The 288,358-nt window shown below is 38.6% G+C and overlaps 8 protein-coding genes across 15 annotated transcripts; 4 read left to right on the top strand and 4 right to left on the bottom strand.

The window, feature by feature from the left end:
- Positions 1-49,863: 49,863 nt before the first annotated feature.
- lmo1 (LIM domain only 1) lies at positions 49,864-74,526 on the top strand. The gene is made up of 4 exons (XM_067496426.1): positions 49,864-50,701; positions 66,134-66,347; positions 72,559-72,684; positions 74,015-74,526. The coding sequence occupies exons 1-4, from the start codon at positions 50,680-50,682 to the stop codon at positions 74,118-74,120; spliced, it is 468 nt and encodes a 155-aa protein (XP_067352527.1). The 5' UTR covers positions 49,864-50,679; the 3' UTR covers positions 74,121-74,526.
- Positions 74,527-106,455: 31,929 nt separating this feature from the next.
- Positions 106,456-111,257, top strand: ric3a (RIC3 acetylcholine receptor chaperone a). The gene is made up of 6 exons (XM_067493707.1): positions 106,456-106,573; positions 108,299-108,516; positions 108,800-108,875; positions 109,158-109,254; positions 109,681-109,838; positions 110,345-111,257. Exons 1-6 carry the CDS (start codon positions 106,456-106,458, stop codon positions 111,097-111,099), a joined length of 1,422 nt encoding a protein of 473 aa, XP_067349808.1. The 3' UTR covers positions 111,100-111,257.
- A 1,122-nt stretch (positions 111,258-112,379) lies between these two features.
- On the bottom strand, positions 112,380-152,943 carry tub (TUB bipartite transcription factor). 5 transcript variants are annotated; one of them, XM_067496424.1, is made up of 12 exons: positions 152,621-152,943; positions 124,956-125,007; positions 123,065-123,209; positions 122,147-122,284; positions 120,965-121,120; positions 119,737-119,858; positions 118,708-118,899; positions 118,370-118,482; positions 116,909-117,023; positions 116,011-116,109; positions 115,736-115,907; positions 112,380-114,173 (listed from the first exon to the last, which is right to left on the bottom strand). In XM_067496424.1, exons 1-12 carry the CDS (start codon positions 152,674-152,676, stop codon positions 114,040-114,042), a joined length of 1,494 nt encoding a protein of 497 aa, XP_067352525.1. In that variant the 5' UTR covers positions 152,677-152,943; the 3' UTR covers positions 112,380-114,039. The 5 variants fall into 5 exon arrangements, with proteins under 5 accessions (XP_067352525.1, XP_067352522.1, XP_067352523.1 ...); XM_067496421.1 differs by having other exon boundaries at positions 123,065-123,227; positions 152,621-152,942; XM_067496422.1 differs by having other exon boundaries at positions 120,965-121,117; positions 123,065-123,227; positions 152,621-152,940.
- A 1,619-nt stretch (positions 152,944-154,562) lies between these two features.
- Positions 154,563-182,307, bottom strand: rras2 (RAS related 2). The gene is made up of 6 exons (XM_067496419.1): positions 181,805-182,307; positions 160,944-161,031; positions 160,578-160,680; positions 158,470-158,578; positions 157,086-157,204; positions 154,563-156,582 (listed from the first exon to the last, which is right to left on the bottom strand). Exons 1-6 carry the CDS (start codon positions 181,904-181,906, stop codon positions 156,495-156,497), a joined length of 609 nt encoding a protein of 202 aa, XP_067352520.1. The 5' UTR covers positions 181,907-182,307; the 3' UTR covers positions 154,563-156,494.
- Positions 182,308-184,337: 2,030 nt separating this feature from the next.
- copb1 (COPI coat complex subunit beta 1) lies at positions 184,338-194,909 on the bottom strand. 2 transcript variants are annotated; one of them, XM_067496417.1, is made up of 22 exons: positions 194,760-194,909; positions 192,044-192,196; positions 190,989-191,218; positions 190,520-190,689; positions 190,320-190,434; positions 190,135-190,227; positions 189,897-190,034; positions 189,682-189,801; positions 189,012-189,119; positions 188,763-188,909; positions 188,517-188,662; positions 187,819-187,915; positions 187,559-187,719; positions 187,328-187,448; positions 187,001-187,228; positions 186,409-186,588; positions 185,904-186,048; positions 185,674-185,793; positions 185,423-185,568; positions 185,124-185,213; positions 184,881-185,036; positions 184,338-184,598 (listed from the first exon to the last, which is right to left on the bottom strand). In XM_067496417.1, exons 2-22 carry the CDS (start codon positions 192,132-192,134, stop codon positions 184,539-184,541), a joined length of 2,862 nt encoding a protein of 953 aa, XP_067352518.1. In that variant the 5' UTR covers positions 192,135-192,196; positions 194,760-194,909; the 3' UTR covers positions 184,338-184,538. The 2 variants fall into 2 exon arrangements, with proteins under 2 accessions (XP_067352518.1, XP_067352519.1); XM_067496418.1 differs by lacking the exon at positions 194,760-194,909 and having other exon boundaries at positions 190,989-191,244; positions 192,044-192,175.
- Positions 194,910-198,909: 4,000 nt separating this feature from the next.
- Positions 198,910-239,431, top strand: pde3b (phosphodiesterase 3B). Its single transcript, XM_067496412.1, has 16 exons — positions 198,910-199,942; positions 226,527-226,577; positions 227,580-227,828; positions 228,139-228,290; positions 229,498-229,598; positions 229,709-229,928; positions 230,037-230,128; positions 230,609-230,772; positions 231,261-231,395; positions 231,589-231,700; positions 231,902-232,015; positions 232,775-232,974; positions 234,342-234,545; positions 234,736-234,897; positions 235,952-236,210; positions 236,312-239,431. Exons 1-16 carry the CDS (start codon positions 199,055-199,057, stop codon positions 236,533-236,535), a joined length of 3,327 nt encoding a protein of 1,108 aa, XP_067352513.1. The 5' UTR covers positions 198,910-199,054; the 3' UTR covers positions 236,536-239,431.
- An 800-nt stretch (positions 239,432-240,231) lies between these two features.
- On the bottom strand, positions 240,232-244,984 carry cyp2r1 (cytochrome P450, family 2, subfamily R, polypeptide 1). Its single transcript, XM_067496413.1, has 5 exons — positions 244,613-244,984; positions 242,653-242,794; positions 241,887-242,519; positions 241,382-241,711; positions 240,232-241,155 (listed from the first exon to the last, which is right to left on the bottom strand). The coding sequence occupies exons 1-5, from the start codon at positions 244,847-244,849 to the stop codon at positions 240,938-240,940; spliced, it is 1,560 nt and encodes a 519-aa protein (XP_067352514.1). The 5' UTR covers positions 244,850-244,984; the 3' UTR covers positions 240,232-240,937.
- Positions 244,985-247,297: 2,313 nt separating this feature from the next.
- On the top strand, positions 247,298-254,761 carry calca (calcitonin/calcitonin-related polypeptide, alpha). Of its 3 annotated transcripts, none has more exons than XM_067496415.1 (5): positions 247,298-251,351; positions 251,834-251,916; positions 252,149-252,283; positions 253,537-253,695; positions 254,270-254,761. In XM_067496415.1, the coding sequence occupies exons 2-5, from the start codon at positions 251,846-251,848 to the stop codon at positions 254,274-254,276; spliced, it is 372 nt and encodes a 123-aa protein (XP_067352516.1). In that variant the 5' UTR covers positions 247,298-251,351; positions 251,834-251,845; the 3' UTR covers positions 254,277-254,761. The 3 variants fall into 3 exon arrangements, with proteins under 3 accessions (XP_067352516.1, XP_067352517.1, XP_067352515.1); XM_067496416.1 differs by having other exon boundaries at positions 253,537-253,718; XM_067496414.1 differs by lacking the exons at positions 253,537-253,695; positions 254,270-254,761 and adding an exon at positions 252,914-253,522.
- Positions 254,762-288,358: the final 33,597 nt, after the last annotated feature.

The following is a 288,358-nucleotide window of genomic DNA, read 5'->3' as shown; positions in this document are numbered from 1 at the left end:
ATCTAACCCATGTGCTTCTGTTTACTAAAGCTGGAAGCAAGTTCTTGAATCTGGGAGCAAAGTAATCTTTCTGGTCCCGCTCATGTAACACTTTGGCACTATTCATTGAAACTCTGGATCTGTCACACCAACGAATGTGGATTATATGCACAGATCTAACTGTAATTAGGTTCAGGTAATAAAAGGTTAAGGTTAGGAAAGACTGTGCTTTTAGTCAAATATAAAAAAAACTGACTGTGTCTGAAGCAATTGTGGATTTTTTCTGCAACTGCAAAGTTTTCTGTGTAAACCAGGCTGCAGAGGTGTCATCCTGGGAGCTGTGTTGCAGAGAGCAATATTTTGGGGAGGGTCTCCCAAGACAAACTGGAGTCAGACCAAGTGTGATTTCACAATAGCCTGAAATGCACGGGCAACTTTGAAACTATACTTACTTACCTGGAAGCAGGAAATTGGGTCACCCTTACTACAGAAAGTCCTGGGGGGAGAGCTTGGCCAACGAGGAGGTGCTGGAGTTGTAGCGGAGTTCATTAAAAGAAGAGGTGGATCTACAGTTGTGGGCCCCCTCATTAAAATGAATGAGGGGGCCACAACGTCTCTTTATCAACAATAACATTTGACCCTTATTTTTTTCATTAATTACTGTACATATTTTGATGGTGTTCAGTATTGTTTGCAAAACATTGTTTTCTTAGTGGAGTACTTTCACTTTTGTACTCCTAATTAAGTGAAAGATTTGAAATTGTACTTATGGTGGAGAATTTTTTTAGGCCAAGACTTTTAGTTGAGTATTGAGTTTATGTATTACCACCCTGCTCAAAATGGCAATGCTGACCCTTGTCCTCCATGACATTATTAAAGCCACCGACATTAATCTTGTGGCTGATTGCTGTATAGGTTTTTAAACATAAAACACGTAACTTGGTTACTTATACACAATTCATACACAGCTGTGTGACCAAATGAGAGACGGGGACCAAAAAAACAAACACCAGGTAAATGATACTGTATGCCAGCAAGCATCAGACCCCAGTAGAGTCCCCTCTAAAGAGTGTGTGAAGACATCTTTCAGTATCCCATTTTTTTTGTGCAAAGTCAGCAGAGGCATTTTTATTTTATTTATATTCTATTGGTACAGTAGCATTCAGTGACAGAGACAGACTTTTAAGAGTAGCGAAATTTAATTTCAAAAGCTTTCCTTCTCCGTTCTGGCAACCCTCCAGCTGTTGGTGCCCTAGGCGAATACCTAACTCGCCTACACCTGAAAATAGCCCTACCTTAATGATGTGCTGTGATTGCAAAGCTTTTTACAGCACAGTTTTCTCTCTCTTTGGTCGGAAACCCTGTTTAAATTATATATTCTAATTTTCGGCATTGCTAATTTATTTATTAAATTGTTGTCTTCTATACAGATTACCACGCAATTGCTAGCAATAATTTCCTTTAGGACCTAGTTTCCTTACATGTTGAAAATGTCAGCACTGTATTTTAGTGCCTTATTATCTAATGACATTACAGGTAGCAATACTGGTGATCTGTGGTTTTTCATGTATTTTACTATTTCCATTGCTTCTTTCTATATTCTAGGTTCATAAATTATGATTATAATCATAATTACATTCTATATCTTTGACTCAGCTTAATATGATTACTTTCACACTCGCACCCAGTGTAAGTCAATGGTAACACCCTATCTCACATTATGTATGCTGCTTTTGCTTCGCGGGTGTTGCTTATGTTTGGTTGAGAAACCCATTATTAATCCAGTTAACCATCATGACAATTACGTTTTAGTCTTGTCGTTTTATGATGATGAACTCACTTCATGAAACAGGCTCGAGGTCTATTACTATCAGTGTTCAAAGAAGCAGTCCCAGAATGACAACACACTCACACATGCTACATTGTATCTCCTCCAAAACACATCATGGCTTCTAATGTGTCAGGTTTGTGGTGCAGCAATTTCACAACCAAATAGCTCGCAGGAGTGATAAGAGTTTCATTATTGCATGAACGAATCAAAGACAAGCAGCATCATTCATAAAACAGATTTCAATATTTCACCTGTTTAATTTAGGTGTTCAACAAAGCGACGGAGAGATGGAAGACAGAGCAAGAAATAATGGATAAGGTGGGTATAGGTACAAAAAGAAAGCAGCACTCCAAAGGATATTAGTTATTCTAGTTGTGTGCTAAAGTCTGCGCAGTGTTGTGTAATTTTGAAAAATAAAATCTAATCAAAACAACATGAGAATAGAATAAAAGATCTGCCTTAGGGCTTAATCTTGCTGAAAACAGTCTGATATTTCTGTTATTTTAGATTTGACAGCAACCACAATGGCCTAAAATTGCCTAAGCTAAACTCATATCCAATGTTATCTCTAGTTTTGTAAGACTAGAGAAGAACTGATCCACAATCACAGAGCAATTTTGCTACTTGTCTTCTTTCAAGGGCCTATTGTTTTTTTTTTTTTAACTCACATTGCCCTTAAATAAACTTTTTGCATGTGCATAATGTTAGTGTGTTTTTGTTGACAATGTGTCAAGAGAGGTGCTAATTCAACTTCATAATCATTTTAATTAGTAGTTTGTGTTGTTGTACCAAATTGCCTAATATTATGCAGGTGTTGCCATTGTGTCCAACCCCTGTGCAGTATAAAACACCCAAATCACTGTCCTGATAACAGCTGCCCTGTGTTTCAGTTACCTATTAAGCCATGGCCGTGAACACACAAACAGCAGTTAAGTGCATAATCAACTGATATAACAAGGCCAAAACACCCAAATTAAACATTTTATTTCCTCTTTTCGCCTGCTCTTTTCCCACTCATCACTCAGCCTTGTGCACACAAAAGGCACAAAGCACCAAGACTTAGCAGAGAGTGGGCACCGAAAGAAGTTCGACTGATGAAATTACAAATAAACTGAGGAAGGCTGCATTTGGATGATTGCAAACAAAAAGCAATTTTTGGTTAGGTCAGGGGCAGCACAGTGGGTGACTCAGTGGTTAAGCAGAGCAAAAACATCCTGCTTTCAAATGTGGCTGGATTAAGAGACCTGGATACAATGTTAGAAGATGGCAACCCATTCATTCCAATGAAAGCTGTTTACCAAAAAGCATGTCCCTCAAAAACATTATATATATCTAAACACACACTTTAAACCTGATGTTGGGGTGTTGTAATATTTAATTTAAAAATCGATGTAGCTAGTGTAAACTAATATTACATTTAAATTCATGAAATTAAATAATGAAGGGTACGTTACCAAGCCACAACATTAACACTAAGTGCCTTAATAATGTTTTGAAAGCCGAGTGAGCTTGGCCACTCTCAGCAGTCTGCGGCTACACAGCCCCATAAACAACGAGAGGTCGTACATTGTGTGCAGAGGTGTTAGAACTACACAAACTAAATATTCAAGTGCAAGTATGGACCTTAAATAATTGTTAACTTGAAGTACCACTTCAAGTCTTTTAATCAAGTAAAAGTACTGCGCATATTACCTACTGTACATTTTACTTAAAGTAGAAAAGTAGAAGAACCCCACTAAGAAAATGATGTACAGTTATTATTAAAACAACAGGGGAAACAGTCACTGACTGCTTTTACATGCACTTAGTAACCAGCTTACTCAGAGAAATCAGTTGCTCTGGTAATTGAGAACAGCGTTTACATGCACTTAAGTTACCTGGTTACAGCTTTTTTGTTTTGACCAGAGTAGATCTCGCCTGAATGACAGAGCTCAGGTACAATTTTGTGTGTTTCAAAAGTAAATCTGGGATTTGCTAGACTGTCTAAAAACAATTTGCACAGCTTCATAAAAATCAATTTCTGTCAGAACTTCTGTCTTCTGTCATATATCAAACCCTGAGATGCACACATACAAGTCTATTAACAAAGTTGGCCATTGTACCTACAGTATGCTTAAGAAATAAAGATATACTGTATATTATTAGCTGAGCTGTGTAGCATCGGCAGCTGTTGTTTGCCAACTGTTTGAGCTTGTTTGGTCATTTTACCCTTTGTTCCTATTGCATGGTGATTTCACAGTATAGCTCTTAGTACATAGTCACCAAACCCTGAAGGGAGTGTGATATAGCCATGATACACATGCCATAGGCACTGATCCACTCCTATACCATCACAGATGCCGGCTTTGGCATCCTCTGCTTTTAACACTCTGCATGGTCTTTTTCATCACTGACACAGAGAGCCTGATGTCCCTTTTTCCTGAAAACAAGCATGGACTATCTGACTACAGAACACATTTCCACTGTCATCCAGTTCATCTGAAATGAGCTCAGGTCCAGAAAACTCAGTGGCCTTTCTGCACAGAATCGATGTATGGCCTTTTCTTTGTGTGGCAGGTTGTGTTTCTCAATGCAGTGATGTAGGATTTTCCCATGTACTCCTGAACAATTGTGACTAAATTTGTTACAGTAGCACGATGGCTTCTCAAGCAATGTTACCTGGTGGCTTAAAGATACCTCAAGTTTGGCACAAAGTGATGAGCCAAAAACATTTTCTTTAGTTTATGCTCCATTTAAACTTGATTATGATACCCTGTTATTAACTAACCTGCAATGTTGCATTAATAATTTATATATATTTAACCTAACTTCTTTTCCATGTCCTGCTTTTGTGTACTACAAACTCTAAATTTGCTTCGATTTAATATAAATAAAAAACTGTTGTCAGTGAAAACACTGAAAAATGTTTGTCAGAGTTTTCTTTTACCAAGGACGGGGCATCACCAGCATGCACTACAGAAAGGATGCAAGCTGGTGCAGTATGATGCTTTGGGCAATGTTCTGCTGGGAAATCTTGGGTTTTGCAGTTCATGTGGATTTAATTTGACACGTGCCACCAACATCGGTGCTTAAGCACACCCCTTCTCAACTCAATTCAACTTTATTTATAGAGCATTTTACCACAACCGCAGCTGACCAAAGTTCTGTACATAGATAGTCCAATAGTCCAATAATATAACACTTTTTAGCAATCCCTAAAACAACGGAAAAAAAAACCCCAGTAAAACAAAAGAACAGGCGCATAGTCTCATTCTAGGTCAAACACCAAATTGGGTTTTCAGATGAGTCTTAAAAATGGGCAATGATGGGGCCTGTGTAATGTGCATAGTTTAGGCGCAGAAAGGGCAAAGGCTATATCCCTTCTGAGCTGCCTCCAAAGATTAGCTTATCAGTTGAACTGGGGCACTGGGAAGGAGCGTAGCGAAAAAGCAGCTCAGCGAGGTAAGACGGGACGAGACCATTTAAAGATTTAAAAACAAATAAAAGGATCTTAAAATGAACTCTAAGATGCACGGACAGCCGGGGGAGAGACACCTTAATAGGAGTTATGTGCTCCCTCTTTCACGCTCCAAGCAGTATGTAACAAGAAGTAACAAGTAACAGTACTCTCTGATGACAGTGGCTTCTTTAAGCAGGATAATACACCCAACTGTTCTGGTAAAATTCTCACCAATCCACTGCACCGGTAAGCTGATAAGAGACACTGGATCCTAATAGCAGTGGGGACACCTCTGACTAACCAAGAATTTTAAAACTAGACACTTCATACTTAAACACAGTTTCCACCAAGGGTCACAGAATTCTACAGATGAATATGGAGGTAAAATAGCTTGGCACAACAAAGTGAAATTCTGGTAAAAGTCTAGTTACTGTGTACTGTGTTGTTGCCAAGGTCATTCATAAATATTAAACATGTGTAAAATCAGCCGCTCAACGTTCAAGACAGCAGATGAAGCTGTACTGCCTACAGTTCTTCCCTTTGAGGCAGCTAGTTAGTGTCCTAGTCATTGGTAATAGATCCATCACTATTTGGAAAAAAGGAAATTGCAACACATTTCAATAAAAGTAATTGGTCCTCATGCAGACAAAAACCAGCCACACATTTGCTGTCACTATGTATACGATGCAAATGTAATTACCTTGCCTGTGAAGCCCCACTCCCTCGCTCCCTCCTGCACTCTTGTATGATTATGTTTTTCTGCCTGTGGTTATCTGTGAGGAGTGTGCTGCTGCGCTGATTAACAAATAACTCTGTGATGAGCCCCACAATGTCCAGTTAGGTGCAAGCTAGATAGTGTGTATGTTGACAGAGAGTTGAAGCTTTCTGGGAATAGAAAAACTGCTAATCAAGTCATTTCATTTTAGAGCTATAACATTATACATTTTATGCCATATTTCCTTCTCAATACGGTCTAATACCAAACATCCACTTTCACATCATTTCAACATTAGGATCAACCTTCACTGGTGGAGGCTGCACAGTGTGACTCTTATAACATAATTAGTCCATCTCTCTGGGAGGCATTTTCCAGCTTTACCTATATGCCAAAGTAAAGTGCAGTCACTTTGATGATAAAAGGGATAAAAAGGCAGTGATAAGGTGGAATGTTGAGCAGAGCGAGGCCACTGTGAGCCAGCCAGCGGCGGTCTAATTGAATGAAGGAACCCTGTTGCATGAGGCGTTCTTCCCTGAGAGACATTATGAAAACCGCCCACGCTGCTTTCAGTTGATTCAATTAATTTATTTTTCTGTTAAACTGATGGAAATATTGCCTCTTTTCCAATAAAAGCCTGACAGCTTTAGCGGTGTGACATGGCTTGAAGTCTACAGCTCTAAGGAATTAATTGTGAATGCATTTTGCTCCTGTCACCAGTCCTGCCCTCAACCTGATCCCAAAAGGATGACCAAAAATCACCCTGTCTTCGTTGCGGCCCAGGCCGGGCTCAGCCTGTGGTCGAGTGATCTCATTCAGTGTTCTAATTCCCCTCTTCCATGTTTGGTGCTGTGGCTTTTGTTTTGACCACGCTGAGAGTGAGCCTTAACTGATCGCCATGCCTCAATGCAGCTGAGGAAAAACATTGGTTCAAACAATAGGCAGAGGATCAGAGAGGTGGGAGAGTGAATAATGTGTCAGGTGCTCTGAATGAATTAAAGTGCAGAGCAGGGCTGTGGAAATACCTCTGTGTGAGGCCCTAATCAGTTGCAAACAAGGGAGGGAGAGAAGGGGGGGGAAAAGCTTTCATTCCTGTAACTAATCATTTGCGGTTTCCCAATGCAGTCAGCCAACGCCAAAGGCAGAGACTAATAAACTGGGAGGCTGTGTAGATTTATAAATGATTAATTAAGGGGCCTCCCATGGGGACTACAGCAGCTATAAGCAAAAATATTAATTAGTTGAGATGAGACTTAAACTAACAGGAAAACATTCCAGCTATGTTGGAAAGCACAGGGCGTGGGCAGCTTGTTTGACTCTGGGCTGACAAAGAGGGCCCTCACCACTGCACTACTGTGAGGTGAGGGAGGGGGCTGTGTTGAATTTGGCTGGAGGATAATGAAGAGTTACATAGAGTGTCAGACAGAGACACACACAGGTCCTTAGTATTGAGTTGTAAGGAGAGATGACTGAGTGACTGAGAGGGTTAGAATTGGGTCTGAAATGAGTTCTCGACTGCCTCAAGTACCTCTGCACCCCACCCCCTCTCACAGCTACATTACCATCTCTGGTTGCCTCTCTTCATGCCTGCCCTTCAGGGAGGTCTCTAAAGCCTCTCTCCTCAGCTTCTTTTCATGAATGTCAAGATGCTGAGTTTAAAGTCCTGCAGATTAAAAGGGAAGTGTTGAGTTTATTCGGCATCTAATGAAAGAACTAGGTAATTTCATGCAGAAGATGTCAATGTCACAATGCTTTCCAACTTCCAGAGAACAGGCCTCTTATTTCTTGCTATCCTCTGGGAAGGCAGCAGCTGATTTCACCAGTTTTGAGTACTGCAGCATCACACGGCATGACGCTACATAGATGACATGACCTATCTAAAAGGCTGAGCCATCCAAACGGGTTGGTGTAGGTGTGATATGGTAGAGTGCAGATTACCAAGGTTTTCTGGCGCTAAGACGATTCATGGCATGTGTCTGACGCTTGATCTGATCCAGTTCTCTGTCATCTATGGAGTCAGACACCAACTGCTAGAGAGCTGCAAAGTCAACAATAATCTTGTCTCCTGTTTCATGTTTGCTGATAAATAATAAGTCCTGCTTGTTTCTTGGTAATACCCACATCAAAACAGAGGGAAAAGCCGCTTCACAAGAAAGATGTAACTGACAAATTAACATCAGGAAAAAAAACGCACACGTTTATTTCACAAATACCACTAACCAAACATTAATTTCTGTCAGAAATCCAATATTTTACCATTTGAAATCTCACATCAAGATTCTGACATAAGCCCCCCCACCCCCTCTGCCTCTGCATACTTACACATACCGGACGCATAAGACAAATCACAGAAAAATAGCTTGAAATGGTAATCATACTTCTACCAATGAAAGCCTTTTTTCCCCCCTAATTTCTGAAATTGCAAAGTAAAAACAAGAAAATAAAATGAAATCAACACAGCACTGGGCAGCCAGCATGAAATACAATTACGGAAATATGAATTCATTTGTAAAGGTTGTGTGTCCTTTTCAAAGGTCTTGGTGACAACAGCAAAAACCACTGAAAGAACAAACCGCCTGTGCCAATTCAAATGTTATCGCAGTAAAAACTGGATCAGACCTGTGGGACAAATAATCTAAGCAATACACTATGACACCTGAAATAATCAGTATCTTCTAGAGAATGTTAGACTTTGCATCTGGATGAGATTAACAATCACCCGACTATACTGTGGATGAATCGAACGTAATCCATCCACAGAAAAGCTGAGGAGAAAACAGCCCTGCAGTGAGTACATCAAAAATCCTCCATATGTCAATCCTGACTTCAGTTTCGTGTGCAGGTTAAAAAGAACTGGCCTCGACTGTTTTCATGTTTTCAGCCAGGAATCAGATGAAAAGAGCCTGAGATGAAAAATTAGGGCCAAGTAGACACTTGAAGAGAGAAGCAGACATTCCTTTAAGCCATCATAATTGACTCACTGGAGGGCCAGGCTCTGGTGGCGGTGAGGTGCTTCAGAAGTCAATGTTCCCAGAAATCTAGTGTCAAGGGTGAATACATGTTTTTAGATTTCATAAATAAATATTTCATTCAACTGTCAATGGCATGTATGTGGTGGAAGAGAGCCCTTTCATGTCACTCTGGTTTTTGGATGGGTCGGCGGTACGTGTGCAGGAAAATTGAGGCTACTAAAGGCTACCAGCAAGAGTGAGCCAGAAAGGGTCCCATTTGGATGATAGGCAAAGAGTAGAATTTTTTTTCCCTCCTGAGATGATTGCTGAGGTTGTCCAGCAGAATTCGAGTGACGTTTGACAACAATTAGTGGTGCAGCTTTGAGCTGTGACAGGCAGGCCTACAGTATGTGCAACTTAAAGCAGACTCTGGCCCTCAACTTCACAGAGGATCAGACCACCACACATATCAGGCCCATCACAACTTCAGATGAGAGTGATACTGCAAGGCGAAATCTTTTGTAAGAGTCAAGAGCACAGATATTCAGGTCCAGTATCAAACAATGTCGTCCAAAAGCAGGACAATATTGTTAGAGTCTTCTGAAATTTTTGCAAAATGATTAATGTCACTATTTTCTAATTACACAAACCCCAACCTCCTTTGATTGTAGATTTTAAGTTTTCGTAACAACATCCTGTTTTTGCTAGAGTCTTTGACAGTAACTGTATAAACCATACAGTGTAAACTTATGTTTTTAGGGATTTTCACAAACTCATCCCAAGTGAAATGAGCATTTGTTTACAGCTAAATGACACAAACCTCTAACAGTCCTTGTAATTATGATGGGAGCAAAAAGGAAGTGATGTTGTTGATATGGAATAAAGTCCATGTAGGGAGAAGGGTGGGGTTAACTGATAGGAGACAGACCACTGTTACTTATCAGTCCGTCCAGGAATTCGAGCTGTTGTGATCACAACAATTAAGTCAACCAGTCCCCTGTGAACTCTGTGCGGCCTCGCAATTTAAAACATTATAAAAACATCACAGCATGCGTAACAATTTTAAATCAAAATCAGACATTTTAGGCCACAGCAATAACACAAAGGTCTGCACAATCCTGGAGGGACTGACGTATGGTCATATTTTCCTTGATGCCTGGATCAGACTAAAGAGTATGAGTCTGACAACTGCCTGATTGGAAAGACATAGGTACTTAAAATAAAAACAAATAGTGGACAATGAGCAACACCTAGTTGATACAGCTCACAATGCCCTGACAAAAAGACTAGAAGAATTTATTTTCAACTTCCATGACATTTTGGGGCCCACTAAGAACAGAGCCCTGTAAGCAGGATAAGGTGAAAGAAGACTGGAGCTGTGAAATATAGGTTTGAAAAGTGTGAAACAGAGACAGCAGAGTAACAAAAAGATAAAAACAATCCAGTGAGTAGCTGATAGAATCAAGCTAGCAAATCACCTATTACAATGCCATCGAGTGTTGCCAGATGGGAAATGAAGAAATATCATACTGCTTTAAAATGATGGTATTTTGACTCAAACTATCATATTTACTAAAACAACTTGAAAAATAACTGTGTCACTGTGTGAATAAGTGTAATGTCCGACACCAATTCAATGCTGCAGGCTTTAGCCCCGTTCCCAGTAACAGGTTGAAGCCATCCCTTAAATATAAGCTGCTGTGCACGGCAGGGTTGCTTTGTTTTCTTACCGGTGACTCTTTTTCTTTTAGTACTTTTTTGAAAGGAGCTGAGCGCTGCTGATGTGACTGGCAGTGAGGAGGAGCCAGCCAGGTATGAGCTGATCAGGTATGAGCAGGCATCACTCTCGGGTGATGTCTGAGTGAAAAATGTCTTTTTCCTTTGCTGTTGTTTGTTTTTTTGGGTGCAGGGAAAGGCCAGAACTATTGTACATTTGGCATTTTTTTAAACTATTTATCCTATAGGAGCTAAAACTATAGTATAAATATTAGAATTATTGTATATCTTGCAACACTGATCCCATCTAAAGAATAGAGAATGCTTGTGTAGATAGACAGAATTCATGACACCAAAATCATCTAATCTGATTTAGTGGCCATTGTGTCAGACCATTGTACGTTGTCTGGATCTGGCATAAGATGTTTTCTTGCCTAAACCCTAATGATAGCTTTGTGTTTCTGATTTATATTTCAACAATTATTTAGTAGGCACATGGAAAAGAGGTACAGGTCTTTTCATTTGATGATTTGTAACATTTTTCATGACAATGTAGTCTCAATATGGCAGCATTATACCTGTTATTTTCTTTTGACTTTTGCTGTGGAGAACTGGGTTGTTCACACTGATAATGTGGAAAAAATGACAGACTTTCATTTTACTGTTGAAACAATTAAGTAAAATTACAGTAAATAAATTAGTGCTGTATAGAATAATGCTAATAATAACTTTTAAATCTATCAACTGTCACAAATAAGTTTTTTCAACGAGATGGCCAAAAGTAAGTGGGCAATGGAACATTTCATTGAGCCTTAATGAGTTTGGAACGTGGCTGGAGAGACTGACTCCCATTCAGCGTTTTACTTGACAGACGAAAAAAAATAAATACATTTTTGTATGGGGTCATTTATAAGACTCATCCTTTGCACAAACAAAACATTCTGATTTGTATACCAAACACCATCTAAGAGAACTACAGCCTACATATGGGGTCCCATGAGATGTCCAACAATAGAAATTCAATACATATATGCATAAGGCATCAAGCTGGCTAAGTATAACCAGAAGATACACATAAACAAAAACATCTACATTCATATACCAACTAATGTACAGTACAATTCACCCCAAAGATGTTAGATGGAGTTGAGGTTAAAGGTTTGTGCAGGCTGATCAGGTTTCTCCACAGTGAGCTCAGAAAACCTTTTCTTTAGGCGTTGAAGCTATGACACCATTGAAACAGATAAAAAAAAAAAACCCTTCTCAACATGCTGTCACAAACTTGGAAGCTCTCTGGTGTCCAAAAATAAAGCAATACACAATATATGTAGCATTAATATTTTTCTTATTTGGAAATATGAACTAAATCCAAGCCTTGAAAAAAAGACAGCCCCAGATGAAAAGTACACAAACACTGTAAACAACAAGTAGATGTCAACTGATATGCAAAACTAACAGTTACTGTTTTAAATAATCTGTCATAATGTCTTAAAGAATCATGAGGCAATTCAGCGAAAACAGTCGGTATCTGCAGCACATCTTGTGTTTACTGTACATCTAATATTTGTAAGTTCAAAAGGTCGTTCAAAACTCTCCTGTATTTAAAAATCGCACAAAAGTGTGATTGTAATGTAAGTGAGGCTGTAGTGTAAATGTTTGTGTCTTGAGTAAACTGTAGGCAAATGCAATGACTTCAGGAGCTAAAAGCTAAAAACAAATTTAGGCAATAATTGAAATGTAGCATAAAATTCCCCCTGCAAATAACCATGAGCCATTACAGTACGTGAATACATTTGCTCCCCCTTCACTAAGAAACCAATCCTCAGACACAAACACAGTATGCATGCGTGAACACGGACACACAGACCTGCACATACACAAACACACATACACAAGGTGGGAGAGACCTTTGAAGGTTTCACAATAGCACATTTATCCGCAAAATTAAAAATGGTGATTGATCCGTGGAATATTAACGGTCAACAATGTTTTTCATTAAGTTGTGAAGGGGAGCAAGGGGAGGCATTCTTTGAGAAGAAAGAGAACAGGAAGGGAAAAGAGCAAAAGCTTTATTTAATGTTGAACCTCTACTGTAAAAAGGCCCGAAGAGAAATGTAAATACTAGACTCCAATAACACGACAGCACACTAATCATATTTACAAACTATATTAAATCTGCCCATTGTGTTTGCCTAGCTGAGGATTGGCTACCATGTAATTGTCATTGTAACCAGTGTTGGCTTATGGGAAAATTTAACTGCAGTGATATAAGGTGACTGGTAGGATTATTATTACTTTATTATGACCCAGTATATGTTTATTAAAACAATTTGTCATGCAGAACAGGAGTGGGGAATGGAAACATTAAATCCTGCTCCACTCTGGCTGCAAAAATGAGTTACAATAAAATTAATGGTGGGGAGGACTGGGCTGACACCAGAGTGGTACGTAATAACCCGCAGCTTCGTTTCATTTGCCGATCATTTCCTGTTGGGCCCTCACCATTAAACATACATGCTGGGAATTACTGAAACAGCCCTGCGACAGACATTGTAGCGCAGTGTATGTGTCTCTGTTTGCATATGTGTCTATCTGTTTGACTGTGTATGTTCTAGCGCCTACATATTAGCGGTTGTGTGTTTTGGCTGGAAATGCTGCTTTTATGTGGCTGGGCATTTGATATTAAACACACAGGCGTCATGGCAAAAGCCACGATGTGTTTGTATTTGTGGTTGTGGCATTATGAGATGAGAGATATTAGGACAGGGAGGCAGTAATGCTTGGATCTGAAGTCTTAGGAGGAGGAGGTGTCATGTAACTCAGTGCCTGGGAGGGGTAATATTAGTCTGTCAGCTCTAACTAAAATGATTTTGAGGCTATAGCTACAGGGATGCAGCAAAAGTTTCGTCAAGGAGTTAAGTTCATTTACACTCAACAAAGCCCTTCATTACCCTTGGAGTTTGGTGTTTTCAATGGTAATGTGTAGACCATCTTAGCTAGCACAAGAAAATAACTTTGCAGATTTACCATTTGTATTAGTCACCCTGTATCTCACGCTTAGCAAAAAAACTGGGGAGTAACCTCAGCTGGTTTCAGCATTCTTGCCAATGAAATTAGGAGTTACTCCTTACAACAAGTCTTTAGTGGTACAGATAAGATTTCATCTTATCTACATTTACAGTAAAGGGAAAAAGTTTGTTCATATTTTACTCATATAATGTAAAAAGAACATATAACATATACTGTATGTTCATATATGACTCTGAGCATCCTAAAAGGTTCTGACACACACAAGTTCAATAACGTGTAGTTTTTGCTTAGTACATATGAACTGTATGCAGTATTTAAACAGTACTGTATATTAGTATACTACCTAAATAGCCAGTAAACTAACTGTAGGGCTGGACATGAATATTTGGTTATATGGATATTTGTTCATTGGGTAGATATTTGGCTTTCAATTGTGATATTCAGATATTTGTTGTTTTTTCTAATGTAAAACTGAAACACAGAGGACATACTGTCCCTGAACACATTTCAAGTGGATCATAATCTGGACAGAGGCTCACACTACACAGTGTTCTTTGTTAAAAGGAAATATAACAGAGAGGAAATATTCATCGCAACTACCATTCAGGACTGAAGGAACACAGAAATATCCAACGAGCTGTTTGATTAGCTTAGCAATGAGCTTCTGTCACACACCAGTTGCACTGACAGGTCTAAACAATATGTTTATGTCTCAAAGACAAATGTTCACCCTATAAGTAAACTATTCCCACCGCATGCACAATAAAAAAGCACTTAGTGCGATGAGTGAGTCGTGGAGTTCACAGTTCTCCTTCCCTCCTACACTAAAGCACACGTGATACTGCGTGTACTTCGGTCATACAGGCCCACTCAGGTACTGGACATAATGGCACACAGACCTGTGGCAGTAAACAGAGAGAATATTTACGGACTATTGGTACCAAGGTTCTAGAGCCCAAATATTGTATAGGAAACACCCCTCTGGTGCAGTTGGTGTAATAAAAATAAATGCACTTACATGCACACATGCACATGCAGACATCTTTGGGCATCAATCAAAATGTGGCTTCAGAACAAAGCGTACACTTATTTTGTGAAAGTTGCATTGTTGTCTGGGAGGTGTCTCAGCACCACCAAAAAAACAATTTAAAGTTCTTGCAGCTGTGAGCAGCTCTTCCTTTTACTCACATTTTTCATTGTGGGAGATTAATGTCCATCAACATCAAAGGTTCATTAGTATGCATACCCACTGGTTTGAGTACACTTTATTTTGTCACTTTTGCCAGTGTGAACATATTACATACTCAAAACTTGCTTAGAGTTGTATGGATTTAGGACACGGCTGTATTCAGGAGATAGGGAGAAATGTCAAACTACTATCCACATCACATGCTCTCATAAGCCAGGACAGCAAGATACTGTAATTAATAAGTGAGCCAGTTGAACCTCAAACTATGTAGAAAAACATGATGGAAATGCATTTTATGTCATTAAGGTCTGTTTTGCGTATTCATTGATCAACATTGAAGTCTTCCTAATACAGAACGAATTCTGTTATTTCTATCATCAAATGGTATGGTTACACAATTGCTCACTCACTATTCTGTATATGTGGATAAAAGTTAATTGTGAAATGCAACCAATCAGTATTACGAGTAAGGGCATTGACATGATGACATATGCCTGCACAGTTTTTTTATAGTAAATGTGTCGTTACCTTTGCCAACAAACACATAATGTGACTATGGTTTGAGCCTAGTGTAATATTGCGTGAGTTAAATCGTTTTGGTTTTTCAGTGATCTTACAGTGCAGTTTATTATTACAGTAGCACTGACCTTTATATGTTTTCTCTCATTCCCTCTCAGGAATTTCATAGTTATATGAAGAAAAGAATTGGTCAGAGTAATTAGATAGGATCCATCCGATGCCATTCAAAATAGCCAAACTCTCTAGTCCATGAATCTTGTGTTTGTAAATTTACTGAACACTAGTTATGCCAACAAAGCCGGAGTTTTCTAAGAGATGTTTCCTCAGTAAACCGAATATACACAAATAAACCATCGCTACCCTCTAAATCCTCAATAATTAAAAAATAAGCTTGTGCTCACCATTACATGACTGTGTGTACTGCATTGGGCTCCAAAACTTTTAACTTCTCATGAAGAGGAGGAAAATGGAACCCTTTGAGTTTGCAGTGTAAATCCTTTCATCATAAAATGTTTGACAGAATAATACAAGTTATACAATAATACAAGACTTATTTTAGGGGTCACATGTTTAGTTTCACATTTTATTCATTGGAAAAAAAAGAATCACACATACTTTACTTACCATGCATCCATTTTTCAAACCACAGAAAGTTTTTGTTTGAGCAAATAAGATTTGAGAGTTGGCTACCAAAAAACAAATTAAAATGGAACATATTGCTAAAATCATATAGGATTTAAAATGTTACAAGCATTGTCGGGCAGTAAATTACTTTTCCCAACAATAATTATATCTTGCAGAGTATCAATGCAATGCAATGTGTGTGAGAAAAACTGAAGTGCGTTGGAAAAAATAACTAGCATTTACAGTGAGAGTTGATTCTCAGTGAGATCTGCAGTAGTAGCAACCCTTTAACATCATAGTCAGTCTTTTGTTTCATAGTTAAAATAAACAATTTAATTTCATCCATTTTTAAAAAGGTGTGTAACGTATTACCAAAAGGATAAAGTCAAAAAAGGCAAAAAAAGATCCACATCCTTATTCTTTGGGAATGGGAATTTGTCAGGAGAAATGAGCACCTTTACATTCTCTGACGAAGACAATGAGTTCACTCTAGCAAAAAATGGCACTTTTCTCTTCACTTCTCTTCAATCCCCTCAATAAACTTAAATAATTATTATTTAAATAAAGCTTTTACTTTTAGGTTGTTTCTGGATGATTACAGTAGGTATGTCTCACCTGCAAAATGTATCATTTTGGAGTTGCTGAATTATGGTTAAAATTATGGTTGCCTTTATACAGTATAACTGTATAACTTCCCCCAAACATGCACTTGTAGCACATTGTACAATGTTATAATGATGGTATTCTTAAAACACATCATGAAAACTCTACTGACAATAAATGATTCACATGATAAATGATTCACTTGACTGAGTAGTGCATAATCTGAAAGCTGAAATTATACTTTGTTACTCGGGCAATGCCATTTTAGACAAAATTACTGTCAAAAAAGAGGTGGTAATCAAATGGACAATTATTTTTTAAGTGAGGTCAGAGTGCTTATTCCTCATTTCCTAATGTCTACTGCCCACCCTTCAACAGTTCACTGCATACAAAGCCTCTTATGACCACATTAATGCAACTAATTACCATGTCAATCACAAGTAATGCTTATTAATTGCCCCTCAGAAAGTGGCTATTTCAAACAGTGAGCAGTGCCTTTAAAAGCCCAGTGAAAGGCTGACTGTAGGGTAGGTTATGAGAGAGAGCCATGTTTCAGCCCTACTGCTGGCATTAGTCAATCTGCTGTCCAGATGTCTTCCACAGGTGACAGCTGCAATAGCCTAACAAGCAAATTAATCACGGAGCTTTTGTGGCGCTTCATTTTAGGGAAACTCATTTCGTTTCATAAAAGGCTTCAACGCCTGTGAAAAATGACAAATTGCGGCCATGGAGTGATGTGGAGGACCAAGCAGCCGGCTCTCATTTCTGTACTATGCCTGCAAGGTACTGAAGAACAGAGAGGGAGAGAGACAGAGCAAGGGGAGAACTGGGCCAGAACCAGCGACATAGTAATGAAGCCCAGCTCTGCCCCTGTGGGCTCAAGTTCTGACGAGCCTCACAGGTGGCTTGGTCAGATTAAAACCCAGCTTGGTTATGAGGACTCGGCTTTGAACGAGGGGGATACACTCTCTGGTCTGTCAGTCATTGTCCTGAAATTGCAACATGGAGAACATTTTGAAAAGCTTGCCCAACAGGGTTTGGTGGCAGTGAGTTTCCTTTGATTTAAACCCAGATGGCATGTTGTACTTTAATGCTTTTTTCTTAGTTTATATGAGATGTTTTATCCCACAGTTCAGTGGTTGTTTTGGTATTTAGTCTGCGTAATAGCCAATAAAGAAGCAAAAGAGCAGAGTATGTGTTATTTTAGAACAGACGGCCCAGCCTGTATGTTTGACATAGCATTGGCAATGGACGTGTAAATTCTGATGAGAGAAACAGCAGCATCAGTCATTTGAGTGCTCAGAAAGTGTTTATGTTGAGCGAAAAAAAGCAGTGTAGAAACCCCAGAAACAGTAACTCTTCTTAGTTTGGAGCACAGGAGGAAATAGTGTGACACTGTTAAAGAGCCACAACAATGAGGCTGGGGGTAGAGACCTTAGACAGACAGAAGACGTTTGGCTTCCTGTTGCTTATCAAAAGTCAATGCTGCAGGGTTTCTTTTAGAACTATGACCATGCTCGTGTTTAAAGTGGCTGTTGTGCCTAAACATAATCAAATCAAGTCGTAAGCATAAGATCAGCTTTGGAGGAACCTGGCAAATCGTGTTGTTCTGCTGATGGTGGCGACAGTTCACACCTGTTGTTCTGGAGGTAATTGCAAACTATGTATCTTGAAGCACTTGTTAAGTCTGTGCGGGTTTTCAATTCAACCCATTTAGCTGCACAAACTAATTTACCACAGGGCAAGCCTAAAGTTTACTGCAGTATTTATTTAGAGGAACAGCTGCAACTGTGGGACTATTTTCATAAGACAGAACATCAAGAAGAATGTCACATAACAACTTAAAGGTATTTCAAACAAAAGTATGTAAAATTGAAAACTTACAATGGCCACACAGAACCAGCAAATTAAACTTTTTGGATTTAAAACCTTCAGAAAGCCATTAATACAAAAAGGAGATAAATCCTTGAAAGCTGTCCAACAAAAACTGTAATTATCATTGTCAGTAGAAAAGAAAAGAGCACAGGGAGGCAAGAGGATTACACTCCTTCACAACAGAGGAATGTTCTGTGTTTATTTCTCTTCATTTGTTGAAAGAAATTCTGGGGTGACAGATGTCAGCAACACTTTATAATTTAGCATAATTATCGTGTTCATTGTATTCTACTGGTGCATGTTGTATTCCACCTTTTATTCTTACTTCAGCTCGCTCTGATTGCGGAGGAATTTATAGTTCCCATCTTGAATGTTTGACCATGGTTCATAGAGTTTTACTTAATAGATGAACAAAAGCAGATTCCTTGGCAATACAAAGAATTTTTCATAAATGAAATGTTTTCGTTTTGTTTATCTTGTCGATGTCTTCAGCAAACTTCAATTTCAAACATCAACTTATACCTTGCTTTTTTGGAGACTTTTGACAACATTTCACAAGGATTCTTCAGTGAGGATGCTTATATCTGTAAGTAGTACATCAGCGTTTAATAAAAACTTTTCAGTTTTCTCGTAAGAACTTTACAGTTACCATTTTCTCTGCTTAAGAGTTATTACCTGTAAACCTTAACAGTTCAATATATGTACAAGAAGCTTGATTTTAAAATTGAGTAATCCATAAGCAGTAACAGCCATTTCCCAAAAGAGAGAGCTTGCATAGCCAGTAAGTCACAGCTAGATGTTGCTTTGCAGGATGTGTATTGCCATGGGGACCCCAGACCCTGACGCGCAAATGTAGTGCTTGCCCAGAGACCAAGATATGGCCAACCTCTGACTCTACAATGTGGTCCCATTGGCAGATATGGTCTTATCAAGACAGGCTGTAGCATACATCTTCTAACAGCCAAACGCAGATATAGGAAAGGGGCCCCTAAATAGTGTGATAGGTGAAATTTTTAGCACAACTGACAGCGGTGTATGACCCAATAAATTTAGTCCAAATCAAACAGCTGTGGAAACAGCTGCAAGTAGGTGTTTGGTGGAATTATTGCTTAAAAGAATGAGTACTATGAGACCAAATTAACTTCCTTTAATTACTGACATACTGTACAGAATCATGCATGATATATTATGGACTTGTATAAGGTAACTTTGAAGTCATTGTCTGATATTTGTGCTGATAGTTAGAAGACAACATCTGTACATTTTCAAATGTGACTGGTCAAACTACAGCCAGGGGGACATTAACTTAGTTAACTTAGTTATGCATACAGACTGGAATTTATCCACGATCTCCACGAATTTATCCACGATCTCCTCCACATAACATTTCTACAGTTCTTTTTCTGTCTGTATTCAACAAATGACATACAAAACAATTTATATTTCATAAGTTAGTGAACTTTAAATGATTTTCCTACTTTTGGGATAGAACTACAGGTAGCTTTGTGCCAATGTTTCCAGTCTTTGTTCTAAACCAAGTTAACTGGCTTATAGCAGTAGCTTCGTACCAACATATCATAGTCTATCGAGTCATATTAAACCTGCCATCGAATTGGTAATAGATAAGCAAGTAATTGTTTACATTAAAAATTCAACATTCATTTTCCTGTAAGTTGGAAAAAGATGTTAATTTCTCTCTTATAATAATTATTATACTAAGAAAAGACTGGTTCACTTAATAGGTGCTGCTTTAGTGTATGTAGCTAAACACGGGAAACGTGGTTTAATGTGTGTGATTATGTGTGAGTGAGGGGCGGAGTGAGAAAGAACAGGAAGTGGACTACTGTCAGTGAGAAGATATGGCAATATACACAGAAATACACACTCGATCATACACACACACAAACACACACACATATACACTCGGACACTCAACACTCCCCTCCCCTGAGGGCCTAGACGCTAATTAGCTCCTAAAGCATTTATTTATCACAGATAAACTGTCAAACAATCTCACTGGCACATCCCCAATGGAAATAAGAACTACTCATTAGTTTGTTCAATTAAGCTTTCTTTTCCCACATCAGCCTGCCCTCCCCACATCACCAATGTGACGAGAATACACTTTTTGGTTCAGCAAAAGTTGCTCTCCTCAAGCAGATGCCCGCAGTAAATGTGACCGGCTTCAACATCTCTTTTTTGTGAATGTGACACAAACTGGATTTACTGAAACCTATAAATATGTGCATGGAAACATAAATAAAGTATTAGAAATCATAAAACACCACAGGGAGATTGGATCACAATTCAAAGTTTACTGTAACAACACACATCGTATCAGCAATCTGTTTGTGCTGTTGAACTCACTTAACATTGCAAACTTTTCCACACGAAGGCCTATTCTGGATTATTTTGAGCTGGAGGAACTAAATTCATATTGCTGACTCTGCTGCATTTCATTTATGCAGCATGACAAGTAGCTGGGACCAAGTGGATCCAACTTGGTATCCTGACAACTTGTTGTCAATAGCCAATTATTCAGTGTGCTGCAATAGTACATTTGAGCTTCCATCTGTACAGTATTTGCAAAAACGTGTTTTTATTTCAGGATAGAAGGATTGTGTTTGATCTACAGGCTGAGATACTGTGAGGAGCTTGTACTTTTTGATTCAATATAGATAGTCGTTCAATACAACTAAATAAGGTACAGACAGAATACTAGTATTTAATGTTTGTGTTTAATGATTCTATATAAAGGATTCCTAGAGAAGCAAGTTAGCGCAATAAGGATGGGCCAATGTTTATTGCCTTGAAAATAATGTTTCTTGTTGTAAAACTGCAACTAATTAGGGGATTTAATCATAAAATCATTAAAACATTAGTATACAAGGCCAAAAACTAATATTTAAGGGTCATGACCTTTGGGCTCTCATGCGTCAAAGCACTACAAATTCCATAATGAAAATCATGGACTCAGAACGCAGGTCATTAAACTGTTTCTCACAGCTTCCACAAATGCAAGTTAATACTCTAACAGGCAAAAAAACAACAATATGTAAACAAGGCCCAGAAACGGCATCATCTTCTCTGAGCCTGGAAATCATACTGTAGATGCTGCATGTCTGCAGTCCAGACATGTCACTTGAAATTAAATTTTTCGCCTCAAAAATGCACCAAATGTTAAGACAAATGAGGCCCAGATCTGCTGAGGCGGTTCATAAATTGGTACTCTTTACAATCCTAAAATACTTTTCAAATGCTTTGTAAATGACTGCATTTTTTTCCTTCTGTGTGATAAACTCTACCTTTTCTTGCTCTGTATTTTTTCATTCAATAATTAAAAGGAAGTGAAATTTATGAACTCTTCGTATTCAAGAGTCAGAGACATAATAGCAACACTGACGTTACAATAACAATTCGTGAGGTCAAACCATCATCACATGTAAAGGTTACAGATATTCCCACTGATTCCAGTTTCCCCTCATACACCAAAATACTCAGTAGCACAACAGTCATCAACATTGCATGGAGGAAAACTTCTCTGGCCTGCTGATGAATGCGCTGAACTTGGAAAGGGATTTTACTTTCCTCAGGCCTGAGTTTCTATCCCCTCAAGACAGTATTGCCGAGACACCACAAAGGCAATATTTGGCCCATTCCATCACTCTAATTCACTCCCTGCACATCCATATTTCATTCGGCCTCGGCTTTAATGAAAGTCATGGCAACTTCACCACCACTGGAGTCTCTAAGCGTACACATTGAAAAGAAAAAAAACATAAATAAGGACACTGGCCTTCATACAAAACAATGGAAAAGGGAACGAGACCCCAAAGTTGAGTGGAGAAAGGGGAGGGGGAATTTAGCTGTATTGAAGCTGGGGAGGCTTTTTGCCTCATAGAGCCTGGCTATCTCCTGTCCTCACTCCCCACATTTTTACCATCCAACACCCCACTCTCTCCACTGCACAGACAAGTGCCTGTTTATCCCTATGCCCTTCAGAAGACATTAGTACAGGTCTCATGTGCAATCCTGTTATCTTTCACTGGCCTGAATATACTCAGATTTTAAGTAGGGTTTGCTGTGTAGAGTTGGACGTCTATATCCTCAGGAAACAAACATGACATCCCCACTAAAAGGCTGCTGGGACATTGGGCTGGGGGCGCAGCTGTTACCTGCATATGTATTGCGTTTACACAGCCCTCTCCTACTGGATACACTGCTGCTTTAGCAAGATGACAGGAGTGTCATTTCTGACCTAGCTCTTTTAGGGTAACATAAGAGTAAAACTTGAGTATAAAACAGATACTTTTTATAGGGCTTCAATTTAAACCTACTTAATAAAATAACATCAATGTAAAAAGGACAATGTACCATTTCATAAAAAATATTGTGCACAGATTTTGTTATCATGTGATAGAACCAGACTTGCCTTTTCCAATCTTGGAGCCAAGCTAAGATAACCATCTTCTGATGTCGACTCATATTTGACATATTAAGTATGGTATGGTATGGTATGGTATGAGTCTTATAATCTTTCTTTGAAAATGAAATAAATAAAAAATAAATAAACATATTTCACAAAATGTCAACCTTCGAGGAAAACCACAAAATCATTAGCCTTTTGGAGAAATCATCACAGCTGCCCGAACAACACAAACATGTACGTACCGTAGAGGCTTTTAAAGCAGTGAATTGAACTCGCTACAGTAATTTACTACAGGTATGGTTTAAATTAAGTTGTATTAATAGAAGTTTTTGAAAAGCACGCACCACTTCCTGGTGTCCACGTCCTGCTGTCTAACCTCTGCTCTCCTGCATGATACTTGCAGGTGGCAACACTCGCTCATTGGATATGCACCATCCCAACTGTGGAGATTAACCAATTAACACAGCCAGTCACCAGATTAATGAAAGCTCTAAATTATGCCATCATTACTCAATTCATTATTTCTAAATAATTACAGCAAACGCACAGGATGAGACAAATGCAGCTGTTGTATTTTAGTCTCTGTCTGGTTGTTTTTATGACAAAAACAAGCAGACAGCCAGTCCCTTCAGAAGTGCTCAGAACCTTTCACTCTGAACAATTTATTTGGTTGACGACGCAATTTTAAATACGTAAAATTGCCAGTTTTGCCAACCACTTCACGCTCAAGAACCTATAATGACAAAGTAAAAAACATGTTATCAGTGAAATTTGTAAAGAAAATAGCAAAATGGAAAAAACAACCAGACTTATCATCCATACAAGAAGGGCATTGTCAGGGAGTTGAGCAAAAACAAATTGTCACTCTAATAGGATATAGTCCTCTGCAGAAACGGGAGAAGCTACCACCTTAGCACGATCCAGAGTGGTATGGAGACTGGTCAGAATTGAGATGAGATGAAGGCAGCCAAATACAGAAAGGTCCTTGAAAAAAAGGTTAAAGATTTTATGCAACCTGAAACTCAGATGACAGTTTACCTGACAAAGCTGTCAGGAAGAAAGGAAAAAATGCAAGAGCACTCAAAGTATCTAAAATGATCACACAGTTGAGTCAACAAAAGTTCAACCTGCATAATGGGGAGATTTATTGCGAGACTGTTATTTTAGTACCTAATAAATTGAGTGTGGACCACAGCATGCATGTTGAAAATTAACTGAATGTTATATTTTTATGCTTCTTTAGTTCTGCGAATGTTTGAATTAAAAACATTTCTCTGTAGTTTGTGGATTAAATAAAAGGCTGTAGAAAATATCCTTTACCTGCATTTGTTGAAATACTGTATCAACAAGGTTTCAAGTCAATGATCTAAAAAAACTACAGATGATTCTATTATCCTATTACAGCCACTCGGAATGGTATGATGCAGAGCAAGATAAAGAACAGGCTGAGACCATCAGAGGACATTAAATGGGGCCAGCGCTCGCTCTGCTATTACACAGATCACGCAAAATAGGGGAGGCAGGGCTCCTACAGTATCACGCATGGAGCCACACAAAGCCTGCAAAATTACACAAATAAAGTGCTACTAAACTCATACGCTGCTGTGTGCATAATACAACTGTGCTTAAATCAAACAAGCAAATTCTGAGTAAGGATAAATTATTTTCTGGAAACGTAAACAAAAACAACTGACAGACTAGACATGAAGGTTATCATGTATCCTATATGCTTTAAAGAGGGTTTTTAATAATTACAGTATCTATGAGAAATAGGATTATTTCATTTACATAAATATCATCATCATTCAGAGTGGAAGTGAATCCAAACGTGCATAGCTACTGTACACACCATAAAATCTGCATAAAAATGCCGAATATTTAGTTTTTATTTATTATAGTTTACTCAATCCACACACTACTAGTCCTAAACACAAGTGGAGAGTAGTCTCATGCAGGTGAAGACTGACATGTAATGACAAAGTGTTTCCATTTGACTTGTGGATGTAAAAGGGAAAATCACAAATGAAAATGAGGGGGGGAAAGCACACTGCAAATATCCCCTGAAGCTGCCTCTTTAAAGAAGCAGGCTCAGCATAAGGTATTCACTTTGCAGATAAAGGCGTTCTTTCCACTCATAATCAACATACACAGTAATGCATCATTTTCTACCAGATAGCAAGAAAAGAATTAGCTCAAATTATTTTAAGTTTTTGTTAATTACTTTTGGAGCCTGAAGCTGTTCACTGCAGCAGATCATGCCTCAGAACTGCCAGAAAGTTTACAGTTGCTCAGTCACATTAGCTGACTTCTAATTCAAGCACTTATCACCCAACTCTAAAACAGTGCTTTATGGAGCATCCCGGTCTTTATCTGCATGTACACCTCCAATGTGATCACATGGCTAAATGATATTTCTGCTAACACTCATCCCTTAAATTAAAAAAATCAGTGGGCATGCATTTCTATGGGCATAATCTAATACTCCTGATTTCAATGGGGTATTTATAGAGGGTTTTATAACTCTAATTATCTTTGCCCATTACAGTATATCAACTTTTATCAGTCTATTGTATTGCCAGTATGCATTAACTGGACAGATGCCTCTCTGGCACAAAATATGTATTTCAAATTAGATAACACAGAGGATACATTTTAACTGGGTTCAGTGTTTTATGCATACATGAACACAGTATACTGATTTTTGAGAAGAATGTGACAAATATTGTTTTTGTGGAGCAAACTGTTTTGTTTGACTCAATCACTGTGAGCCAGAGCAGCATGAGGGTGGCCTTACTGTCAAAAAGTGACACCCAGGTTTTAACCTCCATCTGTGACTCAGGGGTTACATTTGCATATAAACACAAAGTACAGCAGATTAATGACACTAATTCTGTTAGCATGGTAATACACATAAGCCACCCATATAAAAAGACAGGTATGTAGAGACAGGATTTGGTGAAAATATAAGATTGCAAGGCATCAGCATACTTTATCATTGCGTGTATGATTACACAGGGCTTTATGTGTGTAATCATATATTATTACCATTATGTGTCACACAATATCAAGCTTCCATCAGGTGTTGAGAAACACTGAAAACATCCGTGTGTCTCCTTATACCTACATTATAGTGCGTAAACAATAGATATGGTTTATAATGCTAAATAGCTGGGGGTTCCCTGTTTCAGGGTTACTGTGTATATTTAAGGTTTATTTAAGATGGGAACTGATCTGAAATGTTTCCTTTGAGTATGCCCTGAAAGATGGGCCTCCACACCACAGCAGCCAGTAACTCAGCTCCTGACAAAGCTGTTAATGTTCTGCAAAGAATGTGCAAATTGCAGAAACGAGTCCAAGTGTGGGCAGAAAACACTTCTGGTACTTAGAACCAGTGATGGAACAAATTTGGTCAAATTGGTAAAGTGCCCAAAGGGAGGAGGGAGATGTTCCACGGAAAAACCAATTCCAAGCTTGGGTGAGCTCAGGATTGTTTGGAAACTCTCCAATCTGGCGGGCTGCATTGAATTGGGTGTCAGGCAGAGACTGTTAAATAAGATTAGAATAAGGACCAAGAGAGCAGTACAGGTACCTCACAGGATGGCTATTTAATGTCGAACCACAGTTACTCCTTTAACAGCCATACCTCAGCTGGAGCAGTATTGGAAAAACGTTACATGAGGTGAGATGTAAACTCACCGGACAGTCGCAAGAAACATGAGAGGTTGTAGTGCATTATGAGCTCTGTTTGGAACAAGTCCTGTTTCCTCCTTTGATTTATTCCTCTTAGCGCCAATTAGGCTTGGCTCACTCCTGGAGGAGTTGAAAAGCTGACGATTGATATGTCATGGGATGGCATGATCAAAGCAGAAAGAGAAACACAGGGAGAAAAGGAATCCCATTCAGTTTCATATTTATTAGGCCTTCAAGAGACTTGTATTACAGCTTGTAAACCCAGCCACTTCCAAAAAATGCAGCTTAAATCATAAAAAAAAGCAAAATGGAAACCTTAGAATGAAATGAACAGACACATTAACATCTTTTGATGAGCACTGCAGCGGGCTAATGTGACAGAGAGATCTTCAGGCCTCCAAATACTGACTGATCTCTGGCTCCCTTCCATTTGGTTCAGTTCATCAAGGGCAATGAATCATTGTGAGAGGAACATTTAAAATGGGTGTCTGTGTTTTACAATGAATGCATATAGACATCATTGGCATAATGGTGAATAAGGGAGGGTTTTCTCTAATCACATGTTTTGTGTCTGAGTGACTAGAATGCATGACGTGATGCTTAAGGATGAAACCAGATACATTTATTGGGATATTTAGCACAAATTCTGGAACTGAATTACATGGAACAACTGTACCGACATGACTATTGGACCCTTGTAAACAAGATCTAAACAAACTTCATGTGTTAAAACATACACATATTCAGATCAAGACTGTTGAAAGAATGTTGGACAAATAAGACCAAAGCAGCAGTTTTTGGTGTGACTGAGAAACGTTGTTTGCTGATGATCAAACTCTGCATTCCAGCATCACAACATTATCTCGTCTGGGAAACATAGTGGTGACAGACAGTTGGGCCGTCTGTGCTGCTCTGTTCTGAGGGAGGCAGTTCATGCAAGGACGCCAACCAACATCCCTGAGTTGAAGCTGTTCTTTAAGGAGGAATGCACTAAAATCCCTGTAAGTACGGGGCTGATAAACAGTTACTGAAAACATTTAGCTGAAGTTATGCTGCAACAGGGGGTCACAGCAGCCACACAAGTTCACATATGTTTGCCACACACAAATATTTGACATTGGATCATTTTCCAAAACAAATCAATAAAATAATAATGAGACAAATACATTTTTGTCTTATCTACCTATTTATCCATCTTTCTGTCACACCAATATTACCAAAAAAGTACAATTTTGAGGACTTCACTTGAGTATTTCCATGTTATGTCACTGTTGCTTTTACTCATTACAATTTACAGGAAAATATTTTACTTTTTATTACAGCTTTTACAGCAGTAGACGTTTTTCCTGTGTTTGGCGCAGAGCAGACAGAATAATTCAGAACAATAAAGTTTAAAAAAACAAACACAGAAACACTCCATAGAGTTCAGGGTGAATCGCAACGCTGGGTAATAATTCTTTGTAGGGTTGTTACTACAAGTACTACCGTAAAAGTGACCCCTTTTACATTGTAGTACTAAAAATGTGACCCCTTATACAGTACATGACACACAATAATAAACTATTGTTTACTTTTATATTGCCGTATTTCAAATGTACATTTTACAAATTTTCCTAATGACATGTTGGTAGAACCTAATAAAAAACTGAAGCTGCAAAACCACATTTAATCAAAGCTACCGTATAAATGGCTCTAGGAATATGTGAAGTGCACAGACTCCTTATTCGGTCACAGGTCTAGATGGGACCTTACTGTACCTCACGCTCTTTCATCAGATATGAGTAACTGGTAAAAGTGTTCAAAGAACAAATACCATTTTGGTTCATGTGAAGTGAGTTCATTACTGAATACAAATATGTGGAATTAACAGGCACCTTTCTTCCTTTAATCCTCAACTTGGTGCTGTTTGACTGAGACAGATGGGGAAGGTAAATCAAGGCAGCTGAGTGGAGAGCACTGCTGACAGCACATTAGAGCCTCTCTCAATGAACTGTCACAAGTGCACAGTGAAAGTAAAGTTTGATCATACGTGGCTGCTGTCCTGTCAGACATCCTTAAAAGCAAATGGGGCCTAAGTGCTGCAGAGCTCTGAATGAGCCTGAGATGACAGTTGTAGCCGGTGCAAAGAGAGGGCATCGGCACTCCATCCTCCATCCTGCAAAAGGACAATGAGGTGAGGAGGACTCAGGCACCATTTCTCGCCCCGCAGCCTCACCCTCGCGGTAAAAGCATCTGACAAAGTGTCAGTCTTCCACATCATCATTCGCGTCATTAAGGGCCCAGACTAAACTTTTATGCAGCTTGTGCAAAAAGGTCAACCTCTAATGTTATCTGCCTATAGAGAGGCAAAGCTTTTTTCCCCCCAAGTTACTTCCTTACTGCCTCAGCAATAACCACTAAAGTATATGTATACATATACAACTGGAAAGCATTTTGATAATCGAAATATTAGTAAAAAGGGTGATAACACACGGTGAATTTATTGTGCTGTACACTCATATGTAACAGCTTTACAAACATTTTAAAATAAACATATTGTTCCCTTATTTTTATATTAAAAGATTAGAAGAACTCATCTGTTTATTTTAGTCTTAATTGTTGGTTCCTTTAAGTTTACGTGTACAAGCACGATTAGTATGATGTGTTTCAGTGTTTACAGTGTACAATTTTAAGGATTTTGATGAATTGATATGAGTTCCACATTTATGCTTTGCTGCACAAAATATAACCAAAGAAATAGATTTGTGCTACCTCAGTGACATGAAAATGTCAGATATCCAACCTTCTCTTCTTTCACTTGCCTTTGTTTGTGGACACATTGAAAAACTTAACACTGTACCTCCAAAGAAAACGTAGCATTAGCCACCTTATGCTCTGTTGGTGGATTTAGGCACATTGCTCGATGTACGTCACGTGTTTTGGAAGCATCCCAAGCCCAATATGCAATAAGGGTAGGCCTTACATTTTTGTTGTTCAACAGTTGCTTCTGTGCAGTGTTGCTAGTGTTTCTATTTTTTCCCCTTTATCAATTTTGGCCATAACCCCCCAGGCCTAATCCATAAATTTTTTGCTTTTATTGTTTGTCGGTCAATATGATGCCATTACACCACTATTACTGTCAATTTCACAAGATGATTAAAAGGGTTTTAGTGAACATCATGATAAGAGTTCTATGTGCAGACTTGGAAAATAATAAATTAATTGTGTACAGCAAAGTAGTTGGATCTAAAAAGTAAATATAAGATGGCAACAGGAATGACCTGCAAATCTGTTGTTTGACATTTGGGTGATAGATTGCTAAGCTTATTTTAACAGCTGATTGGATAACTCTCCATGCCCTAAAAGGACAATATTGTAGGGCTAAAAAGGTCAAAAAAGGTCTTTTCATCATACTTTTTTTCATATTGGTCAGTATCAATAATTATAACAATATAGTTTAAGTTGTTACATTATTACTTTCTGAATTAAAGAATTTCGTTTCTGTTGTTGGTCTAGCATCTGTCATATTCTTGTTCTTGAGTGGTTAAGTCAGTGTTTGAACAACTTTGATGTGCTTCTTGGTTCAGGTCTGTTGATTTAGGTGTCTGACTTCGTACTCGCTAATCATAGATGTTTGATTTAAATCTGGTTTGTTGCCAAATCATTTCCAAATGACAGAGGAAATTCTTTTTGCTTAAGCTTGGCGTTCCACCCTGCTTGTTCTAGTCTGGTTTGCCTACATTAATAACATGTATGCAAACACAACACATAGCCATATAGTAAATACCCCATTATGACATGTTTTTAAACATGGAGTGGAATATTTGACAATATATGACACCTAATATGAACATACAGAACATTTTTCATAGTGGCCCTAATCCCCCTACATAGATACAAATACCTATTTAATAAAACAGTGTCCTCAGTCCAACAATGCTGAGCGGTTGTGCTACCAAACTTAGGGAATGCTAAATTAATTCATCCTTCCATCCATTTTCTGTAACCACTTATTCTGTTTGGGTCATGGGGGGCTGGAATCCATCCCAGCTCTCATAGTGTGAGAGGCAGGGTACACCATGGACAGGTCACCAGTCTATCTCAGGGCCAACACAGAGAGACACTCACAGACAGACACCAATTCACACTCACATTCACACCTACAGGCCATTTTAGAGTCACCAATTAACCTTTGGAGTGTGGGAGGAACCAACGCAAGCACTGGGAGAACAACCAACCTTCACATAGAAAGACCACAGCCGGCCAGAGATTCGAACCAGGAACCCGTGAGCTGTGAGGCTGCAGCGCTAACCACTTCATTACTGTGCTGCTCCCAAATCAATTCGATCACATCAAATTAAATCTGATGACAGATGCAGATTTTCATGTAAAATATGGGTCTAAAGTTTGTCAATGACTTTTATTGGAATCAACTTGCAATCACAACTTGCATTTTTGCCAAAATGCAACTCTTTTTAAGTTTCTGGAGTGTGTTTTGTGATTGTTGTTTTTACTTACCATTCCACAGAGCATTTGCAGAGTGTAGATAAATTGCTGATTAAGCTGATCAAATAAAACTTGATTGCATCGTTTGAAAAACCTAATCTGTAATAACCAAGGCTTAGTTTGTCTAATTGTAAAGCATACCACCTTAAATTAAAGAAAACACAATGGGGCAGTTACTGTAGGAGTAGGTAGAGACGCCAGGCTGACATATTTTAATGAATAACTTACAGGCCCTTGGACCAGTGGGTAGACCCTCGTTTACCTCAACCCAAACCTGCACTCCAACACCGTATGCTACTTCATTCTTCCATTAGAGTGTGTGTTGAGGCCTGTACCCACTGTTTGGCCTGGCACAGAGGTACTTCTAGCTGTAGGAATTTGGTCTCCCACATATTCTAAAACCCACTTTCACTTGTTTCCCAGTGGGCTAGCATACCTTATCTGTGATGCAAAAGAACACTTTCATAAGTGCCCTGCTGTAGAGGAAAAACACACAAACAAAGAAATTTTCAGACATAAATTGAACTTTGTTGTTCTCAACCAATTTGTTTGGTAGGTAGTAGTGGGCAAATGGCAATGGCATGTTTTACACACGTAAAAAATTCACAAGATGGGTGAGTAAAACGTACAGCGAATGTGGGATCATACTTATGACATTAAAAATGTAGACATTTCTAGAGGTCTTTTAGAGCCCCAGTGTGAGTGCATTTCTTTTGCACTGATGTTTTCAGTGTTGACCATTTAACGTCAAAGTCCTTCAGGGAGTTTTTCTTTAACAAAGAGGATGACCCATTTCAAAAACATTGAACAAAGGACAATGGTAGAGTAGAAATGGTCCGTTAGTCCATCTCATTCTAGCTCAATGCTTTTAACATCACTATTCCTTAGACAGACATCACCCCACATCTAAAAGTGGGTCTGAACCAAGAGAAACAACCATTAAGAGCAATTCCTAAATGCATGAAAATAGCGTCTGACAGGTCCTCTCTCTGTGACAGATGCCATTACAACCTGTAAAATGTGATACTGGCACTTTAAGGTTATATCATTTTACCCTTCAACTCTGCCAGCCCATCTGCTAAGGGCAGGGTCCTTTATTTTAGGTCATATAGTCAATGTGCTCAACATATGTTCACCTGTGTTTATTATGACTATATTTTACATCAGTTTAGAAGCGAGGTATTAAGGAATATTATTAGACTGGGGGTCTGTTTGGACAGCTTGATGTGTGCTACATTATTTTTCCATTCACAGCATAAGGTTATTATCCTCTAGCAGCAGCACAAAATTTGTTTCTGAGAGTTGTATTGTTTCTAAAGCTTTGAATCAAGACTTTCAACTCTCCCAAACAAGAACCTATAAAAAAGAAAAAGAAAAAAAAATGAAATTTTCAACGTCACCACAGTTCAGATGACAATTATGACAGCCCAGGTTTAATCATAGAATCGGGTAGTTCATTTTCTCAATGTCAACATGAAACCTTGTCAAAAAATGAATTCTGTCTTTCTCTCGGGAGATAAGCAGGCTCCAGTGCACCAGGCTCATTCAGAGGAAAAAAACTTGCAGGTCACAAGGCAGCGACTTGCATGTTTTCTTATTTTTTTTTTCACCCTCTCGCTCTATCCTCCCCCTCTCCTTTTTTCTGAAAACCACCCAAGAAGAGATTAATCATGAAGGGAAAACTCAACTTCACCCTCTAGCTGCAGGTCACAGTTCTTATTTCGTGTGGAATTGGCTTTCGGAAAGCAGAAGGCCTGCCCGGGGGGCAGGGACCTGATATGAGAGGAATTTGAGAATGAAGCAGAGGGGATTGATTAGCCCACTTCATATCCCACACTCCGTAAGCACAGTCCAGCTGCAATCTAACACACCGCTGAGCTGAATAGACAAGAGAAATTGGATTCCTTCCTAATATTTAACCTTCAAGTCAGCTCTAACAGCTGTTGATGGGTTGCTCTCCCAGGTAGTTACAAGAGGACTTTTTACATGTTACACAGAGAGGGAACAGCAAAGTGGGTGTGTGCAATGTGAAGACTTTTCTGTAGGTTATTCAATTACAATGGTGCAAAGAGCAGTTAGGTTATTGAAGCACATCATCTGCATGCAACTGCACTGAGGGATTTAATTTTACACCTCTACTTGTCTGAACAGGCTGTGTAAGTGTGTGTGGGTGCACACATATACACCACTTACATACACGTGTCAAATGTGCACACATAGATATGCACAAACAAGAGTACACGTGTATACACAGAGAGCAATTAATGCCACAAAGGTTGACTGTGCAGCTAATGGATGGATCATATACTGCCATAATGACTTACTTTGATGTTGTCAAAGTAGGCGTATTTTAGACTCGAGAGCAAAAGGCACTTGAAAGTATCCTGTAATGCTCCCATTCTTTTTATCTCTTTTCACAAGCACATGTTACAACAAAGACTGATAGCATCAATTCCTTACCCTTAGATCTCAAGAGTGGCTACCATTTAGTTTTCTACCTTGCTGTGCTTAACTCCAGACCAGTGTATAACAATGTGAAGAGTTGAATCATACGTGGTGACTCTGTGACCATAGTACATGCCGATGACTCTTTAGCAGTTTCATTTATCGGCCTTTTTGACCATATCCACCCAGCATCTCTTGTGCCAGCCTTTGGGAAGTGTTGATAAGCGAGCAGGATGTCATCAGGCTCTTTTCTCAAGTCATTAAGCCTTACAGTTTATTCCAAGCAAATTGTTGCCCATTTGAATGAGCACATTAGCAAATGTCTTATGATAATTAAGTGCTTGAGTTGCAGAATTGCAGAATCGGATTCATTAGTGGAGTCACACATTTTTTATTAGCACCTCATTTTGTTCCAGGGCTGCAGAAATGCTCGACGACATACAGCTTTACCCCGCTTCTCAACGAGGACTAGAAACGTAAGTACTAAACTTCTATGATTGGAGAAGGCACATTGTAAAACTTCACATCATGAATTTGAAAAAAGTACATTTAAAGTAAATTTAGCTGTTTTTTATGTTCCCCATAAGAATTTAGGTCAATTAGCTCAAGTATATTTCAGGACTGGGAAAGCAATCCAATAAAGTTGTCTGGTACAAATCTATAGATAAATGATGCCTCACATTCAATTACAGTGAGGATTTTATCTTTACTTTTCAATGATTTTTGTCAATTAGTGAACAAAGTGTTTCTTAATTCATCAAGGACTCTGGCCTTGTATTAGTCAGTGTGTAAACATTTATTAGATTAGCAAAGACAGGGAGAGAGAAGAGAAAGCACAATCAGTAACACGGATGTTTTTGTTTTTTGGCTAAAACAAATCCACTATGCTACTGAAGATTGGTTTCTAGTTAAGAATGATCTCTGCTTGTAAACTGTTTCATAGCAGCGCAAAAAAAAAAAAGAAAAAAAAAAAGATAAACAATCCCTTATTCCTTGAGTTTTGACACATTGGCTGTCAAGCAAATACACAGCACACTAAACCAATCCGCTAGGGAGTCCATGCAGGGACCATGAAAAGATACTCACAACACAAATTAATTGGAGGAAAAAGAATAACTAATTCTGACATTCCCCGAAGAGGGTCTTTCATCTTATAAACAGTGGCTGCAAACTTGAGCATTTTTGCTTAAGTAACACAACGCTGCAGATGATAGGATTTGTTTGGCTCAGCCCCAAGGGCCCAGCATGACAAAGAACACTTGTTTAGCAACTGCATAACTGGGTCCCAACATGGGCCTGTAACTGTGCCCAACCTCACCTAGAAACCTGCTCCATTTGCATTCTCCCTCTCCAGACACCAGGCGACAGGGTCTAAGGGGATACAGCGTCCCAGAGATGGCATTGGAAGCTCACACATAAATTAGTCTTTATTCCTCCGTCTCCCCTCCCTCTATTCTTCCAGTACTGCTCCTCCCCTTTCCCCTCTTACTCGTCCCATGGCTTCATCACATCACAGTTCATACAAAGGAGAGGGAGTGAAATCCAACTTTAAAGTTTCTCCATCTAATTACAATCAGTATTTACTTTCCCGGGGCTGCTGTAAGCCTGTGTATTGGCTTTTTTAGTCTTGAAACAAATGTTTAATTCAGCACTGAACATGTTCTTTGAAACACTAAAACAACAGTGTTAAATAAAGTTTATGGCAAATCTGAAACAGCACTGTTGAATGCCATATTTTAGTGGACAAAACGCAATCAAATGAAAACTCAACTTGTTACATCAAATGCAGAGGACGGCATATTTAAACTGTTTTGGTACAGAATTTAAACAGTTTTAGTACAGAACTTTTGGTTCAGTGTGGATATGTAGCAAATTAAGTTGCAGTACTTTAGGTACAATACTAGCAGGTCTGGTTTCTGGGTAGAAGTTTTTTTTCCCTTAAAATTTGCGTGAATATATTGACATACCAGACCACAACCCTTAAGCTGTGTCTCAATGAGCTCATCTTTTGAGGGGAACAGTCTCCACAGTCTTTGAAGACATGTGGATTTCACAGACCGCATAGACCACAAAAGACAAACTGAAAGAGAGCAGTCTGTTACTACCATGTGTTCCTGGTTGTAAGCCAACATCACTAATGCCATGTAACACAGTTTCACAGAAACCTGAGGTTTTAAGCTCCCTTGAGTTTTTAACATGTGTACTATTAGTTGTATCTTATCAAGCTCTAAGGTCACCATATTTTCTGCAGCGTGCAAAGAATCTTGGGATAAGTCAGGTCACCTGGGGTGCCAGGGGAAAGAAGGTCTCATTGTCAGCCTCATTGTAGTCGTGGAAATGGGACAGCCTTGTTGTGACGGTGTGATGCACTTGATCTTTGAATGCAGCTTTCCAAAGTCCCTGATTTGATAAACAGTTTTTCTTCAGTTAAGCCTTGGTCAGCAAACGTCCCACCCAATACAAAGAAGAAGTTAGAGGAGCCTCCCTGATCATTAGGATCTCCTGTTTAAGAACAGTTCGTCTTCCCAGTAAAATACACCGGTAGACAAAAAAAGATGGATAAGACAAAAGACGTGTGCCTACTCGGTTCAGTGGTGAGTGGGTATGTTTCTGGTGACACATCAAACTTGTTAACTCGTTTTATATGACGCCATGCAAGCAGGAATGACAGTGCTGCAAGGAAAAAAACTCTGCAACCTTCATCATTTAAATTGCTTTTGCTTGGTAATTTAGAACAGGCCAATACAATAACTGTTTTCATTGCAGTAGATCTACAACGCCATTCCAATGTTGAGAACAAGGTTGAAGGGAATTGAGCACCGGCATGAATTTCATTATATATTATGTGCATTTTAATTAGAAAGTCATACCAGCACTTTACAGACATGGAAACGCTGCTATCCACTACTGGTCCAAAGCCTAAATTAAATGGAGCTCGGAACTGCCTATTAATGTGAATAGTCTTAAGTTTACGAGTCTGTTACACACTTGAAACTTGACAAGGTGTGTCTGGTGTCTCGCTCAGTGTGAGCTGGAAGAGGCGGTGTGACCCTGCACAGGATAAGCAGGTTAGAAATTGGATGAATGCACACTGATTAGCGAATATTCAAAATGATAACCAATTATCCTACTAACATATTACTCGCACTTTTTTGATAATACTTAAGGACCATTAGAGGGGCACTGGGCACCCACTCTAGGCATCATGTTAACAGTACACCTACAGAAGTATGATAAATTAGGAGAAATAACTGAATCAATGAGTACAAAACAAATGCAGAGGCGTCTATGCAGGACACAAGGGGTCACTGAATGGCTAAATGAGTAATGGAACAATGTGATTCATGTGCTATGACTTGGACAGTCACTATATCTCAATCCAGTTGAACTATCCCAGCTAAACAACGTGAGGTGAAAACAACAGATGTTGGAGCAACAACAATAAGCAAACATCTGTAATTCATAAGGGTTAGAGAGAAGTTAACTCTAGAACAAACTGACAGCTGGGGCATTTTGTTTCGCAGAAGTGTTTGCTAGGATTGAGCCAAATGATTTTTAAAAAAGTGATAATTACTGCAATATTACTGTTAAATATAATTGTATTTTTCGATATCAACCACTAGTAAAGTGTTACGAATGAAGCATCCACAAAAAGAGGAACACCACCATCTCATTCAAATGCCACCCCCACCCAAAACCCCAAGCCTTTCCAGACAGTCACACTCTTCATTGGCACATCATGTGCTATTGCTGCAAATGCGATCATTAATTTACCCTTCCCAGAGAAACTTCATATACCCATGACACATTTTTTTCTTTGTCTAATTAAATATAATTTTGAAGCTCTTTAAATCCAACTTCATCCAAATGCACAATCTAATTTTTCATTTGCTTTTGTACATGATATAAGACATCAAGTCAATAATTTATTAAATTACTTTTCCCATTCATTTTCTTCTATCTATAATTGATCTCTCCAGTTGAAATTCTGTTGTTCCTCTTACTCAGCCAGTCTGCGGAGAGACTGCGTGACATCACTGTGAACAGGGCCTGTACCTCCCCACACCCTCACTGGAAACCACACACACGCGCACGCACACACACCCTCTGCAGCAGCTCGGATCATCCTTACAGTGTTTATGTAATGCAGCACTTTCTAACCTCTGTGAATGTTAAAAGCTTGGTTCTCTCTCTTAATCTAAGAACATTACTTATGGACATTTTGTGATTTAGCCTTTTCTTTGTAAATATAATGACTATTATTTCTAATATTTACTTATGTAAAATAACATTGTTAATAGATATTATAGAAGACAAAGCACAAACATATGTTAAAACAATAGGCCTGTGGCGCCTGTTGTTGGTTTGCAGTGTATTAACATTATTATAGAGCAGAGTCGATACACTGGACCACATGTTTTTACTTTCACGCATTAACAACAAGCATAGGCCCAGTTGTTTAATAGCTACTTACTGCTGGCTGGAGTTTTATCAGGAATGCTAACATGATATATAAACTGTGAGGTCAGGGCTAATCACTGCAGTTTCAGTAAATTCAACACAGTTTCAAAGAGTTTCTCAAGAAGAAATGAAGAACCCTACCTTTATGACCATAAGATGTGTTTGGCTTGGTCTAAAGAGTGTTACGTTGCACACATTGCAGATGATCTGGAGCCCATCACCATCAAGCAGGTGCTTTATCTGGGAGTGGTGCTGAATTTTACTACAATAAATGCCAGACGGTCTAAATCCAGATGCACAACAATGACAGCTTTGATTCTCATGCATTTTTTAGATTTATTGGCAGCAGCTCAGTCAGTGGTTCTCTTGGGGCTCCTGCATATGAAATGCATGCGGATATGTTTTGAGCATCTGGACGTGGACCCCAAATGTCACACGCATCACAACTTAGCCATTATCACAGTAGTCCGTTAACTCTGCTCCACTGGTGAAATCCTTAAGTACCCACCTTTGCATTAGTGTTCACAGTCAGGCTTCTCATGGATTTGCATGACAGTTGTTTCGTTTGCAAAAAGGTTCTTAAAATTTATGAATGATGTAACTTATGATATATTTTCAGGAGATGGAAGCTAACATAAGTTTGAGTTTTGATTGAGCATCATATGCTTTTGGCTGGCAGGAATATTCTGAGATGCAGGGAAAGTTATAATAATCACAACCTTGCCAGAGAAAAATGTCTTTGTCAACAAACAGTTCAATCTGAAGGCTGCTAAGCTGCCCTCTGTTTTCCTTTTTAGTCTGTGGACAGAGGGTGAGGTGTGGTAGGCATAGATGATGACATCTGGTTAAGCTTTACACTATGGAAGTCAGCAGTGTCTTGCAGGGATATTCTTCGCCTCTCAGTCCCTACTGTGCTACGTTTTGTTGGTGGACCTGGTACTTTTCTTTGAGCTGCTCAGGGTCAGTCAAGCTAGGACCTAGTGTTTTGCCTTTTATTCTCCATCAGAAGTGGGTGTTCGAAAGGCACATGTTAAAATGTAACCTGGTCATGTTGATATTATGTTATGCTGGTGTTACAGCAAGAGAACTGAGCATCATGGTGATTTGTTGAGCAAGTGCTGTATATTCAAACTTCTGGCATGGACATCTTCTCTGCAGCTACAGTAAGTGCATTTTGTCTGCAGTCAGACAAATCTACAGCATGCACATATAAAGACTGCACCTGCAGTTGGCAAAAGCTAAAAAAAAGCCACAAAAGCTAATAATGCCATGTTACAATCTTTACAATAGTTATATGCTGTATTTAGCATGTGTGGTAATGTTTTACCATTCTACATTCACACTATTGTCTTTAAAATGTTACCGTAGCCATCCAGTTGACGGTGCCAGTTTTTAAAAGGGGACAGAGAAAGTGATTGGCTTGGGGGCATAAGAGAGGTTGAAGTTGCATGAATTCAACAGCCACAGACCACAACTTTTAGGAGAAAAATACTAGGCCTGTGTGGCAACTATAGATAATAGATACTGTAAAAGTCTGTCTGTCCACTCTAGGGCAGCATGATTATGGATAAAAATATATCGCAATTTTCTAGCTATGAGAACTGAGATCAGAATTTTCTCTCCTAATTCTTATGCAATATGTTTATATATTTGTCTAATTAGGGCTGCACATTATATTGTTTCAGAATTGTCACTGCGATGTGCAAACACAATGTTAAATAAGGCAAATGAACTCAAACAAATCATGCTACAGCTTTATTGATGGTTGATATAAAAGGAAAACTCTATGCTAAATGGATGAGCGCCACTGATGGCATTTCACATGGCTTTTAACATTCATGCTGAAACCTAAGGTAACAACTTTATACAGCACACCACCTCTCAACTATGAAATAACAAACCTGGGTTCCTACTCAAACCTACTCAATTACAAATTCTTGGAGTGCTTGATTTTGAAATACATTACATTTACACATCAGGACCTTTGTATGATTAACATGGAGCAGCCGTCCTCTACAACAAAAGGATCTTTTGTGCTCTCAAAACTAAACACTGCAGAGATGAAGCAAACAGTGCCTTAAGAGGACAGATGTTACATCTTTCAAAAATATCACATATCACAATGTAGGTAGGTAGTTAGGACTCGTTAAGTTAGTCTAAAAGAATTTTATATAATGTTGTTTTAACCCTTAAACCAAGAGATGGGAAGAAAATACAAAGATTTGAATTATCATGTAACAATGATACTGCTAAAGCTGCTAAAACTAAATAACAATAAACACAATTAATCATTGTTTTGTCACATTTCCATTTGTTCTATTACCTTCAAAATGTTGTGGTGCACAGTGCAGTGTATATAATAATTGCTGCACAGTTTTTACCAGAATTCTTCAATAGTTCTGGTGATGACAAGAGAACAAGGGCAAGCAGAGGGGACTGACAAGAACAGTCTTGAAAAATTGGTCTACAATTGAATGTTTACATAATTTGATTTGGTTTCATTTTGGTTCATTTTAAAATTCAAGAGCTTTGCTGAAACAATTTCCTTTCCCTAATTACAATTTCCTTGTAGAGTGGCATTTTCAATGTAATCTCTAGATCTTTGGAAATGTGTTTTTGTTTTAATATTTCTGCCTTCATCACAGTAGTTAGTGAGAAGAAATTAGTTTCAAAATATGAGTGCAAATTATCAGGGGTTTTGACCTGTATGGCTCAATCATTATTTTGTGTCCAAGAAAAGCGGAACATTTTAAACACTAGAGGAACGTCAGCGAAAGAAAGATTATTTCAACCTCCTCGAAATGCATTTTTACTTTTTAAATGAGCTGCGGGGACATCAAACATTCTTGCAACATTCATGCAAAGCTTTCAGGGCGAAGACAGACAAAAGTATTTGATGCCATCTGAAGCTCACCAGTGCTGAGGATCACAATACAGCTAGTTGACACACTGGTGATTATTCATGGCACTCACACTTATTATCCTGAAGAGACTGAACAATGGGTTTCTGTTGTGGGAGGCGAACAGTTAGAAGTTCTAACCTCTGGCAAAACAATGGTCCTTTGCATTTTTCTCAGCAGTGCAACAACAGAGGGCTGAAGGGATGCAGACATCTCCATCTCCCCTGGGTTTAATCTGACTTAGATAAATATTTGCAATGCGCTGTGAACGTCACACAAACACATTGTGATGCTCTTACGAGGGTTGCTGTGATTGCTTTACTTCACGGAGTTGTGACGTTAACTTAAAATAGTCCCTGTTTGCTCTAATATCTACAACCAGGCATGATACACAGCTGAAAGTGGAATGAAAGTCAATGTTAAAATCAATACAAAATAATGACAAGGCATCTTGAATAATTTCTTTTTTTAATTCAATAGCAATATGTGAAGAGAATTTGCTTTGTATGTTAGACCTTTAGTTCCTTAAAAAGATGAAACAAACATACAAAAAAAAAAAAAGCAACAAACATGTGGGCTGAGTATTGGTAGTGACACAGATGATATTGCTTTGTCTTTGAAGGGCTCCAGTAAAGCGTTTTTCTGAATTTCTGCTTACCCTACAGCACACTGGCCCATGTAGCTTGTGTTTTACCAACACACACATCCATCACTGAGTCAAGAATCATATCAATACTTGCCCATTTCCCCATTTGGGGAGAGCTGAGAGATCAATTCATTTAAAAGGAACCACGGCCAGACATCCGTTTTAGAGATTAGAGCATATATTGGCTAGTCATCTGATGGAGGGTTGAAGGTTCATTAAGTCAATGGAATCCTTAATCAATAGGCAAACTATACATCCAGGCTTTTATGGCAGAATTTCTACTGCAAATGTTGCTACACTGTTATGGCACAAAACACACTTTTTTATGATGTTGATATTGTATTTCTTAACTTTTGCATTTGTTGTCCTTCGTAGACAGTCAGCTAGTCTGACCAAAAATGTGTGAGGGGATTTTTAAAAGGCCAGTGCTGTATTTTGATTATTAGTGAAATGCAGTTTTGGAGAAAAACATTTAAACCCATTTCATAACCATAAGACTTGGAGACAATAATAATGGAAGGAATATTATTCCATTCTCAATGTAAAGCAACCGGTAATCTTTGATAGTGAAAGACAAAGGATGAAGACAGATGTCAAGCATCAACTGCATGCTGACACATCCTTACAGTATTGTCCAAAGACAATGGGTGAAACCTCACCAGACTCCTCAATCGCTGGGTTTATGTAAATCATGCAAGTCAAGTTCCTCCCTACAGTCCAGTGCATCCATCTCAAACTAAATCATGGGGCATACTCTTGCCATGATTCTAAAGTGTCCACTTGTGTCCACCTGAATTACTGTTTGTGTGTTATGCAGGGGAAGAACCAGCATGTAATGAGAAGTGGTTGTGCCCTCTGATTGATTGTTAAGTGTTGTCCAGAAGCCCATCGCCAGGCTCCACTTAACGGCCTGCACAGCAGAAAGCAATCAGTGCCTGTTACTAAGGGTCTCGTGGGGACGGACCTGGTCATGATTGATCTTCAGTGGATCTCTGAAGATGTCTCAGGGAACTGGGTTTCACCAGAGTCATGTTCAGGTCAGAGCGTGTCCTCAGACTTAAATGTGTGGTATCACATCAAGTGAAAACTTTGCTTAGCGCAACACAACCAAGCTGAAACTTTTGTTTTTTCTATATTGATTTAAACTTTCTTTGTTTGGAGAATATGAGTCGTCTTGGTCTGATCAAGAGTTGAACTTTTGGACATTTTAATGGCCATGGCAAATTGTGGGCATTTTACATACAGATAATAACTGCAAATTACTGCATGAAACAGGAGTATTATTGCCAAATAGTAAATCCCACTGGATATTGTGCAAATCTCTAGGCTGCAAATCACTACTGCACCTGAAGCCACGTGCACATAAACATATGCTTCAAGTACCAGGCAGCACAACTGTCTGCTCTCCAGTGGTGTGTCAATGTGTTCAGTGACCACAACGCCTGGTGTTAGTCTCATTACAGCGGGATCAAAGGGACATGAGCTTCATAGCGGTGGGGACTCTCTTCAGCCCCCTGAGAAGCAACTCCTCCTCTAATCTCAAAGGTCACACTTAGTCATTCAAATATAAAACAGCATCACATCACTCGTACCCACGTGACCTGCTGGAGTCTTTTCAATCCAATGTTCAATGGAAAGATAAACAAGCAAAGTAAGAATTATATTGGCCCATTGATCTTTCAGCAAATATTAGCCTCTATAGTGCCCAAAATTATGTTAAAGACCAATTTGATGTAGACTAGTACTGTATGTTTTTTAATTTTGTCCTTTCAGCTTATCCCGTGAGTTCAGGGTCGCTGCAGTGGATCAACCCCCCCAATTCCTACTGGGCTTGGACCAGCACTGCACAGCTGGGGAAGGGAAAGGGCTGTTAGGGCCTCAGTGTCTTGCCCAGGGACACTTCAACGTATAGCTGGGACTGGGGATCGAACCACTGACCCTGTGGTCTGTGGATAACTGCCTGACCAACTGAGCTACAGCCGGGGTTATAATGTTTATAATTAATTGCCCACACCACACACAAAAAAGAATCATTTAAAAGCTGGAAAGCCTTGAAAAGTATAAATTATAACAAAATAATAAATAATTGAAATGAAATGGACATTTTTTTACCTATATAAAACTGTATTTCCCCAGTGAAACAACACTGGGGGCTAGGTACGCTAAGGAAGTCTGAGATGCAACAAATTTATGCCCTGAATGTCTGCCCATTTTTCTGTTATTTAGGATTTCCATGTTCCATATGGTCTCTTTCGTACACATTATGGGTTTAAATTGTCACTTTATTGATATACAGTGTAAACATATTGTGCAGGGTACTACTGTAGTCAAAAACACAAACACCACTGTAAACAATGCAATTAAAATTACACTAGTGATATTTTTGTTACGGAATTTAGTTTTTATTCTTTAAATGACACAGTGACTGGACAATGACGGTGGCAGCTAATAACACTGCAGTGCCAACAGCAGTTCCTCGGGATCTGAGCAGCTGTTCTGCAGTCTATATTGGCCTGTTCTTCAAGTAGAGAAAAAAAGAGCAACCTAGATGAGAATTTTGTGCTTCAGTGGCTATTGAAAGATGAGGCAATAAACGGCTAAACTTGAGTAATCACACACTCCCTGAGGAATTTCTCAAATGGGGATGGTCAAAAACCTTGAAATTTGAGCCCCTCGCACGCGGCCTGGGCTTTAACATTTGATGAGATTCATTATTGTAGGGAGCTGAATACAAGTGTCTTCTGATTACAGGGCCCACCATTAAAAGTTCCCACCAGTGTGCATTTCCATGGTAGAACGTCAATGGGATTAAAATCTCAATTCACTCCAGTCAATTCTCCAGTAACAAGATTTCATTAAAAGCAGGCAGGGAGGAAAATGGACTCGAAAGCACTGAAACAGCTGGACTATAAATTATAAAAATGTGCTTTCTGCTAAGTGAACACACCTTCAGCTTGCAGATGCATTATTATTTAATGTTCAGAGGAGCTGGTTTTATGTAAATGGGAGTCTTCTATTCTCTTCAGTCCCCTTCTCAATGCCACGTACTTCCAAACCAAGCAACGGGAGAGATTATGCAAACCAATTAACATATGAAAATAACATATTAATATACTGTCTCTGAACTGTATCCAATCAGTTCCTTTTCACTGGCGTGTGTACAAAACAATTAAAATTAAATTTATACTGCTCTTCCTTAACATATTCTGCAGCAAATGGAATCAGTGAGTAAATGCTGACAAAAGTTTTACAGGCCTGCGTTCTTCCTTAAAGGCACACTGACTTTAAGAATATTTATAAGAAGCCATGCTAATAAATTCCAGTCTTTGTTTCTCCCTAATGATGTGTGCATCTGAGACAAAGCAGTGAAATCCATAGCGGTAGCCAGGTGCTAATGAATGGCTTACATTATGCTGTCCACTAATTACTACTGCACCATAAATAAAACACAAGACAATCAATTAGTGGTAGACGTGTGTTTGTTAGTCATGGGCAGCAAGTTCCTCCAGGCCAAAGCTTTAAACCAGACCTGCCTCTTCGGGGATTTTGAAATGAATAGGATGAGTTCAGATAAATAATAATTTGAAAGTTCTTGAATGCACTTCAAACAATCTACTTCTATTCACACAGATTAGACGTAAATTAATATCTACGCAGTTTCAACCAGAAGGGGAGTAAAACTTTGAAATGCACATGGAGCAGAAAGTCCTTTCCACTGAATTAGACAAAAGAAATCCAACAGGCGGCTATCATCTCTCTGCCTTTTAATGGAGCTTTGCAAAAAGGCTTTCTCCTCCACTTCATACAAAGCTCCTCCAGTTTCCCAGACACCAACTGGCTGACGTATCACACTTGATTTGAACCAGAGCAGGGGAAATCAGAGTGCATTAACACTGCATGTAGAAGGCACTAACTGAATGATCCTAGCATTATGCGGCCTGTGGCCTGGCCTATCTGCGTAGTTTGATGCATAATTTGAGCATTAATGTAATTTACATTTTAACACAGTCCAAACATAAACTGATTAGTTGATAGTTATCTCCTAATGTGGCAAGAGGACCCACATGTCACTTACATGCAGGCAGAGGAACAGGATTACACATGACAAGCTTGGCCTTGCAGAAACACAGACAAAACAACAATGCTTGTCAGAAGAACAGGCACCAGAGAGAGGTAAAACGCACATATGCACACAAACACTCGCTAAGTGTAACACCAAACCTTGTGAGGTAAATGGTTGTTGTTCAGGTTTGCCAGTGTAGCAATTCTGTCTAACACAATCCATCTTTCTTTTTTATTTTCAAGGACCTTTAAACATATCATAGCAATATACTGTGAGGGAGAACCGTGACAAGGAATCAGGAGGACATAACAACGGATTCTCAGCTGTGTTGGCAATCTCAACAAATGTGTCTTTGTGTAAAGATTAAAGAGCAGATGACTTGCCAGGAATGACAGTCTAAAATTCAAATTTAAAAACATATTCAAAGAATTTCTGTGCCATTAAATGTCTTTTGAGTCATCGCTGCAGAGTTCCTTCATTTTCATAGGACAAATTAGTGCGCACACAGATGACAGAAGTGCTTTTAAAAAAAGTGCAACAGAGTTGCAGTCCCATGATGCAACACTCCCAGTGGTTACATCTGCTCCATTCTTTCATCTTTCTCCATTGTTAGGTGGAAGCTGTCACATTAGGAGGAGAATCGTGGCTTCTTCCCACCCCCAAGTACCCCTTTTTCCCATTCCAGCAGTTGGCAGGGTGGCAGGCCCATACAAAGGAGCATGCACCAGGAGCACAGAGGGGAGCACCGTTAGAGGAAAAACAGTTTGGGAATTAAGGTCATTAATTTTCCACTTTCAAGGGCTGCCACACAGACTGAGATAAAGTCAGCATAAATATTCCGCCGAAGTTTCCCCTGTTTTTCTCCTCTCCCCATTTTCATCGGCAGCCCATTTATCTCCATGCTGTCAATTAGAGGCAAAAGCAAAGAACTAATTAGGAACTGTGCAATTTTAATTAGCTGTTTTGATAATTAAACTAATTGGTTCCCTTGTGTTTCTGCAATGTGTGCTGAGAACTTTTTTGATATCTGGGCAGCAGATTTCCCATCCGCTGGTTAATTAGTCACTTTTGCATTAAAAAGGAGCCTTCCTTAATAGCCTTAATTTGCAGTTGAAAAGAGAATCTACCATCAATAATATGTGTAATTGGTAACCGTTTGATTGTAATTTAGAGGCACGGCCGGACATCTCGGCATGTCTAATTCCTAATGACTAGGATTAAAGTTGGATTAACTGTTTGGGAAAAGGATTCACTCTCCCCTCTTCCCTACCCACTAAATGACACCTTGTCTACCTTTGATTGGTCATGAAATTCAAATTGACAAGGTGAACAGCAGGGCTTATGCTATTACTATTACTTTCTATATGGTGAGCTTGACAGGTTGCATCAAAAAGATTCCAGTAATTCCTGTTTTCCACCTACTGTCTCAGCAGCTCCACAAAGAGCAGAGTAAAACGTGGCTGCAAATTATTATTTGAAGTGTTTAACCTCTGCTATCAAACCCATTTGTGTACAAGTCTGAGGGGAAAACATAGCCAAGATCAGCCACTAGGAGGAGCACAACCTCAGATGTCAGAGCAACAAAGTGGAGTAGGTCTCAAAAGAAACACATTCATGTAGTCAGCACTGCTATTCTCTGTGAATATAAAATTTCACTTCAAAACACGATGTACATTCATGAACAGTAGGTGAATGTCTGATTGTAGGTTGAAGGCCCAAACACGATGCAAAGATGGCGACATTACTATAAATAGTTTTGTACAATTACCTACCAAGCCAATTTTTGCTGCTGCAGCAGAAACAACAGGGGAAATCACAGTGATGTTTACAGGTGTCAGCATAATGTTAGAATCCATTTAAATACTGCTCAAAGCTGGAAAACCTGGACTAAAAGCATATCATTCAGCATCTTAACTATTAGGCACCATCTTTATACTTTTACAGCACTGAGCCCCGTCAGTGGTCTGATTAAAAAGCACCATTCATCCCACTTAGCCAGAATACAATTAAGGGACAGGGCTTTAAAAGCCCAGCCCTGAAGCCTCTCCCCATCCCATATAAAAGGACCACTCTCCACTGAGCCTTGCCTGTAAATATCATGTTTGATATGAGGTTTTAATCTGCTTAGCCATTCTGAACTATAGAATGGGCTCATCCTCTCTCTGAAACCTCTGTCCAATGGTTGTGTGCTTGAGGACGAAAAGGAACACAACACTAGTGTGCTATCTGATTAGGTGGGGTTAATTACAGAGCACTGTTTTGTAGTGGCTGCATTTGAGTGCCGCCCATAAATAGATGGGCATGGCTAATGCATGCTCAGAAATGAATTTTAATTAACTGTGTATCAGAGGAGCCCACTCAGGGGTTCGTTTCTAGTATGTACTGACCCTGCTGCTGGATGTGGAGTGGGAATGGGTCCGCACCCAAGACACCGTGGGAGGGGAAGAATAGTACACCATGGTCTACATGAGCCATGTATCATAGACACTCAGTTCTGGGTTTTACACAGAGGGGATGTGGGCAATTTACACTGATAAGAACTACCTTGATTAAGAGTGTCCTGACCATGCCTTCACATTATGAGACTGTTAGACACAAGTTGTACCGAGATACTTGGTCTCATGCAGCTACTTCACCTGTCCAAATGAGGATGAAATACCACTGGCACTAACTTCTCTACATGATTGTAAATAACATCTCAACTCCGAATCCTGCTGTACCAGATTTCACAACTCCATTTATGATAACACATGATAACACACCCTGGCAGACACACTGCTTTTGTTCTTGTTGTTGTTTTTTTTTCCTTTTTTTTTTGGACATTCAAATGTCAAATGGCTGTTTAAAGTCAAGCCCCAATGATACTGAACCATTATAACCCCTTTCCTTTTCAGTTTTCTGTGTTATTGTATTAATTATGTGTCACTCACTTTGCTAGAGGTCAGCAAACATACATTTTCGGTCATAAGTCATCAATCTATGTGACCGTGGTGATGAAAAGTCAAGCATGTCAGCCAGGAAGCTGGACAGAGAGGGATCAGCCCATTGATTTCAGGGCCAACCCAATCTCACCACAGCTTGCTGCCCTGAGATCTGAAATTATCCCTGTGGGCTATGTACAGTGAGCTTTATATTTTAGATTTGTGCTGCATTATCACATCAGCAGGACTTATAAAAAAGTTATTTCAAATGCAAGGCAGGATAATTAACAAATAGCGAAGCATGTCTATCAGTTTACTGTGCTGTAATAACATAATCTATAAAACCAGTGCGAGGTAGGTGGACTCAAAAAGAATGCACGTGTGTGTTTCTCTGTGTGTGTGTGTGTGTGTGTGTCTGTGTGTGGTTATTTGTACCTAAATTAGCTCAAATGTTTTATTCCCTTGCACTCTGCAGTTTACAGATATTATTCTAATTACAAAAACAAATCTTCACGTGAGGATCCATTGCACAAAGTCTTAGCTATCTATGGCCTAACAAAGATCTTAGGAAGCCCTTGATGTGGAATTGTTTGAGCATACCTATGATTATAATTATAAAATAGCTAATGATAATGTCTTAGAGTAGATTTGCAATAGCTGGTGCAAAATGTAACAGAAGGCAAGGACAGACTGAGCAAGCTCACACCACAGACAGCCTGCTGGCTGCTGACGAACCAGCATTATTGTAGCTATACTCCACTCCACTCTCCTAAATGGCTAATCTTTGTTGGATCTCACCCTTAATTGGTTAACAGTCTCCGCAGGGCAAGTGAAAGTGGTGCTATTTAAGGCTCCACCATGAAACAGCAACACTTTCATCTTGGCAATAACAGGCAACAATTATATTACCAGATTCGAAACTGAACCTTCTATCTACCCACTAATCAAAAACGCAGCCCATCTGTTGTGCTGTCTCTTTTGAAACGACTGTTTATCTGCAGCCTGTATGATAACTGAGTCAGGACACTAATTAACTGCTAAATAGACCACAATTAGATGTTATTTCTATTAAATTCAGCAGAAAGAAGTGAGGAGGAAAAAAAACAATAAGCACATTTAATGTTTACTCCAACTGTACCAGCCACGGATGGAGCTGCATCACTCTCCCTCAGTGTCTCTCTCTCTCCCTCCCTCGCTCTGACATATGCGCGCGCCCGTGCGTGCGCACACGCATCCATACAACCTTACGTGCATGCGCACTCTCTCCAACACGCACATTGAGACTGGCAGGCAGACCAGTCTTTCACTCTCTCTCTCTCTCTCTCTCTCACTCACACACACACACACACACTTTCCCTTAGCTGTGCTTTTGTGTTTTGTCAGAATTAATGAGAAAAGTTCCCTTGCCCTAGGGGTAATTAGTGTCCTTGGAGTTAAATAAGCTAATACTTAGACACCTCTGGCACAAGCAATTATGTTTGTGTATTGAATAATTGATTCAAAGAGGGGGGAAGGGCTGCTAATCAGATCTGAGCATAATGAATTGATTTAATTAACAGGGGAATCCGAGGGTCTCTGGAAACTGCGCGCATTTATTCAGTAGCAGCAGAGGCGAGCGCGGCACATGAACTGGGAGCGAGGCGGTGTGAGTTTGCTTTTAGCAGTTGTCAGATTTGCAATTGGATTTGTTTGAATATAGTTGCTGTTTCGGAGCAAATGAGAGCGAGCAAGGGCGAATATTAAGAGCGAGGAGAGCTCAGCCGTTCAGTCTTAGCGTCTGATCCGTCCGTGTGTGCACAGTTCCAGATAGGCGACACTAGATTTATATCGCTTTTCATTGTTTTGCCTTTTTTTTGATTCGCATGGAATTTATCAAGAGCAACCAGCGCTGTTTGATCGCTATTTATTTGCATTTCAGTTCAGTCCGGATAGGGGGATCTCGCCGCGTACATCGCGTAGTCCGTATATGAATTATTATTGATAGGAGGAGGAAAAAAAACGTGCAGACGGCAATTCATCTTTCCAGGGTTTTGCTCTATTGAGGCGTAGTCTAGTCAACCGCGCGTTTCAAAGCCATTTCCAGGGGAAGCTCTGAGCAGACCGAGCGGTGCATCCTGCTGGAGCCGAGGACGGATCGCCCGGGGAAGGACTCCTCGTTCCTCAGGACGATGGTGTTGGACAAGGAAGAGGGTGAGTAACATCGCCAGCCGTAGGATGCTTTAACCCGGGGAGTAACACGGCAAACTACTGACGTTTTACACGTTAAGTGTTTCCCGGACCCGGGGCTCCCGCAGCCTCCGCTTTATACTGGCTTTTTCAACCCCATTTAGTCACGACGGGCTCCGTGTTTTCGCGAAGAAACGTGAATGCTGTGGGGCGTCTGTGTCGTTAAGGTGGGGTGCACTGACACAAATAGCCCTCCACAGCCGACCAGCAGTTTAGTTTGGAGGAGTTGCATGGCTTTTTTCTAGAACAGATTGGTCTATGGCGTTTCGATGTGTAGCCCAGAGTTTGAGGTTACTCCACAGACGCTGCAATGCATGTGGCTCCTCTTTTCTTTCCTCCTCAAAGTGCTTTTTGCGTCTGTGAAGTTAGCGAGGCAGCCTTTGACATCAGCACGGGATGGGAGATGACAGCAGAGTGCTTTTAACTTGATTGCAAATTATGGATAGCGCACCGTCCGCTCACTTTCCTTCCAAATAGGCCTACTTGCATTACTTATCTATTCCAATGTATTTAGGTTAATGGGTGAGGCAATCTAATTAATTTTAATTTAAATCAAACTCTGTTCTAATGACGTCCCATTTTGGATCAAAGTGATATTCAGATGCGCTGCGGATTTATCACGTTCAGGTCTCAATGCTGCTCAGTGCCTTTCAATACTTCCATGGAACACCATAATATTGAAATGCATGCTATGTGTAGCATAAAAGGCTCTGCGTGCTCTTAAAGGAACTTACTTTGATGTTTTTCTCTCCTATGACACTTCTTTGAGCGTGTTTTGCTGACCACATGGACCAGCTGATAACGAACACAATGAAAACCTCCACTAACCAACATTTTCGTGCTCTTTCACCAAGCACAATATTGCACATCCAAGTTTATTCTGATGCTTCTCCTCCTCTAAAATTAATGGATTCATTTGTAACCCATTATTTATGTTTGAAAATGGATATTTCATATCTCTTAGCAGAGCATCCTTTCACTTACACATCAAAAAACCAATAAAAGGTTTGCGGCAGGGACATAAATTGGTCTGTCTGGCTGAATCCATGTTGTGCTACTAATGTACCCAAATTAACTCAACTGTAAATTGTCTCCTTTGGATGTCTGTCTAGCTACAAGTTCCCTATATGATTCATGATTCAGATTGCTTTTAACAGTTATTGGCTAAGCAATATGGTAAATGTACAAGGTGATGCAAATGGCATTAGTGGGAAAGGATGCACAGGAGCATGTAATGCAGTCAATACTACATTAACTACTGATGCCCAATTACAGAACCAGGGAGAGTGGCTTTTAGGAGCATTAGGACTTGCAGAAAAGCTGAGATCACCTGCTGCTCATTGCCTAAAAGCTTCACCCTTTATTTGCTGGGCCGACCAGCAGCTCCAAGCATTTTGGCCAGGTTGTCAACAGAGCTGCTTGGACCTGGTCTCTTTCATTGTGGTGCCTCTTAGCGTTTATTGGCTCTAAAGTTATAGGCTTGTCAATTCAACCTTCTTGTCTAATGTATCCACTTAGTGCCTGCACAAATAAATGTGTGCGCATGTGGAGAGAGAGGTGGGGATTGGTGTTTAGGGTGGCCACATGAGTGTATGTGTATGATTAGCGTCTGTTTCTGTTGATTGATTCACTATTACGCCTGTGGGCGCGCGCGTGTATGTGTTCGCGCATGCTGTTTAAGTGTTCATACTTCAGCCCTTATGTGGTCTATAAAACAGAGCATCAGTGTGTCTGGTCTTATTTTGCAATCCTAGTTGGCAGTAAGTAATGCTGCAGCTTGTTTGACAGACTGATCATGAACTCTGACTTTTCTCAGAAAAGTCTGCAACAATTTGTGCTACAAAAGCAATAACAAGAAATGAATCCCTGTGCCTGCTTATCTTAGCTCCATTGAGAAAATCTGCCCGTTACAAATCATTTCCCACGGTATCAGTTTATTAAGAATCAGAAATGTAATGTCAAATTTCAGACGGACCGCTGTCAGTTACAGATTTCAGCCTATATTACAAGGATAATACATCATATATTTATGTTGTACTGATTGCATAACATGAACTAATCCCTGTAATATTAGATGATGCATCAATTACGTTACGATTCGCTATGTGGTAAAGTACAAGTCTGAAAGCATGGAGAAGGACTTGTAAATGCATGTACTGCTCTACGAAATGACCTATAGTTAGTAAATGAAAAGCAGTACATGCATCAAAATATTCTGTGTCAACATTTTATTTCACCCTTCGAGTTGAAGGTTCCAATTTGTGTCTAATTTAAGAGGAAAGAGCAACTCAGCCATTTTCTTCATACCAACTGCAGGAGAAGAAAGTGGCTCCATACTGAAGGCATATTTTGCTGAACATTAACACAACTCCAGTAAACTCTTTACAGACCCCGAGCAGAAGAATAATCCCCCAGCTACTGATAAAATTCTGGTTACCTTTCCTTGTTAATTTATGACCCTGTTATCATCCTGTACATTCATAAAGTATGTGATTGAAAAGCAACGCTTCAGATGAATACAGACTGGTGATCTGTCGGCTGCTGTAATAAAACTTGGGCTTCAGGCTCCGATTTTTATTTTGAAATAATAAGAATTGCTTCATTCTTTACCGGTGTTACCATGGTAATACTGTCTTGTAGCGATGTTATATTGATTTAGAAAGTGGACAGTAATATTTCTTTTCTGTTATTTGGTTTCTGAGGGTTGATTTCTAATTTCCAGTTGGAGATTACTTTTATATGTTCCTTAAGTCTTTTCACTTTTCCAAAGGAATGCAATTTGCTCCCCTGTATTTGCTATTTTCTCAGCTTATTGGTTTGCTCTTACTTCAAAATTAAACTTGCCCATTTCAAATATTGAAATTACGTCTGGTTTTGTGCTCTGGGCCCTGAACAAAATTACAAAAGCATTGCTACGTCACCACCTTTTTTTTTTGCTTTCTTTCTTTTTAAAAAAATCTTTATTTCAGGCACTTGTACATTTCCAATTTTGTCTTAACACAGATGGTCGTGAGGCATTTGTGTTTTAAATAGTTTCATAACTTATGCATGAAAACATCCATGTGCATACAAATAACAAAACAGTTTTAGTATCCATCTGTCTGATAGACATAATAATCGCATTTTCATTTCTGCATTGACATGTAATGCAGCATGCACCCTCCATTTTTTTGTCCATCTATATTATACCAAAGCTGTTCCCATTATTCGTTTTAGCTAAGCTCAGGGAAAAAATGAACACACAATCACATTTATGCCATTTTCATCTGTGAGTGTTTAATTCCATCTAATCTGTTTCTGATCTTACAAACGCAGAATTCTCAGCAGAGACAATTTCGTCTGTTACCACTAAACCTCTAGATCCCTATCAGGGCTGATCATTTCACATCTATGAGAGCGGGAGATGTGTATCATTTTCTATAATCTTAGTGGAATTCAAAGGGACCGAATTGAGACTTAAGAGACACGTGTTAGGGAGTGCGCCCACCTGCCTTCGATGCAAATGGCTGCACTCATCAGTGTGGCGCACAAACTCAATTATTCACTCTTGAGCTGTAAGAGCATCCTTTTTATTATTGCTAGAAGCCACATGCCTCCCATGTTATCATACAAATTTCTCACAAGAAGATCTGGCTACCACTTGCACAACGGCAAACAGGTGACCCCTGTTGTGTTATCCAAAGTCTGACCTTCTGTTGTTATTCACTCCAAGTGATTTTTTTCCACATCAAGACGGATTTCTGATATGTTGTTGAATTGTATGTGAGAGCAGTGAAGGTTGCTGAGGTGGAAGTGCCACAATGAAAATTACACGAACAAATAGGCTCCAAGAGCATATACCCAACAGTCAAATGTTACAATGAAACGTTTTATAAAATCCACAAACATGCTGACAAGTTGAGATGAATTGTTATTTTAAACCACCTTGGAGAAACCTACCGCATCTGCGACAAAGGCAGACATGCACAAAAAAGTTACTGTTCTCATACATAATCTTTCAAACATATATACAGTCTATAAATGATCCATTTGAACCTGTTGGAAGTAAGTGTCATTTCAACTTCTCACTGCAAAGTGACTCACTCAAGCTGCTACTGACGACAATCATGATGATGTAAAAAGAAATATACAGCGATGCCGTTACAAACGTGAACACATCTTGCTACATCTCATCAGTTATTTTCCCCCAACTTAAAGTTATTTATTTAGTTGTTTACCTATTGTGCACTCTCTGTATGACTTGTTTGGCATTTTGACACACTCAGTAAATCTTATTCTTTGCTCTCCTGAAAATGATTTCCCTTTTATTCTGACATCTTAAGCTTAGTAAAGGAAGACAGGACAGACGACAAGAGGAATGACTTACAGCAAAGTTCCTGAGATGAGCAGATGTCAAAATATAGTGTCGCCAGCTCTGTGGCAGCTGAGTGCAAGTACTAAGATGTGTAGATGGCCGTGTTACTGGAAAAACAAAAAACTTGTATTGTACTTGCAGTAATAAAATAAGTCACCTGTTACAGTCTACAGCAGCGTAAGTCTCAGTGGAAATCCTAACCGTAACACTGCAATATCCACTTGAGATATGTAAAGACATCAATTTATAATAATGTAGATATAATGACATTGTGAGCAATATATCTCAAGTTTGGTAACATGCTACGCAAAACCCTCATGCTTTTTGTTGCAATGCAGGACTGGCATAAATAAAATATTTAAAGGGATTTTAGACCCAGAATAAACGTGAATGTTTATTTGATTACGATAGTACATTATTCATGTGTACACTGATATTTTACACTGATATATTGCACTTATATGCTTTCATGCGTCTTTAAACAAACAGGTCTAATATTCATTCAATATTAAATAGGTCTTGTTTAATCCCAGCTAAAGTACTCCCCTGATGCATTTTTGTTTAAATGAATGACATAGGGCTGTACATATATATATATACATGTTTATAGTAAACCTTGCCGGATACTGGATTTTTAAAATCAATACAATATTGATGTTTTGTGGCTTTTAAAAATCCAATAAGTGATATCAACTGATAGTGATGCTTAAAAAAAAACTAACACATAACATAAAACCTTTGCTTTTTTATTGATATCAAGATACATATTGAGGTCAACACTTTGAAGCCGAAAAATAAACTCTCCAGTGGACAAAATATGTATTGAGGACAATATTTCTAAAGTATATCAAATGTACTTTGGGATGTTTGCAAATCTGCAAATGCTAACAAGAAACTGGTCAAGCTATGGTGTTAATATTGGTGTTGTTAAAATCTGGTATGGGGAAGGAAGCCCCAGGAAAAGTGTGTGTGTGTGTGTGTGTGTGTGTGTGTGTTAGGGCTTGCCATTTCAGACAAAAAAGTATATCTTAATATTCTACATTATTTTGTGATAAGGACATGAATGATGGAATGAAAATTGTAAATTTAACAATGTCCTTTTGGCCACAACTCACATCAGCATACTGTCCTGACAGCTCAACAGAAATACAGAAATAGTAATCCTACAAGCAAAGCTTGATTTGTGGTTAAGCATCAAATCTATGTTGTAGGCACAGGTACTGCATAGTTGCGTAATCTGTGCCATAGACTGACATGCACCCCCTCAACAATACTACACATCACCGCAATGGTCATTGGTCCAATTGGTCCTTCAGCTTCAATCAGTCCATACAGACCCTCTCCTCTCACACCTTTTCTGGGTTGCAATAATGTCAGTAATACAACATTTAACAGCTCAAACTTCAACATGCTCCACTCAGTTTCATTCACCGTTGTTTGGCGCACACCAACAAAAAAGAAAAAAAATCAGCATAGTGCCAATGAAACCCAACACAAAGTAAAAAAAACCTTACTGCCAACTAGCGGTGTACTTGCAGACTAACACAGACACACCAACACACATATAAATGCTGATAATGACATAGGCCACTTGTATAGCCTACACAGAAATATAAATATAGCTGGAATTTTAACCCTGTTGGAAATTTTTTCAATGATGACACAATTACAACCAAGTAGGCAAACTCCAGTCACTGGTTATGCAATGGACTGTGATGCTAATGTATGAGCCTGTCACTCAGCTACTGCACGTCTGCTGCTGAGCCATGATACTCTTTATGCACTGTAGCTGGCAAGGGTTTTTGGGGGATAATATTTCCACAACAGCATGTTATACAGTATCTACAATCACATTTTGTGATTATTCACCTGAATTTATCCTTGTTAGCACTTCTGACTCACACTGGGTCTTTGTCTAAGCAAACAGCCTCCAACAGTTTGTTACAGTGTTTACTTCTATTGTACGGAACATCACTGGCAAACAAGCTGACAATACACAGGCCCTACCATTCTGAATTAAAGGAACTTTGGTGGTTGGTGTAACATCTGCCCTGTTCTCCGCAAACAACCTCCAATTGTTGCTTGAGGTGGTGGAACAACTTCGATGCGTTTGCCACTCTGACACAACTTGCAAACAGATGTTTAATTCATATGTTAACTTTTGTAGCTAAACAATTACCAAATGACACAAGAACCCATTTAAAAAAAAAAAAAAAAAAGGCCTCTTCCTCAGACACTTCTAGCTATGGCTGCTTTAACAGATGTTAAACACATCCATATTCAGATCATACTTACGAGCAAGCTCAACCTTCTGCCATGTTTGTTGTGTCAGTTGGCGCACATGAGATGCCATGCTGTTGTGTATGCTAACACAACCATTGCCAATTTCACGAGATAAATTCTTGTAATGGGATAGAATTATACTAGTATTTTGTAGATAATACAATAGGGCAAAGCTTTACTGTGTGAGGAAATTCATATATAAAAATACTTTTATTGAATGTGCCTATTTAAAGACAAAAACACTGATCGCAGTGTTTTGTCAAATTGATAAAATATCTGAGAACAGTAGTCACCAGGATACACCCATGTTCTAATAAAGCAGCAAGTGGCCGATCGGTCTGATTAACACTGGACCTTGATAAACAGCGGCAAATGGACACTTAAAGGATTATAACTCTGTTTTTTGTATTAATATAGCTCTAGAATTCAGCTTTCTGAACAGCCTGTAGTATCTTTTTAATAGTCCACATATCTCAGTGCCAACAGGAAGGCTTGCACATGCTTTATTTCCCATTTGCCAAAGCCATGGTCATTGAGTATTTTTATTTGTTGTTGGGGCCCTGCCTGCGTGAGAGTGTGCTTTTGGCGAGGTCACCGTTTGTTGGTCAGTCAAACTTATTTTGTTCCTATGGAGTGTAAGAAGGAGCACAGCCTCTAGGGGCTGCTAGTGGGTTTTTAAACTTTAAGTCTGGTGTCACTGTAAATCCTGTTCCCTTTGCTGTTTTCAGTTTCTGCACGCCGAGTGTCAAAAGTTACTTTTGACCTTAAATGAGAACTCAACTCAATTATTCTTCTTTAATCGCAGACATGTTATGAGTCTGCTTTCTCACAACTCACCCATCTGCGTTCTCCTCAAACTACAGTCAGATGAACACGTGTAACTACACGCGCATTTTACAGCATTTAACCCATGAGCTGTTTTAATCTTGCTTTTTGTAGGTCTAACTCACAGCTTCTCACAGTTTCTATGCCACATGTTATGCATTTCTTATGCATTTCTAAGACATAAAATGACCTTTAGTTGCCTACAAAATGTCACAAATTTAGGGCAAACAACCAAATTAAAGCAACCAAAGGAAAGAACGGCAGAGGCTTCACACTTTTAAGATACCACAGCTAGTCTGTTAGTAAATAGAAAAAGCCTGAGGTGCCTCCTTTCAAATGAGAACCAACTTGCTGAGAATAATCTCTTACTGGATGACCTTCAGTAAATCAAATCTTAAATAGCTAATTAAAGTCTGTGATTCAGGGGCGTAGTTATTTGCCTGTTAAACCTAGTAGATTAGGTTCTGGATATTGAAGTTGCTGATTTAATTAGTGTTTAACTATGAAGTCCGCAACTAAAAATTCTGAGGTAAATGACAGCCACCAACACTCCACACACATTCTCACTGAACTCAACGCCAACTTAAACTGGTTTCCCAGGCCCCAGCCCCCCCTCCACCCCCCATTCTAATCACATCTCTTTTCATTATATTTTATTTCTTTTCATTTTGACCAGTTGTCTCCAGCTGAATTGCCACTTGATTTTTAGTCAGTAACGAGAATTACGCCTTGAGGAAACAGGGCCAGTTTTTATATAATGAGGTAATATAAAAGGAATTTATTAAAAGAAAACCATCTTTGCAATCAAACGCGGCCTTGTCATGTGAAATGTTACTCACATGGGCTTTAGAACAGGATGCATGAGAGTTTAGTATATCATCCCACATGACATCACACCCACTCTTCATGAAGACCTCTTCCCTAACTGTGCAACCAACCAATCTCCCTCATTATTTACCCCATCAGGTGTGGGAATAGGTGCTTGAATGACATTAGAGGCCTGTGCTGCCAAATAACTGCCCCCTGTGGGGAATTTGCATTATTCAAGATTAAAGAGCCTCACACAGTGCACCACAGTATGGTGTTCCTTCTTCCCCTCCATTTTCAACACACTGAGGGACCTGAATGGCACACCTGTCTCCTGGCATATCCTCTGAAATAATAAGTGTGCAGTAATTGCTGGGGAGTGGTGAGGATTTTGTGCATCACTTCCTGACCCCATGAGTGACACAAACTTTAGAGGGGCTACATTTATTCCTCTCCAAATGCATTTTTAATGTGGACTAAAAAGTGTTTGTGCATTATTCTGTTCCGGATAGTGGAAAGTGGCTGTGACAGGTCTAATGGTTAGAGGTTTTTTTCCCTTTTTGCCAGGAATCATGAAGTGGCAGATAAGATTGCCTCTTCTATTACTGTTTCAAAGTATATAGTTTGAGAATAGATGGATTTTCCCTTTATTCACACTTAAATGCGGACTCTTGAAAAAAAAAAAGTCAATTTGCTCCCCTTAAAGCCACCTCCTTTAGGAGGACTAAAGGTGAAGATACATGCTTCTAAAATGGTGAAATGGCAGGTTTTGAGAACTAAAAACTTCACACCACCAACAAAGTGCAACAAAATGCTCACATTTGATTGGCTACATGCAAGACCAAATCATTCTCTTGGCCTGTCAACACTCTGACAATCTTTAACACTCTCATGGGTTCATTTGGGCTAACGCTGTGTAATAAAACCTTGAATGTTTGTCTCTTCTCCACCTTTCATTCATCTTATTCCCTCATGCTTATTTTCTTGCTCCATCGTTCACTCTTTCACTCTCTTCCTACTGTTAACAGTTTACCTTGCAGAGCTCTAATCTCACCCTTCTACTGAGCAACCAAATGTTGGAACAAGTCACCTTCTGTAATAATTTGGAATCTCTGCCAGTTTCATGTCTTTAGAAAAAGCAGCAATGGATTTAATTAGAAAGCTGTTGCATATCTCTGTGATACATTTCTTTTAATTAACCCCATGTGAATAAATTAAAAATAATAAGGGGCTGAAAAGTGTGGAAAAAAAACACCCTAATGAAGTTTTCTGTTAATTGGGATGGAGTCTGCAGCCAAACCACAGTGAGTAGTGAGCACCAGGAGCTAACAATGCCTTCTGTGAGCCTCAGAAAAAGGCCCAGGGCCTTCGTGCTGACTTCAAGTGTAAGAAATGCACCTCTGACGTGATGGAAATGACCGTGGGCTGGGAGAAAAGGCAGTCCTGTTCCAGGCTGCTCTGCTGAGACTCCCCATGCCGCGCTTGAAGCTGGGCCAGTGTTATTGCAGCCCTAATGCGGCTGACTCATTTGGAGCGGATCAGGAGTAATTATGGTAGGGAAAGTGGCTGCCGACCGTGAGGGTCAGGACACTTGTAACATGTGAAAAGAGCAATTATTCCAGGAGACAAAACCCTCCCTTATCCTGGGCACTGCCAGGGTCAATGCAAGGGACGGCTGGGCTCCGTTTCACCGGGGCTTATTAGCCGCACCAAGCTGCAAAGTTTGAGAGAGTGCATCTTGTTAATGAACAGTCCCCTCCTCATTCACACTAGCCCGGTCTGCTTTCTCTCCCACTTACTGTGGGTGTTAATTATGTCATAATCATAGCATGCATACAGTCCCAGAAATCACCTCACAAACCCCAGCATTCATACACAACCATCTGGAAATGTAGCACGCCTTACAGTAACATAGAGGGCTCTTACAACAAACTATAAGGGAAAAAAAGTCAGGATGAAATGTAATATTTACTTGGGCCTTGTAAGGAACCACCTAATTTGAGACAGTGTGTCAGTTTGTGCATCTTTTCTTCTGCTCCAGCTAAGGATAAGAATGTGAATCTTAGTGAGTCAGTGGTCTTTACTTTCCTTATCAGTCAGAATACGCTCATCAGTCTGCTTTCAACGGGTATTCCAGCTGATATTATTACCAGATGTCTTGTATTTTGTCTTGGCAATAGAGAAACATGTCTATGGGCTCAATTACAGCAATGACGGAAGCTGAATGAAAGGGACTGATTAATGCACACAATGGCAAGACATCTGCATGAGATCCCTTTTAACCTTAGTGGCAGACACCTTGGCCCAGAGACAACTTGTATTTGGGATTGCATTGGCCACAGTACTTACAGTGGCAGCGTAAAAGCGTAGGGTTTAAATCAACCAGTGTAGCGTTTAAACTAGAGACTCAGAGAGTTTGTGTAATACAGTACCAACATGCTACTTTTCATTTACTCACCTTAATATTGTTGTGTTTTCAATAGAATACAGTATAATACCACTTCTAAGATTTGTTGAAATAATTTAGCCAGGGATGCAAGATTGATGATAGTGATGACTTGGTAGATTTATGCTGTTGATATATTCATTGCATGCCGTTAATGTCTTGAATTAAGAGATGATGTTGATAATGATGATGCTGATAATGACCAATGCACTTATTCATTTAGTAATGCAGTATCTAATTTCTCTGAGCATTCAAGTCTGTGTTTTCCCCCGGACTGGTGGCTAACACTCTTATGTGTGGTTGTATTACAGGGGCCCATAAGAACAGACCCACCCTGATCTGCTTCCATCTTTCCATGAGTTTTTCTCATCAAGATCCTTTACCTCCTAGTGAACCAGCAAAATCTGCATCACACCATGGCGTCAGTGCTTTTCATTGATCAAAAGACATTTAACAAAACACAGAATAAGATGTATCTGTACCTTCTGCCATTAACGCTGAGTGCCTTTGAGAGCGGATGCTCCACTGGGATTGTGTGTATTAGTGTAGAGAATGATAAGCAATTTGATCTGTAGATACATCAATTTGCTGATGAATTGATTTAAGGTGACCTCCTGTCCAAATAAATACTTTTTTAAAAGTAATAAATGAATAACAAAATGTGTTAGCAGCTGTTATGACTAAGATTATCGAATAATCACTTTAGTCACATATCAAACATTTTTTGGTTCCAGTTTCTCAAACGTGAGCATTTGCTAATTTAACAGTTGATCAGATAAAGAAATTATCTAAATAGTTACAGCGCTTGGGCTATGGATAATGTGGCTTTTTTTTAATGACAGAAAAAAACTATTGAATAATTCAGAAATAAAACAAGTTTTAACAAAAGGTTTAGTTTCAGCCCCATATAAAAAAGTTGAAACATTAGAAGTAGTGTAGAATTCACCTAGTCACAACAATATCATGATCACTGCTAATTTTCTTTATGTTTACACGAAATGACATATACATGGCTGATGATACATCCAGGACTCATAGGAAACCTCCATACATCACTGTACACAGCATAATATCAAAGCACCTTGATATTATAAATATTTTAGTAATAATAACGGGAAAAGGGAATTTGGGGCAAATCATCTTTCTCTTCACACATTCCTGTCCAGACTGAGGAAATGTGGTTCTTGCCATGTCTATGTGATAATTGTGTTTTTCCACTTTCAGATATTTCCTTGAGTGCTCCAAACAGCATTTTTTTTCTTTTAAAACCTTAAATATATCAAAAAAGTTAGCAGACTGATGTGATTTTTTTGATAGCGGCAAAGACGGAAGTCTAAATGGGCTAACATAGAAATTGGATGCTATCTCTATAATGGAAAATACATGCTCTGACAGACTGCTTGGACTGAGAAAAACTAACTGTACATAGTCTTGAAAGATACAATCTTTAAGAAAGTAGATGGATGGAAGAAGAGCAAGATGACAGGGCCTTTACACACAGCACTAATGGCAAATTAAATTCCTTCTCAGGAAATATATTTGGCAGGGCAAGTGCACTGTCTCCACTTTGAGAGGTAAAATGCATCCCTTGTTGGAGAATGCATCGTGATGTGGAGAGGCATGCTTTTGGTGACATCAAATGACACTGGAAGGTCAGTGGCACTTGTATCTGTTAAATGGATTGGATTAAGTGGAGGCTGCCTCCTAGTCTGCTGCTTCCTTTCATAATGCAGCTTTTCTTTCTGGGAGGTGGTAAGCATGGGAGGTTCTGTTCTACACCACAGTTTCTCAGAGCTCTGGGAGTGGTGACAGGTGCAAGAAAATGTCCCGTGGCATTAAGAGAATTGAAAAGACATTTACTTTACACACTCATTTTTTTCTGTCACTGCTCTTTGTTTAGTAGGTTTGAGCTAGTGCTTGCTACACAACTATTAAAGCTGTTTTCCAGAGGCTGCTTTGGTAGAAGACATCAAACCCATGTTTCCTTTCTGCAATGGCTTCAAGAAAATGGCATCAGTTGTATTTCCTGGCAGGCGCTGAGACAACTCTCTTGCAGTCATGCCTGAAGGAGTAGGACATATGCATGAAGACACGGATGTCAGGCTAACTGCAAACACAGAACCTGGGTCGCAAAAAGACACAGAGTGGTGTCACTTTGATGATGCCGAACAAGATTTTTAACAAAGTGTGCATCGAAGAGAGGAAGCGGGCGGCATGCAGTAACTGTAGGATAGGTTAAGCTTTGGCCTTTTCAAATGTGATGTAAAACACACGTGATATGTTTGAGGAGTGCATGGCGGGTGGTGGTCTCAACCAATTACGAGCAGTTCTCCGGAGGTGGAGGAACGACCTTTTTGTATAATTAGTTCTCTTATTTAAAGCAAAGATTTTGAGTAGAATAACTAATTAGGTGTCATAAAAGGCAAATTAAAGATTTTTGTGATCCCCAAGGGAATTTCAGCAACTCCTTTCTTTTTCTTTGCACGAGCGCTGAAGCACACACTCATAGACATGTACACAGAGACACACACACACACACACAGGCATTTTCTCTCTCCTCATTAGGACTGTTTTTAGTTCTGTAGAAGACTGTCAGGCGAGCACTGTTGGCATACCTGCAGAGAGCTCCCCTAACAAGCCATGAAATGCAGGTAGAAGAGTCCGCCCTTATCCAGTGTGGCTTGAATTTGAAGCTTTTTAGCTTCATTTACACGGAACATTGGTATTTATAGCAGGTTTTGTGATCCTAATGTGCCAGATTCAAGAGGCCTGTTTTGTGAAGAGAGAGGGAGGTGAAGGAGCTGGAGGGCAGGTGGAACACTAATTGATGTCTCCCATCACCTGCACTGGACCAATTAGCCTCTTCATTCCACGTCTGATAAAGAAACAAGATGGCTCAACACCACCAGAGCACTTACTGACATATAAACTAAAGCCATAAATTTGACTAACAAGCTCTCCTGTTTGTTTCACCTCTTTTTTAAAAGAGCAAATGCTAATTATATTACATCCATAGCATTATCGATCTCTGGATGGCCAAAAATTACATAGCAAATCTGGATTCGATAAGGTACTTCGTGGGTCCATTTACGTGTGCAGATGTGTGTGTGTGTGTGTGTGTGTGTGTGTGTGTGTGAGAGAGAGTGCGTGTGCATGCAACCATGTGAGACAGAAAATACGCTTTTCCACTGGAAAGAAGTCCTTTGAAAAGTGGCATAAGGTTTTTGTGAAAGAGAACAAACTTGACAGGCTTAGCTGAGAAAAATAGTGCACAGAGTGAAGCAGTCCCTTGTTACCAGCTGAGTTTGTGTTTATCACTGAACAAACCAGAGAAGTTACAATCAAATAGCAGGTCTAACTACAGAATGACCCCATTCACACTTAACAGTACACTGCTGCAATTGTGCATGCTTCTATAGAAAATAAAAACTGGATTTTGTCTGGACAAAATGTGCCTGTGCACATCTTTAAAGTGCAACAGAAAGCAGTGACATTTCATACATAACTCGGTATAACATGTATTTAAAATGGACCTTTATACTGTTGATACTCACACATACAAAATGCTGCCCTAACCCCCTGTGATGCAGAGTGTCCAGTCTTTTTTTAAGGGAGAGAGAGAAATGTGTTTTGAAAGTAGAGTGGCAAGTGGCGTCCACTGTGTGTTCTTTTGGATGGATCAATAGCTCAGTGTGTGAGAGAGTGTCTTAAGAGCTGTTGTCTTGTGCTTTCAGCTGTGGCAGACCTGTTAGTGCTACGGAGGGGAGCTACGCGCCCCTGCCTCTGTACCACCAGTGGCCTGAGGGGGGCTTTTAGTCCAAACAGAAAATGTCAACCACACATAGACTATTAGTGTTTAGTGCAGTTATTAAATGGACTTTATTTGTCCTTTAGGAGGCTAAAAGGTGCACTTAAAGGGGACCTGCGTGACAGCAGGGCAATTTGCGAGTTTGATAACTTAGGCTCGCTCGTTGCAGACACATGAGTACAGATAAGTGTAAAAGGGGGAAAGGCTGTAATGCTCTGAGTAGGGAACACTGTGTGTGTGCTTGTGGTTTGTGTGCTCACAAGCATGTGTATGCATCTGTGTGGGTCCCTGTGTGTTTATGTATGAAACACAGCGAGTGAGTGTATGCTAAAAGGCACTTAGGCCATAACATATCTCACCAGGGTTTGGTAGCAACGTTTTTGTGGTCAGAGGCTTTTTAAAAGGTTAATGTTAATCTATACCAAACAAAGCCCATGAGGAGCTTTTACAGCTGTGGACAGTTGAGTGAAATGGGCTTTGATGAAATGGTAGGTAACTGACATACTGCACAGCCTGCTGTAAATACCACAGTAAGCAAAATAAGCATCCTGTCTTTTATCCTCAGTGTACACAACACATGGCCATTCCTCTGATGCCTGTTGCAAGTGATCATGTAACTTTTGTACTACAGCATGTTTTTAGGGAACAAGTAAGTCAGGGCTTTGTAGTCCAATATGACCTGTGTGCCTATCTACATGGAAGAATGTTTTCTTTAATGCATATGAAGCAGGCAGACAGTGCGCCGTAGCGGAGCGCAAGGCCAGGCTTAGGCGCCTCGAGAAGCAGCTGGCTTATCAAAAAGCGAATATGAAAAGTCACTTGTGTTCCTGGGCCGTAAATCACACATGGCTGTTTGTTTCCTTATCACTACAGGTGTGCCGATGCTCTCCGTCCAGCCCAAAGGGAAACAGAAGGGGTGTGCCGGCTGCAATCGCAAGATTAAAGACCGCTACCTGCTCAAGGCCCTGGACAAATACTGGCATGAGGACTGTCTCAAATGTGCTTGCTGTGACTGCCGCCTGGGGGAGGTGGGCTCCACCCTCTATACTAAAGCCAACCTCATCCTCTGTCGCAGGGACTACCTGAGGCAAGAAAGACACACAATCACCTTTCTCCACTCACAACAAACACAGAAGCCATGCCGTTCAAGAGCTGTGTGACATAAAAGAATTACCTTCACCTACAGTGTTTCTCAGTGCGTTTTTCCTGTGACAGTTCAAATCAATCTAAATCATGAAAATTTAGATTCTCATTACATCAAAGCAAAACCAAATATGTAGTCTGATGTCATATTGTTGTAAGCATCCAAACAGCATAAGGTAATGTTACATTAGGATACTCAAATGTAAGCACAGACAAACAGGACATTTGGGGCCTATTTTGAACCAGCGCATCTCCTTATTTGTTAACTGCAAAATATAAAAATTAAAGAATTAAAAAAATAAATAAATAAATAAATAATAATGCTGTCATGACATTTCTGTATCACTGCATCCAGACTACAAAATGCTTGTGTTAGGCAGTGTTATGTGTTGTTTTCATAGTAAATATAATAACATCTGTGTTTCAATATAAAAATGCAAAACATTCACAGTATAATAGTAACATGTTTTACATGATATTGTTGTGACCAGTATTATTAATTCTCTTCCACCACTTTTTCATAAAACTATCAATGTTCATCTTTCTTTACAATTACATGAGCACAGAGGACTTCCGACATGGAATTGTAGGCTGGGAGAAACCTCCAGGCAGGCTTGTTTCTAACCCCCCCTCCCTTCAGATGCCCCTGCCATCTGCTTTTTAAATTAAACATGACCATTTCCTGGCCGTTAAGTCACATTCGCAATGAGATCCTAGCATTTATCTGAGAGGGAATCCCCCTGGGGCTGACTTAGGGATGCCACTGCCCTAGGCCCCTCCCCCAAAACACCCTGTCCTACATTCCCTCCCCCCTTTCTGAAAAGAGCAGCATAATTTCAAATCACTAATAAAAATCCAGAGGAAAGAGAACCTTAATCAACTTGGTTTCCATCTTTGTTCAGTCATGGATCTCCATGACATTTCACTTTCATCTCAGCTCTTCCTATGACCTGGAGGTAGCCTTCAGCCCACTTGAGAGGTGCTTAGGGATGTTACACTGAGATAGGCCATTACCATCCATCAGTTCCCACCCACAGTTAATGCTTTTAAGATGCAGTGAGATGTCCACTAAGACCTGATGTTGCCCCCAGAAGGGGCAGATGGTGCAGATGAGGTAATAATAAATGGGCAAATGACCAAGAGAAGGCAAAAATGATGAAGCTCAGTGTTTCACTTGGTAAAATACATCTGCTGAAAGGACAGCAACCCCAACCCCCAAGCCATAAGTGCCTAACTGGCACAGTGAAAAAGGAAGGAAAAGCTTTCTCGCACATTAGACCAGCAAGATGTAGAGGTCAGAGTAGGGATGAAAAAGCAGAATGACATTGAAATCAAGAGTTAGGAATACTAAGATAAGAATAAAAAGGAAAGAGGAGGAGAGAGCTTTCAGTGCTCCTCTGTTGCCCTGGATTGCCTAATGAAATCCATCCCACTCGCCCGCTCTTCAGTCTGCGACAAATGCAGAACACTTAATGGCTAGAGATGCTTGAGATGAATTCTATTATGGAACAAATTAAAAACCTTGCCTTGCGTGGAGAGTAGAGGCAGTTTGAGAGACCAGAGTATTTGAAAGTAGGTGATGCAGTCTCCATCCTGCACCAATTTCCTTTTCATTCCTTCTTAGCTGTGTAGTAAGACGAAGGCTCCCCTCACCTGCAGTGATGAAGTTAAATCTGTGCGCACTGAATTAGCCTCCTGCACTTCATTAAAGACAAGCGGGTGGATCAAACACACTTTGGTTATTTCCCAGGGTTTGGAACCCTGCCATGTTCACATTAATAATTATAGGAGCTCCATCTGCGATTGTCCTTCAGTGGCATTAGCAACTTATTGAATGCACTCGTGCTTTCCTGAATCTTACACTTCAACACACATGGACACTAAAATGCACACATTCCTTGAACGTTGTCCTCACCTGCCCCCCAAACCATTGCACCAACAAAAAGTTAAGTTTCTAATCTTCCTCATGTTCACTTCCCTGTATCATCAGGGTTTTTTTTTGGCAACTTGGCTACATTGTTTCATTATAAATGAGAATAATAGATTAATTAGACATTTCCTTTATGTCTCAGGCTCAGGATCGTAAGACATCACCAGAGGGTTGACAATTTAGTCATGGTGTGATCATCAGGACATGAAGCCTGAAATCATTTAATCTTCTATTTCATTATTAGAGAGGACATAATAGTCATCCACTTATCAAAATGGGGTATAATTAACTGTAAGAGGAAAACGTTTTCAAGATAATGAACATTATAAGTTATCCCCAAACCGGTGAAATGGCAGGGGAAAGATGAAAGCTCCCATCTGGATGTGACTGTTTTTCAAATCTTTCCTCTTCTTACTACTTTAGTAGGTAAAACAATTGCTCTCCTCATATAACAGTTGCTCTTCTTCTCTGGGCAAGATAGATCTGAACTGAAAGGTTTACGCTTTCAAAATGACACAACTGCTGGGGAAGGTCAGAACATGCAATGCATGCATTAACAGCTTTCCCTTTTATGAAATCTGACAAACCCTGTGCAGGCAGGGAAGTCTCAAAGAGCTCAGAGAACAGGTAGAAAACTTCAAGAGCCACAGCCCAATCTGAGGGAAGCAATTCAGAGAGGCAGATGATGCACTGTAGGAGCTTTAAGGGTTTGAAGTTAGCAAAGCAGGAAGTTGAAAGAACTAAAGAAGGCCCTCTTTTCTCTAAAGACCCATTGTAATAACTCAATAACAGAGAAAGGAGAGCAGGGCTTCTTTACATTCCCGCCGTCCAACTCTGCTCCCAACAACTCACATCAGCAAAGCTAAATTTGAAGGAGTATAGGGGATGGGTGTTCTCCTGCACTAAGGACTGTAGGAAGCAGGGATTAGACAGGGGGAAATGTCATATAATGCATATTAGCTGTCATGAGAAAGAGTATTATTTCCAGACTTCATAATATGCAACAAAAAAGTTATGGTACTTTGTTTGGGAAGTATGCAACATGTATATTAGATCCAAGCTGCAGTAATGATCAATACTGATTCCACTGCTAAAGCTAATAATCTGAGGAATGAGGGACTCTGCAATTCATTACAATAATGAATTAAAAACAAATACTATTCATAGAATGTCAACATTTATATGAGCAGGGCTAAAGTAAACAATACTGTAAATAAGGCCTTTGCCAGGTGATCAATTAGTTGAGCAACACAAACTTAAAACGCTACAGGACTGATGAGATTATTGTTAAAAAGTTATTTTTCAAGCTAAATAATGTCTAACTTCACCTTCTGACATAGTTTTCATGTGTGGGTACTATTGGGTACGATTTCTCACAGAACCTTTGAGGTCTTTGGCTATTTAGCCATCCCACATTATGTAAAGTGACATTAGCTCTATAGAAATTTAATCAGAGTATTGTCACACTTCAGAATAAGATAAAGGTGATAAATGACCTGGTCAATCCATTCATGCCCTGGCACCTAATTTGGTTTAAAAGACTTGAATGGATCTAAATGTACCTAATCTGTTTCACTTTATGTCCTATAACTATTCATTTTTGTGGTAATACGTTGCATTCGCTTAGCTGATATGAAATATTTTGAACCTTTTATTTCCCTCAATCATTTTTTGGTGTTAAACATTCATTGCTTACTATACCTAGTGCCTCTTCAGCTGTAACTCATGAGACTGCCGCAATGGCGTGGAGCTCTGATTGCTTTTAGCTTCATAGTAGCAGGAAGAGAAGAGTGTAATGTGTTCAAACAAGAAACAAGAAGAAATTTTTGCTCATATTAGAACTCTGGTCACTTGTTTGCATAGCTAGTCAAAAGTACTATCAAGTATCTAAACCTACATGCCTTAGTGTGCAGTGTGTTTTACTTTCCATTACCACCTGCACATCTCTTGAACATACTCAAGAAATCTTTAAGGGGATCTATGACTCTTATTAGGTCAGTTATTGCGGATGCCAAATTTGAATTGTGGTTTTGAAACTTAGAGGTTAGTAACGAGATACTAACGGCTTTATGTCACACATTTGTGGTCTCCGATCAATCCCATACTCATATAACCCTTAGATCTCAGGAGATATAATTTGATGCATGAAATTGGTCAATTTCTCTCAAAAAATATATTTTTCTGCAGCTGAAGCAAGTATAGGAAAGGTTCTAGTATATTTAGTATTTAGCAATAAATTGTATTTTATAATATTATATAGTTTTATAATATTAAAAAGAAACCTACATTTCTCCCAGGCAGGTGAAGTTAAAATACTGCCTGCCTAGCAGAAAACGGTATAGTCGGAGAGTTGATACACGTAATTGAAAGGTAAAAACTACACAGATTTACACACTCTTTTGACTGAACGTAGAACTCGTTGACAGCAGGCTGGGCTTCCCTACCAAGCGTTTTCACAACCTCTACAGCGTGTGTATCAGTTGAGCACAATGTCCACACCCCAGCAGGGTGTAATGGAGATGGGTTAGAATAATCCTACACGCTGTTACAGGTGTGTGCATGTCAGCTCCTCTAAGTGACCCAGGCTTTCTTGCCTCTCTAGCCTTGGTTCCCTGAGGAAGTGAAAACGACATCACTGTGTGATCCCTCGATGTAGCAGAGCTCAGGTCGGGTGAAACATGCAGCATTACCTGACACTTGAGTGTTACAATGACACAGGAGGTGTGACGCCGTGGATTATACTGAATGGGGACAACTATTTAGAGAATAGTAGGCACGAAATAGCTGTTGCTAATAGCAGTTTTCTGTGAAAACCTGTATTTTGTGCACAGAAGCCAATCGCTTAAGATATACTGTAAATGTTAGAATATAAACGTAGGGCCAGTTTTTTTGGCGCTATTTAATCCATGTTTGGATCCATGCTGAATTTTTGAGAGCTGTTTTTAAATAAGCACAAATTTCAAATGTGTTTCTGTGGAGAAAAAAAACAAAACGAAAAAAAAAAAAAACAACTTCTTCGTGTTACAGAGTGCCCTGTGGGTGGCAGATGTCTACTGTATGAGAACATTCAGTTTTTACTGAAACAGTAACCAGCTGTAACAATGTCTCTGCTTAACACCCTGTGAATCCCTCTCATAGAACATAACAGCCGTTCTCCCTCTGTGTCTGCCTCTCCTGCTCCTCTGGGGCAGTGGCCCCTAATTAGAAGCAGGGCTGCTGGATAGACGTTTTCTTTAACAAGGTGAAAGCAACTGAATGGGACTAGCATAAACGAGGCAGAATATCAACACTGTGACTCCTCTGTCTGAGCCCTACAAGTTTAAGGGAAAGTGTTTAACATACTGTTGGAATGGCAATCTGCTGTTGCCTTATCCCCTCTTGCAAAGCTGTGAAACGGTGCTTTTCCTGCTGCAGAATATATAAATGTATCTGTGCTTCAGAATCTCCAAATTAAACATAGGGGCAGGCATTTGGAAAATGAAAATGTAAATCTGACTGTGAAAAGCATTTGAGGTTCCTTTGCTTTGAAGAGTGAGGAGATCTACAGCAGTGGCTCCTTGCCTTGTTTGTGACCTTTATCATTTGGCTCCTAGTTAATAAGCCTAAACAAGCAGCAGAGAGGTTTGAGCAGAGACTCTGTTCACTGTGAAACATTTAGCTAACTCTTCAAGGCTACATCTCTCATCACTGTCTTAGGCTCCTCTCTAAATGAAAAAGGAAGATGCAAGAAAAGGAGGAAGGGATGGAGTGTGAATCCATGTAACAGAAATCTTTTTGAACTTGTGACTAAATTATAGAACGTAGCCTCTTGTGTAAAACTCCAACTGGCTTTCGTTGGAGATAAACTCATTAGATATTTTTGTTTTGAAAACTTTCAAGAGCTCAAATGGTTTGCCTCAGATCTGTTTTCATTGCTATTGCTTTTGCAATGTGCAAGAGGGAAATTCTTTGAAGATTAAAATTATGTGATTATTTTAATTAGATCATTAGCAAAGAATTAAGATCTATGTTTCTAACTCTCATTAACAAAATTACCAAGTGTGTGCCAAGAATGATTTTTGCGTTACATTCAATGTATTTCCATTTTGACTCATTTCTGATGCCTTTCTATGGCACTATATTTTTTGCTATTGTTCTTGCTGTCAGTACGTTTTTGTTTGCTCTTTTATTGCATCAAGGTAAAGGGAAGGGGGGTTAATCTCAGTCTTTGCTCTCGGTCTTTCAGGCTCTTTGGAACAACAGGGAACTGTGCAGCCTGCAGTAAACTGATCCCAGCCTTTGAAATGGTGATGAGAGCCAGAGATAATGTTTACCATTTGGACTGTTTTGCCTGTCAGCTTTGTAACCAGAGGTAAGAATGGGGATCATAACTGCACAACAACATTGCCTTAAAAAAACAGGATGTTAAAATGGCTAATAGCTTTAATATTAAATGTTGAAAAGGTGCAACAAATTTCTGTCTAAATACATTACTGCTGACCACAGTTGTAATGTCTGACAAATGTGGATATATTGCTGTGTTGTAAAAACAAAAGTTCCTGTTTTACATTTATACTTCCATGCCAATTATTTTTAAGTGTGACACATTGTCAACAGTTTACCTTTGTTTGTGGCTGAATCTGTAAATCTTTTAGTTCAGAGTCATGTAAAATCAGATCTCATTCTTAGGTGTTGTGTTGCTTCAGATGAGAGAAAGGATCTACACAGATGTGAAGTGTTGTTTCCTTAGTGATGCAAACTATTTCACAATTGGAGTGAACACAAAGCCTATGGTATGATGTATATGAAAGATGACATACCCAAATATTGCTTTTTTCCCCCATTAATACGTTGTCAGTAATGGCACCACTCCAGGAGCAGAACGTCCTTTGCATGCTTGTCAGGGGTGCTGTGACCCTGTTCCTCCACACAGCACAAGCCCATTAACCTTCTGCAGGCCAGATTCAGTTACCATAGTGAACACCTGCTGTAAGGGAATTATGACTGCAGCCTCTCTTCTCAGCTGGCAGACATGAAGCCAGGCCTCATCTGGCACAGAATTGCCATGGCCGTGACTGTTTTACCAGCCTGGCACATTACTAAAGCCCAGCTATGCTCTGCTATATTCTTATCGTCACTCCCCTTCAGTCACATTATGGAGCCGTTTCCACTGTGTCACACAAACAAACAGCTACACAGAGAAGAACATCAGTAGGACAGACTGCTATGTGTTATTTTCCCTCTTCAGTTGACTCTGAGACTTTAGGAGGGAAAACATTTTCGAGCACTGGAACCAAAGTGGTGTGTGAATAGCTAACCCTGTGGCAGAGTTTCCCTGGAAACTCTTGTGGCGCCAGCGCCTTTTTGCCAGGCCGAGGAGAGTTAACCTGCCTTTGATTGAGCACCAGTGCTTTCTTTGAAATGACAGGGTTCTAATCTGCTTTTATTCAAAGTCACACATTTATGATTATTATCAAAACAGGCTTTGAATCAGACAAGACACAGTGTCAATATGCATCAGGTAAAACATTTGAGCCAAACGTATGCAATTAAAAAAATTCTTAAGTACAATGTTTTCACTGCCAGATGAGACAAAAGTGGAGTCAGACAGTCTACACACACACACTAGTTTGCCTAAATGACACCAGTAATCCTCATTGTGTTTTAACAACATTTTTGCCTTTGTTTTTCTCTGCCAACAGGTTTTGTGTGGGGGACAAATTTTTCCTAAAAAACAACATGATTTTGTGTCAAATGGACTATGAGGAGGGCCAGGTGAACGGGAGCTTCGAGACACAGGTTCAATAGTTGGAACCTTGCGGCAGCAACAATTGGCTCCACACTTTACACATAAGATGGATGTTCTGCTGCACTTGGAAAAAAGACAAGCGTCTGTCTGCTTGCCTGCAATACTTTTTAAGACCCCTTTATCGGTCCCTAAGGACTCTATTGTAAATGTTCAACTTTTTGCCCCTCCCACGCCCCAACACTGAGCAGTTACAAATTTTGATGTACAGTTGTGCCTGCTTAGCTGAGCACTGTATTGCTTGTATGTTTTGTGAAATTTGTTTCAGGTTTGTTTTCTTTTATTTTAGAAATGGTTCACTGGAGGGTATGTACAGTCTGTTTTCTCTGTATATATAAACTGGAACATTTATTTTATGAAATGTAATGCAATTTTATTACTAGTGTGAATTAAAGATTCTTAAATGTTGATAGTGAGTTTTTTCTCTTGTACTAAGACCAAAGTTGTTGGAGAAGGTTGGCCCATGTGTTGATATGTAATCATGTCTCCAAACACTGCAATGCTATAAAAAGCCTTGCAAGAGAAACATATATTTGAAGTTCTTCTTTAAAACATGATGCAACACAAGAAGTTTTATTACATTTTACAGAGTTCTAATGGAATTAGAAATGCTGTTTAAAATGAACTAATTAAGATTTTATTTGGAATAAAAGAATGCTTCTCCAAACTGTGTTGTTGTGAACGTGCAGGTGTCATGAAAGGGAGTAAGTTAAGCTGAGCTGCTCTCTGTGATTCATGCTTCACTAACTGTCATCTGATTATGAGGGTGAATTGGCCTGGAAATGAAATGCAACAGCAAATAAATTAGACAGAAAATAAATGCTCATTGAGCTTGAGCCCATTCAAACTCATCAGCAACAGAGGTGCAGAGCTGTATTAAAAAGTACATTTCCCAGAAGACCCTGTTAATGGATCTGTGTGGTGGTGTCTGTTTATCCGATGAGGTTATATCTGATACACACAGCAAGAAAAAAATAACTTACAAAATCTGATGGAGCTCTCAAATATTCAGCTGATCCTTCAGTGATTACTCATGTCTATGGCTTTGCTTATTACATGTAGTTGTATAAATTAATCATGTAAGCATTTTATTCTATTGCTGACAAGTCAACCTCTAAGTTAGAAAAAATAACAATGGGTCAGAACTTGCTGCAAATAACATGACGTGGGTGATATGGCAGCACAGTGTGCACCTTTTAATTCTTTTGTGAATTTTGTGATTCCTCAAGTATATTTACATATTAACAAGACCGGTTTTACATTTCATTACTACATTATTTACATTTACAATTATTCTGCTGGTAACCAGACCAACAGAATTGCCCAAGCCCTCCCAAGGCGAAATCTTCAAATCGCTTGTTTTGTCTGCCCAGCAGCCCAAAAATGAGCTATTCACCTTATATACAGTATGTGTGTAAACATAGGAAAGCATATAAACATCACATAGGAAAAGCAGCTGAATGTATATATTTAGTATATGATTAGTACATTGTAAGGATAGTTTCTGATTAATTAAATAAATTTAAGCTCTACTTCATATTGTGTCTTTTAGAGCCAGTTTGGGTCAATTCAAAATAATACTGGCAAACATTAATTCGTATATCAGCTGAGCCACATTTAAACTGCTGTGTGTCTTAATCATCCATTTAAAATATAATGTTGGCCAGAAGTATTAAACACTAAAGAATTTCTGTTCTGTTGCTTCCACTAGTTCCTGACCTGGCGTTAAATGTGTGTTGTCCAGTTTACTCAGTCATCAGGTGTGTGGCCCTCCCAGACTGTCAAAGACTGGAAATCTGTGATAGTTAGTGGAAAGTCTTTATGTGTCAACTGTCCAGTCTTTAAAAGTCCTGGCTAGTCTTTAGGCGTTTCCTCAGTTTAAGCCAACTTCAGTATCGTATCATCTTTCAATATTAAGCACAGTATCTTTCTTCCTTTCAGATTTCAAACCCGGCGTGACATTCCATAGACGCTTTTCCAACCAGCAGGACACAGAACAGCAATATAATTTGCTAACACGTAAATCAAGTGTGCAAAGAGCATTAATTAGAAATTCATTAAAAATTCAGACTCACTGGCAGGTGTGCAAATAAAGGATTAGGTAGACATCAATTATACCACATAAGAGCACATTTTAATTGCAATTCCTGGATTGATTTACAGGAGGAAACAATCAAGCTCTGTGCAATGTGGCTGATTGCTCATTTTCTGGAAAAATAATGAAGAAAACACCTCACCAGGAAACACTGTCCCCAGCTGTAAAGTCACACACACATACAGATTCAGAGTTGTGCGTCACAGATAGAATCAGGCTTACATACACTGTATAATGAGTGTGCATGCCCACAGTGCACGTTTTAATACTAATCGTGTAATAAAACACATGCACACACAGCTACTCATAAGTCACATACACACTCACCAAGAAGTACAAAACCTGAAACGCACACAGGCGTGCTTACACACATAAATACGAGAGCACTGCAGCCTGCCATACCCATCTGCTTGTGTTGGTGGAGAAGTTCTTAAGCACCAAATGTTGCGCTGTTATGACTCAAGTTTGTGAATTCTCCAACCTCCTCTGTGTTCCTGATTACTGCATTATGGCATCTGCTTAATTAGCTTGGCTTGTGTCATATGTTGCACACGAGGGGGTGTTAAAAAGTGCCCTTCCCTCTTGCTCATTATGTGCCTCAATTCAAGTGATGTATAATCTCTCCTGACAGACATTCGTATTGACACAGGGACAGCTGTCAGCAGAGCATGGACATAAAGGGTGCACGTGGAATAAAAACCACGAGCAGGACAGATAAGTGCAAGAAGCCACCAAAATACTTAGGTGAAACTAGTGTTTCGTATTGCATCCATCAACACTGCAACAGTTCTAATTATACAGAATTTAATTTTATGGATGAGAGTTTTTTGGGAGAATGAATTGATACTAGGCTATGCATTTTGATTACTTCAGGTAATATTCAAAGTATTCTCCTGTCAGTGTGTTTTCTAAATTGATTTTGTCCAACTCTTGGCAAAGAATCAACCTCATTATTGCCATGCGGAAAATTCTAATCATTATCTACATAACATTTGTGGACAATCACTTCCACCCTACAATATGGTACTTCTTTAATATGGGAAGAGTTTGTAGATTGTAAACATCTCTTCTTTTCAAGTCATAGTCCAGAAAACTTGACAGTAATAGAACAGAATTACAGTAACTAAAGAGCCCCAAGGGGGGGTTATGGGCTTTAATTTAGAGATCAAAGCTTTTACTGTCATCATTAGATGTTTCTGGAAAGATGTTGGAAAGTACAGTATAGCTGAGGTAAGTAAAATAAAATGCTTATAGCCAATACACTATAGTGAAGTCATGTTTAAGGTTAGGCCGCCGTTTAACACTTGGGGAGACCCAATGCTATTATTTTCCACTTTAGTACAGTACAAACTGTGTCCTGAACTGGCAGCGAACATTTTCACCAGACAGAATTCAACACCCGTATTCACATAACTCCTGTGATACTAAGCTGTGTGGCAAGATAAACAAATGTCAGCCTGTAATGTAAAAACTATTGTGTGGTTGCACTAGAGAAAAAAAAATAAATCAGGGTAAACCCTGTATAAATAAGTAAATAAGATTCAGCATTTGGGAAACAAATGACTGTACAAAATGTCATAACTTCATCTTAAATTTTATCAAATAAATATTTGGACCATCTCTATCTATCTCACTATTGTAGCTAAAACACCCAAAATAAGAAACAACCATAGAACATAGTGGAAGTTGGAAGTAATGAGTTTTGGAATGTAATTGTCCTAACCAGCAGGCTATTTGTCCTTCACCACTGCATGGAAAATAACTACAGCAGGGAGAATTTCATTGTCTGGAATTATTTAGAAGAATCTCAAATATACTGCAATCACTTAGCAGGTGTGGTATAAGTGTGATTTGGCCTCTGACTGTTAGAAATAAAAAAGCACCTGATCACGTAAAAAGTTAAGTTGATGTCAATTAAATCTTTTCTGTATGTTCTGTATATTCATTATATGACAAGTTGAATATATATGAATATATATTTACTTGACAAACTACTGTAAATGTTTTACTTACCTTCAAACAGAAAATTGTGACTTTACAGCTTCAACATCAAATCTGCAGGATTTTTATTGTGGTTAATACACAAAATTAAAAATAAATAAATAAAAGAGCAGAGATGCTAACTGTGGTCAAGTGACTATTATTCCCCTTGAAAATAAACTGATTTTCACACCCACTCAAAAACTCCAACATATGTTCCATTGATGCCTAATGGGCTTGCCTGTGCTATGCGCAAGAGACTGGAGAGGGCAATTAGTTGCATGTGGCTTTGATTAGTACTGATTCCGCAACAGTGCTGGAAGGAATATAGAAAAACAAAATACTAAATTACTGTCTAAGCTATTTTTGACAGAATGTAATAAAAATGGGGAAACTATTTAACTTCATGGTATTAACAGGTAAATGTGAACACTTTAACTATATGATGATGCCCATGGCTAAGATTATGCATATTCTACCTACAAACAGCCTGTGCCAAGCAATGCATATAAAACTGAAATAAATGGCTACAGATGCATGAACTTGCCCTGAAAGAGGTTTGCTTACTCTGTGATCTCATTCTTAAATGAAACCAATTTGCCTAGAAATTGGTTCTAAGGGCTAATGCTGAATTCTGTACATCAGCTACACCACACACACACACACACACACACACACACACACACACACACACACACACACACACACACACACACACACACACAAACACACACTTCGCTTTTACAAACGCACTTTCACAGTCACACTGCTTCCACCCCTTCCCTCACTGCAAATCATGTTTGACTTTGAAGTGCTAATTTTGGAAGTTTAGCCAATTTTTATTTGCTGCTTTGAAATGTATCCCCTAAGCTGCTGCACCAGCAATGAAATATACAGACCTTTACAATGAGGGATAAGTGACCAAAATGAGAAGCGCCTGGTTTTCTTCCTAACATTATATAACTGTGAATAATCCCCACATAGTATTTTCTCCTGTGCCATCACTGCCTCAATTTATATTCACAAATATTATGCAGACATTTTACTTTTTGCTCACTCTTCAATCTCTACCTAAAGTTGGAGCTAATTTAAGATATCTAGAGTACAATGCTGCAGATAAAAACCCTAAAGCATTTTTCACACATTATTGCTGTTTTATCATTGGGAAGTAAAAGTAAAAAGGAAGTATAAAATGGTAATCTGGGTATATAATTTCACTTTGGTAATGTTTCTGGTTTCCTGATGACTGTTTGATAACAGGGACATTTAATCAGTACCTTTCTTAGCAGGTGAGGACCAAGTGCAGGACATAGTGTAGCACTTTAGTAACATCTAAACCCTGACAATAAACCACAGTTTGATCAAGGAACATGTGGACATATGGACGGTTGTATCTGGATCACAGTCAAACACAAGGTAAATGGCTGCTTATAGAAGCGCTTTACAATGTTGCGTCTCATTCACCTATTCACACACACACACACACACACACACACACACACACACACACACACACACACAGTGCAAGGTGCTCACCTGAACCACCAGGAGCATCTTCCGTTTAGGACACTTTGATACGTAGCCAGGAGTGACCGGGAATCAAACCACTGACCCTGTGGTTCTTGAACGACTGCCTTACCAACTGAGCTACAGCTGCCCAGTAAATAAACACATAATTCAGATATGTGAACATTAAAATGACATTTCAGTTATAGCTATTGAGCTTTGTTCATTTTTGTCCGTGACAGCATTTACCATTGCTATGGATGCAAGGATGACCTCAATCACAATCCTTTTTTTAACTGCTTTCAGTGGGAGCCAAAGCATTATATAGTAAAAGTTGTTGATCAGATTGGCTCCTCACAAGGCAGCCCGGTTAATAATATGGCAAGCAAAGAGCTTGAGGGAGAGAAGATTTGGAATGTGGGCCCCTCTACTTTGCAGAGCTGCTCTGCTTTAACACTGTCCTGGAGTTGGCAATAAATTGCTTTGGTAATCAGCTTTTTGAAAAGCTTATTTACTGCTTGTTTTGTGTTTATTGTAGTTCTCAGAATGAAATATAAAATTGGATTTTATTACATGTGCAATTTTCTCCTCTTGTAAGGAACAGAGGGAGAGGCAGCACACACCACCTCGTTGAGTATAGATGATCCAGAGAGGATGTATATTGTATATTATTGTTGATGATCAGTGTCTGTCTCTGATGCAGTCTCCTTATGCTTTCAGAGACACACACTATGTTGATGGCTTTCATTACATGTATTAAAAACAAAAAATACCAGCTACACAGTGGTTGCTGTTGTGTGTGTGTGTGTATGTATGTATGTATATATATATATATATGAGTTAGTGACAGACAGTGCTACAGTACTGAATGAATCAATTGTGAGCAAAGTAACTGCTTATTCATTGTACAACTGCAATATAAGATTTTCTACAACAATACTGTTCTTGTGTTTTCAGTATCATAGCCAGTATCAGTGTCAAGTTTCCAGTTTTTACAGAACCATGAATATGTACAATGAAATCAGTCTATAAGATCTGAGATATGAAATCTTAATGCTTATGTGGAGCCTGCGATAATACATCAGGTAGCTAGTAACTTCATCATAAACTTAAAGTATTACAGGTAATGTATTTACAACATCACTTATATTGAACACAATTTGAATAAAAATACAGAGAAACTGTATATCATTTTATGGTATGATAAATGTAATTAAAATCCACACTTTGTAGATTAAGGAATAATACCTTTTACATTGTAGTACAATTAACACCTTTTTTGCCAAAATTTCTCTCTCTCTCTCTCTCTCTCTATATATAGATATATATATATCTATATATATATATAGATATATATATCTATATATATATAATATTATACACAAACACAGTCTCTGGACAATGTACGGAGTGGCAGCAAATTGGAGTCGTCAAAACTTGAAAGTTGCCAAAAAATACACACATACAGCATATTAAAAAAAAAATGCCTAAATGCTTTGTTCTTATGCATCATAGAAATAATCACAGAATAACATGAAAGTCTAGACTTTCCACTAAAGACATTTACAAGTTTAAAGTCAGTAATTAACAGTAATGTTAAATTAATAAGCTAGCTTGCAGTGCATCTCTCTCTAGTCCGTCATGGTAATACTGTATAATAAGGTTGAGCCAATGGACAATGTCATTGTCCATCAGTAATGGCTGACAGACATCATGATGATGAGCCAGCATTGTGATTTACCCTGAATTTGTTCAACACAAACAAGGGTGATTTATGAACGGCTTTGCAAACGGCAGTAACCAGATGCTGTTTGCAATCGGCAATCGGCAGCTGGATTGCCGTTTATTTCTTGGCGTTTACATGTAGAGTACACTGTCCTGTGTCCACTGGTGGGGGCTTTGCTGCCATGGAAGATAATGTTTATAAAGTATCTACACCAGGAAATAAACGGCAGTCAGCAAGGAGTCGGCAGCAGGTGAACACATGAATATAGGACTGGGCTGCCTCATCCAGCCACCCAAACCCACCACTCTACCAATGTTATCTTCCATCAACATGGCTCATAAGAGACATCACTCAACTCTGGTTCATTGTTTCTCTAACAAAGAAGAAAACATTAATTTTGTGTTATTAGCTTGCAATTCTTCAGGCTATGACAAATGATCTTCACCCTGTTTTGATTGGGAACAGTAGTTCAAATTCAGTACATTTTGTCCAGCATAACTTCTAAAGCTAAACCTATTCATATTCAGCAATTATTCTAGTGGCACACAGTTACAATGAAATCCAAATGAGATCTCTGTAGCACTGACATACTTTCTACTAGCAGGTACAGGATGCCTCATATATGATTAATTAATTGCGGCAGCCTGCCATCTGTGTTTTAACTGATTAAAAAGCTCACAAAGTGGGATGCACCTTTTGATGTGAACCTTTGGGGAACTGGCTCTGTCTTTGTATTTCTACCTTGATTAAGAACAATACACCAGCACTTCCTCCAATCCTCATTTTCAAAGTCTCTTTAATTTGGGAGGAAAGGACACAAAGACATTTGGGGTACTTTAAAATGGTGCCCATTTCCAGTAGTCAAGTGGCTGTCTCTCCCTTTCCCTCTTTTTGTGTATTTTATAAAGTGAATGTTTCACACAGGGCTGGGCTGGTGAGCAAGCATTGAGCTTTCAGATAAAAATTGATTCCAGTAAATTCTCACCTGAGATCCATCATGGTGAAAGGCTTTAAAAGGTCACACATGTAATAAGTTCCTATGGTCTCAGTCCCTCCAATAATAGGCCTTTAGTCTGCCATGGAAGGCTGGTATATAGAAATAATTGAGTAATCTGTGGACCATTCAATTCAATCGTGGGACTCAGTGACAGTGCAAGGCCTGCTGGGCTGCGAAGAGTGTGTTCTGGAGAGTCTTTCTGCTGGCAGGAAAATAGTTTGTCCCCTAAAGCCATACACCTCCATCTTTGTAACGGCACAGTGGATCACTGACATTTCGGAGGTTCTTCCAGGCCTAAACTGTATAGGATTGTGTCAGCATTTCAAGTCAGAAAAAGGAAAGAATATGACACAACAAACCTGTGCCTCAGAGCACCACTTGAAAGCTCTCTTGGTATGGTAAAGTAGAATGTATCTACAATATATTGTCATTAATATCTGACGTTCCAAGCAGAATTACTAAATGTTAAGCTAAGTAGAAACTTTTCCAACCATGGCTCTGTAGGGTTTTAGGTTAGTTTTTGCTAATACACAGCTTAAAAAGACATGCTCATTAACTAAGCTCCAAACTTGCTGTCTGGCTTTCTATTGACAATGGCATATTTGCAGTTCACTAAACATATGATAAAAGTGACCGATTTACTACTAGTCCATAGTTACACACATACCTCAACAAAAGCAGGGTCCTTGTTTCTGCAATCACTGACTTTGCCATCTGAACTGACAGCTATAGCTAGTGGATATTTTCAGCCATAAGTAGCTTTTTAGCTAGTGTTAGTTCTATTTTATTTTATAGGCACCAGATGGTTACATACTATAGGCTTCATGATGCCATGCTAACTGACTCAGGTCAAAGCTGTATGTCACAGGCCAAAAAAAAAAAAAAGAGTCATCTTCACCAGTCAATTGTCCATGACAAGAATGAAGAAAGACAGGAATGAAGAAACTGCACTTATCTGCTATTTAAAGAGAATTTAAGACCACTAGCAATGTAGAGCTGGAAAGAAGAAAAAGGATCAGACCCTGTTTAGTCACTTATCTTACGTAGAAGCAAGACAGAGCATAGATTTAGACTTTTCTGTTTTTTGAACAATTGCCACTTTTAAGATTCAAGAGACAAGACTTTGAGAATGAGGACTAACCAAAAATGTTGGCAAGTGTTCCCCAATTTTAGACACGGCTGTGCATGATCAATATTAAACTTCTTTAAGTGTCATTGAGAGTAGGACATAGGTCACTGACACTGACTGTATCCAGATCCTGCTCCCATGGTTCTAATTTTATTCCAAAACCATGTAGTATTAAAATGGTATCATTTTAAACCTTGGAAGTAACACTTGGTTAATACTGTAAAGGGTGTTACCTGTATATGCTCATGTGTACAGCTAATAATAGAGCAGACTAGTGACTAAGTCACTGTTTAATCCGTTCCTTACACTGTACCAGAAATGGTCGACCCAGATCACAATACAGGTGACGAGTGAGGGGAATGGCAGTTTAGTGAAATAAAATGGGAGTGAATGGAGAATCAAGCAGGTTATCAGGAGGAGCAGGTTCACGCTACAGAGGAGACCGGAGGAACTGGCAATGTATGGTGGATCTGGAGGGGAGAGAAGACGCAAGTACAGGTGTGGAAACAGGGAATTTAAAACAGGAACAAAATGCTTACTTGGAATGGCGAGGGCGGATCATCTGCAGCGTGGTAGGGAAGGAGGGCAGGAAAAGGGGAAAGAACTAAAGGCGGCTGTGAAAACAAGACTAACAAATCACAGGGAACAGCACTGGGTAACCAACAAATAAACAAATAAAAGTGTCCACAAGGGAGCAATCTACATATAAGGAAACACCAGATAAAAAAATAAGTAACAAATAAACAATAGCATCAATTGAAAGCGTCCAGATGGAAGAAGTCCGTGCAACAAAGATGATCTGGAGGCTTGCGCAACATCCTCTTCTAAAATAGTAATCCAACAAAACAGGTAACAGTCACTCACTGCTCGGAGCAGAGAATCAGAGCCTGCGGTCCAGCAAACAACTGCCGGGAGCAGCAGACTACACTGTATTCAGTGTAAGAGAAATAGTGTAGTGCATCTATTATTTCAATAATAAAGTATTCGATCGATTATTCCACAATGATGAAATGAGTAAAGAGAAGTAATGAAGTAATGACATGAAATACTTTTGCTCAATTAAAGAGCAATAGAAACAAAAATAAATAAATAACAACTAACTGGTTTTATTAGTGTATTATGTTTGCAAAAAGAATAATCTTCAAAGTAACTACAGCCCTCAGATTATTGTAGTAGGATAGGAAAAATTTTTCTGACTGAATTTTGGGAGTAAAAGTAAGCGCAAACAAAAATACTGTAAAATTAAAAGTACCTGAATTCCTGATGCCGATACCAGTATCAAGCATCATTTTTTAAGATAACTGACAGCAAGCTTAACTCTGCTAAAGTCTTAAGATCCAGTTACTAACAGTCATTCTCATTTTCCTCAAAATTATTTTAACCCATTTGATATTTCCAACTTACATCAGTGACAGTTAAGGGGGGTTTACAGTAACTAGATCATTACCCAAATTTAGCCTTTTGTTTTACAGCACTTCCATTTACTTCTATATTCCTCTGTAGACTCTGCAGTCTGTCTTGTCGGCGCCTCCCCAACCAGGATTTCATCTTACATCTGTAAAATGTACATCTTTTAAAAAATGTTTTTATTTTTTTTCAGCAAATGTTGCTCCATTTAAAAAAGCCCTGGTCACTGCCACATGTGTTTTAGCAGAACAGCCCTTGTGGGATTTGCGAATTTGTCTACCTCATTAGTTCTAGTCATAAGGTGTATGTTTCTTTCAGACTGTCAGAGACAGTGGAAACTGTTTTTAAAGTGTTAACAGCCCATTCTTTAAAAGGTAGTTAGTCTTCAGGTGTGTCCTCGCTTTTTGGATCAGCAGTGTCTGCCAGTGTAACATGTGTGTGCGTAAAAAGTGCACCACTTCTGACAATCTGGAGATGCATGTATAGCTCCTGTTGCAGTTCAACCTGAAGTCACAGAAACTGAGCTACTCCCTTCATATGTTTGATCAACGTGAGACAGTGTCTGAACCATAATGTTTAAAATAAAAGTCTAACCAGTACAGAAATACCGGCTGGCATTTGGCGAAGACTCACTCAACCCAATGTAACCCACATGAAGATGCTCAGGGTTTCACAAACTGCAGCTTTTTTATTTATTTTTTTTTACTGTGGTTATTTTCTTTATGAAAACTTAGTCATAATATGTCCACATTAGTTTAGATTAGAGTGTTTAGATTACGTGATCTTGTTGCTGACACTATGGAGTTTGTGATGATGGTTAATCTGGTTTTCCAGAGCTCCCCCAGATGACATCACCCGAACTCCTAATGATGACAAACTTCAGATTTTCAGATAGAAGCAGAGAAAATTTTATATATAGGGAAGTCAGAGTTAACAGCATTAATGTACATTAACATCCTAAACTAAAGCAATCAATTTGAAATTTGGTAAAGTCGCCTTTAAAGTTTTAATTTTTTTCCAGCTTGAAGAGATCTAAATTTGGGAGACTTTCTCTTGCCTGTCTCTTCTCTTTGCCCCATCGCTCTTTATTCTCTCTCTCGTTTGTAATCCACACAATCACTCAAACATGTAGAGCATTGTGTGACAGTAATTATCATCCATGCAAAACACAGTGAGCGGTAAACGGGACTAAACAAAGCCTTTATGCAAAAAATTTGCATTGATAAATTCAAGATGAGTTACTCAAGTTTCTTGAGCAATCAACAGCCCGGCCTTAAAAACAATCCCCTGGTTGCTTGTTATTTGCTTGTTAAGCATGTTATTGCAACCCATAGTTACTTCTAGCAGCCATAGTAGTTGTGATGGAATAAAAAGATGTCAGGTGAAGTCAGGTGATGAATATACAGTACAAAAATCCAGAATATTATGGTAGATTACAAAATATACTAATAATATATAATAATAACAATATAAACTCTGATGCAGGAGAACACTTTTCATTTAGAATTTGAAACTCTTCATTGCAGTCTTTCTAACCGTAACCATTACATAAGCACAACTATGTGTTTATTGTATGCTCACAGTTATCAATCACATTTAGCAATCCTTATGAATTAGGAGGATGAGTAATTGGCTATGAAGCAGTGTCAGATCTTTCCGCTCATTCTGATACTGCCTGTCATTTAAATAGTATTTTCACATTGCAACTTAATATGAGACTTCTTACACTATACCCTTTGACTGAACCATATCACTCATTATTATACAGGTACAAAACAGTACCTATGTATTTGTATCCTTCTTAAAAACTGCACAAACCTTCATTGTACATAGTATAATGGGTATCCTTTAATTAACGTCCATCAGAATGATCATTTGTTTACTATTCCAGTTGTTGACTGCACGTAGTTGTCAAAGCTGTGTTACCATGCAACTGATGACCGACCAATACAAGATAGACTTCTGTCTTGAAATATCTGCAAACTGCAACAGTATTTCCAATCAAGTTACAGATGTCACAACAGTCTTGATACATCATTTTAATTTCAGCATAAAAATGTTCCCACCCATCAAAGAACACTTTTCCACACATACAAACAGACACACACACACACACACACACACACACACACCAGATTTAGAAATATGACTTAAACCAGAACAGATGGCCCTTAAAAGTAAAACACAGTAATTCAATCCGGCTAATGGGAGGAAAGCCACAAACTGCTCCATTCTCATTTCTTTGACTGAGAAACTTGGCTGAATTGCTTCTCCAGCTTTGATGCTCAACCCTTCTATCATAGTGTGTTTCTGTGTTCCCCATGCATATTATAAGACATTTAAAAGGAAAACAGTGTATATTTACTAGACATGCCTCACCATGTGCTCAGACAGGCGCTATTAGTGCCTAGACAGAGAGGGAAATGTATTATAATTGATTGTTACAAAAGATTACCCTCTTCTAGAAGCATCAAGCTGTTTCAGAACTGCATTTGATGCCTTAAAACACTGAAAAGACGGCGCATTCAGCACTACACATTCACGCTGACATGCAGTTTGCAAAACAATTACCCTGCGCTGTTGTTTGATCTTTGTCCCCACTCTGGTTCTTTACACGTGTGAGTACAACTCACTTTCTGGCCACACAGGAAGTCATGGCTTATTTGACAGGATATCAGTTATAGACAAAAAGAATTTATGTTCCAGCCACATGTCCAGAACCTCCTTAAGCACTAAAATGATGAAGGTAAAATAGTAATGAACTGCTATTGGAAAGTTGTGGCTGCATATGTACTTTCACTTATTTAAATGTCCCAAGGACTCTCCACAATGTTAAATGACAATACATTTGAGATACAACCCCAATTCCAAAAAAGTTGTGAAGATGTGAAAATCTAAATAAAAACAGAATGCAATGATTTGCAAATATCATCAAGCCATGTTTTATTCACAACAGAACATAAACATCAGATGTTGAAACTGAGAAATTTTACCATGTAATGGAAAATAATTTGATGGCAGCAACATATCTCAAAAAAGTTTGAACAGGGTGATGTTTACCGTTGTGTAGCATTCCCTCTTCTTTTAACAACTGTCTGTAAATGTCTGAGAAGTGAGGAGACTAGTAGCAGGAGTTTAGGGGAGGAATTTGTCCCATTCTTGTCTGATGCAGGAGTCTAGCTGCTCAACAGTCCTGTGCCTTTGTTGCTGGATTTTCTTTTTTGTTTGATTTATGATGTGCCAAATGATTTTTTAATAGTGAAAGTTCTGGAATGCAGGCAGGCTCTGTCAGCACCCAGACTCTTCTCCTGCAAAGCCATGCTGTTGTGATGGACGCAGCATGTGGTTTAGCATTGGCTTGCTGAAATATTCAAGACCTTCCCTGAAAGAGATATTGTGTGGATATGTTAGCATTGTTAGCATATGTTGCTCTAAGACCTCTATGAACTTTCCAGCATTGATGCCGTCTTTCCAGATGTGTAAGCTGCCCACACCATAGGCACTAATGCACCCCCATACCATCAGAGATGCAGGCTTTTGAACTGTCCGCTGATAACAAGCTGGATGGTCCCTTTCCTCTTTAGTCCACAGGACACAACATCCATGTTTTCCAAAAAAGAATTTCAATTTCCATTTTGCCTCAGACGATTTTAAATAAGCTTTGGCCTAGAGAACACAACGGCATTTCTGTATCGTGTTTACACATGGCTTCTTTTTTGCATGTGTATTCACTTGCGTGTTGAGAGACATTGATTTCTGGAAGTGTTCCTGAGCCCATGCAGTGATGTCCAGTAGAGAATCATACCCGTTTTTAATGCAGTGATGTCTGAGGGCCCGAAGATCACGTGCATCGAGGTTTTGACCTTCAGCCTTGTCCCTTGCACACAGAGATTCCTCCGGATTCTCTGAATCTTTTGATGATATTATATACTGTTGATGGTGGGATCCTCAAAGTCTTCGCAATTTTCCATTGAGAAACATCTTTCTGAAATTGTTCCACACTTTTTTGACACAGTTTGCCACAGATTGGTGAACCTCTGTCCATCTTGACATTTGATAGGCTATGCCTCTCTAAAATGCTCCTTCTCCCAGATTTTTTTAAGGGTGTTGCTGCCATCAAATTCAAAATGACCTAATATTTCCCATGAAATGTTTCTCAGAATTGATGCTAGAATCTCAGAAATTTCTCAGTTTCAAGATCTGATATGTTGTTTAAGTTCTATGCTGAATAAAATATGGGTTGATGAGATTTGCAATCTTTTATTTACATTTTACACATCTCCCCAACTGTTTTGGAGTTGCGGTTATATTACAGTAACATAATGTGTTGGTGTAAATAAATCAACATTATACCCGAGAATCCATGTGCAGAACACGAAAGTCTTTTCAGGGTTTGAGAGGTTGCACTATTGTAGTCTTGGCCTTAGGATGACAAAAAATTGCTGTCCCCTAAATTAATTTAATTTCACTCACTTTGTATGTTTATAAGAAAATTTCCAGTTACAGAGTTGCTTTTTTCCATCATGAGGTTTACTTAATTGCGCAGTGAATCTGAATATAGCTTTCAACTTTGCAAACAGATCAACTTTACATTCTGTACAGACATTATAACAGACTAAAATAGCTGATTTGATGGCAAACACATCTGTGTTTATTAAGGATAAGTAATGTGTGTAAAGGGGGTATTGGTATTGAAACTGGAATTTCCAAGTAGCAGAAACTGTTTTTTGTATAGCAGCAATGGACACTTCTAGTCAGTCTTTGGAAGAAAATATATTAACCTGCTGGGCCATGTGCACAAAGTTTCCAACCTTATTGTTGACAGGTTTTATGAGCCTAACGCACTTTGTGATGTATAGCATAATAACACTGTCTATGACTTTAGGGCCTTACTCTTAATATTGGTTGCCGAGTGGATCAGGCAAAATTATTGTAATGAGACAAAATTTCCATACAACAGCAAAATGAGTTCATTACTCCAAGTTATATTGGTGAAGTAACCAAAAGAAATTGATGGTTTTATTAAGCTGGAATTGAATTTTAGCCATAAACAAAATTAGGCAAACATGCAGACAGCAAAATGCAATAATAATTAAATTAGTGTTATCGAAAAGGTTATCAGAGTGGCCCCTGCTGCTTCTTATTCATTGTTTTCTATACAGAAGTACTATTTTTAGCCTTAGGAGAGCTCTAATTTCATGGCATTAGCAAGCAGATTGAAATTTGTACAAATGCTTGTCGAAATTGATCATAACCCTGCACACAGCAGTTAAATGCAGGTGGAAATCTAACATGCAGTGGGTCGATTCCAGTCATCTGTTTTAAGCTTAACAAGAGAAGCATGACCCAACCATATGTAAATCAGGGGTGCAGGAACCACAGCACAACACACGCCCTTTCCTGTAAAGTTTGCTCTTTGCTCTACCTGGGGGGCTCAGTTCGTCCACTAAATCCTGGATATGCCCTACAATAACTCTTAACTTTATAATTTCTAGTTTAGATTTATAAGGAGCTTTTAAAGGTTTTTGATTATTTTTTATCAAAGGATCTAAGATAATTCTAGAAATAGCAGGACCTTTAATTATTACATAATGTGGAGGCTGAAACTGCAGTCCATATCTTATGTATCTATTAAACAAAATAACAATAGGCATTCCTCTCAAAGTTACCATATCTCTCAATAACTGCCTGAGCTCTCCAGTTGTCCACTGAAGACTGCTTCAGTGCATCCTCTACATCAGCTGATTAGGCTATCTATCAAGTCCAGCTGTTACTGCCCATTTAAACCTTTGTCAAGTCTTCCATGCAGTGCAACCTGCAGTAGACCAAGTAATTGCCCTTTTGTAATTCAACACCTGAACATCACTTGCTCTGTATATTTCTAAAACAGATAAGCAAACTGCTCTTTTTAAGGAGTAATATTTAGGAACTTGTGTTGATGGAGGCATGTGGAGTAGTCCTGGTGACAAATACACTAGGATTGAAAAGAACATTGTTTTGTTTTTGTTGTAGTTACAGCAAGCTAAAAGAAGGAAAAACAGATGCCAACTGCTTTTTTCTTGTTGCCAAGGCACAAACAGGATGCTGGCAGCTACAAAGATTCAATTATAAAACGTACAGAAAATAATTAGAAAAAATAATGGCACTTGAAAAAAATTGCCCCTCCAGAAATTGCGCATAACAATAAATCCGTTAATTAGCTCATTAATATTCAATTGGGGTCAGTGGACTTAATGGAACCTTTTTCATGGGCCAAGGAAATGTTTAACACTCAGTTTTTCCTCTGCCTCCTCTCATTATCAACTATGCACAGGCAGGCCTTATCAGTCCTCCAGATGGTGAGGAACAATGCAGCACCATTATCGTCTTACAGCAGCATGTGTGCCTTGTAACCGGTGTGTGCCTGGGACAGTGAAGTATAGATACTGAGGCATTTAGTGTAATTGATATGTGGTATATATTGTATTGTTTAGACCTGTTTGTTTGCTCTGCTGGTATTCAAGGCGAGAGGAGAGGCAAAGATTGATTTTCACTGCAGCCATTCCCACTCTCACCACAGGTCACAGATAACTTGTCAAAGCAGGTTTTTAGGCTGGTGTAAAATGCATCAAGGCTAAACTCTCTCGGGCATAGTGGAGGATAGGGAGTTTCATCTCTGCAAACACAAGCCTGTCGTAGCTGTTACCTTGTGCATGAGACAGATGTTTTATTCAACAAGTACATCGGATGGAGAGATGTCCGAGCAAAGTGTTTCTGCATCCATGCGCTGTTACATTCCCGTTCAGTCATTTTCAGTTTTGCAAATGTTATTTAGCGTACTGATAAATTAAAGATTGTGTTACAACTGTAAAAGCTACTGCTCAGTATGTAGGAAAACAATATCAGCCAGTATATTGTCAGCTCTTCCTAAACCGACAAATATTATTAGTATCAACTTCTTACATCTTTTTACTGGATGACAAAACATGCATATGCAAATCCTAATATTTATCGATCAAAATACAGTATACGAAAATGTCCCTTTTAAAGCAGTGCATCTTGTCAATCTGGTGTTTCTTATGTCATACAGACACCTCGCATAGAGATTTGGTACAACGTCTGGGTCTCCGCCTCTGCATACACTCTATATGGGCCGTTTAAAGATTGAGATTACTTCAAGCTATTTTGACCAAACATTCAACATCAGCCTATCATCAGAAAGCAGACCAAGACAGAACCACTCATGCATACACAATTGGCCAGGAAATGTCTGTGTTAAAGTCTATGGTAAAGCCAAGTTTAATTAATGTAGGTATGATGAAAGCCAAGTTGTCACTATGGGGCATTTCAGACATTTTCACTTCTTATGTTGGGATCGCTCCCAGAAATAAGGAACACCAAGAAATATGCTAGAATGAATTTTACAGTTCTGTGATTTTCTGAGCATAGTAAATAATGCAATCTACTGCAAAATCTTCATTCACTGACAGTCAAAGAGGAAATTGATGCCACTTGTTACAAATGTTCAGTGCATTTATTTTTTTATCAGCATTTTCCATAACTCTGTGGATTAATGCGCCTCAATTCGGAAGATGAACTGTGACATTGTCATTTTCCATTAACCTGCTCCATCTCTTATATCCATCATTAAATCTACAAAAGTTAAATGTCATCCTTTTGAAAGCAAACACTTTCAGTCTCATTCTAGGTTATCCCCCTTGTAAAAAACAATGCAAGTAAAAATAGGGCAAAACATAAAAACCCAGTGTTTTGTCTCTGTCTGTAGCAAACATATTGGATTTTAAGAAATAAATTCTGCTTTTGTTCTTAACAGGTCAGTTTACCGACAACAAAAAAAAGAAGATTATTAGAAATTATATATCGCTTGAAAATAATTATAAGCAATTCAGTGGTGCAGAAGAATACAAGGATGGACTGAATGACAAAGAAGATTTCTCCCTCTATCGTCTTGACAACTAAGTGAAACTAAAGAAAGTACAAACTAAAATTGAATTCACCTGGCTGAAACAATGTAGTTAGATGGGTTTAAAAATGAAAGCATTTCTAAACAAATAACAGCTGCCAGAGCTAACAGAGCAAAATGGCTAGGACTGAATGTGCTGAATGTGCTACGACTATTGCAAAAACAGAAATGATCCCAAATCATGTGCTTAAAGGTTGGAGCTTGAGAGCTCAGGTGTCATGGATAATTCCTACTCCAATATCTATAGCCCTCACTATCTTACCTCACTCACTCTTTCTAGCTTAACTTCAACACTGTCAAACAGACAAGCTGCCGTCCTATTGATCCCCCGCCCCTCCAACCTCCCAATGCTAACCTCCCAATGCTGACCCCCCTCCTTAGACCCAGGAGTGAGGGCAGTCACTAAACCTGTGGGCAAAGGGAAAGAGGACACTCCCCACTGAGTGCAATTGGGATTTGAGAAAGTTAAACACTTCTCAAGCACAAAATTCCAGCCTGGGCAGCAGAGAGGGGATTCTGTCCTCAAGCCTCCTCAGACACACCTGATCAGAAGGTCATTCCCATCTTCATCTTCATCATCATCATCATCATCATCATTCTTCTTGCCCATCTTGCACGATTGTTGCCTTTCAGTAGCTCAAGAAGGGCACCACTTTCTAATTTATCTCAAAGATGGTTGTCAACATTTTTGCTGCCATTTATGATTCTAAAATTATACACTCTTATTATTTTGAGAATTAAATGCTTCAGTGCTGAAGGCCCAAGCTAGAAAGGGATGAAGGGTGACTGCATATTAAAAGGTTTTGAAATAAACCAAATACATTTTTAATAATTCATAAATGGCAAATCAAGTCATGTTGTCATTAAACTCTCTTAGGCCATTTGATTTTAAGAAGGGTAGCAGGCTTACCCTTCCACCAAAGAACTTACACATGTTAAGTGAAATTAATAAGAGTACAACTTTCACGTCAGACACACTAAGCAGTGACAAATGTCAACCGTTGCATTACCGCACGTTGCCTTCATCGATGTCAAAAAGGGGCACGAAGCAATAACTACAGCCTTCGGCCAGCTGGCACATACATTCTGCACCTCTGTGAAAGGGAGAGAGAGACCTACTGTAGGACCGTGGGCACAAACAGTAAACAAAGGAGCATTGCCCGTGTCTGAATATGCAAATGACGATCCAGGCATAAGCACATGGTCTCTTCTCATGGACTGTTTCACTCTTTTAAAGGCTCTTTCACATATGAACTTCGAAGAATTATGTGGAGAATCGGGTAGGGATATTCTCTTCTCTCTTTCACACCTGTAGCACACACGCTGTGAGACATTTTCTTAGTTGTGAGGAAATACTCCCTTTACATGTAGGCAAGATTGGTACCTCGGTGCCAGGAATGACTGGAACCCAGATATACATAATGTACAAGAAATGTGAGCAATGATCCAAACAGGTGCCATTGTTGAAATGTATGCACCTTTAGTGACACCATACAATCATCACACTGAGATGTACAGTGAGCTTTGTGCCAATGTCCCGAACTTTTCATGTAAAATGTCTTTGCATTGAAAAGCGGTTACAGTGACACATTTTCAGATTTGTGCTAAAGTGCAGCGCAGGACAAAATAAAAGGTGCAACAACAAAAACTGGTCAGAGGAGGTACACAAATAATCTGTTGTGCAAAACTTGGTTTATTTTTGTATGTAATATGGAAATTATCAAATAGACCATGGAAGTGTTTTATAAAATAATATGAAGTAATGAGAGTTTAATTAACTTATTTTAATTTATAATCCATTAATAAATTCTGATCCATGACAATTTACAGGCGAATTACAAGGAAAATATATAGAGGTTAGTGGTAAATTGTTCTGACGTTTGATATCTTTAGGTACTGTCTAAGGCAACTGTTATAAATCTGGGTATAATTTATATTGTTCACACTTGTCTTAATATGTAAATAATTCCAGTGTAAAAGAAAGTTAATGGATTCTTACTTACATACATAAATGTAGCACTACTCCAGTATAGGAAATAACAGAACTGTACAGGAAAAAACTAAATAAAAACAAAGGGCAACAGAGGACAAAGTGGCCATTCAATACTACAAGACTTCCATTATACAGGATAAGACACCAAAATACCAGGGACAGTACAGGAGAGGTGCAGGACAAATTGGCCTGCTGGCTATCCGAATGTACTTTCCTTCTGTTGTTGTTCGTAACACAACATTTAAAGAGATGAGACCAGACAGGTCAAACACAGGCTCCATGGATATACACTCTAAAGTGTTGAATGGGTCCCCACAAACACTCCTGAACCTAACCTGACACCCCTGTTACCTTGGTTCTCTTTATCTATTCAGACCTGTGGGTCCCCTGTAATAAAACCTGCAACAGTGAAGGAGGGGCATTTAAGGCTGTATCACCACTACAAAAAGAGCTGCATGTTTACAAGAACAAGACAAGCACGTTACGTTCAAACAATGCGGCCCTGCCTCCAATCCTGTGCTCTCTTTCACTCCCTACATCCCACCCCCTCGGGGTTAGCAGACCTTCCTTCATGTTCAAAGATTATCAGTTAATCCAAAATGTGCAGGAGCATGAGACGACAGGAAAGGCACCAACACTCGGGGGGGGGGAATGCATGGCTTTATTTGTTTGTTGGCTTTCATATTAATCCATTGGAACACAGTGTATTTTCCCCCTCTTTTCTGGGCATGTGTAAATATTTTAGAGCCATTAAATGGAAGATGAAATTTTCAATGGATAGCATGTAAAAGTATTGATTGTAAAGACCATTATTTGGTGTCCATGAGGCTGAATCAGCTTAGCCACTCCATTCCCCCATTTGCATACAAAATGCTTTATTTTGGCAATCAATGAAAGTGCTCCACTGTATGTGTGGCTTATCACATGCTTGCAGGAAATGGATTCCTTAGCCATCTCGTTAAATTCTGTTGATGCAGAACAATTTGAAACATGGCACAGGCAGCAATGACATTTAAAGATGCCTCGGCTTAATTATATTTTGCAAACATTTGGGCTGTTTGTCCTCGGGGATAAAGTGCCTCCACTACAAAGTTAACTTGTTAATAATTCAGAATGAATCTCTCTTTTTGTTGAGCACCAATCATTATCTCCTATTAGTGCTGGTTAAGGGCATTCAAGGTGCCTGAAACACACATGGGAGACATGCTGCTATTTAATACTTAAAATGAAGCATATATGCAGCACAATGAACTTTGAAAACTTCAGCAGAAAAAAAATCCAGCCACTAAAGCTCTTGGATATTAAGTGCCTATGATATCTAATTAAATGAATAATTTAAATGAATACATACACCCATGTGCAAAAACACAGCTAGGAAGCAGAGATGTTACCAGGGCTTATGAGATATACTTGAGAAAACAGCTTTGTGTGATTGGTAGCTCAGTTAATCAGAAAGTTGGGATAACAATGCACAAAGCTGTCTCTGCTTAATGATGTTCAAGCAAAGTAATACAAAGCTGAAATAATTATCCAATTAATCATTTAGTCAATTATTGATTAATTATTCATGTAATTTATTAGGGTAAAAAAAATCAGCTACAATATGCTACTTTTGGAAAAGAAAATAGCTGTATCATGAGACTTGAAATCAATCCACCCATCTTTAATTTATAGGAATGGACAGCTAAAAATCAAATTGTGTAGATCTCGTACAATTAGCTGCTGTTAATTTCTGGACAAAAAATTAAAAACGATTTTTTTATAAAGCAAACACTACAAAAAAACAAAAATCTACACTTTGCACTATCCCTGTACCTGAATGCCTTCCAAAGAACCAGTTTCTGATGGAACACAGCCTGTTATGAATGTGATGAGGTTGTTACAACTGGTTGGACCTAGTTGGCCCTGGTCAGTCCCCAGTCCGCCTAGTCTTCGGTCTTAAAACAGAGTCTCACAAAGATGTTTTTAAACATTCATAATATTTATCACTAGCTTCCGCAACCAATGACATAACAATTATGGCAAACCTACAGTAAGTACAGCTTTTACCTGAATGAAACCGTTTTATAAAGCTATTTTACCTTTATTTAAACTCTGTAGGCTCCATACTCCAAAATCGCCTCAACTTTACATGCATGACTTTGCTGCTTTTTTTCATCTTTTATGCGAAAATTGTTGAGTTAAGAAGTCAAAGTTACCAGTTGCCACAGTATTTGTTTTGGCACAAGAACAGTCAGCAATTTTCCATTTTTGCAGGATTTACGAGGGAGGTCTCCAGAAGACTAGAAATCTGTGCTGGTTTTTGGAAAGTGTATATTTGTGAACTGTCCGGTCTTTGCTGCTCCTCAGGTGTTTCCCCAGCTTTAAACCTCACTTGCAAGACACAACAGAACTGCAGGTTCTGATAAACGCAGAGGGTAAATTTCACATTTTTACATTCAGACATGTAGCCTAAATACCTTTTTTGTTTATTTGAAATAAGATGGTTAGCAAAAGCATAATCAATGTCAGCAAAAATTATCACATCATAAAATAAGTTGATAATGTAATTATTGCGACAGGCATGGCAGAGACACAAGAATGTAACAGAAAGGAATCTCCGAGCTTCGATTTTGGAAATACAAACTTTTTGGAAGATCCTTAATCCTCCATTAAACATCAGTAGTTTAGTTACCTTTGTACATTTACGGTAAATTAAGCTGGAGCTGGCCTAAAGCCAAGAGGAGAAGCAAGGAGCAGCATGATGGCAAATCCGGCGGTGGCGGCATGAAGAAGCCGCCCAACCAGACCATACAGAAAAACAGCATGGCCAGATGCCAGGATTTAAGACATCATTAGTTGAATGAGGAAGCAGGAAGTTGGAGGTAAGATCATGGTCTGACAGCAACAGTAGCCTTGCATCTAGTCCTGAGGTTGAGAATATGTACGGCATCACTCTGCCTGGACACATCATTTGCTTTTGAGTAAATGCTGTATATGTGCATTCATAAAGAAAAGCTCACAGTCAAGCTCCCCACAGCAAGGTGTACATGTTTTGTTCATACTCGTCCAGGAAGGCAACACAAATTTAAATTGCATCCCTTGATGATATCCGTCCTTCTGAAACTAAAAATCAAAGATGTGTACACTGGCAACAATACAACAAAGAGGCAGTACAGGTCTAGCCTATATTGTAAAGCCAATTTTTACTCCAAAAATTCACCTCATTCACTTTTTAACTTTCTTTCTTCTATGAATGTACAAGAATTAAATTTGTGACAGTGTGTCCTTCATGACATTCAAAGCCAGGGGCATCCCCATCAATATTAGCAAAAAGAGGAAAAATTTAAACCTTCTGAAAATATCTACTGTAGGAGTGCATTGATTTAATATACTGCCATAAGCCCTTGCTCCTACACTCGACATGCAATTTGGAAATAAATTGACTGATTTAGATAGAGGCACGGGGAGGAGTGAAAAAAAAAAAAAACCCGACGTAAACCTGCTCCGCTACCATTGACTAAGGTGACATTGCGCAACAAATCACTTGCATGAATAGAGAAAGAAAACGATTTCTATTTCTAAAAAGTAATTTTGTTTGGGGAAGGTGCGTTGATTGCCATGTATTTGAATCTATTCCTTACTCGACTCAAGGAGCATGAACATTTTATAAAAGTCAATGTTATATTTTGCTGTTAGCATAATAATCAGAAAGGCCATACTTTCATCCAAAGAATAACAGAATCTCATTTATTCCAAGTACATAATAGGAGGCCAACAGCCTATCTCTCCCATGCTTTGTGTATTGCTGTGCAGGAGCAGAAATAGTTGACTTTTGCATCAGCAGAGTCCATTGTGTTTTAATTGAGCCCAATGAAGAATAATTAAGTAATTAAAGGCTGATAAGAGAGAGGCACAGTAAACAGATAATAGACTGTGCTGGTATTAACAATATGGTGCATTGCAAAGTGAATTGAACATACCTCCTGTATGGCATCACTAAAAGAATACAAAGCATTAAATGCTCCAACCAAAATGGACCAAGAGTCTGTATGTCATTTCTTAAAAGAGCTTGTGGCTGTGAATAAGCACGTGGTCAGCTTCAAAATTTAATACTTCCCAGCTGGATTTTGGGAATGGGAGTGCACTGTGATATTTTCACCACTCTGACATTAGCGGGTTTTATTTTTTGAGTAATTGCACAGCTTGATGTGTACTCAGGGGTTTCCATGAGAACGATGAAAGTCTTATTTCAACAATGCTGCAATTATGGGGAAATATGGAAATACATTTTGAGCCAGTTCACAGTTGAGTTGCCTGGAATAATAGGAATAAAAAACAGAAACAGGGAGCAAGGGTGAAAATGGCAATTCAAAACCCAACTGTCGTTAAAATACCAACTCATTATAAAAAAGATTTCCTACAACCAAAATCTCTAATACCCTCTATGTGTGTCATATACTGCAGCACATCCATATTACTTTGAAGTAGTTTGTGGTGCCAAAATTTCCCAAACAGTGGTATCTGCTATATTCAACATACAGCAGTCATAATCTTTGTTGGCATCATATGCTGGTTGGCAGTGATAATCTATAATCCATTCATCCAGAGAGGGTACACAAATGCATATTTGTTTCCTAGGATTAAAAGCTTATAGAGGGTGTATGGCATGGCCAATAATGTTCATCCATGCCAGCTATGACAGAATTTCCAGCTGTATACAAGGTTTTGTAAGTCACAAGGCAGTAACACAAGTGTCAGAACATAAAGTAGAGACTTTACATATCAAAATTGAAAGAGCTGGAAAAATCAGAATTAAAAATGTCTGCCATGATGATTTAAGTATTAATGATATTTATACTGTTGAGCAGATTTTAAGACATGATATAAATAACTTCATATTCTATCACCCTTCCTTCTGGTCAGCGAAGCTGTCACATGAAGGTCACCAGTCCATAGTGCAAGACTGAAAAGGTCTACAACTCAAATGAAACCCTGTACTGCTGCTGAAATAGGATGCCAGTCAGAGCACTGTAGAAAAAAAGTCTCTTTTAACCAGAACACAAACTATAATGTACTACATGTTACTACTGAGAAGGCCTTGATAATCTACCATTGTCGTTTTTCTCTGTACTTGTATCAGTAGAGTGGACTTTCAAACTGTAAAAATCACATTTTCTACTGTGCTATACCTTGGTCTATATTACAGTAGCTTCCCTTTATTCAATAAACCGACGTCCAAAGATGAAGCTATCAATACTAAGACTACCTGCATGTCACACACACACAATTTGATAGTAATTTTATTAGTAATAATACTTTTGATAATAAATCAGACTAAAGCACAATATGACAACACTTTTATTGTTTTCTATGGTATTGTATCTTTTTGGCGCGTTATGCTATTCATGATAGTTGCTTTGTGTGTTATGATAATGAAAGCAAGGTGTTTGATTTGTTTTTTTGCACTCATCTTGGTGGCTTGATCTCCATAAAGAGTTTTATTCAAGCTATTTAACGTTAAGAGTAAGGGACCAATTGGGCTTGGTTTTAGAAGGATACCTAACCACTAAGAATTACCACTAGTTACATTGAAGTTATTAACATTTTATGTGGGTACAGACCAACAAGTGCAGACTTTAATGGGTGGAAAAGCATGGTTAGACTCTATCAACTTAATCAACTTCAAACCTCAACACAACTACTTATTAATTGTAAATTATACTTTGTAAGCAGAAAATACAACAGGGAGAAACACAACCCACAGTATGTTAAACTAAAAATCAACAGATGTGCCCCAGATACCCCTTCTCTCACCTTGCAGTACAAGCCAGTTATAGCAAAGACAACTCTTTTCTCTCTACAGCACAAACCACTGGAAAAACAAAAGATCTGGAAGACAGACACATTGTCATAGTCAGACTGGTTATACAGGCCAGCAAAAAGTATGAAATGTGCAGATTCCATTGGGGTACCAAGCCATACACAATAGGCTCCATCCTCAAACACCATTTAATAACTAATTAGCAGATGGATTCTCACTGTGAAGCTTCTGTAACCTTTGCGGCCAGCTGGAACTGGTTCTATCAATACTGTACATTAACACAGGAAAATTTTACTTTTCTAAAGCACTTTCTCAAGAGGTGTGCTGACTATATTGAGTCTATATAAAATGTACTAAGAATGTAAAATCTGAATGTAAGAATTTAAGTTTTTGTGAAACACAAGTGTTTATCTTATCTTTTTCTGGAAGTTCTGTTTTTTAGCAAAACACGATTGCATAAAATTTTGACCATGAATGCAAGGACAGATGCAAAACATCTGATTACATTCTATGCTGTTTTATCACGAGTTAATTGATGAATTTGCAAATATTTCAGTTTCATTTAGATCTAACTGCAAAAATTGAATACTGAATTATTTGCTTGTTCTCTCTTTGATTGGATCTAGTTGTAGTGTGTCTCTAAAGACTACAATTTAGGCATTTTTAAGAAATCCTAAATTTTGGGATTATATCCCATACAGAACAACCACCCTTTCTCAAGACAAGTATATACCGACAAGTTTGTACATAAAGCAGTTTTTGTTTGTCCATTTTTAGTTCTAATTTACACTGAAAAATGACACATCGCTTCAACTATGGAGCAAGAGCCAAATATAAACTCATATTATTGTGCTTTTAATTCAGCTTGTTACTGAAGCTAAACTTATTTTACCATGTGGGAGGGCATCTACGATCAAATTAAGAACATCCAGACTGTTGAATTTCTGGAAAAACTGATAGTACTTTGCTTGGTACTAATACCTAAAAGTAAAATTATCTTAAACAATTTAATGAAACAAAAACTAACAGTGGTGGCTATAACAACATAAAAATGTCAGGGTCTCAATAATTTGTCATGTATCCCTGAGCATTAATTACAGTTTGACAATGAGGCATGGTATTCCACTTGTTTTGAAGGGCTGCCCTCAGGTCATTGAGGTCCTTGGGGACAGGGTTACGACCCTATACAGGGCAACACAGCTGATTTCTATGATTCAGGTCTAGAGAAAGTGCAGGTCACTCCATTTGAAGTACCTCAGCCTCCAGCAGCCATTCACTGATGATGCGACCTCAAGGAGCTGGTGCATTGTCAAGATGAAATCAGGCCTGTGTTGCTTATGCAGAGGCTCAATGACTTGATTAATGATGTTATTCAGGTTGTATCGGCTTGTTACAGTACCGTTCACAAAGTGTAGGGCAGTTGTGTATTGACAAGACACAACTGCCCAGACTGTAACACAACCAATTCCAAAAATCTCGTATGGTGACAACTGTGACTGATGTATAGCATTCTCCTTGACGTCTCCAACAGCGTTGGCGGCCATCATTCCTGCTCAATGTGAGAACAGCACTGAGGCAAACCACTGGTGCTCGTACATATGGAGACCTCTTCCAGTCACTCTGTGTCTCTGTTGCAATCTGTTGATGACACTGTGACACTCTAACCTCAGTGTCCACTTCTATCTGAGAACATTCCAGTTGAAACCTCGCATTGGCCAGGTAGTTTAAATCAATTGTTACTGTCATCTTGGGGATATAAAATGCAAAACAATACAAAATAGTGGTCGATTTAGGGATCAGACACTTGTAGTGATTTTGGCAGATAATCACCTTGTTAGAGAACAGCTACTATAAGTACTGAAACTTTGAAATGTTGGACATGTGCACTCAAAAGTTTAGAGAAGGTCAAATTAAGTTCACCTGTAAAGGTTATAGTGCATTTTAGGTGCATTCTGAAATTTCACCCAAAAATCAAATATCTCAAACTTTTTGAGATAAATAAATAGAGAGATAGATAAAGAGATAGATAGCACAAGTGGTCCCTGTGGTAATAGGAACATTGGGGGCTGTGACCAAACTGGGAGAGTTGTTCCAGCAGATTACAGAATCAAGATCTGAGCTCTCTGTTCAGAAGAATGCAGTCCTAGGAACAGCTAAGATACGGTGCAGGACTCTCAAGCTCCCGCCTCTGGTAGTGGACCCAAGCTTGAAAGAAGGAATAAGACCACCCCAAAGCCGGGGCGAGTGGGGATTATTCTTTAGTTTTTAGCTACTTGCTTCAAATTGGCTACTGAAGATCGAGATTACAATTCCATTTATTGTTTTTTTAATGTGATATGAAGATTTTCGAAAGCAGGGAGGCTGTCTTTTTTTCTCCTCTGTCTCTACTTTTGCACCACATAATATACAATTCAGTAATAACAAATGAGACAAATACTGTAAGCTCAATTAAAAAAATATTTGAGAAAAATTTTATATATCTGAATTATTGCAGCCAATTTAAAATAATCAATTACATCGGACAATGCCAATTACTTAAATATGTCAAATATAGGCCATTTAATTGATTAACCACTACAACTTTTGTCTACTGGTTGTTCAGAGCTATTACAGAGTGATACTTCTTAACTTTATAGACAATCTTTGGCAAAGACAGTGTTGTGTAGAAGCCTGTTTCCTCACCAACATACACAGAACAGCCACTACAAAACGCGTCAAATTTGTCCGGTCATCAATTTAAATCAGAGAATTATCCTTACCCACGGGTGATCTAAGCTTCTATTTGACACTTTAGGCAGCAAATACTGTAAGTATTCTACAGGTACAGCAGAGTAAGGGGAGTAGTTAACTGATCGTAGATGTCGTCAGTGTCTTGGACGAATATTGTATGTGTGGGAACCACTGTAAACACATAGATGAGTTCCTTTTTTAAAGCAGGTTTTATCAGCCTAATCTAATCTCAAAGACTTCAAAGGCACCCTGACAGGTTTTTAAAAATATTCTGGCATTGCTTTCAGAAAACGTTCTTTGATTGGTTAGATTTCACAGCTTACCAGTTTTCCCAGTTTCCCTTTATACTGCTCCACTTTACTTCAGCCTTCAGCAATCTCTGGAAAGATATGTCTGAATTCTTTCCGAATCTGTCTGCTTGTAAAATAGGTTGTACAACAGCTCTTCATTATTTTAGCAGTGTTTTTGACTAGTGAATGCACAGTGGTAAATGCCAATCTTTGCCTGTCAAACACTGAAAATGACAATGATGAAATCTATGTTTGGTGATGCACACAGATTGATAGAAGCTGAAATCCCTCTGTTAAAAGCAAGAATCACAAAACCAAATTAACTTATAATTATGTGTATACCTTCTATTTATATGAACCCTGCAGGGTTTAATATATTTATCACAGTTTGATCACCTTTCGACTCTTGATAAATATTCTGTGAAAACCACAAATGAGATGTCTCTTTGCTAATAAGTCCACTAGGTCTTACCTACTTAACCTCTGCGCTTACTAGTTTGACTTAAAGTGCTACAATACCTTTAAAACAATATCAAAATCGTAATTGCTGTTGTAAAGCTTCTCTTTTATTTAATTTAAAATTATTCTTCTATAAAATATAAATAGCAAATGCCAAACAAAGCATAATTTAGTATTTTGCAGTATGTAATGGGTATAAGAAATAGCCTCCCTATTCATCTTTCAGTAACACATTCAGTATTCAGTAATACATTTTGATATCTGCATTTTTGTCATGTGATACATAAGTGTTGCATTGATCAAATTTCCATACTGTAGCAAAACAAATGTGGTAGACTTTGAGGAGAGAGACATCAAAAAATTTTCATCTTAGTCTGAAATTGTTGGATCTATGAAATTTAACAAATTACGCAGTGTAATACTTGAGTGAATCTGCCATCCACCGTGCCATACCTTTGTATCTAAGCCTGCACTGCCATCTGCTGCTCTTTAGTGAAACACACGCCAGAGGGACTTAAAGTGAATGGGTTTATAGGTCGTGTGTTGCATTCAAGTGCTTATCGTAAATACTTGTAACTGTAATTTGTCTTTTTAAAGACTGTAGAAAACAAATCTTTATAAAGTAGTTAAATTTATAAAAACGATTTTTTAACAGTTAGTGAGAAATATCAGCTAGTAACATTAACAAATTAAGCTAGAGCATTTATTTTTTATCTGCTTTCTTTGTCTCTATCAAATGATGAAGTGATGCACTTTCCAACCATTAGTGTGGCACTTTTATCGAAACTGAATTACAACTAGCCAGAGAGCTGTCATGAAGACAGCACACTGGAGTCTTGCAATGCCTCATATATATTAGCAAAGCTATGATCAGCCTGACAAACTTCTTTTCCTTTCGGCTGTTCCCTTTCAGGGGTCACCACAGTAAATTATCTGCCTCCATCTAACTCTATCCTCTGCATCCTCTTCTCTCGCATGAACTAACTTCATGTCCTCTCTCACTACATCCATAAATCTCCTCTTTAGTCTTCCTCCAGACCTCCTGCCTGACAGCTCCAACCTCAGCATCCTACCTACCATATATCTACAATTTCTCCTCTGAACATGTCCAATCCACCTCCATCTGGCCTGTCTGACTTTATCTCCAAAACATCTAACATGAGCCGTCCTTCTGATGTACTCATTCCTGACAAACATTCCCCATTAAATTTCCCATAACACACATTCACACGTCAAGCCGTCTTACCTTAGACCACTTATTTTTTCTCACCAGTCTCTGGGCAAATCCATCCATGACTTTACTAAAATCCAAGGCTCAGACAGCTTCAGATTGCTGCTGCAGTAACCCTAGATCCTGGTAAAATAATTAAATAAAAGTTATTACATTTATTGTGACAGATACATTTTGTTTGCAAATGAGCACTGTGACATTTGTAACTTTTGGAAAGTGGTCTCTGGTCATAATTATAAATGCAAGGAAAAGGTTGAGGCTTATAACTCAAATAACACCATCACAACCATGACTCAAGGGGGTGGCAGCATCATGTTCTGAGGGTGTTTTGATATAAGAGGGACTTGTACACTTCAAATAACTTATGACATTACATTGATTTTTTTGAAACCTCAACTGAGGATATCAGTCAAGAGGCCAAAAGATGGATGCAAAGGGACCTTTAAGCAGAACAATGATTATAATCCCACTAAAGTGTCAAAGGGGCATTAAAACAAAGTAAACAAAGTTTTCCAGTGGCCATCACAAAGTCCCAGACTTGTGGAAGCCCCCCCCCCCCTACTTTTAATAAAGTAGTTGGGCTAGTGGAACTTTTCCCTTTCTGCCAGAATATAAATTGAAATGAAGTGCTGAGAATGCATTTAACTACAAGGCATTAAATTGGCAATGCATACAGTACTTTGAGTAAATGTAAACTTCAACTGTAAACCTTGGTTGTAAAGGGGTTGGCATGCACAGAAACATGCGTTGTGATATAAGGCTGGGAAAAGTTATTTTCTTTCTAGACTGTGCTGTTGACATGTACATGAATAAAAGCTGAGGATAGTGTATCCAGATACGTTTGGGGTATATCAGTAGTAATATTAATGCGTACACCAGGACATATGGTCACCTCTCTGGGGATTTGGAGTTAACATTTCAGACAGTGCTGGAATGCAGCTGGTCTAATCTGGTCTAATCTGGGTGAAAACGTCACTAGATTACTGTTTAACTGAAACAAATGCATAGCTGTCATTTTCCGAGGTAAAATGTCTATAACTACTTGCCAGAAGGTAACTCTTATATCATGCTCTGTTCTCTGTGTTTCCTTGTTCCTGCCCAGAGTGCTTTTACCTAGAGAGAAAAAGGACCTGGCGAAGCCTGAGGGTAAGGCAGCTTATCAGATCATCGTCCATCTATCCATCTTCATCTTTCTCCATCTCCAGTGGGTTTTTTTTGTTGTTGTTGTTGTTGCTGCTGCTGCTGCTGTTGCTGTGGCCAGTGCCAGCTCATAACCCGACTGTACAGAGGGCGGCAGGCCTAAGGCCCAATGTAGTGAACACATGTAAAAAAATTAATTGAAATAAAATAATTATAAAACTATATATTTATTGTTACATGTTCATTTGTATGTGTTCATAGATATTTGGGTCTAGTCAAACTTTTAAGGAAATATATGTCTGGACTTTAGGTAACCACATTAGGCCAAACACTTGTCATGCTGCTCTGTTACATTTGATAAATTCAACCTATTTAAACAAATAAAACGGTTACATTGAAAACCATAAAGAAATTTTGGATTTCTGACTATAAATTTTTTAAAACACTATTCAAACATGATGGGTAGTGGTCAAATTAAGCATTAATATACGTATTGACTAATGCAGGCACATTTGATCACAACCCAGGGAAATCTGCGGTTGTAGTGTGAAAGATTACGAAATTAAAAGTAGCATCATAGCAGTCACACTAAAGTCAAGTACATGACTCAATAATTCATTAAAACAATTACCAATCCCCAAAACTTCTGGTAAAGGGCTAATCATGTGCCAATAATTCAAACTCACTCTAACCAAAACGAAAACATGCAGAGAAACACAGTGGTAGTGGTTAAGCATGAACAAAAACAGCATTGAAATGTAGCAGGGGTCACAAGAATAATTCCTGACAATAGATGTGACTGTAAATTTGATCTACATTTTTAACAGCTGATAATCCAAAAATGCAGGTATGAATCTCTGTTTCATACCTTGTGTCTCCAAACAGGTTGAGATGTTTCCTCTGCCACACCAGCGTTGCTGCAACGTTAGTGTTAAAGAAAATAGCAACATTAGCATGTCACCGGTTGTCTGCGCTAATTTTTCATCCCCTAACGTTTGGTAGCCATGACGGCAGCATTGTGCAAACATGCCGGCAAGGCGTTTACTACCCGCAAACATTCCGAATTTTAACTCGGGAGTTTTTAGCTATTGTTTAATGTGTGTATACATATGCACTAAAGTGATAAGTGAGTGTTAAGGTGACCACATCAAACTCTTTCGCCAGCTAGCAAACCTAACGCAGCACATAAACTTAGCCAGTAGCCTGTCTGCTCTGGGTTTGGCCTATTCAGGCGGCCTTTATTGTGATTGGTGGAAGAAATCTTATTAAAACAAACGCAACAGCATGTGATTGGTGCAAAGATGCGCTTTGATGGGAAAAATGAATACTACTACTAATAATATTAATAATCACAAACGTGTCTCAAACTTTTGTTTGTTGGGGGAAAATGGGCTCTAGGGGAGTTCATACCATTGAAATAGTTGCATAAATTTGCTATGAAAAAAGGACATTTAAAACATTTTAAATTTAAATTTAACACTATAAAATGAAGCTGAGATGATACTTGGGTGTTTGTTACTAAAATCAAGATCAGTTTATGAAATAGAATATCCCCTATCTGATATTATCCAGGTAACAAAAAAAATTAATTCCATAAAGGATGTACCTATGAAGTCCTACAACCTGCATAATTAATTCTTGAAATAAAAAAAATAATAAGTGTCACTGTGATAAACTTAATAAACATTTTGCTTTCATTAATTGCCTTGATTCACTGAATGATTTCTCTAGTTGGACCTGGCTTCTACCCTCCTGTGGTGCGCCAGCCCTCATTTCCAAAGGATGCAGACCGATTTGGTGTGGACCCTTCATATATCATGACACGTAGTGCTGAGGCCATGGCAAAAGTAAAAGGCATCGGACATGGCAAAAAATACAACCTGATGGCTCAAGTGATTCCCATATATGGCTTTGGGATCTTACTTTACATCATCTATATAATATATAAGGTACTTTGACTGCATGGTAGGCAGGCAGGTTGTATGAATATACTGTAAAACACTACTCTATATACATCTTGTAAATTTTGTATACGGACAAGCATTATCATGCATTTTAATTATAAAATATGTTTCACTATAGGGAGTTAAATGTCAAATAAATACAGCATTATGACAAATGTCATAGTGATGCAATTAGAACTTAATTTTTATTATATACTGTCTAGATTAAGTCTGAAACTATGATTGCTATTCATTGTTACTTTAATCATAATAATTTTTATATTCACAGTTAACATGTAAGGGGAGGACCACTAAATCAGGAAACTGCACTACAGTAACCAAGGCAAACATGGAAAATAAGATTAGTAAGTACCTTTAGTAATTCACTTTAGAGCAAAGTATTTGTGATATAGTGTTTCTGGTTTTATAGTTTTAAAGCACTTACACTAAGACAACTTGATCTGTTATAGACTATGTGCTGACATTGAGTATTATGACCTTATTATTGTAAAATGAAGCATGTAGCAGTGCAAATCAACCACATGCTCTTAACATACATGGATCAGTGAACATGCCTATGCATACTTACAACAAAAAGCTGCATAGCATTTTGATATTAAAATACTATTGCTTCTTAACATTTCTAGCAAACAATTATGAGCTTGCCAGGCTTCAGAAGAGACTACTACAAACAGAACAGATCATGGAAGGGATTCTCTCTGGAAAAGGCCATGGCTCTGGGAGGTAAAAGATTTATTTCTTTTCTCTTAACACATTACTTCACAGTGTCTGTAGGTCAAAAGAACCAGATAAAGTACTTCCGACTGGAATAAATCAAGGTAGACCTGACATAGAAATGAATGGGCTAAAAATGAAAGAGAGAATGATTCACATGTGGACATAGTACTAATATATACTTCTAAATAATAAAACTCATAATAGATAAATATTTCACATCATTGAGTCTAATACTATCTTTTAGTGATAAAAGGAAACATCTCATATTTAGGGATCGACTTCGGGAAAACAAGAAGAATCAGAAAATCAAGTCTGAAGAGAAAGTACTTGCGGCTGTGGGTGGCTATTTATAAAGATTCTGACTGACACTGAATGACATACAAAAGCACCATCATAGTGACTGATTCTGCTTCCACCTGTGCTGCTCTCTAGTGGCAGGAGGAAGAAAAGTAAAAGTACAACATCAAAAAACGAGGAGAAACTACTCAGGCAACTTCGGCAGATCACACAGCTAATGCGAGAGGGTCGGTCGGAGGGAGCCTCACCAGAAATGGAGGCTGAGGAGGTGCCTTACGGTGCAGACTGGGAAGGTATCAGTCTCCTACCATTAATAGAAAATGTATATCTGCTGTACTTCTAGTAGCTGATTTTTGTAAATCTGTGAACCATATTATTGAGTGACCCTTCATTTTTTAATTTCGACGGTTATGGACTATAATTTTCCCCTATAAAAAGGGACCATCATTCACAATAGCTTTGCATCATGTTGATTACAATAACGTTGATTCCAATTATGCTTCATATGTTCAATATGTTAAACTGTTAAAAACCAAAATTAACCCGTTTAGATTTTTACCATTAACTTTTATTTATATTCTTGTCCATATAACAAATAATTTGGATTTTCTGGTTAATTTTTTGTTCCATTGCTTTCAGTCTGCCTCTGAAAACCCACAGATTTAAGCGCTATGTAGTACCATTTTGCTTTCCCTCTCAATGGAGGGTTTGCACTAAGTGGTACGCATAAGAGGGTGATTAAGCAATTGAACCCTTGTCCTGTGTATCAAGTGATGTGTGTTTTTGCATACTGATACAGGTTACCCAGATGAGACCTTTCCAGATTATGACGGGCACAGTGACAGTGAATTTGACCCCATTACACTAGAGGAACCCCCCAAGCAGCCCACCCCGGAGGCCCTGGCCGAGAGAATGGAACAAGAGGAGGAAGAACTTTTGGCGAGGAAACTATCTGTGGTGCAAGAGGAGGATGAAGAGGAAGATGATGAGGATGATGAGACTGATGTGGATGAGGTGGACGATGAGGAAGAGGAGGAGGATAATGATGAACCGGTCGAGGAAGTAGAGGATGACATAGAGGATGAGGAGGAAAAGGAGGAAGAGAAAAGGCAGTTGCTCAGCCCTCCTTCGAAACAGTCTGCTGCAGAGACAAAGCAGGAGAGAGTTGGTTTGGAGGTGAGCAAAGAACTACAGGGTCACAGCGGAGGGAAGAAGCAAATAAGCTTCAGTGAGCACAAAGATGTGTTCCACTACCCTAAACAGGATGTATATGAGAAGGATCAAGAGGAGAGGGAAGATGAGGTAGATGAGGAAGATGAAGAGACAGAGGTGGAAGAGGAGGAAGATGCCGAGGAGGATGATCCAGTGATTGAGGCAGAGAGTCTGCAGTTCAGTTGTGAAGGTTGTTCGAACCCAGAAGAAGAAGCAGAGGAGAACAAAGAAGAGTATTTGTTAACGTCAGCAGCTGTAGAGGACGACAGCCATATCGAAGTGGACACGCCTAAAGAAGTTGTGGTGAGTGGGCTGAGGATGAGAAACAGGAGAGAGACATAAAGGACTTTTTTCAAACATTAACCTCAGTGTTCCTCAATTGCTCTGTGTTTATTACGGATTCCTTGTGTGTGTAACCTGTGGAACACAAGATAAAAGGAGACATGCAAAGTAAAAGTAAAATTTGGAGGCAAAAAATCCTTTTACACTATTACCTTTTACACTATTCCTGATACATGTAAAGTATGTTTTCATCTGTATTATCTTTCATTTCCAGGATGACTTTAATACACCACAGTGTGGATGTGCAAAACCTGCAAAATAATTGAAACAACTTAAAGTTATTGTTTCCAAACAAGCTAAACATAATGTTTGCATTATTTATGATCCTCATACTTTTACATTGTTAGGAAGAGAAAATGTGTCTTTTACAGAAGCATGGGTTGCTCAGAGCAGGAAGCTTCTCATAGAGAACTGGGGCATTCCTACAAATGAAACATCTGAAGTAGTGTATGAATGTGCAGCACCTTGCCATGCTATGTGCCATCATGCCGAATCGGGCTCCACCTGGTGGTCGAATATTGTGCCATTCTTCCGGATGCTCTCTGTTCTGCTATTGCAGCATAGAATATACAGCGACACAATAAATCAATTCCAAGGTGCACTCTGACCCCTATCAAGTCAGAATTTTTTTTGTTGGTTTTCCTGACATTAACAACAAACAGATCATTGTCAACTGAAAATACTTTTTTGGATATTCAGGCTATATATGTATGTTTATCAAACTCTGCAAATATATATATATATATATATATATATATATATATATATATATATATATATATATATATATATATATATATATATATATATATATATATATATATATATATATATATATCACATTTAAGTAACAATAAAACAATGTTTTTATTGATTATAAAATATAGAGAGGGTGATATCCATATGAGTGAGGCTGACAGACACTGTAGCACAGTCTGATGAATAGATTTAGATCATAAGATCAAGTAGTAGCAACCCCCCTACTCCTGTATTGTTGGCCTATCCTAATAATCAGTTCTTGGAGAATGTTGGACATATAAAGAAAATAAATACAGAATTGGTCAAACCATAACTGTGTTCCTTTTATGTCATTCTGTTTAGTTCCTACACCATTTATCTCTCCCCTGTACAGATAATTACTTTGTAAAGAGATTTACTGAAAATCACATTTACAATTTAAAACCACACAGTGTTGTTGTAAAAGAGGAGCAAATATTCATTAACATGTTATTCAAAAGAGCACAGTAACTTTGATATTTCATTTGAGAGAATAGAGGTCATACTTTGACTAACATTTTATTTTTTTTCATGATCAAATGACGGCGTCTATACCACCACAGTAAATTGTTCACCATTTACTGTACATTACAACAAGAGCACTAAAAACAGAACGTGGACACATTTATGAAAGCAGACTTTACAGCAAGAGTATCAACAATTATTTTAAAATAGAAATTTAAAATAGAACACAATTGAATACAAGAATAGCACATTTGATTTCCTCATTGCCCACAGTAACAATGGCAGTATGAGATTGTTCTTTGTCTTCATTCAGCATTTCATAATGGTCATAAAATACAAAATACTGTCATATTTTTGTGAAAGGACACTCTTGAGGAGCAAGAGGAATAATATTTTAAGTAAAAATGTGAACAGCAATAAACCCCATGGTATAGAAACGTACTTCCAGTCACTTGAGGAAGGTAGTAAACTCCACACCAGTAGAGCATAAAATGATTCAAAGATATAAAGAGCAAAAGATGAAATGTGTGTTAGCTTTGGCACACTCACACTGCTACTGTGCTGTTGGCAGTAAATCAATTTGTATTCAGTTTGTTGTTTATCAAGTAGAAGACATGAAAAAAATACTAGCACAACCTTAAGCCTGAGTGCCTTGGATCATATACCTACTGCCTGCTTATTATTCACGCATTTAATGTTATGTGTTGAAGGCCCCAAATATAATTCAAATGTTCCCTTTGGATTATTATGTATCTTCTGGATGTTTTGCAACCCCATCCGTTTAATAAGTCCGAAAGAACTTTGCATTAAACAACTGAATTCAAAGTAGCTACAGAGAAACATTTCCAATGCATGTGAAAACAGCAAGAATGCAAAGACCAATTCATGCTCAGCTCATTTTACAGCCAAAGCGTAACACCGCAATTAGTCTTTAAAGGCACAATAAAGTATGTACAGCTCTATCTCATCCACCACAGATTTCACAGTAAAGTGCACTATCATCCTATACATTCCCACACATGACACTGTGACTACATATTGTATATGGTACACAGCACTGTGTAACATGCCTCCGCCCTGTTTATCCAAAGTCGCTAATTGTTTTGTGTGGAAACAAGATATAGTTCTTTTTGATGCCAACTTATATACCAATACTGTTGAAATTGAAAAAACCAACTTAGCATAGTAATAAATACATAAATAACAAAATGTTGTAACATGCATGTTACATTTAACTAGAAGCAATGTTCATGCTTGAAGTGTGTTGTTTTATGTGGCAGACTACATAAAATCCAGTCAACTTTTAAAACCTACAGATGTATAACTGTTAGTTAAAATTTACACACACAGTAAAGTAATGGTACTTTTTTTTTAATTACATAAAAGGAAGTATATTTTTTATTATGCTATTCAAGTACAAAATGACCTTAGATATCAAAACAAATGAATTTGACTTTGAAAGTGAATTACTCTTGGTGCTTGTATTCTTTCACTGTTTAATCCCATCCTACCCCACCCCCACCCCCACCCCAAACACAAAAACACACCAAACTTGAGGCCCATAAAGCGTTTTGGGATATGCAGAACATCCAAGCTACTGGATGATTTGGAGATGTCAAACCAGCCCCTGGGGACACATTAACAGCCCTTGAGGAGAGGACAGATGGACCAGTTCTTCGCTGAATGCCAGGCTGGGATCTATTCACAGGCTAACTTACTGTCAAAGCTGGAGAGGGCAATGGCAAAGGCTTGCAGGGCACACATTGGGTAATTATAGTCCATGGTGAAGACATCCTCTGCCACACGGCCAAATTGCATCACAATGTAGTCAGCTACAGAGAAGAGTAAGAAAGCAGTGAAGAAAACAATGTTTTCCCCTCTCTTTACTTTGTATTCTCCTGTAAATAATGGGGAGGGAATGTATTATTGTGGTGACTGTGACTGTATTAAAACATTCAATGGAAAATTAGGCCCTTGTGACCCAAATAATCATAATACTTGAAGAAAGCTGTGTTTAGGACCTGAATGTGTTGTCAGTATTAACAAAATGCATTACACAACTCCTTTCTAGTAGCATGTTTTAATTAACTTCAATGTTTTTAATATTTGGGAATAGTTTGTAATATATTTAGCTACTGGTGAAGAGTTGTATTATTCGAGTTTCTGCATCTAAGCCAGCGATGGTTATGTTATGTCAACCTAACAATAAATACAATTTTAATTGGAAAAACATGGTGCAAAAGCTATTTAACCAGCTATTTATCACTTCTAAACAATTTTATTTATGATTGAAATACCAAGTATAAGTATTTTTCTAGACTAAAATAAAAGTAAAATCTTTGAAAAAACAACTTGACTAACCCCAAAAGTAAACCAGACTAAAACGTTAAAACAGTATATTAACAGTATCTCGCTGCTCGTGTCCTCATACCATCCACTGGAGAAAAGTGTCCCAATAGCTAAACATAATCTAATCTAATAAAGTGTAATCGACTAACCACTGTTTGTCTTGGTTAAATATGTGATTACAAAAAAAAAAAAAAAAGATAATCTGGAAAAATTGCATTTTAAAATAAAAAACAACTTTTTGGGCAATAAAGTACAATAGCTTAAAGTTTACTGAGCAGACTTGATTGTTTCCAAATGTCATTTTTATATAGCATATTTTGACTGTTTTTAAACAAGTCATATTCCATTATGCATATTTTTTCCCAATCATATACTAGTATTACTTACCAATACATTTAATAATAATAAAATACAGTATTATGTTTGCAGTGACTGCTTGTCTATAGTTACTTCAGTCTCATGTTGTAGAGTGAACACAAATACTGAACACAAATACTATGGCCCGAGAAAATTCTCGTTGGTATGGTAAGAAGACCTCATGGAGAAAGGAATTATGTAGGGGATAACCATAGACTGTATGGTGGTAACACACAATGAGGTGTGTGATACAAAAATAATGCTGTCAGTTTCACCAGTTAGAATTTAAAGTAGCAAAAGTACTGTTGCTATGGTGACCTGTAGTTTAACATTCTGATTTAGAATCTGAAACTATGGGCTACAGCCACTATTCTACCCTAATGATGAAAGTAAAAACCCAAAACCTACAACTGATTCGGTCTTTTGTAGAGCACAACATGTCAAATGTGCACATCATCAATCATTATTTTGTATCTAATACTGACCCTGGAACTGACTTTCAGTTACTGCAGGTGTGCAAATGTGAATGGTTGTCTGTCTGTGTCTGTCTCTGTGTGTTGGCCCTGAAATAGACTGGAGACCTGTCCAGGGTGGACCCCACCTCTCGCCCTGTGACAGCTGGAATAGGCTCCAGCCCCGAACAGGATAAGAGGTTAAAGATAGTGGATGGATTAAAGCTGGCACTTACGATCATTGTCATGTATGATTTGAAAATTCTTGACGGAGGCCTGAGTGACTCTGCCGTGGAAGTTGAGCACATAGGATTGTGTGTCATCATTCCACACAGGCGTCTTGTTGTGAAGTTCAATCACGCTTTCTGTGTTCTTGTTCTGCCACCTGGCCAGCAGTGACTCATGTTCCTTTGATGGAGAAGAGGAGAAAAGCTTAAGGCAAGAGAAGCACAGACATCAGATAAGGTGGAATGGGGAAAGATGTGGCAATAAGAAGTGAAGTAATACATACATTTCGTGGGCGAATGGAGACTCGCTCATGGTCCATGTTCATTCCAGGGATGATGACGCTCATTTTTCGAGGTCCTTTGAAACCTAAGACATTGGTTTCCTACAATGAAAAGATGATAATGCTGTGCAGAGAGCATGTTAACCCAACACATTTGTAAAGCTATTTAATGTTATGTTATTACATTAAATAGCAATAATGTTTCCTTTCAACTATAACTGAATCATAATAAATACCCAAGCATTACTGTACAGAAATAACATTTTACTATCTGCTGAGCTTGATGCAAATAACTGTACGAAAGCCATTTTGTAAAATTAATGTATGTTCTTTGTTGGCGTAATAATTACAGTTTAATATTAAGGAAAAAATGTTACTGGCTTCATAAATTATTTCAGCCTGGTAATGGCAGTGCCCTGGCTCCTCACATTGTCGCATGACTGTCTATCTGAATATGCGAGGAATCTCTAAAAGAAAAGCTCCAAATGGAGGTAAGGCCAGCAGATACATTCCTCTGGATACTGTATATTCTACGTAAATATTAATGACAAAAATTATGCCAGAAGAACTTTGTTAGTTAGACCTTTGATGTTAAAGTGTTCCAGGTTCAGTGTCTTATGAGAAATAATTACATTGCATCAAACCATACAAGCACTAATTCAAATAATGCACTGCCTTTGTGTGTCATGTACAGTATTGTGGCAGAGCTCACTAACCCACACAGAGAAGCTGTGAAGTTTGCATGTTCAGGGTTTTCTTTGAGTACTCTGGTCCCACCCCCAACAAACAACGGACATAAAGGTAAGTTAGGTGGTGTGAAGGTCAACATGGATGTGTGTCTGTCTCTATACTGTAAACCAGCACGTCAACATTGGAATAAAAAGTATTTTGACCCACTCACATAGCAAATAGCTGCTAGTTCTTGGCGCAGATTGCTGGCTTCGAGGCTGGTGGTGCTCTTCATAGGGTTCAGACCACTGTCATACACAGTAAACTTGGTTCCCATGAGGTTAGACCTGCAAAGAAAGCAGAACACATAAACTGATTCAATCTGATTGTTGGCCTGTGTGTGGTTGAAAGAAACGGCACGTGAAAACTGAAAGATTGGGTTGAGGGCCTGACATCCAAGTAGAAAGATGATCAGGTGACCATGACAGGAAGCAAAATCTACAAATCTGAAGTGACTTTTTTATGCAAGCTAGTGCTTATTAATTAAATGAAAAATGCAATATTACCATTATCATCATCATTGAATGCAGTTTTATCATTACCATAAAATGGAGCTTTCTAATTATATCAGATATGACTGTATCCACTCGCTTTATGCCCACATAATCTTAACATAGACCAGCTATTCCTGATATAAAATGAATTTTAAATGTTTGGATTCCTCACCTGTGTTAATATAAAGGGAGTGACTGCTAACTAATAACAACACAGCAGTGTAGCCAGTAACCGAGGAGATGACTGTAGTGATTTACATGTTTGTGCATCGTCACATGGTTCCACATTGATCACGATTGGTTTCCCGACTGCACAACACAGCTGTTCACTTTGTTCTCAATGAAAGATGTTTTTGGTGTGTTTATGTATTGGTGTGGTTCTTTGCTTTCTTTCGTAGCCTTTCTTTGGAGCAGAGAGCAGCTGCAGTAAAGCAAGCAATTTCCCTCTGGGATTAGTAAAGTTGCTTGAATCTTGAATCTAAATCTTTTAACAGCTTAAAACAGCTCATTGCATACCTCTTATAGACCCCATATCTCATGCAGACCAGAACCTTCAGGGACTCTTGAGAAGCACTAGATAAAAGGTCAGTGTTCATTTAAATAAAAGGTTTGAGCAGTGCATCAAGCAACGGTCAGCCTAGCTCTGAAGATTAAAGGCTGTACAAAGCCATATTTGATTAAACCTCTAAAGAGTTTCCATGGAGCCACGGTGCAGCCTTGACGCTGTCTCTAAGGATTATGTCACTACTCACTTCCTAACAACAATTTATAGCTAATGTAGATATAAACACAGATATAAAGAACATATTTTAACAATGAGTGGGTATTACATTAGACTCAGAAAATAAATGTATATTTATTTATTGATTGTGAACCAAATTTTAAATGTTTTTCTCATACAGTCTTTTTTCATTTAAAGACCTCAAATGTTTCTTGAGTTATTTGCAATACAAATATGAACAAAACATGTTAAAGTTATTAAATTCATATCCATTATGTATTACTACACATTTTATAAACACTACATGCAGGTCCTGAAACAAATCCTATGGTGTTAAAAACTTATGATTAGCACTTAATTGCTTTTTTATTTTATTTTTTACAAAATTCCTGTCTTCCAAATGCTGCTGAGGACTTACCTCAGTTTACCGATGAAGCTTTCGCCACCTCGAGACAGATCAGTGGGATCAGTGGAGATGAGGTAATTTGATGTCTTACTCTTTTTTCTCTTCCTGCCAGCCAACAGAAAAACCTGGGGCAAGCCAGGGCATAAATTAAGGACGTAAAATATGAGACTTGCCAGTACACATAAAGATTGGCCAGTTTGTTTGGACACACACAGCTTGTAACTACCAGATGGTTGTCTGTAAATATATTACAAGAAATGGAGGTTCACCTGGTAGAAACTGTGTCACCGTGTTAAAATGCTCCACATTGTACAGGATTTGTTGTTTAGAGTGTTTCTGCCCCTTCTCACCTTCTTGCCATCATCTCTCTCCAGGTGAAGGTAGTAGGTGGGATACATGCCTCTGTCCATGCCTTTCTTGTCTCGGGTAATTCTGCACTTCACTCTGACTCCCTGGGGTGCAGGTCGCAAAGAAAACTCTTCAAGGTCATCTACATCAATGGCAGGTTCACTGACCGGTGGAGTGGGGGCTGAGGCCACCTCCTACAGGAGAGAAGCGCCCCGAACAAGAACCGTCATGAGATGACAAATTGGCGAGTGATGCATTAGAGTTGACTTTCATTAAAACTGAGTAATGAGTAATCCACGGGGACTGAGAATGAGCACACTGTCTTAAAAAAAAAAAGGACCTAGTGTAGAGACAGAAGATGGAGATGACTGAAGGGAAAGTTTAGAGTGGAATAAGGAGAAAAGAGAAATTATGTTTATCGTATAGTACAATGCCACATGGATTAAAATAAAACCTACACATCTAAAGCCAGCTGTCTTCACACAGTGGGAAATATGACAAGAAAAACACATCAAAATACTAATTCTATATACGTATAAATTGCACGTTAATGAAAACACCTGAGCCTTTATGCAAGGCTCAATGCCTCAGGTGTAGATCATCTAACTAAAAAACATGTTTATTCCCTTTTAATCCCCTAGAGATAAACAAGGTGTCTCTATGAGATTATTGTTTCCCCACCTGCATGCAGTGTCATCCACCCTTTAAAATAACCAAACACACGACTTTGAGACGACATTTGTATAGCAAATTAACAGATGGCCGGCCCCAAAACAACAAGGCTCAAAATAATTCCAGTATGCTTTATAGAGGAAAAAAGGCCAAAAGGCAACTCCAGTATTTGTCACATTAAAGGATAATGGTTATTGTAAGGAGCTGTGAAACAGCTTTGAATAGGGTCCAGCTGAGCAACAAAATTGAATCGACATTCATTCCCGTTTGTTATTCAGTGGCAAAAGGCACTGGTTGCTGGGCAAGATAAAGACACATCATGCAGGGAGTAAAAATGTGTGCTGCGAGCTTCACTTTACCTTGCAGGACTTCTTGCTAGTGGCTGAACCTGGTCTTGTGTTGCTGTTGAGCTGTGAGGAACTGGAGCTAATTTCATCTTCATCATCCTCTTCTTCATCAAAATTCATACTGCTGGATATGCCTAGAAAGGAAGGAAGGAAACTGTTAAAGAATGTTCCTTCTTTGAACAAAAACATAGCTTCCAATAGGAACACTTTCCTGCGTCTTCAAAAGTTACATATTATTGCTCTTTGCTTCTGCAGACCTGTTTGTTTCTTGCTGTCATCAACAGTACATGCAGCATTGTATTACAGGAGGTCTATTTGCATATGTACTGTAGTAATAAAAGTGGCTTTCAAACAAAAACAGAGGTTGAACAATGATGCCAGTCATTCATGTTGCTGGGATATAATGTTGATTATTTGGTGCACAGCAACACCGTGACTAGACATCATTACAACGTGATCCACTTGACGCTGTTGTTGTTTCAACTACTTTGGAAATCTGGGAATCTGCAAAGGAACAAAGTCGGCTCATCTTGTGTTTAGTTGTTGGAAAGTATTTACATTGTTTCCATATATATATATATATATATATATATATATATCCAGAAAATACATGAGTAGACAAGAGTAGACAAACTGTCATTGTACATTTAAACGTATTTAAGTTGAAAATCTAATGATCAATTTCTTTCTAAGATTAAATATTCATTGCTGTCATTGAGTACATATATATTTACATAATAAAATTAAATTTGGCCTTTAACCCATCCTCCTGGGGGAGCAGTTGGCAGCCACAGGCATCTCCCTGGGGAGCTAGAAGTGAGTCGCTCTCTCAAGGGCAAAAGCTGGTACATGGGTTGAGACTTCTGTATTCCAGCCTAATGCTTTACTCCCTGAGTCATCACGCCGCCTCATTCACTTTTTATTTGCTATATAGAGCAGCATGTCATCTTAATCCTCAGTATCTATATTTTTTCCCTAAATATCTAAGTCATAAAAACCCGTGATTTGTTTTGACAGACAAATTGTCTGTCACAAATCCCCACAGTGTGCTCTAATGCGTCAGCATTATCATACAGACACATAGTCCAAAAATGGATTTTCTATTTGCAGTTTCCAGTTTCACCCTCCTACCAACATACCACAGCACTCGACCATAGTGTGGTGGGTGTAAACATGGACTCATGGCTGTGCTGTTGCAGATGCACTTCCTTCCAGAACCTTCCTTTACACTGTACTGTACCTTTCTTAAGCATGGTGATGCGCAGATCCTGTTTACTCTGTGACTGAGTGCAGCTCATGATCGGCTCTCCCTCACCCTCCTCTGCGCTGTGGTGACCCACTGTCAGGATCTGGATTTGACCATCATCCTGCTGGGAAGCCTGGCCTTCGATTGCTGCTGAGCCACAATCAAACATACAAACAAACGCCGTCAGTTCAATAAGCAGCATCTCATGTTAGTGTAAAATATTTAAAGTGAATAACTCCCGGCAAATGAAAAGTGTATGAAGGAATCTAGTGTTTTACGAACACAGCTAATGTTTTCAGTGAGTGCAAAGATGTTTTTTGTGCTTGAAAGAATCAAAGTGTTAAACAGGTCTGTCATTGGGGAGTTTAGTGATGTGTGGCCCCATTAATATTTCACCCCCACAGTCTAATTAACTGTTTTATTTTTTTCTGGGACAAAGTCATTTGAAAGATTTGTATCTACTGCATGACTCAATCAGAAGACAAACATCTCTAATGTGAGAAATGAGACGTGTGTAACCAAACTATGTATAAGAAGCATCTACAACAATGCTGAGTCGTTATTATTCAATAATTATTATGGTTTCTTGAAATTGTACTACAGTAAAATTCTGTGACTGATCTAAAGCAAAGGAAAACTATGAAAGAGTTCTGGACTTACTGGAATATACAATTTCAATGCACTGTTTTCCCTATTTCATCTAAAGACTCATTTGTATGTCCACTTATGTTGTTTCAGCAGGGTGATGGTGCTCAGACTGTCATACATCATCATCATAGACAGTTGAGCTGTGACAAGCTTGGCACTTCAGCGGTGGCTAAGAGGCAGCTTTTCTGGCTGTGTTTGCTGCCAGATGTAGCTTGAAAAATCAGCAGAGGAGCCGTTATCTGAGGACTGCAAAGAGGGCTCGGATTCACAGTTGCAGCTGCTGAATAATAAAGATTTTGCGTCTTTGCTTTGGTACCACAGACTGCTTTCCATTACTTCCAGTGTGTGCAAACATATTTAGGCACAATATCCTAATTTTAAATACATTATGTTTTATGTTTTTTTACCTTCTCTGACCTCATCGCCTAGTCAGTCAGTCTGTTTTTTTCCAGCATGCCTGTCCATTCATTTTAGTCATACCCTTCATTGTGTCTGACTACCCATTTGTCTTAATACTGGCAGGCTGACCTTTGTGCTTCCCCTTCCTTTCCTTCTTGTCGCTGCCTGTTTGTGGTGTGGAGCTGGCCGATGCTTTGCCCTTTTTGGCTGAGCGAGGCGGCTGTGTGTCCGCTACAACCTTCACCTCCTCCTGTTCAGCTTCCTGCACTAAACACATGAATGGAGATGACCAGCGCATGCACAGTTATCAGAGAAAATAGACAGAAATGGGGATATATCTAAAAGAGGAAGAGCAAAGATTATTTTTACACTGACAAAGGCCAAAAAACTGTCTTTCTTGTAGTTCTAACTTGGTAAAAGTGTTTGTTTACAAGTGTGAATCACATGATCATTTTCTCATACATACAAAATCTTAAAGTATGTATTACACATGTGATACCACATAAAATGCAGATTTTAAATGTATTTGTATAGAAAGATAATCAGTATAACAAATTTATTTAAAATGAAATATAGATTATATAAGTACTTGTCTATTAATCCCCTTCTTCATCCATCAGGGTATTAGATTAGCCTGTGCTGGCATTTTGTCAATATGTTTTCTTTTTAGTCTGCAGGAAATGCGACAGTTCAGGGCCTTGAGCCCAGAAACTGGCCAAAACTGGGGATTAGATGCTCTGCTCTGGTCTCTGTATGTAGAGAAGACAAGCTCATCAATCCCAATCGTGTTTCTGCTCTTTGCAGCAGAGCACCAGCCAGAGATGGCACAGTATGCTGCACTGTCTGCATGGGCTCTTATTTCAAATATATTAAATGTATGTACATGTATGTAAAATCTAATTTTTTCTTACTCAGCTTAAGAACAAATGCTTCCTGTAAATATGAGAGGCTAATCAAACAAGCAGTGTGACATTTTTATTTGTTCAATCCTGGTTTTGTGAACCCTCTGTTTGAGTCCCAGAGGAAAACCAGTCGTACTGTACTTACCATGGTAGATGGTGCTGCTGTTGCTGCTGAGGTAGGATTCCACAAGCGGAGCCTGTTCCTCGCTCTGTTTAGTACGACGAGTGCGAGATCTCCCATCAACATTAGACTGGACCATCAGAGGCTCCTGCCTCTTCTTCTTCTGCTTCTGTTCAAGAAGCGCTCGCTGTTAAGGTTATACAACCGTGTACATACACACAAAGACACCCAGATAGAAAGACAAAGCACATTTTCAGCAAATTTAAGACAATTTTGCATACATCATTATAAGCAAAAAATGAACATTTAAAAATGTAAATAGTGTCACTGTGACAGTTACCAAACAGAGATTTGGTCAAGAGACTACTGCACGCTATAATATACAATTTTTTTACAGAAATATAATAAATTAGCTACTGATTGCTTAAAATCACTGTAACTGTGTATTTGTGTGGATTATGTTCAGGAGGCATATTCATAGTGTAGGTGGTGCGTTAGAGTTACGGTTTGAAAAATAACGAAAATAACACACAGTCTCGGATGGAGCCAGGAGAAGAACATGAAGATGTTTAAGAGTGTGCTGTCCAAAACACTTTGACCTGAGGCTGGCTGTAGCTATTCATCTAGCCCAACTGTCAGCTATATGCAAGCCTTCAAACCAGAGCTCATCTAATATTAAAGGTTTCTATTAATATAGAATTCAGGCTGTGGTGCACTGGAGCTCTGCTGTATCACGTTTTAAAGCTCATAACTGTGCCATACAGTGACGGCTACAACAGTACGTTGATCTCATCCAGATGACATCATCTGGATAAGTTTCTCAGCTCAGACAGGGTTATCTGGATGCTCCTAGCACAGAGGTTGTAGTCTTGGTTGAACTGATTCCTCTAGAAATCCCCAAGATGACATGATCTAAACTGGAAACCTCCTCCAGATGAGGTAATGTGGAGTTTTTCCAACTACTTCTAGTTTTTCAGCTGCTGGAAGCTAGAGATTTTGAGTCTGAATATAGGAAAGATAAAGAGAAGTTTACTAAATGTATTGCCCAAAGTAGAACTATAAGAAGCAAGTTACAAATCAAGGAAGTGGCCCTTTTATAGCTTTGATTTATGATAAACTTTGAAATTAAGCTTTTAACAACCTGACCCAGGATTCCACTTTAAAAACAACAGAAAGCAGTGAGTGAAGAGTACTATTAAAAAATAAAACATGGCTCAGACATTAATCCAAACATATAATAAATGAGGCTGTCAATGAATAATAATTCGTTGTATTTTGTTTAAATGACTAAAGCTACATAAGTTAGCAAGTAAATTAAGAATTGTGTTCATTTATTCAAGGAAAGATGTTATGCATTTCGAGTGGATGGGAGACAGATCATCTGTAAGGTCCTCCCATGGATCGATTAAACTGCAGGAGCCTTACAAAACGTGAGAACATGGATGTTCCCTGTATGCAGCTTCGCTCACATTATTCAGCGCGAAAAAAAGAGCTTGACATCCGAAATAGCAGGTTTCACTATGCACAGAAAATATCTGAAAATGATTGAACTGCAAACGGACTTTGTTTGTTGACTTTGTTCACAACAAACTGTGACAACAGCACAATCACTTAACAGTGTGAAGCTGCCAAACTGCAGTTTGACTGAAGGAGTCTGTAGTCTTTAAAAAAAAACACATAATATTTTAAAATATTTAAAATATTTAGCTTAATACTACTTTGCTTTTTTGTGTGTGAACGTGTAACTTATTTACTGTTCATATACAGAGAAAAAAACAAGTCCTTGCTTTCCATTTGTGGGGCCCCATGATGCACCAGTGGACAATTGTGCCAAGATAAAACTGCCCTTTTATAATTAGTGTTCCCTGTGTGCTCCCCTGTTATCAGAACCTCAGGGAGCACAGCAAAGGCTTACCTGTCTGTCCAGCTTCTGCTGTCGGAGGTTGGTGCCCTCATCATCTAAAGTGCTGCAAAGAAAAGGGGAAGGAAGGGTGTTACAATGCTGACAGGAGCATCTTGGCTGTTTATGATGCTCATGATTTATTAATGACATTTTCAAATGTGCTTTAATTCCCTTGTTATTCTGAAATGTGATGAAAGGTTATGGGCTAACAGCATCTGACTCTATTTTAGCTTCAGTGCCTGTAAATCAAGCATGATATGGACTTAGGAAACTGGTCCATTTGTTTGTGCTGTGAGACATTTTTTATTCAGTCCTCAACACACTGCAAATCTTAAAATCATCTTAGAAAAATAATGCTGAAACAGTGTAGGAATACAAAGCATTAAGTAATATTATTTTGTCCTGTTTGTTTTTGTATTTACATGGTGCAAACTCATTCATCCAGTGCAACCAGTCAATCTACAAGTGTTCAGATTCTAAAAATCACTAATGATATATAATTTAAATGAAATAATCTCTAAAGAAATCAACATGACAGACAAGAATATAGAATGTAATAGTAATACACACAGTACAAGGTGTACATACCATTTCAACAAGGCCTTAGAAGTCTACCAGTAAAAAATGCAGCAGTCACAGCAGGGTGTCTACTTTGATGGATACTGCCCCTAAAAAGCTCTCCTTCAACAATGTGGCCCAGGAGGGCGCTTACATATCTGTCAGTGGGCTTCAAATCAAATTAAACCACTTTTTTTTCTTTTTTGTGGAGCTTGTATCACAAGTTTATCTCAAGGGCCTTTACCATCTGTATCACATAAAACCTCCAATCAGATAGAAACTGCCAACCAACAGAAAATAGAAACAGAATCAGTGGCATCACTTAATACTAAATGTATAGTCCCCAGAAACAAAAACATAATAGTATGAAGCTGATCACAAAGATCAATAGTGAGAATGAAGGAGAGTTGGGAACCATGTCCTTTCTACTAAACAGACATGTCCTTTCACTCAGACACTTTTTATCCTGCACACCTCATAATCTATTTTTAGGATGCAATTTTGTTAGATTTAGCTTATTTTAAGCAAACTTTTTTATTCCACTACTATGGAAGTTTATTGTGCAGCTTTAAAACAAGCTTTTAAAGTGAAATTCTACAAATGGAATCAGAAGGTATTGCAGTCCTAAACTGTAATATGTCAACGCAGACTGAGAAATACTACAGCAAAAAAACAAAACAAAAAAACATTGGTACAATTTCTGTTTGGCCACATGACCCATGCTCTGGGGGTGACCTCATTGATTTTCAACTTACTTTCTATGGCTTTAGTTTTGGGTGCAAATGTACATTAATGTTTTTAAACGTCTCTCTTAAGTTTCTATATTAAAATATTTCTCTGCTTCTAGCTGAAAAATTCCTCCAGATGACATCACCCAGAGGAGTTTTTCATCATTAGGAGTTCAGACAATGTCCTCTGGAGGAGCTCTGGAAAAGCAGGTTGACCATGATTACAAACTCCATACATCACATAATATGAACTGACGGTTCCTCCAAGTGATGTCATCTGGAGGCCTTTTCAGCTAGAAGTAGAGAGATATTTTAATGTAGGGAAGTCAAAGGGAAGTTTAATGGCATAAATGTACAGTTACTACTCAAACTAGAACCAAAAGAAATAAGTTCAAAATCAGTGAAGGCTTAATTAAAGCAATGGTTAGTGGAAAAAATATTTAAATACTACAGAAACATGTCAAAAACCTCCTGCTGCCGTATTCACCTCTCTGTTGTCCATATGCTCAGGATTTCCCTTTCTATTTGTCTCACTGTTGTCTACCTGACACTTGGGTCAAGGTTGCTGACACCTTTGTTGCTTATTATTACTGTCTCATCACAATTCAACTGAGCTGCAGCTGTTCTACACACTTTCACTTTTAAAGAGACAGCGTGTGAGAGCTGAAGGAACATTGCGTGTGATTGCTGAAGGAACCATAGGATGACATTATAATGACAAAACATACAGAGGACATAACTGACCACCCTGTCGCCCGCTTGTTTGTTTTTGTTTTTTATGCCGCGCTGATGTGGCTCTAATTGTATCCGGATTTTGGGTGCTTTTATTACAGACTCTTTTTGGTTTAGATTTTTTTCTCATGATCAATTTGCACTTTCAGCAGTTGTTTCTAAAGGAGTTCTATAAATAATTTGACATGACTTCTCCATCATCACAAACTAGTCACTGTTACTAGTTAAGGTGTACTTTTCAGAATATCACACTATTCAGTGGCTGTTATCAGTTGTTATTGGGACTGTACAGTAGATTTATAAGTCTCTCAAACCCATTTATGTGTCCCTGAAGCAAATATTAAAAGTGATGCAATTCAAATCAAATGGAAGAGTAAAAAGGAAAATTCACTGCAAGAATACCATCTTGTCCCAGCAGCACAGTGCACAATTAATTGCATTGAGTAACATCAATAAAATGTCTGCTTTCAGTCTGTTAAAAGGTTTTTTTTTCTGAGTTTGCTTTACTGAGCAGAATGTTCTAACATAACTGGGTAAAGTCTTTGTCTACAAGAACACCAGTATTGACTTCAAAATGATTAGATTTGGTGGCGCCCTGCTCACTGACATATTGCCACTGGACTAAGCAAATGTCTAAAGGTCAGAGTAGCACAAGCAGTGCTGAAGAAGTCTAAATGTTTCTCTTCTGCACAATGGTGCCAGGTTTTAATTACCCTGGTAAAGAAATCTGCAGACAAAGGCTCATGAATTTAGTGTTCATTTTCCATTGCTGCATTCTTAATCTGAGCATAGACAAACAGACATTTTAACAACTAACTGCTACAACTAATTTATTTAGTCACCATTTCACAATTGGCACTAAAAGAAGGGAAATGACAATAATATACCAGAGCCTATTAGAGAGTAATGGTTTGCTTTGTCTGACCAACATTCATAAAACCCCAAATTATTCTAAGATAAAATGAGAAATTCAAATATTTTGTTTTTTCAAAAAGTTAAATAACTTAAAGGATGGATCAAAGTTTAAATTTTTATTCTTCTAGTGAATTAATAAAGCTACAAAATTGTTTTACAGTTTTAATAACAAGCTCAAAGCTTGTTATTAACTGAACCCTGAATCTTCCAGCTTCTCCTGACTGAACATGTTTAAATTCAAAATTACCCTCAGTACATCTGTGATGTGCTGCTTGGGAGTTTATTCGTTCATTGTCTGTGTCTATGTGCATGGAAAAAGACATGCAACCCATCTAGTGTAAACAGCTACAGATCAGGCAAAGACAACAAATCCAATTATGAATGTATTTTAATTTGACAGATGCCAGTCTTTCTCAGTAACATTGTTAGACATTGTCTCCATGCTGCCAACAGCAAACTCCATGGCCACATGAGACCATTTGTCTTATTGCTATTGAACAAAGTCACTTTTTCTGGGTTAAGCATAAGCCAGGTTTTGAATGCCAAGTTTTTGAGAGTACACACTCTACTTGTACTAAAAACCATCAAGCATTGGTGAATCTCATGTATCTGCTGCTGCGGAGGATCAAACTCTACCAGAATGTTCTTGTCGCTCCCACTGTGCTGCCTTTTGCTCTGCTCTCCAAGAATCAGAGAGGCTGAGGCTGCATTTACTAAAGGTGAAAAGATTAATCACTCATTAACAAAACAACAGGATATTTTTCCAGCAACAGTGATTGGCTGGTCGCTCTTCCACTTTGCATCCAGACCTCTCTTTTCACCGCCAGAGTTGTTAATCACTAGCAACAGACTTGCTGATTGTTCCCTCAGTGTGGACGGGCATTTCTGAGACCCCCGAGAGAACTCAACGGTTTCTAATTAAAAGGGCAGTGAGAGGTTTCCTCCACACGATTTGGAGAAAAAAAAAAAACGAGCTAAAGCAGAAGAGAGAAGGATGAAAGATGGAGAGTAAGCCATGTCTGCTAATGCCTGTTTAATGAGAAAATGTTGTTTTTCCGGGGATCTTAACTGTGACTGAATTCTTTAGTTTTATTGTGAGCAAAGTTGTTCCTAACGCTGATAATCCCAATTCTTTCACTTAAGGGATTGCATTTTGTTTATTGTGATCACTTTACAGGAAGCTAAAGATTTTTCTGGATGTTCTTCATAAATGCACGCTTCTGTTATTTTATATTGCATTGTTTTCTGGTTTTCTGTGTATGTTTTAAAGCCATGTTGCACCAAACTTCCAGAAGATGCTTAAACAATGTGACATTCAAATGATAAATGCTTATACTGCAGGTTAGTTTGAGTAATCAATTTGGCTGCAAGTAGTTGCAGGACTGTGCAAAAGCACAATTTCAATTTCCAGTTTTATATTTGAGTTATAATGTTTCATTTTGGGCAGCACGGAGGGGGAGTGGTGCCACCTCACAGCTAGAAGGTTGCGCGTTCACAGCCCTGACTGACCGTAATCCCAAAACCCAAAGACATTCATGTTAGGTTAATTGATGGCTCCATATCGCCAATAGGTTTGAATGTGAGTGTCAGTCTGTGTTGGCCCTGAGATACAGTGGACACCTGTCCAGGGTGCACACTGCCCTATGAGAGCTGATAAGGCTCAAGCCCCCCCGTGACCCTACACAGGATAAGCGGTTACAGATAATGAATGGATAGAAGTTTCTTTTTTATTTTTACATGTTCTTACTTTTACAAACAATTTTAGATGTTAGCTTCCATAATAGCCAATGTGCCATATTTATTTTGGTTTCCACACACTTTCCTATTGCTGCTATTGTCTGCGCTTCAGCTACAACATTTGAGATCAGTCAATAAATATTCGTTCTACCTGTATCTCTCCACTACAGGCTCTAGTTTGACAAAAAAGTTCCACACACGTAATAAAAAAGTATTCACCTCCCACTCTGTCAGAGATGCAGACCAATAAAGCCCTTCATGACTGCAATCAGAGTAATCAACTATGTGAATAGGTGTCAGACAGGAAGATAATGACACAAACAGAGCTGTTCCACTGGATGTCAAAAAGCTCATGATTGTTGAGAATCTCTGGTCACTTTTATGGTGATGGTGTTGATAATAATAATAATATTAATACAATGAACCCTTAACAGCCCATTCCCGTGTCCAGCTGTGCAGTGCCGGTCCAAGCCCGGTAGAAATTGGGGAGGGTTGCGTCAGAAAGGGCATCCGGCGTAAAAAATAAACTGTGCCAAATCAACATGCGGACATTGACCACTGTGGCGACCCTGAACTCACAGGATGTGCCGAAAGGACAGAAAAAAATAATAATAAAAAATAAAATAAATAATGAATGTTTAGATTGAAACTTACTTAAGAAGAGACACCTTGAAATGTAAAAAACTTACAACACATTGCTACTGACTTGTTGTCAAAAGGTTTTCTAAACACACAAGGAAACTAAAAAACATCAAATAGAAAGAAGAAAGACTTCATCAAGTGAACAAAGAAAAAAATACATTGTACGTGCAAACCTTTCTTCTGTAAAACGTGTTTTGAGGCAAATATCCTGATTTGATTCATCTATGCAAATTTTTGGTTTAAAATATGTTTGTACATTAAAATTACTTCCAATATAAAAGATGAAACTCATTTTATGGCCAGAACTTGGAGGTTAAATTTTAGTTGTGCTGTCACAATTGATGGCAAACTGTCCCTTCATGCACAAGGTTGAGCAAAATGCTGGTTAAAATCATCCAATCTCCTCTTATAAGCACAACATCAATACCACCTTTTTTAAATTTTTGAAAAAGGAAACTAAATTTGTTCTACAGTGTCAATTTGAGCACCAAAGTAGAGGATTTTCCATTGACTCAGCCAAGTGAATTTGGCACTGTGGGAAAGGGTTTTATTTAAAAGTTTTTAGTTGCTGGGACTCCTACTTTACAGGTTTTATATGCCTAATAGTCATTGGCTGATGCTTTTGCAGCTGAAATTGGTACCGGAGGCCAATCAAAAATTCACACAAAAGTCTGTTTAATTGTGATTTACGTGGTGCAATGCATGAAATTTGATCCTCAGCAAATGACTCTGATGAACACTGCTCAGGGTTAAACTGACCTTGAAAGTAAAGTAAAGAAAAGATCTAATCTAATTCCCCCACTGTGATGACCTCTGTTGAGATCGTTTGAGAAAATGAAACTTAAAAAATGCAAATACACCAATTTCACAATTTCTTTTGGTAAGAGCTCACAATATTGCGTCGTTGTTGAGACAAAAAAAAAAAAGAAACTACAGATTCGTATTTGCTCCGTTACTGAGAAGATCCACAATACAACTGCTGCTTCCTAGTGGATGTGTATGTTTCTCAAATGCATTTCCTTCATTGGGTTTTATTACTGTAAAATGAGATCTCTAATGAAACGAAAGAGCTGTCTAACCCAAAGAGAAGCCCATGCATTTTTCATGGCAGCTTCATGGAATGAGTCATGGTAGTATACGCACATCCAAGTATACTGTCAAGTGCAGGAACACACTACACAAATGCTCTCAGAGAAGAGGATTCACTGAAAGCAAACAGGATTTGTCCGTGTCATCATCAATAATGTTCTGCATATAGACGTCAACTAACTCAGCCCTGGTGTGAGTCTCAGGCTAATCAGTCATATAAATATGGATCAGACATGACATTATTTACAAATCAACCTAAAAATGAGAGTTTTCAATTCTGTATCCACCAATGGGAAACAATCAAAATCCCCTGGACAATCACCATGTGAATGTAGTGCTATGACTAGTGTAAATATGGTTTTCTGACACCACCACTGTTATATTCAATACAGTAACTTTGTGGGGCACTCTGCTACTCAAACACCACACTTCAAGGGATAATTTCCAACTATTGTTACTGTATTACTTTCGATGATATTTTTGATGCCTGCCAAAAATGCCAGAGAGGTCAAATAACCCAAACATAAAACTTCTTCAGCTCAGAATCAACCTACTTACTTATTTTGTGAACAATCGATTCGATTATAGACATGCTGAGGGATTTCACTTTTGCATTAATATATTCTTCTTGGGGAATTTCTTAAAAAGCTCTAAAGCATAAATACAAGCAAATGTTTTTCAAAAAATATGTTTACAGTAGCAAATATAAGTGTATTATGTCTAAGAACTATTTTGTATAAATATATAAAGTGTTTGCTTACATTGTGCCCATTCAGTGTTGCCAATATCAGTCTTATCTTCTCATCAGACACTCACACAACAGACACACACACGCACTCTCCGCTTCAAAAGATGAACACCGTGCCCTTTCCTGTGTTCTCAGGAATGTGGTACAGTACCTGTAGGGAATCCAGTCGGAAGAGTGCTTGGAGCTCATTGTGTATCAATCACTCTGACTGCTGCTGCCCAACTGTGAGGCCTGCAACAGCACCAGTGGCTACGGGGTCTGAGGACAGTGATCACATCCAGCGAGCCCACATCGCTTGTTCATCCTCTGCACACAAGCCTACATCCACAGCCTGCCTGTGTTTCTTCGTGTGTCCTCTCTCCGTGGGGCAGCAGATGACTAACAATCCAGACAGACAGCTGCACTCCTCAGTCATGCACACAGAGCACATGAAATAGTCGTTTTTTCTCTTCCATGTGTACACTTCCAGTCAATGCCTCCACTTCTCTTCTCCCATTTACCGCCTCTTCTCCTGCTCTGCGCTGGCTCTCTTCCCTCACTCTCTCTGTAGGCTCTATCTAAACCTCCCTCCGTTTCTTGCCCTTTAAATCCCCCCTCCCTCACTTGTTCTCTGTCCAAATCTCACTCTCTGCACCCCCACCCAATCTATCTCTCGTTATCTCTCGTGTGGCATCACCTACAGCAGCATCGAGTGCAAAGCCTTTACCAAAAAAAAGGAAAAAATTTGTTATTGTCTTGGCTCTTTGATGTTCTCTGTACGCTATTTCTGTACAGTGCCACCCCCTCTCTCTAAGGCAACCACTCTCACTGTCTCCCTCCCTCTCCCTGACACTTTATGCATCTTTCTTGCACACTGCCTTTGCTGTACGTGGCATGCAGAGCAGGAAATCAGATGTGTTTTCTGGACCATTAATTTATTTATTCTCTCAGAGCAAGAGGCATTAGCATATGACTGCGCAGACTAGTGTTAACAGCCTTTAATTCAACACTCCATGGCCAGACAAAGGCACCCTGTGATAGTGCCACAGCTCTGAACCTCTCTCACACACACATCTGCTTCCGCCCTCGGTCTGCCGCCCCCTACTTTCACCACACAAACACACATCACTCACTGTGCTCCCAGGGTTAATCAGGAGTCCATCTATAGTCCATCCATAGACTAAACTGCTGCTTTAGTAGGGAGTGATGCATGTCAACTCCATCAACATACAAATATTTAAGTTTTAAGTTTTAGGTGTGTGAAGCTTGATTTTAAGAAAGCGCAATCATCTTAAAATAATCCTAAAAATCATTGTGAGTATAGAATATCTACTGACTCCCTGCAAAACAGCCTCAGGGAAAACCTTGCATCATCCATCATCCATGTGTTGCACCAATTCACATCGAATTTGGACTTTCAGCCTACCACGTAACTATTAACACCATGCTTATTTTTGCAGAGGCATTTGTGATATTTTGGGTCTTCCAAGCTCATTATTCCAAGGATGGAACTTTTATTATTAGACACACTGTGTTACATGAGAAGCTGTAAAATAGCCTTTAGCAGTGCATACATTGGTATTTAAGGAAGGAAGAGTCAAACTGAAATGAAACTGACCAAACCATCACATTCCTTTCTTCAGGTAAAATGGCCCATACACTGGATGTTACATCCAAAAATATACACACATGAAATGTGGCAAGAGCTTGATTTTATTCTCCTCTAGAGGTGACAGCACCTACCACAACTGCTTCACTGGAAACATAATGAAACATTGATTGCATTCTCTAATGGTATGGCCTTTTTGAAAATGTCAGGTCACAAAGGTGTTTCATTTTGGCTCAAAAAGAAAAAGTGTTTACAAAACAGACAGTAAAATAAAACTGCTTTCATAAAAGTGCAAACAGATCGATCTGTCACAAAGTGTTTCACCCACAATGTCACAGACCACCAGCAATGTCTAACTACAGCGGAGAAGTGAAAATGTAGTAATCAACTCTTTGATAAATGTGGCTTCTTTACTGGAAGCGTTTTGAATAAAGAAGCTCGCTTTTCTGCTCTGTTAAAAGAAAACTCAAACATTATAGTAATAAATTAAATTAAAAACAGAGAAGCATGTTGAAAACAGTTTGTGTTTAACTGAAGTTGGCAGTAAAGTCAAATTTTCCTCCTACACAGCTCCACTGCTGTTTCTTCTGCAAATGATCAAATAGTAATTCTAGAACACAAGAAGAAAAGGGTCTTTTCCGGTGAAACTCGAATTGACCAAAGGGCTGTGATATCGTGCTTGTAAACAATTTATGAGGATAATCTTTCTGAATCCTATAGTGCAACCACTGTGAGGATTAGCCAAAGCATCATCAAACCCTTTTGCTGCCATTGTCACACAGAAACAGAACTGCACAGTTATCAGGGAGACGTGTAGCTTGTTTAACTTAGGATGTGGCTCCACCAGCATCAGCTCTGTCTAAACCTTAGAGCAAGGCCCAGATCTTTTTTGACAACCATATGATGTGGGGGGTGTGGACATACACTCATCTCTTTTAGAAGCAGAAGTTACTGTACTAAGCACTGGTAGTGAGATGAATGTAGATGTCAATAAGTAGAACAGTCAAATCACTCCGCGGTTAATGGTGTGTGGCCTGCATATCAGCTACTGTGATGAAAGTGGAAGTAAATGGAACAAGCCACTCTACTGGGGAACAGGTGTAGGCACCGCATCCTGCTTAATATTTGATGCTGAAGGGTGGACTTTGAAGTTTGACTTTGGTCATGGGAAAACTACAATCGGAAGACAGGCTGCCTTTAATGCGATTTCAAAAAGACAAACATATGCACTATTTTCCCTCCTACTAGATCCAACAAAAAGACTGCTTTATCCCCATTTTTTTCTCTTAAGACCTTCCATCCATTACAGCATTATGCAGTAAATGATAAGATTCTATTGACAAATTAGATTTTTTCCAGTCCAGAATTTGTACAGTTTTCCCAGGGGCTTTTTATCTTTGGTAACAGGAGGCCAGGAGTAACAGTAATTATAAAATTGGTTCTAGCACAGAAGCCACACACTGATGTGAAAATGGATCTCTGGCTTCTGTATGCCCGTCTAAACCAGAGTAGGCAAAACACACCTGCAGAGCACAAAGCTTTGCTAATATAGCAAACCTGATCAGTTATGTAGGACATGTGACAACTGATAAGTGACATTTACCTTTGTATATTTCTTAATTACACATACTGTATAACATCTAAATATCATATTGTCTCACAGCCTGGTGGGATACTGTAGTCACAGACAGTTTCATAAGCTCTGACTTCAAATCCTTCAAAATTTCAGGTTTTTCTGTACAACAAAAACAGGCAATTTTTGTATTTTGGCACAAAATACACTAACTTTGGTTCATTTATATCCTGCTGCTATTGCCTGTTCCTCCGCCTCTGTTTGGCTGCATGCACAGCAACTATTTATGGTCATATCCAAGCAGTGTTTCCCTTTAAAAGGACACAGCCTATAAACAAAAATGAAGGCTTGTTGTTTCTTCATCAGCAATTTCATCCATAGCCTAACTGATATGGCAGGAGTAAATACTGGTATTAAAGTTACATAATAATTTGATATTTCATTTCAGCATATGATGCTCACTTGGTAAACATTTTATGAGCGTTATTGTTAATATATTGTACATATATGACTGTTCTCATTGCCTCTCACTGCTGAGTTACTGTTACGCTGTAAGTAATTAGAACATGCCCTGAATGCAAACATGCATACACAGTGGAATATATGCCGGGGGTTGTATTATTTACTCCTCGCAATGTTTCATTTCATTTACTGTAACAGTGATTTTTTGTTTTGGTAACAACCAAAACAAATGGAAAAAAACTGCTTAAATGTACAGTTAACAATGACCACTTTGCCAATGCATTTGGAATTTAAGTTGCACTGGATCTGTCCTCCTCGAGGAAGCCACATCAAACTCTTATGATGCATACAGCCATTAAACAGGGACTTGGAAGAAGGCAATTGGGAAACAGCTAAAGAGTGAGTAACTGACTGGATCCACATTACATCACATCACACATGCGAGCGTGCTGCACTTCAGATAGACTGAGGTGAGCCAATGGAGGCTGTTACCAATAAGCTGGTGTAAGCTAAAAAGGCTTTGTCTGTGTCAGGATTGAGAAGACGGGTGGTGTTTAATAACCCTCACCTGTTTAATTATGCATCCACAAAACTGTTGAGTATCACAGGAATGAATGGGCAACACTGTTATCAGATGGTGCAACATCTTGTGAGTGAGTGCAACTGGATGTTGGAAACGAAAGATGTGGAAGCTCAAAGACACTTCACTGTGCACACAAAAGCCCTTCTTTTGCAAGTGCTTTGAGAACAATGCAAAAATGTTGCATTTGCAGATGAATCCATGATCAGCATAGGTAAGCAGCACTGAACAAAGTGATTTGTAGATTTGCGTACATTGGAAAAAAATTTGAAAAGGCAAGCGAGCTATTGTTCCCTTCCGTCACTCAGGAAAGTGGCCAGAAACACAAATTGAATAGAAGGTATGAGCTGCAAATGCTTCAAAGTATGTTTAAAACTGTGATTAAATTGCATATTTAAACTACTTCCTACAGTCTGCTTCAGTCATAATAACAAAATGTTCAATTGTTCAATTCATACCAGAGTTTCAAGCCATGACACTTTAATATTTTACAATGAAACAAGTCTGAATTTACCTGCAAAAATAGTGTAATAAAAGCTGATTGCTACTGAAAGAAAATCCCACTTTCAACCAAAAACAGCTTTCTATCAAACATGAGCAGCTCCACCTACAATTTAGAGGATGATATCATCATTTTTTAAAAAAAAAGAAAACCTTGATAAAAAGGTCTTCATACAAACATTTAAACTAATCTATTTGAGAGCCGTTGTATGTGGCTAAAACCAAAATGCCAGTCTTTGAGGGCATTTTGTTCAAACAGTGGCATCTTTATTTTAAGGGGAGTTGTAAATCTTAGAGGGAGAAAGAGAGAGAGAGGGAGAAACAGAGAGACTGTGTGTGATTGTGAGTGTGAGTGAAAAGTAAATCTCACAGCTTCACAGACAGAGAGTGTGTGTGAGCTTATGCATGAAAAGAATGAAAAGTGAATGAGAACATTGGCTTTTGTCCAGCAGTGATTGAATCTTACGTGTGCTTGCTGGTGATTCCCCCTAATGTGGGCATTGTGGTGTCTTTTGGTCACAAAAAATTGTGGTGAGTTCCATTTTTCACGGATCACTCCTTAATTAGCATCATATCAAACTAAAGGCCATGAGACCTAAGACTTTGTGAATGTTAGTTTTAGTCATCGAAACTGTGGCTCAAAACGAAACCATGCTAAAGAATCAGCAGGTTGACGGCTGACAAACACACATACTCATACACAGCACTTGTATCAGCATAAATCCCTTGTATGTTATCTCTCAGTGTGTAACAGAGGCCATGCATAAAACATGATTTGGATTAGAAAATGTCACGCTGGATGAAACAGTGTCCCAGTGAGGGAACCAGATGGACTGCTTCAGTACACAAAAGTTCTTCTTCCTCCACAGCACTCTGTGTGTGTATGTACAGTATCCCACCAGCAGCTGTAAATACCAACCTCTTATTAGATAAGCTATTTTTTAAACAAATGTGATAATTGATACAGATGTTAAATCTGTGCTAATGTCTTAAGAAAATAAATGGCATGTATTAAAACTTCAGCAGTTTGGTAATTGACTACCAAGAGATTGTGGCCACAAATTAGCCTATAGTCATTACATCTCTTTCTGTAACAATGTCAAATTATTGTACATTAAATAATTATGAGCTGGCATTACAGTCAGATCATAAACTAAATGATACAATACACGCATTTAATAACACGCAGTATTTGGAAAATATTAGACAAGTACTGGGCAGCACAGTATCTGAGTGGTCTCAGTTTAAACCAGCTCTTTGCTGCAGCTTTTATGGCTGGAGTCTGCATCTTCTCAGATACTGGGTTTTTTTTTTATCCACAATCCAAAGACATGCAGGGAGGTGAACTGGTGACTGGTAGTTATCAACCAATTTGACTTGTGACTCCACCCAATGAGCACTATCAGTAGTTATCAGCCTATAATTATGCTTGAGTAGGTAGTATACCCTCCACTTCTGTGATTGAAACTCGACATCTAGTGGCATTAGTAATTGACTGTCTGTGCTGCATTTTAAAAGGGAAAAGGTTTGCTTAGGGAGGGGACAAAGTGGATAGGCAGGTGTAGAGAACATGCAAGAGGGAGCATTTTATTTCCCCACTTTGAAATGAGAGAAAATGTTTGTGTATTTAAACATAAATTAGGATATTTCCCTAAACCTTTAACTGAAGATTTTCATCCTAAAGATAAGAAGATTGCAGAGCTGTGTTAAGCAAAGATTAGGCGCATCATGGCACACGATAAGAACCTACTGAACCTGCGCAGCTGATGTAACTTTTTTATTGCAAGATAACAACCTACTGACACTATTAGGAGCTACCTACTGAAGCATAATTATGGGCTGATAAGAACTCCAGTCTCCTCAAGGCTTTTTACAGGATAAAGTGGTTTAGACAATGGATGCATAAGTACTTCTTTACAAACACACAGAGAAAAAGAATCAATACTAGTATAGTATGACAGCCTGGACAAAAACTATATGTCTTGAGCGTTTCTAAACCTGTGTTCACGGCTAGGTTTTCCTTTAGAAACCTAGTATCTAAGGGCAACAAACAAAGATCCACAGCTTAGTATAATAAAAAGGCACACATCCCATTATTGACGGATGAGTCATCATCCACAGTTTTAGACAGCTAAACTACTCCTTACGATCACAATGTCTGTCCACATCACGTTTGTTCTTTGCAACAAATAGAAGTATATTCTAGTGTTATTGTGACTGTGAACAGTGAGATGGATAATTTTGCTTTACCAAAATTGTGAGTCAATTTTTGCAATCCCTAAATCTCTGGCATAACATGATACATTTTAATTATTCACCAAAAGAATTTAGAAGTTTTCCCTTTCAGTGAGACTCAAACCTAAATCAGGCTTTTGTATGGTAAACCAAACATATTTGATATCCAAATACAGTAACTAAATAGGTAAGTAATTAAGTAAATAGGTAGGTAAAAAATAAGTAAGTAGTTAGCTAGGCAAGTAAGTGGGCAGACAAACAGATACATGTGTTTGTGTAGGAAAGGAAGTAGGAAAAGTATAAGAATGTAAAGAAATAAGAAAAAAAGAGACAAGTAAAGAATAATAAAATTAAGGCATTGAAGTAATGTATACAAGGGTGATACAGTGCAAGTGTAAAATAAGATGACTACCGGTGTATATTGTGTTATGTGTGTGTGTGTGTGTGTGTGTGTGTACACATAATCTGGCAGCTTTCTGATGATAACAATCTGTTCTCAGAAAATCTTTTCATGATATAGCATGGGTAGTAGAGGACAATAAAAAGAAGATCAAAAGGATGTTTTGTCTTTTCAGAGGTCAAACAGGGAATAAGAACTACGTCCTACACACAGTCACGCACATGATTCTGGCATGACTTTGCACACTCTGATACAGTAGGTGTCGGTGTGAACCACTCCCATTGGTTGCAGTCCACCAATAAATGTAGAGAAGAAGAAGAAGAAGAAGAAGAAGAAGAAGAAGAAGAAGAAGAAGAAGAAGAAGAAGAAGAAGAAGAAGAAGAAGAAGAAGAAGAAGAAGAAGAAGAAGAAGAAGAAGAAGAAGAAGAAGAAGACTGACACATGCATATTGTATTTCACACTTTGCTGACAAGAAGATGCCAGTCTCATCTTAGCAGTGTGTGTGTCTCTCTATTTATAGTGGATTACGTGCTTGTGACTCACTGTTCCTCAGCTGTTTCTGCTCATGCAGTACTTATGTTTGTCTGCTTTGTTTTATCTTTAGTGCTCAAATTAGTTTTGTGCTGCCACACACTCACAGCCATCATCTCCTGTTTGGGAAATTCCCTGTAATCACATTAAATAAGATGAGGAAACCACTGTAGGTAAAGGCAAGAGACAGTGAGGTCTGAGAAACAAATGATTGTAGCCTTAAATGACACAGTTTGGCCGTCGGGGCCTTGTTCCTGAAACAGCTTTGGCTTTTAAGTCAAACATCTCACGAAGAAAAATAAAACTGAACATGTCATTGTGGCTCTCCGATCACTTTACAGATTTTAGAGCAGCTGCAAATGAATGTCTGCATTTCCAAAAACGCTAGCACAGAGATAGAGGGACTGTCGCACCTGTGTATGTGCGCAACACTTTGTGCACATCTTTGCGAGGAGGCGGTGGCTCACGTCTTTCTCTGTATGTCACGCTGCCTCCTCTGACACACACTCCTCTGCTGGTTCGCTCCTGTGACCATGGCAACAGCAGAGAGTAATTATCATTTTAAAATGGTCAGTGGTGGGCTATTTGAGCCTAATATCTGCTTTAAGAAAAAACTCACATACTGTACACAAATGTTCTCGCACCATACCTGTTAATACCATAGAAGTGATTAATTACCAACTCGCTGTGGCTGCAGTTTGCAGTCACATCACTTACTGCAGTAAGTGGCAGTGCATATTTTTCTTTACCAACAGGGGGACTCTCTGAACGCTGACAGAAATGTGTAGTGATGAGTCACGGACACATGGAGGTGCTGTATAATAGCACAAGTTGGCGTTTCCATCTTCGCAAACCCAACAGCATCTTGTCAGCTTAAGTGAAGGAAGGATATGCACTGACACTCATAACACACTTTATAGAAGAACTAAACTAACACTACACAACCTATATTGTAATGAAGTTCCCGAGCATTGCCTGCCAATTGGACTTGTTTTTGCCATGTCAATGTAATTTTATAGCAATGATTTAATCGCATTTAAATAAAATTAAGCCCGAAAATAAAAATATAATATGGGTGGACTGAGGCAAAAATAACAAACCCACAGTTATAGTGTTGTGAGCACATAAGAGAAGAATGCCTGACACAAGCATACTGTAGAGTGTCTCCTTAACAATTACCTGCTCATCCTTACATGCAAAATACTGTACTTGAGCAGCCATGAACATCATCACTCAAAATAACATTCTGACAGATAGCTAGGCCTACGTGCTTTTGCTTTTCCCTACCAAGTCACCCCAATGACGGTGAGAAACATCTTTGGCCGTGCCATTTTAGAACAGTCTGCTCTGTGTTTTCGGATTCTGTTTTCAATTTATACAGTGAGAAACTCATTTAATATTCAGCCATCTGAGTCAACGGAGGACAAATCATTGGAAATGAATGAGAACCAGTGACAGAATGAAAACAATCTCCACCCTGTTTTGTCTGCAAGTTTAAATTTGTTCCTGCTATTAACTAAGCCAGCTTAATAGTATTATGACTATTATGATCTGCACATTATAGTATCTCCTGATAAACAGAGGAAACATGTCAATTCAATATGAATATTTTCAAAAAGGCTTTGGTAAATAATCCTCACAAGACATCTTTATAAAACCTGGACACACTGTGAATGACCAATGCATACAAATTAATAAATACTAAGAGATAAGAACTGTAGGTGGTCCAAGACTGGCACCCATGGCTGCTCATCACCTGTTTACTATTGCAAGGTTAGTATCCCTAAAGCTACACTATACACCTTAAGTTAGCAGTAGCATGAGACAGAAAATCAATCCACGCTGCTCCATTCAGCTCTCGCTCTCTCCATGCTCTGCTACACTTTACAACCCTCTACCCAGCGCTTCAAGTACTGTACTAACTTACAATAAACACGAAAGCTCCAGAACTTACTGATCAAGGTGAAATAACTGAAATTCTCTCTTTGAGCCTTGCTCAAAAGAGATTAAATGAAAAAAATACTAAGGCTCCACAAATCATTTCACTAAAGGTTAGACCTCACTTGGTCTGCAATGCAAGTGCAAATGAAATACCAGCAGATTAAAAAAAAAGAATTTTATAGAAGAATAAAACAAGAATAAAACAAATGCAAGAATAAAACAAAACTTAACATATTAGAATGTTATCGTATTATATTATTATAGAAGCAAGATTTAGAAAACTAATTTATAACACTGAGATACATTTTAAAGATTTAAAATTATACAGAATTTCATGAGGCTCTAAAACAAATAGAAAAGGCACCATGTGTTATTTGTTTGCTAACTATGATCAGAACATGCCCACATAATTAATCAACATATTAAATATGGAGCAGCAGAACCCACTATAATCCCACAGAAGCATGTTTCAGTCCCAGCGAGGCATAAGTGCGGTGTCTACTCTCTTCCATGTGATGAAGGGACACAGCACATATGTGTTTACACTCAGAGTACAGTCAGTACATGGATAGGGGACACATAATTGCACAGTCCACGTGTACACAATCTTATTCCTCAGAAACTTAATGCCACTTCTTGTTTTACACCATGATGTTTCACCATAGCAACCAGCTCCAGAGGCATATCCCACTCACAACCACCGGTGTTACAGAGCTGTGGAGGAGAGGATGGAGAAGAATAGGAGAATAGCAAGAGGGAGCAGAATTAACATACAGTACATTTTTTTATTATATTGCTCCAAAATCCTTTAAGAATCTAATATAAAAACCCATATGTTTGAAAATTTCACAATAAAAAGATTTTACTTGATTCTATAAAAGCAAATTTTAAGGTGTGGTTCCACATAAGACTGGAACTCCAATCTCACCAAGACACTGAAAGACACCTTAATGCTTTGAATATGAGATTTTAAAACACATCACAAATGACAAACAGGTGGTTTATTTTCTAAGAGGAGATAAAAATGAAGATCTGTCACAGATATTTTTTTCACTGCACACGGTAGAGCATAAAATAAGACAATAATGGGCAAGCAAAGGGCAGCAAAGGAAAGAACAGTTCAATAGCAAGACATAAGTTATTAAGGGGCAAATGAAAAGAACATGGAAAGCTGAATGGTCTCTGCATAATGATTTTTATCGGTGCCTTTCTTGGTGCCAGCTGACCAAAGGGACACTAGAATATACTAGAATATCAAACCTGTCTTCTGGCTGGAGAGACAACAACTAATTAAACATATCCAGCAAACACCAACAAACACCAATTTTAAGTTTTCTAGCCACTTAACTACTTTAAGTCTAATATTTACATTTTCTTTTAGCTCAGGTTTCTTCTCCACCAACTCATGAGAGAAATGTTGCTCTGCAGCTGCATAATGCTCCATGGTGTTCACCAGCTAGTCACCTGTTCTGTCTGCCTTTCGGTGCCCGCTAGTGTTTATTGGAGCGTTTTGAGTGAGAACAACTGGAGACCAAGGTTATAAGGGCAGTGAGAGGAATTTAGAAGTTTCGACAAAAAAAACCAAAAAAACTGCCAAAATACGGAAGACTGTATCAGAGATCAAAATTACTCTATGTCTACATGTGGATGGTAGAATCTACATAAATATGTGACTTTCACTTTCACTACAGTAACATTATCCTGTTTCAGAGTGTATCTGGGATGTACAGTATCTGAATGAATAATAGAAAAAGACATGTTGCTCTCCTCTCACAAATCCAATTTACAACATTATGTATTTCTCTCTGCACATGTTTGTGTGTAAGGGGTTCTCATTTACTCAATGTACTACTCCAAGAAAGAGGTACCATTCTGCAATATGTTCCATCACATCTTAATGTTTTTTCACCTGTAGTAGCATCTATGTGGGCCAGGGGTAACACAGCTGGGGTGTCATGCTGTTCCAGACTACTGCTCCAAAAGCACACCTGCTGCTGAAAGGGTAATTCAACACAAATCCACTTTGATGTGCAGGAGAACCAACCACCTCTCCTGTTTTAATAGGACAGCAAAGGCATCAAAGTGATGAGGCAACAAACACCATTTGTACAGTGATTATGATTTATGAACACAGACGATGCTATTCCTTTGATAAAACTGCCTTTACAAGTCTAAAAATCAAAAATGCCAAACCTACAGAAAGTATTAGGTGTAATGGTGGTGCTGGGTGATATGTCATACAAACTTTCATTTTAGCTTTGACTGTGCAAATTAGAAAGTGAGGATCTTAAACATCATGAATGTGTTTCCACTAACACTGACTGGCATTTCAAATGCATTTTTAGTTACAGGAAGATTTCTATCTGTTTTAATAATCACTTCCACTTTTGATCTTTTTATATTTTCTGTATAATGTGCATCACACCCCTCAATCTATAATTATTCTTTTATAATGCTGTTTTTTGTAACATATTGCCACCATTTGTAGATAATAATTTCTCTGTAATAATTATCATATATTGAAACATTATATTAATTTCCATCCAATTCTTATCTTTCTGACTCTCCAAGTTAATAACCATACTACTTTAGCTCTCAAAGCCACCAGGAAATGTAATTTCATGTAATCATGTGAACTCTTGTCCTTTAAACAGTATGTAAATGTATCTGTGGTTTGAAGAATATAAAAAGGTCCTTGTAAAACCTGATGATTACTTGAAGATCTGTGGAAGTGAAGAAAAAGGCACTATTATCATTTCTTTTAACCCTAGATATCACTAAAAGAAATTCATGAAGCCTTAGAAAAAGCCTCCACCAACACCTCCACACCTTTCAACCGCATCTCTGCCACACTCTCACACATCAAAAGATCATCTTTTCAAATACTTCAGAGCAAAGATAATCATCAGGCGTCGGGACATTTAAGAGCCTCCATCCTTGACTGTGGCGCTGATTGTTCTTTGTCATCTGCATATAAATTGTATTACATCCATACAGAAAAGCAAGGTGAAAAACAAAATGAAGTGCTACAAAGTTTGCTCGAAGTTTACCACTGTCTGGAGGCAAAAGGTAAAAGCTCATTTTAATTCCTAAAATATATTTGTGGTGAAGAAACAAAAATTAATACTGATATTTAAAGATTAAAATAGATGTAGATATACTGTAAATGATATTCTGTATAAGCAGATTATACATATGGATACAAATCATGAACTCTCACCTTCTCTTCTATCTTTAAAATCTATGAGAAATTGAAATATAAGTGTAGTCCTTAATGCTGACAGAAGGTAATCGACAGCACACGTCCCTTTACTGCTTCTTCTTTAACACTACAACTGTTCATACCATTGAACAAAGGCAAAAAGAAACCCCAACAGAATACAAAATACAATATACAATGACCATTACAAATTTACCAGCTCTACTCTGGGTCATATAAGGAACATAGGCTTCAAAGCCTGGCAGCATCGCAGCAGCAGGCACTGAGCACTCTCTCATAGCAACAGAAAGCCAGAAACACAGAGGAAGATGTCACAGAGCAAGCTTCTCCACCTTTGCACCTGATGTCTGTCCCTAGTTGTCAGCAACAATTATAAGAAATGTATCTTCAAACCACAGGAAGCAGCAGGTCAGCTGGTTTCACTGTTTGCCATATTTGCTTTTACATGGAGGGGGACGATCGGACTGACAATCTTTCCCTCCGTACCTCGTAAACTCTCCTGTATCTTACCAGTCTTATCATTTGCTGCCAACGGATCCTCCCAATAAACAGCTCAGACATCGAACTGTTGGTCTATGCCAAGAGGGTAGTGAATTGTTAAGTTGTTTAATGACAATAATAATAAAAATAAAATCTGGCATAAGGTCTAAAGTATGAATGAGTATTACATTTGGCTGAATTTAGGTTGTTAGCTTCAGTTTAATCACCTGGGTCGGTTTAATAACATAGAATCTGCATTCTACTGCAGCGCTGGTCATTGTGTTTATTGTTAATAATTTTAAAAACATAACATCTAGCAGTAATTTTAAAAAATCTGTAGTTTGGTTTGTTTTGCATCTGGTTAAGTTTTTCAGTAAGACATTACTGAAAAACTTAACCAAGACTTAAATGCCACTTCCCTCTCAAGGACCATTAATGGCCAAAGAGCATGTCTTAACCAGGAAAGATCTCACATTTGGTTTAAATTAAAAATAATAATAATACTAACTTACAGATCACATTTGGGGCCACAGTGACAAAGCATCCCAGCTATAGTGTAATTGCTACTAGGCAAAAAAAAAGAGGTGTAGTAGCAGAGACAAAGGTCTGAAAGCTTTGTTTGCTACTCTGCTTTTCTCTGTGTGGTTACTACAGAAACAGGTGGACAGTGACTAAGCTATGAACTGCATAATAACAGCAGTGCAGCAGAAGGCTGGTTGAGCGGGAGAATCAGGACGTCTGACTAATAGGACATGACAGGCCACATCACTTGAAACAACAAGTGGTAAGTCACAATATTAACAGTTTCCAAAGATAAATTATGCTAATGAGCCCCATATTGACAAGAATACAGTTCAACTATAGTGATGTCGTACGTAAAGATGCAACAGTATAATCATCCTTTGTGGAATGGAGCTGAATCCTCTGAAGTGTTGGTCAGGGTTGTGAACAGGGCCTCACAGCCGGTGGAGCGAACACTGACACTTCCTGGACCCAGCTGTCATTTTAGCCGCTCTCCTGCACTGCAGCAGTCTCAGAGAACTGACCTGCTTTTCCAGGATCATTTTTTCCCAACATCATCCTTTGCAGTTGTTTGCGAGTCTAATGCAAAACCTACATACAGTATTTTCACTAGCATAGGCACACTACTAAACTGTGACAGTGATTGTCATCAAACATATCCTCAAACATAGTCCTGTATATATTTCAGAGGATGAGGGCAGAATCTGACAAGGTAGAGATAACATATACTTTGTATATACTAATATCAAATACTTCTCTTGTCTACCCATTCACCGCTCACCTTAAGGCAGTGCATTAAGTCTGAATAATTGATAAGAGCTTACTGCCTAGTTAGACAGTAAAAGGCAAAGGCTATGTTTACTATAAAAGTCAAGAGAAGAACTCTTAATCTTGCTTAATATGTTGAGCATAATAAATTTTGCAGCATTAACTGAATAATTGGTATAACCCACAAGCACAATTTCGTGTCCCATGAGTCACACCATCATCACCAAAGATGGTCCTGCTTATTCCGGAAGTGATTTTAACTTTAAACCAAACCACACTCACATCTCTAATTACATTTTAGATACCCATAATGCCATTCTTCCTAAAGTCGAAATTGTATTCTTACTAGTCAGAATCTATTAAAAGTTATCCACAGTCACATTCTTACTGGTAGAAATTGCATTTTAAGATATCGACAACTTCCATTCCACTAATCAAATCTACATTTAAGATATATCAACCTCCTTTAAAAAAATTTGATTGTTTTAACAACATATCTGTTGAAGATATCCATAATTCGATTCTTTCTTGCTAAAAAGAGCATCTCAGATATCCACAATGACAATCTTCCTGTGCACAACTGTCATTTCAGTTATGCACAATGTCATTCTTCCCACGTAATGTATCCTCAAACCACACTTCACTTCGACATGTAGCCAAGAGGGAGCCAAACCACTTATTCCATGGTTCATGGATGACTGCTCCACCAACTGAGCTACAGCCACCTAAAAAAAGGTATCACAAGTAACCATCTTATCGGATGGGGAATGGTGAATCAAACCTTTTATTTGGTGTCTCACAATTGGACCAAGGTACATGGTTCTTCTGTGACTCATTTTAAAGCCACCCACATTAGCACCCAGTTACATGATACATTCCTACTTGAGGAGCGTGCACTTGGTGTGGATGACTGGCTATGTAGTTGACAACCAGTGTTAGAAACATAATTGTGGAGGAGTGTAACTCACAAATCTAGGTTTAATTTTTAAACAGCAATATACAAAAAAAAAAACTCCACATACTATCGTATAAACACAATACCTTTCTAGCAGCTTCCAGCTTCAGTAACAGGCAATACAAAGGGCACACACACACAGACACACTCATTTCTGAGGGTTAACAACTCCTGCTGTGACCAATTCACACCTGCATCAAGAGCTGAACCGACAGGAGCACACCTCACATCACAGTCCCGCTTAGTATTTACTGAGGGACATAACACAATACCCAAAGAACAACACAAACATAACACATTGACACTGTGTGCAGCTTGTTCTCAGAAGTTGTTCCATGCGTTCTTATCATCAGGTCTTTTTCATAGCGGTGTTAAGTTATTAATGAAAACCACAATGACCAATATTTGTTGCCAACCAATTTCTCACGATGAAGAACAGATTAACAGTAAAGCGCAGAGATTGAAAAGTGGTTTTTGGCATACTGGTGGCCTGCTAGGGGTTTGTGATGATTCCCCAATGTATTCAGTGTAAACTGGAATGACAGTTTCTTGGCTCAGCAGATGCCACTAGAAACTTGTAATAATACAAATAATTATTATTCTTATTGATACTTAATTGGCACTAAGCTCTGTTCTTGGCCTCACTCAAACATGCTATTTGAAAATGAATACTATGATAATACGTTTCCTCAAGTAATAAAAACGAAATCATTTAAAAACTGAAAAGATTTAGTGTCTACCCTATCATGCAGACTTGACTATCACAAATTCAAAGAACATTTTTGGTTGTTTTAGGTCTCGAGGGTTTAAGGAGGATTGCTGCTTGGGTCTGTGTATCATCCTGAGACAAGAAGTCAAAATGCTTCCGTTTGTCTTAATGCACCTGTCTAGAGGAGACAAACTCCTTCTTGGCTGGACTCATTCAGATAACAACCCCTTGCAGGTCCAAATGATTAGCAAACACACCAATGAAAATAAGCACTCAGCAATAAAAATTAAATTCATTAGGTCTTTCAGTAAAAATAACTTTTGACTCCAATGTGCAGAGTAGTAGATCAGTCAGTATACTGACAATAAAATGAGTAATTCTTTATGGGGAAACAAAAAAATCTCGTTAAAAGTCATCCATAGACAGCTCTTGCGCCACGATTGACAGCTGACAGGTCATGTTAACATCATCATAAACATTTACAAAACCTGATATTGATAAGATTAAAAACACGTCTGATTGGGCTGTCTTACCTTAAACCAGGTGTTTTTTTCTTCCTATTTGCAGAACATCCACAGAATTGAATCCAAGATGGATTAGTTATGGTTATGCTCTGGTTCACGATTGTGTTTCCAGTTTTTTTAAATCTCACTAGTTAGAAAAGTTAGTGTGCACTGAGCTACAACTAGCTTACAGGTTAGATGATTCCTTCCCTCCTCCATCCTCCCTACCTAACGCTATACGCCTGAGGCCCTTCCCTTGCAGGCCAATGATGTTTAACATTGGTTTGGTCAACATTTGGCACAAATACCTGCAGACAATCTCTGCTCTTCTAATTCCAGTGAAATTGATCAGGTGAATCCTGTACATAAATGCAGAAAAAAGGTTCATTTGGCTCATCTATTGACCTGAAGCAAAATATTTCTGTAGTCGGTAAGACTAAAAGTAAATCAAAATCAGGTCCAAGTTTGGGATTCGTGGATGTTCTCCTTTGTCTTTTATAAAATGGCAGGAATACACTTCCAAATGGGCCTTTGGAAGTGTAATGATTTCATTTGCACATTAAATGAACTACAGTGCTGATTTTTAGTAGAATGGGGCGGGTCACTTTTCAACATATCATCAGGTCCCATAATGAAAGATGAGCTATTAATGACAACCCTAAACATGTACAAGTTCCACTGCTGTACTGAGCACTGTAGGGTCTGAAACGTATCTTGTCAGCTCACCTTGCCCCTACATCTCCTGGAAACAGTGTTTACAGTGTTTGATGAGTGGGTTCCAGCACAATGTGGTTGTATGTACTGTTGATCTGAGTACAACCAGGCTGCACCACAGAATTACAATGTCTGCAAATGGTACGACACAATGCTTCTCGAAACTGCGGGAGCACTTGAGGATTAATAAATCTAACCAAATCTAACCAAAACACCTATAAACAATTACAAAACAAAACAGTATTTTTTTTCATTTTTTTTCCCCAATGGTGAACATTTGTTTGCCACATTTATTATAACCAAAGACAGTAAAGATTTGCAGTTACTAGCTGAAAAAGCAATTCTGCTGGCAAGTTTATTTAGCTTTTGAAAGCTAATTTTACAAGTTTGACAAATTACAAAATCAAACTTGGCTAATTCATTTGTTGTGCTAGGCAGAGCCGCCTAAGCCGTGTTATCAGGCAGACCTAAGTCAGCACAGTTTAGGGACCAGCTAATCGTCTGCGTGGTATTTTCCAACAGGACAACTAAAGAATCAAGGTTGGAATCCACTAAATAAACTAAAGCTTGGAAACTGTTTTCTATCATTTCATCTGTTTGTCAGAAGTCATGCACAGAAACATTTATCTCACACAAACAGAAAAGATGTGTAACTACTGGCTCATTTCCATCAGCTATTTCTGGGCAGGCAGACATACAGACTCATATAAAAATGTAATTAATACAAATGTTTTTGGGTCCCATGCTGATCCATGGAGAAAAGAGATTTTCACAGCCGCCCCTGAGAGAGTCTGTGAGAAGAAATGTCACACGCGCACACACGTCCTTGATATCCCTTGCACAGATCCCACACACTTATCGAGCTTCTAGCCTGACTGAAAAATAGATTTGGCTCAATTGATTTTGTTAGTTTTAACTTCTCCACATTGACTGACCTGCTGTTGAAGCAGTTCGTGAGCAGAGAGCCTGCATACATGTGCACCCAAAAGAATATATTTACCAAGTAGGAAGGAAATACTGGGAACCCCTTAGAAGTTTGTTGTTTTTTTTCTAAACATCCCTAAATGTGCAGATCATGGCATGAAAGGTTGTTCAGAAGAAACATAATTTCAAAGTACTATGAAACCGGCCTCTTGGGGTGTCAACTCTACTGTCTCAGCCTATATGCGGCATTCAGTGGCTTCAAATTGTAGGCCTAGATTTTTATGTCCAATGATCACTTTGACAGAGTTTTAGACCTCTGAAGAGATCATGGGAAAACCACTTCACCAGCACTTCGTCAATAAGCCCATGTTCTTGAGTAGAAGGTGACTTTTAAAGGGCTTTGAGATCAGGAAGACAAAGATTCTCTAATATGGTATGTTGAGACAATATTACTTTTTTGGCAGAAACCTACTGTTTCCGGTGAACACCAAACTGCTCTGCACCTAGTTAATACCATTCCAATAGTGAAGCTGGATAGTGGAAGCATCATACTGTGGAGGCTTCTCGGCATCAGCAACTGGACAGAGTGAAAGGAAGGATGAATTCAGCCCAAATCCCCAAATTCCTTTAAAGCATAACCTTGGTCATTGTCTAAATAATCATATTTTCAACACTCCTCACATGTTTATCAGTCTGCAGCATGCATTAGCTTATCTGTGCTAAATTACAACTGTTGTTGTCCAAAAACATTTACAAATACCTCAGCCAGACTCACCGCTCACTGTGTGAGAGGTTTCTTCATTCCAAAACTGGCGATGAAAAATGTTCACTAATAATAAGAAGAAGATGAAGAATCATCATTATTGCAAACTAAGTGTAGACAGAAAAAAAGCATCACTTTTATCAACTTAAAATGAAATCTAAACACAGTACAATGTGCAAACACGGCATTGCTGTGCCTGTCGTGATCAATGATGCAGCAACAGCATCTCCAACCAGCCACTGTTGGCTGAGTATGACTAAGGAGCAATTGGATAGAGAATAAAGCACTGATACTCTTGGAGACACAGTGAGTGTGTGCAGTTAATCTGTCTACTTCCATGTCTGTGTCAAATGTACCACACATTGACTGCATTTCTACTTCTCACAGTGCTTCCACCATGTTAAAGCCATTTCCACTTGTCAAGACTACTCACTGAGTGACTCATACACACCTATGTCCGACATTACACAGACGACATCACACACACAAAATGGACATTTAGTTGTTTTTATTTATAAAGCACAGATGTGTTATAAATCAGACTTCTTCAAACAATCTTTGACTTGCGCTGAGCTTAAACTCCAATTCCAAAAACCTAATTTCAGATCACCATGGCTCTACGGGGTAGTTTTGTTCCTACTCCACATGCCTGTTTGAATTTGTACCAGAATGTGAGGTCTTGATCACAGTCAGCCCTGCTGAGGCATAGCCTGCCAACTTCCTGCTCCGTGAGTCCACCTCTGTTACTGAAGCCCTGTAGCTGGTGTACACAGATACTCTCACTACTGTGCACATGATAGTCTGTGCAGTAATAGATAGATACATAGCAGTATTATTAAAATGCATTAATAACATAGCAGGTACCATGAGCAACCTAAACATTCCGTCCGTTTCTATGGGAATGTTTGGTGATGCTCAAGACCTGTGAATACATACAGACACAGATTGAATAGACTCAGCAATCCTACTTCTCATTTCCAGATCTGTAGCACCTGTCAACTAATTGCGTAGGGGAGTTTTTTTTCCACCTTTACATTTTGGGCCTAGTATGACAGTAAAAAGCAAAAAAAAAAAAAAAACTAAATTAAAAAAACCGAAATGCAATAGATTGCAAGCGTTTCAAACATACACTTGCCATTATAAGGGAGAGCTCGCTTACCTGTCATAACTCCATCTACTGTAAGACATGCTTCTGTTTCCGCTCACTCCCTCCATGTCTCAGGAGACCTGGATGGACTGGGGTGGACGGTGACAGGCTGAGATCAAAGTGCACCCCTTCGTCGAGCACACGTCAGGTGAATTGGCAGGGAGGCTATGCACAGTCAGTCGCTCGCCTGTGGGCTATACCACTAACGGAGAGGGGAGCGCGCGCTGTCAGCTCACTGTGCACGCGCCGATGCTGATTTATTTCACTCACGCGCGGCCGAATACACATTAAATTTGCTCACGGAGTGTGTCCTGTGTGTCAATAGCCATTACAGACTCTTGCCTAAGTGATGAGGCCGCATCAGTGCACGAAACAGGGATTTGTTTATTACAGGCACGTCATGACCGCGCGGTGGCCAATAGGAGCCACGGAACCTTCTCGCTCATTTGCTGATCATTACAAAAAACAGCGATAACCCACATGTGCACTTCTGTTCTTTTGTCATTAAATGTTAATTGAAAGTGGATTCGTGCACTCTATGGATTTAATTCAAAGAAAAATATAACTGCTCAAAATTTTGCCAGCAGGTTAAAACTGCCGCATCTTTAGAATCATTAGTTGTGTGACTGCACACTTACAATTTTGTAAAAAATCCAATTGAGCTAATATTTCAGTACTTTTTGATCCCCAATATTTGTTTTCTAATATATTTTATTGAAGTGACAAATTAAAGGGCACCAGAGCTGTAGAGCTCCATCATCTTTCCCTTATTAGATTTGCATCTATCTTTATTTAATATTCTGTCCTTACTACAGCCAAAGCTGAAGGGCATCCAGATAAAAACCGTCTTCTTCCCATGTTAAAAGTAGCACTTGAATGTTCTTGAGGATAATTAAAAGTCCAAAACGTCAAAACAAACTATATGGATTTTTAAAATGCAATAAATCATAATGATTGCAATGTTGTATGGGGTCGGCATTGGCAATGCCACAGCTTTATACAGTGATACTTATTTATGCCAGCGAGACCAAAGCCAAAGACTTTCACACATACTGGGTTGGGGTGCATTAAGAAATTATTGGCCCTTCTGTGTTTCAACCTAAACAATTAGCTTTTCCGTGCAAAAGCAAGAACTAGCTACAAGCTGTGTGCCTCAAGGACATATTGGATGAGAATGAGAGTTATGTGACTTTGATGACTCCACGTGTTCTCCTTTTTCATTTTATCACATGTGTATGTTTATTTTCTACCTTCTCCTGTACAGTATATCCTACCCCCAGTGGTCCAAGAAATGAATAACATTTCCTCAGACAAACCAACCCCCTTGTGGTCAAATGCTGCATGTGCAAGTGTATGATGGCTGGGTTTATTGTGCTGTATCAAATCACACCCAGAATTCATTGAAATCCACAGGAGATATTGTTTTTTTTTTTGCCAAACTCTGTCTATTATGTCCACATGATTCAAGTAGATATATGAGTGTTTTCTTGCACAGTACTGATAGTATTTCAGCATTCATCAAACACTGTAGTTCAAGAGGGAAGCATTGTTTTATCAGTATGTTAGTGATAGTAAGATTTTTAAATAATTTCTTCTGTGTATCATGTTTTTCTCTGAATAGAGGCAGAGAGAAGATTGAAGCAGAGCTCAGAAATAGCCTAGTCTTCATACAGATGACGGCATGTGCAACTTAAATCCATGTGGATGAATGTAGTATATGTGGACTCACCAACTGGGTTGTCAGGAGACGGTATAATAGTAGAATTAAATCTAATGTTTCGAGGTCATGCTGTTGATATAACACCAAGTAGAATTATACTGCATTTCTTTCTTGACTCCTGTCTATCACAAGTTGAAGCCAGCATCAAATCTCACTGACACAAGGCTCAGCGTGTCAGAGCCAGATCTGTGCAGCTATTTGAATCTAAAAGAATGATTCTCTAAGCCATCTGGCTCAATGACAGATTTTATTTAGCACCAAAAGCTAGACACAGGGCAAAAGACACTGATATGGAAGAAAATGAAAAAACAACAGTATGATTTGGATGTAGACTAGATTTTGCAACAAGATGGGGAAAGAGTGTTTCAGATCTCTGATTATAATAATTCATTTGTGTGGTTTAAAGCTCCCGTGTAAAGACCCAAATCACTCCTAAAAGTGTCTCCCACCTGACCTGGCATTTTACACTGTGAGCTTTTGGTGAACACCTAAAGATAAATATATTCTTCCTTTCTAAGCCACATTAAGACAAAACATTCTTGGTCACATCTGGATGAAGAATCCAATTACTAAAATTTCGGGCCAACAGTCATCTTCAGTTTAAAATAAGTGAATTAAATATTCCTCTTTACATATATACACAGCTGTGCTGTGAGAATGTAGTCACTTATAAACATATAAAAATACTTGTCAACTAGTTTAATAAGAAAATAATGTATAAAAGTAGAGTAGAAACATTTAATCAAGTCCGTTACTTCCATCATTGGATTTTCTTGTTTATATTACAAGGTGATGATATGAAAAACAAACTGCGGTACTTCTTTTGTGTGCCTGAACAGACGTACAGAAGTGGAAAGGGAAGGCAGAACAGTGTTTTGTCTGTGGTGATGATAGTTCCACAGGTGACCGGTCTGTTGAGTTGATGTCTCAGAGGAGGTGGGTTGTTTAATGACGTGCACCCCAATGCTTCTACTTGTCCTGGATTTCCACACCGGCGGGAAAAGGTTGTGTAACAGAATAATTCAAGGACACAAAACAAATACATTGCCACTGTGTTACTGGAATGATAAAACAGTAATTGGTTCAATATTGTAGACTACATGTTTGATAGAAATGATGCATCACATTGGAATGATCTGAACTAAGCCGAGCTCTGAAAGCTTCTTGATTTACAACAAATGGATTTAACATTACTCATCAGTTGTTGACTATAGAGCATACAGTGTTCAGTGTTAGGTTTTAAAGCTACACAATGTGCTACCAATAATTTTGTCTCTACTGCTTCTTAGAAATCTCAAACAACAGATGACTTGCTTTGACTGAACCACCACCTTCGAGGACAGAAATAAGGACAAATTTGCTACTTTCGGCACATTGAGGAGAATGGCATAGAATAGGATTCCTTCAATCTATATTTCTTCAAAAAAGTCTAATACAGTAGACACTCCATTATTGGTAAGTAAGATGAAAGCAGAAACCACAGACAAAGTAAAGAATCCACTGCAGAATATCAGTAAGTTCTATCACTGTAGCTTTAAGGCCTTTCTAGGCATTATATTTATATACATACTTATATAGTTACTTTCATATATGTAAAACCAAACTCAACCTCACACACTGTACTGTGGTGATTTAATAGGTCATTAAAAATACACTTCCAAAATCACAACAAATGTCACTTATGTACAGAAGCAGATTAGCACATGTGATTAAAGGTGAATATGGCACGACATACACAAAGCTTCATAAGATAATCTCTCTGCTCTGGCCAGACACTGGAAACTAAAGGAAGTCATTAACATTCTTGATATATAGTTTTCATTCAATCTCGGTAGCAAGTACAAATGTCACTACAAGGCAAGAGGAGTCTTTCAGAGTACAAAACATTAATTTGTCGGGCTGATTTAGAAGGCAATGTTTAGTGTTGGGATTCTCATGTGAATTATATTATGGCTGAAGGTAGAGTGGTGTTAAAATTTGGCATTGTCAGTTGTCCATAGTGATGTACTGGGGACAGCAGTTCCTGGTCAAACAATGTCAGAAAGAGCTGTCTGAAGTCATGCACGTGGAGAAGGCAGCGGTCAGTCATCCACTTAGGATGTGATGTCAGGCAGAGTGGGTGGGGCGGTAGAGAGTAGCTGCATGAGTTACAGTGATAAGGCCGACTCAGACGATTACACAATGGCAGCCGCTCTTGTCTTTCTCTTTTCGTGTAGGTTCTGGTGACGGTGGACATTCCTGTTCTTGGAATTTCCTGAAATTCGTGAAAGAGCAGAGCTATCAGGGAATAGTGGACTACGTACTTTGTACAATCCCTCGTTGCCTTCGTTTAAACAAACATGATGAATGGAAAATTGAGCCCCGATTTAAAGATCTGTCGGTGCTGTTCCATCTCAGATCTTCCCACTGGTTCAGAGTAGGCAGGGCACAGCAGAAAAACTATACTTTATTTAAATGTTTAGGGTTGGTTCCTTATTTAGTCATGATGTTTTGCCCATTTTTTTTGCATTAATTTTATGCATTTATAGCCTAGGTAACAATAGCAAAAAGAGAGAAAGAAATTGGGAATGACATGCAACAAAGGTCCATGAACCACGAGTGTCAATCACCACATCACCAGGACACATTGATTGAAAAATATTTCATATTATAGCAACATGTGCAAAGCTGTATTCACCATTACTAAACATTATCATATAAGTTCACAGTTTCAGTAACAGTTAAACAATATGTCAAAATCCTTTCCAAAACACCTACCTGATTACTCTAACCAGCTCGTGAAAAGCCTGGTCTACGTTCATACGTATTTTGGCTGAAGCCTCCATGTATGTGACCTTCAGTTGTCTGGCCAGCTGCTGGCCCTCTTCCTGGGTAACCTGGGGTAAAACATAGCACAGAATAACAATGTAAAATGAGGTGTAAGTGATGTAAAAGCATTTTACATAAAAAAACAGTTTTATTATCAGGAAAGGTTTAGCTCAATAAAGTGGTGACAAATGCCCTACTCTTGTAAAATGTGAGCATATAGTCTGTGGACTGAGTGTACATGTCTAAAGTCCTGTCGTATAAGCTTCTTATGGCATAGTAGGTGACCATATAAAGGATAAAGTATAAAAACGTAAAGATACTGGTTTTTACTCGACTAAGTTATCATTAATATTCAAATCGTTGTCAACTCTTTACTGTGTTTAACTAGTAAAACCTGCAGGAACAAAGACTAAAAAATGAATTTGTGCTGAGGACTGATGAGCACTATTTACTCTAGTGTTGCTATAGTACTAGTGAGTGTAACATTAAAGTACTACACAAGACTTTACTTAAGATTCATAAATCAAAGTATAAACAAAATTAGATTTACAATCACATTTTCCTACACCATTTTCTCTCGTTTTAATTTTCCTTGTCAAAAAATATTCTCTGACTAGTCTTTCATCAGCGATGCTCTGTCCCTTGGTTGTATTTCCTGCAATGTGGAACAGTATTGTCCACCGGCACCAAGAATGAAGTAATTTTTATCTTCATGTCCCAATTTCGATTGCATCTCATTTAGTAATTTCTCAAGTGTAGACTTTGTACACACTTCAATTAGCATGTAGAATGCATCTGGGACACAGCTGAAATGTGCCTCCACCCTCTTTGTGACACAGCTGTGGATTTTAATAATAAATTTGTCATGCTATATACAAATATATAGATAAGAGAAGAGAAATCTGAAATACTGACTGACTTTATAATATGTTGCTTTACTGCATGTGGCGGACACTTTTTATATTAACTTAACAGTATGAGTAATTGTGTTTAGGCTCCTTATATGTGCCTGTAAGGTTCCTTTTCACCATAAGGGGGTGGTGTGGCTTCACTGAAGGAAACCAGGAGCCCTATGCACACCAACAGCCAGAAAATGTATCATTTAAACACACTCCCTTTACTCTCCATCCCATCCTCCCCTCCTGACACCACAGTTTCTACATCCTCTCTTTTATTCTTTTACTCACATCCTGTTGTATCATAGCAGCTAGTTGCAGCTGCAATGCTCGCTTCCACTTTCAACTATGCAAATGCAAAACCCTCCAGACTGGTTGATATCATCTCTTCAGATACCAGCCAGTGTGTTCAGATTTCAGCAATATGTCGGACTTACTTGTCTCTGTAGTTCCAGATCTGCTTTGTTTCCTACAAGAATCATGGGGAATTCATCTCTGTCTTTGACTCGGAGAATTTGTCTTTGGAATTTGTAGATTTCTTCAAAGCTGTGAAAACATATTGTATGTAATTATGTGATGTTCTGAATAATATGAACATGCATACATCCATGTTAAAATGCTATGTAGCTAAACCATAACCCTACACACGAACACAACAATTACACAGAAGTTGCAGTCATCCCCACTATGGGTCAGACTGAAGGGTTGAACAGGAGCAGAGAGGAAAATTCAGCCACACTATTACAAAACATAAAATGTGTCATCTCAGTTACCGCTCTTTGCACTGGCCTGACCGTTATGATATAAATGCTAGGTTCACTTTTTGAACCTAATGGAAGTGCAAACCCAGGGCGGCATCAGCCCACAGAAAGCTTGGTGAGCACATAGTAAATCTGAAAAGACTTAACTAATATAAATGGAGGAAGGAAAGACTGTGTACAACATAAACATTGGGAGGGGGCAGGGGAATGCAGCTCACTGTACTGCCGGGCAGGGACACAAAGACCGAGAGGATGGGGTGTGACAGGCTGTTTACAACAAGAATACCTTACACCAATCAGCCACAACATTACCTCCACCTGGTGATTTTAATGTAGTTGTGGACTCAAGGGTCAGCATGGAAAATATATAACATCATGGAAAATATATAACTTTTTCTTAACAACTGCTTGGCTAAATGCTTTGGAATGAAAAGACGTGTCACAGAGCGACTGGCAGCTTCTGGACAATAACTGAGGTCATGGAGCACAGACAAACAGGCTAACCCTGGCTGCAGACTCATTGGACATTGTTAAAGTGCCTGCACAGGCATTGTTGAAAATATAATTAATTAGAAGAATGGCTGAAATTGTTTTCTAAAATCACCAGCTTGATTTAATGTTGTGGCTGACAATTACCGTAATGTGAAAAATATGATTATGCTCTGATACCATCGTTTATTCATTTCCCCTTTATTTACCTTTAAGTTATAAGATTTTTTTTTAGATCAATCCCTTCATGTTGATACTGTGTATGGTCTGTGATAGTCATTCAGTGTGTTTACATCAAGTGATTATCTCTCTTTATAGTAAGCTTTCTTGGTAATCGCAGTGTCTGCCATGCCTCTCTGGATTCAAATTTCCTTCCTGAGCACAAATGATTCACTGGAAAACAATGACTGTGCAATAAAGGACATTTTATATCTAATTTAATAACGCCATCACTGTTTGCTGTTCACTCTCTTTGCTTTGTTAAAAACAACGTAAGCACGCGTGGTTTCACTATAAACAGTTGCTCTTCTGTTGTATTTCGAGAAATGGTTAAAATCTTATGAATTGCACTTTGTATTTGTTGCTTACAGGTTTTGCTTCAAACTACCCCCAATTCATTATGGCTGATGTGTACACACAGCAAAACGGTCATATGCAAAACTACATGAATGATTGCATAAATACACAAATTCCAGGTAGCTTGTCTATACTTTTAGGTGCATTTCTTTGAAATGTAATTTGATGTACTTCTTATTCTTGGTAACTTTGAGATCTCCACTAGAGTTTATAATAAAGTTTTGTACATTTAAACGAGGTTTAGTATGAATTATAACAGGGTGATCAGGGTTTTAAGACTTGATTTTGCCTATACATTTTAAAATAAAAAAGTGCATGTCAAGAGAGGAATAGTTATGAGATGCATCTCAAGCATCTTAGGTTTTTCATGCAACAAAATGTCTTTATTTTAGCTGACAAACTTTTGTTTCAAGAGTGTGAGGGCTTTAAGTAGAAAGTTGAGGTACATGAATAAGTGAAATCAAGAGAACAGGATGAGGGAGGAAATGCTGAGAACAAAAGAAAATGACAACAAGAACAACAGCAATAGGGTCCGGAAGTACAAGCGGCATCAAGTGAGAGTATCGGTGAAAGATTTATGGTTTTAGTAGAGTTAGAGGGAAGGGAGGGGAGAACAAGAGCGTGTAATTGTGAACAGTAAACAGAGATGTGCAAAGAGAATAAAAGCAAGAATAGACACAGAGTGAGCATGTTTGCACGTGGTTAGAACTGTCACTCACCTTCCTCGGTCAGTGACTGAGAAGACGAGCAGGAAACCCTCCCCTGTCCTCATGTATTGTTCTCTCATGGCTCCAAATTCTTCCTGTCCAGCCGTGTCGAGGACTAGAGAGCGCAGACACACATGTCAACATGAACCACACACACAGAAAAGCAGCAAAATAGACTCTTCATTAAATTAGATCATTAGCAGGTCTCTCTTGAAACTGAGACCTTGTGTCTCAATGACACTAACCTGTATAAATAAAGAAATAAAAATATTTAAAATTCCAAAAGTACAATATTAATGCAACAGAAACATGGCTACATGTGCGTTTCTCTGCGTGTGTATTTAGTCTAGACATATTCGTTCAGCAAAGTGCACTTACTGTCGAGCCTGGCCGCCCTTTCATCAATCACACACTGTTTGGTATAGGAGTCTTCAATTGTGGGGTCATAGTCAGTGACAAAGTATGACTGTAGAAGAAAAAGAGAAAAGAAACTGTTAAATATGTCTGGAGTTTATGTACATGGATAACCTGTGGGTGTGTGTGTATGTGTGTGTCTATACATACGTGTATACGTTTATCATGACCAATGCAGCTACAATGCATTATCAAGACATTAAAGAATCATAAAACTATTTACAATAAAATCTGTTTTATATTAGTGCATAGCTAAAACCAGTTTAGAAAAACAGTGACACACTTGCAAACCTTACACATTTCACTATAATGCAACTTCAGCACACTGATTATCTTATCTAAATGTAACAGTGTAAAATAATGTACTTCCACACAGTCTCTACGCACTATTCAGTATATATTGATCTTTGAAGCTTGGGTATACTAGAAACCAACATGCTTTACTGGCTTATACCAACAGGAAATTAAGCAATTTGTGTACCATGCAAATGCAATCAAACACTGGCACTGCCAATTAAACTTTCACATTTCATTTTTTGCAGCTGTGTGAAGCTCGACCCATTTCTTTGTATGTTATTTGGTTGGTAAATCGCATCCTGTTATTAGTCTGCTTATTGACTGCTGTGAGTATAGGTTATTTTAGCGCTTTTTTCAGTGTGAACATGACATTGTTTATCCTGCTTATAATGAGTCTGTTCTGTGGATCTGGGATACAGCTACAGTGATTCAAATCGGATGGCTTCATAATGGATGAATGTAAAAACAAACAGCCACTCTCTCCTTGTGTTTTTAGTTAAAACAGCACAGACAGCCCTAGTGACCTCTACCTTTACTACCATACTGGAGACAGGAGATAAACACACAGCCTACCACCAAAACCACTGCTCAGATTGAGACAGCACAACAATTTTATAAGCTCAAAACATATTTAAAAGACATTTCTTGCAAAAGTCACACCACTCACTCCTTGAGCCTTTGATTCTTTTATTCTGTGGGTAGTATCTGGTCTCCTAGAAACCTAAACTGGAAGGGTGGGGCCAGAGAGTTGGGAAGAGGAGGAGTCATGCATTTTTTACATTTTTCCCATGTTTTGTAGTTCTTGCTCGTTTCTGGTACTAGTTAAGTGGTGACGGTTGAGGGAGTGCTCAGGGAATGTCAAACCAACACCCAAGAACATAGAGAGAGCACGAGGAACATAAAACCCTGAAGAGATTCCCTCTCGTCTTAACGACAAGCCAAATTAAACATTTACTGTTCTTTTGTTTGTATGTAAAACTGTGTGTAGAGGCAAGAGAAGGATGGCATTATGCATCTCTGATTCATAAGCCTGACTGACATGTCTGCACAATATTATCAACTTGCAATTTTGGTTTTTATCTTGGCTGAAAAGTTACAATTGTTAAGTATATATACTATTATTGGAGTCTTCTCTCTCTCAAATTACAAAATCAGTAATGGCCCTAAACATTAATTTGATGCCACTATAGATTTGTGAAACTTTGCATTTGCATCGGTTGTCTCTTATATATTCTCCGCATACATATTCTTTCTCCCAACCTGCAGCTCTCTGTTGTTGCAGGTGATGTGGATAATCTTTTCCCCCTCACTGGCCTGTTGCTCTGCAGCATGCAAGTATGCTGGTCTATGTCACATTCACACACAGCTGTTCAATAATTCAGTATTACTGTGTCTCCTACAATGTGCTTCATTGCACAGTCAGTGTGCCTTCACACAACCAGACAGAGACAGAAACAGAAAAAGAGAGACAAAAAAGCTGCTTGTGTTTCTCATCCCTCCTTCCCAGCACTACCACCACCACCACCACCATCACCACTCTCCCAGCCATAGCTCCAGCACGTGACCTGGGCTTCCCGTCAACCTCTTATTCCTGTTCTGTCAACCTTGGGCAGCCTTATTGAGCACCGCACCGCTCTGGCTATTTCTCCCCTCCCTCCATGCTCTGGTAGTGTAGCTGCTGCTCTCTGTTTGGTCCGAGCTGATTCTCCCAGAGCCGTTTCCCATGATAGATGAGGCTGTTTTGCAATGCCAGCAGCACCAGAGCCAGCACGAACAGGGACTGTAGGTGGGTCTAGATGGGCAGCAACAGAGCAATGAGCTATGTGAGGGAGAGCAACATGACTCAGGGAGACTACCAATAACTATGTGACATAAGGCAGCCTGAGTCATGTCCAGTAAAATGATCTATAAATCCTCAAATAAATCCATGACTTCATCAGATGTAACAGGCTTCTAAAACACAATGAATCAGGCTGAGCTGAGTAGAGCTGTCACAGGGTTTTAAGGAGCATTAGCATCAACAATATAAATCCACCCCCTCCAACCAGCTGGGTATCAAACCACAAGGATTTAGACCAAAATGTGACAAATAAAATATTGTAGATCCCCATTCCAATCAAGACAACTTTAAGCTTAGCCAGGTATTTCTTTAGCATTGACTTGCTTTTGTGAAATGTACCAAATTGGGGGTAGGAAACATTTAAAGTAAGATAATAAAATAGATTTTATGGCTGCAACCAGGACAGGGCAATGTGGAGAAAGCGTTAGAATTTTTTAAATATCAGCTCATATTGACAAATTTGTAAAAATGCTGAGAAACCTTTCTGAACAAAATAATCCAACTAAACTCACACGCTTGTTCTTTGTTTATTCAAGCTTCTGAGAACTCTAAGAATCCATTCTTCCTTAGAATCTTCCAGCATGCTTCCTGTAGTGTGAGATGTCCATGTTACAGCAGGTACATGCGAACTGGTAATATCATCATATAACAACTTTTTATCGCAGAAGTTATCATGATAGAGGATATGACACAGGCCTCGTTGTAACAATTGTTTTATTCTTAATTAATGTGCTTTTATTAATCGATTAAAATGTTTTTTTATATGTTCCAGGAAAAGTCCTAATAACAAACAACCGAACCAGAAAATGTTTCATACATTTTGACTCAAACAGTTGATTACCAAATTACAAAAACCAAAAACATATGCAAATTAATACAATAAACCTCTTGTATTAAAATGAAAACTCAGTGATCATAATTACATGCTGTTGGTATGCAAACACTGAACACTAAATAATATGCAATCTCCAAGCTGTGATGCAGCTACCCGTTATCTGCCAGACTACTTCACAGGTACATACAGAGGAGGCAGACAGATTCCTAGACACTTTCCATGAAAACATTTCACAGCTGGCATGTGGAGACAGCTGACACTAACAGTGGGGTCAATACACACACACACACACACACAAACTGCACAGTGGCCTTGCTTTGCTCTACATCTTAAAACATTCACTGCTATATTGCCTTCACTCAGGTAAATGATCCAACTACAGCACAGGCTACTGAGGCGTGCTGTTATTCTGCAGCATCCTCACAAAGCTGAGGTACATTTCTGTTTATGCAGATACCACTTGCTATTTACCAGTTACATTTTGTATGCCGCTAAAAAAACAAGATCAACGTGTCATGATCAATCACTAGGCAAGTGCTGACATGACCACCAAGACAGTGTATTTGTGGGCTATAAAACAATTATTAACACCATGGGGTTTTGCCTCTTCCCCTATTCTCAGCAGCAGTTTATTTAAAGTGGATTATGAAAGTAAGGTGGCTCAGCTTTACAATTTACAAGAAGCAGCACAGTGTATTAAAGATAAATTGATAATCAGAATAATGAAACAATGGGAATAAAATTCAAAAGCCTACAGAACCGACCTGCACTAGAGTTTAGATGCTGGTTGTAATGTATGTCAAGCAAAACTCAGCCACGGTCAGCACTGCAGGAAGGAAACTCCACCTCTGTAGCAGGCAGCTGGTCCTGCCGAGCCCTCGGGTGGTGGTGACGCCATGTTCCCCTACCCCGCCTACCTACCAAAGTCCAAACTTGTCACTCGGTTCCCCTCCAGAAATTCCAACCATACATCTGAGCCCTCCACCCACACACAGCACGTGCAAACCCACACCAGGAAAACATTGGAGGCCTCTTTTCACCATGAATACACAACTGCAGCACAGTCCTCTGTGCTTTAATATGTCAAAAAATGGCAAGAAATCGCATCGAAAAATCTTATAGTTAGTTATAGTTATGCTGCTATAGGCTTAGACTGCAGGGGGACCCACCCCCCGATGCACTGAGCTCCTTTCCTCCTCTGGACCCTCTGTCCTCTCCTCACACCCCACAACTGTAACCACTGTATGACATTAACTCTGTGTGTTTTCTCCTGTAATTGTCTTTCTGCTTCTCTGTCTCCCTTTCTCTGTCCAATGTATGTTTTCCAATGTGCAGCTACTGGTCCTACCAACCTGCCCAATGTTTTGTTGTTTCTCTTTTCTTTTCTGTCTTCACTTTCTACTTACCCCAACCAGTCAAGGCAGTTGGCTGCCCATCCTGAGCCTGGTTCTGCTGGAGGTTTCTTTTGTTAAAGTGAGTTTTTCCTCCCTACTGTTTGTTGGGTTTCTCTATACGTCTTCATAGTCTTGACTATATTCTGTAAAATGCCTTGAGATAACTTTGCTGTGAATTGAAGCTATATAAATAAAGTTGAATTGAATTGAATCACAGTCTAAGGTGATGTCTTCTACATTTTTGTTTGACAATGTAGAACATGGGCCCCACAGGGTCATTAATTTGATTCCCGGTCCCTCCTGGCTATGTGTCAAAGGGCAAGACGCTGAATGCCAAGTTGCTCCTGGTGGGTCAGGTGAGCACCTGACATGGCAGCCACCACCATTGGTGTATGAGTGTGTGTGTGAATGGGTGAATGAGAAGCAACATTGTAATGCGCTTTGGATATAAGCAGTCATTTGCGAATATGATGTATTACAGGAAAGAAGTAAATGATCACATTTAAAGGATGACTCCACCTATAGCTTTAGTTTAGGGTGTAAATGTGCAATAATGCTTTTAAAACTCTCTCTGACCTCACTATATTGTAATAATTCTCTGCTTCTTGCTGATAAATATTTTATCATTAGGAGTTTAGATTATGTCATGTGGAGGAGTTCTGAAAAGCAGATTGAGCATGATTACAAACTTCACAGTATGAGCACCGAGATGACATACAGTAATCTTAACTGAAGGTTCCTCCAAGTGATGTCATCTGGAGGCATTTTTCTAACTAGAAGTAGAGAGATATTTTAATATAGGAAAGTCAGAGGGTTTAATCCCAAGTTTAATGACATTTATTTTTATGTTCTATCCAAACTAGAACCAAAAGTTAAATATCAGCGAAGGTGTCCTTTAAAAAGCTGGAGCAAGAAATAAAATGGTAAGTGGCTAAAATCACATGTTGACAAACTTACTATAGGTCAACTAATTGGAAACAGTACAAGCAATATAACCACATCTTGTACATTAATTTTGAGTGATGCATCAACTCGGATTTAACTAATCTTTGTTGAATAAACTACAAAGATAGCAGAAGATCAGTGTGTGGGTGTACATATTAGCTTTCCCAAAGCTATTCATTATCAATAACAAATGCTTTATCTGGCAAAGCGTGTTTTCTAATTTAAATTTATACTGTGTACATTCCTATCAAGTATCTGATCAGGTTTCTCTTTAGCTCACTGCTCTTCTGTCAAAATCTAACGCACTGATTCCAGTCTCATACAACCACTGGTTGCCAGCCTCAAGGAAAGTAAGAATGGGTGATATCTGTAGGCGTGTAATCAACATCATGCTTGCACTATGCACCCACTTCCTCTCCACAGAAACAGCTTCACTACCACTAAATATAGATGGTTTTCCATCTCTGTCAGTTATCCTGCTTCTTTCGTTAGAGCTGCCTCTTAACTGTTAACCAATATGGCATCATTACTAAAGAGAGAGCACAAAATCACTGATTCAGCACCAGCATAGATACAACTGAGAGTTTCCACACACACACACACACACACACACACACAGATAAAACCTTGGGCGATTAATTAAGAAAAAGGCACAGTAACTACACAGATGAGGAAAAATGCGGCGTCTACCTGCTACAGTGTCATAATGACAGGGATTGTAAAACAAATAGTCATCAACATGGTTAGAAGTTAATTAACTTCTGCATACGGCCCAATGTCCAATGAGGATTTACAGACCTTGACTGGAAAATCATCAGCTGTAGTTATTCATTAATTAAAGAAAAATGTAGATTCAAAGCCATTAAATTGTCTTACTCAAGGAAAAATTCTGTCAGCATCTGCAGATTTTAAATATTCCCCCTTCTCTTTCTTTCTTTCTTTCTACCATAATATTTTCCTCTGCTAAAGCCGATGCATATGGAGACTAGTTAGAGACTTCACCAACATCCCACCATCTTCACCTCTTTGGTAGTTTTGGGCAATACTGGACTCAAGTTCTCAATGACCAAACAACCACTTGCTCTTGTTTTTACACATTGTGAACAAAATGCAATGATGAAAAAATAGCTCTAGATGAAGGAGTGGCTGTGAAAGTGTGAGCTGCGCTTGGTTTCATGCATTTTGCAAAACGTACTGAAAGTGAACAAAAACAAAGTCAAACACGTTCTTAGCGTTACTGTCACTTGTTGCGCAAGTTTGATCGGCAAATGTCAAAAAATTGCAACGCTTTCTTCTAACAGACTTAAATGTCACATTGTTTAAAAATGGCTTGTGTAAACTATTGTCTTAGATTAGGGTATTTGAACTTGTAAGTTTATTGGACAAGGGAATTTACAGTGTAGGAATCAACTCTCTTTGGTTTTTGATAGATTTTGTTTAAGATTCAATGGATAGATGTGCAAAACGCGTCAGGTGGAATTTGGCAGGTGTCTAAGAAGCCAGAAATTAGAAGAACTCTGCAGCACTGGTTAATAAAAAAGCTCCTTCCATTAGTCAACTAGTGTTGCTGTTCTGATGACAGAGCAATACAAACTGCTTCACAGACTGCGCCAGCAGCACCAAGAAGGATTGCACCCCCCCAACACACACACACACACAGGAGGTGAAGTTGATGGTGGGGGGTTGCCCTCCAACTGACAGGTAAAACATGCCATTTGTAAGACTTGTTCAGTGGGCCAAAGCCAAATCCAGCAATTTCAATTAAGGACACAAACTCCATGCCAGACAGTCTGGAGCCTGCCAAGTCTCAGCCTCAGTAGACAGAAGCACAATGTGACAGATCACGATGATCCATTCCTGATATCATTGAGACAAGGCCAACTCCATATATTGTACATGCATGGAATAGTGGAGGAAATATGTAATGGCTTAAATAGACATTGTCCTCTTGCTTTTCCTCTAAAGATTTACTGATACTTCAATTCATTCTCTTAAATATCTAAATTACAAATTTGCAAATGCATTTATACTTTAAATCTTTCAAGGTAAATGTCAGTCAATTAAATATACCGCAATCAGTGTCAAACCTTCTTGATTACCTAAGCATTAAACCACAGCAGTGTCGCATGGGGCACTGATCTAAGAAAACAGAAATTTGACTTGAGGCATCTGAGCATCGCTTCCTGTCCTCAAACCCGCGCAGGTTTAACCATTGCTAAATCTCTAGGGATGGATCGGCACAGCTGTCAGTAATCAAGGAGTCACCAGGAGTTTCAAGGAGTTTAATGTCATACAGATGGAAGTGAAGACCGGTTCCTCTGAATCTTTACACTGTCTGTCCACCTCCATCATCGCCTTTCTTCCCATGCCTCACTGAGTTTCACAAAGGAGTTTGTGTGAGGAGCTTTGTTTTGTTGAGTACTTGAGAGTGCGGAAAGTGAGAAATGGTGGAAAAAATAAGACAGAATGAAAGGTTTGAGGGGGAGGGAGTCTGTAGGCTACATGAGGGAGAGCAAGAGAAAAAGAGGGGGAGGGAAAGGCATTAACTTCCTGTGGAAACACCCACTTTTCCCATGAGCTCATGCAAACCAGAAAGGTCACTTATTCAATACCTAATACAGGGAGCGCACAATGTGTCCACTGCCTTACAGCACCACTGGGAAGCATTCTGTAAAAGCTGGGAAAGCTCTAAGACAAAACACACTGCTGCAAGAGTTACGCCAGAGCTTTAAAACACTAATTATTGTCTGAGTCCTATAGCCCTGATATAACGTTGGAACATTCATATTGCCTGATCAACATCCACTATGGCAACATTTTTAATGAATGTTCACAATTACGCAGTGTAGCCTGAGTCTTGCACTGAACCTAGGCTTGATGCCAAATTAAATGAACCCATGCACCTCACTCCTCTTCCTCCTAATGCGCAACAGATCAATAGCCTGTCCCTTTAATTACTGCCTTGTCCTTAAATGCTTGCAGATCAGTAAAACTCTTTAAGTATAATTTAGTAGATTTTTCTTTAAGGATTCAATTATTTTATGCATCCCCCAAATAATGTTTTAAAAATACTTAAAGGCTGTAATTAAATATTCTTTGGTCCCTCTCTCTTTTGTATGGTGAGCTATATACTTCGGCTCTACTCATCATGTCACTTGATCAATCTCATAATTATATTGCATGATTTCCTTTCTTCCTCTTGACCCTCTCTCCTCTCGTCTAACCCCACGACTGTCACCATTGTATGACATTAACTCTGCGTGTTTTCTCCCGTAGTTGTCTTTCTCCTTCTCTGTCTCCCTCTCTCTGTCCCATGTACGTTTTCCCAATTTGCAGCTACTGGTCCTACCAACCTGCATAATGTTTTGTTGTTGCTTTTGTTGCTCTTTTCCTTTCTCTCTCCCCTTTTCATTCACCCCAACCAGTCAAGGCAGATTGCCGCCCACCCTGAGCCTGGCTGTGCTGGAGTTTTCTTCCGTTAAAGGGTGTTTTTCCTCTCCACTGTTGCCTAGGGCTTGCTCAAGGGGGAATTGTTGGGTTCTCTATATACATCTTTATAGTCTTGACTTTGTTCTGTAAAGTGCCTTGAAATTACTTTGTTGTGAATTGGCGCTATACAAATAAAGTTGAATTGAATTGAATTAATAAATATTGTCCTCATTTATAACATCTAATAAGCTTACAAGCATTTGTTTGCCTCAGACAAGTAGGTAAATTGTGTGAAAAGTTTGGACTGTCTGGCATCATTTCATTTGGTCATGACAATATTTCATTGCTGACTCATGGGGGTTCAGCCACCCACATGTTAAGTCCAGTAGACTCAAGTGATGATCAAATAAATAAAATAAAGGCATTCAATGTTATGTTAGGGCAGCACATAATGAAATAATAATAAAGAAGGATTTAGTGTCAAATGTACATTATAATTTCCCAGAGCGCAAAGTGACCCCTTAAAAAAAAATCCTTGTTTGATCAAACAACACATTCACTTTACTCAGTATCAGATATGATGAATATTCTCACATTACAGAATTTATATTTACAAATTACCAAAATAATCTTAACCATTGATCGGAGGACTGTAACGAACATATCTGCTTTGTACACCATTTAGTTTTACTCGTAAATATTTATATGGTTATCAATATGATTGTAAAAACTAGTTGTGATATCAAATAACAATAATAATAAAATACATAAAGCATTACTGTTTAATCAAGTACAATTAAAGCTTGCTTAGATGCAACTTAAGTGGACCCACTTGTCTTTCACAATAAAAACAAACGTCATAGCGTGTTCTGAATGGTCCCACTAGCACTGAAGACCATGTAGTTGGCGACAGAACTCATGCAGAGACTAAAGCAGAGGATAAATGTCCCACCAAGTAGGCCAACTCCTCACGCATTCTACCCCCTGCTCCCCTCTAACCTCTCTGGCATTAAAGACTTCAATCGCCCTGCTAAATATCAACGTGTGCTGGACTTTGGACACTTTTGAACTCACTTAAAGGCAAAGAATCAAAGAGTTGCCATTTAAAGGCCCTTTTCCATCAGACTCACTGGGCTTAAAGCCACCTGTTTGTTCTAAAATGGTCCCACTCCAAACTACTTCTTCATCTCTATTCCATATGCACATTTTGTTGGGAGTTTAAGTGTGGACCTGTGTATACAAAAGAACACAGGGACAGAGAGCTGAGTGAACCACCCTTATTGTTCTAGCTGAAAATGTGACATCACATAATGTTCCCCTTCCCTGAATCGGGCCTGCCCTAAGTTCAGCCATTGATGGGTTATCGATGCTGTTCTCTCTCTGGCCCTCCCTTGTTTTGCTGGGAGGGACAGGAAATAAAGCCTTATTCTGATAAGACAAAGACTTTAAAAAGATGTAGTGATTCCCCCTGATTCCCCTGAGTTTTACTCTGGCAAATTTTCATCAGCTTCTGCTTTTCTGAGGGTGAGTATAGGACTATATGTGAGGATGTGTCAAAATCAACACGCAGAAAGTAGAATAGATGCAGATGGTAAATGAAACAAAGAGCTGTCAGAACAGTGATCAATATACATGTGAAGTTCATATGCTAAAATTCATAATCTTTACACGATACAGCAAAACACAGAGTGAAACTCGACGTCTAAATTTGACCCAGAGAGCACGTTATTGGCATATAATGAGACTCACGCTTTGTTTTCTCAGACAGTGTTTGCAGATGTTTTTGTTGTTTCTGGGCTTTATTCAGTTCTTCTTCCTCTGTTTGTCTTTGTGCAAACGTAGCATTGCCCATGCTCACATTAACAAAGCACTACTGTGATGCCTCAGTGAGAGGACACCAGCTCCAGCAGTTTCTGTGTGGACAGAGAAACTACTGTGCGACTTTCAAAACCCCATTCAAAGTCACTCAGTGGAGTGTGGCTCACAATCTACAGTCTGTGGTTTTCAGGAAAACCGTATGACTGGCCAAATAATGGGATGCTGATCAGCACTGGGAAATAGAAAAACAGTCACAGGCTCCGAGGTTTTGGTTTACAAAAAAGATTAGAGAAAGTTAAAACAGTAAAAGTGCACAAAAGCACAAAACAAACAATTACCTGCTGCTACATGCTAATTCTCAGCACGGGCTAGTATGTGTTTAAGACCTCTGCTTTTAGGCCAGCTGTGCAACAACAGCAGCACATGAACCTTTCTTTAAAAGCAACATTAAATAGGACCTAAACGACACATGTTCTCCCTCCAATGGTTTCTCCATTCCTTCCCCTATTTAACATCTGCACATGTCACATTTGTGCAGTTTATCACTACCAGACTTCTAACTTTTTGGGTTTTTCCCTTTGCTCCCAGTAACCCTCCAATGAAGTGAAACGAACAAAATGTCACAGGAAGTAAACAGCTTAGTACAGAGAAAACAAAAAGGAGGTTGCGGTTACATATTCCCAGCCAGTTACGTGGTTAGCATATAGCTTATCAGCCACAGTTGAACTGCTCAGATGAGTAGTCACTGCATCACAAAGTTACTGTAAGCTTCATGACTTCATGAAAACACAAGGAGGAATTTTGAAGATCAGACTTTTAGACAGGACCAACAACGAAATGCTAAATCTACCAAAGACTATGCCAAGGTGACGTGCTCTGAAGTATAACATCTTACTATTAAAATCTAAAACAACCGACCAGCTCATCAACAAGATCAATACACTTTGTGTGTGATGGTGTCTGGACTCTGGCTGTGAGAGGACAATGTTTTGGTTAGACATACCAAACACTTTGTTCAGGCAGCTGTTGACTTGTGCACTGGCGTGTGCCAATTTAACATTCTGCCTCCACCAACTGGTGCTGAGAACAGAGTCGCACAGAGTTGCTGTGTGTTAGATCAGTGTAACACAACAGCTGTGTCACTGACTCAACCAATCTCAAATGTTCCAAAGTTTGTCTACACCTGATGTTTACTGAACAGCCTTTCTGAGTATGATCTGATATCTTATTAGTGGGAGAGACTCAGAAGCTTATTTGTTCAGGACAGAAGTAACACTTGGCCATTGTCATCAGAGAGACTGGACAGTGATTCGTGCTATACTGTCACCTGTTGTTGAGCTGTCGCATTCCATACCTCACCTCCCCCTGATGGACAGCAGGTGGCCCACAGGCCTCTGGACGCTGTCTGCATCAGCGTGCCAAATGTCCACCAGCTGCCTGGCAGGCAGCTGAGGGCCCGGCATCAGCGACAAGTCCAGACATATGACAAGAACCATCCTCAGGGCTTCGCTGCATGAAAACTGTCAAACACAGCCACATAAAGCACACAGGCATTTGTAGTTTGCTGATTAAACAGGCCTGCTGTATATGAAGATGCGCACAAATTTGTATGGCTCACTGTTAGAAGACAGTGGGAAATGTGTCGCTAAAATAAGCAGCATGTCAGTTTCCTGTAGCCAGAGTTGTTGTTACATGACTCTGAGATGTGAGACCTGATACTGTGGCTAGTTATTCTGAAACAGACAGATGTGTGAATGCACAACAAAAGCCAAAAACAACAGAGAGTAAACCCTCTGCCCTCCCTGTCTGTCTGACTATCTGAGGGGCAGTGAACAGGAAACAAGTGGGGTTATCACAGGTGAGTAGATTTTTTTTTTTAAACCTCTCAGAGAAAAACACTATAAAGTTCAAAATACACAAAAGGAGTTGTCATTATCTATCATTAACATGTATTTTCAGTTAATTCTTTGTGGCCAAGCATATTTGGCATGTGCAATTATTTAACATTACAAATTAAACTGAAAGGCAGCATTTACATTTACATTTTACATTTACATTTAGTCATTTAGCAGACGCTTTTATCCAAAGCAACTTACAAATGAGGTACAAGCAGGTGAAAAAACACCACTTTCTGTGCAACTGGAAACAGAAAAGTTAATTTAAACTGGTGACTAAATGCCTGACTCACGGGCACATCAGCAGTCGTTGCTACTAAAGCTCAGTGGGTATTTATGAGGACACACGCGCAGATCAGATTGTCTGACTTTTGTCCTTGCTGGTGGCAGCTTGCTGGGCCTGTAACATCCATCCATAAAGCTACCTGCAGGATTCCTTTACTCAGATCCCCAAGTGTTTTCTATATAAACAACGTAAAGTACACAGAAGAAACGGAGCTTAGAGGTGAAATATGAGACAGACAGAGGACTCAGAGCGGAAACGTTCTCCTATTAACACGTATGGAACAAAGAATCCGTTGTACCGCAGTGATAGCTTCTTTTTTTTCCACAGAAAGTATCAACATCATTCCGGTCAATCAGGCCCCATTGCTAACCTTGAGAGATATCATGTGATGTTGTCAGTTACAGGTTCATAAAAATACAAATGTTTGCTGATGTCTCCATCCTACTGATGCCTCTTCAGCACTACCACTATCTGGTTTGAGAACTTGGTTCAGACATTCACTGTCAGCTTTTGGTACTCAACGCCATCTTCTAAAGACAAGGACACATTCTGCAGGTTATTCTGTTAATCTCTGCAGAATCATGAACAGTTTAAAGGCAATTAATCGTGTTTGTACACAGGAATTAACCCTTGAATGAGTGGAACCTACAGGTCTTATTGAACCTTTCCGTTCCCACCGCAGATGTTTATTCTGTTCAGTTATCTTTACAGTCTCTCTATAACTGTAATGTGTCACTACAGGCTCATATATTAGTAATCCATCACATACAGTCATTGCCCCCTTTGTGGTATTAGTCTAAGAACATTTAGGAAGTGTGCGTGGGCTCTTAGCTTGTCCCTTACTGATGTGCATACAGAACTCATTTGTGTTATTCTTCTGCACTTGTTGCAGGACAACATGAAGTTAGAGAGACAGGAGTGGCTGAAATTATCATCTGATCTGAAATTCCTGGTGGGCAACACCTTGGAATTCAAGCTACAGTAAGAACTGTACTCTACACAGCAGATGTGTTTCAGAAAGCACCACTGGAGACTGTTGTAGAGAGCATCCGATGACTGACAGCATACGACCTCAAATTCTTTATTTTTTATTTCATCGCCTTGAAATCTTCATTTGAGAGAAGAATTTGAATGAAATAAAATGATTACAGTTCATTTCATTCAATGATTACAGTTCACCAGAGCGTCAATGTTGCATTCATGAGGTTAAGTGGTCTTTTCTGAAAGTCTCTGCTGTTTTTCTTGACTGGAGGAGGGTGTAAAACAGTATGTTCACACCTGCCACATATTGGTACAGCCCAGTGTTGAAGCTCTTCTTGCAGTGAAAAAGGAAGTGACTGTGTAAACAGTAATGCCACGCAGCTCTTTATAAAACTACACTAAAGTGAAATCTTACTAAAGCAAAAGAGAACTAATTTATAACAAACACACATAATAGCCAATAAACAGAAGAGCTATTCAGATTGGGGAAGCACACACAGAGAGGTAGGTGAGCAATATCTATTGTTTTTTTTCAGGTAGGGGTGTGAGTACAAATGTGTGAGCACAGATCCATGCCAACATTACTCAACGGGAATAAACAGGTAAAGGACATTCAAAGTCACACGAGTGAAGGACAGAAAGGAGAGTGAAGCTACACCGACATATAAGTGTGTAACGGCAAACCTACTCCTACCAGTCCTTTTAATTTACAGACCGATTCTCAAACACCGTAACAACAAATAGCACAGAATCACAATGAGGTAACCACGAAAATATACAACAATCCATACAGTTACGCCTCATGTTGTAAGAATTTCTTTTAGATTAAGCTATTTCTGATTAAGAGCAGCCCCCACCCCCCTCGAGATAGTCATTAGTTTCTTATTATCTTGGAGCAAAGGCGATGACCTGCTACTCTCTTGAGCTTTCCCAGATGGGTGGGAGTGTCTGTGCAGATCCCAAACTCCCTTCTGCAGGAACATTCCTATGGTGTGCTGCATGGCATTCTGCCAGATCCAAGTAAATTGCCTAAGACAACAGGATTGTCTTTATCCCTGTATTTAAACAATATTAAAATTTAAAGCCCCACTAGTGGTTTGGTACTGAGGTGCTCATCCTCCTAACGTTGGAAGGCACAAACCATAAACTGACCGGGCATTTATCTTTACATAATTAACATCTAATTGTTCCCAGATGTTTGGGTGAAAATTTGTCACATTTGTCCTGGGGATTGTAGTAGTAGAAGACTCTTGGGGTCATTTTTATAAAAATGAGGCACCTCACCTTCAAAGATATCTTGTGTATGAAGAAAAGTTTGCAGCGTATAAACTGTAGTGGTTCATCCTCTGGGTAGCAAGAATGTGCACAGTTTATTTCATGGCAATCTGCGCATTAGGTTTAGATGTTGCTCGGACATCCAGTGTGTGTTTTGGGCAGCGCTGCAGGATAGTCTGACTGACAAAACAACTGCGCACAATGAATAATCGTGGCAAAGTTCATAAACAATACAGCCTTTCATTTAGAAATACTGTGCAGTGGCGTACGTTATGGCCAATATTTCCAGCTTTACAGCATACAAAAACAAGAACTATACAGGTACCTTGTATTTCTTCATATGTGTGTTTAATTATAACTCTAGTAGGGCACAAAACTGTAGTACTATGATTACTACCTAAAACTACATTATGCAATGTAAGATAGCTTGGTTAAGGTGAAAGTAGTATGATTTAAAATCAATCCACCCCACCCAGCTCAACCTCTCTCTGCTATGCTCTGCACAGCCCTCAGATATTAGTCATTATCAAATTAGAACAAATAAGGATCCTGCCCAAAGTACTAATCAAGCAGATACTGACGAAAGTCTTTCAGGATGAGCCTCAGTCTAAAACATTTTGTCTCTGAAAAATTAATATCTCTGAAGTCTGTGAACATCAAAAGTAAATACATATAATAATGTATGTACACTCGTAGAGAGACACTTGAAAAGAAAAGAAATGTATTTTATTTATTTTTATATTTTTTCTTGTTAAGTTCTAAACTTGGGTTTGCAGTCAGTTTTAATGATCCATCAAATGCACATTATCTGACTCTGTCTCTTAATAGCGTTTTTGGGTTAGAAGAAGAAAAACGTTTCTATAAAAGCTCTAAGGGAATATTTTTGGTTACTTTAGAGCAATTAAACAACAACAGCCTTGAGTTTCCGTCATCTTAAACATACATTTCTCTCACTCTGTACACGTTAACTTCCTATAATAATTTTGCCTGGTGTCACAGGGTACAAGAACATGGACTTTGAGGTACTGTGTGCATCCAAAATACTGTTTTAAATATCACTGTTATGTTGTTAATTGGGCCCAGTAGCAATATACGTATATTATTGAGTGTAGCAGCAGCATCTTATCAAGTTATCAAATGAATAAGGGCATTTAGCTTTTAAGCTCAAATATACACAGAGTATGCTGTTTACAGACGCATGCAGAATACAAATAGCTTTCTTTTTATTTTGCGCTTAAGGGTATTATCATCCGGATGGATGAGTCACAAGCAAAGAAGGATTCAAGTCATTCACAAAAACAGTGCTTCTATGAGAACTGTTTAAGATGCAGGGTATTGTGACAGTCATGTGTGCAATTTAAAGAGGCCCACTTCTTTCGTTTACTTTAGGTGACATGGTGGTGTAGGCTTTTCTCCTGCGTCCTTAAATAGGTTATTGTGTCATTTATGGAGTCACATGCACATTTGTTCAGATACAAAAAAAAAACACTGAAGGGCTTATTTGCTCTCATTCTGGTTCTGCTGTGTGAGAAAGCAACAGGTGATCCTACTCCAGAGCTGAACAAACAATGTACTCTCATTACCTGCCCTCACACACACACACACACACAGACACACACCTGCCGTAGCCATAAAGTCCACAGTAAACTGTCATTCAGTTTAGTCTTTTACAAAGGCAACATCTGAACTCCCTGAAAGGAGACGAAGAAACACTGGTCAGAATATAAATGGAATTGTTTGCACTCAGCGGTATGGCATGTGACATATCACTGAGCCAGACAGAAAGTCCAAAAATGGCCTGAGAGTTATGCAGCGTGTGGTTGATTACAACAAAACCTTTCTCAAAGACTCAAGCATAAAAGTGTCGCTGCAGAACACGTTGTCTAACCACCTGTGGCTGTTTCTGGGAAATGCACGTTGCAGCGCCCATCGCACTGAGTTCAAACACCTTGCCTCCACATGTCCACTAAGAGCTGCCCTTATCATCCATGTTTATTCTATTGAATAACAGTTTAGGGCAACATGCCACCTAAATTTGCCACTAATCCAACACGTGACAAATTATGTAGAAGTGAAAAAATATGTGGAAGTAAAGAAGTACAAAACATAAATATAGATTTGTAAAGTGGAAATACAATATGAAAAGTAGGTAGAAAATATGTGAGCGATGTGACAGAGGAGTACAAGAAAGAAAGAGAAGGGTCACGTATTCACTTTATCCTATAAAAATATGTAACTAATCTGTCTGGATGTTTTGCTTTCCTCCATTGCTGAGGGCTGCCACCACACTATTATCAGCAAGCATGTGAGCATGCAACACCAGTCTCATTATAGAGTCATCACATGCAGTAGCTTCTTTGGTTACTCTGAGTAGATTAGGAGTGTTTGTGATAAGAAATTATTTTTTGGGGGGGGGGTGATAAAAACAAGCCTAGAGACGCACACACAGACATCACCACCCCACATGTAGTCTTCTCGTGCCTAACATGAGTCATGTTTTCCCTTACTTGGGAAGCTTCCTCCCTTGCAGATGTCACATTAAACATCACACTGTGTTCCACAACTTTTGTCAGATGACTCAATGTTATGTCATTGCAATGCTATTTCAGATTGAGTCTATTGCATGGCATCAGGGTGGTCAGCAGATTCCAGGGACCTGCCACTCTCTTATTGCTGGCAACATCATTTTTATCCACTGACTCCCAAAAATCTCTGCTTCAGCACAGTGGGCTGTTTTTGTTTCTCTTAGACTCTTCTCACCACGCTCAAGATTAGCAATGGGCATCTAACACCAACACGTTTTAGATGTGGGTTAAATGTGGCCACAGAATTGAGTTTTAAAAAGGGTATTGGAAGTTGGCATCTAATGATAGCAATGATAGTTTACCTTCTTAGTGACATACTTCCTGTTGTAAAACGTAACTTTTTTTGAGGGCAGTGGTACAGCTGCATGCGCATGTGCTGACGGTTCGCTCGCTGTAGAAATGTTGCTGTATTAACATAAAAAGACACGCGGAATAAATGTTTTCTTTAAAGGTAATTCAAGATGTGTACCAATATAACCCAACTCAGTTATGGTAAGGGTTGTAATAATGAACACTTTCAATCTATACAAAATTGAAACATGCTTAATGGTTGAGATGTTGTGGTCGCCCACAGTCACCCCAGTCTCACACACACACACACACACACACACACACGCGCACACACTTACAGAGCCATAAATGCACAGAACATATAATAAGATAACTTACTGCATGATATCTAACTAAGCACCTCTCTTATGTTAAGTCCTAGCTGAAGTAGTCCTGATAGAAGTTTGCAAAACTACCTCAAGTAGCCTATTTCTACTGGCCTATTTATAATAGTGACCTCTTACCCGCTGGATGACAGCATATCAAATGATGATAAATTGTGTCACTAGCTGCCTGGTGCAAAGCTTAAATCGCTGTTCTAGTTACGAATTTGATGGAAACCATATGCATAGAGATTTTACATTCTGTCGTTTGGGAAACACTTTTATCTAACTTACAAGTGAACAAACACTTACAGTAGTACCTGGCCTTCAGTTTCAAGGACTCTTTGACATATGGGCTCAGAAGGAGACGAGGATTGAACCGCCAACCATGCTGTCCGCAAATGCCCCCACTCACCTCCTTAGCCACAGTCACAGAAAAGTGACAAAAATGCTGATTGTATGTAACCCTTTCAAAGAGAGGTTTCTGGTTTATGAAGAGACTTTGAAGCCTGGTCCACACTGTAGAATGCCCCACATTTAATAACGTGTAAAAACTGAAAAAATTCCTGGTGAAAATTACGTCAGGCACTTGATGTTTTGGGTAAAACACAAAACACTGAATCTACTCTGTCAAGATTAGCACACGCACGCACACACACAGACACACACGCAGACGTGGTTCCAGTGACTCAGGAAGCAGGTCATGTTTTTCCATACAAAGCTCGGAGGTCCTAAGAGCAGCAGTAAAGGGACTTCCTTTGCCAAAGGGCAAAATTCCACTTGGTCCGTGACCATTAACCCACCCAGGCTGACCAGACCCCTCCACCTCACCTCACCCCCCTCCTCCTCTGATCTCCCCACCCCAAATTCGCAACCTACCAGCACCCCAACATATCACTTCCAATAGTAGCTCTGAGGAGGGCCTCAACTTCACAACCAGTTGTTAGTTTTGTCCCCTGCCAGGAGGAGACTGCTAAGAACTTTTCTATTGTGTGCGGATTCTGCTTCTGCAGCGACCATGTCAGCATCTCACAGCACCAGATAACAGTCTGCAGTGAGAAAAGCTGGAAAGGAAATTAACTGTGGGTCAAACTGAGTACAAAATACAATGTGAATGTTAATGCTGAATCCCCAAATCAATGCACAAAAACAACACTATATGCTGAAGTTTACAGAAACAGCACGAAGCAGACAGCTTGATATGATACATTTTGGAATCTTATACTATATCAAAATCTGTTTATATTCCCCAATTCCACAAAACACACACCTTGGTTGTGTTGAGCTCAGTGAACCAACAGAAATTATTGTTAAAAATTAGCTTTCACATTATCGTGCTAATGTCAGCGACAGCACAGGCTCCACCACTTCAGGTCAGTGCAGTCACTAAGCCGTGGAAAAAAATCTGTGCCACATCTATGCGATCCCTTTTACTTGGTATGCAGTTAATGAGCTTTTTGAACCCTCGTTAGACACAACCTCCCCCCCAAACACACACACACACACAAGCCTTTCACCCCCACCCTGAAACATGTGCCAGTCCACTATTGTCTGACAGTGTGGAGACATGCAGCTGCCTGCAGTCTGGTCTCCTGGAAGCCAGAGCCTGCATCAGTGACACTCACTTACATGAAGGGAGGGGGGGGGGTCTCACCAGGCAAAGGGCAAAGTTTGTCATCTCCTTCAAACATTGTGTGTGTGTTTGTGTGGTGGTGGGGGGACTTTTAAGAAGGGAGCCCTCTCCTAAATGACTGTCATGAAAGCCTGGAAGGTCAAAGTGAGGCAGACTGTGAGTGCAGTTTGCTGGAAAGCCCCCAAGGATGGAGGGAGTTAAACTGTTTACATGCTTTTTATATGTGACATGGATGAGCTTTCAAGTAGGTGACTAAAAACTGCCGGGGGCAGGTAAAGTTTAAGTTCTAAGAATATTTACATTAATAAGCTGTTTGTCTTCCAACCAAAATCTTTGAATGGACATTTTGTGCTGCTGCTGTTTATTTTACACTCACTCAAGCCTAACTCCACTTCACATATTTGTAATGGGCTCCAACACTTTGGGGACTAAATTTAAAAGTACCATTCAGTCTGAGGATACACACCATGTGATTTTTTTTTTTTTTTTGTCCACTCTCCTCTAGCTTTCACAAGTCTGGCATTTTTCTAGACACACTACAGTTTAACATTTCAACAGCAAAATCGCCTTGTCTCTAAATGTGCTACTTGACTTCGCAGACGAACTTAATAAAACGGGACGACTCAGGAGACCCACTTTTCCTTTCTCTTTTGACGAAAAGCGCAAAGTGGAAGTGGATGCGTCGGAAACCATCGAGTTAAAGTGACAGCAGTCCACCCTCGCTGAATTCCCCACTTACACTTCCCATATCTCATCAACATCTTCTATCAGCCCATCGGTAAATAGTTGCAGGCCTCGGTAAAGTAGTGCAGGAGCGCACAGACCCGGGATCCGCTTACGGGGCTCCCGGGTCTGGCCTCCCCCCCTTCTCCTCCTCCTCATTCGCAGTGTTTTCGGATAAGCACTGAAATCAAAGCAATGGCTCGACTCGATTCAAGGGAGGGTCGAGCTGGACTGACCTGAATAAACTGGATAGTCAGAGCTGATTTTCCGACACCGCCGCCTCCGACCACGACCAGCCGATACTTCTCCTGCACCGATCCGTCCTTCCAGCCAGCCATCGAGGACACTTCGCTGCGCTCGCCGCCGCCGCTGCTGCCGCCGCTGCCGAAACACCAGTGAGCAGCAAACACCCACTTTTTTCCTGTAAACTGAAGAGGCCCTGCAGTGGAGACGCCGGGGCGCGAAGACGTGCCAAAGCTGGGTTGTCGGCTTAGTCCGCTGTGTGCACGGATGAAACGACAGGGATCCCGGAGCTACGGGCGCCGGTCCATACGTCTGACCGTGTTTCAGCCTCGAATAAAGCTGCGATGTTCGCGATGTGGATCCGACAGTGGGAGTAATCAGCCAGGCCAGTACTAATGTCTGGCGCTAGGGGCCCTTCTACAGGCAGGGACTGCCTCAACACCCCCTACACACGAGCGCAGCCCACTCTCCTGCCCTGTCCTGAGACCTAATAACACACCCCTGCAGTCACACAGTCTGCACACACAGAAGCAACGCCTGCTTACAGTAATTACACGCTGTTGTTTAGTGATAATAAATGTGTCCCGCAGCTCTCGTCATTATGTAAATGAAGCCTTTCAGGTGTCTGACTGGGCAGAACGTGGGTTCATGAAATTTAGATTTGTGCTTTGGCAAACTACCCAGTGAAAGATGCTGACCTCACTCTCACCCCCCTCACACACACACACAAACACACATAGAAACCCATACATTGGCATTTTGAAATAATTTGTCTTATAATTTTCCATGGCCATCTATTATATTGTAACAATGTCTGAAAAACAATACTTTATTGTAATAAGCCTTTTTTAAATTAATATTATTAACTACACTATTTTTCACATGCCTGCATTCCTCCGTGGGGTCACCATAAGTTGATTCAGTAAATTTGTACAATTTATTACACACTTTTCTACATCAAATACTCACCAGAATGAGAAATTATTGGTTGCCAAAAAGGTAAAGCGGCCTCTCTCAGTCATTACAGACGTTACATAAATGCACTCAAAATTACATGAGAATTATTAGAAAATCTAAACTATAATACCAGAATAACATTACAAATTTTGAAGATGCCCATAGATAAATACAGTCATACCACTGAACAAGAAAAAGGCTGATAAAAATGTCACGCATAAATGTACGTAGCTATACAGATAAATGTTAGACTCATTTGTGCTGTGTGGAGGAATATTGTGAGAATGGTTCCGGCTACTTTTAATTTCAATTAATTAATTAAGTATGTGGTGTCGTCACTAAGGTGATAATAAAAAGCTTAAGGACTCTTATCTGAAATAACACACTTTCCTTTAGTGCTAGAATCACGACTTGTGTTACACAACCATGTCAATCTTCCCATGATGTTTTACTATGCAGAATACCACCACGTGATGCTTTAATACATGCTGCGCCACCTACTGTCAAAGGAGAGACTGGACATGAAACTGAACTACTATAAAAAAAAAATGTTTCTGACCTTCATCCATCATTTTGAATTAATTCATCCAGTATAGACAGTGTTTCTAAAGCTCCCGTCTCACATGTGAGTGGGTTTAAATTATTCAGGTCAAGCTTTTAATCCTTTGAGTTTCTGCCTTTACAGAAACACAAGGTGCAAAATGTCACATTAGGGGCTTTACCTATGATTGTGACTATTACGAGAAACAGCTACAATACATTCAAAGAGCCTGTAGACTTAAGACTGAACACAATAGCTTGGTTGTGACTGTCCAGGCAAAAAGCTGTTTACTTATCACAGATAAATCTCTGACCTCAAAGCCACCTTTCACCTTCTATTCAACCCCCCAGACAGTTTTCACAATTTCTGTAAATGTATGACCTTTAATCTGGCATAATCCCATAAATGTTCATTTACTTTAAAATTATAAATAGGAGCCCTCGTGAAATACGCAGGTCCCTGGCAGAGCTAATGCATCTCCATCTCTTCGTAACACTGACTGTAAAATCTGCTGAGAGCATTTTGAAGTCTCTGCAATGTATCAACCTCTAGGTTCAATAAAAACCTATCCTGGTCCATTCAAGGATGTTTTAAGGCATCTGAAGAATTCTAATTAGAGCCAAGAGGCATAAACTGGACCCAGCAGGAGCTCCAGTCCCCTCACTTTGGGAAACAATGGCCTCAAAGAGTCTCACATGTCTTTGAAATCACTTAGTTAAAGATCTTGTATTGCACCACATGTACAACATAAATTCCCAGAAGAAAGCAAAAAGAAACTGTCCATTGTATGATAAAGCTTTTACAAAAACCTTGGCTTTTAGTTAAAACTAATTAAATCTTTAAGGTACAAAATGTTTTAGAAAAGAACAGTCAAGGAAATCCCTGCTCACATTTAATTTTATCATAAATACCTGAAAAAATACCATCTGTCTTATTAAATGAAATAAAGTCAACTATAGAAAACACAAAAATTAAAAAATGTCCATAATTACAGACGAAGTTCTGACTCAACACAGCATGATGCCACATTTTGTCATTCTTTTAATACATAAGTTTATTGAAAATTAAACAGGGACAGAGACATTTAGATGTTGTCAGACAAAGGTGATTAAAAAAACAAATCAGCACAGAAGCAACTGACCATACTGAGTTTTTAATGTGCGGTGATGAAAAGGCTGTGAAATGAGTGATAAAAGACAACAGCAATGAGTTTTACAAAGTCAGAGGGCTCAGATGTTTGTCTTTTTTTGGGAGAGGTTGATTTTGTCACCGAGGCTCAAGGCCATCCCCTGTGGAATGAAGGAGGAAGTTTTTATTGTAACATACTCAAACAAATATGATGCACAGTTCCTAGCGCGGTTAACTTTAATGCAAAAATCACATGTAATAAGCCATTCCATTCCATACTGCTCTTGTCCATTCGGTTCAATTTGTTTTTAAATGAGATATCAGATTAAAAATGTTGTAATTCCAAATGATGAAGTGGTGTCATTACTTGTGTTGAGGTTAAATAAATTCAGACTTTACGTCTCAGATGAATAAAGGTATGTGGAGTCACAGCTTTGACCCACCTGACTTTTGGCTCTAATACGTATGTGTCCGTTGACAGGTGCCTCAGGGCCCAGGTGAATCGGCTTCTCAATGCTGACATTAGCCAGGGCGTCTTCTCCAAAGATAGAACGAGCATAAAGGTTGGCAGCCATGAAGCCACAGAAGCCAGATAGGGCCTGGTTTGTAAGAAGTAGAAGAAAAGAGTTTTATTAGAACCTAATTTACTTTTCTTTGCTCTGCTCTGTTTAATATCTTATACTGACCTTCTCTGGAGTCAGACACTTCATATTAGTGGACTTGAGGATATGTTGGAGGTACTCATTCAGATCGGTTATGTTGGTGTTTACGGTCACCTACCAAAAAGAAAGACTCTATAATGACCCTCTTTCAATTTTTCCAGTTATTGTTATTGATTTGTAGAATGTAAATCAATGTGTTCCCTTAAAAATGGTAGTTGAGAAAACTGCAGAACAATAAACCTAATAAATTGACTGATGATGATGAGCTGCAGTTGATTGATGTCAACAAAGCCAGTCGGACAAAGTAGCACTACAGCGCTTACCTTGTTTTCCCACTCGAACTCTGCCCACATCTGTCTGAATTCTGCATCGGTGCAGGAGGCTGGCTGGATGTAGTCCATGATGTCAATGTGGATGTCACTGAGGACGACGCAGTTTCTGTCACTGGCAGCTCCAGACACATCGTAGACTGAAAAAATCAAAACACCCCCACAAATAAGACAATGTGCTCTGTTTACATTGAGAAAAACACACACAACTTGTACAAATCGCAGTGATACAACATGTCTCTTACCAATGTTGCCAAATATGATGCCATTTTCAGTTGAAGCCACCTTGACATTGGCCTTAATGTTAGCAAAATCATGGGGGGCCAGAGTTAAAGGTGAAGGCTTCTCAACCAACTTTAGATCACCTGTATATTGATAAATTTCATTTTAGAGTACGAAGAAAAAACACAGATTTGACAGACTTGAACCAATAGGTCTACAATTATTCAGCAAGGTAGAAAATAACTAGACTAACCCAAAGTGGCCAGTTCCAGAGTGCAGTTCTGGAGAGTATCACTGGTTTGGTTGACCACTAGCACGTCCAGCACAATATCATACTGGTTGACGTGAACATAGGCTTCAGCATACACTGGGTCTGAGAAACCCGTCAGCTGTGTCACCTAGATTGGAAAAAAATGTATCAAACTTTATCTTTAATTATAATAACATGAGTATTTCCTCAAAGTAAGTGGTTAAGAGTTGTTTTTTGTCATCCATTTCCTAACAGGTTAATAAAGAGTGCACCACAAGAACTTGAGTGGGAGGAAAAATTATTCACTTTTCTTTGTATTAAAAATATTTATACTCATAGCCAAAAATGGAAATAACAATAACTAAAAAGCAAATTATGTGCTGTTTTTTCCACTATGCAATGAAACCGCATCATCAACCATGACAAATATGATACAAAAGGGTATTTTTTAATTAACATATTTCCCAGTTCTCCCGAATGAAAGAGCTCTGCCAGGTTTGTGGTGTACCTTGTTGAGTTTTGAAGCCAGGGGATCAGCAGCCTCCTTTCTCTGAGTGTTGCCCATAGCAGCCAGCAGACTGAGCTGGAACTGGTCCTCTTTAGAAGTCATCTCATTTTTGGCTGTCAGCTGCATAAAGGAGATGGGGTCGTCTGCCTGCACTGTTACATTACGTTTCTCAGACTCTTTCTGTGGCCAGAAAAAAAAGAGCAAGCATAATTATTTTTTTGGAGAATATTACGACACGTACGCATCTTCCAGAAGAATTAACACAACAGAAACTGAAGATAACAATTACTTCAGCTGTGCAGAATGAATACAAAAAATGCAGTAACAGTGATGCTGCTCATGCAAAGGGAAACCAGGGGCCCTAATTTACATATTAATGTTGGATTTTAAGATCATACATTTTTAAAAACACATCACTTCAACATAATGCTACAAACATAATGGCACATTTGCTATAACAACAAAAGAAGGGCTGGATCCACAAATACACCCAAAATGTCTTCCCATCCTCTACTTGTGATTATGCTTAGGTTGTGCCTGACTGTCAGCAGGCTCAGTAAGAAGTTCAGCCTTCTGAGTCAAGTGTAATTACCTTCTGTGACAGTTTTTCTTCCTCCAGTCTGACCGTCAGCATATGTGACAGGGATTTACGGCACTCCTTGTTAAAAATGTCATTCATAAGTGGCGAGCACTCTGACAGGACCTTCAGGCACAGCGAGATGCGGTCCACATCGTCATCTGTAATTGGCTTCTTGGGCAGAGAAGACTTGCCCAGGTGCAGCACAGTGACCATTATCAGCATGGCTTCTGCAACAAACGACTAAGAAGAATGTCAAGAGAGCATTAATTAGATGGAAAGGTGGCTGGGGAAATAATTTTAAATAAGTTGTTACCTTCCTTCAAAGGAAAGAGAACTTACATTTTGTTTCTTTTTGTCTTGAACAATAGCAACATAGCGCAAGGCCACTTTGGTTAGTGTGGTGGCCAGGGAAGCTGCCACGTAGAAGTCTCCATCCATTAGGAACCCTCTGAGTGGGGGTCTGGAACAACAGTAGCAGTGCTTAAGTGAGAGAGCTGGATGCTTTCAATGAGCAAACTCCATATAATCAATGGAATATTGCAATATTTCTCCACAGTGTGCAATTTTTACCTATCCTCTTCTTTCTTTGAGGGCCTGGAGGAGCTGAGGGCACTCTGTGTCACATACGTGCCCATCTCGGTTACCAGCTTCTGTGCTGGGGCTGCACTGACTTCATCATCTGGCTTTACCTCTCCTGTTTCTTTCTTTATCTCATTGTCTACAATTGGAATCTGTCCACATAAGACAAAGACAACGTATATATGTGATAAGTTGGGACTTACTAGTAAGCTTGTGTTACATTGAATTCTAAAAACAATGGACAAACATACCTCTCCCAAGGACCTGCGAACTTCTGTCATCACACTCTGGATGTCTTCCTTTGTGCTGCAGTATTCTCCCAAGATCCACAGTGCTCCCCTGTAGATCCTGAAACACAAAAGTGGTGACAAAGTTCACAAACTAACAAACTTGTTACCATATACTTGTACACTGATTAAATACCAAAACCCCACCAAGTGAATGAAACATCTGACAACCTGGAAAATGCACAGACGTTATAAGGCATGACTCCCAGAAAACAAAAATGTTATGGAAGAGAACAAATCCGGTAAGGTAACGAGTCACTGAAATCTAAGAACAAAAATAAAAGTAGAGTTTTATTTTCTTACATATTTTCACGTTTTGGATGATCTTTTTAATAAGACATCTTTCAGCATACACACATTTGTACACTTTATCTTTATCTAGATTTTTTATTAATCACATCTGGGCACCTCTTTTTTGATTAGAGAAAGTGCCCAACTGCTATTGCTGCATGCTTAAACTGGCTGGTCAGTTCCAGTAGACTTACAGTACTGTCTTCTCATTAGTATGCATTGACAAAAACAATGCTTTACAATTTACCTTCTTATCTATCTCAAATAATTTTACTTTATCTCTTGCTTTATACATTTTTTAAGTTATAGGGGGACAAATTGTGAAAAAAGACCATATTAATATACCCCTGAATGTGCTTATTAAGACTTACTTGACAGTTTTGATGGCATGAAAAACTTCCAGCATCTTCTCGATGATGAGGGGTCGCAAGTTGTCAAATCTCTGAATGGCCTCCCGTACAAACTCCAGCACATCAGCTGCAGCTGCCTCATTAGTGTCACTTAAGAATTCCATCAGCTGTAAATCATATCAACAGATAGAGAAGTAAAAACCTACTGAATAAAGCACAATTCAAGAGCATCTTCTTTTCAATGCACCTAAAATATAGAAAACTCACCACAGGTATAACATTGGCCGCCATATCAGGAAAACGCACGCTGCAAGAGTGGAGGGTGCGCACCAACAGCTGTCTGTACTTGTCAGTGTCTTCATGTTCTGTTACATTGTTTGTCTTTATCACCTCCTTCTTCAAAACGATCACCAACTGGAAAACAAATAGATGTCACTATATTGCCGGTATATTCACATTTATCTGTAAGTCCACGATGAAACATAAAAACAGCAACAAAACATTGATGACTCCAACCTCTTCCACGTTGCGAGATGAAACAAGGTCTAATGCCAGCTGCAATGTCTTCTTTCTGACTTCCAGGTCAGGAGTACTGAGAACACGCAGAATGTCCATCACAAGGTCCTGAGTTAAAAAACAAAACAAAACATTGATGACCACCATAAGATTTGGATATTTTCCTCACACACACACACACACACACATATATATATATATATATATATATATATATATATATATATATATATATATATATATATATATATATATATATATATATATATATATATATATATATATATATATATATATATATATATATATATATACACACACACACACACACGTATATGTGTGTATATATATATATATATATATATATATATATATATATATATATATATATATATATATATATATATATATACACACACACACACACACATACGTATATGTGTGTATATATATATATATATATATATATATATATATATATATATATATATATATATATATATATATATATATATATATATATATATATATATATATATATATATATATGTGAAAATATGGATGTTTGTTTTAATAGCAAATATCGCACCTAAAAAGGCAATATTAGGCAAATATTATACAAATCAAATATTGTTAATTGCATAAAAAACTAAACACAGCCAAAAAGTACCTGAAGTACACGCTCGTGAGTGGGATGCTCCTTCAGTTCAATCAGGCGATCAAGAACAATCAGCTTGACATTGTTATCACTTTCCTTAATAATCAAATCAATGTAGCACTGGGCAGCAGCCTAGAGTTTCACAACACACAGAATGCATAGTTGTACATTGTCCATGCCACATAAGAGTCATACACAAAATTAAAGACAAAGTTTTGGTGATGTACCTTAATGGCTGTGGGAGCACTGGAGAGAGTAACAAGAGTTCCAGCTGCCTCATACTTCACAGCTGGGCTGGAGGACTGCAACAGGTTGTAGATGCAACGGATAAACCGGGCACGCTCAGAGGGGTTAGCATGACAAACCTAACAGAACAAACACAGCAACAGTACAGACATTGAAGCAGCTCTTCTGTTAGTATCCTGTTGTGCTTCAAAGTTAGACAAATAAAAGGTCTTGACTCACTTTGTAAATCAGCTCAACAATGACCAGCTGAAGAATGTCACCAAATGTGTGAACTTGGTCAATACATGTGCTGAGGTAATCCAGAGCTCGATCCTGTGATGTGCAGAAATGTGAAATACACTATTTAAGTTAGGCCTAACTTACAGCATGTAGTGTAAGAAAGAAGAGGATAATATCTTACAAACCTGATCTGCATGAATAAGCATCATGAAAGCATTTCTCTTACAGCTGGCATCTTTCTCATTGACAAGAAAATCGTGAATCAACTCTGGAGCATCTGGGATGAGATGTTCGAAGTTCCTAAAACACACAAATGTCATCAGTTGCTCATTGTGCAATAATGTCTACACACTCAACTGAACATAAAATATAAAACACTTTTTACCTATAGATAGTGTAAATGGCCAGGACAGCATTGCGACGCACATAGCTATGACGATGCTCAAGGCAGGCACGGATTGCTGGCATGAGAGGCTCAAGCAACTCAGACTCCTTCAGCTTGCACAAGAAACGCAGAGTGGAGCCACGGATGAACTCATTGGGATGCTGCAGGTCCTGATGTTAAAAAAAGGCGATTATATCATAATTTGCCACTAAAATCATTATTTTAAAAGTTACACTATTATTACAATATATAAGTCAGAAGACGTTGGTTGAAGCTTAACACATATATTCGGTGGATTTACCATGTCGTAAAAATCTCCTAAAAAATTAACCATCTCCTTCCATTTTACAGTGTTGTTGTGATAAGAATTACGTTCTCTGCTGTTACAGAAGGTGTATTACAATGAAGAGGACAACTGATTGATCATATCATCAGATGATAACAACCACCTGCGTTTTAGTTAGATTACCTTTCTGTAGGCATCACAGACCAGAATCATCTCCTGCAGCAGTTTGCCATCTGGAGTTGTTTTGGGAACAATCTCCCAGAAAACCAGCAAAAGTTTCTTGATGGTGTGATCTTGAAGTGGCAGCACAAAGCGAATTATCGTCATCAGCAGACCTGGCAACTTCTCACCATTCAGGATCATGATTATGACCTTCTTCAGGGCTTCAGTCTTTGCCTTTATCTCCCCCTTTTCTGTTAAAAGATGAATATCCTCATTACTGAAGTAATGATAGGTATTATAATTAGTTTGATAAGCAATAAATCATTTTAGTCATTTGTAAAGGAAAAACAAATCACACAGGTTACAGCTTTCCTACACTGTAGTGATGGTGACACCATATGATGGAACACCAGAGCTTTGAATTGCACTAAATACAGTGCTAAGTGAGAAGTCACCTATGATGTCTCAAGCTTAATCTGGTCTACTAGTGCAGGATGCACTTAGATGTTGGTGGGATGTGAAGATGTGCGGGGCAGCAGTAAGAATTCAAAATTTTGTTTGTTTTTATTACTTGAGTTTGTGTATTTCTATTATTTTGCAATGGCATCAACACTAGAATGAAAGTTATCTCTGAGTATGGGAACATTAAAATTTGATTTCTTCATTTGTTGGTTGTAGACTGGTGACCTGTCTTTTCTCTTACCTAGTGACAGCTGGGATAGATTTAAGCAAACCTCTTTACAGGAAAAGTGGTTCAGATACTTGATAGATGCTTTAACACATCTTCATCTCTGCATTACTAGGATAAATTACAAAATCTAAAGTTTTCACTGAAACTACTTTCTGCTAAAGAAGTAACTCATATGAGATTTGTTTTGACAGTGAGGTGTATATATTATCTTTTATTTGTGTCAGAAAAGAGATAATGTACTTTGCTTTAAAAAAAATTCTCAATGCTGGATGGGTAATACTGAGATGAGGAAAATGTTTTTGGTATTATTTTTTTCCCTCTGCTTAGTTTACTACAGTAATATTTTAGTGCCATAGTTATGCAAGCTATCATTAGGAATAATTACCTAGATCTGTCTTGAGACTGACTTCAGAAGGGGGCTCCGAGTCAGATGTGACATTGATCAGAGTGTAACAAACGTTTTCTGCAGCTGTCATTTTGCTGCTGGGCTTTTATCCGTTTAGAAGAATCCCAAAGAATTCTGCTCACTGGATAGTACCTATGAAATGGAAAAAAGTAGATGTAGTAAATCAAGGACAAAAAAGTACAAAGATTAAATAAAAGCATAAATAAAATGTGAACTTTAATTACAAGATGCTCACATAAACTATGAAAAATGTAGAAATAATCCTGATAGAATTACTGAACACCATCACATCTATAAAACAGAATAAAACATAGCATCATATCTATAAAACAGCTGAACATGTTATTGGAAAATGTTAAAATGAAAATGAATAACTCTTCTTGTCTCTTTAAAACCTAGAGTAGTCAACCAATTACTTTTCTTTACAGGAAAACTGACAAACAGAGTAGACAGAGTCTACAAAGTTTGATTTACCAAATATAACCACTTCTTCACTGTTTGTTGAGTCCAGATTGTTGAAAGCTCATATTACATTCAGGTGATTATGTATACACTGAACAAGAATTGGAAACTTTGTCCTTCATCACTAAGATACTCATTAAGAAGTCATCTCTTAATGGCCTGTGGAAAAAGTGGCAACAACAATAAGCAAAAACGTAAAATATTTTAAACAGCTCTTCTTTCTTTTAAAACTAAAAACTCTTCAGGCACATGCACTATACAATTAAATGACATCCTAACCTAAAAAGTTTTTTTAGTCATGTTAAGCATATTTTTTCAAAAGCTACTGGGTGAACCATTAATTTCTTTATGAACTTTAGTGAACACAAGCATCTACTATTGCAATATTTATTCAATATTACTTTATACTGAAGTTGCCTGTATGTCGTATAAAACACTTTTATTTCATATGCGCGTTTGTTGCAGGAGAGAATATATCCTAATAATAAAGGCCTGGTCAACCAAGTTATTAGAATGTGCCTGTGTGCATTACAGGTGGTCTGGGAAATGGGTGTCTATGACTGCCCCAAGAACATCTGTGTAGTATAATAAGCAGTGTAACCGACACCATATCATGACCAAGACCTTAGTGTATCGATACCAATATAATACCAAAACCAAGTCAAGGCCAAGGAATGGGCTGTTGGAGATTCAGTGTGTTTTTTTCCCCTTTTTCTCCCCCTGTGCTGTCACTCTACTGTGACATGAACGCACACACTAAAGAAAACTCAGAAAGTTAAGACATCTTTTCCTGGAAGTATGAGTGAAAGGTAGCAGGGAGGGGTGACAGCCAATAATTTAAAATCCGAAGTAAGTGAAGTAATTGGCTGCAGGTAATTTGAAGCAGGATGTTTTACATCGAATCTCACTAAATGCTCAGGCAATTTAGTGAACTGGTCAAGACTGGTGGTCTTGACCAGTCTTGAAAAGAAATTCTCAGTCCTCTCAATCCTCTCTGAGACCAAGACGAGACCAAGTGAAAATGCGGCAGAGACTGAGTCCTTAAAAAAGTGTAGATAAAATGTAGAAAGTGGAAGGGGAGTGATTGCTTATTTAACAATTATAGTAGATTCAGACTTTAGGTTCCTGTACATTATTTAAGTAAACTTTAAATTTCTACAGCAATTCAGAATAAAATATTGGACTTTTACCCCACTACAAGGACGTGAAAAGTACTTTATTAATACCAGACGGAAATTACTTTGTCTTTTTGCAGCTGTTCTCTGTTCCCAAACAAATGAAAATAACCACTATAACCATTCTGTCGGCTTAATTATCTAAAGCTCAATATCAACAAAACAAAAGAATTGTAGGTGGACTTAGAATCTAAGTCTCTTGGCAGTCTTCTCTCAATTTGTGGTGAGGAGGAGGAGGTTGTAACAGACTACAAGTACCAGGGAGTCAACGTAGACAATTAAGTGGAACAGACAATACACTTGGCTCCAATTTATGAAAAACAGACTAAAAGCTGACTGTATTGTAGTAACATTACAGATGTATCACACAAAACACGTAACATTTTAAGAATGCCTTATAATCGTACTTTTATGTTACTGTAAGTAAATTCCCTTATAATTACTCAGATAATACTCAATTTACATCGTGGTTGTCGTGAATGCAGCATATTACTTACTTATGACTTTTACATTGTTAAATTATATAGTATTAAAAGAAGCCTTTATATACTTCTATACTTCATCATTTTCATGAGGTCACGATTACAAGTCATAACATTTTGTTTTGCATTTACTACCGATTTGGAGTGTAATAACTACAGTTTTACCTCACAAAACTGCAGAAAAGTGCTGTCACAGCTAAACTTACAATATTCCCGTAGGCAAATAAAGCAAGTAAAAAAAACTGACAAGGAACCTCAACAGTCTTGTACAATGCAGCTTCTGCCACAGCGGGGATGACCCTGCTTCCGATATCAACAATAATGGTGCAGCAAAACCTCAATAAAACGCAAACCCATATTAGTAGTTCGACTATTTAAATGGTTCGATTACTCTAAGATATAACATTAACGCCCGGTTCAGTTGCTAACTAGCTAATGTGAGCTAACGCCTGCTTAGCTTGTGCCCAGGCTGAAATGGAGGACAGTACGTTAGCTAGTTAGATGTCGAAGCTGTTACACCGGTCAAAAAAAACAAAACACCACTCGTCTTAGTTAAAATTAAGTTGATTAACATACCTAAGTGCACAACAATTATCCTCTGAAGTGACCTTCGATATCCAGCTAGGGGTATTTACATCTGTAAAAAGAAGCAGCTCCTCTGGACGAGTTGTCTCCTCGGCTCTCCACTACTTCCTCGTGACGTGGAAGATTACTTTCTGAGCCACATCACTACTACCGTGCGTCAGAAGGGTCAAACACGTGAGGAAAAAACGCGAAAGCAGAAAATGCCTCCAGTTCTTTTAAAATCGTTTGTAATCACAAGTTTCTGTGCAGAAACTATCATAAGGTCTTTGGTAAGACAGGGACCAATTGCAATTGGTCATGTAGGCTTTTTATCTACAGATATTACACTAGCCCCATTAACATAGGCGAGTTTCTGAGAGAAGCTGGAGACAAACCACTTGCTGCAGGCTGTCCTCTATTTGTCCACAGAGTGGTTTTGTAAAGCCTGAGGGATTCACCCCATCACGATAAAGTGCAACATATACCAACACACACACTGTGTAATTAGAGTTTTAAAACATCTCCTCAAATCTTACATCGTCCACCACAGCAGCCCCAATGCTTTAGTTATGGTTATTTTGTTATTTTGCCCTGCGTCAATCTGCATTGAGATTAAATGCTATAAGGGGAGTCCTACCCAACTTTCTCAACTTTGTGCTTTCAACAGACTTCTTATATGGTTCGTCACATTGCAAGTATTTCTGCTAAGAGAAGCCACAGGTGTTAAAGTGTTGCACAGAGGGGAGGTTTATTTTACCAATTGCTTCCTCTCATTGTCACAGTTTACACTACATCTGTACTCAGCTGGACCAGCTACACAATGTTATGTGTGAGGCTTTTAACTAAGTATATTTAGAGTTTTTTCTGTTCCTGTTTTAACATATTTCTAATTACAATTTCTTGTAGGCTCTCTTTAACACACTCACACACTGTTGCGCTGTTCAAAATAGAGAAGGACTACGACTTATTCTCAGAACAAGATTTTATTGTTTTAGTTCAATCCTGGTTACAAGTAATCTGAATAAGAATAATATGAACAGAAGTGAAAATATAACCAGAGCTCCGGGTCAGAGTTCTTCCCTAGTGACAACACAAAGATTGTCAGGGCACGAAGTCTGACATCTGTCTCTCCCTGGACCCAATTATATATAGACAGCCTCCTTATTTTCCCTGTTGCATCCCTCGCAGCTGGCTCCAGCTCCCTGCTTTGGTATCCCCAAGACAACCTCCCTCAACCAATAAAATAGACTTTATTCACACACACACACACACACACCTGTTTTTCAGATTCAGTTCTATTCTGTACAGCACTTTCATTCATGCTCTGTTTTTAACCTCCTGAGTTGCACAAATGCACTTTGTGATACTTACTTCTTATTATGAGTACAACAGTATTTCAATACATATCTAATAGCATAATATTTTCTACAATCTATTGTCATAATATTTTCTACAATCTATTACCATAATATTTTCTACAATCTATCAGCATAATATTTTCCACAACACATACACAAATAATTCCCTTAAAACCCTTACAATTGATTTTTGATTATCCCTATTCCCTGAAGAAGTTATTATATACACATTGCTTAAATATGTCTGTAATAACAACATCTTAAAATATTGAGTTGCTATCAAAAAGAAAACTGTGAAACTAGCAGATGTTCACATTGTGGAAAAATGTTGCTCCTGTTTTGTATTTAAACAAAAGAGAGACAAAACACACATTCAAAACCAAGTACTCAGTATTTGTTGTAACTAGTTTACATCTTGGACAGCGTACCACATTTTTCACATCGACTAACAATTTGCACTTTGGGGATTATTGTTATATCAGGTCTCACTGTTGCAATGTTCTTGAGACTTGGTCACTCTATCACGAACACCAAAAAACAATTTATAATGCAAAGACTGACCCCCAGTAATTAAGTAAGGCCATTTAAAACTGATCATGAAGGCATGCAGCACCCTCCAGTGGAAGTTTAGCCTTAGTGACGCAGTGCATAGAAACTGAAATGAACCGGTTTTTTAAAATGAAAATAGTTCAAATATTTCATTATTTCTTTCTCAGCCTAAAACAACAATGTAACAACTAGTGGCCAAAGACCCAAAATGAAAATTGTACTGCAGTATTTAGGTTCTCTGAATACCTCGCTTCCAATTACTGAGAATTACTTTTTATGGCAACCCTGATGGATGAACAATATGACATAATTATATATTAAAATGGTGTTAGGGTACTAATATATTTTATCCTTCTATTATATCTATTGACACATTATAAAATATATAAAACACATATATATAAAAACACATTTTAAGATCAAAATAAATAATGAATTTACCTCTAACAAGTATTGTCTGCACAAGTGACACTGATATATTTTCATCAGCATCTAATTTTGCAATGTGTGCCATTGTTTTTAAGGACCATGGTCTTATATAGTACACAGAGACACATGCAGTTTCTTGTGGGTTGTGGGCACTTGCTTTATTTTTTTTTTTATTGTCACGTGTTCTTTCTTTGTATCCCCATTGTTTTTAGCTGTATGCTTTTAAATGTAAGTGCACTGAGTTTAATTGCAATAAAATATTGTATTAACAAAACTGCCTGTCCACAGTCCCCTTTTACAGCAGACATGTTAACCTGTCACAGCAGCAGGTGTAACTAATTACATTAAAAGTGTCTCTGTCCTTTTAAAAGGTTCCAGTAAACCATGCCTGTGAGCCAGTATAATGCATCTGGAACTGGCAAACCTAAGTGGTATGCAATCATCATCCATATTAATAATTACACCTGTGCTTTTTCTGCTGTGACATGTCAAAGTGTACACTGTTTAATAGGCCAATTAGCTGTCTGTGGTAGGTCCAAGACTACTCTGTAACAACACAGTTGCTTAAGTTGGCCAGAGCACAATTGTAGCTTAAACAAACTCAATACTTAGTTAAAAGAACAGGCTAGACTACTGTAAAAGAAAAGTACCACTTGAAATACTTTATTTATGCTTATGTGGCTACTTAAAATCTACTTAAAATATAAAACTACTCCACGAAGAAAACAATGAATTTTAAATATATTTTGATTCAGATGACAGCACAAATGGACACGTCTAGTCCAGATTCTTTAAACATACTTTTAAAAGATAGAAATGTGGCAAGTGAAATTCAGAAACACCAGGAGAAATAAGGACAACAATCTGTTTTATCAAAGGAGCCTGGTGTGGAACAAACACAGGCAAAAGCGGAACCAATTTGTTGAGAAGTTATAGGTTATTAATTGATTATATATTTTGATATGGATCTTCTTCAGCAATCAGTAAGTAGCTACTGCAGTACGGCATTTCACTCTGGAATATGGAGTAAAAGAAATTAAATGGAAATATTTAAGTAAAGCCCCTTACAATAGTAGGCTACCTACATATAATTCTAAATCAATATAGTTACTTATCCCCTCTGCATATATGCTTCACATGAAAATATAAAAATTGTAAACTAACAGAATCTTTCTTACCTTAGAACATGATGCCAACAAGCTAGATTACGTTCCACGTTTGTGGAAGCCCTTGTTTTTAGCCACCTATAGTGCATTTTGCCAATTATAATTAAAAAAAAAACGCCTTTACATATATTTCTAACAACCACTACCACAGCCGGTCACAGTAGCATTTAGATCAGTGTAATCGGCAATCGTCTACGATACCAGGCACAAGGCAGGAGAACTACACGATCCCAGAGCAAAGCGATGGCGGTGGGGGGAACACTTTGGCTAAAAGTCCAATTATTTTAAGACTTATAAATATTATTTCAACATCAGGTAACTAGACTATTGCCAAGATAATTTAATCTATGTAATACGTTGGTATGACGTTCAATTATGAAAAGAAACAGTTAATTTAATTGAAGAAATCAAGTCTAAAAAACTCTTATTTTGAACTACTTCATAATTATTAATAATGATAATAATAATGATAATAAGCTTTGGATTGGATGATTAAATTGTAAAACGTCACTTTTAGTCGTAATTATTATTATTTTTTTTGATACTCATCGATTGGTATTATGATACAGCTGAGGTCCAAAGCTCCACGGGACGAAGGCCTGAGGTGTGAGCCGTGGCCTGTAGGCGGCCACAGAGAGCTCGGTTTCTGTAAAAACAACATCTCACCTTCTTTCTTTAGTCCAAGTGCTGGAGCACGTTTGGCTGACCATGGAGTGGGTTTACTGTCATGTGGTTCAGCGTTAACGCGGCGTGAATCGTGCAACACGGAGACTTTTGAGCGGATCCGAGTAGCCTCAGTCGAGCCATGGCTGCACGGGAGGAAGGAGAGACTTTGCACAGTAAAACAAGACACCACGACGGAGCTGGAAGTGTAAACCGCTCAGAGGGCTTCAGGAACGGCTATGTGAAGAGCTGCGTCACCCCCCTTAAACAGGACCATCAGAGGGGATTTTTGTTCAACGTGTGCAGGTTTTGCAACCAAGACATCCTTAATTCAAAACTGTTAAAGGTCTCTGCCTTCTACGTCGGCGCATTTGTAATTTTCGCGGTTTCTTTTCTAATTTCTAGGAGCTTGCAAAGTGACTCGCTATGGGATTTGCGGACTTTTTTGTCGGGCTTCTCCCAGTCCATCAGTCCTTTATTCAGCATAGGATGTGCTTTCTTCTTTCTGACGTTTTACCTGAGAAGGAAAAAGAAAGAGAGCAACAAATGTTGGCTCATGTCACTGCCAGCATCGTGTTACCTCGGGGATTTTTTGGTTTTGCGGTTTTTGCAGTGGGGAGAGGACCAGCACCAGATGCAAATGGTGGGCAGGTTGTTCTTCGTTTTGGGATGTGTGGGTCTGCTGACACTGATCCCCACTCTCAAACTCAAACACAGTGTTCTCATACTGGTGTTCGCCAGCATCGTGTGGCTTGTTTCCTTCACAAGTTTGAGCAGTCTGCCCGCCCTGCTCAGACCTCTCCTCGCCTGCTTTGCGGGGGCATCTGGCTCCTTGTTGGGGCTCAGTTTTGATCGTTATTACCCGTCGAGGGAAGCACCGAGTGGGATTTCCAGCGCCGAGGAAAAGGTGCCTGTGATCCGACCTAGGAGAAGGTCCAGCTGCGTTTCACTGGGGGAAACATCCACCAGCTATTATGGCAGCTGTAAAATGCCCCGCAGACCCTCGTTACCCTGTATATCCAGAGAACAGGTAGGTCTCCCGCTGCAGGACCACGTCTTGTTGTTGTTGCAAAAGTGGGGCCTCTGATCCTCCACAGCCACGGCGAGTGCACATGTGCATCAGGGGCAAAAACATTCAGCCTACTGTGAAAAGGCATATCGAACTACTGTAGAAATCATTCCCTCACAGAACAAAACTGCACCAAAGAATCAGCCAAACATGTAGTAATGCTGCAAATTACACACAGTTGGTGATAAAACAGAACACATGTTGTTATTATGAATGACCTAATAAAGCTGTGACAGGCTTTTCAAAGCAGGAGGCAATTAGGTATCATTGTTTACAGTTGTTATTATACAGGACTACATCAGAAATGTACATACAGAGTCAAGGTTTTTCATCAATATTGGAAAAAGATCCTCTATAGCTCCTAAATCCCTAAGAATGTGAGCCTTTTGCTTTGGGATTGTGTCTTCAGCTTTGTCTGTTGACATTTTATTGAGAACTCATTGGTTATCTACAACAGAAACTTTTACACGTTTGTCTTGACAGTGATCCGTGCACACCATGCTGTCAGAATAACAATAAAAACCAGCAGCGGAGCTGGTGATGTGGCCTGCTGTTGTGCTCAGTGACTGAAGTCATCAAGGCAACTTGATGATGGACACATGCAGGGACTTTTTGTTTGCCTCCACACACTGGCCCATGTAGGCTGTGTGAAAACATTCTGTGTACACACACGAGCTAACGGGTCTACTGCAATGTGAGCGGCTTTCTACTTTGCATCACTTTTGTAAACCAATACGCCTATATCAAGTGATATCCATCCAAACTGCCATGTTGCTTATACTTTGTTGTAAGGAAAAAAACCTTATTGTATCACTATTATTGTTGTTGAACAATGTTAAGAACACAACACGTCGTTGTATAGTGGAAGCCAAGCCATCAGCTCACACACATTGTTTTTGTGTCCTTCGAGCTTTTGTTAGAAATGATAAGAGAACAAAAAATGCATGTCCAGTTTGTCTTCGTTGCGCTATTTCCAGCAGTTGTTTTCCACCTCATTGTGTTTTAGGCTATTAGTAGATTAGCAGTCACACTGAGTTAGGCCTGTAACAGTGCATGACAACTAAACCTGAAAAATGGCTTGAATTATACCAGACGTAGGAAAAACTTTAGGACCCTGCTTTGACTAATACACCTTTTATATTCAGTGGGATAGACAAACATTATTTTCTGCATCTTCTTAAAAGTAAGTTTTCCAAGAGGAGCCTCAACTCCATCATTGGCTGAAATATTTACAATTTCACCTAAAATTAAGCATTTTCTGGACCCCATTTGGAGATATAAGTTGCTGCAATTGTATTTGAAAATCGTTTGATTTGACCTTGATTATCAGTGCAATTCATGCCAGCACTGTTGCTATTTGACATATTTGACTCAGCTTACGTCTCTTGTAGTTACTTGCAACCCATTATGTACTTCAGTGTTGACATATTTACGACTTAAATCTGTCTGATGTTTTAGAGTAAAACTGATTGCTCCCCCGTAGTTAGTTTTTCAGTGTCTCTGAAGATAGGTATACAGCAGCTGTTACACCGAAAGTACCACACACAATCATTTTTAGTTAGGTACTATAGTTGATAAAAGGACAATGCTTTTGATTTTTATATATATATATATATATATATATATATATATATATATATATATATATATATTATTTTTTATTTTGTTTTAATACATATTTTTAATTGCTCATTACTTTTCTGGTTCATTTGCCCTGTTAGTTGTGTGACCCACAGTCCCTAACAGATCATATTAAACAATTTTTCTGCTCTGTAAAATTACGTAAATAAGAAAATGTGAAAAGAGCAGCGCAACTTGTGCAGAAGTGCTGGAAAAGACATTACTGATGTAGTCATGAACACTTATGAGCTGAGTATACGTCTGAGTATAAGGAACCCAACTTGGAGGCCAGTGATTAGCATTTAAAAGGGACAAAACAGTGCAAATGCTCTTCTCTGTGTGGGTTTCCTTTGGGAAATGCCAGTCAGATGCATTATTGACTGAATTGGCTGTTGGTTGAGAATTTTGTGATGTGAGTGTGTCTCTGTAGGTGTCAGCTTTATGATGCAGCTTACTGGAAACCTGTCTGGTGTGTTGTGAACACTTCATGCTGGGATAGATCTTATTTGCTGGGATGGTGTGATATCTAACAGTAGTAGCTGTCTAGCACATAATGTAGGGGAGAATTGTTTTGTAATGTTTTTTTTTTATACTCTCAAGATTTTGGGAATGTTTTAAATTGTATCCACTGATGGGACTAAGCTTTTCCTTTCACTGAATTGATAGTCAGTGAGGAAGAACTGTATATTAGAAATAACATTTCGTAGTGTGACTGCTCTATATAGTAATGAGTGATTTCATACAAAACCGACAGTTTGCGTCAGAGGCAGGAAAACTGAGACAGAAGGAAGATTCAAAAAGAGTTACTCAGGGTTCACTGCTGATCTCTGTTCTTCATCTTTACACACATTTCGCACAAAAACTGTCTCGCCAACTAACACACACACACGCACACACACCATGTCCCTTTTCTAAAAAATGTAGAGGGCCATTGTTTTGTTTTTCTTGTCTTCTAGTAATGGAGGGGGGCTGCTGTTTGTTTTTTTGTTTTTAAATATGCATTTTTCACCCCCACAGGAACTTGGTTGAATAGAGTTTAGTAGATAAAAGTCAAGCCCAAGTCTCAGCATCAACTTAACTAGATAATACTGGCAAAAAGAAAAAACTAAAAATTTTCTCACATCTTTGACTTTTGATCATTTCACACCTGCCTGTTTTCTTTTGAAATTAAGTGTCAGATGTTTTTAAAAACATGTGAGAAACCCCCCCCCCCAAAAAAAGATCCTTTTAACAGTTTAAATATTTTGCCAAAGGAGATTACAGCTACATGATTTTTGGTTAGGCTGTGTCGTTGTGTGATCTGTAACTGTAGTGTGACCAGTACGCTCTAACTATGGAGCTGGTAAAGGAAATGCCAATGAGTACTTTACAGTGTAAATGTCTTTGCCTCCTCTCCATTATGTATGAGACTGTGGACACTTTCAAATATTACCACATCAAATCAATAAATTTTTTAAATTACCATCAGTTGGAAATAAGTAAGATTGACTCATCTATGTACTGTGTTGAGTTTGTGGGTACTTTCATGTCCCATTGTATATGACCTTTTGTCTAGTCTAAACTAAATGTGGGTGATGTGGCCTGAAACACACTAGGGTGAGAGTTATGAGAGCAGACACCTGAGTATTAGTCTATATGTCCAGACATTGTGTGACATTTAATGTATTAAACTTGTTTTTGTATTTTTTTAAGCTTGTTATTCGGCATGTTCATGACAGCAAGAGCCGAAGCCGTCCAGGTAAAATATTGACTAAAACCTTAAAATAGTTTGTTGCCTCTGTGATGACTTTCGTTATTAAATCCATTCTGAATTCAAATTGAAGATACAGCTCTGCATATTTTTATAACTTCAAGTTGGTATGTCACATTTCTGCACTCATCAGAGCTACTGAAAGATATAGATTTTTCTTAACATACCAGTTAATTGTTGTTAATTAACTGATTTTACTCGATGTGGCTTAGGAGACATAGCAGTCATCTACCAATCGGGTCAGCGCGTCGATTCCAGCCTCCTCCTGTCCATATGTTCAAGTTCGCTTGGACAACACACTGATCCCAAGAATGCTTGCGGCGGGTCAGGCTAGCACCTTGCATGGCAGCTCTTCCGTCACTGGTGTATGGGTGAAAAAAAAGCAACTTTATAAAGTGTTATGTGCAGACCATTTATTAATGTGTTTGGACAGAGGCTCCTGCTGTTGTTTTGGTTAAAGTTTCACTCACGATATTTTGTTCACTAGTAGTGCAATAGAGTAGTACTGGTTTTATTTTCTTATCATCTTTTCTAACAGCATGCATGCATGCAAGGCTGCACACGCAAAGCTGCACATGCAGGCCTAAAATCCAAATGTAACTTCTCCTTTCTCGTCACATTTTTAACCGTCTAAATAAACAGATTGTATTTATTATATTGAAAATACAAGTTCAAAAGTCCAATGACAACACAAAACAAGTGAGTGCACCTGCCTTTACCTGCAATTTCCAATTAATTATAATTGCAACATGCTTGTAAAGCAACCTGTGAACACCACTGCTTCTCAGGTCTTCAGTTTCAATTGGTTTCTAATGCAATGTGGCTTCACGTGGTAAGGAATAACCTGACCGAGACCGTGAGACTTCATAAAGATCGGAAAGGGTAAAAAAAAGCATTCGCAGGCTTATGAAGGGTTGCAGCAGTGGTCAGGAGGGAAAGGAAAGGCAAAAGTACCAGTGATGGTCGACACAGTTCATGTCCTCAGTGCTTCATTTTCAGTTCACTGTTTACACAGTCATATATTCAAAACAGACGGGCAAGAGCACAAGGATTATCTATAAAAAATTTGGCTTTCACTGGCTGATCAGAGCTATTCCTGAAATACGGGCCTTTCAATCGAGTTTAAATAACCAAACATTTTTGATTTTAACGGGCTGTGGTAAAAACAACAGTGATATTGATCAGGAACAGACTCTGTTTTGTGGTGTACTGTAGGTGCCAAAAAAGTTCGGAAATTCAAAACATTTGTTGACTTTGAAGTGACTCTGCAGATATTTTATTAAGTGCAAACTGCATCCAGCTATTTGTTGTGATTGTAATAATAGTACATTTTACTAAGAAACATTAAATGTACCCACAAGTCCTCTGAAGAGAACACGTTTGATGTTCATTATAGTTTTATGCAAGGCAGGTGCGCGAGCATAAATGAGAACGTGTTGAATGAAAACAAAAATTCTTATGATCAAAAATGAATCAGTTAAAACCCTACAAAGTTTTACAAGAAAGTGCACATTCCCCGGAACTGACTAGTAAAGATGTTGATTTGTGAAGGAAACCAAACTTTTCCTTCAACCTAGGAGAACGTCCACAGAAAGTTTATTTTCCTCAGAAATCTACTATTGTTTTCGAGAACCGGTGTATTACCACAGCCCACACCATTTTGAACAGTTTAATTGTGAAAGGCTGGGCTTGCAAATGAGTACTACATGTTACAACAAATACCAGCACACTGTGCAGCTCTATTAATCATTTGAAGCTGGCTAATGCCACAAGTTTCAAGCAATGCAAGTCTGTGTATGAAACTCTAAGATGAATTGAGAAATGTTGGATGCACACATATCACTAACTCCAATATTGCTTACTTCTCTAAACATTGTTATTTTTAATTTATCTATTGTAATAGAAATACAGATGGAATCTGGGGCTTTAAAGTGAGAACCAAGCACAAATTGGAAATTAGTGTGAAAAACTTGAGGATGAATTTTAATGCTATCTTTTGAATAAACAAATTTCTTTACTTGTTTTTAAAGGTCACTTTTCTTTGCTTGTATGCAGTGTTTTGTTAGACTAAGTGACAGTCTCAGTAGCTGGCCACATGTTTTTATTGTAGGTGTGATCATAAATGTGTCATAGTGAAGAGGAGGGAAAACCCTTCGTGGTTGCTGCCGCGTAAGAGTCTTCTCTGTTGTACACAATGTATGGGAACAGTGTGAAGACAGCAAATCCAGAAATCAGAACAACAGTTAAAACAATTTTTTTTTCACAGTGTGGTTGAAATATTTGTGCCATTGAGCCTATTCCACATTCTGTTCATGTAAGTATCAGTTTTGCCACAGTAACTTAAAATCTCTTGCACAACCACAGCTTTATAGATTGAGTGCAAGTGCCAAGGTCTCACTGAAGCCTAGATTTATTGCATTCGCTACGTCAGTCTGTGAAGCTAAAATCTCTTTCAGTATAATATCTAAAAAAAAGTCGGGGTAAATTAGGTAACGTGTTGACATGGTGAAGGAGCTCTGAAACTTTGCAGTTTCCAATTTTACTACATTTGATATGCTGAATTTGGTTAAGACTATTTTTAAATGAAATACATTTTTTATATCTTACTCAGTGTCACCAGCACTGTTGTGAATCCTTAGAAAACGTCAAATTACTGTTTTTCAAAACAATTTTTTTTTGGTCCAACCTGAATTTCAACCTCTTCTTCCACACCCAAAAAAACATATCAGCACTTCTCTCTAAGACACGCTTTTTTTTTTTTTTTTTCGATGAAGAGAATAAAGTTTTTTTGTTTCCTTATAGTAGTAGTATTGTATTTTGAGCTTACATGGCAGAAAAAAAAAATCTACTCCATGAGTAAAACCTTAGAGGCAACCAGTGCTGGCAGCAAATTCAGGGCGAAGCCATCTTTTTGTGTGGTTAGCACTCCACGGGGGCAGGCAGGGGTAAATAATACACTTAACCAAGCCCCCATCCAGACAAGAACTAGGCAGGGCTGCAGAGAGAGCGGTTGGAAGGGAGAGCGGTGAAAACGCAGAGCAGCTCTCAGCTGTCACGTTCACTTGCTGTAAAGCCATGTGGAATGATATAACATTGACGTCATAAACCAGTGACGTACTACAGGGTGATTGCAAAGAAGAAAAAAATGCCAAGTCTTATTAATTGCCCTGTAGAATATAGTGTCTGCCTCTAGCAGTGATAAGAAAGGAAGAAATTGTCTTTACACACACTGCGTACAATAGTGTTCAGGTGGAAAAATGTGCTATAGAGACTGAACCACTTTGCTAACCCAGATATATTTATATATATATATAATATAAATCTCAACTGCACTTGTGGTTTTGCATTTTTTAAAAATGATAGTTTCCTATTTAATATTAGATGTTTTTTTAAAAAAAGGTAAGGCTGACACTATCAGCACAGTGGTGTAAGTGTATTTTACTTGCTACATAATGTTTACTTTGATTGAACAAATCCTCATCTGTATTAGTTCACAGAGAAAGTAATTAATTGAAAATCTTTATCTGAAATGTCTGTGGAGATGAAAGCCTCCCTGCATTTAGTGAAACTGTCTGACTAACCACTGTCTGAATGTGTTAAATTCAAGATGTGTGTCTGTGTCTGCACGGGGAGTGTGTGCTGATACAAGCATTCAGTTTTATTTTTCAGTACGGTGTAAATCCCCCACACATTAAAAAAATAATTATAACAGCTAAGATTTGTGTTCTGCCTAATTTATGAATTTGTTGTATGTTGATAAAATTGGAATTTGCAGTTTAATTTCTAAAACTACTGTTGCTCTCATTTTCAGTTTTACAAAATGAGAATAATTCCTAGCTTTAGTGAAAGTTGTGTTCATGTGACTTTGAGCTGAATGATTTATGTGAAGAAATGTGACCTCAACTGCGGTGTTGTTTAACTGAAGTAGAGTGACATGTGAAGTGAGCTTGTGTAACAGTTGCGATATCAGGTCCAAGATGCCCCAATGCATTGCATAGCAACACCTCAGGTAGTTTCATAGATAATCCTTTTGTAAATGCTAAATCAAAAACGGAATCAGCATTTATGAATGCTCCTCCAGGTTATGTATATTTCATTTTATTAGGATTTTAAGCATTGCACTGATACACAATTTCTGTTATTGAATGCTCACGGGCTGTTTATTAGGATCATCCTCTCGTCCAACTTGTTTTATTGTCAAAACTAGTTTGCATAGCTGCTTTTAATTTGCCTTCGGCAGCAGCAGGACCAATAGAAAGGGTTAAGTTGAGCGAGGTACTGTGTGTTTGGCTGACTGCAGAGTGAAACAGGATGCAGCGACTGCATTGTCAGCCTGCTGGTGTGAGTGCAAACAGATGAGGAAATGCTGGAGCGGGCACTCTAAAACTTGGGTTACCGTGGAAACGGTTTGCGTCATGATCACCAGCAATTAGCTTGCAGCTCTTTAGTTTTCATGATAGGTCTACCAGAGCTTAGCCTAATGACTCTGGCGTCTGAAGAGTCGCCATCAAAAGAGGACACACAAAATATTCATAGACGGTTTTAGTTGTCTTTTTCCTTTTAATTACCGTTATTTAACACATTGGGTTCTGGATTTTTTGGTGCTCTGTAAAGAGCTGTACGGCATGTCCCTTCTTTCTTATTTTTCTCTAATGAGCCTTGATGTGGTGTCCTGACCTCATCTATCTGCTTGTATAATTATCTGTATAAAGCACATTTCTGGCTGGGTTTGTGTATTGTTGGGCCCCACAATGTTGGACTGCACAAGGGGATGCTGAGCCATTGCCATCAACATTAAGTTTGTGCAAAGTTTTGTTTTGCAACAGTTCTATGAGCCTCCCCTGTTTGCAGCTTTTTAGCTTGAGGGGACAGTGAAGATTTTCTCCACGGCTCATGTCAAAGGATTTGGATTACACCACAAGGTTTCCTACAATGCAAACATTTCAGGTGGATTTAGCTTACAAGTTCATGATGAGGTTGTTGAACCTTGCATGTGCTGACTGTTAGTCCGGTAACAGTGTGAGTAGGGGAAGAGCGCATGAGACTGCATGACATGGATAGTGGGAGATCTGGCTTAAATAGCGGCTGTGGAAGTTTAGAGAAGGAGCTGGGAAGGATGTAAATTATAGAGTTTTAGTTAACTGAGTTATGGCATAGCTTTTACTTTAATAATATGCCAATTACTTTATTGATTTGATATAATTTAGTACAAAGCTCTATATATGTCTTTGTGATCATTTGAAGTAATAGTCAGTTTTTCTGCGTTTCATTGTCACAATAACATTACAGAGCAATGTCACAAAAATTGTCAAAACTTTCTCCTTCTAATTTCCTTTACCTGATTTTATTCTCTCCATCTCTGCTTCTCGTTTCTCTGTATTTTCTTTCTGCCTTTCTCTGTGCGCCTCTTTTGAAAACGGTGTCAGCACTGCTGCTTTTACACCAAAAGGCTGTTGCTAAGTGACGGTTGACGTCAGCCGCAGCTACAGAGGAGGGCTTGTGTGTGTGTTTAGCAGCTGAGGGCAGATCCCACTGAAAAGGGCAAAACTGTGAAGCACTATTAGTCACTGCAATGAAAACCATAACTTCTACCAACAGGATCACCATTTCCAATAACTCTACACAATTCATTCGGGGTGACTTGTGGTAAAAGTAAAATCTTTTAAAGTGGAATAGTGAGGTTTAGATTTTACTTTTTTTTTTTTTTTTTTTTTTTTTTGTGGAGAAACTGCACCCGGCCAGTCCCCACCCCCTTTTCTTCACTTTTTCTTTAGACTGTCGCTGTCTCCTTTTCTTTCTAACCCCCGATCTACCCCTCCCCCAGCATGCAAGCACACACACACACACACACACACACACACACACACACACACACACACACACACACACACACACACTCTCACACTCACACACACTCACACACACAGAGAGAAGCTCCAGTCCCCCCCATATATAATGTAAATGAGAATTTGTAGATAGATTTTATGTGTGTGGAAGGACTCTGAGCATCTGAGCTGAGCCGTGATAACTCCCCTCTCCGGCCAAGGTTGCTCTTGATCTGCTCACCATTGTTCGGTGTAATCACTTCCCGGGGACCTGTATCATCATCTCCCTCCCCACTGAGACATCCCCTTGTTCTCCCTTCCTTTCTCTCTCCTGTGACAGCTTGCATGGAACATGACCTGTTAGAGCGGACCAAACAAATAGCTATATTTATATTTCAGGTTTATATAGTCTGCTTCTTCCTATGAAGTACAGTTATTATCAATCAAGTTCCAACAATTAGGTACATTTATGTTGCAGGGTGGTACCAGTTTTATCTGCATCACAGCTATAATACAGAGCCACAATCATTTTCTTAAGTATAATTGACACCTATGGGACAGTATTATAGTTAATTTTTTTGGTGAGAAAATTTGGAGAGCCATGATGCAGTAATTTACTGTACCAGACTCGTCATGTCTGCTGCGTCTCTGCTCTGAAGACTTTGATGTAAGTTATTATGGCTGATCCATTCTGCTGCTGAAGATAAACAAGCAGTAGCAGCGACCGGCGGTCTATGTGCAGAGATAGGTGTTTGCAGCAGTCGTATGGAGCTCATTGATGGCAGAGTGAGTGAGCAGAGAGCGCAGGGTTATAATCGCACACCCCCTCTGCAGCTGATGGCACACAGTGCTGTTCAGATACAGACAGAGCGTTGGCCCGCCCCAGATTGTTACTGCTCCTTGTGAAGGCCGTGACATGAGGAGTTAGAGAGTATTTTTGAAAATTTATATTCAGAGATCAAGGCATGATGAGATTTGGCCTTCTTATCCCTTCAAACTGATGAACGTGTTCTTTACCAAGAATCCCCCTCAGCTTTGTGGGCACACCTGATGCTGTGCAGTTACGCATGGCAAATTTTTCCTTCTTTGCACATAATATAAATACTATAAATATTTCTTTATTATATATGTGTATATGACTTATGCTGATACAGTATGCAATGCATTGGATGGTCTGCTGCAGTATGACCCTCCTTTGTCCTCATCTGTCCTGACTCTGTATCAAAGGCTCAACTGGATCAACAGTGGACTCGATGTCACATATCAACTGCAGGCTCCCTGCCATGCGACATTAGACATTGGGTGCTCGGCTGCACACAGCAGTAGTTGGCTGCGGGTAGGCATGGATTAAAGATGCAGCATTTGCGTCATAAGGTGAACTCTACCGGGCATAGTTACCATATAGAAAGTTTCGTGTTACTGTTGCTAAGTGATCTAAAAACACAGACACATCAGGCTGGTTGTTTGTACAAGTAGCAAAAACACAGGCTTAAAGCAAATTAAGCATAAAACATTGTGCAAAAAATAAAAAGCGCTGGACTTTCCATATCTATATCTTGATTTTTCTAGATATATCTCCTCCTACTTTGTCTTTCAAGTGGCATGGGCCACAAACCACATCTTAAAAGACGTCATGGTGTTCAGAGAAAAGACCACGCTAAAAGAATGTATACCTATGCTCAATTCGCTCTTTCAACTTTATACCTGCTCTCTCTGGAAAAAACACGTGGTTGTGTAGAGTTTCGGCAGGAGTTTGAACATAAAATATGCAACATTGTCAGTATACTGAAATGAAATGCATGGAATATTACAATATGTTTTTCTACAAATGAAAAGTTAGTTGTGTGTATTATTGAGACTCAATTACAAGCAATTAAAAAGCAGAATAGGATAGAAAGCAGTTTATTGTAGATAAAAAGCCAACTACAAAAAAACTTAAAGTACCAACTGCAATCAAATATTTTATGGGTGACCCTAAGTTAATAATAAATATGATCATGATTGTTTAGATTTGTGTGTCACATGTTTCATGACAGTAACATTAAACAGTACAAATTATACAATCATTATAGCTTATGTTACAGAAACCTGCAATGGTTTTCTTGATTGTTTGTTTTGGATTTTACCTTATTTATTCAGCACAATTTCACTGAGAGGCTGACTCTCTTTTGGAGGAACGCCCTGATCACATTCACACAGGTACACACATACACACATCATGTGCACATCGTCATCTGCTTGTTGCAGAACTGCGTCAGAGCATACTTGCATAAAATTGAGCCCTCCTCAACTTTCGTCTGTTGTAGAGCTGAGTTCCTGTTGTGTAGTAGTCAGTTGGTAGTACATGGCAGCACAGCTGGCTTTCCTTTGTAAATGAATGGGCAGCTGTTGCTGCTGTTGCTGCCCATTCATTTACCTGGAAAGGGCCTTGCTCAAGGGTACTGCAGTGGAGTTGATCAGGGCAATTGCTGTTTTTTTTTAGTAGTCCAAACCAAATTCGGTCCTGCCATTCTGAGGAATCAACCGGCAGACCTTCAAAAACAATACTTACTTATCAAACCTTTGGGACAACAGTCTGCAAGCTGTCAGAAAAGTTTCTGACAGATCTCAAAGGTTTGCAGAGAATGATCCTTTTCTTAGCCAATTTTTGTTATATTATTATTTAAAAGTAATCTGGGATGTAGTTTGTTAATTTTATTTAGGCAGAGAGTGGTTTCAGGATTCACAAATATGAAATGCATCTAAAGCACAATAGGTTTTTCCAAAAAGATTAATGCTCAGGTCTAAATTGTGCATGTTTCGTCATGTTAACTGTTGGGGGATGTAGTGCCATCATGTGAGAATCCCCCTACCTTTCTGTTAGTGAGGTGGAGGTATGTCTGTTTGACTTTCTGTCATGATTCTAAAAAAAGCATAGCCACAGTAGATCAGTTCTGCCACCATAGTAGGTCAGCACAAATGTACTGTCTTAACTCAAATTAGTAGCTCTTGCACCAAGACATTGTTAAGCTGTTTTTAGCTTTTCTAAATACTATTGCATGCTGTTGTGATTGAATTTCTTTTGTTAGGGTCCCTTTTGCTAGGGCCCATTTATCTCTTTCCAAATTCATCAGATTTGACCAATTTAAACACTTTCTTAGCCAAACAGAAGGTAAGCAGGTAACCCACTATAACCACTCTAGCAGCTAAACAGATCACAAGATGGTGCCTGTATCCCCCAACAGTTAACACTACGTGACATAACTTCACAGTCTCTATTGAAATAGAAGTTGTGTTAGTGATGCATCCATTGATAGTCACCTACTTGTGACAGAGCATTAGGAAACATGTTGCTTAGGTTTTCTGTATTATTTTTGCTTCTGAATATTGTGATTGTGGTCATATCTTTTTCTTTTTTCTTTTTTCTTTTTAGCTATTTACCCTATTCTTAAATTAAAACATATATTTCTTGCACTGGACCAATTATTGTTGAGACACTTCCCTTTTGATTAATAAAGCAGGCCTCACCCTCTTTGTCTATTTCTTTTTTCTTTCCTGTGTTGCTCCAGCAGCAGAAGGTTCTCCATTTTTGTCTCTGAAATGACAATGAAACATCTACTGCTTTTGGACAGTCCAACAAAAGACAGTATGTGGCCTTACACTGCTGCAGGATTTAGTCCTTGACCCGCTGCAGGGTTACTGTGAAAGTGTGTTCACATGCAGTAAAAAGTGTTCAGTTGTCCATTGTCTGGCCATGACAAGGAAAGTGAACAGGTGCACACTCATGGTTAATTTTTGTACACCGAAGAAGAGCAATTCACCCAAAATATCTGCGCTGGATAAAAAGAACTGTAGTGCATTATTACATTTTAAACAATTTCAATATAAACGAGTGAAGCCAAACAGGGCAGTATAAATCTGACCCAATAGTCTGATCTTCAGCTGTGTTCCTGGATCTATGCCCATCAGTTTACAGAAGCTTTGACATAATATGGCCTAAATCTTTTATCATTTATACATCATGATATTCAGTATTATCTCTGGTGTGGTCTCCTGAGAAAAATATCTGCGGATTTACAATCATACAGTGTTTACTTTCTTCATTAGCTCCCGTAGTTGCTAATGTGACTGTATGTGACTGGGAAGATATGCTTTTCGCTTGATACGATTCGATGTGTGGGGTTCGTGTCAAGATACAATCAAGTTAAATAAACACAAATGAGTGATTTCAAAATGTGCTGTATTTCTCCTTTTCTCTTTTGTGGCAGTGATGTGGTTTTAAAAAAACAAAAGCCTTCTCAGCAACTTTTTCTGTCTAATTACCCTGGGAAATGCAATTGAATTGAGAAGTGAGTGATTTAACAAGATTACTTGAAACAAAGCCAGACAGTACATTTGAGAATGTTTTTATATCATGATATTTACATTTTTAAAATGTTTTCCTAGTTTTCAGTATTAAATTCTTTTAATTATCCTTGTACTTGTAAGTTATTTAATTGTGTTCTCATATCACTTTAGCAACATATATATTAACAGATGTTGAGAAGGGTCAAAGTGTCCCATGTTTTTTTGATTTGGATCCTGATATGTGCAAAACTGTCCTTTTTTAATTTAGCCAGATTCGTAAATGCGATACATAAAGGAGAAAGGAGCTGGCTACAGCCAGTGTTGAAGACACTTGAATGAAGAATGAGGGTTTTCTGTTTTGGTGTCTTCTCTCGCTGTTGTCTGTCTCTCTCACTTTCTCTGCTTCCCTGAACTCCTCCTCCCCCTGCTCAATTCTAATGGATGGCGTTTGTGTTCACATGCTTGTTATTGGCCAGTGCTCCAGGGCTCAGGCGTTAGGTTGTGTTTATGAGAGGAGCCTGCTCTGATTCCATGATAAAACCAGATGTTCCCTTACAAGGCTTCAAGCCTCCCTCATCTCGCTCTCAAGTCCATATCAGGTATAACCTTCCTGTTGTACTCCCAGTTTCTAAATTATAGCTTGTCCATGGGCTCCACAGTGGTCAAAAAAGGTTGTATGTTGACATCACATGTTTGCACTTTGATAAACAGTGTGGATTAAAATTTGCTGAGAATACGGACTAACTGTTTTCAGGACAACTTTCCAAACAAATAATTAACTAAATCCAAAATGGTCAAAGTTTAAAAATCACATCACAGGAACTGCACCCACTGTGTTTTCTGTGCCATAGTGTAAATTTTTTACCTGATAAATAACATGACCAGGAAACTGAGTATTAAAATAGTTTCCCACTCATTTCTCTGTTATGAACATATAATTTCAGCTTTGAATCAAACTTATATAAACATGTACATTTGTTGCTTACTCTTAAAGGGGGACTTTTTTTAAAGGGGGACCAATTTTCAACTTGCTTTCAATGGCTTTCGTTTAGGGTATAAATCTACATGAATGCTCTTAAACTTCCCTCTGACTCCCCTATATAAATATTTCTCTGCTTCTAGTTGAAAAACTCCTCCAGATAACATCACCAGAAGTCGTTTTTCATCAGATGAAGTCATCTGGGGGAGCTCTGGAGAAGCGTGTTGACCATGATTACAACCACCATAGTGTGAGCAACAAGACAACATAATCTGAACTAAAGGTTCCTCAAAGTGATGTCATCTGGAGGCATTTTCCACCTAGAAGAAGAGAGATATTTTAATATAGAGAAGTTTAATAGTATTTATGTACATGTAACACCTGAACTAGAACCAAAAGAAGCAATTTTAAATCAGTGAAAGTGTCATTTAAGGCTAGATAAAAAAAAAAACATTTATTTTTATTAGTTTTATTTGAATGATCAACTCAATGTGGGAATATTTTGGGGACTGTGGACCAGTCTACAATGGCACACAGAAATGCTTCAGAAGAAGAAGAAGAAGAAGAAGAAGAAGAAGAAGAAGAAGAAGAAGAAGAAGAAGAAGAAGAAGAAGAAGAAGAAGAAGAAGAAGAAGAAGAAGAAGAAGAAGAAGAAGAAGAAGAAGAAGAAGAAGAAGAAGAAGAAGAAGAAGAAGAAGAAGAAGAAGAAGAAGAAGAAGAAGAAGAAGAAGAAGAAGAAGAAGAAGAAGAAGAAGGCAAGTGGAGCAGAATGTTTGTTAAAAAAATGGCACAATATCAGTTTCTTCTGTATAAAAAATGTTCAGCACATGCTGGGGTTTTTGCTTTCTTTTTTCTTATTTTTATTGCCTATATAAAATTGTTAATTAACATCTAATTGGTGGATTTTGGACAGAGGTGGAAAAGGAAGTGGTTGGGTTGGAGTTTTTACCAAATAGTTAGCCAGTCAATAACAAGGTGCCGTGCAAGGTCAGCGAGTCTACAAACTGGGGAGGGCTCCTACTTGTGTTTTCAGTGAAATCTTGTTGCAGCTGCCATGCCCAGTTAATATACTAAACACTTCCAACAATAGGAAAATATATTGAAATGTTATATATAGTTACTGTCCTCACCATTATCAGAACCAAGACAGAGGGTTATAATAGTATGAGAAGTTTACAAGTCTGTAAAGTTATTACAGTGGCATCATTTAATTCTCTGTTTTCAGGATTGTCACGCACATACTAGAACTAGCAATCTACCTGGAATGGAACTTGATTTGCCAGCTGAGTGTGTTGCAGCGTGACGTTGTGTGTTGACGTGCGTTGTTGTAAAAGTTGAGCCAGGCTCAAATTAATTTTTTTTTTTTTTTTAATGCAACCCTGTGTTTTGTGGCCTCAGTGAAATGAATGAGGAGGCTGCACTTTTTGATACTGGGCTATTGTTGGTCTAAATTCAGAATTGGAGTTTTAAGTGTTGTAGGAGTAAAAGAACAGGATCAGAGCACTACAGGCTCCCACGTATCTATCTGTGCGCTTTTAGTGTGATGCAGTAAATTTTCTTTTCCTGTTGATAAAGCGTTCTAAAGTCAGACTGTAAACAAGTATATGTAAAATGTACGGCCTAATGGCACCCCTTGAAAACAAATATTTACATTACACCTCCATCAGAGCAGGATGTAAGCTTCTTGTCAGTAAAGACCTCTGGTGTGTTGCTGCCTGAAAACATTGGCACTGAGATCACATTTTGCCTCCTGGCATATACCGTGTTTTTGATAATACAAATTTTACACAACAACAATACCATGGACTGATAAAGCCAAGGAGATACAGCTGCAAGAAAGGTAAAACATTACAGAGAGGCCATCAGCGGCAGATCTGGTTACTTATTGTAACTTAATAAACGGCTGCTTACATTTTTTTCTGATGACATCCGAAGATGGCCTCAGCCTCTGAATGTACATTCTGTGCGTCACAAGGTGAATGATCCTTTTAATAATTACTAGTCTTAACACTGGGTAAACCTGGGGTATTTATATGAACCCGCAGATCAGCAAATCGGTGTCAACAGAAAGGACTTTGAGAAGTGCTGTTCAGAGTATTTGCACTACTCTCCAAAGGTCATACATGCCTATATTCTTGCCAATCTCTTGTGATAGCGATGAATTGCTGAGTTCGAGGTCAACAGAAAATTTAAGCCCAGATAAAATGTAACCTGCACACATGGGCCGCACTGCAGACTGCCTGCAGCTATTTATAGAGGCATGATTTACTGAGCGGTTTCCAGTAAATGTGGGGCTGAAGTCATGCGTGGATTAAATCCCTTCATGTGGAATATGTTTCTTGTGTGAAATTGTCATCCTCAGAGTTGTAAAAAGTCACATTCTTTTTCTCCTCCTAGTTGATTTGAAGCTCATCTGGAGGCCAGTCCATTTGCACTCAGCAACTTGAATAAAACAGAGGTCTAATTTATTGCTTGTATGTATTTTAGGCAGCTGAACTATGGTAATGAATAGATAGTTGAAGTACTTGTGCAGTCCAGACTGTACTATGACTGTATTATGTTGCGGCCTCAAGCTAAGACTGCCTGTAATAACTTTGACAAGTTTTCTAGTGGTTATAGTTTTCTTTTTTTGGTGTGTTCCTTGTATTTTTATTTACTACATAAGACACATTTTGGGAAAAAAATGCGGCTGCCTATTGTTTTGAGCGTTGGTGCCGAACACAGTCAGAAAGTTCTGCGCTGTTTGAGCTTGAAACATACCATTGCGGGAAAAAGTTCATCATTGACGTACTAGGGTTGACCTTACTCAGATTGTGGCATTTATGTTGTTCCTGCACGTTGTGTTTGTCATTATGCAAGCTCCATTCTTTCTGGTGAGCAGCCAGCTACAGATATTTCATCTGTGTGAGTCAATACTGACACTTATACTGACAGATTTCTGTTTTCGTTAAGCTGCGGATTCCGTGTCAGTACACGTCGCCGTTCATCTCTTTGTCTGCAGATCACCTAAATCAAAGGGGTGTGATAGTGGTTTAGTCACCTTGCTGTTGTTTAAGTAAATAAGATCAACAGTTGCAGTAGTATCGAAATAACTTGATATATTTAAGTTGTAAAAAAGTGGTTCCGATTAAGACTTTTTAAATTACCATTATCTACCAGGTAAATAAAACTGGTGCAGACTACATCTAAATTTCTCACACTGTAGATTTCTACAATTGACATTATGTTTTCTCTTCCATTTGTGTGATATCTTCTCCGTCTTTGTTGGAGATTGTACCTGATTCCAATTCTGTTCACATTTTTTCTGCTGTATGTTGTGAAGCAATGGAAATCTTACATTTGGGATCAACTGCTTATAATATCAACTATCAGTGTGGATATTAAAACCTTTGACGTCAGCAACACTATTGGTCAACAACTTGTGGCATCTTTAAAGATCAGAAGTGTATCTACATATCAGCCCATGCAACTGAACGTTGCTGAACATTGACTGCAAGGACAGTTACCGAATAGTGATTGCAGTTGCACAAGTAGGAAAGTGCCATAAAAGTCAACTGACACAATGATATCTGTTACAGTTTTTTAGAAATCATAAAACACTGTGTTATCACGAGTTAGCCTGACAATAGGCAATAGGGACACGCTGTGTTTTGACGCCTATAGTTTTAGATTTTTATTTCTTTACATTTTAAGTCACACTGTATTGCTAAAGTTGCAGGCAGGTGGTCCATCCCTTTGTCCTCTTCATCCAAAAACATTGTGATGCACAGTGCTCTGATTTTATGATGTTTTAAATTGTGAAGTCACACAGAATTCACCAGGGATTTGTTGAATTAATTGTTGCGATCGCAACATCGCAAATTTGTAGAGGGACTGATCAGTAAACTCGCTGATAATGAACATGCTTTGCTCGCAGGTATCAGTCCCGGATTGTCTGAGGAGTCCTGTCAGCGATCACCTGCTATGATAACCATCCTGCAGCACATGACGTATTAACATTTTATCCAACACAATGCACTTAAACAAAGATAAAATACTGTAGTCATAGTCTATTCAAGCGTAGAGCTGCAAGTGACCACAAGAGGTTATGTAAGTGAGGAAGAAAGGCCTCATTTCTTGTACATCACGCTGAGTGTTATATGTCAGCTATACCAATGAAAGGCTTTCCTGTTGACTAGCACTGAAAACACTATCTGACACTGTAAGGACTTAAAAACAAATGATGTGCTTGTGCTTTTGTGATTTGCACTCTATAGAAATAATATTGAATTATTTAATTATTATTTAATTTTTGTTAACCCATGTTACTGATTCATACATCCACCTACAGTATATTGAAATCCACATTTATTTTTGGGGGATGTTAAAATGATCCCAGGTCAAATGAGAGACACATTAAGAGATACAGTTTGAACAATGTATCACACACCTGCAGCTGCACAGGTGCCTGGTCATGCTCTCCCTTCTTTTAGCCTCCTTGCAATGGATTATATGTGTTGCTTTTTGCCAAATGAACAGTTGACAAGTGAGACTCTGTTTTTATACAACTGCCCACCTCTGTCCAAACTGTCCCCTTTGTCCTTCGCATTGATGAACCTAAAGTTCTGAGAGCAAAGGGAACGCCCCTCTGGCTTTCTTTCAGGCTCACAGAGCCCAGTTGTAGCTCTTCCACTCTTTTCTGGGGACACAGCGCCCTGACAGGTATCCATCTTTCCTGCTTCAAAGGAATCTGTGTGTGTGTGTGTGTGTGTGTGTGTGTCTGTGTGTGTCTGTGTGTGTGTGTGCGCGTGTGCGTGTATTAGACACATTCTGTATGTCTCCTGACTCATGTAAAAAAAATCACATAGTAAAACCACATGTGACAAGTATAGCTTTGCAGATTTAGGCCAGACAAGCTTTGATGTTGGATCATTGTTGTAGCTGATCAGTTGTTAGTTTTTTTCCGAATTTCTTGTCTTGTTGTTTTTCGCCCATGTTTATTTGAAGTCATGAGATTTACTAACTTTGTTAACACTAACTTGTTCTCATTGCATCTGTCGGGATGGAACCAGCCCTCAGATCTCACTAAAACAAAAAGTCCCATTATATTGCTTGCATGGGATTTTAAGCTGATTCAGCAAAGAAAATTTGCTGAAAATTTTCTTTCCTGTCTGAATACTACAATCTACAACTATATATCATCACTTGTTTGGTTTTCTTCACTTAATTGTACTGCAGTTTTCCAAGTGCACACAGAAATTGGCAGCATGATCCTCAGAACCGAAAGGCTAGGAAGGATTACGAAAGTTTATTTTATTGTATCTGGCATTTATTGTATCAGGTGTATGACCTCAAGGTGGGAGTGTACATTTGGATGTTGGCATGCAGACATACAATTACAGACAAAGTGTTCTGTATTAGATGGTAATGATCGCACATGATTTGCATAAGTTAGAACAAATTAGTTTTCAGGAAACCGATTTCACTCCATGTAGTAGTGACTCAGATAAACCCTGAGATGTGATGAAAAGTCATTGGCAAATTAAATTTTTTTTTAAAGTATGAAACATTCATATTAAAGTTAGTGGCTTAATTAAAGATTTGTATGACAAATTATAAAGCTAAAGTAATGTGTCTTCATTTTTTCAGATGGTAGAATCGTCTCCAAAAAGCCTGACTTGGCTGTAAACTACACTGGGATTCTTGCTGTAGTGGTGTCTGCAACTACCATCAATTCAGTATTACTACTCTGTTTACTTCCTGTAAGGTGAAGGACTATCTAGATCAATTTAATGCCGTACTAATTCTTCCAATTGTTATTTCATTTCCATTAAGTCAGTTTATAGGCCTATTTGAGATGAACTCGGTTAAATTATTAGGGTAGTGTTTATTTTGTGTACCAGATCTAAATTGTAAGCACTCGACAATATGTGAACAATTTGGAGAATAGGCTGAATGTGTGAACCCCTTTGATCAGTTACAACATTTATTTTGATACCTACACAATTGTCAGTAGTACAGGGTTTGGTCGGGACCAGTTTCCGAAAGTGTAGAGCTAAGAACTGTATAAAATAACTTTCATCTGCTGGACCCTGAGCTGGGTTTAAGCAGGCATCAGAGAGGTGTAGACTTTAACGTGTGATCATTTATTCAGAGAGTTTTGCACAGGGCAAAGTTTGCTGCTTACCTTTCAGGTCTCGTCGATGACTGGCAGAAACCTTAACTGAATTCATTTGAAACTGTGATTGAATTAAAACATGAGCATACAGCTTTGTGTATTTTGGGGGGGGGGGATTTGGGGTGCATGCCCTGAAATCAGTGTACAATAGCAGCTCAGCCCTTGGAAAAACGCGACAAAGCCTAATTTGTGCTCTTCATTAGCCTGGTGGTCTCCCCATGGAGCACACCGGATGCTATAAATACCCAACAAGTTTCTACACGGTGAAACACTTGACAATTAAAAATTTCAGCTTTAATGAGTGAAATAAACAAGTCGTATGTGTCGTGGTGTTGTTGCTCCATTCCTTAGAATGAGAGAAACTGAAAAGTTAAAAGGCAGTGAGTGGTTCTTTTGGCACCGCATAGAAGAGAACTGCAACTTCTAATTGTATATTAGGGTTATGAAAAAGGCACAGAGATTAGCATGAAACAGTGCATTTTTGTTTAACAGTTGTAATAATGGCCCGTGTGTTTTTTTAAGCTTTTCCTTTAGCCGTTAATTTTTGTCAGTTGTGGCATAAAGATTTGCAGAAGTTTAACTGGAAGGGAAGTTTTACAACCTGATTGACGAGACCTGAGGCTTGTAACTATTAACTTGTTCATTCCTTGAATGGTTTGGGTTTTTAACTCTGTTGGGGAAGACACTTCATTTGGAGTGTGTGTGTGTGTTTGTGTTTTAATCCACTGGATTAGTGCCAAATAGGTCAAATGTCACTCATAGCTAAAAGAAACAAATCATGCCACTCAGTAAAATTGCTTAAAAGTAGTCTGAATGAGAAGCTGTTCCTTTTTTTTTTTTTCTCAGAGCAGATGCTGAACAACACCAGTTGAGTGAAGTGGTAGATGAGTGTGAAAGAGAGGGATGACATTTTGCACAAGCTCCATTCCCTAGTCAAAGAATTTTCCATGGTCCTGTCAGGTTGCCTGATGACACTGGTGACATCCACAGGCGGCGTAGCTGTGGAGTCCCGCAAGTTTTCCTGTTGGGGCTGCTTACATGTTTTTAGTTCTGTAGAGTGACTGACGGGTTACGCGGGCAGGAAGTAGTATATCTTTCCCCACATTTCACAGAGACACGTTTCCCACATTATTTGGTCTTGTACTGTAGAAATCTAATTGGTACATTCTTTAAACCAGTGGAGAGAGTAACCTGAACCCTGACTGATGCTATCATATTAGCTTCTTTTACACATTTTTATGAAGAAAATGTCATCGGATATTTTCATAAATCCTGCTGCTCTGCCTAAAACAAGCGGGGAAAAAAACTACAATGATAACTATGCAGTTAAATACATAGTGTCAGTGTAGCTTTTGTACTGAGCTACTGTCCTACTATTCACAAGACAGTTTGCAAAATAAAATAATCTCGAAAGTTTGTACTAAGAATTTAGATCTATATTTTTTTAAATGTCAATTTTCCTCTGAAGGATTGTGCCACAATAATAATATCAATAAGTGTAAAACAAGGCTTTACTGCATATTAAGCATTTTATTCACTGTACTGTTGAATTAAAATCACAGAGCTTGGACACATTTGCTGTTAAATGTCAGACGTGCTTCTCGGGGAGGAACTGTAGGCATGTTGCACTCTCTGGGCCTCCAAACACACTCTCTGTTATTCACTGCACTTTGTATACTGTGTGTCAAAACCCTCCTCTCACATTAAGTATATTTTAACCACCTTCCCACAAGCATTTCTTTGAGGTTGATGTAAGTTCACTCACTTACTGTCTTTACAACCATTTTGCATTCTTCATTATCTGTGAGAAAAAGCAGTCGGATTAACGGGCTTATGGGAGCCGTAACAAAATGGGTCTGTATTTATCATTGTTACACGTCGAGTTATCATTTTATTGCCAGTGACATGTTTGGAATTGTTTAACATTTGTGCATCCTTTAATGAATTTGAAGGTGTTGGAATTTAATATTAGTAATTAACACAGAATGTAGATATAAGAGTTTCATTCTTCATTGTTGCATCTCTAGTATTTGGGTCCATTTTGTGTATTTTTGAGTATTTAGGATAGACCTTTGGTTCGGTTGCAGTGAGTGAGTGTGGTTCAAAAGTTCAGAGGCAGTTTCTTTTTTCTTTTTTCTTTTTTAAATTATTTTTATTCCCAGTCTCCTTCCTTGCCGCTTCCTGTAGTCATCTCAGCCGTTGGAGTAACATCTGCTAACCGGAGCTTTGCCTGTGCTTTAGGCCCTGCCTTAACATTGCAAGCTATGTCTGACTGATAGGACACACACACACACACACACACACACACACACACACACACACACACACACACACACACACACACACACACACACACACACACTCTCTTTCTCACTGCAGACCTCTCATCTGGTTAGCTCTCTTTCCCAAACAGGGGCCAAAATGAGACAGCCTGTGCTTTCTTTTCCTCTCTCCATATCATCTTTTCTTCCTGTGCATGTCTTGACAGCCAGAGCCCAGTCCTCATTATCAGCGTATGCATGTGCAGAGGGCTGCTGACGCTGTGTGTGTGTGTCGCTGCACACTGACGTCAGCAGTGCCCTACTCCTCTCCACACGAATGCCCTCCCTGCCTGCCTGCCATTGATCCCTTTCCTTTGCCCCCCCCCACTCCTATTAGCATGTTTATATCAGTTCTAGAACCTATCGCACCACAGTGTTAGAGCCCAGCTAATATGACACACTGGTGTAACTACCTTGCATTCTAATAGCTTGCCCAGGTTTGTTGACCCCTGTTAGGAGATATTTACGACTTGTGTCATCATTGTGGAGAGTTATTTCTATGTTTTTTGGGGTTTTTTTTCCTTACCATACATTCATTAGTGTTTTTTTGTCTAACCCTGTTTACTGCATACATGAATGAAAGATGAAATAAAAATATTTCAGTAATTTCCTTATAGAAATACCTTCAATACAAATGCTCTTCAGGGAGTACACACAGTGTTCATAGAATGACTGTTTTATGGGATACGACCAATTGTGAAAGTCTGAGAAGCCCTGTCTGTGCCTGTGTGTTGAAATTTAAAAGAGAGAACTGTGTGTGAGTGTGAGAACAGGTCGGCAGTCTGACATGGTTGCAAACATGTCCCATATTCTTGTAATGTGTAATCCACAGTAGTCTCTTCAATTTTTAAATTTAGATTTTGCATTTAAAGCAGGTTTTCTGTTGTTTACCATTAATTATTTCAGATAAACATCAGTGTTGTGGGTAGACCTACTTTATGTAATGCTGGGTTGGTAAATCTGTAACTTGACGAGGATCACATGATTCATATTAAAAATCTCAATGAGGGCAATAAGCAGTAACTAAACAATACATTATATTCACTTTAAATGTAATAGAGAAAAGTAGTATAAAATGGAACATATTCAAAATGCAGAATGCTAATTGTTGCAACTGAATGTATTAAAGGTTAGAAATAATGTAATTTTGCATAATGCTGTCTGTACAGGTCTTTACTTTCCTGTCAGGTTTTTATAACCTCACGAAAGAAGATCCCTCCTGTTCACTGAAAGGGTGGAGAAGGCTCTCATTGTATAAATGTTGATGCTTGGCACCCGCTTTAACGATGCTGATGGTAGTGTGGCTCACATTGGTTCCTGAGCTGTGTGAGAGCTGAAGAAGAGAGGCAACAGAGGAGATCACTCTGTAAATGGTCTGCTTATACAGCGCTTTAATCCAGAGCTTTTCTCCCCAAACTATGTAACAGTGAGGTGACAGATGATGCACGTAGGGCAGTGAGACCCTGTGACTGGGTGTGTGCTGCCTGCGTATGTGATCAAGAGGATCATAAGAAAACGGAAATGCCAACAAAACGCAATCCTTCAGTTGAGTTAAATGAATGCAGAGCGCGCATCTTGTCTACTTGCTTTTAATCTCCGTTTGTGGTTCTCTGTCCTTTACTGTCCATCACCTCCTTAATGGCATCCCCCTCCTTCGGCTTTTAACAGTCTTCCTTTCTGTTTTCAGCTCTTCTGCGTCTCTCCGTAAACAAGCAGAAGGCCAACAACTCTGTCCTCCGGCCGTCTCCCGCCATCCCGTTGCCATGGTGTATGGAGCATTGTTTGCTGGCCTCTATGTCGGGTTGCCATGGCAGGGCTTATTTGCCATATTAAATGTTTGGCAGCATTGTACAGATGCTGATGACAAACACCCAATGTCCCACTTTGATCAATGACACGGTTACTGATTAGACGAGATGAGATGTAGTCACTGATCTATTTGTCTACCTACAGTACATAAAATCTATAGCTGCTGATTCATGAAATGTGTATATAAAAAAAAATTTATAGACAGCTAGAAAGAAACATAATACCATTTAATATGGGAGTTAAATAAGTGGAATTTTTTTTCTTATTACACTAAAAACCTCTTGAAAATTGTGCATGTTGCTTTTGCAATCGAACAGTTTACAGTAGCAGTATTTTTTAAATACTTAGTATAAAACTCACCATTTCTTAAAATTAAGTGGAATAATTTTTCTGAACAAATTATCTTCTGGTGTCTTATTGAAAAGGTGACATTGCTGAATATGACTGAATAATATGATCTGTGTGCTGACAATGTGTTGACTGTCTGAGATGTTTCAAAAGATAAATGAGGGTGTGTGTTTACATGCTGGTAGAGGGGGTTTGTGAAGCTGGTTCTCTGTTGAGGTTTAATCCACAGAGTCTCTCCCCCTTGTGGTGAGGGGTGAGTCTGCACAGTGGCCTGGATTTGTTCTTTGAATTTTACTAGATTCTACATTGTAGAGGGCTGTATTTGTCCTGATTAAATCATTAAACCTGGTATATTTGAACCCCTCAGAATTCTGTTACATACATAGGTCTGTTATATTTAGGATGGTTTATGGATTTAAAGCAGGCTTATGTTTTCATGTGACAGCACCTGAAATTGCTCATCACCCTCCCTGATTGGATTCTTTGTCTGTTGCCTAGTTTTGCTCTAATTTTCTTTTCCTGCGCTCCACTCTCCCCAGCTGTTCGAGGCAGACGGCCGCCCACCCTGAGTCTGTTGGAAATTTTATTCCGTTAAAGGGAGTTTTTCCTCTCCACTGTCACCTAGTGCTTGCTTAGGGTGTGTGTGTGTGTGTGGGGGGGGGGGGGTTGTTAGCATTCTCTACAATTGTGTAAGGACTTGACCTTACTATTCTAAGTGTCCTGAGATGTGCTTTGTTATGATTTAGTGCTATAAAAGTAAAAATACATTGAATTGAATATGTATATATGCATACAAGGTGCTCTATCCAAATTTACATTTAACAGTCTATTTCAGAAGCACTGAGCACAACTTTGTTCCATTCAGCCTGCACCTTTACTTTGACTACACACTGCTCCAGTGTGTGAGAGCCGTTTGGTTACCAACAGATAGCGTGGAAATGCTGCCAATTGACGTAGTTCGAGCTAGATAAGATCTCACTGCTCCATTGTAGACGCACCACGGTGGTTTTAGTGGTTTGCTTTTCTTCTTTTGCTTACAGTGAAAGACCTCAGTTTGCTCTGGCTGAGGCAGCGTGCATTAGCATACCTGTACTAGAAAGTGCAACGTGTGGTGCAGCAAATCTTTAATGTAAACAGTGACAACATTAAGAGTTTAGATATCTAAACACTAAGTGTCAGAAGATATCAAGTGTTAGACACAGAGCTCCGTCGTCCTGTTGCTGACCTGCTAGTGCCCTCACAAGGCAGTGGACTGAAAGTAGAGCAAAGGTCAAGGCCCCATGCTCTTCCCACGTAAATACATTTTTATATTGTTTAATTTTTGGTCTTACACACACACACACACACACACACACACTTAAAGACATTTACCATTCAACTGACAGTTATTGTGTCTTGTGTGTTTTTCAGATGATCTTGTGGGACTGGGATCTGAAACACTGGTACAAACCACAGTATCAGGTCAGTATTGGGATTTTTTCAGCTTTTGTTTAAAAAGATCATGCTTCATTCAACTGACATCCTTTTCATATAGTGGGCTCTATACTCTGCTAAAGTACAGACTGTCAAAAAGTCACTTTTATATAATTTAGCTTTTGTGCTAAGCAAAATACACATTGTGTGAAACCTGACATACAGTGACCTTGATATTGTTGTCATGCCACATTTTTATCTTACTCAGACATTCTTTGTCTTGTTTGAACTATTGATGTAATCTATCAAAGAATTTAGGTCCCACACACCAAAAGTCATTATTTGTTCGTGCCAAGCCAGCCAAAATATTTTCACTGATCAAACCTGCCATGAAATCCAATGATTCAACCTATTTTATCACAGACTGCTCTCAGAATTTATATGATTCCACTTCAGATATTAGCATAGCACTACATTTCTCATGTGGGCTCCTGACATTGTGTATTTTTTTCTAATAAAACGATTATTTTTATTTATTAGTTTTAATGTCGTATTAGAGACTTGAGGAAGACAAGAAGGATGAGAGGGAGACAACAGGAGATGAAAAAGGTGGGAGAGGAGACATCAGCAAGGAGAAAATGGGATTCCTGAAGAAAGATGAAGTGTAGTGAGTGTACCTGACCATGTACCATGTACATGTAACCATGTACCTGATGCCATTGTTCCCACGTGTGAGGGCTGTGCAGAGCTAGAATCCAAGACGTCGGAGAGGACTTATTCCAAGTGTACTTCAGCACTAGCTTAAGTTGCACATTGTAACTTTAAGTTAGGGGCATGAATCAGAAAATGGGAACCCGCTTAAACCATGAGCCAAAATTTCGAATCTTTTTGGACGGGGAGGGGGGGAATGGCTTTAAGCAAAACTTGCATGCAAACATTTTTCAAGCTAATGTTCTTAGTGTGTGTAATACAAATAATGTGCAGCAATTACTGAAGTTGCCCTCTAGCCTCCTGTCCTGTTCTCTAATCTGATATATGTGCACATGGCAGGGTGCGGTGAGTGGCAATGGCGTGGACCTCTCCGTCATCAACGAGGCCAGGAACTTGGTGTCAGAGCTGCTGACGGACTCGTCTTTGACGCCACACACTATCTCAGCACTGCGCAGCATCTCCAGCCTCATGGGGACCTTCTCAGGCTCGTGCCGTCCCAGGGTGAACCCCTTCACCCCCTTCCCAGGTTTCTACCCATGTGATGAGGTGGAGGACTCTGTGGAGAGGAGTGACAGGAAAACCCTTAAGGTGGGGTAAAACTTTACTACTGCATGAAACTTGTATGGCCACACAAAGAGATAAGAGCGGTTCAGTCAATAAGTCAGAATGAGCTAAAATTTGCACCTTATCTCTGTAACTATGCAGCTCATATGGTAAAAAGAGACACGACTCTAGAACCCATATGGAGCCAGGTATCACCCACGAGACACTGCTGGTACCAGCCTGAACATGACACAAGTTACAGTGTGCTCGTAACTTTATGGTGTCATGATGTTTGTGCTACATAACCTGCCTTGTGAGTTTGTGTATAAAACATACATGTATACTTCCTCATCAGGGTCTGAGCAGCAGAAACAGCCTCCCCACTCCTCAGCCCAGGCGGAGTTCAACCTCCTCCTCCTCCTCGTCCTCTGCTCTGCCTCCTCTTGACTCTTCACGCTGGGAACGCAGCAACAGCAAGAGACCCCACCCTGACCTCAACTTGACCAGGTATCAACACAAACAGAGCTGTACACGTTACTTCCTGAAACACACACTGTCTTTAGCATTGCTCATTACATTGTCTCTGAGCTGTATCCTAAATCTGCCCAATTCTGGACCAGATTAATGGTTTCTCTTGCAGGAAAAGAACAACAATGTTTGTCCTCCAGCTTCACAGGTGGTTCAGCAGCACCTGTGCACAGTGAAATAAGGGTTTTTTTTTTTCTCTTTGTCTTTTTTTTTCTCTAAATAGAGTTACGAACGGGCCTTAGAGAATTGAGGACCATGGAAGAATATAGATCACATTTAGTTAGGGCTAAGAGACCAGACTTGAAGTTCTCAAGTTTATTTTTGCTTGCATGTCCCTTACCTCACTACACATCCATGCTATTAAATTAACCTACTGTTTATCATCAATATATTAGTGATGGTGACAGATAATTACTCATTAAGTCACCTCATATTCCCTAAAACCACGACTGAGCAGGTCATTCGTTGCCTATTTTACCCTTCTGTTATTATGTCGACCTGTTGTTTTCAGAGATAATGCTTTATACTACAGATCCTGTATTTTCCACATAATTTCCTGGAAACATTCTTTATACAGTAATGTCCTGCAACCTAGCCTGTATTTAGTTGTTAATTTCTAGGAAATTCTGCAAGAAAGGTGAACATGATTGTTAATAAACATGGAAAAGGTAAATATTCCTACAGTTAATGATTTTCAGCTTGTTTATGTCTATAATAAATCAGTATTCACTACAGATTCCAAGACAGTCAAAGAATGATTGTTTATTCTTGTTCTGATAAAACATGTGAGTTTCACCCTGTAAAGAGCAACCAGAAGCAGGAAGAGTTGGTAACATATAATTGTAACATCGGCCTTTTGATAAAAGCTCTCTTTAACACATGTGCATTGTACACAATGTGTTAATGAGTTTAACTGGATTCTAAAAAGATGCACACTGTTTACGTGCACTGACGTAAAGCGAGGTTTCTCTAAGTGTAATCTAATCTAGAATGCAGGGTACTATGCTGTGATGTCTCCACAGGATGGCAGTACAAAACTATTGATGCTACCGCTACAACTTTTTGATCATCATTTTTCGTTTTGTTTCAGAGGCGTTAAAGAGTGTAGCCTTAGATTGTAGTGCTTTGTGCACCAAATAAATCAAAACATCTGACAACTTGAATGTGTGTGTGTTTTGTGCTCCAGCTCAGGTCTGTCTAATGGCCCCAGTGCAAACCTGCTCACCATTCCCAAGCAGAGGTCTTCCTCTGTTACCCTCACATACCATGCAGGGCCTAGGAGAGCATGTGAGACATTATCCTAAAACATCCCATATATGCTACACTTTGCAGAATTGCTCATGTTTTGACAGAGTATTTTCCCATTTTCCATCCTGTTCTACCTTCACACTCTCCAGGCACATCTCCTAGCCTGAGCCCAGTCACCTCACCAAGCCATAGTCCTCCTGCAATTGGTGCAAGCTCCTCATCGTCCCTCGTCACTCGATCGCCTGTGGAGTTCCCAGACACGGCTGACTTCCTGACAAAGCCAAGTGTCAACCTGAACCTGCACAAGCCCTTGGGCTACACCCTCAGCTCATCTGATTTCCGTAGCTCCACCTTTCCCCTCTGTAATAGGTGAGACGAGTGGCGTGTTAGTATGTTGTTTATGTTAGTAGTTTGAGCATAATTTGTCCTCCGTCACTGGTCTGTCATGTCATGTCTGTGATTGTCTGTCCATTCTAGCTGTGGTCGTCAAATACTCAAGGGAGTCTCCAGTGGTGACACAGGGGATTCTCATCAACCATTTAGCAGTGAAGCTCAACAGAGGCGTTCAGGTACATGCACTTACATTTAGAGCACATTATATAGTGTCACGGAGTGGTAGCAGATAATCTTCACCAGCTTTAAGGAGTTTTAAGTGTAATCTGTTTAGAGGGTTAGTGGTGCTCTCTGCTGGACTACACAAGTAATGCAAGTCCATGCAATGACACAGGCAGACCCAAATTGACCTATTTGCATTTTGTAATAAACCTAAAAATTGTCAATTTTGTAACAAAAAGTTGAATACCTATACCATGAGCTATTATTCCATCCTACGTTACCTTCTGGTACAACATTTACCTGTTTAAGGCAAGTCATTGTTGAAATATTTTTCAACAATGTCTTTATTATATATTATTAATTCTGATGTCAAAAGTTCATACAGATACATTTAGAGTAAATTAATTATGATGAATGAATTTGAATAAATTGAACAAATTTGTTCAAATGGCCGTTTGTTTATTCTTGTCCTCTGCTGTGTTTTGTATATGCAGGAGCTGAAGTGCTGGAGTTCACAGGAGAGCCTCTGATCAGGGAGGAGAGCGTGGAGGTGGACGTGTCTGGAGACGGGAGTCCAGATGTTGCAGGGAACCAGGGGCAGGTGGGGGAGGAGAAGGAGAAGAGCCCGAGCGCAGAGCAGGAGACTCAGGAATCAGAGGTGTGCTTGATCAGAGAGCAGCTTCTTACACTGTAACTGTCTGCTGCAGCACAGCAGATGGTGCAAGTATTCTATTTGTCTTGTCATTGGCATTTTGACTCTGCAGAAGCAACCGTGTAAACTTCTACTTGGATTTCTATTATTTAGCTCTGATGTAGCGTTCAGCGATGAAGTATAAAGGTTATTCTCTTTTTGTTCATGACCACTTTGATACATGGTTGCTTTAACCATTGAACCCACAAAAATGTTTACCTAATTATTTTTAGTTAGTATTGTGTGGGTTTGCATAGACAGATAACAGGTTATGTTCCTCCATCTTACCCTTTATTCAATTTTTATTTCTGCTTCTTTTTTTTTATATGGTGAAGATGTATAAAAATATATCAGTGTTTTTGCAATGCACATTTTTCCATATTTAAAACATTATGTGTCAGAGGAAACAATGTCTGTGTTAACCTCTGCAATGTGTATTGTTCGATTGTCTCAAGGATGAGCCGGAGTTTAAACTAGATCTATTACTTGAGGACCATGAGGCTCTCATGGAGAGAATGAACACCTGGAACTTCCAGATCTTTGACCTGGTGGATACAACAGGAGGGAAAACCGGAAGGATACTCAGCTATGTTAGTACAATAAGCACAAACCAACAATCTCCTGTCGCTGTAGTAGTTTGTGTTTTCATTGACGGAGTAATCCACCTCCTGATAAATATCTTAAGAAAACTAAAACGTATTCAATGCATTTTTATGTTTTCATGCTGTTTGTTATCGTATGTCCTGATTGACGCTTCAGTGAAACTGATTTTTGTTTCCTCAGGTGACGTACACCCTTTTCCAGGATATGTGTCTGTTTGAAATTTTCAAGATTCCTGTGAGGGAGTTCATGACATATTTTTGTGCTCTGGAAAATGGCTACAGAGACATTCCCTGTGAGTAGTACACTGAAGTGTTCATACTTATGTTCACCATTTTCATGTTTTTGTTTTTGTGTTATCTCAGCATGTTCATGTGGATTTTTGATGTAGTAAATATTATTTGACAAGGATAAAGTGCAGTTTAATGCCGACTAATAATCTCATATTTTGAATTATTGCTGTTGTACTTGGTAATAAGTGGTTACAAACACACAGATCATAACCGGGTCCACGCTACTGATGTACTCCATGCTGTCTGGTACCTGACCACTCGACCAATCCCTGGGTTCCAGCAGATCCACAGTGAGCATGTGACAGGAAGTGACACAGGTGAACATTACTGACACACATAAAGTCATTGTTACAATGTGTGGAATACACAAACACACACAAACATATAGATAAACAATCATTTTCTCAGAGTACAGAAAACTTCAGTACATGGAAAACTATAGTCATGATTTGTTTAATTTTTGTTGATGACCTTGAGACCTCAAGATAATTAGATATTCTTTAAGTTTTTAGACGTGCAGGAATTAGACTTTTTCAACACATTTGAAAAAGTCTAATTGACTTATCAACTAAATGAAAAGAAAAAAGTCTTTTTTTAATAGCATGTGACAAATCAGTAATATTAATATTGACTCACTGTCTGTTTATGGCTTTTAGAAGTTTCTAGATTTTTACGTGATGTGGCCTTTACACTAAATAGAACAGATGGTTTAGTTTAACGTGCAGATATTCTTTGGCTCATCTCTGCTAATGTTATTTGAGCTCTAGTAAAAATGATCTGAGGCTTAGCCATTGCCACCTCCCACTGAAGCTAAAAGAACAGCTGTCATTTGATAAGAGGGGACAGAGAAGTGGAAGAGAAAATGCAGCGATATGACATATTAAACACATTAATTGACTGAATGAATAGGAGTGTCTCTATGGCTATATTCAACAGTAAGTATCTGCTGCCTGCTCTTCTGCAGATAAAAAAAACTTTAAATGAGGAAAAATTAGAAGTCGAACGTGATGTTTCAGCATACATTTAATATTTATTTGTCATTAGTGACACTCATCTTGTTTGTTGTCATGTTTCAGATTCAGATAGTGGGATCTCTCCAGGCAGAATATCCTATGCCTCCTCCAAGAGCTCCTCAATTTCAGATGACAGCTATGGATGTCTGGCCTGGAACATACCTGCCTTGGAGCTCATGGCCCTTTATGTAGCAGCTGCAATGCATGACTATGACCATCCAGGTCGCACAAATGCCTTTCTAGTAGCCACTAATGCACCTCAGGTAACTTGCAGTTACGGGTACCTGAAAGTGTTGTGGAATGAATTGACAGACTTCCATTAAGGACACATATCATACAGATATGTATGTATATGTATGTATACACATATACAGAAACAAAGAACTTTGTGATCAAAATAAGGGTTTATGCAAAGATGGAGTATATGTCCAAAGAAATCAACAATGTCCTAAATAATTTAAAATATTTGCTTAAGTATCATCGTTTATCTCTTATCGGTATTTCATTGAGCTATCTACTGGAAATAGAGGGTAATTGTTCCAAGAGCAAACACCCCTGATTTCTTGTTCCTGAGTGCAGTACATAAACATAAAATCAAATGACAGTGTCTCTGCAGTAGTGACAGTATCTGTCTGAGTGGCCCCTGGTGGTTACGGCATGGCTGACTTTCGTCTGATTCCTCCCAGCCACGGAAAAACTGCCACTCAACACAAATAGATATCAGTGATCAACCCACTCATGAGGAGACACACAAAATTGGATTTGTCCAAATCTTTTTCTTTTTCTTTAAATATTTACATATTGGTTTTTGTCGTACATGTGCAGTACTTCTCAGTGACGGCCCCGTTTTTTGTTTGTGGAACTAAAACCAATTCACTGCATTGTTTGTTTTTATGTATTATTGTTATCCTACAGAAACCATATGTCTCTACAGTTAATCTTTAACTTGACAGTCAACATTCAACTTACATGAACATTCCTGACATGCTCCATAAGAGAAACCCCAGCTATACATCCAGGAGTGTAAATTAATTAAACAAATAACCAGCCAAGAACCATCATTATTTGTATCCGGACACTGACACTAAGTGAAATAATCTCTCCAAAGTGTGTCTCAAATAAAGATCATAATTAAGATTAACTCCCCACCACATGGCCATTTAATTCCATTGTGTGCTCTCATTGCGGTCCGTCATTTAAATGGGGGTGGAAAGGTTAGCGGCGTGCCCCAGTTTAAATATTGTATTTTCACAATATGACCAGTGATAGCACTCACAGTGTCTGGGTTTTGCAAGAAAGGAGATGAACCCTGAACCTATTGATTGCTAATGATGCGGACAACCACCACATCTATTAAAAGGATCTTTTAGGTATCTTTCAGGCTTATTTGCATTTGAGCCTGTTCACTTTCTAAATGTGTAACCAAATGGCCACACACCCCATTCATTAAATTTTTTTTTAGTGCTGTGCTCTTTCTTAATGCATCACATCTTGCATAACACACACGCAGAAACATTACGTAAGCGAATTTGCAGCTGACATTTTAGTGGAAATTGTAGGACAGTATGACGACTTAACATGTCATCTTTCCATCTCTCACCACTTGGCTTTTCCTTCCTGTGTGCTGCAGGCAGTGCTGTATAATGACCGCTCAGTGCTGGAGAACCACCACGCAGCATCTGCCTGGAGCCTCTACCTGTCCCAGCCCGAGTTCAACTTTCTGGTCAACCTGGATCACATGGAATTCAAGCGTTTTCGCTTCCTCGTTATCGAGGCTATACTGGCCACAGACCTCAAGAAACACTTTGACTTCCTTGCTGAGTTCAATGCCAAGGTCTGACATTGCTGAGTTATATGATATATATGTTATATATAGGATTGATGATTATTTATTGACCCTTTAATTTCTAGTGGAAAAATGACTTGAAAATTTTAATAAGCATGTTTAAAATGAATGTGAATGTGTAATGAATTCAAAATAAACCGTTTTAAAAAGTTATCTGTCTTTGTTTGTTTGCTAACAGGTGAATGATGTGAACAGTCCAGGAATTGATTGGACTAATGAGAACGACAGACTGCTGGTGTGCCAAGTGTGTATCAAGCTGGCTGATATCAACGGACCGGCCAAAGTCCGTGACCTGCACCTCAAGTGGACGGAAGGGATCGTCAATGAGTTTTATGAGCAGGTACAGACAGCATTCTAATGCTGCAGTGTCTTTAATTAATTTGGATTTGTTTTTATAATTATAATGCAGTTTTTAAAAGAGAAACCAAAAGCAGTATCTTAGAACAAGATTATCATTTTTTATTGTACCCAGAATAAATCTCATTCTCACCACACCTTTAGACAGAGCAAATATTTACCATATTTATATCTGAAAAAGTCTCAAAAACAAAGTGCCAAAGACAAAAAATTTGAAAAATAATCAGAGTTCAAGGATAGCTTTACATTTTTCTGTCTGGAGCAGCCGTGGCTTAGTTGTCCACCAGCCGCAGGGTTGGTGGAGTGATTCATGCTTCCTCCATGTACTAGCACCATTATGCATGTACAGCTGTCCAACAACAATTTATAAAGTATATATTTAAAAAAACATTTTACTACAGTAAGGAACCAGGCTTTGCTTGCTGTAACCGTTTGTCGTACAGAGATCCCTTTAAAATGTGGTTTATTAAAACAATTATGTTGAGACAATAAGTCTTCAGTCTTTGAAATTAGTTATAAAAATTCAATATCTTTCAAAGTTGGAGCTTTTTATCACGAAATTCCCTTTATTTTTCCCCCCACTACATTTCATCTGGGAATCACTGTCCAGGGAAACACAGAGGGAATTTTATTTAATTAAAAGAAAAACACAACTTTGTAAGATATTCTTTTGATTTGACTATGTCCAACTGATGAAGCCTCATTTTAACTTTAGATTTACATTTGAATCCACTTTTGCACAGAAAAAGGACTGTGGAGTCTCTTTCAGTTTTTACATGGGCTCTGGACATTTGTATTTAAACAGACAAAAATGAAAAAAACATGAACATTCTTTTTCCAAAAGACGTAGCAGTTAAAGGTTAACATCTGTTAAGATTTTGGTCTTTATTGTCTTAGCGCTGCATATTTGGCTTTTAAATGTTGCAAAACCCGATGCCATAAAACAAGAATAATGTCAGTCAAACAGTGATGTAGTCCGATGAAGTGTCAAAGCTTAGCGTGAATTTTTGACTGTAATCTTTATTTTGGATCTGCAGGGAGATGAGGAGGCCAAGTTGGGATTACCCATCAGTCCCTTCATGGACCGCTCCTCCCCACAGCTGGCCAAGCTGCAAGAGTCCTTCATAACACATATTGTAGGACCGCTTTGTAACTCCTACGATGCTGCTGGCCTACTTCCGGGCTACTGGATTAATGAATCTGGATCAGATGAAGACGGTGAGGAGGGGCAGGTGGACACAGACACAGATGAAGATGAGGATGAGGAGGATGAGCTAGAAGATGAGCTAGCACCAAGTAAGATATCCACTAACACTTCATCACCAAGGCAGTGTTTACATTACAGTTACCCTCAACAACATTTTCCTGAACACATTGTTTCTTTTTGTTCACTGCAGAAAGAAGGAAGCGCCGCAGGTTGTTTTGCAGCATAATGCAGCACCTGACGGAGAACCACAAGGTGTGGAAGAAGATCATTGAGGAGGAGGAGAAGAGCAAAGAGCTCAGCAAACAGCAACAGCCAGACAATATGCTCCCCAGCGTGCCAGCCAGCCTGCCCACCTCCTTGTCAGATGACATCCAGGTGATCCAGGAGGAGGAGGAGGGAGAGGAGCGTCAGTAGCAGGAGGATGGAGGAAAAAGCAGGCAGTATAAGGACCTGAGTCCTTTGAGCACCTGCCTGTTCATCGACATGAACTCAACATGAGAAACCTGCAGACAGTGACAAATGCACATAAAACACATTGTGCTCCGTCCCTCTCTCTCTCTCTCACACACACATACATATATACTGAAAGAGTCACTGTGCAGACACTCAGATGCTTAAGCAGTCACATTGTTTTTGGAGAAACAAAAAGGCCTTACTACTGTGAGCGGATCCTTGCTGCAATGGTGGGAGCCAAACTCCTATGCACTTTCACCTCATGGAGAGTCAAGTGCACACAGACAAAAAGCACCAGAACTGAGGAGAAAGGTGCAGAAGAAGAGTGTGGAGGGGGTCCAGCATTAACTTGCCCTTCATGGTAACTTGGCTGTGATGCTGCCTTGAATGCAAAGCGCTTACACCTCCCCTAGGTACAAAACAGTTCCTGTCTATTTAAAAATAAAAGGTAGAGGGAAAAGAAACTATGAAGTAAGCGACATCATGAAGTGATTAAAACCCTTTACCAAAGTGAACAGTTCAAACATGAAAGACAAGAGACTGAGACTGTTTCAGCCTCAATGTCAGGTATATTTTTGATTTATATATACATATATATGTGTGTGTATGTATATATGTGTATATATACGTATATATGTGTATATATACACGTGTATTTATACGTATATATAAATATATATACGTGTGTGTGTGTGTGTGTGTGTGTATATATATATATATATATATATATATATATATATATATATATATATATATATATATATATATATATATATATATCTCACAAATGTGCCTGTCGGAACCTTTACTAAGTTCGTATTGGCCCAGAGCCTAGGCTTGTGTAGTTCTCTCTCCTTGCTGGCGACACAAAACACTGTATCAGACTCAGTCACAGAGACATTATGTTGACTGATTAATAGCATTATATCTGCATCATTTTTGATGCTTTTACTCATGTGTACCACCCATCTTTTGTTTTGTTGTTGTTGAGATTTAATTCTCCTTGCTTTATTTTGTTTATGTGTGTGAATATTTTTGGCAGGAATGTGAGGGAGAGAATGAGCGCGGAGAAAGAGAGCACATTTTTAATTATTTTACTTTGTAATTTGTGTGTATGTTTGTGTGTCCTTTCAGTAATGGTTGGTTTTTAATCAGTGAAATGTCCTCTGGTGTTTAACATGTTGCATTCAGTTTAGGAGTGCTGTTTCAATGAATGGATTCGTTTTCCTTTTTTGATTATAAGTATTTTTTTAAAGGTTACTCAGGATTCACGCAAAGTTAAATAATTATTTTGCAAGAAGTTATGTCATAAATATTAAACACACTTTAAAAGCTAAGAAAATTAAAAAATCTGGGTGACTGAAGTAGTTTGTAATCTCTTCATGAACAACAAGAAAGTCCTCTGACAGAGGAATACGCAGTATGTGCTGTGTCTTGGCCATTCATACACTGTTTGCATAACCTATTTACCTCCTCAATGGAGAAAATCTTTTCTTGACCAATAGCAGACTGCAATTGGCATTTCTCCTGCAGCAACACAACACATTGCAGGATTTTGCAGTATATTAGATTCAGTGTTCTTCAACAAACGTGTAAATCAGCTGGCAGACGCTGACTATTTGAACGCTCTCCGATCTCTTTTCTCTTTTTTTGTTTCTCATAAGTTGGCCAGTTTGTAAAGAAAGTATCCAGGGTTTCAGTTCATTTATATGCTATTAGGCAGTTACAAAACTACTAGTTGTCTATTTTTGTCTCTAAGAACTCTTGGCATTCCACTAGAGTAAGATCTTTTATGTAAGGGAGGGCAAAACTGTTGCCTAGCTCCTTAAAACTTTATTAAATCATAATTTCTGCAGAAAATGTTAAGTAAGCAGTGTAAACTGAAATAGTAATATTTAAATACAAAAATAGATACAGGTGTGCACATTTTAATACCAAACAAGTGTTTAGCCGCTGTACAAAAGAGTATGTGCATATAAATATATGCAGATACTATATTTATATATGAATATATAAATATAAATATTTTTTAGATAATTAAATGAATGCATCTGTTTTCTACACACAGCTATTGTACATTGACACTCTGTAATTACCATTGAGTTTTTTCCCACTTCTATTTAGGGTGTGGAAGTGTGGGATTTGGTGTTTTGATTTTTCACCTGGTTTTAGCGTCTATCTGTTCTGTATCATAACCACTCTTGCATTCTCCAGTATATCTTGCGATTACTGTTGTCTCAGTGGACCCACCTAGTGCCAAACGTTACCTAACATGTAGTAATTTGTGGGCTGTGATATGCTGATTGTAAAAAATTGAAAAAGAAAAAAAAACACACATCTCGGGGCTCTAGTTCTAATCATGCGAGAGAAAGATCTTAATTTGAATGTTCCACCAGGCTCAGAGGGGGGTAGACAGCCGTAAGAGTCCAAGTTGGTCAGAACCACGTGCGCTCTGACATCCGCTGTTTCACATGGACCCTTAACGAATCATAAAGCCTTGGTAGCCCTGACCCCACATATTCTAGCTCATTGCCTTTGTTGCCGTCTCATTGTGCAGTCTTTCACACCACCTCTGATGACTGTGCCATAAACACATCTATTAATGCTTTGTTACCCTTATGTAGCACCAATATACGTACGTTTGTCCAATGTAACCATTCACCCTTATCTACATTGTGGGGGCAACTGATTTTTTGTTATTTATAGCTGTCATAAAGCACCATCACAGTATCAGCAGTTCTCACTGGATTTTATTGGTCTGTGTGTGTGTCTGTGTGATCTCACAAAACCTTTTTTAACCCTTTTTTTTTTTTTTTTAATGTGCCACCCCAAATAAACAGATATAACCTTAAACTCACTGAAGACACAGACAGCACTTGATTAACATCTGCCTCACGCTTAATGTTGTACTTAGGTTGGAACAACTTATTTACCTTATCCCTTATTTTAAACCAAGTTCAAAACCGGAACTGACTTATAATCACCCAAGGTCACTAATAACACCATTGTAGCTGTGCTGACGATTTAAAGCTGTATATTATTTTATATGAACAATGGATCGTTATACTGTAGAATGATGCTCTTTAAGAATCATTGAGCTTTTTGTAAGAGAGTGGAGTTGGTGATTAACTGGTGAGAATAATGAAGCATTTAACAACTGGTGGAGAGCACCTGCAGTTAGAATGCAGTAGGAGACAAATAATCGTTAGTATTGTGTCTACAATATTGGTAGACCGGCAACTTGGCCATATTGTATGTGTAAAGCTTATTGTGCTGCCCCCCAGTGGGACATAATCAGTTTATGCATTCATCAATACACAGTACACAATGTGCCAAATTGTCAAAGCATTTCTCTGATGACAATACAGCACTGAAGGTAAGAACATGGATGATTCATATTACTCACATGAATAAAATTTTTACATTATGAAAATTATCATGTTGGTTCTTAGCTCACATAGGACCAATATTTTGATTGCTACAGTATGTCTTTTGCCATGCAAATTAGCTTATTCTGTGAGTAATTAATAACACATTCTTTAAAGCTGAATTTCAGCAGTGCAATAATAGCTTAAAGAAATAGGTCAACTTTTCAGTATCTTAAGAAAACCTTTATGAATACAAAAAACAAAGTTTATAACAGTATTGCAAATAACAACAAATCTGTACCTTGCACATAAATTCAGTACTTTGTTAGTAATAATAATAATAATAAGCACCATTTATCAGAAACCAGTGTTGTATAGTCAGTTTCTAAGAGTCCGCCAGGGTTGCATTGACCTTCCAAGAGAAAGATTTCTCATGGAGTGCTACTGCTAGAGGTCAAAGTTAATCCGACGTCAATTTTGGCCAACGTTCAGCACCAATACACAGTTTCCAGAACTTTCTTGGAAAGTCTGTTAGTCTCATATCGTTCCACACATACAAATTACTGGCTGAAGTAAGTCCAGGAAAGGCTATCATTGGTGTACTTACTGTCAATCATTGATAGTAAGGGTTCACAGACATTTCATTTACTACGTTCAGAAAAACTCTGAGCTTCGGAGAACTAAATCATTAGCACACTTATATTTCCAGGATGTTCTTTCAGCACGGAGTCTCGTCACTCTCCCTGCTGCTATATCAGTGTTGTGCAAACATGCATAGTGGTCAGTAAGAGAATTCAGCAGTAATTGAATAAAACTGATCACAAGCCTACAGTATGTGACCGAAAGTCCTTTTAGGAAAACTGTATTGCACCAGAATTGGATACTACAATCCAGATTCATAGTTTTATGCACTTGTGTCATGTAGCCACATTTCTGCGCACGTCGTAAAATGATGGTTTCAGTGGTCGAAAAAGCTGTCGGCATTGCTTGCGTGCCTACTTATGATATGGAGTGTCTCCAGAGCAGGGGACTTTCTGTTGCCTGCGGACAGCACAGATAGAGTAAGGTTTAGGCTGTAAGGTCATGCCTAGTTTGGGAGCGACAGTGGGAACGGCTCCTGGAGGAAACTGAAGGTGAAACCTTTGCAATAAAGTTGTGAAAAAGAGGAACATCTCCATTCTGGCCAGCTGTTCACCCAAGCAATGACGCCTCCCTGAAAAAAAAGGAAGAAAATCTGTTCCATTGATCTGTCATCCAAATGAATTTTAAATTTGGAAAACAAAATGATCATGTTTCACAGAAAATATTACTGCTCTTTTATCAACAAACATTTTGAATGGATATTTTCTATTTCATGTAAGGGTGTGTTTGGAATTTTGGCAGGTCATACATGTTCAGAGTAAAATAGCTGCTCACTGGGGAAACATAAAGTGACTAACCCAAAGAGAAGGGAAGGAAAGCCTCATGCCTCTTAAAATTGCCATTGCTGTCCAGAAATCTCTGGGGTGAGAAAACACCTGGATCATTCCAGTATTTCTCATCAAAGTGCACTGAGTAGAGGTTTGTGATCACCATGGTGCCTTTTGGGATTGTGTATCCGTTGACTTTTGCCTCCTGGGAGGTGGCACGGAAAATACCCAATGGGACAATGTTGCAGAATCGAAGGACCTCATGGAGGACAGCCTCAACAAAGGGCATCTTGTGTTTGTCCTCCAAAGTGGGTGCCCTCCCACTGGCCAGCACACTGTCGATTTCCTTGTGTACCCTCTCTTTATGGGGAAAAACAGACATCATCTGGCATTTAAACATGTGTAACATTAGTATATAACCATTAGGTCTAGACGAGTTTAGAAAGTGTGGAATAAATGTCTATCATATCTGTCTCATGGTCACATTAGAAGTAAAATATTCTTATGTTGGCATGATGCTTCTTTTACAACTCACCTTGTATGTTGGGGTAGAGGGCCATATAGAGCATGGCCCAACGCAGGGTATTGGTTGTGGTCTCTGTACCAGCAATAATAAGTTCACCCACTGAGTAGATGAGATTCTCATCTGAAAAAGAGGAATTGGGATCTTCTGCATTTTGCTCCAACTCATCCAAATAAGCATCGACATAGTGACGAGGTTCATGAGGCACCCTGCCTTGTGAAAACCCCTTAGTAACTTGCAGTAAGAAGTCATAAACCTCGACAGCATTGCGGAAAAGTTTCTGGTGTTTTCCAAACGGCACATACTCAATCCAAGGAAAGGCGTTGTAGAGGAAGGCCCAGCCGCTCGCTGCTAGCTCCACGTTCTCACTGAAAATCTCAATCATATGCTGGAAGTTGTGGTCATCATAGGTAAAACGCTGTCCAAAAATGATCAGGTTGGTGATGTTGGAGACAGCGTTAGTCACAAGGTGTTTGGGATTAAAGGGTTTTCCCTTGTGTTCATCAATGGCATCAATGAAGAACATGCACTCCTCTGAAATCTTCCTCTCAAACAACCGCTGGCCACTGCCAAAGTAGCGGAAAGAGTTGCAAGCCAGTTTACGATGTTCAATCCACCCTCTGCCATACTTACAATTAAGAAGCCCTGTGGATAGTGGACATAAAAGAATTTGACATTTGAGAATTAACTGTTTTGAATACAGCAAACATTTAAATTGAAATTTTCTTTGGTGCTCACTCAAGAAACCAGCATGCATTGTAATCATATCACACCTTACCGCCCATTTTAGTCATTTTCTTGAATAACGGCAGCGAAGGGCGATCAGCAAATACATCACTCTGATGGTAAAGGCATTCCCTGACAGAGTCATATCCATTTAATACTACAGTCATGATGCCTCCCAAGTCAAGGCTGAAAATCTGTAGGGGACATGTTACAACATGAGAACAGTATTTTTTTTTATTCTTTGAACACAATTTGATACAACTTTAACAAAATGATGTTTAAAAAAATGTGAGATTTGTAGAACAATAGTAGACATGCTGTAAAAAGTATTGTACAAAGCATCACATGATATTTATCAGGACAGTGTGTGAGCAAAATAGACTTTTTTTTACGGTGATTTCCCTGTATGTGTGTGTGTGTGTGTGTGTGTGTGTGTGTGTGTATGCGTTTGCGCAAGCAGGCCTAGCTCTAACCAATTTGGCCCCCTATGCCAGATTTTAGGTGGCGCCCCTCTTGAATTGCAGTAAATTCCACTGCGAATTTACATACACTCACGACAAACTGAAAAAGCTTTTTCTTTGACATTTTATTTTATTTTAAAAAAACAAGTTCCCTAAACAAAACAGCTGACATAAGATAATTCATAAAAAAACAAATAAATACAAAATATTTAAAATACAACATTAAAGGCCTACACAAAGTATAAGATATTACTACCCACAAAATAAAAACTGTAAACATGTTAGATTAAAAAAAATCTAATAAAAAATGGTCATGTTGACACCTTCGTCCGTTCTTTTGCTTAGGGAATGTGAACCTGTTTTCAATTTGAAATGGACCTCTGTGAACTAACTGTCTTTGCACATTGTCAGTCAGAGGAGAGGGCCAGTAAGCAGGGTCTACTGGTGCAGCCTTTATTGCTGATGTTCCATCACTGGGTTCTGAGGCGGAGGCGACAGGATCATTTGATGTTGCTGTGGAGAAATCTGTAGATGGACCCAAGATTTGTAGTGGTAGGATTCAAAATATACCAACAGTGTGTCTGAAATGAGAATACGCCATTGGGTGTTACAGTCTAATATTAATTCCAAGAATAAAAAACAAAAAAGAAAAATATAATAAAAATGAATAACCCAAATAGATGCATGACGTTCACTATACTGAAGACTTATAGTATATAGTAATAGCACATTAGACTAGATTAAATTTTATTGTCATTTCAGTGAAATGGTGATTGGCAAAATGTAAAGTGCAGTATAATACAGCATGAGTTACAGAGCATTAACAGTAACGATGGAAGTTTGACACTATAAACCCACTTTATACAATATGAACTGCAACAGAACAACTATGACAAGCAGGGCAAACGTTAGCTGAGCAGGTTTTAAAGGAACAAATGTAGAACACCTGCTGAATAGATGGAACCTTCACGCCCTCCCTGAGGATGTCAGGTGGTAGTTGCCTACATGACTATTTCCCATAACAACTAAGGCTCCAACGCATTAACTGGCGTTAAAACGTGCTATTTGTTGATTAGCGGGTTATTATCATTCATACAAATCATTTCATGACATTGTCTTTACTGTACCTCCGTCATTGTCGCGTTTTTCCTCTTCGTCCTTTTCTTCCTTCCCTGGGCACCAGAGAGTTTTGATCGTTTTCGCATCGTTATTGATTAAAAAAACAACACAAAAACAAAACAAAACAAAACAACTTTCTTTGGTCACGTGACGTCAGAAAACTCGATCGTATAATCAGTCAGAGGAGGCGCGGGGGGAACTTAGGAAAGTTTTATTATTGTTATGCTTATTTAATATTCTTTGCTATGCAATGTGTGGGCTTCATTTTTTCATATTACGAAAAATAGTACCAACTACTTTTAGTGTAAGAGTAGAGACAGTGAAAGGTTTGTCTTTCCCCTGAATGGACTCTGTGTGCAAGTCAGACCGCCTGCATGGGGGTCGTGCACTGATGTGTTTGCAGAGCACTCAGTTACAATCCCCAGTCATTACCTGTCCATGGACTTGACTCTGCTTCTTGAGGAAGACGTGTGGCTCGGTGGCCAGAGAAAAAATATTCCCTATCAAAGGGATGGGAGATGGACCTGGGGGAAAGCCCGGGGGTCTTCTTTGCTTGACGAGCTGACGAACCAACAGGAAAATGAGGAATGCGACGGCCGCAAAGCCCAAACCGAGCAGAACCTGTGCGCGGGACACCGGCACCAGAGACGGCGGTTTAAGTGAAACCATCTTTTCCCCACTTGACAACCTTTGCAGACTCAAACTCAAACTTCAGAGGGCCTGAAGCACATATGTATAATCTTGCAAATTTCTATCCCCGCCTCCAACACTAAGGTTGGCCAGTCAGCTGTTAGTGAACTTTGCCCGGCGCCTGATCAATAATCGGGATCGCTTTGGTGATGATTAGGATGATTAGGGTTTTGGCTGCTTTTGATTAACACACCAAACAGGTCAGTCCGTTTTATTGGGTTGAAAAAATATAAAGTATAATATTAAAGTTGGAAAAAAGTTAAACGCGCAGCAAATGTCAAATTTGCGCATGCAAAAACTATAAAAAAATATAATTATGATTTAAATATATTAACATTTAGGACAGACTGGGGTGGACTGAACATTGGGTCATATGAGCAACCCACAGTTTAGAGGAATCCACGGACAAAACTACACAAACGGCGCCTCTTTCCTGTTTGGGGAAACAGGATTCAGCCTAAATGCTCTTGGGTCCTTAAAAGAACATGATATGCAGTGTTTAAAAGCAAAAATGTGTCTTTTTAGAGAACTCCAAAATTGGGTTAAACGTTTTAAGCACAGCACTCACAGGCAATATTCAAATAAGACATTGTACCCTTCCAGGTAAATCTGTTTCAATAGCCAAACATTAGCACTGGTCCTAAACTTTAATTACAGATAGGCTTTATGGGATGGATTCCTGCTTATTCACAAATACTGCTAAATAGATTTTTTTTGTTCATTTAGCCAGCTGGAAAACATGTGCAGGATAAAATGTTCAGGATACTGTGTAACCTATGATGTTTGTGTTAAACAAGTATTTCTGGGAAGTAGACTTCGGGTTTGTTACTGAGTAAGCTGAGGCAGATGCAATTGGGTTTCAGAAAGCAAATCAGGTGTGAAAGAAGATGCCAGACCACAGATACAAAAATAAAATGTTTAGAGGATGGTAGCTCTGCTTTCTCTTATTAGTCTGGATATTCATATGTCCCCTAAAAACTGTTTCAGTCCTGTTCAGTAGCTTTTTGTTTGGAGCTATCTTAATTTGTTCTATTGTATATACAGCCTTGTTATAGGAATTAAAGAGCATAGTTTACAAAAAGAGTTTATTTTGCCTGGTTACAAAAATATTTTCCTCTTTCTTTTCTTAAAAATTGCTTTTATAGTTAAATCATGTGTTCTAGAGTAAATTTCCATAACAGTTTATTAAACATATACTTACTACTACTATTAAACATATTTTAAAACTGTCACTGAATGTCACATTCACTATACGATGTGCTGAAAGTAATAAAAAAAAATGTGTTTATGGTAAATACAATTTTGAAAAGCATTTCAATTTTACATAAACAATATAACAGAGCTTGTAAAGGACATCTGTATCTCTGGTTTTTAAGTAAATGACCTTTGCCCCGGTGAGCTGCAGCTGGTTCCTTCACCTCAACACGTTAAAGGTTAGGTCTTGCACTACATTTAGAGGTCAAAGGTTAAGGCGTGCAGCACATTCCAAACTTGCAAAGTTGTGTGGTATTTTTTAAGAGCATTGGCTTAAGATCTGAACTGGTCCAGACAGTGATGTTCTAAAATTTGGTATCAAGTTGTAATATAACACTACAGATTTAATCAAAATGATCCCCTCTGCTCATAAAGAAAAGGCAGTGCAAATGTTTTATTGTCTGCACAGTTTTCCTGTGGCGTGTAGCAGAGAATGGGCATAGTTTGCAGTAGGAACCCAGGTACAGTGTATTCTGCCATCACTTTAACATGGTTTTAAATTAATATTAAACACTTTCCACTTTTGTAAAATTACTTTTCTGTTTGATCATTTCGTCATGACCAGCTCCTCATTAGACATGGAGCTTATCCAGCCGTTCCTTCCTGCTGAGACAGCTGGGAGCTTTTTTTCTCTTCCATGCTTCAATTGGCCTCTACAGACCTCTCCAAATCATTCAGATTTGTTGGGGCTACCTAATGAGGACATTCTTACAAAGTACTTCTTTGCTTCCTGCCACCTCCCCAGACTCAAATGCTATTATGGAAGCATTAAACACATCTGTCAAATTAAACCTAAGAAACTTGTCCAACTGTTGTGGTATCTTGTTAATGGCTGGGTTAATCAAAGCACCAGTGGGAAACATATCCAGGTGGTTAACTGGGATCATGTTTTGTAACTGCATGTATTCAGAAAAATCAGTCTTGTATTGGGCTTGAGACTCAGTGTTGAACAGAGAGCCTGATTCATAACCTGGATTTGGTCTATTTATAAGAAGCTGACTTTAACAAGTGAGGATGCTATCAAATCTATGTATAAGTGTAGAATTTGGTGTTTTAGAAGCTCGACACTAGGGACAAAAAAAACAAAATCCCAATTCGTTGGCCTCTGCATCAGTTTTTAGACTTGCAGGCCCCAAAAGTGGGTGAAATATGCTTTTAATTGAGAAGCTCATCATAGATAGAATACATGGGCAGGAATGTGCCCGGAAAATACTGAAAAAAAAAATCTTTAATCGCAATGATGCAAAAATCCCAGGAGTCATTGATTGTTTTGCAACATTGCTCACAATGGTAGCAAAGATTATGAAAAGGGATAGCTACTACCATAACATGGGCATAATCATTTATGGCAGACAATATAATTGTAAATCACTTACCTGTGTGATAAAACAGCCTCAGTCTTTACATAAAGCCACTTGAGTAGGGTTCCAGTTTTTCTATACTGTGAGGAACATGTTGCATATTTGATTAGGTGGGTTCCCTGACTACCGTGTTTCTACAGTAAATTATTTATCACCCGGATGACTGGAATTATCATGTGCATGTGGAAAATGCAATTACTGACCTTCGCTTGTTATACTAATGCTGTCCAGAACCTCTTTTTCCCAACAACATAATGAGAGTAACAGGCACTACAAGAGGTCTTGTAATCCTTTTGTACCTACCAGCCAGGTGTTTAAATGTTAGCTTAGCTTTCTAACGCAGAGCAGCAGGTGGAAGTCCCTTGGCGGATGGATACTTCAATTCAGATTTATGCTTACATGAGCTTCAAAGTAAATGTGATGTTCTGTTTGGACATACAAAGACCACTGTGTACACATCCTTCTCAGAGTGGAAGCTTAAATGGGAGGTATGTCTTTGTGAAAGACTGATGTATTTGTGTTTTGAATCACAAATGAGCTCAAAATATAGTATACTAACTAATATGCAGGCTCCTGATCCATTTAGTCTCCCTGCCTATTGGAATAATGTAAATTTTTGGCAGACCATTGAAATAAATACACTTTTTATAAGAGCCAATATTTCGAGCTGCATGATTTATAGTAGGTCAGGAGAATTTGCAGACTGTTAGAGCAGTGTCAATGTAGCAAAATGAGGACAAGATATTCAGTATTACTAACTACATGTTTATAGTTGGAATCTCTTCCTCTAAACTCTTAAGTTTTCAGCGTTTCTGACAGCATGTGAAGCTGTTGGAGACTTATTTATTGCCTCTGGGATAGGGCCTGCAGGTCTGCTCAATACTACTAAAAGCCTCATCTACTCTAATGAGTTTCCTACTGATGCAAAAAATAACTGAGTGAGAGGAGGATGCTTTATGATACATCATGAAATATTGTTACATAAGGGGTATTAGAAGATGGCCAGAGACCAACAGCCTAGTAATTAGCTCAACGGAACCGGATGAACACCGCTGAATTCTAAGGAAAGGTTTAAGTTATTAATGGAGTGCTAACTAAGATGCAATAATGTCTAAAACAATACATTATTTTGCCCAAATGTATACAGCATTTGAAAATGAGGGGTCCCGGTGGCTCAGTGGCAGAGCATTGGGTTTGAATCCCACCCCACCAGGTGTGGCCTCACCCAGCCACCAAGGGCCACCCTGGTACCGGTCCTGAGCCCAGAAATTGGGAGGGTTGCAGAAGGAAAGGAATCCCGCAGAAAAACTCATGCCAAATCCCGTTCCGCTGTGGTGACCCCGGAAGGGACAAGATGAAAGCCGTTGATCTTTGCACACAACATTTGAAAATCAAGACATGTACCTGATAGATACAAAAATTTCAACATGGAATGTTGAAACCAAATTTTGATTTTCCTCTGAGAAAAAAATTACGTTACTCCAGATTCCACCAATTTAACTTTAATTAAAAATGAATGAGGGTGGTAAAACATTAGACTTGCCTGTTCTTATAATGCAGTCCCGTACCCCAACAACCACTATGAGCTCAGTAGTAAACACATAGCAGAATTGTCACCTTTCTGACAGTTATGAATTAAACAGTAAATACAACCTACAGTAAAAGTAGAATTGTATTAGATTGCACTAGATTGTGCCTAACAAATTGGCCAGTGAGTGGATAACAGTGTTTGCATGTTCTTCCTGAGCCTGTGTGGGTCTTCTGAGTACTGGGGTTTCCCCCAAGTCCGAAGATATGCAGATAGGTTAACTGGTAAGTAAAATGCTGTGGCTATGTATTTGAGTGTAAATAGTTGTCTGTCTGTATATGTGGCCCTGCGATGCACTGCGATCAGTACAGAGTGTACCCTGCCTCACGCCTAATGACAGCTGGGCTATGCTCCAACAAACCATGACCCTTGACACGATAAGTAGTTCAGATAACAGATCGATGCTATATGGGGGTGCACTTTGTGACCACGGGGTCCATCAAGTGTTTCCTGGGTGTTTGATGAACAAATACCTTCAACATCATGATAGACCCACCATAATACCAGCTGACAATGGACGATGTGATTAGAAGGCAGTAGAAACACTGATGAAAAGTGTTCAGGGCTTCTCATCCTTTTGCTCCAAACACTAGATGTACAAGTACAGTAGATGTTGCCATACATTCTAAGCTTTTAAAATAAGTTTTAGGATTAATAAGGGTAATAGTTTTTAGGATTGTTGCACTATGTCTTCAATGCCATTCAGGATTTTTCATTCCATAGTTTTGTGTTATTTGGCAACTTTCTGGGAAACGCTCGTTTGGGGAATAGCTGTTCATTTTTTGTTTATGAACTTTGTCTCTACCTGGTATCTGACCTCTTCCCACACTAAAAATTATCTTGTGTAAGTGAATTCAGCAAAAGCTGTCCTGAGTGGTAATATGAAATTTTATAATTTACAATGTGACTCAGTCATTTGCTGTCTGTAAATAACAGGCATTGCACATTTTTGGTACTCATGTCTTGAATTGTTGCTAGCCCAAGGACCTAATGAAATTAAACCACATTAAAAATGATATTGACATATAGGTACACAGTCCCCTGTAAAAAGCACTGGAATAACAGGGACAATTTATTTGTATTTGCTATACACAAAAGACTTTTGGGTATAATATTAAAACATGAATAACAGATGAGATTCTAGATTTTCAACTTTTATTTCCTATTTGTTTTGCAATTTCTTAAACAACACTGGGCATGTCCTCATGATGGCAACAGCAGAATGAATTCAGAGGTGTACAGAAAAATTTGTGCAAATTTACTGGGAAATGCATCATAGCTAATTGGGATAAGCATCATTATGCAGAAAGGCAACGATCCAAAACACACTGCCAACTCAACAAAGGACAAAGTGGAAGGTTTTAGATTAACAGTCACCAGATCTTGACCTAGTGGATCAATGGAACATGCATTTCACCTCAAGAAAAGATAAAAGGAAGAAACTCCCCAAAAGAAACTGAAGGAGGTTGCAGTAAAAGGTTTAAAAAGCATTTTAAAAGAAAAAACCAAGAGTTTAATGGAGTTATTGCAAACAGGGGAAATCAATCTAAATATTACATTTAATTTACCTTCCAATACTTAATATATACTTGATATTTGGATGAACTGAAACAAAAGGTTCTACATTGTTACAATACAATATATCGGGAGGCAAATTCCAGGAAATAAAAGGTGAAGTTCTGAACTTTCCGCTCATACTCATCTTGTGGTGTTAAACCCAAATTTCATCAGTGTACAAGCAAATAAAAGTAGCTGGTTATGTAATGTCAATACAATTGGAGTGGACTGCATTGATGACAGAAACAGTAATGTAAGTACTGAATATATATATACTGTGTAAAATCAAGTCATGAGCAGTAGTCATTAGCATATTATAAATGAGTTCTCGAGAACCTGAGACACTTGAAAGAGCGTCACTGAAAGTTTTTGTTGTCATTGTCTTAAGCAGCCATTTAGCCTGTTTAAAGGATGGCCCCTACAAAAAGGCAACACACTGACACAGCTTGTTTTCAGTTCAACACATTTATGATCATGCATTGATGTAATATGTATGTAAGATCTTTGATTGGCTTGTTGTAACTGACGTAGGACTTCTGATTGGCTGGTGGTTTGATGTACACCATTTGAGTGGCCAATAGAGTATGATTAAGTGCTCACTCAGTTAATACAGGAACCCACAGGGAACATATATAAAGCTCTGTACCGTGTGAATGCTCAGCAGATCCACAAGTGAGTCCATCGTTTAAGTCTTCATTTCCTGAAGATCGATAACCTTGCAGTGAGTATATATAAAATTTTGCTTCTTTAGAATTTAAAAGTATATATTGCTGTTACTCTCAAAAATAACAGATATAATTAGGTAGATTTTGGAGAAGGTGAAGAATAAGTAAATTGTATAGTAAACTTTACAGGTTGCTTATATTTTTAACTGAAGAGGGATGCTGATCTGCAGATTTGATGACATGATACTATATGGTAGGCAGCAGCTAATGGACAGAGGTAATGTTATAGCTGCTGCCAAAGCTTCCAGTATAATTATTTCAGTAATATCTATGTGCCTGTGCAGCTTCAGCAGCTTTAACAATGAGAGAATGTGTGAGAGCAAGAGACAGAGAGAAAGACTTCATATGGCTGGAAAAGAAGTACATGGGAAAGTGTGTCTAAATAAATACATTGGATAAAATGTTTTGAACATCATAATAATCTAGTCAAAAACTTTTCCTTGCAATAGTTTTTATTACTTTGTTTGGTTTTCCACAGGGAACCATAACAATGCTAAAGCTCTGGACTCTGCTTGCCTGTGCACTGATCATTTGTCAGATCTCACAGGCAGCTCCATCCAGGTGAGATGTCCTTCAAAAAAATAAATTAAATAAATTAAATAAATTTTATATATATATATATATATATACACACACACACACACACACACACACACACACACACACACATATATATATATATATATATATATATATATATATATATATATATATATAAAATTCTTAAACAAATTTTGATTGTCTGTCTGTTAGGTTTCAAAAACAACTGATTATATTGGATTTTTATCTTCAGAACTAGTAAGGAGTCCATGTCAGATGAAGTGACAGGATCGGACGACTATGATGCGCAAAGGTTACTCAGAGCTATCAAAGAATTCATGCAAATAGCTTCAGATGAGCAAGACCACCAAACAGCGGATGGGAGCAGGTATGGAATATTTTTTTTGATATTATCTTAGTAACAACAATAATCATTTTGCACAACTGTAAAAACTGTATAGCATGCAGTATCTATCTATCTATCTATCTATCTATCTATCTATCTATCTATCTATCTATCTATCTATCTATCTATCTATCACTTAAATATAACACATATTTGTTCAAAAGCCCACCAGCTCCAACATTGCTGGTTATTACTTATCAAGGTATATAGTGATTCATAATCCATTAATGCATGGACTGTGTTTATTCATTCATTCATCCCTTATTAAATACATCCATTATTAAATGACATGCCTGCAATGTTTATGGTTAGAATACTAAAGAGAGCATGACATCAAGGAACATAAAACGCATGCAAGATAGGCATTATTACAAAAAATTAAGCTAACAGTAGCATGACAACTCAACTACATTGTTTTTTTTAATCAGGGTAGTATCATATGACTGTTGTATTTATTAGCATGCCGTTCACATTGCTTTCAAAATGCTGTTTGAACAAATATTACATAAAAATGCATGACATTTTAGAATCATGCATGTAATTATTAATATTTATTGGCATGCCACAGATACTGTAAGCCTGTTTCTGCATGTTTGTCTCTGTCTCTAACAGCCTGGATAGACCCATGTCTAAGCGCTGCACCGGCTTAAGCACTTGTGTGCTGGGCAAACTCTCCCAGGACATTCACAAACTACAAACCTATCCCCGCACCGATGTGGGAGCAGGGACGCCTGGCAAGAAGAGAAGTCTATCTGAGCTATATGAAAATTATGGAAGCTTATACAATTAAAACGCTCAGTTTCAATCTGATCTTTGTCGGAGTTAAATTTTGCTTTTCAACACATCTAACCATTCATACGATTGCTGATGCATGTGCATCCCTCTATAATATTCCACTGGCAGACAATGGATTGGAAATCGTGTTAGGCAATTCTATGCACAACAATAAAAACAAGAACAGATAAAATCTTACAGATTAAATTTTTTAAATTTACATTTTTTTTCTTCATGGTAATGTTTTCTCTAGAAAAAATATTTTACATACAAGCTGTTTTCAGTTAATTTGTGATTCAAAACATACATTACTGAAACAGTAAAAATAAAAGGGTAAGCATGACTGTCTATGATGCTAACAAAATTACTGCAAATTATGTTTTATTTTTTTTGTGTTTATTTTTTTCTACGTCTGTTATTTAGACGTCTGATCTGTATCACATTTTTCCATTTTTTTCAAGCAATACAACAGCACAGAAGCGAGCGTGCAACACAGCAACCTGTGTAACTCACCGCTTGGCTGACTTCCTGAGTCGGTCAGGGGGGCTCGGATACAGCAACTTTGTTCCCACCAATGTGGGTGCCCAGGCGTTCGGCAGACGAAAGCGACACGGCCCTGTGTGAGCAGAACAACAGATATGTGGTATCCTTGCACATCGTACTTTCAGTATATTGAATGTCCTATAGCATATAATACTATATTATATCACAGATTAAAAAAACAACAAGAGGGTAAAACACAATTATAATGTTTTCAAATGGTTATTGCTTATATGTTGTTTGCAACACAAAACGCACTTGCTGTTTGAAACATTTCATTTAACTAAAGTAAAAGGTAGTTTTTTTGTGTGGACAATCCCTCAAAATCCCTCAGATTTCACATTTGTACTTTTATTATATATAATATTTGTATATTATCATAAACAGTACATACAATGCAGTGACAAAATCTGATTGGGCTGCAGTGACAAAAAGTTAGGACTACTGAAGTTTAAATCTCACTGTCTTGACACAGCTTCAATATATTTTAAGCTTCATTGTATTTTTATTTTATATTTCATATTAACTAAACACTGACCCCTCGTCTCTTTCTACCTATACTTTTTTACACCCTACTGCCAAATTGTGAATTCAAGCCAAATGCGCTGCTTAAATCTATATCTGAAATTTTTTCTCCTCTCTTGGGTTCCGTAGGGACTGAGTGCCTGCTTTGACCGACAAATCTACATCCTCATCCATCCTTCATCCAAATAGTTTAAAATGGGAGCATCGTATAGGACAGTATCCATCCCAGAAATGGATTGATGTATTGCTTTAGGAATACTAGAAATGCCATTGGTCAGTGTTAGTCTGTGCTTAAAATAAGATAAATGATTTCATTTATATCACCCTCATCAGAAAGCAGTAACTGAGAAGATTTTGCTTCCGCTAAGAGGGATGTGAATGTATTGTCTTCTCTGTCTTGGCCTGTGGATCAACTGCACATCTGACTTGTGTCACTGTGTCGAACTGAAAGTCTTGTACTGTACATCTGCACTACTAACAAAACTTTTAACAACTGTGTCTTGATGTAAAACTCTTCTTTACATTTAATTATAGTACACAGTGCTAATGTGAAACATGTATGATTCTAAATATTGTAATAATTGTCAACTGAAAGCAGGAATAAATAGTATTTTAGCTACAGTGTTGTGTTCTGTCTTACTGTATTTTTGTTTGATTGACACTATTGAATTTTATTTTCACATACTGACTTTTTTTTACATACACACATTAAAAATGTCTAACAAATGTGTTATAAAAACAAGTTGCCTATTCATGAAGAAAGCAAAGCACACTAAGAAGAGTAAGTTAAAAAGTACAACATTTCACCATATTAATATTTAAACTTGTCAACAGGCCTTGATGTGTTAGGACAGTAGAGTTTCACTTTAAATGCCTGATGGAAAGCACTCCATTTGGCTGTGCTGGTGTGCTGCTTGTTCAGGAGTGTCAAGTGCAGGGAAAGCCTCTCAAATGAAGCTGACGGCTCATGTGGAGGCTGCTATGAGGCTGATCTTCATCAGCTGATAAACAGAGAATAACTTCAGGAAAGTGGTGGTAGCAGTACTTGTTGAGCATGCCTTTGCTTTTGAGATACACAAGTGAATGCAATTAATATCATTTTTTTATAAAAAAAAAATTACTAGGCCACCATCATGTCAAATGTGACATTATATTGAGCCATCTGGGTTTTACACAATGATTATTAAATCATTTGGTAACTGTTGGTAAATCAGTTGGTAACTTAATAACCGGTGATAAAAATGAGCAATGCTAAACAGTAATTTAACAGATTTAACGAAAGTTTTGAACATTATGCTCTATATTCATTTAAGCAACTACACTGTATTAAATTATGAAAATTTACTACACTCTCTACAATAAGTGCTATCTAAAGTCTGAAGCTGTTTAAACAACTATTTTTTTTGTTCATCTACACCTCAAATCCTGAAACATGAGGCAGAGGGAGAAAAGGAGTTTGACATCCACCAACAGTTATTGATGATGATCTTCTTTGGCTGTCCAACCACAGACAGTGTTACCTTTGGATGGTTATCTTTGGTGCTTATGTTTTTGAGGAAAATCATCTTCCTCAGTTGTTCTTGCTACCATGGATGGCAAGAACAACTGAGGAAGCTGATTTTGGCTCTGGCTGCTGACTAACGCTGTGCTCACTTACATGCTCTTTATGTAAAATTCAGTTAAATTCTGTTAAAATCTTGTCTGGTGGTGTTCTTAGCATTAGTAGCAACCTGCACAAAAGGGTTTTGTTTGCAATTTACAAAACCCAAAAGAATAGATTTAAATCAGCATGGCTGCAGAGTACCTGAAAATAATTACAGTACACTTGTCATTGTGCACTATTATGACATGTTTTGGTTGATATGGAGACTGTGTTAGACATTTGACCTGAATTAATTTTAAGTAACATGATACTATTACAGATTTAATTCTTTTCAGGTACTCTGTCAATTTGATTTATCTGAACGTTCAAACGTTTGTTCATCTCTAAGAGTTGCCATTTGAAAGGCCATGCAGAAAGTCCACTGTCAGTGCTGAAGGGGTCTTGGTCTTGTGTCCTCTGCTGTAGGTGTGGGGCAGCCACTTAACAGCCACCAGGGGCCGCTGGACTTCCGGTACTTTTACTTTTCAACAGCTGTCATGTCTTCCATATCTAAATACATTCTATGGGCCACCCCACCAAAAAACAAATGCTAGATCCGCCTCTCTGTTTTTATAACTTTATGTTTGCATTCTCTCAGATTCCACCTGTTGTGTTGATGACCTCCCCAATGTGCTATAGATTCAGGTCGACAAGTTTTGTAAATGGACCGGAAACCACGCCGATCCGGAACGACACAGAACCAACGTGTAACACTTTTGACACAGCTACAAATGGCGACATCTGCTGGCCAAATCCTCGACATTACATGCAGATGAGTGAAATAAATAAAACAAACCGTCAGAATTCCCGCTGTTGTCATTATTGTTTTTTTTTTTTTTTTGTTCATTAAAGTCTGTCTTATGAAATTAGATCATGGTTTGATCTGCAATTCTGACAGAGCAGAATGAGAAACATACATATCACCTGTTCAAAATCAGCTCGACACAACCGTGACGTAGCGAAGCTTAGTGTGGACTGGAAACATCTTGCCTAGAAAGGTAGACGCGGCCGAGCAGTCTTCCTCGACGGTAACATCAAACATTTTCAGTAAGTTGGAGTTTTGTTGAATGGCCTTAAATAGAAATGGCCATGCATAAAAGCATTTACTTGGGTCTGTGGAATAAACCCGACAACCAAACAGGACATTAGCAACCGCGTTTGAGCGGCTAGCTAGCAACGTCAAGCTAACGTTAGATCAGAAAAGCAACAGAGTTGGAACTGCAGCTATTTGTACTAATATAATTTCCTTACAAAAAGGGGAACAGTTTGCCTTAGTTTGCAAAGGCACAACGTTTGCTCGTAGCGTTAACGTTAGCTGGCTGACTCTGAAGACTGCGACTGGCTGAAGGACCGCGCACTTTTGCTGCAACGACACTGTGTCAGGAGGTGTGAGACAACGTGAGCTGAGCCCAGGATCCACATGACCTGCGTGGAGGAGCTCAGTTTCACTGAAACGTAAGTTTCTTTTTCGTTACTGTGCTGTGAATATGCGCGCACTTTAATTCGTCCTCTCGGTTTTTGTTCTTGCTTCCTATGAGTTTGTCTTGGTGATGGAGAACTATTAATACCGAGTGGAGGTTATTGTGCTTTATCACAGATTAGCTTTCACTGTGACTGTGATCGGCATTAGGTTAATGACAATTTACACAGTCCACACACTGTCAGAGGTCACCAGGTCAGGTGTTCACCTGAGTCCAACAGACTGTGAAAACCAGTCCACACTGTTACTGTCTTCCCACCACTTCTTTTCATTTTGCTCCTTTTGCAAACCTCACTCAATCATGGGTTGTGTTTTTTAGTTGTGTTTTTACCAGTGATTATTTTAAATAAATGTAATTCTCTTTGATATATTGTCTTCCTGTAATCAAGCCAGTTTGTGGGAACATTTGAAGGGGTACAGTGTTGGCTTCTGTTATATAGTAATCAACAATCTGTCTATTCTTTTAGCCTTTTTGTAAATGTGGGCTTTGTATACATTTTATTCATAATGGCAAAGGAAGGGATGGCCACATAATTACTGCTTTCCCTTTTTCTTACTTCTTTTAGCAATATTTGTACTACTTTTGCACTTGATTTGTTAAAGCAGCAGTTAGTCCGACCTTTTATATGCAGAACAAAGCTTGCCGGAACCATTTGTTACAAACCTAACTGCCCCCTTGAGTACTGCTTTTAGAGTTCCTGTGTAACAGACCCTGAGCTTCATGGCTGCTAGTCTTCCCTAATTGACACGCATATTTTGCCAGTTGTTTGACTGTTCCATTCTAGTATCTCCTTGGGGACACAAGGTTTGTTTAAAACTTGGCTTATCAGGAACAAGGGAAGATTACGACATTACACAGTGTGGTGGTAATTGTTGCACTGTACAAAACCTGCAAACAATAATGTATTGTTTGAAACAAACTTTAAAGTCTGGACATTTTCATCATATTTGTGACCTTGAGATTATGTAGTGTTTTGGCATTGCTTGTAATGATGTTTTCCTAATAGCTAATTTGCAAATTTCTTGTGTGTCCACTTGGCACATAGTGGTGAGACATTTTCTTATAGCATCAACATAGTCATTGACTTGAGCACCTCAACTCTGGTCCAGCCAGTATAATTCGCACTGCAGACCTGTTTCAAGCCTGCCACATAATTGTTAGATTGGTTAGATTTTGTAGCTTCTTTATTTTGCTCCCATTTGTTTTTTTTTTTTATATATATCTTGTGCATTAAGAGTTATTCTCTCCTATTGTTGTGTGATTGCCCTGCTTGAATGAAGATAAATATTGTAAAAAAGTGTATCACATAGATATTAGGCCTAAACTTTTTCCCATTCTTTATTATTTTGTTATGATAAAGAAGTTCTAAGACCTTAAAGGCTGTGGTGGTTAAAACGTGCAATTGAAGGGTGTGTTTATTAGAATGTTCTATCTACTGAATGGTGACCGACACCACATCTCAATAGATTCGACAGAGGACAATGGGGTTACATTTGGATGTGAGTAGCCATGCGTACCCCCTTACAACTGAACTAATGAAGGAGATGAGGTCTGATGTTAGTTCAGAGCCTCAGAGGAGCTGTTTGAGATGCCAGATCTCTTGAGTGTCTGGGGACAAGCATCTGTCACTTACGCGTCATCGCCATCTGGATGACTATGTGTGAGTCAGAGTTAAATATCTTACTTTAGTTGTTAAACAAAGGATCAGAGGCCTTTTTGTGCTTGCCAGCTGGCTGTTCAGCACAAGCCGTTTCTGTACATATGGTGCAGCAGAAAACTTAACTTAGCTTCCATCACAGAGGAGAAAAGCAACATTATGTCCAATGGCACACACATGTAAGTGGGTAGAATTATTTTTAGCAGTTTTCATTAAATTGTGTATACATTTTGCAATATCTTCTTCAAGACACATCTCATAGTCTGCAGTCAATGCAGCTGCATTGCAGCAATGGTTATAACAAGGCCATTTTTTTTTCTGGGAATGTCTCCTACTTCCACCTTCTTTCAATATGTGCATGTTTTGAATTTTACCAGTGAAGGTTCAGTTATAGTTTACAATAATGCTTTACTTCACACTTTGTTATACCAAGATTTATTCATGCAGTCTCCTCACTGCAGTCCAATTTAAGCTGTTCTACTGGAGGATTTAGAGATTAGAGCCTTGCTAAAGAGCACTTTGGTGGTGGTAATGAGAAAATGACAAGCTTTACTTTTATTGGTATCTTCAGTTTTTTTTCATTAAATTACATTTATTCTGGTAGTTAAGGGATCAAACCAGATAAGTTTTTAGCTTTTTATCCACCAAACTGACTTATCACTTCTTTTAATGTTTCTTTGCATTTCATGATTGCTTCATGATTACAAACTCTGGCGCAATGTATAGCCAAATACATATAAGTTCTGAGATCATACTGTGCTAGCGCAGTATGTTACATTAAAATCCCCAGTTTGCTGCTCTTTGCACTACAATGCCACCATGTGGGTAAATATGTGAATGCGTAACGTGAAAATATGTGCTATGATGCTTTTATATGATAAATTTAGTGGTCATGGACTGAAGATGGCATGAGATAATCCATATTGACGTGGAACTAATACCAGGTTGAGATGTTAGCACTGTGGAGGTTAATAAACTATTATAAATAGTGAGCAGCAGATTTCTTTTAACATAATTTCTCAATCTCTTAAAAACCTTTCACTTAGCATTTGACATTTGTTTTTTTTAACAGAACCATATTAATCCAGTGATACCATTTAGTATTCTAATGTGTGTCTGCTTGATTAAAATATTTACACATTAATATTCTGCATATCAGGATTCTCTAAAAATATAAAGTAACCATACCTGTCTACACCGTCTGACTTTAACTTGCTGCAAGTTGTAACTTGGAGAACTGCTAACATTTTATTTTATTTTATTTATTTTTTTTTTTGAAGCCTGTATGATTTCAGGTAATTTTCTGTATACATAAGTAATCGGTACCAATCAACTTTTAATGAGTTTGTTATTGGAGTTTCCACCTGAGAGTTAAAATCTTTTCTCAAGTCTAATTCTGAGTTAACATCATGTATAGTAATGAATGGATCTCACAGATTATATAAAGGTTTTACATTGTACGTGCTGGCTGAATATGCTAATGTGATTTTAACATTTGCCAGGCACACACCAAATAAATATTCCCAGCTCCAAAAACACATTCTGCTGGCTTTCCATGCCTTTTCAATAATACAACACTTTCATATTATATTCATAATGCACTACAGTGAACACTGCAATGAAGTCTGCAGGGTTTAAATTAATGTAATTTCAGAGCGTAATTTGGCTTCCTACATGTCAGTGGTAATGAGACTTTTGTATTTGATCTAGATATTCTTCAGTTGCATTTTCCCAAAGATCCTGCTTATCAAGATTTTAAGATGGGCTTTGTGCGTTAAAATTAAAGAAAAAGATAACGTATGGCTTTTAATTGCGCAATGAAGATTGCTACTATCAAAGAGCTGAAAGGAATGTTTCTCAGTTATTCAAGATTTATAATATACTACTGTTATTTTCCTAGCCTTACCAGTGTCTACTTTTCCAATGTAAATGTTACTCTAACAGCATTAACATTGGTGTATGTGCAACTCAAAAGTAAACAGTCTTACAAAGGAGGGAACATTTTGTGTAAATGAAAGGACTCTTTTAATATACACTTCACTAAAACAGTAGCGCTTTATTCGAAACATGTAATGTCTTTTCAGATACTCAAGATGGCAGCAAAGTGCCATACAACTCCAATAATCAGTTCATCAATTTCATACTTTTAAGTAAATAAAGACTTACTTTGCTGCTTTCTTTTGTTTGGCAGGTTTCTACAGTACATCATTAATTCAGATGTTTTTCTTTTGCAGTAGTAAAACTGTCTAATCAAACTAATTATTCCTCTAAGAGAAAACTCATAGTAGTTGTTCAAGTGTGGTGGTGACTAGATAATTTGTGGATGAGGTAAAGAAAATACCTCTGGGTACACGATGAACTTGGTGAACACTGAATGATAGTGTGTCCTTTGAGAAATGATGGTTTAAGGCTGCTGGCCTGTTTAATATGTCCATATTTACACTAATGCTTAGTTATTTACTGTCAGGTTGTGGTTATTAGTCACACTGTTAGTCTTTTATTTAAAACATTTTCAGTTATTTTAGCAATTTTGGTAGCTAACTGAGAAAATGTATATAGACCTATTTACTGTCCTTTTTAATATTTATATTTTGCATTGTGGAAATGCTATTGATTTAATACATTTTAACAAATAATTCTATGAATATAATCAAGGCCTTTACTGTTAACCCATACAACAGCTTTTCTGACACCATGGTATCAAGTCATCATTGCCCCTTTGGTCACTTTCAGTACTTCAGTCATCACTGGGGCTTATTTACTGTGTGGAATAGATATTTCTAAAGACAACATTAAACAGACTCTGCAAGGCCTGCCTTGTGCTCTTTCAAAGATTTAGCTCCTTCACACTGTGTCTCAGACTCCTTCTCTGTGAAGGTCTCCTTTGTAGGGGTAGGAATGCACTGTGTGTACTCTGAAATGTAAAGCAGGCCTTCTGTTCAGATATGCATGCTGCTGCTGCTGCCGATCTGTTTAATTGTAACTGACTAAGGGATTTGTAAAATATCATGTTTGATGAAGATGCCTACCTGATATTCTCTTAAAGGAGAGACCCACAACACACAGTCCTCATTGTTAGACTTCTCATTAGGGCAGCATCGTGGGACCTTGCTAGATAATGGTATTACATTCATTTTGTTTTCTAATCATTTACAGACTAGCAGAAAGCGTGATGAAATGTAATGGTGTTAACATGATGCAGCATTTTCTGTTATAGATTTTGTTTAATGTGTGCATTTTAAACCCCAATAGGCTCGTACCCAAGGGTATAGAATGATCATTGCTGTCCCTTCGGGGAAACGTTTTTTGCTAAATAGACATTGTTATCATGATGATACCTCAGCAGTTTAAAAGCTAGTTGTTAACCACATGCAGACCTTCCATTAATCTGTTTCACACACATATAAACACAAAGACAGCCAAAATAGTGGTAAATCAAATTGATAATTTAAAGGTGCAAAAGTGTGTTCTTCTTAAGCCACTAAAACATAGCCTTGTATTTAAAGCCTCCTTTAACACTTAAATGCTATACAAGTAAAGCTTTCCGTAATAATTTGCTGTGCAGCTGTATACTGTAACTTGATGGCCAGCGTACACTGGGAATTGTTTCTATTACAACTCTGATACAGTCAGGACCCCATCACACATTGCACCTTTGCCCTTATATTACACAGCACGTACGAGAGATAGATGCTCACGTGCTGCTCATATTGTCTTCCAGCCACACTTTTAACTTCAAAGCCCTGCTCACCCTTGTGTCTCAGGAGGAATGAAGGCACCATAGCAGCCAGCCTTTGCTGCTTTGCCATGGTTAACTATGACTGCAGGCTGGAGCACCTCCCCATGTCTCCTGATTCCAGAGGAGGGGTGGTGAAGGGGTGCTTTAGCGTCCTGTACCTCCACAGCATACTGCCTTGTACCTTGCCACCACATAACCTGTCCCAGCAAAACAGAGGTGCATTATGCACCTTGTTACAAGGTGGCACTTGTTGACAACAGTGTATGAAAGGCATAGGTAATCTGTGTTTCAAGGTGTGTATGTATTGGTTGGCTCACTGTAGATTTCCGTTTGAGAATATTACCATATATAATCTTTTATTTTAAAACATGTAAGCAAAAATGGGTTGATACATGAGAGTAGATTAGATGGTTGCATTGCATAACTAGTAATTAAAATGATGAGAAAAACTTATTTGAAGTTTTAATTTGTGTTGGTATGTGGGATGTGTTCATGCTTTGCTCGTATCTGGAAAATGTCCTCCCTGTTGAAATGGTGGTGTTCAGCTCAAAGGAACAATGTGGTGGATTTACTTTATTATGAACAAAGCCTTTGTCTGAGGTGCTCACATGCTGAATGGGGGTCCAGAGTCCAGGAGAAGCTTTGAACTATCAGGTCAAAGACATCACAGAACTGACGCACTGTTTCGCATTCCTCTTGTACCTCACACAGGAGGCCTGTCACATTTGTCCTTTTGATTGTCCTCCATTTCTTTAAAGGTCTGGCTGGAACCATAGGTCATCTGGAGGCTTTTATGTGGAGGAAAAACAAACGTTGTGTTCTTATTCTTGCTCTTCACTATAGGGGAAGAACTTCACAGGGGTGAAAGCTTCCGTTTGTTAGCATGACTCCCTGCCAAAGTAAAGAACAACATTTGAAATTGTACTCCAAATTAAAATGAAAGATTAGATTTTATTAGAAAACAATGTTTAATTGAAAGACCAAAAAGGGTTTTCATATATCAATAGAAAGGTGGGCATAGATATGAAATCTACTACCATGAAATATGCAAAGCAAGCCCACCAAGGAGAATAGCTGAAAACACAGGTTCTTTTGATGTTAAGTCCTTTGGTTGTGCATGTCTTCATTCAACTAGCCTGTGGATGTTTTAACCTTCTGTAAAACTTGCTCTAGCACTGCACTCACCCTCTCTACATCAGAGTAGCGTGGATCTGCAGTTCTGCCCGTGATTTTTATTTCATGAATGCCCTGTTTCTCTTGCCAAGGTGTATGAGTGCCCACCGTGGCATTTCACTATGCTTTTATGACTGTGTTCCACCAACATTCTGTAATGAGTGCAATTCAGCTATTAAGATCTCAGGTGTCTTTGTTGGTTCTGTTTTCATACCTAGTGTTTTGATGTGTTACTCTCACTGTTGTACCCTGGACAAAATTTACTAGCTTTATCGATACTAAAAGAAACCATGTCAAAAGTTATTTTCTTTAAGAAAATGCATATGTTTACATACTTGAAAAAGCACGACTTCCTATTTATTCAGTTTTTCTTTTGTACACGCAAACACACACTCACACTATCTCTCTCACTCAAACAAACAAAACAATACAAATGGGACTAATGATCGATAAGTCAACCATAGAACACGTATCCTTTGACTCCAGGCTATTATTGCTTGGGTGAGCCTGTGCGTGTTGTGTAGTATTGACTGTTTGAGTTTTGATGATCCATTCTCAGATAGGAGGAAGCATGTCAGTGCATCGAGCATCACAAAGGGCAGATGAAACACAATACTGCACGTGCTGTAGCAGATAATTGCAGAAAAATATTATCCTCCCTTATTTTCCTTGTGATATGCAGAAGTCTCCTGTTGGATCTGTAAGGACCAGGCAGGGTCCCAGCAGTGAATGAGACACTGCTGGGACTTGCAGGCTTTGGATGCTCCTGAAGAGAAACTAAGGATTAGTTAGTATTCACTGGACATAACAAGGCCTTTGATGTAGCCAGTATTCTCTTTACTCACCAGGAGCATCAACATTTAATGAGGCCTGATATCAGCCTTTTTAGGAGCTGTGAATATTTCAGATAAAAGCAAATTGTAGTCACCAATACCAACAGACCATGAGGTGGTCAGAGGCTCATTGTCACCTGTCTGTTCTTAGTGATATACTGGAGCTGTGCCTTTGTGCAATGGAATATGTTCATTAAAACAGGCCCATTTCACTCTCTCTTAATCAGCACCACATATATCATGGGAGGATAGTGCCTGGAGCTAAAAACTAGTGCATAATTTATAGCACCAGGTCAGGCTGTGCAATGAGTGCATATTATCTCAACAAAGATGCATTACTCTCCCATCATTCCATATTTATAATTATGTTTTGATGTGGAGCTCATTTAGCACACAATAGTGCCATAATGCTCTGTGAGATTTCACAGGAAAATGTTTTAATAGTAACAATTAGTCGATGAGTACACATTTAAATAAGATCTTGATATAGTCACCTTTTTCTTAAACTCTTCAGCATCTATTCAATACAGTTTATGTGTGTATCTGTGTGTGAGAGAGAGACAGAGAGAGCGTGCAAGAAAGTGTCACAGTGCGCTGTGACACTGCAGGTGTTTAAACTGTGGTGATGTAATTGGTCACAAGGGGAATAGAAACAAGAGCTTCACAGTCCTTGATTTGATCCCATGGTTATTGATTTCTCAGTCTGCTTCTAACAGAAATAATTGCCACATGTAATGTATTATTCAATTACAAGACACTGCTCTCAAGTTTGGGTTTGATGGTCCTTTTTGAATCACTGAGACCTATAGATAATTCAACACTGTCAGCCCATTAAGCAGTGCGAATATTAAAAGGTATGCGTTAATCCTGCCTATTTATTAGTAACTGTGACATTCATCTGTTCTCAAAGTTTCCCAATTTCAGCCTTTGTATAGTTGAAGGAAGTGGGCTTAACTTTGCTTCGGGTTCAGGCATGTTATTGTGACTCTTGTGTGTGGTACCAAATCAAATCCACATCATTGTATATGTGAGTATGACAGCCTGTTTCTAAAGGCTACGAGATTCATAATTTGCAGAGAGACAAGTTAATTCCTTTTTACAACTTAATTGACACAATTAGAGAACAGGAATTATTTCCCTACCTATTTTTTTCATTCTGTTGCGAGAGATGGATTATGAAAAATAGAGGTAATCAAAATTAATCCAGTAAACTTTATATATGTTTTGGCCATTTATGGACATGGATGGAATCATAACTGAATATTGTTTTCCATTTAATTCTTGACTCCCTGTGTTTATACTAAAAGAATTCTTGAATGAAGATGATTCAATATTGTAATCAGTGTTTGAATGGGAAAAGAGTCAAGTGTTGCACCCTTATTAAAATAGTTATTTTTATGCCTAACATTGTTCGTTTCAGTAAAAAGGGTTTGTTAAATTTTCTTTGCTTGCACCAGACTCAATATCATCTTTTTTTTTCTCCAGATGTTTTAATTTGTGTCTGTGACACACTCTCCAAAAGACGTCTTCTGTGAATGTGTGACTAGAACTCACTTATCGAAGCTTATATTCTACCTACAGGAACTACAGCTTTACCTAAACATAACTTTTAAGTTATTTTACCTTTATGTCCCTCTTGTCTTCGCTTTTACATCCATGAGTTTGCTGCTTTTTTTTTTTTCATCTTTTGTTGGAGAGGTGGTCAGGGGCGGTCTATCTCCAAAACGGCCACTTGTTTCCAAGCAGTCGTTAAGTGTGTTGGCCCCAGTTAACTCAGTCATTAGGTGTATGTTGCTCCCAGACTATCAAAGCCTTGAAATCTGTGATAGATGGTGGAAACAGTCTTTATGTGTTAACTGTCCAGACAATGACAGTCTTTGCTACTCTTTAGGTGTTTCCCCAGCTTTACTTGATGCTGTTTTTTCAGACCCGCAGTCAGTAGGAACTTTCAAATGTCATTCAACAAGTTTGCTACATTTGAGGTACAGTTGTGTTGTCAGTTTTCAGGCCTATGTGGCCTAATATCAACAGCCACAATCCATTATGAAAATGCTGCATTTTTAAACTCAAAATGCATAATAGTGCAAAATATTGATGATTATGTTTGTGAGGTTTCCATTTTCATAATAATCAGGAGACATCCTTATTATTTTTTGTTTTTCAAAAGCTGCTTGTAAAGTATGTAATCCTTCTACTTTCTAAATGAATGCAAATGCTGTCACTTTCTTCATAGTGTGGAAATTGGCCAAAATATTTCCAGAAAGCTGAACATTACTGTGTCACGGCTACAAAGGTCAATTTTACCTGCAGTATTGACCAGTTTCAATTCTGTTTACAGGAAAATATTTGCATCATTCAACTTTAAAAAAGATACAATTTAGCATTAAAATTTCTAACTCTCCAATGCTGATCAGCACTGTGTGACACAGTTTTAATGATTAGCCATCCAGTACTTGTTTATAGCTCGGCTTCCCTGTCATGTTCAGTTAATACCCACTCCTGTTAATATTTATCGTCAGTCTTAATTGGTTTGATGTCACCACACTGGTGCTGTTGGTGGCTTGCTGGTTGAACTGGCCTAGGTGTTACAAAGTCTTTATTAACGTGACAGTCTAGTCCTGTTCATTAAAGTTTAACTTTCCATTTTCATCAATATGAAACTCATTCTGTAAATGCAGGGGAGCTGTCAAAGAGTCAAACCCTGCAAGCGATCACAGGGGAGGTGTATAGCCTGTATAAATTATCAGGAATATGAGCTCGATCGAAGATGTTAATTGCACCAATGGTTAGTTATGTGAAGAATTTCCATTCGTTTCATGGAGCGATAATAAAAATGAATTTTTGAACAAAGGGATCTTAAAATAATATCTAATCTACAGAGAATACCCACATCAAACGAATAATTCAAAGCTTTGAAATTTATCTTTGTGGTCCGAAATATTAAGCACTAGCCTTGTGAGTACTGTACTCAGTTCAAGTTTGTCAAAGGGAAAAACAAAACTAGAGTTAATTAACTCTTATTACAGGCCTTTTCAGCGTTAATTTGACTTTCAAATATTAGCTCTTATATATAAACTATGCTTCTGGCATCTGTAAATTAGCTTAGTGTATCTAATTAGGCCTCATTGAATCTCTGGTAACCCACACACAATAATCTTAATAATTCAGCAGCCCAAGATGTAATTAAGAATTGTAGAATTAGATTGCATTTTATGCGCATTGTATTAATTCGATACACATTACCTTTACAGCAAAAATGTAATCCTAGTTCAGAACAAAATTAAATGATTGGGTGATCATGAATATTAACATTGTTAGTGGCTCTTCTTGGATCTCACAAAATTCTTCTTATGACACAGGCTAACAAGACACTAACTTGTTAGTTGACTATTTCAATATAGGATGTTTCTGTGTGCGTGTTTCATTTGAACAGTTATTATAAAAAATTAAGTTCTGAATTTTTAATCTTTAATTGATAAACAAAAAAATTGTCACTTTACAAGTAAAAAATCTCACGTTAAGTACATCGCCTATCTGCAGTGCATCTGTAATAAAATATATATATTTTAAAAAGCGTTTTAGTAAAGCCTGCCCCTGAGCTCTCACACTTCTCTCTCTCTCTCTCTCTCTCTCCTCCACCCACTTGCCCTCCTATCTCCATCCTCCTGCCATCTCTTTCTGTCAGTAGTGATTTTGCCTCTTGCCACTGATCAAACACACCTGCCAGGCCCAGCTAACATTCCTGAGCATGTTCGCTAATTACAAACAAAGCCTTGCAGATTTATAGACCTAATAGCGGATTTCACTAGGATCGGGGGCGTGCTGTTACAATAGTATTTATTTACTCATTTAGGGAAGCATCCCAAGGGATAATGAGCTTTCTAAATCTTTTAAGGCAAATAAACTTCTATGGTAAGTAAGAGTCTCCCCGCCCCCCCGCTTGTATTTTTAATTTTTCAGATGGTAAACAAATGGGTTGTAAACTGGTTTTGAGACTGTGATGTAAATCAAGAGATGATGTCTCCTGATTTACATCAAAATTAAAGCATGATACTCTACAAAGGCATGGAATTACCATCAGTGGAGTCAACAACAAAGCTTAGCACTGATTTTGATCGTCTTGTTTCAGAATAATTAGACAAAGGCCCTGTTAAAGATACAGATTAAGTACCTATCAAATTGTGTATTTTAATATTTAAACCACTACAGTACAATTGATACCATGAAAGAAAAGACAAACTCACGATACTGGAAAACTTGATCAAACTCAGCAATGGAGGATTCTAACCCGATCTGAAGAATTTGCTTTGCGCCGTAATCTATTATCTCTAAGCAGAAAAACAAAGATAATTTAAAGTTTTAAGCCAATCAGTGGTGCTCTGTCTTTCTTTGTACATCACACACAGTGTGTAGAGGGTGCATGTGTGCTGATGTGAATGCTCAGGCTCACTATGCTTGATCTCAAAAGAAACCAGTGCCGTGAGATCTTTTTGTTGCCACTTATTTGTTTCCTCCTTACTTTGTATAGTCTATTGGCTGCTCTGACACATCTTGTGATATGTGTTTTCACCTTCACAAGGGCTTGGCCAACATGGCATCCACTCTACTCTGTGTAGCTGTGTATTATGGTTTGCCAGCCAGTATTGCTGAGTAGACACAACGTGCTTTTCATTATGAACAAAAAAGTTGTTGTCTTGGTGGCAGTGTTGTGCCGTAACTCATTACTAGTAAGGCCTTCCTTTTAATAATACCACTCTTTTCAGTAACAAGTATTGTAAAAAGTTACAAAGAGAATTACAGTAATACTATTACAGTCATTCCCTCCAATTTGTTACGTTACTTTTGTTGTCACCACATCAAAGATTGATTGGGAGTTTGAAATTAATTATTCATAGTCACCACGCTTTCACATCACTATTAGCAGCACCATAAGTAGTAAGCTGATGTGGAAGATGGAGATGCCTACATTCAGCTGCTGGTAATATTCCCCGTTCTATAATATTACTGAGCTAAAAGGTGATAACAACATTAGCATATCATGTAAATTGTGTAACAGTAGTGGTAAAATTCTTTTACCTGAGAAAAAGTAAAAATAATTAATATTAATTTTAACAAAGTAACACGTTACAAATTGTTGCCACTCTACTTGAGCCCGATCACCATCAAATACCATCAGCCATTGTAAACACTGTAGTAGGACTGACCCAACCCTTCGATATTTCTACCGGGTTTGGACCCGGCACTGCACAGCTGGGGAGGGACAGAACCTATTGTCGTCATTTTATTTTTGAGTGGTGTTTTGTAGAACGACACAGACACTGATTAAGACTAAATCCTCTCACCTCATACTATCTTTGATTACAGACATCTGTGATGTGTTGTTTTATTTGGCCTGTCATCAATTTAAATTGTGGAATTAACATTACTTAGAGACATCTGATCCGCTACAATGATCATCCCTTAATGATTAGCAGAACATGATGTTGCTTCAGGAGCATTTTCCAGCCTGGGTTTTGCCAACAACACAGTTCATAGAACAAACGGGTACAAGCCCTATAGAGTGAGGGGAGATGCCTTCTTAATTAACTGAATGCGGATGGCATTATTGTCTGATCATTGCTATTTTAATAAAGTTTGTCTGAGGAAACAAAACAATGTAAAAACAGCTATTGTCAGGCTTATTTAGGTCATAAAAAAGAAGAACTTGGAACATTTTCTGTAATGTTAAAGTAATGAGTCACGTAAGACTTTGAGTACCTTACCATGGAAACAAGTGACATATCAATTTTGCACTGCAGTCAGCTAAGCTGGGTGGACGCGTTGTCCTCTAAGCTGGAAACAACTACGCAATGGCAACTCTCTCAAAAAATATATCAAGCATGTATCTGCAGTCCTTCATTATTTAACATTTTTTTATTAATTATTGGAAGCTACAAATGTGGATATCTATCCCTGCCTGAAAATTTTGTTTAAATCATTTAAAATTTAAGTAATTTCCATACAAACCATGGCATTGCATATGAAAAGCTTCTTATTGCTTAATTTGAAGGTGTGGAGGTTAGTTTAATGTTACTTTATAGGTAGTATTTCTAACACATTTATTTGTTTTCAGCATATGTCCAAAACAGCCCTGGCACAGGCTCAGCTATTGAGGGCTTCATCTTGGCTTAGTCAGTTGGTATAAGCATCAAATATCATGTTTGTCAGGAGAAAGCAGTCACAAGGGAGAGTGTTTACTGGCTATCCATTTAAAGGCGAAACTAGTTTTCCTTAGGCCTGCTGCTTTCTGCATGGTTAGCTTCCCAATGCTGCTCTAATGGAAGGCAACTGATCTGCCAGTTCTCAGCAGTGGTAACAGCAACATAGTGTGTGGAGAGGAAGAACGTGTTGTGGAAGATGCGCTTGAATGCTCCTCAAGACAAACAAGCCTGACTTTCAGCTAACATACATGGTCCCCACACCATCCTTAGTTTGGAAAGGGGGAAAGGAAAGTAGGATGTTAGAAGATAAACCCACTTGGAAGTCAGTCTCTAATTTTACACTTTGTCAAACACATTTCATATATAAATCCACTCTATGCAGCAATGTTTTAAAATTATTACAGCAATACCAAAATTAGAATAATGATATTTAATGACTTTTTTAGTTTGACATGTAGAACACGGAGTTAGTAAGATTTACATTCTAAATAAAATCTAATATCAAAGTTGCATCTAAGTGTGTCATGCTCACGAATGCATTTAATTTCTTTTTTTGTTTGTTTGTTTTTTGTGGCACCTTTGCAATGTGACCTGCAGTTCCATCTGTGGCCACAATATTAAAAGGTTTTCAAATGTATATACATAAGCAGTGTGGTCTAATTACAATTCACACAATCACAGAGGTTAAACGCTGTTTTTTCCCCTCAAAGGATGTTGTCAGTAGGAGAATAACCAATGCAGACCTCACGTGTCTGTAACCTGCCAGGACTGATTCCCCCCCAAGCCTGTCTTCAAAAACAAATTAAGGGTTTTAATAAAGGCTGCCATAACATGAGATCTTTTTAAGTGAGACACCCTCCTTCCTTTTCCAGTCTACCCCCTGGTGAGCAAAAAACCCCTTTATCAGTCTCATTTCCACCAATCGATAAAGCTGGTCTTTTGAAGACATCTATACAAAGCCATGGAACTGCATCTTTTCTTCTCATTTCAAATTATAAACAAGCATCACACTTTTATTTACAGCAGGCTTATCACACGTTTATCTAAAAATATTCCAGATTATATTGCTGGAAGTTTAGATATCAATATTTTTATAGCATTTTTCAGCTTCCATAATCAACAGTTATTCAGGTTATTACATCTAAGGTTTCAAAAGCAGGATTTTGTTTTGTGTCCGACAAGGCTACATTTTAGTCATTTGACATTTTAACCTCAGTTAGTAACCGGTTCAATTTTTATGGGGGTAAGAAAAGTTTGCTAGAAGTTTAGTGTTGTGTGGGCTCAATAGGTTATTTGCTTTTTGTAACTTATAAGCTGTAATGTTCTTTATGATTAGTGTAGGTGAGACTGTGCGAGCGACCAGATGGTGGAGCCAAAAATCCAGAAGAGAACAACCCTGATTTCTAATTTGTTCCCTGGGTGGCTCTGTAGTTTTTAGTGTGTGTCTGTTTGTCTTTCTGTGTCTAGGTATGTGAGTAAATGTGCGTTTAAAAGCATGTGTGCACGTGTGTTTACCCCAGACTAAAAACACTCACTTGAGAAACAGAGAACAGGGCTCATTTTCTAACCAACCCCATCGGCTGGTTCTGGGCCATGGATGAATAATGGCTGAATTCAACTATGCTGAAACAGAAACACATTCCACACACTCTGCAAAGCTAATAGCCAGAGCAAAACAACCACATCTGAACATTTACAATTAAGAAAGCTCAGTGATTGAATATCCGGGTGACTGGTAAGTCACGCCTTGGAGTGAGATAAAATGCTGCTCCTGGATATTGCTGAATGCTTCACAAAACCCTAACTATGTTTTAGATGTGCCTCAACAACACTGGAAAATTTGTCAATTTGACAGGGGACCAACATTTTGTTTGCAATGGGAGAGCATATGGAATGTAAGCATTGGCATGTCTAAGAATATTTCTACTATGGCAACACTTCAGTTCATATTCAGATTTAAACAGTATATAATAGATAAGAACACCTAGTGGGTGACTGTGAATACAAGGTCATTGAGACCTATTGTAGCTTTTGGAAAAGCCTGAGTATATTTCAGGCAAAACAATAAATTCTGTTAAAGTATTAAAATTTTATGTTTGGAATATATCCTTATAATACTACAAAAATTATTATACTTTTTTAAATGTTATTTTTAAACACCATCTAGACAATAATTTATGGCATGCACTTTCAGTTACTACATATTCATTTTGCTGCTCATTCTCTTGAATTTTACTGGGCGTCAATGACGTTTTGTATTATTTTCCAGATTTTGCTCCTATTACATCTAAGGAAAGTTGGTCTAAAAGGCACAAATATGTTAAGATATTGAGGTACTTCGGGAGCAAAACATCATAAACTCACCATGCTTCCACTGACAAATAATTTACATTAAAACTCCCAACTGAAAAGTTTTACTTAGAGGTCAAGAGGGAAAAAATCTGAGTAAATCTTTCTTTCATAAATAGGCTCCCTCTGTCTTGCAAGAGGATGGGAGTACAGCAACACATACATTTTCATGGTAACATATCATTAGTCAACTATGTTGACAAAACTACAAATAAACACACCCAATTAAAGAGAGGTCTAGGAAATGCAGAGGCAGTTGAATAGCATCCTGTTTGAGTCCCATGCTATTAAGGTTAGTCCAGGTTGTAGGTTGTACCACAATAATCTATGTATAATTAAAAATGTTATGCATTAGAAGTTATTTAATTTGCAAGTAAGCTATAAAAAACCTAAATGGCTTTAACCTGCTATCACAGGAACAAGACAGGTTGAAAATCTGCCCTTTGATCTAAAACTTGATGCATAGCTTTAGTAAAAATCTTTGAAACACTTTAATTCACCTAATTTTTCTACACTGTTCGGCATGAGTGTATTAAACATTCCCACCATAAAAACAGGCTCGGGAGGATATTCAGGTCAACCGCACGAAGGATCGCAAACAATCAACTTTGTGAAGCAAATCAGAGAGAAACATCTGCGGATTCATTCAGCCATGGCCTTTCAGATTGCTGTGGCCATCACAAGCCCTAATGGCTTTACCTGGTGGCCTTTCATTCACAGGACTGACATCTCATGTAGTTTGATTTGGCAGGTGTTCATTCCGCAGAGCATCACTAGCTGACTTCTCCATTTTATCAGCCCCTGGTTACAGAGCTGGCCAGAAAATAATTCTGCAGCAATTACCATATGTTGTGATTGTGGTTTTGGAGCAACACTACAACATCTGTGTTATACTGGCATCTGGGGCACCCTGAAAGAAACTTCCCAGTCTACATTCCTTCCCCGCATCTACTGAACAGGTGCTCCCTGCAACACAGATCTCCTACTGAGGGGCTTTGGGCCAACCACATGGTTCTTTACTGTTGAAGGTTTTATCTACACACAGCATGTTTGTAAAAGAGTAATTACTGACTCGTAGAGTGTAAGAAGGTTTCACAAAGAGCAGTCATCTCTTTGTGGTCAAAGCTCTGTAATGAAACAATTTCAGTTCTCAATTTTATTGTGATTAAAAGGCAAATTCCAGCCATTTCTAAATGTAATGAAAATTCAATTTTCTGCATTAAAATAAATCTCTGTAGCCTTAAAATTGGTCTTTTGTAACTTTATTTGTTAAGCACTTTAAAACAAGTAGGTTGACCAAAGTGCTGTACAGGTTAAAAACATAATATGAACAGACATAAATACAGCAAAAACATATAGACGTTAAATGCACTAAAAAAGATGACAGTAGATAACGGACAGATAAAATTATGTCAACAACTCTGTGAAAGGCTGGTGAAAACAAGTGAGTTTTAAGAAGGGATTTAAAAACAGGCAAGGATGAGGCCTGTCTAATGTACAAGGGCAACTCGTTCCACAGTTTAGGAGCAGCCACCACAAAGTTTTTGGTACACACAGGAGCAGCATGTCAGCTGATCTGAGCGACTGTGGTGGAACGCATGGATGAAGGAGCTCAGAAAGGTACAGCGGCGCAGCCCCATGTAAACATTCAAAAACAAATAGAAAAAGTTTAAAATGGATACTGAAGTGCACAGGCAGCCAGTGAATGGAGATAAAATAGGACAAATGTGCTCATATTTTCGAGTGGCAGTTAAAAGACCAGCAGCAGCATTTTGGAGACCGATGACTGACTGACGCCAAGATAAAGTGCATTGCAGTAATTCCACTGGGTGGTAACGAAGGCCTGGATTACTCTTTCAAAGTGCTACTTTGTAAGAATGGGCTTGACTTTGGCCAGCTGCCGCAGGCGGAAGAAGCTAGACTTAACAACAGACTGGATCTGTCTTGGGAGCTTCAGGTCCGTATCCTTTTTAAACCCAAGGTTAATAATTTCAGATTTGGTGTATTCAGCCAAGGCTCCCAAGGCTACAGCGGCACCTGAACTAGATGAATTTGTTCCCAACACCATCACCTGAATCATTAAAATGTAAAAAGTTAAGAGTCAGCCATGCCTTAATGTCCTTTAAACATTCTAGTAATAAACTGACAGAAAAACCATCCTTCTTATTGAGAGGAACATGGATCTGACAGTCATCAGCAAAGACTCCTTGCACAGTTTTTCAACATTTCTCTCTCTCAAACACACACACACACACACACACACACACACACACACACACACACACACACACACACACACACACACACACACACACACAAAGTAAAGGCCAGGATAAATTGTAGCAAATTGGTGAATGAAGAACAGGCTGTTGGTAAATGAAGCCTACATATGGGGATTCCCTGGCCTAAACAATCAATTATCTCTATAAACTTGTAACATCTATCAACATTTGTCACAAACCATACAGCAGAGCAGGTGGTAAGTTAAGACACTGTCCACAAGGGACCAAGGAGAACAGCCAGCAGGCTCCCAGTCTGGATGGTGTGTTTTCCTGTGTTAAGTGATGTCTCCCGTTGCAGGGCTATGCTGCTCAGACTTCAGTGTACATTTCATTATAGTGCAGTCGAATGGCAACTGTCACAGAAGCTGGCTATCTATTCAAGACTGGCTCAACTCTGTGTGTGACTGTGTCTAGAAATGAACACTTTTGATTTTTGCACCACATCAAAGGCTCCTCTCTCCTCTCTGCCTGTATCCTTCCTTCACCGTAGCCAACAGTGAATGTAAAAGAAGTTATGGTGGCCAACTCTGTAAATCACAAATTTTACAAGGCATGGCCTTAACATGGAACTATATCATATTTTAGTGTTAGTTTCTGATTTATTACATATGACATGAGCACATGAGGGGGCGTTTAAGTCAATCATTCCTTTGAAGTCACCTCACTAATTCATCAGAGCCAGGAGCAATTAATATTTTAATCAACTGAAATTATAAAGCAGACTCCATACAACAACCAAATTTTGCTCCCACATTGCTTCCCCACTGGAAAGCAATATAAAATGACAGCACTCCTGTTATGTATTATTTTAATTGCTGAGTAAGGAAATGTAAAAAGGATAAAATAATTTTTGATTTTGATGAATTTTGAAGTGTGAGGGTTTTTTAGTTTCACTCCTGGGATTAAAAAAAGTCTTAATCTAGTTTTTGTCAAATGATAGACTTTTATATGACAGTTTGTTGGTGATCATTTAAATTGGGTTTTAGTCAAGACAAAGAATAGGATTTTATGTTTCCTGTGACCTGTCATTTTAACCAGATGACTAGAGTCTGGTTTGGTCCAGATTCAGATTGTGTCTAAATTCGGCTTGGTCGGCTGTTTTGTGATTCTGACAAAATACTTTTGGGAATAATTTGTTTTGTTTACAGAAATATAATTTAGTAAGCCTGTGTGATTCCACTGGTTTTCTTAACACTTTCCTCTTGATTTTTAACTCGATCATTCAGTGTAGACACCGAGACACACAAGACAATTTGAGATGCACCCAAAGACAGAGACATAAAATTAAATATGACAAATAATTATGAAATGAAACGCTGCCAAGAAGACAATCTGTTTTCAAGAAGTTTGTAATTAGGAGACCAACACATTTTAACATCAATAGAGCAGCACTTGGCTCTTTATAGAAAGGAAACGGAAAGAATTAAACACTTAGAGCGTGACCACAGCATCATGTTTGAATAAATGGAAAGAATAAGTCAATTAAAAGAGCTATTTCAGTTCATAAATGATGGGGTAAACAGTGGGTTAGCTGTAGGGGAATAATCAGAATCACATTTTGTACTGCTATAAATTTGTCAAGGGACTGTGGAGAGGACAAAGACCAAGACATTTTCTCAAAGACTAGTTAAAGAATAATTAAACTTTAATGGTGTTTGACATAATTGAATTATCTATAGAAATGCCATCTAGCTGGATTCTTACCTCAACAACATTCATCATAAAAACATGGAGTCATGCTCAAGCATTCTTAATCTCTCAATAATGTCTCCATCTTCAGTTCAACTTATGTAGATAACTTAGCTGCACATTTTAGCTAATTTAGTGCAAAAGCATAGTGCATTTAATTTCACTGATATGGAAATATTCTTGTGGCTTTATGGGCCTGTCACTTATTCTTGCTGAAAACGTATTCTAAAAGAAAATTTAAATGTATTATAATGTCTCATAATGGAAAGTATATCGTTACTAAATATTCAAGATTTTTTTTAAATTGATTTTATTTTTCCATATTGTAAGCAAACATTATTGTAGCTTTGAGCTCTTCCTGGAGAGCAAAATCATCATATGCCAAATTCCCTTTACAGTGAGAAAGAGAAGTATAATAATCCAACTGAGCATAGACAAGCTGGAAAATGTTTTCATTCATATTCAGTATTTAAATTCCTCTCTGTCTGTCTGTGTATGTGCATGAGTGCTTTGTGATCGCAGCCTAGCGATTGCTGCGTCAAGTACTGTAGATTGTTGGCTTTGACATTTTCCCATTGTGCATGGTGGTGCAGCAGGCAATAATTAAATATCAGGTGCATAAGCTGCTCTTTAATTTGACATGTGTGCTTGAGGCAATAAACACATGTGGTGCAGTGGGGGCTGCATAATTGCAGAGGAATAAAATATCATATCAAGAGTGAGAGGATCATTGTATCAGGTACACGATGACAGCTCGTTTGATCATTACGCCAAGGCTAAAGAGGTTGGCTAATTAGTTGTCATTAAAACTCACCCTCTAATCAGGGCTCGCTCTTGCATAAAAAATGTCCCTACTAGACTATAAGTGAACAATGCCCTTAACCCTTTGAAGCCAAAGTCAGTGCTTACAACTATTAGTAAAGGGATTAATGGAACAGTGGCATATAGACTTTTTGACTCTTTTTCTTTTTGAAAGTTAGGATACCATTTGCCACTGTTGTATTCATATGTATTTTGGTTGCTTATGAAGCGATATAGGGGAAACACCTGATCCAGAATTCTAAAACTTAAACTTACATTTCTTTTAGCAAAATAGGCTGTGACAGAAATGAGCCTTAATCATATCATTTCCCAGATTGTAATATAACCAGCTGCACAGTAAGGCTGATGCACTTAGCAGAATGTAGGAGAAAACCTAAGTAAATCAATGATTGGTTATAATGAAGACTGCTCTATGCTCACGGCACACAGATGCATTACATCAGTATAAGTGGGAATGACTACTTCAGACAACACCCTGGTGAGAGGACCCCTGATGTCTCAGAAACCATGGGTGCCTCTTGCCATGATTTTCAAAGATGGCAGAAAGTGCTCCAGCGAGAGACCCATGCATTATTAGCTGACAGTCCCATATAAATAATAAGGTACATAATGCCAAGTGTGAGTGCTTGTGTCTCCACAAGGACGCTCAACAGGTGCACCTCTCATTGCTGCATTTCCATTTTGTTCAACAAAGAGCCTGCCTGTGCGAACGACTTCTGTCTGAAAGCTTTGCCTGATCATTCTTTTATGTGCCACTTCCCAGAATGCACAACATTCACAGGACCTCATGATAATAGGCACGTCGGGACACAGAGAAAAGAGCGATATGCTTGTCAGAGTGGATACATCCTTGCCTGACCCGAGGGAGATGGCTCAGTGCACGACACATCAGCAACAGGACACAGACAGACCCTCTCCCCCATCCTCCCTTCTCACAGGCTAATGGTTGTCAAGTTAGTGAGGGTTTGTACTCCTGTCTGGGCCTGGGCCAGGGCTGTTGTCATGTGAAATCCATTAGAGGTCGCAAGCACACAGGATGGGCCGTCGATTGATAAGCCAGGGGGAGAAGTGAGGCAGAAGCAGTAGAAGAAAAGAAGCGTTTTATCTTCCTGACTGTACTGTACTCTCCATAAGGACTTAAAGTGTGCTGAAGTGAGCTGAAGTAGAGTGGAAAATTGATGGAGATGTCTTTACATTATAATTGTACTTCTGAGCCGCTGTAAGTTTTTATTCTGAAGATGCAAGAAAATTGAAAATACTCTCCTGTGTAATCCAGAACATGTCAAATGGGAGCTCTAATGGTGTCCACAAAGATAAACACACACAAGGTTGTGTTTGAGTTTAGTTAACAGTAATCATAGGTGGAAATCCCAAATCTACCACTGAAATCATTTTAACTAACACTTAAAGTGCAATACTATAGCATGCTTAATACAACTCTTCCAAAATGTATCCTGCTTTACTCATAATCTGTATCATTTAACTTGTTTACCATTTTGTATTATTATTTTTTAAATCCATTGCTTATGCCCTCCAAAATTTCCAAACTTATTTAAAATCTTACTTCTCAAACTATGGAAGATGCATTAGTTTCAGTGACAGCACAATGAGTCATACTGTGGGTTTTAATTAGATGAATTCACAGTCAGTTTACCGGGGAGCCACTGGAAAGTTGAGAACGAATCCATATGCTTTTCATTTTCTGCTTCTTCTTTTTTGCATTTATTAAACTTTTGCATTTGGAATCCTGTAAACACCCATCTTTCTGACAAATCAGTCAAAACAGCAGCATACATTTCTCTTTTCTTTTCAGCTCCGGGCACATTAAAGAAAATTTTTGTTTAAAGTGTCAAACATGTTATTAATAATGAATGTTCCATTCTATTTTTTATGCCTATTTCATTTCATGTAGGAATGACAATTAGTATCTTTTACTGTGACACAAAGGCTCAAGGCGGTACAATGCCTCATGTTTAATGATTGTCTTACCTACTTATAATTATCATATGAATGCAAAACATTCTAAACATAACACAACATAATGCCTTCATCATTTTAGTTCCTATATAATTTTTCAATCATTTAATCCTGACAAGACAGTTTTTAAAATATACACTAAACTTGCCATCACTTAACATCCGCACTTGAACAGGGGAGTAATAAAAAAAAAAAAAAAAAAAGATTTTTAACTATTACGTTTATTTTACACTTTAAAATATTTTTAAACTATAAATTAGAGCAAAATTTCAGTTTCATTTGTCTGAGAAAAATCAGTATAACACGTATTTCTGAAAATAAAGTCCCTCTTTTAGCCCTCTGACTTTACAAACATTAATTAAGGAAGTCAAACCCTTATGACCTCCTGCTGGTCGTTATAATTACAGCTGGTTGGGTGACCATTTTGTGTACATTTAGGTGCGTGTGTGTGTGTGCATAGAGACTTTTGTTTGTGACAAATAATTTCAGTGTAGTGAACGTGTGGTTTTAAACATTCTTTAATAAGTAATTTTGTTTATAAATCCCCATCTTTGCCTACATATGTGACTAAAGATAGTTGCTCTAGAGTATTGTCTGGAACTGGGGCTTTCCTGGGGTCTTTTGAAGGATGCTACTGAGGTGCCTATGGTAATTAGAGAGCTGTGACCTTCTCATTAGAGCCAGGAGGCTGCTCACACTCTTTAACCCTCCCTTCTATCATCATGCAGGCCTGCCACAGGACAATCAGTATATCAAAGCAAAAATATTTATTAAAGCCAATATAACAAAAACACACAGCACAAGCTTTGAATTACAGCTCCTAATATATACAGAGACAAATGAATCGTTGTGCTTAACCCCCCTAAACTCTTCCTACACTGTTTGCTTGTAGCTGAATTTTTTTTCTTAAAAATTTCCAGACCCTCAAAGTAGCATCTCAGAGCTAATCTCTTTCTTCTCCTCCGTCAAAGACAAAGACCTTTTTAAATTTGTCACTTTGTTTGGCCCTGCTTTACTCCCTGTCTTTTACATCTAAATGTCAAAAATTCTGGATTAAATAGAGTGGCACTCATCTGGCAAGGCTGGCAGGAGAGAATAAGAGAGGATAAGAGGTGTAGTATATAGCAGAGGGTGTCTAAAAGCCCTATAATTAATTTTCCACATTGATTTTGTTTTATGTCTATTGTACTGTATGAGTCATTAGCGTCTCGATGTTCTCCAAAAACATTTAACAATTTCAACTTCTGAGCCTTAAAACAACTTTAATGGTAGAATAATGGCCTTGGTTTGTTTGTGTGTGTTGTGCGTGCATGCATGTTTTGGGTTGTGTGGACATATTTTAGTTTGATCCTGTGGAGGATATTTTGGCTGGTCCTTACAACTTGAAAGGGCTATTTGAGGGTCAACACATGGTTTTAGGAGTTAATTGGAATGATGGTTACAAAAGGTTATTGTAATGTAGGTCAGGAATGCCTTAAATGTAAAGAAACTAAAGTTTGGGTGTGCATGTTTTTAACAGAACAGGGATAAACAATGTGGTTAAACAATGAATACATTTTAACATGTGTCTGCTTCATGTGAGTTCAGAAAGATTAGGGCTGCATTATCAGTAGACTCCTAAACAGGGTTGTGTATTGTTTAAATATTATCAAATCCTATTCTGGAACTGCTGATATTGGATAACTCCCTCACACTCCAACCATTTGTGGCAGTAATGAGCAAATCTGCACCAAAAGATGCTTGCTTTTGCATTACTCGAAGTGTATTTAAACCTCATGTTGTACTTTTATTAGTTGTGACTTGGGGGTTAATTACACTAAAGTGTATTTGGTTAGTTTGTCCACAAATGTTAGAGTGAAGCAGGAAAGCGTTTTCTCTGAGATTGACCTGGGACTGTCTTCTGTTCTGCCAAGAGTTTAAAAAGAGTTCGGGAAACTGCAAGGCATCAAATACTGTCTAGTCTTTAAATTCAACACTGTGGCACTGTAAATGTTTGGTAAGATTTGATGTGCAGCTAATTAGTTTCCTACATGCATTGTGCTGTCTCTCGTCATTTATTTTCTAGGTGAAACCACCCTTACTCTCATTTAATGTGAAATTGAGTTTGATTCCCAACCCTACTCTCTATTCTTACTTAAAGGTCTCTATATTCTGCTATATTGTAATCAAAGTGTTTTTGTTTTTTTTATAATTTATATCTTTGATACTTGTCACTGAACACTAGAGCTGTGCTACATTTTTTTCAGCTTTGTAAATGTGATGTGCACATGCACATTTGTCAAGCAAGGCAAATTAATTTTTAACACATTATGCTACACTTTTTTGCTGCTTGATACAAAAAGAAAATTCGCCTGAGCTCCTACCTCCTACCTGTCCAGGAGTGCTACATTTCAATAATTACATCACCTCTAAAGGAACATGGAGTTGTAAACAAAGTGTGGAACATATTAATGTTAACATGGAGTGACTATTAATCTGCTAACCACTTCAAAAAAGGAAATGCAAACAAACGCACCCTTTGCTGCAGTGTTCTAATGCTAGTAGCTCTGTCTAATGGTGTATTCCATTTGTGCGCGGAAGTTGGAGTTTCTAAGTTCTCAGTCGAAATTTACAATGTGGCACCTCAATCAACAAAAACAGTTCTGTCCAACTTCTGTGTGTGCACATCCTGCTACAGCAATTGCACACACAAACATCCTGCACAATGTGGTGATATATACTGCTATTTTTATCTGTGGCTAACTTGGCTAAAACTTGTATTGTTATGTTAACCTGGCTGGGCAACTGGAATGTAGTCAACTCAGGTCAGACATAATTCTCACACTGTTGTTTTTTTTTAATTATGAACTAGGGCTAAATTTATTTCATCTGTATAGCTATATTCCCTTTGTTTTAGACAGTAACAAATTATTAACAAAGTGATGGCATGAATTGAAAAATGTAGAAAGACAGACAATAGTTAGGGAACAAGAAAAGATGCATGCCAGACAAAACTTTGCAGATTCTTAATAAAAAATATAAATTAAAATATAATTCAACTATTATGATGGAATAACCTGTTAGATTGGATGGTAGTTAAAGGTTAAATAGTTTTTTTTTTTTTTTTTAGTTTTTACAGGTAATACATTAGTCAATTTAGGATTTTTTTTTTTTCTTCATTAGTTTCTTTTTTAGAAAAAAGTTACTTTCTGCTGCAACTTCAGGTCTCTCAATCCCGAGCAGTTCTCTTCCCTGGTCTGTGCAACCCTGCCCCCACTAGAGGACCTTTCCGCCCTCGATAGAGACACAGCCAATGACAGCCTCTGCAGTACACTTTCAACGTGTCTGGATAGTCTCTGCCCCCAGTCTTTGTGACCTGCTCGTCCGTCTACCTCCCATATCCACTGATATGACTTTGCCAGCTTCTTTACTAATAAGGTTGCAGCCATCAGCTCCATCATTTTGCAAACCTCCTCATTTTCCACTCTGATCAAGAACAACGCATCCACCCTCCTTTCTAACCATCCTACCACCTGTTTTGTGGATCCCATCCCCTCCCCTCTCCTTCAAGCAGTTGCACCCACACATTAATACATCTCTCACAACAGGCACCTTCCCCACCTCATTTAAGCAGGCCCAGATTACTCCACTGCTTAAGAAGCCCACTCTCGGAACTACTTCCTAAACCCCTCCAGATGATCTAAAAATGCGGCAGCACATCTAATTTTAATCAGCCAAAAAGGACACACGTCACACCATTCTTTAGATCTCTGCATTGGCTTCCTCGAGCTACCCACATCAGGTTCAAAGCTCTGTCTCTTGCCTACAGAGTGCTTAACTCTGTAGGTAGTTAAGCCTACTGGTATATTGTGGAGCCATCATGACAAAAAAGATACCGAGCAAAATGCTTCAGCTCAGTGGTTCCACGATAGTGGAACGAGCTTCCAAACTCTGCATGCTCAGCAGCCTCACTCCAAGCCAAATGCAGGCTCTGTTGTCCTAAAATTTCGAGGTCTAGTTACTAATATTTGTGAAGGGTATTTAAAAAATGTTTAATATTTGCAACTAATATTGGCAACATTGAGGGTTATATATAGCAACTAGAACGCTACCTGAAGTTCAACATTTTTTCACCATGTTCAGAAGTCATCATTTAAACGTCTGTTGATAATTGGAAATCTGTTAAAAATGACAATCTGAATGAGTAATCATGACATGATAAAAGACAATTTTCCAGCTTAATACACGATTCTTATTGTGGCTACATATGTTGATTGGAAATGACATGAGGTTAAAATCTCTTATTGAATCTAATCAAGGCATAACTGCTTGTCATTATTGAATAGAGAGATTATTTTGGACACTTTTAGTTGATGAGTATGAGCGTGTAATCCTCATTGTCAGGTCCTATGAACCAGTGGTAGTGTGACAGACACATGTCAGAGCTCACACACCGCATATAATACAGAACATTTAAGTGTAATGCTCACAGTAGCTGTGCCACCCAAACCAAGTCATTAGGCTCCTCAGCACCTGCAGTTTCCTCCTACGTAAGAGCTGTGTAAATTAATCACACATAGCTTTATGCACTTTGATGCAATTTATAATGCAGATTAATGAGGGCTGACAGCTGTAACTAAAAGGCAGAATGATCACTTACAATTGAAATAAAAACCACAGTGCAATAACAAAAGTCATTTGCATGACTTTTTTTTTCCTGTCATGCTCTATTTTCATCTGTATCCTGCTTTGATTCCTGCTGTTCTATCAGAGGCCGAATGCATGTGAAAAGACTAAATGATCTGCAAATTGATGCAACACTTAGGCTGTGTCTCACTCCAGAGTATGAGCTCTAATTGTACATTGTGTGAAGGTATGGCATTGGATGATAAAAAGGCTTTTCTTCACACCTCATTTCAATTTCAATGTCTTATCAGTTGCCTTTTGTTAAGTCACTGCTTGTTGATGGGCATTCATAAGACATACAGTTAACACTTTATTACATTACTAATTACGTTCCTCTTTTCCATAGGTTTTTCACAAGGACAACTTTTCTTTTGTTGTGCTACATTCCCCATACAAAATCAAAGTGGAAATACATTTACAATCAAACATTGTGCTCACATGAAAACATCCTGAGGAAACCATTTGAGCTGACCTTCAGAGGTGCTAATTAAATTTTGGGCATGTGGCGATGGTATAACTGATTTCATTCTTCATTATGGCCTGTAATGACATTTCTCAGCTGTCAGAAGCATTGCAGGGGGCTCACTTGTGAGGTTTGGGAGGAATTAATCATTATACCATCATGGAGATGGCATAACCATAAAAGAGGGGTGGAGAAAAGCTCGGGGTTGAGAAGTCAGAGACTGAAGCTGAATATTTACACATTTAGCAGAGTTTGATTAAAAATGAATACAATATGCTTTTTGTCATTCAGTTGCTTATAAGTAAGTAAGCATATACACTGTGACCTCCTTTACTACAGACCAAATACATATGATTCTGCCTCAGTAAAAGACTTTAATTCAATCCTAAAGATTTAATTAAGGTGTCTGCATGTGCAGGTCAGCTGCAGTGCAGAATCTGGAGTGGAAACATAAAGTAACACTACAAAGAGCCCAGCACAATATGTGAGGACATGAATGTCCCTGGCTCTAATTTACATAGTCTTGTAAAACCAATGGGATTTTAAATACAGGTTCAGCTGTACACAGTAAGCAGGTAAGGTTAGAAGACAGGCCATGTAAGAAAAGTCAGCAGTGACCTTACCATTAGTGGCTAACTAGTTTTACTGTCTGATAATAAAAGCGTCACCAGAACGCTTGGTTCTGTGCTGTGTGGTATGTTTTGAAAGCCAGATGATGTAGGGTCATTGTTGCAATCGCAACAATTAATGCAAGTTCAACCAATCCTTGTAAATTCTTCACAACCTTTCAGTTTTGTTGAATCACCACAATCATTCAAAGATCCTGTATGTTATTGTATTTGCAGGGCTTGACATGAAGCTTTTCAGATATTTTACTTGCCCAGTAGCCAAACGTCCTTGTCAGAAACAGAAATTGTAGACCTATCAAAAATTTATAAAATGAGGGTCATAATAAAGTACGTTGTTATTCTTGTAACTAAGGTAGTATAATTTTGAATCAATTACTGAATTTAATTTTAATTTTTTAAGATTGAGATGAACAGCAGAAAAGATGTTGATTAAATGTGGATCTAACACATTATGCCATCTGTAGTTTGACTTGACAACCTTATATTTAACAAGCTAATTGATCTAAATACTAAAGGACCTGATTGACATGACATTGGTTAGAGTAAGGGGCCTTTGTAAACCAGTGTACTGTGGTGGTACTTTAATATAAAAGTTCAAGTAGCTCTTTAACTGCAGCAGCGATTTGGTCTTTGTGGCCTGTTTGTTTTGTCAACGCACCCGCTGTTGACTTAACCTGAAATGGTATTGTTCAGCGCTAAATGATCAATAAAATGTGAGATTGCTTTATTAATATGTTCCACACTTTGTTTACAAGTGTGTTTACCATGTTGTTTAGCTTTTGCTACATTTAAACTGGGTAAATGCTTCATGTGTTGAGCAGAACCACATGAATAATGCTTCATGAAGTTGTGGTGAAGTTTGTTAATAACTCTGTTAAAACAGGAGCAAATAAAAAATAAAATCTCGATCTCTAATCTTTAGAGCACAGAAAGGCTGATATATTTCCCTTTCTCTCTCTTTGCATCACCTACAACTTAATAACAAATGAGAGCCGAATATGCTCAACTTAAATGAACATTTTATAAATATTGAAAATATCTGGATTAATTTAAGTAATTTGAAAGTAAACGACATTGAGCAAACCAAATTAATTCAGATTCAGATTTCTATGTTAAAAATGATATTATTAGAGCAACAAAAAGAATATCTGATACAACTACTTTACTGTACACATAACTGAAACTGGTGCACTCTCATAAATCCACACTTCATGAATTTTACAGTATCCTTTATTTTTACTGTTTTATATGTGCTGGTTCAACTTTATACTTTTGGAGACTGTAGTATTTAAAGCTGTCAAGTTGTGTTGTGTTGTACCAGCAGGAATTTATTATATATTTGATCAAATGTGTATAAATTAAGTTATATTCTAAGTACAGAAACAAATCAGTATCTTGCCCAAAATTTGTATTCATGAATATTGTTTTCATCCATATAGTAAATAATAGTCCTGTTATTTATTGGGTGTCTTTAGTTTAAAAGAAATGAAGATGATAGAAATTATTCACTATCACTTGCAATTACATGGACTTAAGTAGCAAGGTTACAGTCCACTTTCTTGGGAAAGCTGATTTCTAAACTACCCTGTAAACAGGAAAGCTGGTCTCCAATTTCCAGTAACCAGGTTTCTTGCATTTAAATGCCATTCCCTGATTACCCGAGAAAGCTGATTTCTCAGAGTATCTTGGTTACTTAAGTCCACGTAAATGCAGTGTGTGGTGTAAATTGGAAAGCTGGTTTACAACATCGGGCAAGGGGTTTAGGGAAAACTGATTTCCCCAGGTAGATTTTTATTGGAGAATGTTAATTTGCCATGTATACGCTTAACCAGGCTTCTAATGAGCTTTCTCCAACAGCGCATGTGCATAGCAAAAGTCTGCACATGGGAACAAGTGGCTAAGTGAAAGGCTAAATTCTCTCCCCCCTGTGCTGTCGCTGTGCTGTGACACGAACACAACCAAAAAAAAATAAATTTTAGAAAGTAGTGTTTTCTGTGAGCCAGGCTTCTAAAACAAATTAGAGGTGGAGGGAAAATCTGGTTACTCTTCTGCTGCGTGTATACGCAGACTTCAAGTAACCAGGTTTCTATAATGGACGTTAAGGCTGCTCCCTGATTACCCCCAAAAAGCTAACTTCTCTGAGTAACCTAGTTACTCAAGTGCATATAAACGCAGTCATTTTCACTCTGTTCCCCACACCCCCATTGCCGCCCCCCCCCCAGTGTCTGGTATACTCAAAGAAGAGGGGTGGGGGGTTTGGGAGTGTGGTGTGCTTTCAGAATGATGCTTCTCCAGAAGTTGCTGACTTTTAAGAATTGTTGCAAAGTAGGCTAACACGTTCAAAGTAACTAACAATCAGCACATGCAATGGGGGATGAGAGAGATTTACTTGTTCAGGATGTGTTCAGATAAACCACCTTCCACCATAATCTGTAGTATGAACAACACAACTGTATTTCTGGTCCACTAATCTCACTCCATTGTCAATAAAATCTGGTTAACGCACTAATGAAAAAATGCTCGTGTATGGAAGTAAAATGCAGTGTTGGCGCGAGCGTAGACATTGGCCATTGCCTAGTAATATAAAATGTCAAAGATTGGGACGATTAAATGGTCA

The sequence above is a fragment of the Channa argus genome, chromosome 2 (assembly GCF_033026475.1).
Source record: "Channa argus isolate prfri chromosome 2, Channa argus male v1.0, whole genome shotgun sequence".
NCBI classification, from domain to species: domain Eukaryota; kingdom Metazoa; phylum Chordata; class Actinopteri; order Anabantiformes; family Channidae; genus Channa; species Channa argus.
The sequence above is the reverse complement of the archived record's forward strand: the minus strand, read 5'-3'. Positions and strand labels throughout refer to the sequence as shown.

What these genes read in the sequence shown, in the direction of transcription:
- calca (XM_067496414.1), top strand. Translation starts at nt 251,846, where the DNA reads ATGCTAAAGCTCTGGACTCTGCTTGCCTGTGCACTGATCATTTGTCAG. An exon ending in TCACAGGCAGCTCCATCCAG is followed by an intron (nt 251,917 to 252,148) that starts GTGAGATGTCCT and finishes TTTTATCTTCAG; the next exon opens with AACTAGTAAGGAGTCCATGT. An exon ending in CAAACAGCGGATGGGAGCAG is followed by an intron (nt 252,284 to 252,913) that starts GTATGGAATATT and finishes TGTCTCTAACAG; the next exon opens with CCTGGATAGACCCATGTCTA.
- copb1 (XM_067496417.1), bottom strand. Translation starts at nt 192,134, where the DNA reads ATGACAGCTGCAGAAAACGTTTGTTACACTCTGATCAATGTCACATCT. An exon ending in CATCATATTTGGCAACATTG is followed by an intron (nt 185,569 to 185,673) that starts GTAAGAGACATG and finishes TGATTTTTTCAG; the next exon opens with TCTACGATGTGTCTGGAGCT. An exon ending in AGTGTCTGACTCCAGAGAAG is followed by an intron (nt 185,037 to 185,123) that starts GTCAGTATAAGA and finishes CTTACAAACCAG; the next exon opens with GCCCTATCTGGCTTCTGTGG.
- tub (XM_067496421.1), bottom strand. Translation starts at nt 152,676, where the DNA reads ATGGAGGGAGTGAGCGGAAACAGAAGCATGTCTTACAGTAGATGGAGT. An exon ending in AAGGAAGGGGAAGCACAAAG is followed by an intron (nt 121,121 to 122,146) that starts GTCAGCCTGCCA and finishes ATTGTGGCTCAG; the next exon opens with CAGCAATCGAAGGCCAGGCT. An exon ending in CATCACCATGCTTAAGAAAG is followed by an intron (nt 119,859 to 120,964) that starts GTACAGTACAGT and finishes CTTCCTTTCTAG; the next exon opens with GCATATCCAGCAGTATGAAT.
- cyp2r1 (XM_067496413.1), bottom strand. Translation starts at nt 244,849, where the DNA reads ATGGTTTCACTTAAACCGCCGTCTCTGGTGCCGGTGTCCCGCGCACAG. An exon ending in GAAAATGACTAAAATGGGCG is followed by an intron (nt 242,520 to 242,652) that starts GTAAGGTGTGAT and finishes CACTATCCACAG; the next exon opens with GGCTTCTTAATTGTAAGTAT. An exon ending in TTTCCTTCCCTTCTCTTTGG is followed by an intron (nt 241,156 to 241,381) that starts GTTAGTCACTTT and finishes CTTTTTTTTCAG; the next exon opens with GGAGGCGTCATTGCTTGGGT.
- rras2 (XM_067496419.1), bottom strand. Translation starts at nt 181,906, where the DNA reads ATGGCTGGCTGGAAGGACGGATCGGTGCAGGAGAAGTATCGGCTGGTC. An exon ending in TGACTATCCAGTTTATTCAG is followed by an intron (nt 161,032 to 181,804) that starts GTCAGTCCAGCT and finishes TTTCTTCTACAG; the next exon opens with TCATACTTTGTCACTGACTA. An exon ending in ATCTGGAACTACAGAGACAA is followed by an intron (nt 157,205 to 158,469) that starts GTAAGTCCGACA and finishes GTTTTACCCCAG; the next exon opens with GTTACCCAGGAAGAGGGCCA.
- lmo1 (XM_067496426.1), top strand. Translation starts at nt 50,680, where the DNA reads ATGGTGTTGGACAAGGAAGAGG. An exon ending in GGTGTTGGACAAGGAAGAGG is followed by an intron (nt 50,702 to 66,133) that starts GTGAGTAACATC and finishes TTATCACTACAG; the next exon opens with GTGTGCCGATGCTCTCCGTC. An exon ending in TGTCGCAGGGACTACCTGAG is followed by an intron (nt 66,348 to 72,558) that starts GCAAGAAAGACA and finishes TCGGTCTTTCAG; the next exon opens with GCTCTTTGGAACAACAGGGA.
- pde3b (XM_067496412.1), top strand. Translation starts at nt 199,055, where the DNA reads ATGGCTGCACGGGAGGAAGGAGAGACTTTGCACAGTAAAACAAGACAC. An exon ending in AGGAGACTCAGGAATCAGAG is followed by an intron (nt 230,773 to 231,260) that starts GTGTGCTTGATC and finishes GATTGTCTCAAG; the next exon opens with GATGAGCCGGAGTTTAAACT. An exon ending in TCAATGAGTTTTATGAGCAG is followed by an intron (nt 234,898 to 235,951) that starts GTACAGACAGCA and finishes TTGGATCTGCAG; the next exon opens with GGAGATGAGGAGGCCAAGTT.
- ric3a (XM_067493707.1), top strand. Translation starts at nt 106,456, where the DNA reads ATGTCTATAACTACTTGCCAGAAGGTAACTCTTATATCATGCTCTGTT. An exon ending in GGACCTGGCGAAGCCTGAGG is followed by an intron (nt 106,574 to 108,298) that starts GTAAGGCAGCTT and finishes TGATTTCTCTAG; the next exon opens with TTGGACCTGGCTTCTACCCT. An exon ending in AAAGGCCATGGCTCTGGGAG is followed by an intron (nt 109,255 to 109,680) that starts GTAAAAGATTTA and finishes GCTGCTCTCTAG; the next exon opens with TGGCAGGAGGAAGAAAAGTA.